Raw genomic sequence first — 287,710 nt, forward strand, 5'->3', positions numbered from 1 at the left:
GTGGATGATGACTCCTTTACTTTTGTACCTCCCATGCTCCCAATGACTAGGAAGAAAAGTCCTTTAAGATTCACTACCATTGCATAAAGACATCTCAAAACTGCATAAAAAACCAGTATATTCCTATTATGCCAGCTTTACTTTTTTACTGATGGTTCATTTTATACTTGTATATAAATCAGCCAGTCAAGTGTCAGCTGTATTTTTACATGTCCATTCAACAATCAGAACTTGAAGTTTTAGCTAATCAACTCGATCTTGAACAAGTCAGAACAGAGAATGAATTTACTTGCTTATTCATCTTATAAACATCCTATTTCAGTGATCAAGTCCCTATTGCATTTTTTTAAAGCCCACCCATACACCCATGTGCAATCTATGTGGGAAACTTGCCATCGAGTGACTTTGCATGTTGTACCACTATCAGTCCAGGTGCAGAAAACCTACTGGACACTTCAGTGATGTGTTTCTCACAAATGGACTTTCTTTTTCTAGCTGCATGTCTGAACTGACACACAGAAGAGGGAAACATTTTGAGATAGAATAAATAATTCCAACTTTCTGCAAAAACCACGAGTCTGCCATTGTAAGCAAATGAGATGCTTATGAGATGCATAAGCGTATTTTATCTTGCTGTGGCAGTGTTCACTGGTTTCTATAGAGAAGCAGACTTGTCACCTTGTTGAATGGCTTAAAGCTAGCCTGAAGCTTACCCTAAGACAAGTAATATGTTTTAAACAGATATATATATGTAATATATATATAATAGAACATATTCAAGAAAACAAGTTATACTTTTCATTTTTAGTGAGAATAGCACATCTAAAATTTTACTGAACAAGGCTATTTTCTAATCTCCTAAGATTCCGAAGGCTAATATAAACCAAGTTTGTTTGTAACCAGATTAATTTCTGTGAATTAACACTGAAAGTGATTTGTCTTTCTCTGTGACACTTCAGAAACCCAGAAGTCTTATTTTGCTTCCTGCTATTAACTGTCAGCTCTGGATGGCTTAAGTATAGAGGGAAGCCAGAAAAGCCATCTGTTAGGAAGAATGAGAAAGCCTAGTTGTTTTACTCATTTCCTGGGCAAAATGAAGACTGAAAGGTTTTCAGTGAGAAAACTGCTTAGACTGCACTAAGCCAGATGTATATAGGGAATTGAAAAGGAATAAACAAAATAGAATTTTTTTAGTTCAGTATAAAACAGTTGTATGGCAAATATGAAGAAAGCACTTGGTCCCTTTTAAGCACATAATATCTAAGTTTTTCAGTAAAATTTACAAATCCCAGGCTTGCTTTTCCAAATGAACTTATGAGTAATGGGGTACTAAAAAAAAAGTCAAATGTTAGCAGCATCATTACAAATAAATGCCTTCTGCTTTAGAAAAAGTAGGATATATAGTGCTGGAAAAACCCAGTCACTGTAAGTTCTGAATCTGAGAAGAAGAATTCGTAAATAATGCATTAGCATAGCATATCAAATTACATTAGATTTCATAAGAAAAATTCAGGACTATTGAACTGTGGGTATATTGAACTTTTGCTTCACAAATGAAAACCTCTTAATCCACATTATCATATAGCCAAACACATTTCTAACATTTTATGCTTTTTCATCTTCTCTTGAAACAAGCCATTACTGATGGGAAGGCTGACACCCACTACAGCAGTAAACTGAGTGTCAACCCAACAACCTTTACCAAATGTAGCTACTCGAGGCCACTATTCCAGCTAAACCCCAAAAGAATTATTGTAGTGACTCTAGCCATAGTTCAATTAAGATACTGGAAAAGTAGATGATGTGCATTTTTATATACATATTTATATACACACACGTGTCTTTCATATATGTATGTGTAATATAATTATATTAATAGACATAAGTATATGTGTATCCCTATACACAGGACCAACTTGGATGATACCTGCAGAAACACCTTTCTGGACTCCTCAGTTTAATCATTCAGCAGCCAGACTACTTAGCTCTCACCTTTGAAACATTACAAAACTGCCTTATTTTACTACTGAGTAATTGAGCTCTTCTGCTATTCTTTTTCCCTCCAATTACACTGTTCAGCTCCATTACACAGTATCTGAAGCAGTCTCCTCGATGTTAGGTTTTCAGATGAACAATTAGTTATATTGCTTGCAAAAAACCTTCAGAAATTTAGAGAAATCAAGCTTTGAGCTGCTCAGTCCCTGACACCCTCCACAGTTTTCCCCAGAAGAGAGAATTCAAGTTACCAGACTGAACTGCAGGCTTTTAACAGTTCATATCTAGATTTCCAGGCCTACAACAAGGAGTCCATTGGATTTTTTCCCTTCTTGAAGTGACAGTTTCTCCGGCACACAAACACATTGCTGTGTTTCCTCAACTTGAAACAAATGAACAAAGAATCCAAATAGTCTGGTGAAAGGCTTATGGAAAAAAATAATTTCCACAGGCCCTTCCTGAGATGCATTCTTTCTTTGCTACGAATCAAGACAGCTTTTCCCAGTAAAGGCCTCTCCTTTACCTATTCTCTAAATTATTGCCTTCCCTCCAGCGTACACAAGCCATCCATCTGGAGTTCTCCCACACTACCTTCCTTTAAAAGACTACTTCCATTTCTGTGACATAATACCCCTTGTAGAGCTCTCAAAGGGCTGAAAGCAAGACAGTCATCCCTTTGGAACTGTCTTAAAACACACCTATTTATCTCTGCAAACGCAGGGGTTTGGTTTTTTCTAAGTATGACAGAGTTCCAGTGTGAAGATGCCTTTTTCCACAGTGACAAAGGCATTTCACAAGCTCTGCTGCTGTAAAGTGTCTCCTTACTGATCTGTATGCATCACAGATTATATTGGACTATGGATCAGACACCCAGAAGCAAAGACTGACTAGAAGACTCCCAGATTCCTGAAATCAGCTTCCTAAACCCAGCACACGTCCCCACTGCTAAAGCCGAGGCAAATATCTTGGCTTATCTCAGAAAAGAAATTGTTCAGTATTATCCCAGCAATTATTTACACATTGGAAGTCTTGCATTTTCAGCATTCTTTCAAGGGAGAAAACGACTTCTTTTTCAACACTGAGTCTTGTTGCTTTTCCCTTAAATAATCTCAACTTGTATTTATCATCATATAGCATTCAAAATTGGGAACAGTACAGATGAGATCTCACAACAAGCACAGCACCAAGTAGAGCAGAATAATTACCTCCTGTGCCTCACATCTGATGCTTTTGTTACTATTACCCAGAACAGGTTTTGTTTTGGTATCACTGGGCTTTAAGTCATAGTCTGATCTGCAGTAATACTCAGAATACTCAGCACAGAACTGCTTCATTCCCTGACAAGCTGATGCCCCTAACACTCAATCCATTTTTCCCTTACAAATTTTACAAGGCCAGTATGTTCTACCATCCAGACTATTAATGAAAACACTGAATAAATTTATAAACTTGATCACTGTACTATGCTTTAACCAAGGAAATAGTTCGAGTTTCCAATTTAGAACGTTGTCTAAGAAAAATTCTTCTATTCATTGTTCTTTATCTTTAGTATGTTAAAGAACCTTAAATCAAAGAAAACTAGAAAACTTTAGCAAAAAAAAAAAAAAAAAAAAAAGAAAAATAAGACTTTAAATAGACTTGAAATCAGACAGTCAAACAGTAGCTCACAGGCCAGCATCAGTAAATTACTAATGACTGTCCATAAGCAAGTTAACTTCACCTAATCAGTAACACAAGTCAGCAGTAAGCACTTGATACATTACAGGGGTAATGTGGTATTAGCTTCAGGTTGCTTTATCTACTAACATCAAATCACATTTACAAATACTTACTGTTAGAGGATATTCTCTCTAGGCTGTTATAGATGGCTTTTGAACTAGAATAGCATGAAGTCCTACAAACCAATATATTTTTAAACTATATATAAAATTATTCAGAGGAATGTTATGTCAGGATTTTCTTACTTTGGAACTAGAACTGTCAACATCATTGTCTAAACTTAAAATGGTCAAAAAGTACAATTGTATGGGTGTGAGAGCAGTACCACAGCATTACTTCAAAGGTTTTTGTATTTATATAATAAATGAAAAACATCTAGGAAAGCTCCCCCCGCCTATTCCACAGTTAATTTTGGTTTTTTTATTGATCCAGTCTTGAATAATGCTGCTTATTTGGTAACAATATCAGGCAAAAACATGAGCAAGTGTCATTCTGCATTCCAATATGAATTATTCAATAAAGTTTTGCAATATATACATTTATCCAGCTTCTGACATTAAAGGTCATCATGCCAATGAAAATTCTTAACAATACAATAAAATCCTTCAAATATAAATGCTTACGAATGTAATTCAAGAGACCAGACAATTTAATTTTCTGAAATTTATATCACTCATATCCATAATAATTTTACATTTCACACTTCATGCTCTCAAATGTTACCCTAGAGAAGACTAAATCTTTTTGCCACATATACTATTAAAGACACTAGCCAGGTTTATAGAGTTACAGAAGACTATAATAAGATGTAAAATTTAGCAGTAATAAGTTATGACATTTGCTGACTAAACCATTATTCAGTCTACCCTAATGTTTGAGCCACTCAAATACAGTAAGTATTTGGATGTTATATACTACCCATTTCATATACTTACAGTGCAAAGTAAAAGACAATTTTTCCTGAGCATTTAGGAAATGAAAATCCTTTTTCTTTATGTTTGATTACAGTCCATTTAAAATATACTCCACACATACCTAGGCTTGTCAAGACTGTACAATTAAGCCAGGCAAAAGTTTGTAGATATCAGAAGCCCAATCAGGAATCAGAAGGGTTACTGAACATCTCTAAAATTTGTCCCTGTTTTTCAAGTCTAAGGATATAATAGAATCTTGAGTTTTAGCAAAAAATTCAGAAATTACATTTTTCCCATGGACCAAACATTCCAAAATGTACAAACCACATGCCTTCCAAAACAGAGAAACAGTCGCTATTTAAACAAATTGCAATACATATTTCAACTTACTATTCTGTCGTTAATGTAATGCCCAGTGAGCTGTGCCTCCAACAGACATAAGAGAATAAAACTTTTAGGAATGTGTTTTGGGCATTTTGTAAGGAAGCTGGATTCCTTACAAGTTCATCTTTTCCTCAATAGCTACAGACCATGAGTTTCTAATTCAATCTTCTCTTCTGTTTGCAATATATCAGGCTCTACTGGAGGAACAGGTGGTCTGAGTATAATCTCTGGACCTCCACCATATATTGACTGAAGAAAATTCCATGTTTCTTCTGATATTTGTCCAGAATCTGCACCTGAAAAAATTTTAAAATTTATTTACTATTTAAATCTTTAATGATTTAAGTCCGGAACAGATACAAAAAGAAAAAAGAATCCAGATTAAAATTTAAAACTGTAAGCATTCAGATCCAAATTTAACACCATATCCTTTATTTTTGCTTAATCTTGCACCAGCTGCCAAACCAAATTGCCTTTGTGTTAGTTTCATACTTCTTGATTCTTACAACTATCTGCTCTAAATTATGCAGTAATTGCAGAAAACACATGAAAATTCTATGATAAACATCTTATCTAATATCTACTGATCAAGCTCACAGCCAGTAAATCTTGGGACTCAGGAAACAATGACTCATATTATAATAATGACATGAATCACATAAAGTTCAAGGACTCAAGATTCTTGCTTCATCAGAGAAATTATATTGACAGTAAAGAATAAAAGTATGATAAGCACAGTGAAATTCCCAGAGACAGAGGACTATTGTTAGGATAATAAGAGCTCCAGCAATATTCCTGTAGCACTGATGGGTCAGCCTGATTTCATTCACTGACTAAAGTCTTTGCTTATGATTCCGTGCTGTCTCCTGTCTCAAGCCAGCATCCAACAAGCATTTCTGATTGTCCACAACTTTTTCCAGTGGCAAAGACAAGATGTATCAGCACATCTCCCCTCTAGGTTTTAATACAAGGGTCTGTCTGATATTGAGTGATTTTCTCACATTAACCCACAGAAAGGTCACATTTCTGTTCTACCAGAATAAGCCTTCTCTTCTTTTAGCAAATCAAAACCCTACTTGACAGCAAGTTTTCCCTGACAGCCTTATTAGACATTATTAATTTATCTTGTTAAGCCTTGTTTCAGCACCCTCATACTTTAAAAAAAGGAAGTCAGCACTACAACCTTCTTGTCCTACCTCCTGTACTTCTCTGTCCTCATCACCTGCTGCAGTGGTGCTTTATATGTTTAGAGTTTCTAAAGGGGAAGGGTACAAAGAGCTGCATGTTTGTTTAGCTACACAAACTCAACCGTGCAAAGCTTCCTCTAAAAGTCATCATGCAGATCCCATGCCAGTACTAATGATGTTATGCCTCACTTCTACTCTTTTACCTTGAGGCTCTCAACAGGAGTAGATCTTCACTCACTCATCCAGATTGCAGCCAGTCAGGTTAAACTGAACAGGCACAGTGAACTCAGGCACTGAATCACAGAAATGTGTAGTATTGGACCCAATTTAGGGGCATTCCCACCCCCTACAAGTTATGAGAAAGATTTTCTACATCCTATTCATCTTTATTTCTACCAAGCTCTAATTTGTACCAATGTAGCTGAAAGTAAACCAACAACTGGCTAATTTGCTTCAATTTTAATTAAATTTCAAATTCATTCAATTAATTAAATCATTAAAATGCACTAAAAAACTCATGAGTGCCAAAACTCATTGTTTTTAAAATAAACTCTAGACATTCTACAGTTGGCGAGGTTTATGGTAGGTTTAATGGTATATCTAGTGTATGCTGAGGCATTAAGCAGAATTGGGAAAAAATCAAGTTAAATAAACATTAATCTTATTGATGCAGATTCTTCTTTTAGGCTGAGCTGCAATGAATTTAAAGCTTCCTAGAAAGTCTAAAGACTTCCTAGAGCAGGTCATATAAGAATGTTTTCCTCTGTAGCTATTAATTCCAAATAAATGACATTGAGCATTTAACTCTGAAGAATAATGAAGAAATCTGTATATTTGCAAAAACTTCTCTAACATGCAATGTACAGTATCAAATGACTTGCAGAAAAATGAGCAACAGACTTTATGTACAGTGGTTTTTCTCTCTCTGTGAGATGTTTTTCTATTCAAGTTAGGTTTCAAGATTCAAATAACTACTTACAGAAATAGAACAGTCTCCCAGTTTTGTTAAGAAAACCCCCATCAAACCAAGTGGTACAAAGCTAAAGCACACTTTCTCCACTTTCAAGTTACTCTTGAAACACCTCCTACATTCTCAACTGCACTTGGATTACTCTATTGCATATAGTAATTCTTCATTTTAAGAATAAAAGGATTACCCAAAAATGGGCACAACACAGATTAATTAGAAACTGCCATTCATTTTATTGTAACAATAAATAAATTTTTAAAAATCATAAATTTCCCTAACTTCCAGCAAATGCATAAAGCTGCAGCAATATTGGACACCTACCTTGTTTTAGCACAGCATTGCCACATTTTGTTACTGCAATCTTAGCATTATCAATGGGGCCAGGAGGATCTAGTGCAATAGAAAAATTATTAAAATTGGGAGAGCTGAAAACAAAGAGCAGGTTGGAGGTTCTATTTGCAAAGGAAAGGAAAAACAGATCATTTGTTTACTGCTTGTTCTTCTACTGTTTAACAGTACATTCTAAGTTGTTAAGAGCTAATCACATTTTAATTAAGAGCAAGTTTTCCAAAGCATTCCTGATTACAGTTAAGTCTTCAAGCAACATAAAACACAAATTAATCCTAATTCTTTCCCTTACCAAAGCTGTCCCAGAGCAGACTCTGATAAGATTGTAGAACAATTTATCAGTTTCCATTTTAAAACTTTGGAGGCATCTGAAGTCAGCTAAACTGACATCAGTACAGTTGTTACTGAGCTATCTGAGTTTACACTTGACAAGGTCACCTTTCCTCCAAAAGCTGCAGCATCATCTATCAGTTTGCACAACAAAATCCATTCCCTCCTGTACTTAGATCCAATTTTCCTGCTGCCACTAACAGCAAACATCCTGCAAACAAGCAACATTCCTCCCAACACCACCCCATTATCCCATTGCTGTAAATTATTTAATATGTTCTGTAACCTGGATGTATTGTAACCTATAAAACCTGTGTCTTAGATATTTAAGAGCTTTCTTTGCCTTTGCTATCTGCCCTTCCTACAGTTTTGTACCAAAGCAGAAACAAACAACAATACGACAGAAGATTACCTATATTTTGAAATGAAGCACAACTTACCACTGTCTTTACCCTTTACAAAGCCTTCCCATTCTCTGAACCAGTGCATGCTGATGCAGTAAAACGTTGATGGAGATTCTTCTTCTTGGAATGCTCTATTAAGCTACAGGGAGAAAAAAAAACCTGGTTTTCTGCCCTTTCATTTCTTTAAACTACTGAATTCTTTGAGATGTACTAACACCATACCATTACACTGTAACAGAACATTTTAAAGAATCACTGACCATAAAAAAAGTAAATACCTAGTGAACAGATGAGATGAGATTCTGAAGCAGTGGTAGCCTTCATATTAAAAGCTGATTTACTGTTTAGTTGAGAAATTACTTTTATTTCCTAAAAACAGCAACAAGTTCTTCTTAAGCACAAGTGCTTACTCATCAAACACTAAGAACTTTCAAGTAGCAAAAAAAGCAGAGATCTTATTTTTGTAAAATGAAAGTGCTTTGAAAATTTTCTTCCATAATTTTATGGAAAGTTCTTTGTGTGATGAACTGTATCTTCATCTGTGTTTCTTTCTCCTCAAGTACTTCTGAGAAGATGGCACTACAATTCCAAGCAAGGCACAGTGAACTAACACACTGGGACTTTTCATGACTTACAAATCTTTTTACAATGTTATGAAGAAACAAGCAAAAAGTCACTTAAACCTTCAAACCATTATCTTTTTAGCTCTGTAATAACACAGCTACACTTCCCCTTTGAAGTCATAAACCTAAAGCATCAACACAACTTCTTAAGGTTTCATATAGAGTAAGTGTTGCAATCATTCCCTAAAGCCATCTTTATAGAGAACAATGGAATTTTCTGTGTACTAACCAGTAACAATACTTGCACAACAGTGCACATATAAGCACTGCTTTTACTGGGAAGACACTGCTAAACCAAATGGGGTTGACTCAATGTCACGAATAATAATTTCTATCCCATGATAATCCAGAGTAATGAAAATTCCTAAAAATTTTAGAAAAATGTGGAAAATATGACAATCTCTGAAGTGTGATGAAAGGACAAACAGAACTGAAAAAACAGAGTCAGTTCTATTTTTCTTCCTTTCATGAGTTGAGATAGCAGAAATGGAACTCCAGTATCTCTGCACTTATTTTCACTGAAAACTTCAAAACACATTTTGGTTTAAGAACATCAAAATCATTACCTCTAGTTATTTTACTATTCAGACTCAAGCACATAATCCTCTAACCAGGGAAAATATACTAGCTCCTTGATAATAATTTTACAGATCTATTACAATACTAACATATTTACCTCACACTGAATCACTTACGTTTGTTTATATTTTTAATGCCTTTTCTTTAAAATTAGAACTAATGATTTTCATTAAATTTTTCTTGGCACAGTATTATTGCACTTAAACCGTATCAGGCTGCACAGAACAGAGGACTGGCAGTGTAACTGCTTACATGGCTGTTTCCATACTATAAAAAAGCAATTTAAGAAATACATTAATAATTTTCTCTAAGTACATTTTCACGTAAGAGTTATCCTGGGATTTCACAAGAACACTACTGCAGCCATTAAGAGAGGTGGGGTGGTATATAGGTATAGAGATATTTAATAAAGTCCATTTGTTACAGGAATCCCTTGTGCAATTCTAGTAATCCCTTGGGTCTAGTCATGAATGTCAGGTGTTGGCCAGTAGCAGAATGGATAAGCGTGTACTGTTTTACCCGTATAAACATTTCCAATTCATTTTTCCTTCTTTTTTCAATTCTTTCAGACTCTATTTGGCAGGTGTGACAAACATACAGATGGTTAACAGCTGGTCCTCCTCCATATCTGCAGTAAAAGTAAAAAACCCCGAACAATCAGCCTCGTGGAAAACATCACGTAAAAAGATCATGCACCTGCAGACGTGGCAAATGTCAGTATGAACAGAAGGCTGACACATGCCAGTCACAGTGATGCCAAAAAGCCATAGTTTATTTTCTTAGTGATATTCTGTTCTCCATCCTAAGATCATCTTGCAAGTTCTGACTGCCTCATGCCAGTACAAACCATCTCAAACTCAGCTGCATCACAGACTTCAGAAGGAGCTGCTATGGTTAAACATGTCAGTGAGCAAGTATTGTTCTATATACACCAGGTGTGATTTTACCAAAGAAGATTCTAATTCTATTCTAAGAAACAACCTATGGAAATTCCAGCCAGTTCTGTCTTAAACATGTTCCTCCATCTCACTGCAGACTTCATTAGCTTTGCTACCTCCCTGACCCCAGCCTCTAAACTTATTTATAGTCTCGCTCTTAATAGGTTATTCTTGACCCTTCCCTCAGGTTTTTCTCGTGTGAAATTTTATCCATGGTAGTCTGCAGGGGCACTCCTCCTGAGAAGGCTATTTTTACATACAGAAAATGGATAATGGAAGAAAAATCCAGTACATCTAGGAAAAGGGAAATAAAATGCAAATACCATTGTTTTTATTTTTTACTTATGTGCACCAAAACTTTAAAACATCAATAAAAAACTCCCCAGATCCTTAGATGTATCGTTCAGGTGGCAGGAAATTAACAGCTAAAAATATTTAATGCAAGTGGAATACAGAGTGTTGAACGCCATCAGCAAAGCTCTTCTGCAGCTTTTTGTTACTTTAGAATAAGGCATAGCTTGTAAGAATTCCTGCTTTGTAAGCAAGCACTCAAACCTGACTGACATTAAAGTGTGGGGCAGTAACACAGAACACTCAGATATAAGTTATTTTGAAGCAGTACTGGCAGCTGAGGCTATGGATTCAAAGCCAACTTAAAAGAAAAGCTGTCTCCAGCCAACAAGAGAACAGGAAGCTGATACAGAGAGCTCTTTCAAAAAACCTCTGCCAAGCGTACTTTTGCTGACCTACTTTGTGTTATTTCATACATACCATACATGTTTATTGCTTTAATATTGAAGTACTAACCCAGTAACATACTACTCTATGCAGTCTTTTACTTTGCATAAGGAAATGATATAAATTGGCTGTTTGCAGCCCCTGCACTCAGCTGGGTGCCCAGAGGGCTGTCTTTTTCCTGAGCCAGTAATTCTACATCTGATGCTGCTGCTTGGCTCTCAAACTATCACTGGATTTTTCCCAATTACAGCTCCAAACTTACCTGCTATACAGATTGTCCCATATATTCTGAGGTAGCATTACAACGAGGTCCTCTATGAAGTTAGCTTTGTGTGGAGGAACACCTGCAGAAGGAACAAAAACAAACAAACCCCCCAAACAATAAAAAAACACTTGTGGATTTTAGTGAGGGGAGGAGACTATGTTACAAGTCCATAAATAAATAAATAAATAACAGAACCTTTCAATGAATTCATGGAAATTACATTAAATAAGTTTTACCTAGGCATAATCTATTACTGTTTTTAGAGACACCACTGATTTTAGTCCTTTATGAGGCTGAAAAGCTTATAAAAAGCAGAAGCAAACTAACTATATGAATGGCTAAAGTCAAAGGGCTAGAATCCATTTTACATAATGAGTTCAAAAAGCTTCTTAAGGTATACAGTTAAAATGTCAGGATGATTAAATATCTTGATTATGCATGTAAACACTAACAAACTGTCTACTCAAAATTCACTTATTTGCTGCAGACCTTTTGGAATTACTTCAAACAGCATGAATACTTGAGAGCAGATAAATTTTGAGGAAGGCAGAAATGGAGGGGCTTGCAGAATTAGCAGTGTTGAGTTGAAGCACATGGTAAACAACAGTGGACTATGCAGGAATTCTTGGGAACAGAGAAAATCAAGTACTTGGGCACTTGTACATCAAGAGTCATCTGCTGCAGCCCGGCAGAGGGAAAGCCAAAGGGCTCACAGGTACCCTGCAGGTGGCTACAGGGACACAATCATCCTCTGTTAAAATTTTGGCTCAGCAACAGGGGCAGCACCTCCATCTTCCAATCTATTGCAATTGTATTTTTATTAGAAAATAGGTACTACATAGTAATGATTTCTTGGATTGTTAGCACTCAAATATGGGTTATTTCCACAAATGTGTTTTGCTTACTGCAATGCTCTTATTTTTTTAACATATAGCACAAGGTAAAATTTTTATGCTCCTATACAAAATACACAGAATTACTACTTGATTTTCACACTACTAAGCACTGGATACTCTGCATCAGATCAATTTCTTCCAAAGCACCTTTCAAATCTTCTCACTGCTTATAGCCCCAAGCCGAGAAAATAATTTCAATTTGCAGATGAAAGTATTAAGGATGATGATATAGTGACAGGATTTTTTAAAATGTGAATATACATGTTTAAGAAGCAAGCAGACAAGAGGAACTGTTCCTCTTTAAGAATCACGAAAGTTTATAAACAAAACCAAATGTGCAGAGACAAGAAAAAAATAGGACAACTTCACACAGTATAATTTCTACTTAGTCAGCTACTACAATAAGAAAGAATTTACTCACAAGTTATAATTTACCAAAGAAGTTATAACATGAAGTTAGTATAGTCAAATTCCTTCAATTAAAACAAGTATACACCACTGTTATAGCTAGAAGTTGACAAATTATTCTTAAATGATTCACAGTTACAGTCTCACCTCCATGCATACAGAGAAAGTCATTATTTGAAATTGGTCCTGGCTCTGCAAAAGTCTTGAATTTATTTAACCACTGCCTGGAAACATAGAACTGCAGAAGACTTGGTTCCATCATATTCAGTAGCCCTGATATCCTCCGTCTCTCTCTCTGTGCTTCTTCACTGCTCTTTCTATTACAGAAACAGAAATCATTAAACAAATACAAATCCTGTGTCCAGTGCAGATACAGATCCTTGTGTCCAGTGCAGATAACTTACTTTGTGAAAAGAAAACTCTGCCTGTGAGTAAATTACCTGGGCCTTGCCTGTGCTTCCCAGTTAGCACAGCCTAAGAAAGCGAACAGCTGGGCTGCAGGAGAGCAGCCAGCCGTGCTGCACAGGGGGTGCAGCACCCAAGGGCTGAGCCCATCTGCTCAGCTCCTCTCTGCAGTGTTCGAGATAAAGCTTTGCAAGCTGCACTCCTGGCCAGGTGTTCCTTTCTTATCTTCACAAGTAGGGTTACAGTAAGCAGATCAGGTAATTCCCCTACTCTTCCTGTATCCTCCTACTTTTCTCAGTGTAAACTGGAAGTAACTCTGCTCTCACGTTTCAGATGGAATAGAATCTCTCTTCTCCAAGCCAGTAGTAGTCTTTTGCGGATATATTCTTTTTTAAAGCCATATTTTATTAATGCTATTCTTTTCTTATTTATTTGAATATGTTAACCCACAATCAAAGATTTAGTGTTTTTTCTTGGCAATATGGCATGACTTCCAAATTCCTTTTAAAAGGCCCACTAAGTGATACTCATGGGCTCCACTTGAACAGTGACAGGTGGGAGTGCTCCTAATGAAAGCTCAAGCACTCTCAGAACACATCTTGTTTTTTATGCAACTCTGGCACAATCTATTTTGCAGCCAACTTTTAGTGGAAATTTGATCTTAGTGCCAGAAATTTAAAATCTGAATATTGAGTTGTTTTTATTATCTAAAGCACAAAAGTTCCCTAGATTGAAGATGGTAATAACATGACTTCTCACCTTTTATTTAAATTCTCAGAAACAGAAGAGCCTATAAATAGCATTAAATTAAATGCATAATAAAATGTATAATACAATGGATTAAATTACAAAACATTAAAACCTCTACTGTCCTACATCCCATCCATCTGATAAATACTTTGGACAATTCCAGTTAGAGCTCTAACAGTTAAAAACTCGCTGTATGCAAAACTTCCCTGTGTGCAGAATTCACTTCCTCTAACTGAAAATAAGGTGGCTACTTCTTAATTGATGCTTAAAGTTCTCTTACTATGCAGATTTCATTTTAACATAAACACTTTAGCTCTTACAGAGCAAGTGTTAAGGACATAACGGAAGGATTAAGTTTTTTGTCAGCATAGGCTTTTCTCATTGGTCAAATTCTTCCATTATAATTCTCACGGGGCAGCTAATTCTGAAAGCTGCCCAATGGCTTGAAAGGTATTTACATACATGATTCACAGGGGTATGATTGTACTTTTGATGTCTTTCTTACCTGTAAAAGAGAACATAAGCTTCTGCATTTTGCACTGTGGACTCTGATACTTCTGTGACACTCTGGTCATCAAATTCATACCACAAGTTATTTAAATTGTTGCGACAATAAGCTATATAATGTCCACCTAGGGTGCAGGAAGCAAGAGTTACCAAAGAGGGTCTAGAGCTGCCCATTTTACTCTGTAACACATGAAAAGGAACTAAGTCATAAAACCCCCCCCAAGTCTTAAATGGGAGAAACAGAATCTCTTTTTGGGGTTAAATGGCAATGATCATACAAAAGAATATATTTTTAAAAAACGACTGGTATCCTTGTAGTGCTTGGTAAACAGTTTCCAAATATTAAAGCATTGACATGAACAGCAGTTATGTAGACCAGCTGATCAACTGGTCATCTGCTGGCAATATTATTCGTACATTTATGTTGTTCAATAGTTTTCTTACTTAATATTCCTGGATCTGTTAAATTTTTTCCACCTTCAATTTCATTTAGGCATGCTATTTAATTTCAAAGTTGTGCCAACTCTTTCAGAGCAAGCCTTAAATCTTCAGGATCAAGGTAAAAATCACAGCATTCATCTTCCACATTCTAATTACCACTGTTTATCTCTTTACCCTTCAGTATACAGTTATCATCCTTGAAGAAGAGTGCTGATGTACCAGCTGCAAAGATAAAACAATCAGCTCATACTCACTGCTGGCAGTTCCATGGTGGCAGATGACAGACAGGAGATCATAAGTCACGATTTGAGCTGGACTGTCCTTTGCAAGGAAAGGCTGAAGGTCAAGGCCTTCCAAGGGAAAGGACACATGGGTCCCAATTTTTGTGGAAAACATGAGTTCATGTCGAAATCTTTTGAGATGAATGCACAGAATCTGTAAGGATTGACAGATTCAGCCAAGAACTATACATGCTATTTGATATTAAATACCTAAAAACTGTGTGTACCATCTTTTCCTTTTATAATCCCAAAAAGGATAGTTTTCCCTATGACTTCAAGCATATTAATAAACTCTGTGTTTTAATCAGCTGTGGCTACTAACATTGATGCAGCACTGAAAAATGTACCTTTTCTCAATGCACATATTGCACAATCTTGTAATGAGGGACACTAATTCCTCCTGATTATTGCAGATATCAACTCACGCTTTCAAGTGTAAGACTGGACTACTTCCTAAATGCAAAGTTACAAATGTTACTATAGAAAAGCTTTCCAGTCTGGCTGTGGTGTTTAATTCTGTGAACACAGTATAAACAGTAGCATATATACTAACACAGAATAGAAATGCTGTTGCTGCCTGCAGACCAACAGCAATAACACAGGGAAATCCCATTCCTGTACTTGTCATGTACAAGATTCATTTCCTTACAGGGTGAACAACCACGTTGCTCACATTGTTAACAAATGCCAATATAAAGGTAGACTTCCATCACACAGCATTATAAACACAATTTACTCTGTGCAACTCATTTACTTTTACCACATTCATAATCATGCAGAAAAAGCACTTTAAAGTGCATATTGTAACAGTACCTCAGGAAATTTTTGTACTTTGCAGAATTTCACTCCATTTCTTAACCTAAGCAAAGGAAAAACCAAACCAAAACAATCAATAATTAATTCTGAAAAGGTTTTACTTTATTGCACTAGATCAGCAAAAGCCTAAGCTGAACATTGCATTAGTAAACCCAAAATATTTCTGGAATGTAGACTAGACATGGAGTAGCCAAAATGATACAAACAATGATGGTTCATAAGACAAGACAATCTGTACTGCTGAAAAATTCAAAACAGCAAGTACAATCAAGTCCCAACTAGCTAACAGTTTCTCTTAACATAGAGGAAAAAACTTGAGGCTTCATGAAAGCTGATTATCCAGCAAAAGACAAAAAAAAAAGATGAACTAAGTTTACTTCTAAGAAATTATCTACAGCACATGCAAGAAGGAATAACATTCCAGTACCAAAAAGGGCTTCAAGCAGTCTTCACACCACTTCCGCTTCTTGATTCTTCAGTATTTAAAGCCATAGTTTATTTATTTATTTAACACACCTTAGTGAGCTACTGCATATAAAGGGAAAGCTGCTGGTATTAGAGAGGGCTAAGAGCTTTTGTTTTGTCAAACAAAACCAATTTACATCTAAATTGGAAGAGCGTGAGAAAGAATTAAGCACATGTGGTAGGGTAAGTCAGTGCTTCCTTGGGAAGTATTCCTTGGGAATACAGAATTTCTGACAGTCAGAACACAGGATCATATCAAAAGATGAACAGTATTGGGACATAGCCAACAGAAATAAATGTCTCTTGACTAACAGAAACAGTAAAACCTCAAATTAAGACAAAGTAAAACAAAGGTAAAAGCCAGCTTACTTTTTACACCTTCCACAGCTGTACATGTTATCACCTGCAAACATCAGGGAGAAGAAAACCAGCCATCATTCTCTAAATCCAAACAGTTATCCTTTAAGCGTGTACATTTGATAGAAAAAGTGTCAAGGGAATTTAAGTTGTATTCAGTATTTAATAGTCATAAAAGTGTTGACATAGCAACTACAGGAGAGGTTCTTAGGTTTTATATCTTCAATTCTTAAGCAGTACAGTATAATCTGAAGAGACAATGCTATATAATTTGAAAGGGAAATAATTTACTATGTCCAAATTGAGGTTATGAGAATGAATATTAATATAGTGGGTTTGAAATTTTTATGAGCCTTCAGTCGATACAATTTCACTAAACCAAATTCAGACTGATGTGACATTTCTAAAGTAGCTTTCTTGGCATTTATCTCAAATACTCAGTTGAATGAGAAGCTTACCTTTCTGAAATGAATGATCCCAAATGAACAAGGACTGACTGTATTACACCTTAACAGGTGGCCTCTGCTTAACTGCATTAAGCTAAGAAGATATTAATCATCTCATTGTGACAGGAGGAAAAAATACACAGAAGAAACATGTTCAGGTAATTAACCTCTTACCCTTGAGCTCATCTCTGGCGAAAAAGGCAGCAAGACAATCTTGTAAGGTTACAACTGGACCCCAAAACCAGCTAGGAACACATGAGACAACAAACCTGAAACATCATTGACAGAAAAGAAAGAAAACCAACAAATGTTCTGCCAGAAGAGCAGAAACTAGAAATTCAAAATAGATAATTGAATCAAACAAGGTAAATATTATTTACCTTTTGAAGTATTCCATAAAAAAGGCTATCCATCCCTGGGGGGCATATGCTTCTCCACATGACCCTGCCTTGACTAGAGATGTCTGATGACTTGCAGAATGGAGTTTAGCAAGATCTTCCTTCCCTGGAATAGGCAAGGACAGATCCTGAAAGGTCTCCAGGGTTACAGACAGCTAAGGAAAAAAATAAATGAAACACAGTGGAGTTAGGCTTGAAGAGAAATGGTTAATTAAACTGAATTCTGTACAATTCACTAGTAACTACCAAGTCACTGCATCACTGAAAATTCCACTAGGTAGGAAATTATTATAAAAAAGCACATTAACAAGAATTCATTTTCTAAAAAAGAGGAACCAAAAAATAACATTTTAAAATTAACTTGTGCATTGTTATCATGGAAACAATTTTTTTAGGTCATTATTATTTTTCTTCATATCAGTCATACAAAGCACTATGATTTTTGCTTCAGGCCGTGTTACACATAATAGTTTCAGAAAGCTTCAGTCCATTGCTTCCACAGTATTTTACTCTGACATTATATTGACCTGATGCAACTGGACACGCTGCAAGGGAGACCCATCTGTACATTTTCTTGCTCCTGTGCTTCATTTAGTGATCACATAGTCACAGAGTCAAACATCAAACACATTTTAGAAATTTTTCCTTGTTTTTTGAACTTGTTCACCTGAGGACAACTTCAGAAAGCAGCTAATGATTCATATAATTGCAAAAGTTAGTGTCTTTACTTGCATTTTTTGAAAGGCCTTATTTTGTTAGTCTCAATCTATCTGATAAGACAGTTACAGCACTATATTAGATCACTGTCTTATCTTTTCTTTGAAACATTAGGTACCTGAGAATTTAGGACAGTAGCATGTATGCATTAGGATATTCAGAGCATTATTAAAAACGTATGAGACCTAAATGAAGTTGAAGAGTAAGCTTCTCTCTTCATCCTTGCTGTAAACCAATTCCCAAATTTTTTTTTTTTCAGCTCTGAGTAAATATTCAGCTCAATGAATAGAAGCTATTCTGAACACAAAGTGCTGGTAGTAGCCACCATTACAATTTGAGAGAACGAGCATGAAACACCCCAACCTTCTGAGGAAATCTGCCACAAAAGAATATAAAGTTACCAGAGAATGACTGTATTCATAAAGCAGTAAGAAAAGAACATATTAAAAGCCAGAACTTTCTCTTCTTACCCGATCACAGGTCAAGCACTGGACTGAACTTATTATAGTCCCATCAAATATATCAGAGATAACACTCCTGTACTTCTTGCGCTTCTTCCTTTTTGGTGACGATACCGTTGAAACTAGAAAAATGACAAAAGTAAAAGGCTGCAGTAAGGCAAAGTACAGTGGATTCTGATTACACTTCAGCTTTGTGTAATATAATTAGAAGTCTCATGTTCAGAGTTAAATTATGAGCCAAGCCCTGTTTTCTATTTACTAAATATTTCTTAGGAATTATGAGATCACATTACTGCCATTACAGGCAATTCATGTGGGTTCCTCAAACCACTGGGGACAATCACCAGAAACATTTGCCTCTGTAGGTAAAATTAAAACTGTCAGTCTACATGATGGATTTATCTTGGCAGGAATCCCCCCAGGTATAAAAAGGAACATTTTATTTGACACTTAATTTGATCAGATCTTCTTGGGAAGTTTCAACCATGCTGGGCGGAAGAGCAGCATCACAAGGTTACTGTATCACAACACTGATGACAGAGGATTGATGCAGACTAAAGGTACAACAGGAGCCCAGCCTAACAGCTGCTTATTAAAAAACCCCAGGTTTTTTAATACACCTTTTTAAACACCTCTCCTGGGCAAGCACCAGTGACCGAGCACCTCTTCTGACAGACTCACTTCAGGTTGTCTAAAACCCTCCTGTAATGGCAAAGCCAAAACTGGAGACAGTAGCACAGATGCAGCGTCAAAGCTGCTCAACAAACAAACCAAGGAGGTCAATGATTTAAGTCCATTAAATCACTGTCATGCAACACCAATGCTAAAGCATTAAAAAGATAATATGAATGTTCAGAACTTATCTGCAAAGGCTATCAAATGAAGCAGGATCATAATATTAAAGTTGTATTTGTTTTTTGATTTGGTTTGGTGCAATGCCTTAAAAGCATGCCCTGAAAGACAAGCTTTGCTTAAAGTAATCTACTGTTAGACAAATCAGGGAAAATAAAATTATATATTGTTCCTCATGCCCTAAAGCAGCACTGTCTTATATGTAAAGGCAGTAAAAGTCTAAATATTCCAGATGCTCATAAAGGCATCTTGCTGCAGCGCCAAAAGAAATACTCAGCACTGCGGGGACATTAACAACCACGAAGCAGCCAGCATTTACAGGTTTATCTACAGTACAATTACACTTTGCTCCTTAAACCTTAATTGACTAAAATGCTGATTTACTGAACTTCTGCTGAATAACCAATGAGCTTATTCTCTGGAGAGCATTACCTTTGGGGATATTAACTTCTCATACCTTTCTCTTCTCTCCAAACTGGTACAACTGAGAAAATTGTCTAAAACTAATATTCTGCCTTCCTAAAATAAAGGCAAATACTATTCATGCTTCAAAAGAATCAGAAGATGATAGAAATACAGGGAATAATCTTGCATGTCCAGCTTACATAACACTCTCTTTTCCCCACCAGCTAAAAGCCCCTTAGGAACAACCCTGCATTGTTACACAAGACATAAGAAACACAATGAGAACGATAATATGGAATAATTCAGTACCAGGAAGGAGAAAATAAAGAGCCTCTACCTTTTTTGTGGACTTGTGCCAGTGAAGAGCACGATGGGAATGACTTTGGAGGGCTGTTTGATAAGCGTGTGTTCATCCCTTCAACTGAGGATGGTGTTTGGGCAGCAGATACATCATTCATGTGAACGTCATTGATGTAATCTGCAATTCAGAGTTGCACAAATTCTGTGAAAAAAATTACTGCAGAATGAACAGACACAGTCGTCGTGTAACTTATTTAACCCCACTGTCAGGCCACTGGACATTTAGGCATGTAGCACCACTTCAGTTCCTTTGAAGTTAAGAACAAAACAAAAAAACCCTCTCTTATCTGGAACCTTACCCAGTACAAACAGTTAGCTCACCAAGGGAATTAAAATCAAATTCAGAAGACCTAAACAGACAAAATTAACTAAGTAGGGACATGGTTTACAAGTAAAACCACCTACCTAATTTGGCCTATACCTCACTACATTCTGTAACTCACTTCTACTCCCACAGATATTCTGGCTAAGATTTTGACTAGTTCAATCGCACTTTAGCAATGCATTACCTGAGAATCTGCTGTGTATCTGTACTTTGACAGTTCCTTGGTTATTTAAAAATTCAGTGGTCTCTGAAGCAGTGTTTGTGTCTTTTTCCAAGTCTTCCATAGAATTTGCTCGTTTAAGTTTGTTGCTTTTTTCCTTCTGCCAGTCTTTGGAAGTGACTGAATTGTTATCATCATCCTGAATTAACATGGTTGTTTCTGCAGGATCCTCTAAGACAGGTTTGAAAATTGTGTCATTTTCTGTTTTATCACAGTTTACACAGGATTCACAGGGCTGAAAGCTTAAGTCTGACTGGCTCTTATCTTCTTCCATACTCTCTTCAACACTCATAGGCTGGGCATCTTCCAGTTCTACAACTGGTTCTTTAAGTTCCTCATGCAGCAAATCCATGAGACAACGCAAAAATTCTTGTGCATCCTAGAATTTTAAACAAGTTTTACCATGTTACTCTGTTTTACCTGGAGGATATTCACAAAAGATACAGATAACTAAAATGAAAGCTGGCTGTTAATGAAGAATAAAGAAAGTTCTTCTGTCCCAGGTCTAATGTTCAAAACCACTTTTATTACCAGACCATGTATGTTTCCTGCATACATTTCTTGCATGTCACAAGTAATCTTGTCATACAAGTTTCCACCAAAACACTCCAATTCCCAAAATAAATTACTTTAACAACACCAGCAAAAATGCTGCCAATAGCTTACTGGAACAATAAACACAACTCAAACAAGTACCAGCAGCATGGTCAGACCCCAGCTCTGCTTGTAGCGGAGCATTTTAGAGATAAAATGCTCCATTAAAATCAACCAGAGCCTTGCTTTCACTGGGTATGAAGTAAAATTACTATGATCTCACTTAGCCTGTCTTTCCAATGAATCACACTGCCAATAATACTACAATTCTTCTTCTAAAGCCTCAACAAGATTTCCCAAATGCGTTCCCACAAAGAGCTGTAATACTACAAGTCTAATTTGTGTTTGAAAACATCCTAAAAGCCACCAAATTTCATCAATCAGTGCAGTATCTATTTCTATCTTGGCAATAGAAAGTATCCAATAAAGCAGGTATGTGAGAAAACAAAAGCCTCTTGTTGGCAACTACTACTGCTTTTATTTTCTTCTGTTTTCCTTTTTGTATTCTGGTTGTTCATAATAGTAATTTTTGCTGCTCAACATTCCCATCTATCATAGCAATTACTTATTAAGCTCAAAACTGCTGACTACAAAACATTTATTTTCTTAAAAATTGCAACTTACAAAACTGAGTTTGGATTTGGGTAATGAAAAAAACCCCAGTATGCCTACTTGCTGACAATTCTTTCACAAAAAAACAAAATTAACAAAACCATCAAGACACCAATTAAGAGATAAACATTTTTCACTGATCACTGATCAATGTAATTTTCTCCCTGAAGATTGGACGTGGCTGCCCAACTTGCCCTAGGAGAGTGCTGGCTATGAAAGCCCTGCTGTGTTTTAATTGTTGCCATGAAACCTGCTGAACATACAACTGAACTATGATCCAGGCCTAACTGAAAAAGGTTCTCATTAAGTGTTGCTCTGCATGGAAAAAGTTGTTTTCATCAGGATTCAAAGCTGCAAGAATTAAGTTTCCATACAGTTTCTTTTTGGTTATCAAGGCTGAATTTCTGCTTTTTCAGAAAGCTAGGTGGCACTTCAGAAATTCATGAGCAGATTACAGAACATTAAGCTTAGTATTTAAACATTGACTTTACAGCATCATGCAGCAATTGAACATGAAAACATGTGTCCTAATCCTTCACTCCACAAATATGAAACATAATGGAACCAGCAAAGTTCCTATTAATACATGCAGATTCCCAGAAGACACCAGTAAGCTTTGCTAATTACAAGGTTTAAATTTTTCCCCTACTCCTAAAGCTTTTAATGATAGTGCTCCACACTGTATGAATGCACCAAGATATTGTATGAAGCAGCAACTGAAGAATGCCTTTCCTATAAAATGAACCCTGCCCATTTAACAAGCTATCAGCCTGTGGCTCCCATAACACACAAATGGTGGGGCTTTTTTCCAAGATACTAAATGGAAACTGCATCCTGTGTATGTCTTTTAAAACATCATTGATAGACATATATTAAAAATAGGTTATATTATTTTTTATTTTTTAACATCTTTATTTTCTGAGACTGCTCAAACATTAGCAGCATTATTTCCCACAAAGGAGAAGTTCAGATATTATTTGAATTTTCCTGAAAGAAAAGGAGTTATTCCACATTGAAAGCCTTTTGAGAATTTGATATAAATAAATATAAAACATGACTTAACTACTGATTATTCCATTTCAGATGATCTACATTCAAGTCATATTAACTAAAGTTTATGTTGCTTCTGCTTTAAACAAATATAGGAAGTAAGGTATCTTAAGCATTAGATTTCTGATTAAGAGATAATTTTATGGTTTAGGCAGATTTAAAAGATATCAGAAAGTTTTACCTGTTGAGAGTAGCCTCGAAACATTGGATTAACAGTTTTAATTCCTTGAAATAAACCAGTAGGGACAACAGATCCAGGCCTAAAAAAAAGTTTTAAATATATAAACACTGAAAAATAAAGAATTTAAATGGATTTTTTTATCTTTACTGGGATCCTACCATTACCTGCAACTGAACCAATAATATTAATCTTAACAAAATGTAATACTGGCATTGAATTATTAACTACACGATTTTTAAACACCTGTCACCCAACTGAAACAGCAAGTATATCAGGCCTCTTATGGCACATTTCTTGTCAGACAACCAGACAACAAATCAGACATACTCTTGGCTCTGAATAATTACTGTTTCTTTACCTCTGTATTTATATTTTGAAGTATTTTCTTAGCTAGATATTACATAAATTCCATATAAGGAAATAAGAGAAACTGATAAAATATTGATACGGAACAAAGGACACAGAGAGGATAAAATAGCTAAACATTTTAGATGTATTTCTGGCAAATATAATCATTTTTAAGAGCTAAATGCTTGCAATCCAATCTATTTCTTGTCCTATCTTTGGTATGTATAAAAAGTAACAGGTTATAAGAGTGCTTAAGCCCTGCAGGTCAATCTTTCCTTCCTGATTTTTTTTTAAGAGGAATTCTGTGAACACATAAAATAAAAATTAGAAACCTAGGGCAGATTAATGCATCCCTCATGACTCTGGAATTTATTTATTATTATTTCCTCACTAAAATTATTTAATACCTGCTTTTGTGCCAGAGTTCTGTCATCAGCTTGAGGTAACTTTTACAAATTGCAGGTTTCTTATCCGTTCGGGCTAAGCCCCCGCAGTCAAGAAAAAAGTGCGTCAAAGGTGGGCTGAATAAAAAGAAGAAAACAGTAATTTGTTCAGGTTGTTAAAATACAAGAGGAAATCTGCATTTCATACAGGATTATATCATAAGAGTAATGCTATTTTATGACTGAACAATTCCACTTCCTATGTTCATAAATGCTGGTAGGACAGGAAATGTTTGGTTGCAGCATTTATGAATGTAGGAAGTATAGTTCATAAATGTATGAACTGTGTACATTTATACAGTTCCTACATTTGAACTGTATGAATGTATACAGAAGTACAGCCATGCTCTCATCCTAATATCTCTTGTCTTGAATTAAAAGTTTATTCTTATGCATTTCCTCTGCTTTTTCTGCAGCTTTTCTCAGATTTTCTTCTTATCTTTAAAACTGCATATATTCTTATTTAGGAGGCATTAGAATGAGAGAAAAAGAGAAAAAGCTGAGTGGCCCATATAACATAATAAATTGCTTGCAGTATACAAGACAGATTCAACAAATATATGTCTTCCTCCATGGTAGTGCACCTCTCCAAACCCCTTAAGCCCATCAGGAAAAAATGCATGCATAAGCAAATATAAAATTGCATTAACTATCATTTTCTTTACCAGTTGGAAAGAGCTTGTAAAGCTGCATTCATGTAACAAGTGTTTCCAATATTTTTTAATCCTGTTAGACCTGGAAAACAGAAAAATACAAATCTGTTAATCCAATAATTCCTAGAAAATATATACTGATCAAAATACTCATGGAACACTTGGGATGCCAATTATAATGCAGAATTGTAACTAAAAGAAACACAGGACTCCTAAACGAATACCAATCTAACTAGAAGTAGTAATTAATTGTTCTGATCTCAGTTGACTAAAGAACACTTCAGAAAAGTGGATTGTATTTCATCTTACTAACTTTTCATGGTTTATGACACCTGCAGATTTTAATTTAAAATATGTTTCTTAACGCCAAAGTTTTACTTCAGCCTAATGACTTACCTGTTCAGTTCAACTGCTGCTATGCTGCATTTGTAACTAATCACATTACCAAAAGCTTCTCTAAGATTTCACTCTTCTGTTCCAAATTCACACTAAATCAGATTACACTCAATATTCAAAACCTACTCAAGATGTGATTATCCCAGGCTAGTCCTGCAATTAGTCCTTTTCTATTCCAATGATACACCTTTATTTTTATTAACAGTGCTCAATTCAGACTTTCCCACATTGTTTATTTTCTAAGTCACACTATTTACATTCTTTACAGATAGTCACATATACTTTTTCCACACACATGAAAGTTACAAATTGACATATATTCTTTCCATAATTATGAATTACACTATTCATGGCTACTAAAGTATTACATTAATGAAGTAATACATCAAAATAAAACTGATTTTGTATGAGGGAACAGTAACATTTCTAAGCAAAGAATCATTAAGACCCAAAATTTAAAAATCATGACAAACATTCAGCAATCAATACTGATGACTACGCAATTCTTGAAGTACAGGAACCTTCCTGGTAGTTTTGGTCTATGGCAGAAAAAGAAAAGTTACTAATAAAATCTTTCTACATCTGAAAACCACTTGGGTTACTTCAGTTACAGTTTCTAATAGACAGGACTTCAAAATTAAGTTTTAATATGTCCTTCTATCTGTCTGAATGGAAATACAGTCCTGCTTCCTGTATCTGAACATGCATTAAAAATTCTGCTACAAAGAGAACAATCATTCTTATACTGAAATTGGAAAGCAAGAACAGTTAGAGGATTTTGATTTCATTTCAGTTTTTTCAGAAGCAGCACATACTTCAGGAAGATACTCTCACTGCATTTTTCCAGCCTGCAGTATTGCAAGGAAAATTTTCAAACAGACTTCTTTTCTTGTGAAGATATATTCTAATGTTTGCTTCATCAAAAGCATTTCAAAAGAAATTTTAGGAGCAAAGTGAAAACAAAGCTAAAGAAGATTCTTCCTTTCAGTTTGAATAAGTTTCTTAACAGTCCCATCATCATTACTGGGAACTTTAATGCAATTCTAATTGTATATTATTGCAAGGTAAGCTACATCCCCCAAAATATTAATATAAGAAGAGATAAAATTATACAAATAGACACGTTGGTTGGAGAAACTAACTAGAATAGAACACATGGTGTAATGATGTAAGGGCAGATGGCAAATTAGTGGGGTGGTGTCACATCCTGTAAGGCTGTGCCAGACAACAGAAGGGACAAGGCAGGTTTTCTGACCAATGCCAGCAGACTCAGGAGAGGGAAAGCTGGTAGCAGCTGAGTGAAGGAGAAATGAGACCCATTGCTGTGGTTTAACTCCAGCCAGCAACTCAACACCCCAGAGGCAACTCAACACCCATTAGGGAGCTCACTCACTCCCTAATGCTGGGATGGGCAGGGAGTTGTAAAAGGGAAAAAACTCATGGGTTGAGATAAAGACAATTTAACAGGTGAAGCAAAAGCTGTTTGCACAAGCAAAGCAAGGCATTCATCCACCACTTCCCTCAGACAGGGAGGTGTTCTGCCATCTCCAGGAAAGCAGGGCTCCATCATGAATAATTGTCAAGACAAACACCCTAACTCTGAAACTCCCTTCTTCCTCTCCCAGGATGCCACATGTTATGGATTATCCCACTGATCACTTGGGTCAGCTGTCCCAGTTGTGTCCCTTCCCAACTTCTTGTACACCCCCAGCCCACTCCCTGGTGGGTGGTGTGGGAAACAGCAAAGGTTGACTGCGTGTAAGCCCTGCTAGGCAATAACTGAAATATCTCTACATTATCAACCTGTTTTCAGCACAAATCCAAAAACACAGCCCCATAGCAGCTACTCTGAAGATAACTAACTCTTGCCCAGCCAAAAGTGGCACATGCATAAATCAGAATAACTTTTCTCTCATCACTGATGGAAAACAAACTGCCTTGACATATGCAATGGTATCTCAAAAATAACAGCTCAACAATCTGCTAGTCATATTGTTCTGAAAAAATGGTACTTAGCAATATTTTCTTTACCATCAAATACACAGACAGTGTTTAGAATGATCAATAATAATTAGAGGCTTTAAAGAAATAGTAATTATTATGTTCTCTTATGAAATGAAAGATTAAAGCTTCACTGCTTGGGATTAGCTTTGCTGCTTAGGATTTCATCACTCTAATTTTCATGTTTACACTAGATTTAGTATTAGGGTGGGGTAGTCTTTGATATGAGAAAGTTTGGCAGTACATGAAATCAATTACATCAAGGAGAAAACAAATAACCAAAACCCCACACTAGGATACTACAGGCTCAGAAAAGGATTATTCAAAATGGAGGAAAGTATTTAAATCAGGAATCTTTTAGGGCGAAGAGGCAAAACCAGTAGAACAGATTTTTCAACAGCCTACTTGAACCAGAGTGGCTACAATACCAACTGCACTGAACATTACTCCAACATGCTCTGGCAATAGCCAAACTCAGGCAACAGCCTCTGCTCTGGAGGTAAGAAAGATTGCTGCAAGAAAGACAAAACTAAAAATAAACACCTGAGTTGGAGCAGAAAAATAATGCACAGGGTTTTGCTTTTATTACCTCTGGTCTTCAATTCATCTTCTTCCACTTCTATATCTAAGTCATCAAATACAGCTGCCAATGGAATCTTCAGTGTGGGATTACTGGGTATTTTAAAATCCTTAAAAGGAGGAAAAGAATATTTACTTTAATTAATCACTTTTCCACTTAATTAAGCTTACGTGTAATTTTACCAACAAATCTAGAACTGGAAAATTCTGTGAATGTATTTTGAAATCTCACTGCACAAAGTGAGAACACCAGGATTTCACAGGTACCTTCAGAAGGTTTACTAAGAACTCCCTCATGTTTTTGTTATCAGATCCCTGAGTGATTTTTATAACAACAGCTGAAGAACCAGAACAAAGGCAGGGATGGCATTTCTTCCCCCTGGATAACAAAGCAGCCAGCATGGAAGAGCTAAGGCAGGAGTTATCACCTAAGCTCATGTAGGTGTTTTTGATGTGCCACCAGATGGCTCACTACAGTTAATGAAGACAAATTAAACTCCTGAAAGAAAAATGTACAAATAGAGAAACAAACTAGTAGTCAGGCAGCCATTTATTGAATTACAGGCTCTTTTTGTGAGCATATAAATAAAAATCCTGAACAAAATGCTTCATAAACTTTTTAAGTTCCACTGATTTTTCTGCCTATTATACCTGTTTCCTTGGAAAACTAAAGAAGGTTAAATATAATAGAACAGAAATTCAGAAGTCTGAACTCAACTTTATATCAAGTGACAAGAATTTTTAGACAACAGAATTTTTTAAATTCCAGTCATGACATTCCAATTGAGCTGCTGGCAGTTTGAGAAAATGATTAGATTACATTAATATTAAATACTAAACTTTGAAGTAAATATATATATTATACAGATTGAAAAACTGCCCATCTTTCTGTTCAACCAGTGCATGATGATCTATCTTCTACTGCTCTATGTCTCAAGCAGAACACATTTAGAAATACTGTACTTCTACTTGTGACTTTTAACCTAGTTACCTGTCACGTTTATGTAACTACATGACACACACAATAAAGAAATAGCACTTCTTTTTTCAGCTACAAGCATTATTCCAAACAATTGTAGTGTAACTTTTTCCAAGACAACACTTATCTAAGAAAAAAAAAAGATCAGAGTGAACACTACTGATGCCAATAAAGCCAAAAAAGTTTTATGAAAATATCGAGGAATTAACAGAAAGTTCAGCCACAAGAATGGAGGAAAAGTTACTCTCTCACTTAAGAGAAAACATAATTTTTACTGCCAAACTACAGCTGCTTTTCCTCCCTTGGGTTAAAAAATACCTGCACACTGTTTTCTTGTCCTTGGTGAGACAATCTTGTACTTGGTAGTGGAGAATGAGATCCTAATTTTCTGTCCAGGAATACTTCCTTACTACAGGCATAACACCAAACACGGAGAGTAGTAAGGTTGACAGTTAGACAGTGCTTTGTCTCCTGAAACAGAATAAAAACAACAACTGGGATTCAGAAACTGGGAAAGACTAAATACTGCTACATGCAAGCTAGAATAGATATTTCAAAATTCTAGGTTTTTCAACAATGAAACAAGTCTGCACATTAGAATATTGAAAAAGAACAATTCAGTTACTAAATTCTAACACAAACTTTCATTTTTAGTACAATCACTCAAACTAGCAATAAGATGCAATCAGAATCAAGACACTGCAATATCTAACATGCCTCTCTGTAATTAAAAAAATAAGAAGAAAGCCTTCTTATTCTTGTTAGAAGTGCTACAATTCACAATGAACCAGTTTTCAAGGAATATCTGTAACTAGCCACAATGGGAGCTACCATCTCTACAATGTTTATTTCAACTGGTTTGCTGCATGAAATTCAGGGACCATCTGGTCTCCAACTACTCTAGAAACACCTCATTTCTCAGTCTCTTGTAAAGGCTTTAGAACTGTGATTCAGCTTTAACAGCTGATAAAGAACCTGTGAAGGTATTTATATAGATTTACATTAATGCACTACCTATTTGTATAAATACTCCTTCTTCTCAAGTTCCTGTTTCAAAACAAAACAAAAAAAAATCAGGAGTGGTGGTAAAACCCAGTCATAACACCACATACCTCTTGTAAAACCCCTGTATAAACTATTCTTTCATTTTAATATTCACCAAGGTTTTTCAGTAATTGTAGGGATCAAAAATTGTTCTGTGTGGAACTTTAGATGCATTTACTGACCAACTGTAAACTGATGGCAAGACTTTCATTAGTCTCAAAATCAGCAACTCAGAAATGACATGTTTATAATACTGCCACCTCTTGGTGCCCAGAATACCTTGTTTTGGCAAGTGTTGCCCTTGCACACGTGTGTGCCCAGAACACACGGTGAGTTTAGAGCCAAACCTATGCAGAGAAGCTGCCCAGCCCTGGCAGAACCTGGCATGCTGGGCAACAGAGTGCACACACTCCACTGCTCCCACCAAGCTGGATCCAAGATCAGGACAGAGCAGGAAAGCAAATGCTCAGCTCAGCCTACAGTTTCTTCATCTGAAACAAGGAGCATATTGCAGAAACAAAGCACCTCTCTCTGGTAATTTATACTCCCTATCTTGCACCTCTTCAGCTGCCCATTAATGCAACTTTCCTTTTCCTACCAATCAGGCAGCCACAGTCCCAGAAATTTTGACTGAAGTAGTGAAGTACTAGACATAAGCTGAGGTACTCAGTAAGTCTTTCATCTGTGCATCTTGAAAATCATCAGTATTAATTGTCTTTTTTTTTTTTTATTTGTACCATCTTCTTTAGAAGAATTGCATAATTATGCAGCTGCACAGAACCTGCAAACTCACATATTCCTAAATTAGCAAGATCCACTTCTGTAACATGAAAAACAATTACAGCTAATCAAACCTCCACACAGTTAGCTAACATAGGTTATTGACTTCACTGAAATTAAAGTTCTTGAACTCCATTGCTTCAAGGAACTGTGTTACCAGCAAACACACATACCTGGGAATGGGTGGTACTGTGATCATCATGGGATTCACCACAGCCAACATACGTACACCTGTTCTGTTGGGCAAGATACACAGAAGTATAGAGAATTAAAACGTGGTCTCAAATAGGTTTACAGAATAGGAACATACTGCCAGTCCCTTTAAATCCACTCAAATTTCAAACTTGTAGGACTTGAGTCCTACACAAACCAAGAGACATGCACAGAAAACAGTGAAATAAATATCACTTAAAGCAAAAAAGAATGCTGCAAGATTTAACTCAACTTCTCACACTGATGGGCAATGTGTAGAATATAATATTTTTGGCAATTCCTAGATATATTTATTCATATTACTGACAACATGTATTTTTACAATTCCTTATTTGGTAAATATTGTTACAGAAAACACAAAGTTAATCCAGTGTCTGAGTAGTGAAATACTGAATGGCAACAGCCTCAGACATGTTTATACAAAAATCCCTGCATGTCCCTATCTGCAGTGCCTACTCATCAGAGCATTACTTTGCAACTAATAAGGCTCTTCACGTTTACATAAGTTTCCAGCACTATATGGCTAAGAACTTGCCATGTTCCAGTTATAACATGCAAAATAATTGCCTATTTTAATCCTGCTCATTGCAAAATATATTTGGCTGAGTCGAGTGTGGAATCTTGCAGCTGCTGATCTTCAAGCAATTTTTGCTAATTCCTCATTTGCATGAGTCAGGCCAATCACACAGGAGGGTACAGCAGGTTATCTGTGTAACTCTAAGCATGTTAATTTATGCAATCAAATAGTAGCTCAACACGGCCAATTTCTATATTAAATGATCACAGCTCTTTGATAAGTTGCAGATTGTTTACATGCTGGGATCTCACCAGGTTTTTCTACTGAAAAAGGTGAAGACAAGATGCCAATTCATCCAAGAGGAGAAACATCACAGCATGACATTAAGAGTCCTACTGCAACTACAAGACTCTCCTATGGAAATGTTAGTACAAAATTTAGTTTTTTCAGTAATAGTCTAAGAGCTCTATGTGAAAAATACAAAACATTGGTTTAAGTTTCACAGCATTTTCCCACCTGCCAGGTAGATGCATCCCTGAACACCTCTTCCCCACTCCCAAGAGGTTTGTTTATACATAGTTAAAAATTCAGGCCATCTAACAAAAGACATTAAACACTGCTTCTGTCCCCCTTCATGTCTGTTATTGAAAGAAGGAGCAAAATAAGATGATCTCTTAATTGTTACCACTGTCCACCTAAAAGGACACAAATGAAGAGCATTTTAAGATGCTCATACATACACTTAGAGGGGGCCATTAGCCTAGAGATCCTTATGACAGTACTTAAAGAAAAATTGCCATTAAATGAAGTCAAGCCTACAGGGCAAAATTTCAATCTCTGTAAACATCTGCAAAAAGTCCAAAGAACTCACAAGACATTTTAAAAACTAAGTTAACTATATGCTTTCCAGTTGGGATCATAGATCCCTCAGCAACATATTTGTACTTTCTTTAAACACAGTGAAAATTACAGTTTTTTGTAGACAGCAAGGAGAGTCAGGCAAAAGCATATTTATGACAGAGCTATACCCAGGGTAAAGACTGTATGAAATTTGTACAAAGTAAGGAGAATGTTCATATAAGATTATGCAAGTTTCAAAACAAGGAATTTTTTATTTGTTTTCCTTAAGAATAAAAGTCAGAGTATGCATTATTCTGTAAAATGTCTGCATTTACTACTAGATGTTATGACTACAACTGCTAAGAAAGGCTTATAAAAAGTAATTTAATTAACTCAGGAATAATATATTATTTTTTAGATCTACCAACCCAGGGAAAAGATTAAAAAAAAATCCTTCAAAACTTAAGAGCTAAAAAGTATCATAACTCAAGTAAAAACATTAATATGCTATCTTCCTTCTTATTAAAAACCATCATTTTAAGCATATTCTTCTTAAATTACAAGAAGTATGTACCGGATAGAAGGTAAATAATTTAAAAAATAAAGAACTATAGAAGAAATTTTGCTTTTCAATGATAAGCTAAACAAACTAACTTCAAGAACTTCATTACAGATCTTTCTTTAAAAAAATTCTACCAACTTTATCTTTACTAGAAAACTACTCTACTGCAGAACAACAGAACAACTTACCTCTAGGCATGCCCAAAGGTTGGGTCCTCTGACTTTACAGTCCTGACAAGTGCCCTGTTAAAGTTCAACACAAAAGCAAGTTTTATTTCACTTACTTTGACCAGTAAACCACAACTTCAAGACAAAATGAGAAAAAATACTGTAAAGCTTCGTAGCAGATTAATACCTTTAAGACTTTAAAGTTAGCTTTTAAAAAGGGATATTTTGATAACAAATCCAGTTTTTGCTTCCCATTATCTCAAGATCAGCATATTTTTTGACTAAAATCTCAGATTTATCTCTGAGTTTTCATCTTAAACCAAAACTTGCTTTTCTAAGTAAGGCATAAATATCACCCTATCACATGTAATAACCCTCATAATTGGTCTTTGCTATGAATTTAACATAAAAAGAAATTATAGTGATGGAACTTTTAGTAAATTCCTATTGCTTCATGCAGACACTACCTGCAAAGGTTTACAGAAACAAGATGCAACAGGAGGAGAACACTGTACTCCTCAGCAGCAAAAGAACTCTTACAGAAATTAAGCACCATGGACAGAAAACTTTTCACTTTTTATCACCTCCCAGCTACTTAAATGAGCTACAAGATCTTCCTTGCTCCGTTATTAATATTAGTTTGAAACCAAGAGTTCAGGGAGGGAAAGCTTCTCATACTGTGGCTTCTCCATTAAAAAAGAGAACTGTTACCCAAGTAAACTCAAGCATAAATTTCTTTGTTACAGTTTCTACTTGAAGTCAGTTGTGCTATATTACACTGACAGTCTGAATGGCAATGAAAATGAACTTCAGCTTGGTGTTCTGATAACTCTAACTAATGATTCCAATAAAACATCAATTGTGGCAAAGGTGCTCTTTAAGTGCTGAAAAATGGATTTGCAGCTTCATCAATCCCACAATTCTTCTCATACTTTATTTAAACCCTACTATTCCAGCAGAGGAGCTTTTATCCATGCTTGACACTTAAATGCACCTTATAACTAATAATACACTAAAATGTGGACCTAAAACCCTGACCAGTTAACAGTGATAGCAAGAAAGTGAATTGCTACAACTCACATGAGATTTCTGTATCAACTCCTCCTTTGTTATCTCACCAACTGATTCCAGGTGTGGGCAATTGCTGCTGGGTGATGACATGGCTGAAGCTGTATTTTCTGAGATGCTGTAGCTGTAATTTTCAACACCAGGGAATCACCTGTCAAGAGAAGTAAGAATGAGTAAAACCCAATTCCTTAGACTAGACAGCAATACTAGATATCTAATATGCAACATATACATAACTTTTAAAACAATGTGCCTCTTTAGACTAAGTTAGTATAAACAACTTTATAAAGAGACTCCAATAGCCCAAAACTATTGCTGACTTCTAAAATGAAATCCAAGGACTTCTAAAATGAAATCCAAGGACTTCTAAGTCAAACTAAAAGAATTCTGAATGGAGCAGAGGTGATTTGGGTCAATTATTTAACTTTCTGCACTCTGCCATGGCACCCAAATGCTATATACATTAGTTTTCAAGCCAACCTAGACTGGCAGTGGCTTTGCCTGTATGTTCTGGAAAAGGATCTTTGCAACACTGCTAAAGCTGTGAAGGCTGAACTGCAGAAACACAAGACTCGTTTATCACAGGATAGAGAAACTTTATCTTGGTTTTATTTATTTACAAAGACACATTCTAGATTCAGACATATTATATATCAAAAGGAGACAAACTTGTGACTCACATGTAGCACTAAACACTCAGCAACACTTCTACCTTGCTCTCTTTGCCCATCCAAGGTCTCTGGTGTAGACATAGAAATTTATCAGAAATAAAGAATGCTACATACAATCACTTTGTTATTATTATTTCAATAGTTGCATAGAAAACAACAGAAGGAAAATAAAAATTCTAACTCTGTAATGTTCTTTTTATATAAATACTCCAACTGACTCATTCAGACAGGGACTATCCAATAACTTTGTTTCAGTTTTGTCACTTAAGCAATTACTATTGATGACTCAATCTCTCTAAAGGCCAAAAAAAATTAACTTGTTCTGCTCAATTATTCTGCCCAATATCTGTCCAATGTAGCGCTCCTTTATCAAGCCTTGCAACTAAACTTCAACTCAGTAATGTACCCTCCTTGATCTGTTTGCAGCCTTTAGCACTGTTATCAACACCTCTTTCCACTTTGCCTGTGTGCTTTGGCAGCTTTAGGTTTGCTCCTTCCACTTAGAGGACCAATCACTCATTTCAATATTAAGCACCCTACAGCTTTGACAGAGTGGGGAAATCAAACCTTGCCTAATGGGCATCTCAGACACACTCCCAGGTAAACTTTCAGCTTATCATGTCTGACTTACTTTTTCCTTCTGTTGCCTTGCAGTAAGATACCTTTGAATCAAGAGCCATTTCAGCTCCCTTTGGTCATTTTTCTATATAAGTGTGTGTATGTGTATAAATAGTCTGTTTTATTGCTATAAACATTGTTACACAGGTAATATTATTGAAGTATTACATATTATTTGCTATGGAATAATATGTGATACTTCATGTCCTATTACATGCATGTATGTATACACATGCATATACACTTAAATACATTTTTATATATAAACAATTCCTTATATATAACAGTATAATTATTACATCTAGAATTGTATATATAGACTCATGAGTATAAATGTTTCAGTCTTTTTTAATATCATGTTAACAGTTGTTCAATAAGGTATTTCAGAACTTATCTCGCAAGACTGAAAATACTACAGGATTTTAAAATCATTTAGGATTTTTTTTCCAGATGAGATCTGAATTCTCTTCCAGTGGCATGACATTTAAAATGCATTATTCTAAAACATAAGCTCCAGCTGGAGAAGCACTTGCTCAGTTCAGTGACTGACTATAATCTATATGCACTGTTACTGAAAGACACTTCAAATAAGGCAACAGTTTTTCAAGCCAAACCTCCTCAACTTCCATCATATTAGCAATTCCTCTTTGAACTGCAAGGTTCCCTTCCAGAACAGAAATGGCAACATGAAGGCATGTTACATCTCCCACAGTTTGCAAGGTCTGTTAAAATGTTTAAAAAGGACAAGTGAGTTTCAAATAAAGCCCTGAGTACGTTAAATGCAGTGAGATGATTTAATACAAATGCTTTAAAAAGACTGATATAATGGATTAGTAAAGCTTTAGGCTTTTTTTATGGCAGAAGCTTTCTGAATGCATTATTACAAGTAATACAAGCAATGAATGGAGACTTCATCTCATGCTGCCAGATTTGTATTTAATTTGTATTTAACTTTTCACACACAAAACTCCACAAATCCAAACCTGCAGTCCTGAACAAACCCAAACCCAGGAGTTCTGCTCATGTCAGTTTCTGTTTCTTGGTGCAATCTGCATCTCTCTTCTAACAATGATCAGAAAGGCCAAAGCTGTTCAAACTCATGTCCCTGTGGATGTGGTTCCTATTCCTGTGCATAGCATCTCTTGTGGGAGTGTACTTCATGTTACAAATTCTTCACGTGTCATTATATGAACAAAGCTGAGTGGCCATTCTTTCACCTTTTGTTAACAATTTCTTTACACACCTCCTTCCATCTTGCAGCACTGTGATAACTCTGCCATAACCTTGGTAGCTTAATACACATAGCTGCAGAAACACATTTTGTAGAATTTTATGTTAAAAGTCTAAAACTGTAAAATTAATTCCAAACCCATGACTCATCCTTCACCTAAGTCCTAGCCAGCCCAGGGTAGCCCCTCCCTTGCTCAGTGACCTTCCTCCATTTCACCACTTCCTACTCTATGTGAAGAGATTGCTTTTCTTTCCCTGCAGCTCATTATCACATCTGCTTTTACACCAGCTTCTGCATTGCGTTGGCGTCATCCAAAAATTGTTTTCCTGCATTTTCAGTACTTGAAAAAAAAGCCCAAAATAATCCAACAGGATTCATAGTTTCTCTTACATTCCATGTTATACACCTGTTCTGAAGCTGGAGCATATCTCCATTTCATGATCCCAAGGAGATCACACAATCATAGGATGGTTTGGGCTGGAAGGAACCTTGGAGATCATCTGGTTCCAAACCCCCACCATGGGCACAGATGCCACTCACTAGATCAGGCTGCCCAGGGCCCCATCCAGGCTGGCCTCAGACACTTCCAGGGATGGGGCATCCACAGCTTCTCTGAACAACCTGTTCCAGTGCCTCACCACCCTCACAACAGAGAATTTCTTCCTAATATCTAACTAAACCTGTCCTCTGAGTTCAAAGCCATTCCCCTTGTCCTATCCCTGCCCATGTGAAAAGTCCTGCTCCAAGTCTCTTGTGTAAGGTCTCCCTCTCTTCTCCTGGCTGATCAGCCCCAGCTCTCTCAGCCTGTTTCCACACCAACTACTCGTGATCACACTCATGCAATAAGGTTTTCAACAAATGCTTCCCACAGGTCTGGGAGAGGATTTCTCTCCCAGTCCATTGCCAGCTCTCTCCATTGCTTCCCCTCAGAGGTTGCAGTTCACCTGTCTCAATGCTTCATACTACTCCATCCCATGAACTGAACCAATTAATGCTCCAAAGTAGGACTCATCAACAGAATTTTGCTTTGAGCATGCACAGACTCACACTTCAAAGAAAAAATTCTCTTCAAGTCCAGTCTTGGAGGGTTTTTTTGTGTTCCTGACAAGTCTTTGCATTCCCCAAGAAGAACAAAATTGAGCCTTCAGAGAAATGTGGACTGTAATTCAAAGCATCATGACCAGCAACCTGCTTATTATTCAGTAGAATTCCACAGCATCACAGACTTGTATGGTGCCTACCATGGAAAGCCTATCACACCCACAGAAAACCCCCATCAAACACTATGGAATTCACCTGATCTCAAAAATTATCTTTGGGTCATATAAGGAACCCAATATCTCCTAAAGAAACAAAACAAATTTTACATTATTTGAAAAATTTTTGGATTAATGATTTCATCTGCCTAGTTACAGTAGTTAACACTTCAACAGATATTGAAAAAAACAATTGTATGTTTTATGTATTCCACTGATATGCTAAATATGGAGCTGTTTTAAGAGATCATTTTACAGAGTTCAGTAAGGGAATGCTGATGGAAGATTTTAAGAATAAAAGGATTATTCTGAAGACATCAATTACATGAAGCAGCAATTGTGTCTTCATTACAGGCTTTTATTATTTTGTCAGTACAGCTCTGAATAACAGCATCTCAAACCAGTAATCTGTAAGCTCAGGCTTCTTCGCTGCACTCATGGTTATTTTACCAGTGATGCACTGGAACAATTTCATTTAACATTTATTTATATTTTATAGCAACAAAGCAAGAGTGACATAGAGTGCAACTTTGTACCTGAACACTTAATTACTTAGAATACTAAGGAGGTCTGGAAGTTCAGTAATTACTTACCATATTAATATTCTTCACATTCAGAAAAAACCCACCAGCATTCACTCAGAGCTATAAAAGCCCACTGAAGTGATAGCCTTAGGCATATACCAGTTGTTAAGATACATTTTTTATCACTTTTCTAAAAATCTGTTGTTTTAATTAGACTTTACCGAAATTCCTTCAATTACTTTTGTAGATGAATGACATTTTTACCAAACTTCAAATTAATGTTCATCTTTCCTATTTCTTGACCTAAGTTCCTTTATATTTCATCAATCAATAGGTAGTTTTAAATTTTATCTCCCATCCCTCCGTATTTTTATCTTTGTTCAATCTATCAACAATAAAGAAGTGCATCGCATTTCTTGAAAAAATGACACCACCAATTCCAGTACTGGTAGAGAACTTACTTTATATCTATTTAGCATAAAACCTGGTATTTTCCTACTAAATGACAAAAATGTGCTCAGAAACCTGGTCAAAGGTACCTGCTCTTTCTCCTCAGGCACCAAGAGCTACCCACTCAAGCAAGACACAAATTGATAAGTCACTTCCATTACATTCCTTTCTGCCCTTAAGTACTGTTCCCACAGAGAAAGACATTTAAAAATATTCTGGAGTTGAGGGTATATCCTCTTACAAGGTTAGACAGTTTTCATTTTATATTGGCTTTCAGGGCATACAGGCCACTCTTTCGTTTCTTTCTTCCACCACGCTAAATCCTAACTATGAAACCCATTAGCTAACCTCTCTATTTCTAAGAGGATTGTCCTACTCGGGCTTTGCCTGAGCGCAGGAGAAGGCTACAGTGATTTTCCACTAGGTGATAGCCCGGACTCTTCCCGCAGGCAGTTCCAGCCCTCATACCAACGATCCATCCGCACGGGTAACTCGGGGAGCGAACGGGGCCATTTATCGCTCAATTACCGGCTTTAGGGACCGCGCGGTGCCCGCGGTACCGCTGCCGCACAGCTGCACCTTCAGCAGGGACCTGCGGAGCTCTGCGGCCGCTTCCAGCCGGGGTGAGGGCGGTCCCGCCCCACACGGCCCCGCTGCCCCGGGCCGGGCACCGCCGACCTCCGTCCCCCGCCCAGCCCTGCGGTACCGCCGGGACGGCTCCCGGGCGGCCGCCATCGCCGCACCAACGCGCCTCGGGCTGTGGGACCAGCCGGACACACGGCCCGCCGCGCTGCCAGCCCCCGCCAGCCCGAACCCTGCGCCGCTGCCCAAGCGGGCCCTTCCTCTCTTACCGGAGCAGCCGGGAGGATGCGCCGCGCACGGATCCCGGAGCTCAGCCGGGCCGCGACCAGCCCCGCGTCTCGCCCTTGCCTGCGGGGACAACGGCGCTGCAGCGGGGCTACCGTGGCGGAGCTGGGCGCGCCCGGGCCGCGGCTCCGCCGGTGCCGCCCCGCACACGCGCGGCCGGGCGGGCGCGGCTGCCGCGACGCCACCGCGGACGCGCCCCGCACAAAGATGGCCACGCCGAGAGCCTCAGCTACTCATATGAGCGCTGCCCCGCACAAAGATGGCCGCGCCGAGAGCCTCAGCTACTCATATGAGCGCTGCCCCGCACAAAGATGGCCACGCCGAGAGCCTCAGCTACTCATATGAGCGCTGCCCCGCACAAAGATGGCGGCGCCAGGCGCGCACCCCGCCCCCGCCCGACTGCCCGCAGCGGGAGCTGCCCGCAGCAAAGATGGCGGGTGCGGAGTTCTGACGCCGCGGGTTTCCCTCACGTGGTAGCGGCTCCTCTCGGCCGACAGCCGCCGCTTCTCCCTCTGCCGGAAGCGGATCCCGTCTTGCTCTGGGCAGCGCCGGGGCCGGAGCCGGAGCGGAGGGAGCTGCCCGTGCCCCGGTGCTCGGCGGGCAGGTAGGTGACAACTGAGTGCGGCAGCTGTAGCGACCCGGCCAGGGTATGGGGAGAGGGGCGCCCGCTTTGGCCCGGGCGGGTGCAGGGAGGGGGCTGAGGAGCGCGCAGGGCACCCGGTTCTGCCCGCTGCCCGCCCGGTTCTGCTCGCTGCCCGCCCGTGAAGCCGGGGCTGCCCAGGCTGGAGAGGGCTCGGGCGGTGTGGGCGGAGGTGGCTTCTGCCCCGCGGCCTCCATCGCTTCCCGCCGTGCCACGGCTGCGGTGCCGGGGTCGCGGTTCGGAGGCTTCGCCTTGTGTTCAGCATCGGGGAGTGAGAGAGGTGTGCCTGCGTCGGGGAGATTACGTCAGGCTGTAGTGGTTGTGTCTCGTGGTGTATCTGCAAATAAACGAAGCGCTGAATGAGATAAACTTTTTCTAGCTGCTCACAAATCTTTTAATTCTTTCGGGCGGTAGATATGTTCTTCCAACAGTCGCGGTTTCAGAGGCAGGGTTGTTGTCGTGCGTGGCTTAGAGGCTGTATGTAGTATGGGAGCGGCCGCTAATGAAAGCACACCGAGCCCTGCCTAGTCCTGAGCGTTGTGCAGCTGCACATCTGCACACAGCAGCTGGACAAACGGGGCCTAAGCTGAACCAGCAAATCTGCTGTCTCCACATTAAGTCTTGCCTCTAGTCAAAAACATCAATCCAACAAGTAATGTACTTGTGATTGAAGAGATTTGAGCTTGTAGAAGAAAAATGTCCTGGGCTTCTGTTGTGTAGTTATGCATCCTTCTTTTAGGAAGGATGCATCCTTCCATAGTTATGCATCCTTTACATCTTCGTAGTATGTATCCTTCTTTTGCCAGAATATTCCAGAGACCATCTGTGATTGTTTTCAAGATAGTTTCGCTTAATGAGGTATGGGAGAGAAGGAGCCATGTCAGAAGAAGCTGTTACTGAGACACGATTTTCTCTGAAGACAGTAGCTTTACGGGTGTTTCATCTTCCCCTTTCCTGGTATTATTCTCTTAACCAGGTAATAAATACATTATCTAAATTTTATTGTAGTGTTGTATGTACTCTTATGACTGTGAATCAAATTTGTACAGAATACATTGGGGTTTAGTTTGTTTATAACACTGCAGTAAAATAAGTGTGTATTTTTGTCTTTTTCTGCTAATAAATACTTAATACATCATCATGCATCTGCTTTACCTGCAGTGTCTGTATATCTCCATTTTGTAACAGTGCAGTGATTCTCAAGATATCAAAATTTTCAAATTACCTTTTTTTTGTAGATTTTTTTTTGTATTTACAAGCTAAACAAAACTATCATTAAACTTTGAATAACAGTATTGAGTACTGCTTTTCAAACTAGGTCTTTAATATGACTGTATTGAATTACAGACTTAAAAGCAAAAGCCATGTCATATTTCACAGTTCCCTATAAGTACTTTGCTTTTACTGCATATAAAACCAGGGTAAGATATTCTCAGTCTTAGTTGCATATGCTCATTTCCACTTTTTTTCTTTATATTAAATGCTTCACAACTCTCACTGCAAGATCACTCTTTTCTTTTTCATGTGGCAGCATACTCATGTCCTTTTAAAATACCACATGCAACTCCCTTATGTGCAGCTATTAACATTCCTCTTTTTAGAGGTTTTCATTTCACTGTTAATCAATCTATGATCATGTTTGTAGGCACCCACAAATTTAGAAAAATCCTTTTGCAGTTCTTTGAAACTGCAATGTGTTAACATTTAATTTTGTGATCTTAGAGATTTTAATGTCAGGTGTTTGGTTGTTAACTCTTTTCTGTGAAATGCAGTAGTCTTGTAAATTTTGTAAGCTTTGTGTTGGTGCTGGAGTACAGTGGTAGTTGTAGACCTCAGTCAAGGCATGGTACCAGGAAGGGCAGGGTTCTCAACAAGTCAAAGGTGCTTGACTTGTTGACTGTAAACTCAGTGCAGAGAGAAGCCTTCAGTGTTTCTTCACATTGCACAGTGGTGATAGTCTTCAGCAACTGCACAGCAGCCAGGAGTGCCAGAGTGCTCTGTGTGCTCTCTCTGGTATGAGGAATCGTGTTACACAAACACCATACGAGGCCCGAGGACTGTGGATCTGGTTTTCTCCCAGCATTCTGTTCCTCAAGCAGCATAAGTTTCCAGAAGATTTTATGAATGTGAACTGTGGTTTCCAGTTAAATGGCACTTTCCTTGTTATTTTGCATGTTACAAATTTTGTTAATGGCTTTTGATACAAGTTGTTTGTGTATGTGGCTCTTATTTACTAATTTAAACACCTATACACCTATGACTGAAAGAGATCCAAAATAAAATGTAAAGTTTTTTTTTCAAAGCCTAATTTAGAGAAATGTGTTTAAATACATGTTCTACTCAAACTGAAACACAGACGAATGTTGGCATTAGGATCTTCCACTCTTTCACAGTGCAAGAAGTAGTGTAGTTGGGAAAGGCAAGTTCCTTCTCAGTATTTTTTTGCTAATAGAGATTTACTTGAAGCCCTGCGTTGTCCTGGCATTAAGAAGAAATTTAAAAACCCCAAATTTTTGTTTGAAAGTCATTTGCTTAGATCCCCATAGTCTATGGATTTACAGTAGACTTTATAGTTCTTGGTGCTGCAGTCTGTCTCTCAGTATGTATATTTGCAATTAAATCACACTTTTATTTTCAGATAAAGCTTTCCCCGGGGTTAAAGAAACTTTTCACAGTAACAGCAGTGAGTGCAATATCTGTGATTTTTCTGGCCCATCACTTTAAAAGAAGACGTGGAAAGAAAAACAAGAAAGTGCCACCATGGGAGCCAGCTCATCTTGTATTAGAGTGTACCAAAGCAGCTGCTTCAGAAAAAGGTAAGGCATGGAACCCTCAAGTTGGGGTTTTTTTGTTTTTTTCTTGGAGAGGAAAGGACGTTGTGTGAGGGAATGAGTATGCATAACTGTAGTAGTAAATCAAACTATTTTCCTTTGATCACGGAATAGTTTGGGTTGGAAGGGACCTTTGAAGTTCATCCAGTCCAGCCCCTGCATTGAGCAGGGATATCTTCAGTTAGACCAGGTTGATCATAGACCCATCCAACCTGGCACTGAGTGTTTCCAGGGATGGAGCATCCATGACTTCTCTGGGCAATCCATTCCAGTGTTTTAGCACTCTCATTGTAAAACCTTTCTTCCTTGTCATCCAATGTAAATCAGCCCTCTTCTAGTTTTAAAACCATAACCCCTTATCCTATTGCAGCAGATCCTGCTGAAAAGTCTGTTCCCATGTTTCTTATAGGCCCCTTCAAGTACTGAGAGGCTGCAGTAAGGTCTCCCTGGGACCTTCTCCAGGCTGAATAACCCCAGCTTTTAGCATTTGCTCAGAGGGGAGATGCTCCATCCCTCTAATCATCTCCATAGGATTGAACACCTGAGTTGGTTCAAATTTTTAGACTTTGAATTTTGAATTTGTCAAATTAGAAACAAAATTACAGTATCTTTCTTATAAAGAAGCTGGGCTTCTTGTCAAAGGTGAAGTTTTAATCATGAACCAGGATTAAAACCCTTTTTATCAATAGTATGTTAACAATGGGTTTTGCCATTCTTACATGTGTATCTCAATATGGAGAAATTCACATCTGCTTTTTTATAGAATAGGCAAATTATTAAGGTAAAATGCATAGTTATTGTTACAGACAGTGAATTCTAGTGTAGTTTCTCAAGTAGAACTATAAATAAAAGAATGATTGTTGTTTGCTTCTAAACTGGATTTTATTGAAAAGAGTAAATGCAATTCTTGATAGATTTGCACAAGAGGCAATATTGAGTTTGCAAGAGCTTTAAAACAAATGTGTCTCCTAGGTTCTAGTTGTTCCAGCAGTCGACAAAACTTGACTCTTTCTCTGAGCTCTGCCAAGGAAAAAGGATCTCAGTCCTGTATCTATGCAAATGGAGGACTTTTCAGTAAATACTCTGGTTCAGTTCAAAGCCTGGCCTCGGTAAGTAAAAATGTTTTAAGGCTCTTGAATGTCTGTTAACTTGTATTGGACATGCATCTAAAGGCTTCACTGAGCTGAAGGAAGCTTCCTGAATGACCTGCACAGGCAACTAGAGATGCTGAGAAGCCACTGTCCTTACCACAGTGTAAAAGCAGTTTCTAGGCAGATGGCTTGGATGTAATGTACTCAGGCAGGAACGTTTTAAGGGTTTTAAGGGTACTCTTTTGTTTTTCAAGGTTCAGAGTGCCACCTCTTGTCACAGTTGTGCTTGTGCCAATTCTAATTCCTGGGATAAAGCAGATGAAGATGACCTTAAGCTTGTCAATATTCCAGTGACTACACCTGAAAATTTGTATTTGATGGGTAAGTCGTAATAAGAATATTCAGCATTGGCTTATAATGTATGTAAATTATTTCTTGGCTTTATGGTAAAGTGACACAAAATACTACTGTGTTCTTTCTCAGTGTCCTGTTGGCAAGTGTCTGAGAACATTTCCATAAAATAAGGAAATCATACTTGATCTAAAGTTAGTTTTCCATAACACTTTTTCCTCCACTATTTGCAGTAATAATCCTTAAAATCAAGCCCTGACACATGGGGAAAATGTTCATGTTTCTTTACACAAAAAGAAGGTAAATATGTACTGGGTATATACTGATATAGGCTGGGAAGTGATGTTGTTTCAGCTTACATCTCTCTGATAATTATGCTTATTTTAGCTACATATTTTCCTGTGTCTGTAAAACATGAGTGCAGCTGAAGCTGTTCCTGTTCTACCCTAGGTATGGAGCTGTTTGAGGAGGCACTGAGGCGCTGGGAGCAGGCTCTAACTTTTCGTAACAGGCAAGTTGAAGATGAGGCCATCTGTGGTTCCATTAAGCTGGGAGCAGGAGATGCAATTGCAGAAGAAAGTGTAGAAGTGAGTACATCCCATCTGTCGTCTACTGATGCTGCCCTGACAGTTTGTTCTGTGTGATTACCTGAATCTTTGCAAATTCAATTACCAAACTTGACAAGTGATTTGATTTCCAGTTTAGTGGTATTGTATTTAAAGGAGATCCGAGTTCATTTCTTCTCACTTATTTGGAGGAGGGCATGGGAAGGGAACCAACAGTATTTATCTTTTGCCAATTGTTGATGCATCAATGTTTGCTTCTGGACAGTATTATTGAGCTGTCAAGCAGACAACTTCCCTGCCCATAATCCCTTGGGTCCTCTCTTTCTTTTATGATTATGTGAGAGAGTATCTGCTTGCCGAAGATAAATGTCTCAGGGAAAAATAATCAATTTGTGCATATTCACAAACAATGTGCTTAAACTTTGTTTTCCTCCTTTCTTATAAACAAAATGCTAAAAACTATTTTGAAATAAACAGATGTGTTACTTTCATTATTTCTAGTGCAGCAAATATCACAGATAATTTAAAATTATTTTTAAATTTAGATTTTTTTTTCATTACTCTAAATAAAATATGTGTATGTTCTGAAAAGTGTATCTATTGTGGATGTTGAAGTTTTCATCTGACAGTGTCCCTGTGTGGTTTGTAGGAAATTAATGTGTCATGGTTTGTTCTCTGAAAGCTTAATATCCTTGGATTTTACAAAGGAGTCTTACAGGCTGAAAGCAAATAGAAAAGCTGCTAATGTCTGTCTTCTTGCAGGATATCATTAGTGCTGAATTCATTCATAAGCTTGAATCTCTTCTTCAAAGAGCTTATCGTCTTCAGGAAGAGTTTGAAGCCACCCTTGGGGTCTCTGATCCTGCTGCTCTAGCTAATGATATTGGTGAGTACTGCTACTTTACATCCCTTTTGTTTGTAATCATGGCTCTTGGGCAGAGGACTGAAATATCCACTGAGCAAAATTATATTTATCAGTAAATCAACAACAACAAAAAAATCACATTCTTTATGTTATTATGTTGTTGTTTGATGAAGTGGTTCTACTTTAGATAACAATGGATTGAAAGGAGATTGTCTTCTTTGTAACTTGTCAGTATTTAAACATTTATACAGGAAGAATATATGACCCTTTTTATAGCATGGGTGTTCAGAGGTTTTATGCATCTTCTGAACTATGACATTTGATATGCTTTTGTAATAATTTTTTTTACCAAAATGGAAAATTATACTAGAAAGACTTAATCTGAAGCAGATGTCCATTAGCAAAGGTCTTATCTCTGGTGAGTGAAATATATCAGTTCTGAGTGCCTAAGCTGTTACAACAGCAAATATAATGAGTAGGTGCTGCCTGACATGCTGATTAACTACAGATAGTTTGATTATTTTTATTGAAAGAATTGGATATTAAAGATGGATGCTGTTGTACCTTTTCATAATTCAAGATGAAGCATCTGTTCTCCAAGGAGTGTAGAGTTTAAAGGCAGAGCACGTTCTGGCTCAGTCTGGCAGGAGCCGTGCTGCCTGGCACGAGGTGGCAGTGCTGGGCTGTCCTCTCTTGGCCCTCCTCTCCTGCATCGGCCGAACGCAGCCTTGACAAGGGGGGAATTACATTTGGCTCAGAGCTGCTTTCTGACTTGTCTGCATACACCTGTAAATGTAACCCTTAAAGCAAAAAAGCATTTGAACTTTTCATTTTGGTATCTGAAACCATCTAGTCAAGTTGCATTGTATATCCATTATAATTAGAATTTCATTTGTGATTTCTGTCTTCAGGCCAAATTAATAAAATGGTACTCAAAGGACTTCATGTGAATGCTCAATGTGATTAGTTATTTTGTTTGATTACCCTGGGAGTATTTACAATTAATATTTCATTTTTCAGATGTGATAACTAAATTCTTGTTTACCAAGAATGTTCTGAGAATCTGATTCCTTTCAAATGTTCTTTGTAGAAATAATTTGTGATCTCTTGAGTTACTTTATTATTTAAATTTTATTTGTACTGGCCCAGATGAGTGAGGAAAAAAGTAATGAACTGGTTTAGTGAATACTGTTTTCTGTGTTCAGGATTTGGAGCTTTTCATCATTATCTTTCTTGAATTTTTGACTTGAACAGCAAGTATATTAAAGGATGCTTCACTTTTTCAGAATGTTTTAATAAAAAATCAGAAGGACAATCTCCTGTGAAGCACTTGTGGTCCCTTGAAGGGTTCAAGAGTCACAAGAATAAGCAAGTCCAAAAAAATTATGAAATCCCAGTGATCAAAAGAAATAAAGATAGTACAGCCTTCTTTGCACTACTAAGAATAAGAATAATACTCTACTGCAAAATATAAACTACATTTCTGAACAGAAACAAAAGTGGAGGGTCCTATGCTTTGTGGGAATGACTATAATTTGTGGCAAAAGAGGTAGCTGAGATGTTTTTCTGGATGATTTATACCTAAAACTTCTTAAAGAAATTAGATAAAGAAAGCATCCTAATCTACCATTTACTATTCACTTATCTTGGAAAATGAGAATGGGAGTTGTTTGTTTGTTAAGATTTTGAGATAAATGGGCAATTTCCCAATCATTTGGAACAATCTCCAGCATGTCATGCCTGTGAAACAAGAGTTGCTAATTTGCAGTTCTGTTACCTCAGCCAAAATAATACAGTATTTAAATAGTGCCAGTTGATACAATTTCAAAGCAGGTAAGTTTTCTTGGACTGAAGGTTTTTGAGAGATCTGCAGTTTGGTGAATTGGTATAGCATAAATTAGGTGATAATATTTAGCTCACTGACATGAACATTTATTTATATTTCTGCCCACTGTTAAAAGAAATATTTACCTTTTAGGGAAGATATTTAGTTAAATGCTGTAATTTTATCAACCATATAATTGATTATAAAATCATTGTAGAGGTGGAAGTTGATAAAATTTTATAATTTAGGGCATTTAAAGTATTGAATGAACAAAAAGCAAAGATTAGTAGTAAAGATCTGAATCATCTCTTTAAATAGTAATAAACTACATTTGTACTACCAGTCCTGGCAGGTATGAATTGTACATATAAGTGAGAGATTTTAAAAGAAAAATCATGAAGAAACACTTAAGTAAAATTACACGTCATAATCAGTGTAAGCTCTTGGCACATTGCTGCAGAAAAAAAACTTTTCTAACCTTTGGCTGCGTGCAAAGAACAGCAGCAGCCTAGAGGCAGAGATGCAGTCTTGGGTTGGTGTGGTTTTAGAATGCTGTGTCCAGTTCTCTTGGTCATATTTCAGAAGATTGGAGATTCTAGACAGCTCAAAACAAGCCATAAAAATTTTCCATGTTTTGGAAAAACAAGGTAATCCATGGTTCATGTTGAGCATGTCAGCTCCTTATTGAAGAAAACACTGAGGGGTGCCTGACTTGTTCTGAATAGCTGCTTACACATGGAAAAGGTATGTGGTGCTGGGGGACTTGTAGACCTTGTTGTCAGAGTCATAACTAGATCAAATTTCTAGTTGTTCAAGTGAAACAAGTGAAGTTCTGAAGTAAGCTATCCTCAACTCACTTTAGAGGCAATTTTTTTTTTTTAGTGCTGTTTTGAGGGATGTTTCATTCTTTGAGAGGAAGATACAGACCTGGGGTTAAATGGTCAGTGTGGTCTTTCTGGCATTTAAGTATTTCCCCTTGCTACTATTATTCGTTCTTCTGTGAGTCTTGGAGTGAATAAGATAAATCCTTTGTCCTTAATATATTAATTCATAATTGCCCCATCCATGGAAGTGCTCAAGGTCAGGCTGGACAGGGCTTTGAGCCACTTGATCTAGTGTTGGCAGGGTTGGAACTAGAAGGTCTTTAGTGGCCCTTCCAACCCAAACCATTCTGTGATGACACAGCTCGTTAAAAACATTTATAACCAGCTCATGTGCTTCAGGGTTTCAACTGTTCACCAGCTACAATAATCACAGAATGTTTAGCTCTGTTTTTTTTCTCTTATACATAGGAAAGATGGTATGGTTAGGTATGGTTTGTGGATTTTTCTTCTGTTTCTTCTGCCTGAAGTGCTTGTGATCAGGCACAGCTGGAGTTGAGGCTCTGACAGTTGGACAGATGCTATCAAGTGCTACATAAATGCCTGACAGGCACTTATTGTTCTTCCTTATAAGAATGGAAGATGTTTATAATTTGATTTATAAGGAACTCCAAATTTGTTCAGAAGGAAACTTAGAGAGGTGAAAATTTTTAGCAATTTCTCAATTTTGGCTTTCTCTGGAAATTCTTCTATCAAACTTCTGGAGCTCCTGAAACCCCTCTCCTGCTATTTATCTACGGTTCAGAGATACTGCTCCTTCCCAAAACCTTTAAATGTTACTCTTCCCAACATTTCCCTCTACCAAATCAAATTTAGATCATAGTGCTGCCATTGATAAATCATACCACAGACTTGCTTTTCACTTTGTGATCCCTCTTACTATTTTAAGTTGGTTGTGCATGATAAACAATTTGCCAAGCAGGAGCCTTCTGGAGGAGGCTGTGGAGACGTGTCACAAGGGAGAGTGAGGAATTAGTTACCTGGGGGCCTGTTGGAATACAAGAGCTTAGCACTGCAGCCACTGTCTTTCTTCATGTGCTGTGCCTGAAGTGCCTCTCTTCTGCCTGCTATGACAGCTACTTCTGATATTTCTAAATATTCAGCTTTCAGCAGTGCAGAAGACAGAGGTATAAATAAAAAAAACAAACATATTTATGTTTTCTCCCTGTGAGTAGAATACTATTAAGAATAATAATAATAAAAATAATTGCAAATAATAATTTTCAACTTGGTAAGCTGTCCTTGAGTTATAAATTATTAATACCACCCTGGAAAAGACTTGCATTTTAAATAGATGAAATAATAGAATGCCACTGTGTTCACTGTTGTTGCATTCTCCACCGGACTTTGAGTATTATCATATAAATCAGTGAGCTAAAATAGGATTTCTGTAGAAAAAGTACTTCTGGTCATGAAAATAAAAGAAATATGTAGGGCTGAACTGTGATTGTTTTTATGCTGTGCCTCTTTTAGTACCATGAACCAGCATGGAAAGCCTACAAACAGGCTGTCCTGAGGCAGCCATGAGGCTGCAGTCTGTCAGAAAGGAGGAAGTTGGCACAAAACTGGGAAACAAAATATTCATCCTGTTATTTCTGAGTGATGAATGTAAAGGTGTGTAGAGGGTTAAAAGCTTCCTGGACTTTCAGTAGTCTGCCCTTGAAGAAAGCTCTCTCCATTTTTTTTTTTCCTGTTTAGAACTTTTCTAGCAGACTGAAATGTTAGTCGAGTTAACTTGGGAGGAATGCAAAGAGTTGGGAGAGAAACAATAGCTTTACTTATGAGCAGAATTTCAGGTCAGAGGGGAAAATTCTCAAATTGTAGGGTTCCTTGTCAGTGCTAAATTCCTAATACTTCATATTATTATTTTAATTTCTACTGTAAAAAGGAATGCAGGCATTCAAACTGATGATGACTTGTGTATACTGGCCCTTAAACTTTTTGACAATAATAAAATGTTTTAGAGTTAATACATTTTATTTTTATAATACTTACCTTTTATTGTGTATCAGTTACACAGCTTAAAACAAATTAAGTGTTTGAGCTACCACAGTAAAATCTGTCACAAAGGTCTGTGCTGTTGGATGATTTTGTTGAAAGGTTTGTCTGTTTCTTTTTTTAATTTTCTTCTCACACTCAAAGATATGCCTGGCATTTTGGAGAGAATAAGCACAGCCTTTAACCTAGTCTCAAAACTGTTTGGAGAACTGATTTACATATTAGGAACCTTTTCTTCAGCAGCTCTTAAAACCAACAGAAATCTTTGCATAATCACTGAAGCTGTTGAAAACTCATTTTTATATAATTTATTAACGCAGACTTCTCTAATGTCTTCCTATCCATGGATTAATATCTACAGCCTGTATTTTCTTCCTTCCTCTAAATGTTATTGGAAAAATTTTATTTTGAGTGTATTTTATTTGCCTATATACAATAAATATTTCTAGTTATAATTCCTAATCTCCAATAAGGAGCAGTTTGTAATACTTCACTTAGGTGAGCTCTTTTATATTTATTACATACTTTTATAGTACATAATGCTATAAAATAACTTAGAGTCATGTGACTTTTTATGTTAGCTTGGAAACTTTTGCTTGCTTTGTTCCTTCAAGATAAATTTCCATTAAATAATTTCTTAATTTCTTGGAGAAGGCCCTAACATTTTTCTAGTGGAACAGGATTGAAATCGAAAAGAAAACAGCAGCTTTTTCTCTGAGTGTGAAAATGCATTCATCCCAACAAATGAGGGAAAAGGAAAGAAAACCATATTTCTAAGTCTGAGGAAAAGCCCACAGAAGTTATTCCAATCCTATTTAAAAAAAATAATGCACATTTTAAACATAATTTTTAGCTATTTCACTTTGTTGGAGTTCGTAACTGCTAAAACATGAGGTCTCTCATATTGCAGCTTATTGCTGCAACTCCTTATTTCTGACACCCAAGAGATACTCAAAGTGCCAATGTTTGAATTGGATTGTATGTCTTCCCTAATCATTAATATTTAAATCTTCCTTTTAAAGGCATTTTGTCCAATATTAATAACACTTCCTTTCTAAATGGCTGTCCATAAATTTTCTTATCACAAAGCACCTAGGTACAATTCTTGAATAGAATAAGATTGGTTAGAAGTTCAATCTAATCCTGAAGCAAGAATATTTTTGCGAACATTTTGTCTATAAAAATATTATAATGTTTGGCTTTCTCAGTGATACTCTTAGTTTTGGCAATACTCTACTAAAAATGCAAAGTAGCTTTGCATAGACACGCAGTGAAGTTACTGCTGCTGGAAAATATTGCTATTCGTAGTATGCATCTTTTTGTAGCTATTTGCTAACATGGAGTGTATTTTTATGTTAATCCTAGAAACTGAAATCTTTTCAACAGTGGCTCAAGAATTTCTATTTTACTCTTCACTGACCCAGCAATGGAGAAGTCAAGGTCACTTACTATGGTCAATTAGCTTGGAAGTTTTTCCAAAAGCACTTCCAATAAGATGAGAAAGAATGTTTCTGGTTTTTGAGGACTCTCATTACTGTTTGCCCAACAGCTTTGCCATTAGATCCAGCAGTGCAGGCTATTTATACACCCCATTGCTTTCCCTTAAATGGCATCCCTGAGCCCTGTCTTCTTTCTGTCCACACCAAAAGTCCTGTCTCTGCCCTTGTCTCTCTCACTTCTTGACTCTTGCCATGCTTTGTCTTGCCTTCTCCATTTAAAACTTGCTTGTCTGACATGGACTTAACTGTTGTTTATAAAAATCACCTTTGCTCGTTTTTCTGACCAGATTATTCCTCTCTTAAGAGGTCTCTCTCCCTTGGGAACTTCTCTTCAAATGAAATACAAGCTGGTCCTCTAAAAGCTGTTTATAATGGAGCCACAATCCACCAACATGATTTTATTTCCCAGACTTTGTTCAGTTAGCTGTTCCTGTGCATCCCTGCTCAGGCCTCCTAACACAAAATGCATCTCAACTAATTCTGCTTGTTCTTTACAATATGTGGGCAACTGCAATTGTCTCTTTTTCAATTTTTAAAAAACTATTTTAAAAGTACATATTTTTGCCAAGCATTTCGTTTGGAGTGTGATTTTTTTTCTAATTGTTTACCCTATAACTGGAAGGCTCAAGTAGGTTGTGTAAGCATTTCATTCCTAATGGCCTTTTAATATCTTACAATTTTCTTAAACTTCTGTTTCAGCTTGAAATGCTTTGAAGTTGAAACTATGTGGGAGTAAATTAATTTTTGTGGAAAGTTATAGCAATAGTGAACAATAACAATGGAGGGAGTAAAATTTATTATTTATGTGTAATTTTTCTCTCATGCTTCCATTTGTGCAGCTAATTGCTAAAACTCTTAGAAAAAGTAACTGCCTTTGAGATGTGTCTGATTTCCCTTTTGATGGTTCAAACTACAGGGTGTTTTTAAAATAAATTACTGTCTCTAATTCTCTGTGAGCTCTCTGGACTGTGCCCATGTCCCACCTTACCTAATAATCCAGTTTTGTAGCAAAGAGCTGTGGTGTAACTGATTCAAGAGCACATGTCGCTCACACCAGGCTTTATTCTCTCTCCTGCTATTTAAAGCTGCCCTTGTTCTACATGGAGAAAGGCTGTGAGTATTTAAAGGTAAATGTATGCATATTTCCACATGGCTTGGCACTGATTAGCAGCTGCTCAAACAGATGCAGTTAAAGTTGCTGTCTAGTCAATGTATTAGTTATCTGTGGTAAACCAGAGTAAGGGAAAATAAAGCAAGGCTTGAATAGTAAAGAATGTACATAGCTTAGGTGATTGGCACTGGTCAGGTTGCTCTAATAATTACTTGCATTATGATTCAAGTATTAATGTATTGTTACTAATGCATTTGGCAACCTTATAGTGTTATTAATTTGTTTTTCTGGTTTAAGTTTGATAATTGGTCTTATTTAGTGAGCTAAAGATTCAGAAGAACTCTATATAGAGTACAACTTTATAAGAATTCTTATCTCATTCTTTCCCATTGTTGGGAACAAGTGGAATACAAGTAGGTCCCAGTCAGTGGGGCACTCCAGATATTCTTTAAGTCTTATTGCTTAAAGTTAAGCATATTTCTTAGAAATTTAAGTTGTTAAACCATGTCTGTGTGCAGCTGGGTTTGCAGAAGCCAGTCACGTTCCTGATCAGTGTCACTGGAGTCTGCAGTGTTCTGCTAAATAGTTCTGCTCTGAAATTGAAGGGAACACTGAGGTTATTAGGCTGTTCTTACAGAGTTTTTCTGTGTCAGACATTCTGAATACAGAGGCTAAGTATGAGCCCAAAACACACATGTATGCCTGCATCTTTTGGTATTTATTTCACTGAGGATCACCAGCTGTATAGCTGGTTCTGTCTTTGTCTGATAATTCAGGGATGAGAAGCTATCAGATTTTTCTGATACTGCCTTCATACATGTAAGTGAAATTATCAACTGCTGGGCAGCATCTGGTTCTTTTAATGGGAGAACAAATGAATGTGTGGGTTCCTTTTGTCAGGCTGTCTTTCTTGCTTTGAAGTGTCAGCATTCCTATGGCATTATGTACTGGCTAAAGAAAAACCTTTCCAGAAATCTTAGTTTGACAAGATCATCTTGGATAGTCCCATACTCTTATGCTGTGTCCAGCCAAGTAGTTTTTGCGCCAGAATACTACAATGTTTGCTCTTTTGGGTTTCATTTAACATGTTAAGAAACTGATTTGAAAAAGAAGTAAACTGAAGAAACAATTAGAAGCACAACAAGTTTCAGGAGCTGAGCAACAGTTGCTGGTTATTATTGTCCTTTTCATCACTATGTGTGGTAATATCTCTCTTTGAAGAAATGTGTGGTGGGAAAGGCAAGAAGGGGGCAATGAGAATTGCCTTGGAAAAAAGGAAGGGATACTCTTGGTAATGCACTGGTATAAACATCCTGCCTTTAAGTACCCGCTGACTCACAGGTGTGGAAGCTGGTCTTTGCTGTGGACAGCAGAGATACGGTGTTTTCTGAACTGCAGGAGAATGGAGTACCCCTGTGAAGAGGAGCGACAACTTTGTGCTGCACATCCATCCAAACTCTGTCTGGATTACACAACTGAGCAAATTCACTTGGTTGCCAAATCTTTTCTCTCAAATCAAATCTAAGTACAGAAGCTGTTACCTAAACTATTGGACTTGAAAACAGTAGAGTGCTCAGAAGCAAAACTTTTCTATAAAGAATAGGGATTGAAACCTTAAAATCAGGGAAGATATTTAGGTTCAGGGTAAAGAAATTGTGAAAAAAATGTAACCCTGTATAAGAGTAAAATCATATAATGTGCAGTTATGAATCATGTTTACATTTTCAGTGAAATGAAAGGCTGTGTATAGGGAGAGACCTCTCAGTGACATGTAGTTTACACAAGATATGTGTCTCAAATCTACTTCAGAATTGTATGTCTGTAAAGCAGAGAGTCAGTGAAGTAAAATAAGTGAACCCATGCATACATCTATTTTGTGTTTACTAAGCTGATTTCTCAGCTGTCAGTACACATGATATGTTAATTCAGGGTATTAAATACATATCAGATGCTGCTTTGTTTTCTTAAAATTCAGATTTCAGCAATGTAGCACCACGTGTGTTTACTCTGCCTCTTCCTTGAGATCATAGAGTTTCTCATGATGAGGTCTTTCCATTTTGAAATGTTGGTTTTACAATAAATCTGCTATGATGATTCAGACACAGCTTTTACAGGCCATATTCTCTATAATAAAACTATATTTTTAGCCTTTGGTATTTTCTTTGCTTTAAAAAATAACTATCAGAAAATATTCCAACTCTGTTATCAAATTTATGGAAGAATGCTTTACCAGATTTAAATCTCAAAAGAATAATTTCATTTATCACCATTCCAGAATATCAAATTTATATAGTATTTCCTAATACTTTTCTCTAATTTGATGTACCTGTGTGCATGGATTGTGGGAAATAAACTGAACTTACATTCCTTTCTCAGGTACACTTGATTTTTACATGAAGACACGAAAATGATTACGCATGTAATTTTGTGCTGTTTATTTACCATTGCAGAATGAGAGCAATAGGATATAAGACAGTAGCCATGTTGTGTTGCCATTATTATATTATATTATATTATTTATACACCATTAAATGTGGTATTCTGCAGGTAATATAACTTTATGGACCAAGTTGGCATCTTGAATATCTGAAAATAGTCAAACTATTATCAGCATCACATAAACTGTAATTATTTCTTTCCAAAGTATTTGGAAAATCTCTTGAAGATTATGAGATTATTTTAAGCAAATTGCATCTTTTTCCAGATGACAAATATTGCAAATCAGTACATCACAGTTTTCAGGTGGATCTTATTGCTTATGTGTGTTTAAACTGAATACTTTGTACTATTAAATTTTTATAAGGATTCTCTCCTTATGAAGAATATATTACTGTCATCTGTACACGTGCTTTTAATTCAGCTTTTAGTCAGCTGTACTACTTTTGTCTTAAGAATGATGTCCAAGTGATACAGAACACAGTGACTGAACAACATCTTGGCTTTTCCATAATGATAATTAGGTGAGAACCCAGTGTCTTGGAAAATTGACCCTTTCATACCTGTATGAGTGTGTTTTAAGTGGAAGGCTTTTATGTGAACCCTGAATATTATAGTTGTGCTTGGAAACAATTATGAAAGCTCTGTTGAGTCAACTTTTTTCCAAGGAAGTAAGATTTGGCTCTCTATTCACACATAAGCAGAAGATTATTCCCTGCATGAAAACTACTGAGGTTTCTGTTAGGGATGTCATTTGAAGGCTCAGCAGTAAACTCAGCCACAGCTTACTTTGACAAAGGTCTGTGAGCATGAAGGCTGTGATTGTAGTCTTTTTATAAATAGGAAATGATGTAAAATTCACTGCTTTCAGGGTGCATCCTGTAAGACTTCATGTAATGCTTTAGCAGCTACTTGGTAGAAGTGATGATCAGCACTCTCAGAATTATGACTATTTATAAATGTAAATAAAGCTGCTTTTGGATGTTGCAGCAAGGGGTGACAAACTACCGTGTCACTTGTGACTAGCTAGAAGACTGTGGCACACTCTCATGGAACTGAACTGATTCATGCTGCTGTCTGAACCAGATTATTGTAATTTCTTTCACTGGACAGGAAGCCACACATAGAAGGGGTCTGAGCACACAACGTGGGCTGGCAGAACACTGGGCCCCTGCTGCTCTGAGGGTACCATGACTTTTCATAAGTGGTTCCTTTGCAAGGTTTTTTCCTCTTCAGAGTCTATAAAGTTTCTCCTTTCTTATCCTGCTTTCCTGCTTGTGATGTTTTAACTGCATTGATTTTTCCACTGAAGTGGGAGGGCTGGGCAGAATGGGGAACCATGACTTTAGTGGTGGTACTTGGAACTAAAATCTGTAACTCCCAGTGAGTTCTTTACTAGTGGGTAAGTGCTTTCCTTTTTTAAATGTGTCAGCTAAGTGCCAAACTCACTTGTGATCTCCTGCCATGTTTCATTCAGGGTTGGCAGGAAGATAACATGGAAACGGTTTTCAGAGTTCTAAAACGTTATGTGAAGGTGAATGCTTCCCAGTTGAATACTAAAAAGCTGATTTCTGTGCAGTTATGAAGGTCAGATTTTGCTCTGAGAGTTTAGGGGGTTAGCTCTGTGCTCTGTCTTACTGTGAAAACCTACCAGAACAAAACCAATTATTCTGGATTAGATTTGTAAATAGATATGAAAATAGCTTGGTTCTGCTCTTTTTTCTTTAAATCTTGTTTAGTTTTAAATAGATAGTTGTTTGCAAAACCTTATAAAGCTAGGAGTAATTTTACAAGCTTTAGCAGTCCTCCATATTGTTCCATGTTTTTAATACCGTAATATAATTTAGGGACCACAGATACATTTTAAGGCACTACAATCAAGAGCCATGATTGTAACATCTGAAACTCTGCTTCATTCACTTTACAAATATAAGTGAACCCAAAATAACTCCTTGGCTCCTCAAATAGGTGAAGTATATTTGAAGCTCACATACTTGTTAGTATTCCCCTCCTGAAGTTATTAGAGTCCATAAGAAGTAGGGATGAGTGTGTGAGCAGTTGCAGGCGCTGCTGGGTGGGTTCCTCTTGCAGCTGTTCATTCCAGGGGTCTCTTTGTGCCACTGTCTCTTTTTTTTCGTGTTCTTGTGTCTAAGAATGTTCTGCTGGTGCTTGCTTGGTATGTACTCCAGCTGTTAGTTAATTTTCACCCTAGTGAAATTCCATGGTGAATTTTGATAAGAGTGTGCTCCCTTCACAGCCTGGGTATTGATAAGCACCTGCTTGGCTAAGGATGTTTTAGGGTATTAGGGTGGTGGTGGCCTGAAAGTCAGAAATAGCTGACAAGGCTGTTTGGTTTTCTTTAGGGAGGCTGTGCTTTATGTGCACTTATCACTTGCCAAAGGTATTATTTCACTCAGCATTTCCAACCTTATTTTAAATCTTTTTCTTCCTCATAAAATGCAAATTTTGTGTCTTTTTCTGTAGCAGTGAGGGTTTTTTTGAGTGAAAACTCAGAATACTCCATATTCAACTAATTAACATGCTGAAAACATACTGGCTTGGTGATAGTTTTAGTTAGCTTTAGGCCATATTAGAAAACTTGGAAGTATGACTTTTTCAACAAAGATAGGTTAAGTAAAAATTTTATTAACTCTAGAGCTTCATGTAGTCTTTAACAGGCTGAATACAAGATCACTGGAAGAACTCCTGATTCTGTGTTGTTCTGGGCTGTGATTCCTTCATTTACACCAATTATTTTTTTAACATATATGGAATACATTTTAGTTAAACAGCATTATTCCCATTTATATGTAATCAACCACATAACCCAGAGTTAAACGATTTAGAATCAGTCTGGGGATAGGTTCTTGTTATTGAGCTATAAACTCACATATAACAGTAAAAGCAACTTAGGCAAAAGGAGAGGTTGAAAAAAGGAGAGCCAAAAAATCTGCAGCCAGTCTATAATCTGCCTGTACTATCCTGGGTTTAACAGTATTATTGCAAGTTCAGCAAACTCTTTTGTGAAAAAGTGATATTAGAAAATCATCTAAGGTAATATTAGAAGAGAATTAATGCAAATAATGAGTTAGAAATAAGAAAAAAAATCATGTTACCCATCCATTCTAAGCAGACCTCAAGCTAGTGCTTTACAAACCACAGTTTGCTTTTCTGTTCCAGCACTTTGGATTTCAGTATGTGATTGTTTCTTGACCAACTTTTAAGCTGCAGTACTTTTCCTCTTTGTCTGAAGAGGTCAAAAGAAAGAAATAGTAAGAGTGAGCTGAAAAAAATCAGACTTCATATGAATAGAGGTGAAGTTGTGATTGCAATTTGCCTAACTTGCTCTAGTAAAATCTTTGTCCAAACTCTGAATAATTTTTTCCCTCAGTGAATATTCCCAAAGACAGATATTTGTTCTGTGCAGTTTTTGAGCTGTCATTCCAAGTCCATAACTAATAAAACCATAACAACCACCAAAGTAATAGTTAAGTAATGTGGCTTTGTAGCATTTCAAGTGATGAGTAAACCATCCCAGTAAATTGGCATTTGGCCACTCCACTGTGTAATGGAGTTTTTAGTGATGTATTGCCTTAGCAACAAGCCTGAATGACATTGGGTAGCTGGATGACACTGCTGCTGACTCTTGGCGATAAAACAGGCTTTTAGGAACACATGTGTAATGTCTGAAGGTAAAGGAACCCAAAATAAATGTATCTGCTCTACTGGGAATGTAGGATGGGTCACATCAAGCCAAAGTCTGACTTACCGACTTACGGATTTAATCCTTCTGTGAAAGTGTTTCTATACGGTGAAAATGAAACCATTCCTGAAGTGCAAGAGTTGAAATCTGAGAATAAAGTAAAGCAGAACTGAAAGAAACTGTATTTCAGAAGATTTTAAGAAAAAATAACAGTTATTTTAAAGGCTTTAAGAGTTCTTGTACTGTAGGAAAGAGTTCTTGTACTTCTGGATGTGTTATTTCAGTGATGAAGCTTTTTGAGGAAAGAGGATGCAGCGAAGATTAAAAGCTTCACTTGCTCTCCAGAAGAACCAGCAAGTGAAAAAGGCATGAAAAGTAGAAAGTGAAGCAAATTCAAGTAAAACTAAAATGTGGCGGTGTTTTTTTTATTAATAAACTTTTATTTAGAAAAATAAAAGTGGTGGCTAGGACATGGAGCAGTTTGTTACATAACACAGGCAAGTCAAGAACTTGACTGAGGATCTAGATCAATGTAGCAAAGTAATATCATAAGATAAAGAGATCATCAGTAGTCTATAAAAGAAAGGCCAAAACCTTGGCCAAGTCTTTTTGTCTTCTTCCACTTCATTGTGGATATTTAAAAATCCACTTTAAAGGCAGAAAAACAGTCACATTTATATATAAAAGAATTTACTCTTACAGTAGTATAACGTTGTGCCTTCCAAATGAAATACTGTGTTAAAATACACATGGAATACATTTTCAAGATGTAAATGGAATTTTCTAATTGTCTAATAAACTTTTTTTTTCATTTTAAAGATAAAAATACAGACATTACTGTAAAGGATAATGGGGATGATTTCTGCCTTCGAGATACATTAAGCATTGCATCCACGGATTCCTTTGTTTCCACAGCTGAGGTAAGACTCTTAAAGATTGCTTTTATAAAGATTTATTGATCTATTTCAACAGTGAACAGAAGAATCCTTATTTTTTGCTAATCATTGTAAGCAAAACTATATTTCTCTTGTGGGGGAAAACAGAGCTTTTCCAGGCTTCATTGGACCCAGTTGTTTTGGGTTTATTTTTGTGTACTGGCATAATGCATCCCCAACTCCTCCTAAAGAGAAGTTGCTTTTGAAAAACAGATCACATTTTCATGAGTGAAGAAGCAGTCAGTTGAGGCTATAGTAGTTCCTTTCACCATGATTTATATTTTTCTGTTCTTTTTTCCTATTGCTTTACCATACTATAAAGATGTATGAAGAAGGCTTTGTATTTGTTTAAACCTGGAGGGGTTTTTTGAGAGGAAATTATAAGAAATTGACAGCTACCTGTTTTAGCACATTCCATGCACGACATGAAGGCACCAGGTTGAGCTGTTACTCTGTTGTTGCATGGGGATGAAATGACTTAGCAGGAACCAGAGGTGTGAGGCTGCTCTGGAGCCCTGGGCTGAGCTGGGGCAGCTTGTGTGGCTGTGTGGGTGTGCAGGGACCCCACAGCTCCCTGCAGCCACACGGGAAGGGACCTTGGGCTGGCAGTGACAGTCCCTGGAGGTGCAGAGGGGCTGCCAGGGAGCCGCCTGACTGGCCACACTGGGAAACTTCCTTGGCAACGTAGAGTGCTTGATCTAACTCGCGCTAATCCTGTGGGATAAGAGCACAAAGGACACGCGGTAATCTCTGGGTAACAGCCTATCAGCTGGAGTCTGCTACAGCTCCCTTGAAGTATTTGGAAGAGACTCATGAGCAGTGACACACTTACTTGAATGAGGAATATCTCCTTCTGTAGTCTCTGGGGAGCTGAGGTGATCCTGAATAGCACTCTTCTCCAAAAAACAGGAGAGGCAGTTGGCCTCAAAAGATCCATTTTGTGATAGATATTGCTCTCATATACACACCACAACTAAGCTACTGAAGTCAGTAGAAGAGAGAATTGTACACACATTCTTTGCAATTGTTTTGACTGTCTCTTATGGGGTTTGTTTTTTCCATAACACAGTTACCTTGATTTAGTAATTCACATTAAATAGTGATTTCCTTGATTTAGTAACTCACATTAAGTTGTGGTGCCTTGCATCCATTCCTAACGAGGACTGTATCCATAGAGACTGGTTGCTCTTTGCTGTAATTTGGACAACACCACAATTCAAGCTTGCTTCAACTCTACCAGCTCATGAGAGGAGCTGTAAACCATTTTAGTTTGTACATTTTGTATCTGGTTTGTTTTTTGGGTTTTTTTCACATGAACTTTCATAATGTTTTTGCAAGTATGTGAGGATGGGAACAACCCCTTATGCTCATTTGTGATGCTTGGCTTTAAAGAAAGGGAAAACCAACCAATCAACCAAGCAAACAGAAACCCCAGGATGTATCAGTGGAATCATCATCCTCTCCTGAAGCTGTATTGTCCCAGTATCTGCAAAAACACATTGCAATCAAAATTGGACATGTAATTGTCTTTAAGTATCCTAAAAATATTCTTCACATTTTGATACATCAAAGCCACTTCTGTCAACTTGTTCTTCCAGGATAAAGTTATGAAGATTCTCTCATCCTTTCCAGTTGTTCTAGCCTTTGCCAATGGAACAACTTCTCTTTTCTCAGATTTTATTGAAGAATCTAGTGAAATTCTTAGGTGACAGAAGTCCTGAAGATTAATAGAACATGAACAACTTGCAGTTTGGTGTTTGAGCCAGAGCACCATCAATGTTCTGGGTTAAATGGGAGCCATTAGGCCTAAACTACAGGGTCAGCTAGCTCGGGAGTTGTAGCTACAGGGCATCATTGTGTGGTGCAGGGAAAAGAAAGCTGTCAGTTGGTATTCTGGTACAAACCCACTGCTACCTGGATTTAATATTTTGTCCATCCTCAGGAGGGGGTGTGGTGGGGAAATGCTTCACATTATGGCAATGAGAAGAAGCAGTAACAGCTTCCCAGTGTATTCAGCTGTTAGCAGAGAGCAGTAATTGCTTTGATTTAACAGGATTACAATTGACATACCAGATTCTTTTACTCTAGACATGATGATAAGTAGCTTCTTCTAGCTTATCTACTTCTTAATTTTTTTTCTTGCATTAGGGAAACAGTGGAATGTTTTAATTTAGGCTAAGTGGTCTGAGGCTTTTCCAGCTTTGGATTTGTCTCACCTAAGGGCCAAATAAGGAACTTCCTTCATCATAAGCTCCCTGATTGCAGTTACAATAGTAGTAACTGTCCTAAACTCCATGTCTTGATTGAAATGTTTAGCAACATTTTTAAATCTGAAATTCATATGTGTGTTTATACTGCTCTGTGATTATGCCCTACTGGAATTAATAATTTCACCTTCCAGGAAATTAGAACGTGGTACCATTTTTTGTGGCCTCATCATGCTGCAAGCTTTGTGTTGACAGTTCCTTGGCTTCCTTCTACACTGTATCCTGTCCCAAGGAGCAGGACTAAGTATTTTGTGTGACTCTGATTTTGGAGACTGGAGACTGTGTTCATGTTTCAGTGCTGACACAGTCAGGTCAAATTTAGCTCCCTGCCCACAGGAGAGAGAACATTCATAAAACAAGACACAGATAGATGCTTGAATGGAAATTGATAGGGATACTGCTTAGGAGGCAACAAGAATGTCATGCTCTGTTATATTAGAACAAAATATAGGAAAGAGCTGTACAAAACTGGGACAGTTTGGCAGGGTTTGCATCACGTGCCCTTTTGATGAGCTCTACAGGATAGCAGGAGGGTGAGCCAAAATTTCATCTGGCTATGGCTGGTGATCAAGAGGATGCTGAGGATCACTCATTTGATGACTTCTCATACAGAGTTGTGCCTGTCTGGCAGCTACAATATACACAGGTGCCTGAATCTTTTTTAAAGACAATTTAGACACAGTTGCCATCCCCATGACCAGGCAGGTTTCTTTTCTTAAACACACTTAGGCTCTAGAAGCATTGAAGAATGGATGGTAAGCACAACTATTGCCCTAATTAAGTTATTAATATTCCTGCTGTGGATAAATAGTGGTATTTCCTTCCCCATTTGAGCCTGGCTGCCTTCAGCTTGTGTTGATGAGGGTTTGTATGCTTTTCATAGTCTTGCTTTCCCATCGACTGTGACCAAAATAGCTGCCACCTTTGACAACAATACAGCAGTGAGTGTGCCAGATACTCTCAGTGTGCCTCTGCCCTCTCTTTCCTGGCTTCTTTTCCATCTTCCTAACAGAATCTCTTTCCTGCCCTCTCTGTCAGTGAGCATTGTTGCTGCTTCTTCCTGGTCAGTGCACATGGATTTATCATGTCTTATTTTTATGTTTTGACTAGTACTGAATCTGTAGGTCTATTATCAAATAAACTTTGCTTTCCTTAGTCCAAAGCTTGGGAGATTTTTTACACTTGTGAATAAAGCATTTGCTGGTTTTTATTGGTAACAGCCTTCCTGTTTTCTTCCAGGCCTTAGGTGGAACACAGCGCTTCATCATTTCAATTTATTAAAATGCCATCTCAAAGGTCTTAGTTACTAATCACCATCACATCTTCCAACTCCCCAAAGATGTTTCACTTTCATCCTGCAGCTACTTACTTTTTTTTAAGGAAATCTTTTCTCTGAATGTCTTTATATTTTAAGGAGATCATCATCAGCTTTTTTAATATAGGGTAAACTTAGTATCTCAGAATGTAAGGAATGCTGAATGTGCCAGTAAAGTGACCTCTCTATTAGGAGAAGCAAGCAAGAATTCCTGAAAGGTCTAGCATTGTTTATTTTTGCTACATTCATGTAGATGGTTATTTTGGTAGTCAACAAGGTCTTGATGCACAGCTGAGAATTTTTTTCTGTTTATTAGGAAACAACTTGTGAGTGGCAAATGAGAGTACTGAGCCTGTTCCTTAAACCAAAGCAGTCAGAGCATCTCAGACCTAAAAACAATTGCAGGTGGCAAAGGTTTGATGCTTTAGAGCAATGATTTCAGCATCTCTTTACTGCAGATACAGCCCTAAAGCTGAACTGTGCAGAGAAAACTGATTAGCATCTGAACAATATCTGTGTTGGAATTTTCAGAGGCTGCTCTGCAGCACAGCAGGCTTAGTTAGACACAAGTTAGAGCTACAAGCTCTGGAGTTTTGAAGATGTATGTGTTATTCTAACATCATGATCTTAGGTATCCCCTGCAGGCCATCAGAAATGTCCTTGTGGTGGTCACCTCTTTGTTCTCTCCTTCTTGAGCCTTGAATGGATACAAGTGAAGCCTTACAAGATGAGATTGCTGCTCTAGTGTCAATCATCTTCTATATCTTCTTTGGCTGCATTTTCATTTTCTTCTCCAAGTACCTCCCAGACACTGAGGAAATAGCAGACACTTAGGGGGTGGCACATCCACTCCACCATCACAAGCCTCTGTGTTCCTGGCTGCTGCCAGCACTGGGGGTAGCTGTGATGTAGCTCCTTGTCATCCCTAGAGGGGTGTGAGCAGCCTCAAAGTGGCAGTGGCTGTGCACAGAGGTGGCCACTACAGAATGGCAGGAAGGGACCTGGGGAGCTTTGAAGTGCCCAGCTTGCCCGTGATGCCAAGATGTTGAATGCTGGTAACTTCTGGTTAGTACCAAATCCCTGGTGAGGAGAGTTATGTGGTGCTTAGGGGTACACAGTGAGGTAAAAAGCAGGTACCTGAATAAATATCATGAGCATAAATAACATGCCAATTGATATAAGGTACTTGCAGTGAGCCATCTAACTGAAAACCAACCCTTCTGCCCACCTTTTTCCTCAAAGGCAGGAAGTCCTCAGAGACTTCTACAATGAAGAGTTTATTGTCCTTTTGATGTCATCTTGGGAGGTTCTTGTCTAGAAAATGTTGTATGCTCTGAATCTTGTTAAACATTGAATATAATTTGTGAATTTTCCTAATAGCTGAACTCTTCAACATTAGAATTATGGATGTATCTTTACAAATCGTCTCTAATGAGTTTTACTTTAAGCAGGATGTTTATATAGGCAAGCATTCACCTAATTTAATCCCAAAGAATGGCCCCTACTGGTTGCAAGATCATTTTAAGCATAATAATCTATGTTACATCTATATATTGTTACATCTACATACTTTATATGTTTAGATATAAAATAGTGATATAGCAATATATTTTTAAATACTAGAAAGCATCAAAAGAAAATCCATAATGATGCCAGGAGCATTAATGGTGCAACTTCAGAGCCTGTCTGGAATCCCCTTTTCTAGTTAAGCATTTCGTTTCTGGTTTACAGTTTGTTTGGTTTTTCTCCCCTTCACTTTTTGTATGCCAAGAGAAGTCAGCAGTAGAGGAATTTGCTTCCCCTTTCCAAATATTATTTGTTGGAATTAATCTGTAATTAAAATCATCTTCTCAGAGGAGGAAGTTGACCTTTCTCTCCTGATATTTTATTTTAACTGTTAGCCTGAGAGGAATTGTTGTTTTCTTTTAAAAAAAAACTAAATATAATCAAGGGCCTCACCCAATTCCCAGGTATCAGTCCCTGTTCTAATCTGTGACCCCAAAGGCCAGAAACACAGAAACCTAGAAACACAGGTTTGTTTGCCCCATACAGGATATTGAAAAAAAAAAAAAAGAAAGCTAGAATTAATTTTCTAGTCATTAACTAAACTGAGTGATGTGTAAACATCAGATGTTTTCTTTTATTATTAATAACATAATGTAATCTTTGTAGTGAAATTGTAGGTAGACATTGTTTTATGGATTAAATATGATACCTTGTAAACAGGTTTACAAGGTATTATTTATGTGCTCTGTTATGGATCTGTTTGTTTTCTTTCTTTGAAAATATCTGCAAGTTCATGTTTATGTTAACTATAGAATTAACACTGTCAATAATGAAAACCATTTAAGGAGCCTGTAGTGTAAAACACTGAATATTCATGTTTTATACAGTATGTTTGGTAACTGGGAGACATATTTACCAGTGAAACTAAAACAGGTGTGGAAGGATGTTACTATTTCCAGCTTCCTAAGGAATTGTATGGTGCAATCATTCTGTACTTTGTGTCCTGGCAATTACTTTCTTTTAACAGCTTTGAGACCCGTTAGATTTATTTTAACGAGACAATTCAAAAACTTAACTATGCAAATGAAATACAAAAGTAAGCTGCCTTTATTTTATTAATTAAAAAGTTTTGAAACTTGAAACTGTAGCTTTCAGATTTTAAGAGTTACAAAGTTAAGTCTTGTGACCTGGTGTATCTGTTCTGTTCCCTTGTGTTACCCCTTTGTTTTAAGCAGATGCAGAAAAGGATGCATCTTTCAGTAGAACATCAGGAAAACTTCTTTAATTGTTTTTTTATCTTCACAAAAATTATATCATCAAGTTCTTTAGTGAACTTCCAAAACATTTTTTTTCAGCTTTCAGAGCACAGAGAGATTCGTAGCACGTATGGTCTGGATTCCCTTTGCCACTGCCCCCTGTATGAAGAAGCCATGCACTTAGCAGAAGAAGGCAAAATTTATTCACGGGTGTTAAGGTATTGATTTATGTCTATTTAATTATTTCCAGGCAAGGCAAGAATTAAAGTTTAATATTCTATCTAGAAATCACTTTTTAGAAGTTACTTGTACTAGGTATTTTTTCTAGCAATTCAATTTAGATGGATATTCTTGTGCTGCTTTTTTTAAATAGTCTCTGAAAACTTTTCTATTTTGCATAGGACTGAAATGTTTGAATGTCTAGGAGACAGTGACTTCCTTGCTAAGCTTCATTGTATTCGACAAGCTTTTCAGGTAAACTGTAAGGGATGATTTGTCTGTCTTGTTAAGCCTAACCTAAAGTACCCAGCATTGAAACTGACTGTTAGTCTTTGTGCAAGCATTTTTATAATGTAATCTGTATTTAAGTATTTTCTTGTTGCTTTTACAATTTTATTATTCTAAAATGAGATGTATTTGCAGAGGAGTCCAGATTTTATGATTAGCTTTGGAACCTTTGCACCCAAGGCTTATTAGGAACCTGTTAACTATACTAGAGGTGATAATTAAAATTGATTGAAATGTTTAAGGTCATTTGGTATAATCTGTGAATGAACTTGTCTATATTTTCTGAACCCTTTTCTAGATAATTCTTTCAGAAACATCAAACAGAATATTTCTTGCTGAAAGTGGAAGAAAAATTTTGTCTGCTTTAATTGTGAAAGCACGAAAGGTAAAAGCCTTTTTTACCAATGTTTTGTTGTTTATGTAACTTCTACCTGAATTCACTGTCCAGGGAAAATCAACCATATCTCTTTTTACATTTGCTTGATACTCATTGCTTTTACTTTACAGAATCCAAAAAAATTTGAAGATGTCTTTGATGAAATGATATATTTTTTGGAACAAACAGATCACTGGGATAATACCGAAATGGAACTTGCTGCTAGAGGAGTGAGTTGCATTTCTGAAAAGTGTTTTTACCCTTAGTAATGCCATAGGATCTAAAAATAATTTTTTGCAGTTCAGAATTGTGGGAAAGGCAACTTTTTATTGTTTAAATTGCTGATTTAGAGAAATGGCATTCACCAGTTTAGTAGTACCAGAAACCACACTTTTTTTAAACTTCTCCTTTACTGACAAAGTATTTTTAATGTTCATTAAAAACAATTGCACATCTGCAAATTACAATATGGTGCATGCTGAATTCCACTGCTGAAAGAGAAACTAGGTTACTTAGATCATGTTCTCATTTAATATAGGTGAAAAATCTGAATTTTTATGATGTTGTCCTGGACTTCATATTAATGGATTCATTTGAAGATTTAGAAAATCCACCAATATCTATACAGAATGTCGTAAATAACCGCTGGTTAAATTCCTCTTTTAAAGAAACTGTAAGTATTCATGAGTTAATTGATCTGTAGTACATTGCAGTGTACTGAGTATGTACCTGAGATCTTCCTCAGAAGAATTTAAGAGATTCTATTATCAGGTTTTTCATAATAGGAATGTAAAAGTGACAAGGTGGCCCAAAACAGAGAATGATTGAATGTATTGGAGAAAATACTTAACCTTGTCCTTCCTTTCTCGGAGGAAGTAGAATTTTAGAAGGGGAGTTTCTGTTAGCCACATCTTAGACATCAGATCCAGATTTTGGTTCATAGACCAGAGATTTAGCAATAAGGGACAAAGGTACAAGCAAACAAAAGTAAATTAATACAATACAGGTAGTCAGCTGTTGATTACAACTAATGATTTTTCATGTGTGGCTGTTTATTTGCCACATAGATCTCATCCCTCTTGTAGAGACACAGGCTAGTGCCATGGTCAGCTGGTACAGAGACTACTGTCATTTCATCCATTTTCATCTGTACACTGCAAGTTTTCCTTTTATTTTTGTTTTTCAATTGAAATATTCCCTCTAGAGGAAAAAAATAAAGACAACATGTATATATTTTTGTAGTTTTATGGATACAGTGTGCTTTGTCTGTATTAAACTCTCTTTGCAGTACTGAGGGGAGTCAGATGAGGATAGTCAGAGGCTAGGAGGGAAAAAAGCCCAGTACTGATGTTGGTATATTGTATTTCACAGGTCCATATTTGGACAAAGCTCCATAGCTGAATCTGAAGCTATTGCAGGAATGTTTTTGCTAAAGTGAAAAAGTACATTTCAATGTGTTCACATGCCACTTAATATCTAAAATAGTTACTGATGTCTGAGCACACACTTTAATATACAAGACTGGTCCTCACTTAAACCCAGTGAGTGTTGCTAACTGTGGTAGCTGTAAAATCAGTCAAGGATGCCAAATTACATTTGAATTGAACTAACAAAATTGTTGCAAAGATGGATCTGGAATAGCAAGTGTGAGCTACATATAAACTTGTTCTTTATATCAGCTGCTGTTTTATGGTTTGAAACTTTGTGTTGTCACAAGATTGAAACTGAAGAAAATACATGTCCCTGAAATGTGGAATATAGAAATACAGTATTCTGCAGATAAGTTCTTTTGAGATGGAAAATTATTTCGGGCTTGCTTTATTTTTTTCTTTTTACATTTAGGCTGTGGCTTCAAGTTGTTGGTCAGTACTGAAGCAAAAAAGACAGCAAATGAAGGTAAGCTGCCCCTCAAATTATATGAAACAAAGGTATTGATCTCCTAAGAATATGAAGTTCTTTTTGTAGCTTTGGCAAAATAAATGAGTGATCAACCTTTAGTTCTGTAGACTTGTTAATTTAGACAAAAGGTTTGCCAGTTGCAGAAGTTTAGCTCCTGGGACCCTAATACCTATTTTAGCAAAAAAGCCTTAACTGAAACATTTTCCCAACATTTAGTTTACGTTCTGTTGGTGGTGGTGTCAGTCACTTCCTGCCCTAATGCAGATCTCAGAGTTCTGCACACCAAGGTCATGATTCTTGTATCTCACCTGCTTGTGCTGGGATTGTCAGCCCCATCTCCCTGCATAACCCCACAGCCAAATCCCATCCAGTCCTGCCCTGTTCCCTGCCTGAAGCACCACGTTCCTCACCAGCACCAGGAATTCTGCTGCAGCCTCCCCTCAACCCCTTCTGCATCCTCACCTCTCTGTACATGGACTCAGTAGAACTCTGTGCCACAGCTCCCTACCTTTGGGGGATTTTATTAGACCAAGGAGGGCAGTGTTAGACTTTTATGAAGACTTAATGCTGAATAATAGGGCTGTATACTAAATTTACTGTGTAACTTTTGTCTACGATTTTTACATCACTAGGTGCCTGATGGATTTTTTGCACATTTCTATGCTATATGTGAACATATCAGCCCTGTTTTGGCTTGGGGCTTTTTGGGCCCTAGAAATTCACTGTATGATCTATGCTGCTTCTTCAAGGTTTGAAACTTCTTTTTAATTACCACTTTTATAATTTTTTTAATCTTTCAGACTAAAATAAATTAAGATTTTATTTATTAGTATATATTTGCATTTTCCTAAGATTAAGGCTAACAGTAAGAAACCTTAAGAAGTAAGTAACATTCACTTTCATATGAATGTTTTAAGCCCGGAACTGTTTTGCAAAGGCTGTTTTAGCACACTTCTGTCTCAGCACCAAAATAATACATAATTGGATGCTTTTTGGGAACATGTTAAAGAAAGAGCTGTTAGCATTGCATACTTTTTTTTCCTTTTTGTAACTGAAAACAAGTTATTCCTTTTTTTTTCCCTACTAGGATCAAGTGCTTTTCTTCCTCAAAGACATTTTTGATTTTGAGAAGGTGAGATACTCAACCATGGAGAGCCTGGCCGAGGACCTGACGCAGCTGCTGATGCGGCACACGGAGCTGCTGCTGGCCTACCTGGGGGCAGACTCACTGAGGCACGTTGGGGCCTGTGTCAGTGGCCACAGGCCTGTCCTGACCACCGGGCTCCTGGAAGCAAAAGTACAGTAAGCTTCAAATCCCTGGCAAACGGCAGGGAGTGCACACAGATGTGCTCTTTTCCACCCTTTTCTACTGTGGCTGTTACTGAGCAAGCATCTGGGAATGCATCGTGTTGCTAAGTATGGAAAAGGACTCAGGGAGGTTAAATGTACATCTGTGAAAAGAACTGGGGAGTGTATCACTGTATATACCTAAATTAATTTTGCAGCTCAGCTGTCGCTGTATTTATATTTCATGTATCCCAAAGCTTTTTTCTGTAATATTCGGGTAAAGTTTATTTATGAAATACTTTTGCACAAATAATTTGTAAGTGAAGCTGATGGAGTTGTTTCCTTTAAAAGCTTATAGTACAAAATGTTCATTGCAGAGTCTCCAAAGCATTAGGTGTCTAGATCTAGAAGGTGTTTTGACTGGGGTGTCTGCAGTCTCTGATTCATGTGACACGTGCAATAAAGGAATCACACGCACAGAACTGAACATGTTGCCCCTGCCCCAGAATTCCATTTGTGTGGGTGTAAGCAGCCATTTTGTACTACAGTGTGATGGAGCAGTGCAGGAAATGCAAGCACCATTTGGGCAGGAATGACTGCCAGTATGCAATTTTTACTTTATTTTGATTTAAAATATCTAAACATCACTAAGGTGTTTTAAAATACTTCTTTATATTTGAAAAGCTAGCTTCATCAATTAATTTAAAACTTTCTTGTTCTAAAACCATTACTACTCAATATGGTAGTAAATGAACCAATATTATTCTCAGTTCATATGTAGCATTTCAAAATATATTTTTAATAAGTATGTATTATAAGATTTATTAATAATGAAACAGAATTGAAGGCAGTGTTTTATAATTTAATAATTTGTGTCTTCCTCCCTTCTTTGTGGGAAGTCAGGTGTCTGTTTAAGAGGAGATTTATGCAGTTGTGGCCACCTCTGTGCAGTGTAAAACTGTGGCTCAGGCCATGGAACCCTGAACTTCAGACAGGAGCACAGCACCTTCAGAAGGTATGAGGCACCATGCAGTAATGGCTTTTCCTGTTCCAGAGGTGATAAATAATGGTGAACTGTTCTCTTTGAATTCCTGTCAACTGAAGCAATGCTTCACAGTTAGTTTAGTCTCTAAAACTGCACTTACATGCCTTTGCTACACAAAGCCAGCCCACAAGAATCTATCCCATGTCAAGAAATACAGAGCAATTCCAAATATTCAGATACTTGAGAAGCATGTTGTTAAAATCTAGGATATCAAAACAAACTTAGACTAGCAACATTTCAAATTTCATGTCAAACACAACCCAAAAGGATGCTATTCAAAATGAGGGCCTGTCTAATTCACAGATTTTACTGAAGCCAGCATTTTGCTCCTTTGTTGTACTCACTTGATAAATACAAAAAGTGATGAAAATGTGTCATATTACTTGTGTGAAATGCCAACTGATTATAGTTTATTTAACAAAAAAGAGTATACTCTATATGTAATAAACCAGAAATTCCAAATGCTATTCTTGGCCTATTTCCACTGTTTAACTTGCTGAGCTTGGCACCATCTTCCTTGCTGTATTTTTTTTTTGTCTGCAATGTGTCTTCAATACAGGCATGTGAAGTTTTTTTCACCCACCTCACTTAAGTTTTGAGAAGACAAATATGTTTAAGCTATGTGCATTTTGGCAGCTTTTTGCAAGTTATGAAAGAAATTATATTTAACAATAACGGTGTCTTGTTGGATTCAGAATCGATAGGAATAGCTGGAAATAGAAGGAACAGAGTAAGTGTTCTGCATATTCTACAGCAAATGTATGACCTGTAGGTAACAGAGCAAAGTGTCTGCTGTGATTTGTCTGGTCTAATAAAATTGTATGAAGAAAATTATACCTTAACATATATCACAAAGAAACAGAAATGCACTTCTTCACAGAATTAGAGGTATATTGAGATTTTCATATTATTTACAAAAAGCTCTTGAAGAAACGGAGTTGCAGATGAGATTATAAATGTTTCCAGACGCTTGGAAAAAAATTAAACCTGGAAACTTGGTCTTCTGTCAAAAACAAAAGGATTGTTTTAAACAGAAGAATAAGAAAGGTTTAATCAAACACCAAACTATTTAGAAAATGGGGAGAACTTCATAATATCTGACTTCAGCATTTGTGTCCCTTTCAAACAGGAGCACTTCTGGACACTCACAGAGCTCAAAAGTCCACAGAGTTGGACTGGAATTGAACCAATGTATTTCCCATACAAAATAAGAAATACAGGATCTGGTTGTTATAAGATGCCACCAACAAACATTTGATTGAGAAATGGTAAAGAAACCAAAAAGAAGGAAATAGAGAGACAGGGAAATGTCCGGGTACAGGTGGGAAGGCTTTTGATCTCTGAGTCTTTTTCAATCTTCTTCTAAAAAGCATCCATCTATTCTGAGTGAGTAACTAGCTCCAGAGAGAGATGCCAGTTTCAGTGGGGGAAGGCTCTCTCCTTACAGCACAGAACTGCAGTCAGCTCTCTTACAGCCTGCCCCTTGTGCTGGACACACAGCCGTGTGGCTAAAGAATTCAGAAGTGCACCATCTCTGCAAACACAAGTGCCAGAGCTGCACCACAGCAGTGATAACACGATGCAGTTCTACTCTAGTTAATTCATAATCAGACTCAGAATTTAGTTTATAATGTCTAAATTTAGGTAGTTTTGAATGATACTTTCCATCCTAATAAGAACAAACTAAGTTTAAAAGCCATCCTCTTCTTCCATAACAGTACTCCTAAGATTAGAAATGTTGAATGCACAGGGATTATGAAGAATCAAATATTTATATAATTTGTAATTTAGTTGTAATAATAATTTTACTTTAAATGTGTTCTTAATGATTATTATTCTTCCTTTTTGTAGTTTGGTTTCTGTCAAAGTAAATGTGTCAAATCAAGTGTCAGTAAGAGTATTTGTGACCTTTCTATTGCCTAAATGAACTGCAGCTGTGTATATAAAATAAAATATTTCAGTGAAACAACTGTTGCTCATATAACTGTATCTGAAATTTGAACAGTTCTTGAAATCTAATGCAAAATCTTTTAATATGGGAGGAATTTTGATACCAGTTAGTCATCCTGAAATTGGAGTTTTCTGCCTGAAATCAACAAAGAACAACTATTACAAAATTTATTATATAAATTTAAAAAATATTGTATGGGAGCAGGCTTTGGGCTGTCCAGTTTCATTGTATACAGCTGTTACATTGTAACAGCCAAGCTGTTGTCTCATTTGGTTTTAGGAGATCAATTTTTTCAGGCTTATTTCCAAGCCAAACTACCGTACTGAGTTCCAGTTGTGGATTAAGACCTCCTTTATGGAGTAATATAAATAATGAAATAGAGGACATAAAGAGTTTAACCCCTACTGCTGTGGAAGGGCCATGTGCCGGTGCTTTGATCTGCCCAGATTTGTTTTGTGTTGCGTGTTTATGTGTTCATCTGCTGACAGCGGGTGGGTCCCTGGCAGTCAGGAGCCCCGACGCCGCTCCTGTGCTTCAGTACGAGGGTGGCACTGGGGAAAAGTGCCTGCTCCGTCCTTCAAAAGGCAAACGCCTTTCGTGTCTGAGCTGTGATGGCCGTGGTTCAGATCTGCACAGCCTAAGGTCATGTGCTTATTGTCCTAATGCTGATAACCCAGCTGAAAGTTGGGCTCAAGTCCGGCAGACACAATACAAGGGAGATAGGAAGAGGAAAGTTCTGCACTGGAAACCTTGCAGCTCAACATGTAGGAAAAAAATCATTTTCAAGCAGGAAAAGGAATGTGTTCAGATGTAATAAAATCACGTTTCTGCCGCTGCTTTGTAAAGTTCCCAGCGACAGGCGCTGCTTCGAGCCACCGCGCTCTGCCTCTCGCAGTCTGGCACTGGGGAGATTCCTCCCCGCTCCATCAGCGAACTGTCACATTACTATTATTAGTTGATCGCTCTCCATGTGCCATTAACCGACCCGGCTCCGGACCGCCGTAGGTATAAAACCCCGCGGGCCGGCAGAGCCGGGGCAGCGGAGCGCTCCCTGCGTGCGGGGCCGGGGCTGCGGTGAGTGGGGCTGACGCGGGGCTGCCGGGCAAGCGCAGCCCCGCCGGTACCGGGCCGGGGGGCTCCGGGCCGAGCCGGGAGAAGCCGTGATGCTCGGGACCAGGGCGGGCAGGGCGAAAGCGGGCGGCGGGAGGTGGGTGCCGGTGCGGACGGTGGGTCCCGGTGGGTCCCGGTGCGTCCCGCCGGCCCCCGCCCGCCGCTCGCCCGCTGCCCTGCGGCAGGGCCGGCACGGCCAGGGACGCGCAGCTGAGCCTCGCCGCCCCGGTTATTTATAGCTCGGTGCTGCTTCCAGCCCAAAATTAGCCTGTTGGCCGTGCTGCTGCCTGCGGGAGGGGGGCTGGCTGGCTGCGCCCCCCGCGCGGCCAGCGAGGGGCCGGGCGCGGCGCGCCGAGCCGCAGGGCCGGGGACGAGCCGGGCCGGGCCGGGCCAGCTGCCGCGGCGCGGGGCTCGCCTGGAATGCGGGCGCCGGGCGCGCGTCGCGACTTTTATGGAAAGTTGCAGCGGCGGAGCGGCGGCCGCAGCCAAGGGGCGCTCGGCAGCGCAGCCCGCCCGCCGCCGGAGCGCCCCGAGCCGCAGCGCGGGCAGCGCACAGGTAAGAGCGGCTCCGCCGCCGCGGGGCACAGCGCAGCCCGGCCCCCCCGCCCCGCTCCCTTCCCCGCCGCCCCTCAGCTGGCCCCGCTGCCCCGGCGTGCGGCGGGGCTGGGGCTGGGGCTGCCCGCGGCGCCCCTCGGCCGGAGCGGCGGCGGGAGCGGCGTTTCCTCTCGCCGCCGAGAGCCGCTCCGCTCCGCTCCGCTCCGCCGGTCCGAGCACAGCCCGCAGGGCTGCGGGGCAGCCGCCCGTTCGCAGCGCGGCCGCGGCGGGCAGGGCCCGGGCCGGGCAGCGCCGGGGGCGGTGCGGCCGCAGTCGTGAGGGAGCGGGGCCCTGAGGGCGCGGGGCCGGGCGGGCGCGGCCGCAGCGGTTTAACCGAAGGCGCCGCCGTGCGCGGGGCTCTGCCCGCCCGGCCCCGTGAGGCGGCCCGGGGGACGCGGAGCCCGGGAGGGCCCGCCCTGCCGTGAGGGACCCGCGGTGAGTGATGTGCGGTTCATAAAAGTTAGCTGAAAATCCCCGAAATCCCCGATTTTCGGAAGCCGCGTGTCTCTAGGCGCGGAGTTCAGTTTTGTTGGTGTGGTGGTCAGCAGCGAGGGCATACTGGATGAGTCCATTGGTTCTGCTTCACTCTGAAGTGATGGCTGTAAAACAGAGGGGCTTGGAAGAAATATCTGGCTTCTGTGACAGGTTGCAAATTAGTTATTATCACGTTTGTTTTAGGTAAATAAGGGCTTCTTTTAAGCTGACAAGTACTGAAAAAAACATGTTTAATGAAGCATCTTAGAATTTCAAGAGTTAATCAGCAAATAGTTGCATGGTAGAAAACACTGTACTCTTAACCTTAGATCTCAGGTCCTAAGAGACATTAGCTCTCCTAGAAAATTGTCCAAGTAAACGAAATTATGAATTATAATTAGTCCTATAGGAGGGCCAACTGTATCATTAAGGAGCATGCAGAAGTATGAGAATATGACTGGTCTATGCAGAAAGCACAGTCTGGTGAAATACAGGAGCTGGGTAGATCACTTAAGATATTAGTAAGGAATACTTTGACTGCATTTGGAATGTATTAGATGAGTAGTTTTCTCACTGAAAGAAGCCAGGCAAGCATTGATGTGGTTACCCAGCTTTGAAACTCCTTTAAGGAGAACCAGTGGTCAAGCTGGCTGTGGGGAGGCAGTGGGGAAGCTCATGGCACTGGGAGGGCGGTGCGGGAGGCAATGGAAGTGACCCTTGCTGCGCACTGAGGGCAGCTGTGCCTGCTCAGGTGAAGGTGGTACTCGTGATGCAGCTTTTTACAGGCATCAGCACCACCAGCAGGGTAGGGCTGCTCCAGGGGAAGCAGCAGCATGTCTCTAGGAAGCCCTGGAGACCTCTCCTTTAGGGCAGAGGCAGAGCTCAGGCCATGGCCACTGTGGGTGACCACCCCTGCTTCAGTCTGAGCTGGCCAAGAGCATTTCTGACAAGAGGCAGAAAGGCTGTGTCCTGTCAGCAGGGAAGATACCAATTGCAATAGCACCTCGCCAGCATTGGTGTTTCCTTGATCTCTGAAGTCCTGTCATTGAAGTCAACAGAGCACATGGTTCATCTTCAGCTGCTGGACACAGTGGGGAATGGAGGAACTCTGGCGTGGGGCAAAATATCCTGGTTTATCTCTTGGATAAACCTGGTTTATCTCTCAGTTCACAATTTACTGCCACTTCCATTAGGATCAGCAGATACCATGGAACATGAAATCATGGGCCAGAAGATCCCAGCAGGACTTCCCCACTACCAGAGCAGTCTCTGAACCCCCACTATGTTTGCTCTGAGCCTGTGTACCCCATAACAGCAGAATAGAGTAAGGAATCAACAGACCTTTTGTACAGAGAAGGGTGATTACATTTTTTAACAGCTGGGCTGATTGGCACTGCTGCTTTAGGAGTGTTTACAGCTGTATAAAACATAGGCATCCTTTATAATACATATGTTTTTATAAATAACACCCTATCTGCAAGGAGTATTCTACAACAAAATAAGACTCTCAGTAAATGTCAAAGTGTGATAAGTTCAAAGATTGAGGAAAAGATTGTAAAATTATCTGGGTCACTTGTTGGTAAGCATTCTGGTCTTTAATTATGAAGGCTTAATGAAGGAAATACAAGTGAATGGAAGTAGTTTTGCATTTTGTATTTATACAAAATGAGAAGTTTAGACAGCTGGTATTAATTGTCATAACTTACTGACTGCAGTGGAGCTGATGGTTGATGCCAGCTCAGGATGTTCCCCTGTGCATGATAATTTTAGTATCTACTTCAGTATCTGTAATTTGGTACAACAACTGGTAGTGTCATTCCAGAGCAGTTACAGGCAGGACATAAATGATGACCATTTCCCCCCCTCTGTCCAGTTCTGTTTAATATTTTATTAAATATTCCAGTGCTGTGGACTGTGTTTGTCTCTGCTTGGTGCTTTGGCTGCAAGCAGTGAGTTTCCAACTCTCACAGTTTGGTTTTCTTATATAATGGAGACTTCCCTGCAAGTAGATCACAAAGAGGAGACAGATGGTAAACGTAGCTTAGACCGTGCCATGAAGGGCTTATTTATAACTCACAGTACCCAGGAGCAGAGCAGGGGGCCCTTTGAAAGGAGAAATCACAGAGGAACTGGACCTTTTTTTAAAGTCCTGACTTCATACTCCTATTGTAAAGAGTGCTGTTTGGTTCAGGGAAATGATGGTATTTTTTGTGTCTCATGTGAAGATGTTTATCATGCCCCTGAAACCAAGAATTTTTTAAAAGAAAGTGAATTTTATTATTTATAGGAAGATTTTTTATTTTTTAGTCTGGTTAAAGCTGCACAACTTTTTTTTTTTTTTTTAATCAATTGAGGACTATGACCTGCTTTCAGAAATGGAAATTAATTAAATTTAAGGAGATAGATTTTGGGACTTGTGAGCCATCAAACTTTCCGTGTCCCCTTAATGGTTTTCTTTTTTGACTTTTTTTGCCCAAAGTAAGATTTTAGGGAGGCTGCATGAAAAGTTTAAAAAGTGCTATGATCATAACAGGTCAAGGCATATCTGAGCTGATTGCTTGTCCATTTACAGTAAATGAGTAAGATGTTTGAAAGCAGTAATTTATATTTACAGAACATTTCTGATCTGTTGCCTGGTTTCCTATGTAGTAATTGCTTTTGTATTAAATTTTCACTTGAACTTTTCACTCTCTCTGCATTACAGCCAGTCAAATTAAGTGGCATTTTCTCTTTTTTTCCAATTCCAGAGTTAGGATCATTGATCACTGGGTGCAAGTTAAATTTTTCTTGAGGAGAGGACCCTTCAAAGGGACCCTGCAGTCTGGTACTTTCAGTATAAAGCTCCTAACACCAGACTAACTTTATCAAAGATATGTCATTTAATTGTAGGAAAGATAAAATGTGGAGAGAAAAAAAAAATTGCACTATTTCAGGTGAATGCTGGAGTGATGAGACTGGGACGCAAAGGGTAACAAGCTGAACTTGTTTTTTGATCACAGTTATGTTCAAAATTATCATCTGGGATTTTTTTTGAGTGGGAAGCTTCAATGAGGAGCTCTTACAGCTTCTGCTGAGGTATGTTGATCTTGGGAAAGAAAAGGTGAGACTGAATATTAAGATTGGACAGCTTTGTAATAGAAGAAACATTTTGTGAAGTAAGCAACTAAACAGGCAGGCTTGTGTTGCCTCAAAAAATAAGAATTGCTTTTATTAGATGAACTCTGGGAAAATACAAAACAAGAATATATACATATAAATGGGTGATTTAATATAACTAGTTCATCTCAAAAGGGAATTAGTAGGTCAAGGTTTCTTGGGTTGGAAAATCTATTACTGCATACTTCTGCAAAGCTATTGGCAGGTGAGGAGGGCACTGTTCTTCCACGGTTTGTAGGTGTCAGGACTTCCTGATGCAGCCACTTGGGTTTTCTCAGCACCAATTCATTGACCATGAGCCTCTCCTGATGCTGAGGCAGATGGAAAGGAGCTTCTGTCTGCAGTGGTTGTTCCTGAAGCTGTGGCCACTGCCTCACAGACTCAACCCAAAACTCAAGAGTGCTTCTTTTTTTCTTCAATATTTTGGTTGTCTTTATTGGAAATGACTCATCTGCCCTCAGTGGTGCCCGAGGCAGAGTCCAGCTGCTCATCCTGCTCAAGCTTTAATGGCCATGGAGCGGGGTGGAAGTGCACACATGGGTGCTATCATGTTTAGCAGTGTGCTGGTGCTTTATATCAATATCTTTTAGCATCAGAGGTGGAGGTAGGATGACTTGCAGAGGCAAAATGCCTTAGAGCCAGCTGGCTAACCTTCAAACATATTAGAGTTAGTGATGCCAATGAACTGGAAAGTAGCCTAAAGTAATAGCAGATATGGCAGTATTCCAAATGGCAGAAACATATCTGCCATCTTGAAGGCCCACAACCTGTTGGACTGGCGCTATTTTGGAAGTTCAGACAGCAGGAATTTACAAAGAAGATTTCTTCCAACATTCGCACTTCTAAGGAAAATTTCAGATTTGTTATCCCACTGTCAAGAGGTTCAGGTAATTGGAGCTATCAGAAAGGTTCAAGACAAAGTCTTGACTCAGGAACATCATCTTCTTCTTACAATTGATTGCACATAATAAACTTTGGAATAGTCTCACAATGCACAAATGACTTTGGAATAGTCATTTTTCAGATGACTTTAGGATGAAGCACTATCCATGGGGTACATTGCTGTGGTCACGATTTGTGGTAACCTTACCTTGAGGTGTTGAGGTGAGATGGAATTTCTTGTGACAGATTATCTTTGAGTGTTCTCTGCTCCAGCCCCATGTCAAGGGTAAAAGGTCTCTGTGTCCCAGGTCACTTCAGTGCAAAGATTGCACCAATTCATGGCATTCCTTTGTTTTCTGATGGGTTCCTGCAGTAAAGCTTTGAGTCAGCTGCTGGATGTTACGTACAAGGCTAAAGGTTGCCAGCCCCAAGTGGGGAAGGAGCCATTAAATGAGCAGAGCAGCAAAAGAAGAGAACAGAGAACTTTCTCTAAGACCTGCTTAGAGAAACAAGGGAGTTAAAAGATTTGAAGGGAAGTTACACTGATCACAGTGGGGATTTACTTACATGCATAGAAGTCAGCTAAAGCTTACAGAGACGTGCAAATCCTGCACAGTGTACAAATGGATGCTAAAGCCTATGGAGACCCTGAGGCTACAGAATGCTGATGCAATTATCTGCCTTTCTAGACTCCACACAATTCTAACATGCTATTGCTGACCTGAAACCATCTCAGTAGGAACTGCTACCTAGTGATTATATGTTCATGTGTTCACAAGCGAGAAACCAAAATACCTTGGATTCCTATCAGTCTACAAATGAAGGAGTGGGCTGGGGGTGGTGTGACTTTCCCTACTAACTGGTTGAAAGGGAACACCAAAGTGTTCTCCAGAACATCTCTATTGAAGGCAAATTTGAAGAGTTTAGAATTTGTAAATAATCAGGGCACGTGTTGGTAGCTAAATGCTCTTATTTCATATGTTGTGACTGCTTTCATTGGGAAAAACATCCCAAGATCTCTAAGAATCCCATTCCTTTTGTGTAGCTACAGCAGTGCCAGTGAGCACTGGTGATGTTGGTATATTTTTGAAGAGTTTACATGGAAACAACTCTTAATATTAATTATTTTCAAAAGTACATAAATATTTCTGTGTTTATAATCTGTTTGCAATTATCACTTAGACAATTTGAAAAACAAGAGCTTAACTTTCCATATCATGAAAATCCCTGACTTCAGCTCCTCTAAACCACAAGTGAGAAGTCCCTTCCCCCCAGTAGTAAGCTGCTTTTCCAGCATTTTTGCTTAAAATCTTTGAGCCCTTATTTGCACCGTTTGGCACACTGAGTTTAGGCTTTCCTGGGACTCAGAGGATCAATACAATACAACAGCAGTAGCACTGGAGTCACATCATGATTTCCTTTCTCCCATGAGCTCTGATAGACCTGAAGCTGAAAAGAAGAGAAAAAGAAGTGAAAGTGCCTTCCTGTTAGCTCCCTAGTATACAGTGTACTTTAAAATTTCTAACAATTTTCTTCTGAAAAATGCTACGTAATTTCCGGAAGACAGCTGAATTATACAAATGCTTTATCTGTACGTGGCTTACCTTTCCCATTTCCTAGTTACTGCCACTACTTTTCCCTGGAGAACAGCCCTGGGAGGAGGGGCAGCATGACTGGTACCCGTGTGCTGGGCGAAGGGCCGGAGATGCAGCGGGGCTGCCCCAGCCCATCTCTCCTCCGCGGCCGCAGCCCCGGGGTCTCACGGCTCGGGCCGGGCGGGACCCGGAGCTGCGGGACGAGCACCGGGAGCGGCAGCTTGGCAGCGAGCAGCACGGGCAGCCAGGGCTTGGCTCCGAGTTCTGCTTTTTGTTAAATGGAAATTAGAACCCAATATCCAGGACTATATGGAGGAGTTATGAGCATGAATAGTGAATCATTAGCTTGTTCTTTTAATTACTGTGGCATACTTAGAACCTATTCATGTCTGCAAAAGCCCCAGCGGACCAAGTGAAATTGTGATCCATCAATTTCAGCCGATGCAAACTTATTTACAGGAAGATGGTTAAAGCATCATTTAAAAGGAAAAGAAAGGAATGTAACTACAACTGTTTCTTTTAGGTAGAAACTGAAAGCCATCTTAAACATACCAGGTGCAGAGCACAATACAGTAACCATGAATGACATTGCACAGAAAACTGAGGTATGTACCAATTTTAAAGTAATCAAGGCAATGTAATAATTTACAACTGATGCTTGCAAAAGTAATAATTACAAATAATTGTAAAAGATAATTATACTGGAAGTCTGCTGGTATTGCCATTATTTTTAGACAATGAAAGGGGATTTGTTAAATAGCTTAAGATTTGATGGAATCTGTGAATTATGTTCTTATTAGAAAAACATGAAGGAGGAGGGTGAAATATTGAAAAGGTTTAAATGTTGGTGGCAAAATTCTGGGTAACATTTACATCTGATGCTAAAATGTAAATATACTAGGCTACTTCAAGTATTTCCTCTTCTCCATTGACTTACTGAGTAGCAGGAACAAAAACTTCTGGTGTAGCTGGGAAAAAATGAAACAAAGCATGTTTTTAGACAGTTTTCTCAGTATTACTTTATTGAGAGCATTCCTGTAGTCATCACTGTAGAAAGACAAAACTTCACAGTAGTTCTGAAAGTGGGAACCTTTGGTGTTTGACACCCACAGAGTAACCATTGGCAAAGAAGTGTCCATTTGCTGCATCAGCATCAGAGCCCTGGTGGTCCAGTGATCTTTGCACTTCGTAACATAAAATCTCTGGGCTCCTGGTTTTTTTTCTAGATATTGAAAAAGTAAGCATATTGCAAATTTTAAATTAAGAAATACTACTGTTTATTTAAAAACTATAGATGGCCGTTGAAGTGTTGCAGAAAAACTCTCACATGTATTGCATTATGTATCTATGTCTTTTTATCTCTTTTAAATGTTGGGGGCAGAGAGTCTCTTTGGTGACTGCTTAAGATTGAAAGCTACAATAAAAATCTGTATCTAATTTAATAGTTTAATATAATGCTGAATCTTGTTTTGGATATTTTAGTATTTATGATTATTTATGAACAAATATAATGATGCTTAACTGATGGCTCATGGCACAAAGTTCATAATCTCAATTGCACTTCTGTTTTATGTTCTTACATTCTTTCTAATCCAATCTATCAGAATATTTCTGTCCATCTGTTTCACCTTTCTTTTTCTTATCTTCATTTCTTCTATATCTTCACCAAGATTCTGCTTTCTTCATCTAAACCCGTCCAAAAGTCCTATGTGCCCAAGCTTCACAAGGGTGATGTAAAGGATAAATTTGAAGCTATGCAGAAAGCAAGGGAAGAAAGAAATCAAAGGAGATCTAGAGATGAAAAGCAAAGAAGAAAAGAACAATATGTTAGAGAGAGAGAATGGAACAGGAGAAAGCAGGAGGTTATTGTCTTTGCTAATATTTTGTGTTATAATATTTAATATTATATCTAAAAATCTATTCACATTATTTGAAGACAATAATACTGGGATTTCATTTAAGTTATAAAGACATTTTACTTTCTGTGTTTCATCAACTAGATGAAAGAACTGCTTGGATCTGATGAAGAGGATGACACCAAACTAACTAAAACAGAAAAGGGTTATGTTCCAAAGCTCATAGGTAAGAGAGGCCTGACTTTAAAGGCCACAGAATTCCCTGGGTGTTAGATGGAACTGCTGAGCTGTGCATTTCATGTCCACAGGAACTGTTAAAGGCAAGTTTGCAGAAATGGAGAAGCAAAGGCAAGAAGAAGAAAGAAAAAGAACGGAAGAAGAAAGAAAGCGCAGAATTGAACAAGATATGATTGAGAAAAGAAAAATTCAAAGAGAATTGGCAAAAAAGGCACAGGAGGTATGTTTATCTGATCACAACAGTCAGGATGTAATTGTAAACAACAAACACTGAAAATGTTTTGTATTGATCAGAAAGATTTGATCTTAAGATTTCTCATAGTAGAGATTTACATGGGAGATGCTCAGTGGGGTGGAAGTGAGATATAATGTTCAAACAGTCTTCATTTCTTTACAGTAAAAATTTTCTTGTAAGCTCCAGAGTTGAGTTGCAGATGAAACTGGGCAGGCATAAACCTGTTAAAAACCATGCACAAATTTTGGTGTCATACGCATATAAGTTTACTAAACTAATTTGAAAATGTTTCTTGTATTTTATAAACTCTTACTTTAGACAACCTTTCCTTGTAAGTTAGTGGATAGAGCTCAGTGACACATGAACTAAGGTAAGCAAGAAGTAGTAAGAAAACACCAGTGGCAGGTAACAATGAGACAACACTAATGCAGTAAAAATAATAAATCATGAAGATCCAGGTCATGTTTTATTCACTTGCCATTTTCTGACTCATCATTGCATATATATATATATATATGTATATATATATATATATATATATAAAAAACACATATGAACAGACTCCAACTTTTATTGATGCCAATAAAGCAAATTCTGTCTTTTGTAGGATATCAAACTTAATTCCTTTTGCAAGTTTTCTTCAGTGCTGCAAATACTGCAGCGAGAGAAAACATTTAAATGATAGACTAAAAACATATGCAAATTTCTATTTAACCAAATAAAAAGCAGTGCTATAGGAGAAGTTAGTTTTCTACTAGAACTTCTAACATGGTTAAAATTGTACATTTAATTTGCATTGTATCTAGCACATATTTAATCTACCCTGCAAGGCAGAAGTACTTACATGTAGAATTTTAAAAAGTGTGTCAGTTTTAGGCCATAGCATAGGCAGAGCATAGGAAGCAAGCACAGCATTAGGCTTTTTTCAGGAGCTGAGGGGAAGACAATGTCTCTTGAATCAGAAATGATCAATGACTTTGCTTTGGGTTTTTTAAATTTTTTTTTTCTTCACAATTCTGGAATGTTTAAATGAAGACTGGACATCTCAAGTACTGTTCTTGGTTCAGCAGTGTTGAGAATGCTTTAGCAGACTTTGTGTGGGATGTTTTATGTCTTGCTGCCTCTTCCTTGAAAAGCTGACCTATCTGAAGTATTCCAGCAGAGCCTCGGTCCTTACCACCTCTGTGAATTTATGTGCTACATACATATCACTGATACAAAAAGAATTTCCAGTTCTATGTTTGCAACTCTAAGGCAAAGAGCCAAATTAATGTAATCATATGAAATTCTCATTTAATAGATTGATGACTTTAACAATACGGGAACTGAATCAGCAGCTGAGGTAATCAGATTTTTTTAAAGAAATGTTCACCTACATTTTTATTCACTTTGTTTTATTATTGTAATTTGGGTTGGGAAAACTTAGAAAACAGCACAGAAATACCTAATTAAAGTTCAACCAAGGAGTTCACAAATTTTTAACATATATGGAACTATGTCTATACTTGAAGTCAATATAATGAAGTCTGAAACAGAGCCTGCACTATGAATACTTTGTAGTTAGTTAAGAACATCTAAAATGTAAATATTCAAAGCAACCAGAATTATTTTATATATGTAAGGAATTCCTTTCCTAATATATTAGGTATTCTTTTAAGTCCTCTGGCTTTGCAAAGAATTAACTTAAAAGCTCTTTGCCTTAAACTTGAAATTAAAGGGGGATTCTGACAATATACAGATGTTTGAACACCTCACTCAGTTAACTTTGTTATTTGCTTACTAATATACCATACGGGTTTTGATTTATCTTGCAAATAAATGTTTCATTTCAAAAACTGGGCCCAAAGGTCCTATTGTCTTTCACTAACACAAGAAAATCACACTTCTACTACAGTTTTGGAAAGAAAAAACTAAACCTGCAAATTCATCAGTTTTAACTTATTTGGCAGGAGGGAAAAATATGAGTAAATTATATTTTGGCAAATAAGTTGTAAATAGAGAGTTGAAGCAGCAACATCCTTCAAGAAACAATTACTGTACGTGACAAATTACGTATTAGAAATTACAAATTACATATTTCTGTGTTAAGCTATTGGCTTATTCCAGCTGCAGTTTATTATAATTTACATAATAAATATAAAACTGGAAGTAGAGTGTGGTTACAATTGTTGTGTATTCAAAATTACACCTGTTCTTTCCCAAACCTTGAGTTTTTATGGCAAACAGTTAATGAAAATCCATAAAGAAATTAAGGAGTTTGCCAGTCGTTATGTTTAAAATATAATTCAGTTCTTTATATTCTTCAGATATTAGAAGAAAACTATTGACTTTATTCTTGTGGGTAATATTCACTACAAGTAAATCTTTTGGAAGCTTTGGTGCACACACATTAAACAGCAGGTTCATTAAGAAATGAGGCTACCTAGAAGTCAAGTTTCATGAAAATGTAATAAATATCTTTTTGGACAGGAAGGGGATGATTCACTGCTAGTTACAGTAGTGCCTGTAAAAAGCACCAGGAAGATGAAAATAATCTCTGAGAACACAGGAAAGGAGAGAGCAGAACAAAGAAAGACACAGGATGAAGAAATGGCGCTAAAAGATGAGGAACAAAACCAACTCCTTAAGGAACCCAAGTGCCTTTCATTAGTCCAGGTAAAGCAGTCATCCAAAAATACCTATATAATAGATATTTATTGGCTTCAGATACAACTGTTTCATTTTTCTTACACAGGGTGAAAATGAAAACAGTGAAACTCAAGATCCCCTGTCTCCTGGTAAGCTTAAAGTCACATTTGAAGAACTGGAAAGACAAAGACAGGAGAACCAAAGGCGGCAAGCTGAGGAAGAAGCAAGGCAGCGCTTGGAAGAGGAAAAACGTGCCTTTGAGGAAGCCAGGCAGAGAATGGTGAGCACATGTTTTGTTCATGCTGGTACACAATTTGCACATTCTTTCCTGTATGTGATTCTTCTCTTTTCTTATTCCTTATCTCTATTTCAAGCTGTTAAGAGTCTGGAAATGAGTTTTTAAAAGACATTTTTGACCTTTGCTCTAACTCAGTAACCACACTGGCATAATGCTTTAGACATTCTTTTAGTAAACCAAAAAATAACAGTGTTTTGATTTTGCCAGCAACTTAGTAGATCTTTTATCTATGCTTTGTAGTATCTTAAGCTGTAAGCCTTCAAGAAGATGAGTGGCTGTTTTCTCTGAAGTAGTGCTGCAGATGGTTCAGTAATTGGTTTTTGATGTAAACATTCCCTAGTAACAGAATGCTGTTTCTTATCCCCATATTTATTTGTAAATGTGATAGAAATATACATCAATTACAACTCTCCTCTTATGAAGAAAGGCAAAAAAAAAGGACAGATCAGCTCTTTTTTATGTACTAACATAAAAAAACCCCAAACTATAGATTACTAGAGGGAGTCCCCCAAATTCTCAGAAATGCAGCCCACAGATCCTGTTTTGTATTACATGGAAAACTGCCTCCATATGTGTTCTTTATCATAAGTCAGAGTTAGATCAGCTATAAACTGAGCTCACTATATAGTTTGTTCTTTGATCATACTGCAGGAATCATACACTTAGTATTAACCTAAGCTAACCAGATAGTTTAGCTTAGCTTGTTTTTCCATCCTCCATTTCCCCTGTATAGTCATGATCACTATGACTTTCTTAATTCGCATACAAAATTCACATACAAATAAGATTAACAAGAAATGAGATTTTAATCTTCCATAAAAACTTGGAAAATATTATTTATAGGAATTTGCTAGCTTTAACAGAGTATAATTATGCATGAACAATTTTGGAAAAACAGCTCTAGATCACTATTTTGATTATAATTCCAAAACATTCAGGACATTTATATTCTACAGAAACAAACTTAAACAAAACCAACAACACAGAACTTCTAGAAAGCTGAAACACACAAATTCCCAACTGGTCCATATTGAGAGAGTTCTAGGTTTAGGCAGATACCCAAATTGTAGTTTACTGTTTCATCTCCACCTCCAATAAACTGCTGTTGTTTCACACCAATAACCTTGCTGTTATGTCAATGACAATAAGGTTTGTTTTATGTTTGGGGCAAGGGATTCTAGTGAAGAAGAGTGAAGAAACTGAAGGAGAGCGAACTCCATGAAGTCCCTTAGGTGTTCTAACTGAAGATTAGTTCACATCTCCCTTCCTTATGCTTATGCATGTATTTATCAAGTAATATGAAATAATTTACAAATTCTCCACATCAAAAGAAATTTTTTAACATGAAGCCGCTGACCAGTGGTTGTCAAAATTTGAAGTAAATATTTTTCTTAAGAATTCAGCAGGTAATTTCCTTAAATTCTTCAATTTTTTTTCCCTTACAAATTTCAAACAAAGATTTCTCTAATTCCCTTAATGGGCTATCCCATATAGCAGTCCCAGGGCTGCTTACAGTATAGAGATCTGGATTATCAGTGCTCTGACAGCTCCCAGTCACTTCCTCCATGAACAGATAAAGTACTCTGGGATGTCCTCTGAAAGGGGCTCTTGATTGCAGCTTGCAAACCACAGGCTTCTCTTAGCACGTAAGAGTTCACTGGAGAGAACTATAGCGAGGAGATCAGAGTATCTCAATTCCTTTTCTTCAGTGATGATTAAATGTCTAAAAATAAAAGAAACAAAAATCTCAGTCTGGGATAATAGCAAAATGCTAACTGATTCAGTTTTGCTATAAGACTGTACAGCATTTCTTTAAGTGGTGCACCGATGAAAGCAATTTCTATACAAACAAAAAGACTTGATGATATAAACATCTACGAAAATGATGTAAATAAAGAGAATAGAGAGTGATTTACAGTAAATGATCCAACAATGAGACCATAAAGTATGTACTTAACTGGTCAGCCTCTTCCTGGTAACACACTGTTCTTTGAATTACACACTCAACACAGTTTTAAAAATTATAAAAGCTATGTGTTGGATACTGAAAATTTCTTTTCTCGCTCCCCTGGCTAGAACAAAGATTAAAATGATTCTCACAGGAACCTAAGTCTTGATGCATTTTTTTCCCCCAAAGAGAAAACAGTACTTATAAAAGATCAGAAAGGAATGGAGTATTTATTTGCAATAAAGAATATTTTTTCTTGTTTGGGTAAGTGCTTTCTACATTTTCCTCTCCCTATTCCCTTAAGATAAATGAAGGTGGTGATGAAGAATCTGAAAATGCTGTTAAAGAATTCCGCCCTGGTAAACTCAGACTCAGTTTTGAGGAGATAGAAAGACAGAGGAGAGAAGAGGAAAAGAGGAAAGCAGAAGAGGATGCACGACGACGCATAGAGGAGGAGAAAAGAGCATTTGCTGAAGCAAGGAAGAACATGGTATGGTATTTTGGTTTAGCACAGAATTTAATTTTTACCTAAATCCCAATCTGGAAAGAAACTCTGGGAAAACTTCTAAATAAAGTCAGGAATACATGCTTCAACTCCTTCATTAATTAGTTCACCTTACTATTTATTATAAGGTAATGGGGTAAACTAGTCAGGTTCATTTACCAAAAGTCATCAGAGAACAATCCCTCCTCACAGCCAGCCTAGAGAGGATTTCAGATAATTTAGTCCAAACCAGGTATCAAATCCAGTGGGTATTATTACACTAGATGCAACATACTTGGGAAGCAAAATGTTTCCACAAGGAGGGTTAATTGTTTTGGGGTTTTTTTTGGGAAGAGCAATTTCTTTTACGGCTCCAAGTTTATTCCCCTACCTCTACAGGGTGTCCACTCTTACTACTAAAAGCACTACTAATTAATGACATAATAGAAAAATGCTCACTGCAAGTATGTATCTTCCAGCCATCTGTGGCGCTTCAGGGAGAAAAAATGAAAAGGTTGAGCTCTGCTACTTGATGTTTTTAATGCTTGTTCAGGGAAAAACAACAATAACTTGTGGTGTTTACCATTAGAATACTTTGTAATACTATCTTCCCTTGACAAACACAGATTTCTGTCATATGCAAGGACTTCTAAAATTTGAGTTAGGATTAAACTGGAGAGAAATTTTCAGGGGCTTCGGACTGACTGACACTACCTGAAAGCACAGAAAGATGCCTGATTTCAGAGGTTGGCAACTACTATTTATATTAAAAAAAAAAAAAAAAAGTGGCCACAGAGCTTTTAACTGTGGTCTTCATAATTAGTCCAACCACTTCAAGATTCTGCAGGCTTTTGGGTATAAGCCAGTTACTTATTGGTGGATATCAGGAAATACAGCATTAAATTACAAAAGTATAAACTAGAGTGAAGTAGTGTTTGTTTCAAAAAGGGAGGGCAGGACCTGCCAGGCTAGAACTGTGGAATAACCCAGGCATCTGGAGCATCTTCCTACATCCTCTGTGGCTGAACTGGGAAAGGCCAACTGTGTGCCCAGTAACATTTTCTTAATCACTCAAAGCAATACTTGGGAGAGAAATGAAAACTTTGTATGAGTCCTGATACTGCCAGCAGGGCTCCCTCTGCCTGGAAATTGGGCCAAAGACTTGTGCTGAAAGACTACCTAGAGAAGCTACAATGTGAATTTATATTTGATACTATCCTGAAAAATAGTGTCTGTCTGTATCTCCAAAGACAGAAGACAAAACCTAAAGCCACTTAAAAATACCCTCAATCCAACAAAAGAATGCTACTGGAGACTTTTTATGAAAAGGCATTAGAGAACTAAAGGAAGCACAGAAAGTATGTGCTGCTTCTGTTTTTTCCTGCTTTCTTGAGAAACTCTTTTTTTGGCCTCAGTGTAGCAAGAACCTAAACCCAAGTGTCCAGGCAAGAAAAACCTCACTGATAAACAGGGTGGTGTAATCCATCAGATGCAGCAGAGTGGCTGAGACTGCTCTACTTGCAGACAGTGAAGGTGGTCTGTAACTAAAAAAACCTGAAATATATTTTTAGCATTTACGCACTTGAAAGTTCTCTGTTAAGTAGCATCCTGAATATGAATACTACATTTTCTACTATTAACAGAATATAATCCTCTGTTTTCCTTATTTCCCACTGCTACAAAATGTAGCAGCAGTGAAGATTGTCCTAAAATGTTTAAAAATATAATAGTCCTCCCTTTCAAAGGCAGTAAAAATGAACATTAAATTGTTATTCCAGGAACTTTTTAATGTTCATTCATTTTAATTTTCTTTTGGAAGTGGTAGAAATGGTAGTATTGTGGCTGGAAAACACAAATGCCACCTCCTTTTGGATCTCCCTCTTTCACATTTCCTTGTGCTATTTCCATGCTCCCCAGCATCAGTGTGATCACTTCTACACTGAAGCAGTTGTCTTTCCCCCCCATCAATCTTTTTCTCGTAGAGACTGCAAAAAAACCCGTCTTAGCACAAAAAAGCCCCCAAAACAAAACAAAAAAAACTTCTCCTGTTGACTGTGCTGCAAACCATGACTGTTACAGGAATGTTCATCACTACCAACCATTTCCACTGAGCAGAAAAAAAGAAGTACTACCTAATTTCACAAAATATGGCTAAAATATTTACTGAACTAACCACAGAGGTTTAGTGCATCACACAGCTCAGCTAAATCTTTGTGGTTTTTAACCAGGGATAAGGTGGCTGTCTTCATAACTTGGTTAGAAATACAGAGACAGCTGCTAGTGCATGCACAGCTTTTGAATTCTTTAGGGCAAATTCTGAATTGATGCTTCTTGTGGTCACTTAGGTTTGGTATCTTATTGAAGTCATGAGCTTATGAACTAATGCACCACCAGCAAGAGAATTTCATGTTGCTTTGCTAATTTAGTTATGGGTAGCCTCTAAAAACTGTGAGGCATAGTTTTCACTGTAGGGAGGAGTTCACAGCTTTGGTTTTTGACTTCACTTCTCTCTAACACAATTTCAACAATTATGCTCATATCACACAAAACAAATGAAGAATGGAAGGAATGGTGGTGCTGAAGTCCAATTGTAAGCTTAGAGAGAAAATCTGAGGAAAATCTGTAGTGAATAGCAGAATTTGAGTGGGATTGGGCTAAAAAACTACTGAAAGAGCTGTGGCAAATAAAGAGATGATAAGGGCAAAGTAGCCAAGAGTGTGGTATGAACCAGGATAACACCCACAGCAGAAAAAGGTGTGGGTTACAGTGGCAGTAAGCAGCAATAAATACAAGTAGTGCCAGAGGCTCTAACAGAAATGCCTATTCTCTGTCCCTTTATAGTCAGAGCTCTTTCTCAAAAGGAAATATTGCTCCTCTAATTATTGCTATCATTTGACTGATTACTGCTGTTGGAAATGCCTACAACTTTGGGCACATTGAGCTCTCCCATGTTTGCCACAAGGCTTTTCAAACCTGTGCTGATCAAACAGTGCCAAAAGCCACATCACCCCCCAGTTCAGGACCTGACCAGTGCCTGACCTCACCTCACCTTTACCTACAGAACATTCCTGTTGAGACAATCTCTGTTAGTAAGTTTATATAGTTACATACACATATATTCTTATTCATAAACTTCCATTAAAATTCCTGTATAAAACACTGTCACTACTGGCTGCTTTTGTAGTGTTCAGATTCATATTTTAGTATTTCAACAAATTCAGTCTGATAAATATTAGTTCTTGCACTTGCTGCTTTGGACATAATGAAAGCTGCCTTTCCTAGGCCCTACTATCTTACAGTTTAGTCTAAAAGATAGGCCAGCTGCTCCCAATGCCAACCAGGCCTAACCCTGCTCTGAAGCCATTCAGGGACAGGGAAAGGAAGAAGGCCCTGCTAGTGGGTGTATAAATCAATAAACTAGCCACATAGCTTAACTTAAACAATTTGTGCAAAAAGAAGAGCTTCTTCTGAATGTTCTGTTCCTTTATCCTTACTGGGAGTACTAATACTGCTTTAGAACACAAATATAATTCAGATTGCTTAAGAGAAAGCTCACAGATAAATGTACTTCAGTATTAAGAGCAATGACATTTAAATACAAACACTTTGTCTGAAGTAAACAAGAATTAATTGGTTTAGGTCCTAAAGGTGCATTTAGAGGACATCCTCCCCTACAGAGGGAAAATACTGCATTTTAAAAAACCACCTAATCTTCATTATAGAAGTTTAGTGTTGTAATTAAAGTTAAATACCAACCCCCAAAGCACTCCCTCCCACACCATCAGAGGAATGGCCACACTGGCACAGTGCACCTGTCTGTGCTGGGGCAGATGTGACAAATAGTCACTTGTCTTTATGTACCAGAAGTGTCTGAACAATGCTGTGATTTCATCACAGATATAATTAATGCTCTGAATTTCCAGCAGGTGCTGGATGATGAATCACCGGAAATGTTTAAAACCTTTTCTCAAGAATCTCTCGTACCTGGTAAACTGGAAATTAATTTTGAAGAGTTGCTGAAACAAAAAATGGAGGAGGAAAAGAGGCGCACAGAAGAAGAGCGTAGGCAAAAGTTGGAAATGGAAAGGCAAGAATTTCAACAGCTGAGACAAGAAATGGGAGAGGTTTGTACACCAAGCTATATATTAAGTATGCTCTGAGTAAAAATAAAATTTATCACTTTGTTACTAAAAGTTTAAGACTGGAAAAAAAACTCCTTTGAAAGAAGTTTTAAGTTAATGCATTCAATATTATGTGAAAGAAAAATAGAAAACCTTATTTGTAAAACATTTTATATAATGACATTTTTTGTCAGTAATTTATCAGGAAAATATGTTTATCCACTCCCACCTGAGAAGCAAGTACAGTTATGAATTTGTAGTTTGGTTTTGCAATAATTTCTGAAAATTCTGGATGATTACTAAAATGATTAGATAATATTTACGATCTTGGGAGAACATAAATATCTGGTTCCCAAAAGACAATACAAAAACAGAAGTAAGAGACAGGGCAATATTCTTGCTTTTCCTTAGAGAGATACTGTGCTACCTAATGAGAATACAGTGGGCTCAATTTTTTTCTAATTGGTGTTTCAAGGGTTTGAAGACTGGCACAGTTGATTTTAAAAATCACACACAAAATCTGCTTTACATCCTAAATGTTTAAAACATCACTTTGATGAACTTTACACTTCAGTGTGGCTGTGGGTGGCAATTCTTTTATTGTTCCCTTTTGAATGTTAGAGAACAACATTAATTTATTGTTTTATTATTTTTGTTGCAAAGCTCGAGCAAATAGTAAAGGCTCTAGCTTGTGATGTTCTCAACTAATCCTGGGGGAGCAGGAAGAGACAGAGACACCCAGCTAAAATACATGTACATCTTTACAATCAGAGGTCATAAAAGGAGGGAGAAAAAGATCAGTAATTACAGCTTCCCATGTGGTTTGGCTACAGGATCCACAACTGCCCTTTCTTTTCCAGCCACAACATCTTGAAATGTCATTTACTTTTTCACTGAATTAGGAAAAGATAAAAAAGGCAGTACTTTATTTTTAACAAAACAGCTGTGTTTTAGGGGATTACTTCATATCATATTGCAAGCAAGTAGAGGTGAATTTTGGACTCCAGGTAAGTTTTTTATATTGGTCTGTGTGTGGTTTTCTGAATCCAAGACGGGCAGTTTATTGACAGCAACCCTTGAACAAATGGCATATTCAAGCAAAGTATTTTAAAATCTGTATCTAGTTGAGATATGATACAAATGCATTCATCATGAGATAGCAAAGAAAAAAAATTATAGGGGAAATTTCAAGTAACTAACAGAACTGTAATGTATTGATTTATACCATCTGGAGGGAGAATAGGTTGTAAAAATAATGAGGGCACTTTCCATCTTACACATTCTGTCATTTCTGAACAGCTGGAAGAAGAGTCTGAAACTTTCGAGCTAAGCAAAGAATATGAAGAATTGATAAAGCTAAAAAGAAGCGGTTCTATCCAGGCAAAGAACTTAAAAAGCAAGTTTGAAAAAATAGGACAACTGTCTCAAGAAGAAATACAGAAGAAGATTGAAGAAGAGCGAGCAAAGAGAAGAGCCATGGATAAAGAAATCAGAGAAAGGGAAGCTGAAAAATTTCAAGAGGTAAGTTGCATTCTGTGTATGTTAATGAGCTACTTAACCAGCACACAAATGATCCAGCAGTGGAAAATGCTGCTGCTTTGCTAAAATTTTGCTGTTTCCAAAATTATGTTTTCCCTTCTTTCCTGTTCCCTTCTTTGGATGCTTAGGGATAACACACCTCAGCATCCCTAAAAGAGACAGCACCAGTTTATTATCAGTGATTTGGTCAAGCAGAGTTCTGCTTTTCTGCTCAAAGCCCTGCAAGTCAGCATTTTAACCTGAAACCTGCCAGTCTGAGGGCTTAAAACATCCATACCTGAGAATTACCTATTAATCATCACTTGAACTGCTTCTCCTTCTGAACTCTTAATTCATTCTCCACTACATGAATGGAATAAAAAACTCAATTACCCAATCCAGACAATACCATTTGAAGATCAAGTCTCTCTGACGTACACTCACTCCTCAGGGTACAGCAGAAGAGGGTTCCTATTTATCTGTATTTCAGACCAGAACCTTCAGTTTTTCAGAGGGGAAACCCCAAGAAATGGAGCTAGCAGTGACAAAGTGGTCTGTAATCCATACGCTCAGTGTGAGCTTTTGTGATGAAATGTAAAACCCTTAACAGTACTAAGCCTGATCTGAACTTCATTCTGGGTCTTCTCCACAGGAGTCACTTCAGCATCAGCTCAAAGTCTGTCCTATTTGTGAGCTTTTAATTTAATGATTGACACTCATTGTTTTCATAAGGTCAACTGTTTCAGTGTTAAACCCAATCCAACATCATGGCAAAATAATCCAAAAACCCAATTGCCAAGAAGTGCTCAACATCTATATGAATAAAACTTCAGCAATATTTTTTACATAGAATTTTTGAAATTACTTTTGCAAAAATCTTGTCCTATCCTTGGATGAACTATTACAAAACTCACCCTACACTCAAACAAACTTCTGAAAAAAAACAGGTCTGTGTGGCTCTGCTCAGTTAAAAAAAACCTCTGGGAACACAAAACTAGTTTTCCTAACATATATATGTCTGTGGCAATAAATAATAGTTAAGCCCTGTTTTTAATTATCATTTCCCAAGGATGACGACGTAGATGTGAGACCAGCCATGAAATCTGAGGCTCCATTTACTCACAAAGTCAACATGAAGGCTCGTTTTGAGCAAATGGCAAGAGCCAGAGAAGAAGAGGAGCAGAGGAGGATTGAGGAACAGAAATTACTACGCATGCAGTTCGAACAAAAAGAAATCGATGCAGCATTACAAAAGGTATAAATTGCAAAATAATATTCTCCAGTTGTGTCATTTAACTTAGCTTCTAATTACCACTGTAGGCAACACTACCAGATACAAAAGGAAAGTTCTGCTTCTTTTAGCAGGTGCTAGGAATTGCTGAAATAATATAAAATTGCTTTTGGTGTTTGCACATACTCTCCATGGAATCAAAGAATGGTTTGGGTTGAAGGGGCCTTAAAATCATCTAGTTCTGACTCCCCTGATGTAGGCAGGGACACCTCCCACGAGATCAGGCTGCTCAAAGCTCCATCCAACCTGAACACTTGCAGAAGAGCGTGAGACACTGCTGACACCCTGTGTCAGAGTATGTGACATCCTCTGAATAGTCTGAAAATGGAATTGACATTCCTGCCTGTATTTTACACCAACATTCCAGCCTCATTAAAATGCATTTTACTGCCTGTGGCATACCCAGATTGGGCGCATTGTTATGTATTGAGGACAGATGTGGAATTTCCTCTTCTCAGAAAGACAGTAACTTGTAATCAAACATGTGTCACTATCAGTCAGAGTGCTATTGCTACTTTAAATTCAACTTATTTTAAAACAGAAAAGGGAAGAGGAAGAAGAAGAAGAGGGAAGCATTATTAATGGTTCTACTTGTGAAGATGAGGATCAAGCTCGATCTGGAGCTCCCTGGTTCAAGAAGTCACTGAAAAACACATCAGTTGTTGATGGCGAGCCAGTGAGATTCACAGTTAAAATCACTGGAGAACCAAAACCTGAAGTTACGTGGTGGTTTGAAGGGGAAATGTTGCAGGACTCTGAGGACTATCAATATATTGAAAGAGGAGAAACCTACTGCCTTTACTTGCCAGAAACCTTCCCAGAAGATGAAGGGGAATATATGTGTAAAGCAGTCAACAATAGAGGCTCAGCTGCTAGCACGTGTATTCTCACCATTGAAAGTAAGAGCTAGCATTTTAATTTGCTTGTATCTCAGTCTTATTATCTTTCCTGTTATGAAAATCTAACTTCCTCTCTCTCTTAACCCTCTTTCTGTTTTCTAGCTGATGACTACTAATGCTCTACTTTAGCTGGAATCTTTCTTCCCCTCAACTTTCTTACTGCATCATCTCTTTCTCTGATGGGGCCAACTAAAGAAAGCAAGGATGTGCATTAATTTGTCATTCCTGCATCAGATAAGAATATACCCTTCAAATTGTGAGAATTCCCTACTCAATGCAAAAACTAGTACCAAAGGCTGAAACTAAAAGGAATCAATGTATGAAAGATCAACTGAAGGAAAAAGGTGAATTATCATAGTGCTCCAGCATTTGAAGACCAACTCTTGTGTAAGAGAATAAAGCTGAATACACGATCTGGAACTTGTGTAGTAGTGTAAATCTGTTGGTGTACCCTGCATGAGCACTGAATATTTAAGCTCTTTTACCTTATCCCAGAGGCACTGAACTGGCAAAGGAAATACTTACTGATGATTTTCAAAAACCCAAGTGTACTATTTTTAAAGAATAAAAGATGACGTAACCGCTCACCATTGCTTGAAGCAGCATAACTTCTTTTGTATTAAAATGGGCTTGCATTGAAAATGTTCTGCTCTGATTAACCTATGAAGCTGATAATCTCAAATAAAAACCATCTCCTTTAGGATTATAGTAGTCTTCAAAATACCAACACTTGCTTGTAAAACTCATGATTTTTTTCATTGGTCGAATGACACCAAAACCGGTGGTGACACCTATGAGAATATTTTCACAAAGTGCCTATTTTCTCAATCTTAATGCAGTAAGTTTGTTGCCACATCTATAAACACTTTTCTGAAGGCTACTGTACTACTTTTTTCTAAGACCTCCTGACATAAACACTGATGTCACTCTGCTAACACCCATCTGAACCACAGAGATGAAGCTTCAGAGAAGTAACTTTACAAAAAAAGGTCACATTTTCAAGTACTCGTGTATAGTACTGTGGCTGAATCTGCTTTCTTTCTACAGTTACCTGCTGCAAGTCACTCTTTGGCCTCATTAAAAAGGGTAACGAGCTGCATGGTGTTTTAAATTAGTATTTACTCTAATAACCACATGAACATTTAACTTCATTTTTTGTGGGTGATATTCATTCACAGATGTACACGTTGATACAATAATTTTGCTCTGACGCTGTTACTTCAAAATAACAAAGGCAGGGATAGGAGCATAAAAAAGACAAAACCATTGCTATTATTATTCATCAGTTTACATTTATTGAGAAAAACCATACAAAAACCATTATACAGTTAATGTGTACCCATATTACATACAATGTCAATGCAAGCTCAAAACCACATTTTTGTAAAGCATTCAATTTACCTCAAGTCCAAGCTGCATCTCCCTAAGACACTGTTCCCATCACAGTTGCCTTTTAAAGCCAATCTTCTGTTTACACACGGGTAGTTTCTGCAGAGAACACTTTTCTCAGGACGAAAAGGCATTTCACATGCACGCAAGAGAAATATTTGTGCATACACAAGAGTTTCATAAGCTATTACTAGGGAAGAGGGAATCCTGTCAACTGTTTGCTTTCTGAAAAGCCCAGTCCTCCCTTCCTCCCCCCACTTCTGGAGAAAAAGCAAAATGGAAAAGCTTTTAGCATGCAATGGAAAACTTAAGAATTACTCTGGAAAGAAATGGGGAGAAATAGTTTCTACCATCCAGTAAAATATCACTAGTATAAAGATGAAATACTTCAAGATAGGCTGTGCAAGTGAATCATGATCCTATCTGCCTGACAAGTGAAACAGATGACTTACAATTAAGCCACACTAAAGAGAATCCATCTGGTATTTTATTCAATGTCCTAATGAAGTACAGGCTGCAGAAAGTGATATGAAAATTATTTTCCTACTTGGAACATAATGCTTGCTTTTAAAACTTTTCTTACTCTTCACATTCACTGTGGGACACTAAGAGGTGATGGGTGGGGTAAGCAGGAAACATTTCAAGACACCTTTTGGACAAGTTCACTGCATTTTGAAGCAAGTTCAGTTATCTTTTTGGCTACTGGGGTAACTCCAATAATCTACTGCTGTCCCAGGAACTCTGAGTTTTGAGACAAGAGTTGAAACAGAAAAGGAACACTATGCTCTGCACAAACCAGCATGCCTGTAAGCCCTGCAGTGAGAAAGCTGGAAGCCAATACACCTCAAATGCTACACAGAAGAACATCTCACCTTCCACACTAGCAACATCCCAATACACTGGCTTTTTCCTCTCTATCTCCTCCCACAGGCTAAATTAGCAACTGAAAGACTGTTCAAGATATTTCAGGAGTAACAGTTGAGGGAAAAAGTACCATGTAAAAAGGAAGTGAACAAATGACTCACCCCCACACTAAATCCACAGTATCAAAATCCAAATGGTACACACCTACCCTCTTCTCACGTCAAAAATGAAGTTACATGTTAAGCTACAGATGAAATACTAAGTGGCTTGAGAAACTGAAGCACAACTATTAATTCAGTTCAAAAATTAGCTTGACTGTTTAGAAGAATATAAAGTAAAATAGATGATTTATATTATTAAATCACAGTTAAAAAAACTTCAACAGATTATGGAACATTAATGGTCAAACAAAGAATACTTTAAAGAATGAAAAGTGATCAAAACAAAAATTATACCCTATATCATTATGTATGGGATACATTTCAAATCTGTTATGCTTTTGCCAGTTTTACCTTCTACATGGAGCCCTTCTATGGTCCATGCTCATCGGCTCACCAATGGCATACACTCAAAGGATTCCTCTTTACTGGTAGTAACTATCTCAGGACCTGATTCTATGAGCTATGATTTGGTGCTTGCAGCATCTTCAGCACTGTGTGTGAAAATGAAGGCAGTATTTTTGAATATTTTTCTTTGATGTACAGATAAGCAGGACTTTTGAAAGAGGAGCAGCACATTTTAGAAGCAGAATAATGAACAAAAACCAAACAGATGCTGCTTTATGTTAAGCTAAAAAAACCAACAACAAAAGCTCAGAATAAAAACCTGTACCAGACCATCTGTAAGACATTTAGCATTTTATACTATCAAAATATTCAGCAATTCAGTTAAAAATATCAAGAAACAGCATACACTGACTGCTATAGCGATAAAATATTATTTGCTGTACTGTTAACTGGTGCTCATGCTTTTTCAGTTAAAACATCTCAAACTCCAAAATCTCTTTTCCTACCATGTCAAGTATGAATAAGCAAACTTCACTAACACACTATAACTGTAAGACAAGTTATCAAGTTCAGTGATAACAACAAGAAGTCATTCTTTACATTTCGGTCTTACGGATTAAGTGGGAATAGTGCCCTATCATAAAAAAAAAATATTTGTGAAGGCTGTTGACATTTCTAACCAAAGCAATTCCTGCACATTTTAAAGGTTTTGATTCTTTAATTGCAACAATTATCTATTTGGGTAAAATAACAAAAATTACTTATTCTGATTAAGTTCAATTACTGCAATCTAACAATCTTTTCTAAAAAAAAAAAGAAAAAAGAAAAAAATACATATTGACCTAGAAATATAAACAGTTGTTTAAAAACTTAAGATTTTCCACTCAAATGGAACCGTGAGTAACAATGCATTTGGGGAAGCAGCAGATTGCTTTTCAATACACAACCACAAAGATCTCACAGGGACAACATTAATGTACTGAAATATATTAATTTATATACTTCCTTAGGTTGTGCTTACCTGTTGCTTTTTTGCAGCAGAACCTAAGGTGGAAGGTCTGGGAAGGCACTGTGAAGTATAAATAATTGCACTGTTTGCAATTAATAAAGATTTTATACCTTAAATGAATAAAAATCAACAGCCTCCATTTTGCGAATGATAAAGAATCCAGTGAATTTAATTTTGCTCACTTTAGTACATAATAAATGCACCATTCTGTAAGGTTATCCACAAAATACCATGCAAAATACCTGAACTATTAAACTTAATACCCTACACTAAAGATAGCAAATACTGTCCTAGCCTTCTTCAAGCTACCAGCAAATTCCTAGCTTTAAAAGGATAAAAATAATTCCTTCTATTTCTACAGCACAATGCATACATTGCTGATTACCTGAAAAAACTACTTCAGTTTTCAAGCCTTAACTTTTACGTCTCTGTGCAGCCACCCTAAAAAAATTTATTCTCAAAGCAACAACATGGTGTTCCAAAAAATTAAAGCAATTAACAGTTATAGAATTATTTAAAACATAGCTACATCACTACATATCCGCAAACTATCTGGAGACAAAGACAACTCTGTCTAACAAGTGGTTCCAAAGACTTCAATGTTATGATATGCATACTTTAAAACACTGAATGACAGCTGTCTCATGAGTACTAATGAAAGAAACTCTTAGATAAACAGAAACATGATTTTCTTTAGCTATTGCTAGAAGTTTCAGAAATACTTACCCACAAAACTCAGATTATGTGTATGTATATATATATAAGCAAACCTATGTTTCTGAATTAAGAAGCAATTATGATTTCCTAAGATACCAGCACTGTATTCCAACATAATATCACACAAGCACAGCATTTGCATTATGTGGAACATTGACAAAAAGATACTGTTGCAGTTCATCAATTTGTCATTCTGATGTACTTACAGTGCAATGCTCCTTGAAGGAACAATCAAGGATGATACACAGCACAGTCCTCCTCACCCCTATAGAGCTAGTTCTATACTGGCTGGATCAAACCTGCACTTCAACAGACAATGGCAAGACAGACTGTAGTGCATGTAGTCTAATATATGCAAAGAGCCAATAAATATGCAAAGAGCAAACACAGGATTTCAAGAGAATCAGCTTTTTAGTATGAGCATTAGAGCAATAAGAAGCTTCAAGTATATATAAAAAAATAATCAGTTGATTCAAATACTTGACTATTTACAAAAAGACAAGTTATCTGCTCTGCAGGAAGTTCTCAACCACTCCCATCACTCAAACAAAACAGCGTTTTAAGGACAGACGCAATTTTTGTAACTGCTATGCATTACCACATCGACTTTTCTACACTGAGTTTTGAAGTGGACTACTTTAAACTGAAGGCTTAAGCACATTACACTTAAAGTAAGTTTTAAAACTAGTCTGAAAAAATCCGTAGAATAGTTATGCAGGAACAGTTTTGAAGTATTCAATTAAAAACAAAAGTTATCTGTTATAGCAGCTGCACAGGTCTGAAACAGTGGTCATGTATAAAAGGAAATTTCACTGTTAATGCAATGGAAGTATGCCAAAAGATCATCTTCTTAAACACATGCAGTTTTAATCAAGTAGAAAAAAAATTAAGGTATCGAGATTACTGGTGCTAGGCAGCAAAATACAATGAATGAAAGAGATCCTCCATCTACAGCTATTCTGCAAGAGGGGAAAAACATGCTAATGACAAGTTTTTAAACTCAACAAGGTTTATGGGGGGAAAAAAAAACCCAACTCATTTGTGTAGCAGTACCTTGATTCAGCGTTGCAAATCAATCCTATAATCAATACTGCATATACCCACATATCCAACTTACCGACACAGGAGGTTTCATATTATTTATTGTAAAGCACAAAACAGGCATTTTAAAAGTGATAAAGTATACATTGAAAAAGTACATTTATATCACAAAGCATTGACCACATAATTGCAAATACATTTGCTGGAATGTGTACATCTACACTAATACTAAAAACAAACCATTTTTTCATTTCTACACAGAAATATTACCTCCTATCAGTAGTGATAGATATTTTGTACATTTTCAAAAACACTATTTTTTTTAACCAAATTTAAGATCTTCATCAAGGCGTCTGCATCCATACATTTAACAAAGGTTTTTTCCCCCACACAATGAAGCAAATACTGTATTGTCCACTTCTTATTATTGGCCCTGTGCAGAAGAGATACATAAGAGATACACAAAAAGTTAAAGAAAATCCTTTAAATCGAGCTAACTCAGGAGTGAAGCCTTTAAGAAAGAAAAATTGGTTAATGTAAATGGTGGTGGCTTCTTGCATGGTTTTCAAAACCCTGGGAGGAGAAAGTTTTTCTTCTTTTTTTAATAAAAAAAAACAATCACCAAACATATGGATAGATACAGAACTCAAGTTATCAGGTAAACAAAGTCAGCTACTCATTATTCTGATAGCTATTTTGCTAGAAAAAAAGATGCATACCCCAAAGGAACAAAGCAGGAGACATGCAAAAAAATATCTACAACCACTGAGACAGAAGCCAGCCAAAAACCACTTCAGGACTGTACCTGTGGTGCTGGAGGATGCTGTGGCATTCCCTGGGGACTTGTCTGGGCGTAGTACGCTGCCTGCTGCCTGTAGTACTCCGCCCACGCTGCGCTGTAATCTGGCTGCCCGCCCGGAGGAGCCCCAGCGGGGGCAGGAACAGCTTGACCTGCAAGTAATTGGAATTACACAGCTTTGTTGTTGCAATAGAAATGAGAAAATCTCAACATCTCAGCACCTAACACATGTCACCTAGCAATTTTCTTCCAAGACTCTGAATAAACTTCTGGCTGCTTTTTTCAGCCTGAACACACATTCTATTACTTTAATGCAATGACTCCCACATAAATCAAAATTAAGGAACCGTAAGGACAGTTTTTTCAGCCTCTTGACTCATAGTCATAAATCATGTCTAAAGCCTGCTGACCTAAACAACAGTAGTATTTAAATACACACCAAGAGGCAAAACTTTTTGTAATCCACCTAGACTAGTTTTACCTTATTTTACAGACTGCATTCATTAGCTCAGCAGATGACAATTCATTTACTTCCCCAATACTGGCATACTTCATTTAATTTCAAAGTTATTGCAGGTTACATTTTTCAAAAAGTGGAATAATTTGTTGTAAACATTTACTCCAGTACAGAATACAGTCCTGAATTGTGCTTCCACACTTAGTGGAAGTTCTAATCTCTAGAAACAAGAGCATGTACAGATACACTCTCAAAGAGAGCTCAGAATTACTTCTCCCTTCAATATAATCAACTGACAGACTAAAATCCCAGTGCCAGACTGATACACGGGGACTCTTCAGCATACTAAAAAACCAAGCAAAACAAGAAAAGAAAATGACAGCCAACCTTTTAGTTGTGCTGTTCTTCCACAGGAGATCTGTCACAGACATCTTTACTTTCTTTTTCCTCCAACTTCAGAAACACCAAATACACCCCTCTTAGAACCACTCATCTTTACAGTTTCTGAGAGGTGCGAGACTCCAAGCAAAGCAACACTCTCTATACTCTAAATATCTGTCCACACACACCTGCAGGCACCCAGACAGAATGGTTTTATATGTAGGGCTTTATTTCAAGTTTCCTGAACTTCCAAATCAGAACTTTTATTACTGTCCTATGAAACTTACTGATTTATATTCTTAACGGATTATTTTTCAAATCAGAAGTTCTAGTCAGAATTAGGATACTACTAAAAACCACTATTTCTGCAAGCTTTTTTTAAGATACTAGGAAAAAAATCCCCCAAACCCAACAAAAACAAATCACCACATCACATCATCCCACAGGAAATAAATAAACCCAAGCAAAATGCAAACCTGCACCCTGTACAATTCCACGTGCACCCAAAGTGTCCATTCTGTTATGAACACAAAGGGGCAGCTTCCACATGATGAGGGTTCAAAGTTTTCTCTCCTACCTGAAACCACCTCACTTTTTATTTGAATACAAGATCACCACTGAGCAACTTTGTGAGGAACGTGAGTATCAGAAATGCTAATGAAGTTTTTCTAGAGTATTTTTTCCAGAAGATTGGCTTTGTTTGGTTGTTTTTCTTTAAATACTTAAACAAAGAAACTTCACATGAAGAATCCTAGCTATTCACACTACTCCTACACATGTGTAATCTTTAATCCTCTCAAAAACATCAAGTGTGAGCAGAGAATATGAGTATTTGGCAAAGCATGATCCTGAAAACCATCAAAATACAACCTTCTATTTTCCAACTCTCCTTACAACTTAGTTTTTTCCACTTACACTGTAGGTAAGCTCTGAAAGTCTATCCATCTTTTATTTTGGTTTATAAAGTAATGGAATTTCTAAAAAAACTTACATTTTTTAAAATCTTTAGAGCTGTTTTCACATTTTACAACTTTTAATGTACTACAGCTTACAATTTACACTTCTGATCAATTATTTTAACAAAAACTACCTTTAACAGGGTTACGAATTATCCCAGGGTACACTCTTTCCAATTTCACCATTACTGTGAGATAATAACTGTACTTATAAATTACTGTCACTGCAAGAGGAAACATGAGAAACACAGAACACATCCCCTTTAAGGAGGGCTGAGAAATGAAACACCAGTAGATTTTATACTTCAACATTATCAAGCGTGATTCTAGTAAAAGTAAACTGTTTTGTTTCTTCTTTCCACTACAATGCTAAGGAATCTTTTAAAAACACTCCTCTTTTATTACTGAATTCTTTAACTGGATGTCAAGCCCACAATATATGGGAATGACTTTAAATAATAAAGTTAAAACTTCTGATAGTGACATATGGATCATTTACTAATGATCATAACTTCATGTTTAAAGGGAACTATTATCCATGAGAAACTTTTTGGAGTATTTGCTACTCAAAGCAGTAGCCCCTGAAACAAGGGTTCAAAGGTTCAAAGGGGAGATGAACCCTGAAACAAGGGTTCATCCCCCCTGAAAAGGGAGATGGACTTTGCCACTGTACTTCTGACTCAGAAACAGGTTAATATTCAAGTCACTGTTCAATGAAAAATACAGTAAAGTGTTCCCCATGATTAGCAGAGTCATATCACACCAGTAGGAAGCCACTTTGAAAACCCTATTATTGTTTGGATGGGCATATTCTGGAGTTTTTTAGCATTTTCAGATCACTCATACTTAACCAAGTACAAGAAAATCCAAAACACCAACTGCAATATCACTGGCAACTTGTTCAGCTTCCCACAAGGATTATCAAAACAGTTTTTTTCAGCAGCAAAACCAGAACTGACTGGGCTCAGCAAGTCTGAATGTCAGTTCAGCTCTCCCTAACAGTGCTTGCTGAAATCACCTGTGTTATGAAAAACCTGAGTTGTCAAAGAGCAAGTGACTTGTAATTGCCATCCTTTGGCACAAGTTCATGGGGACAGAAGATAACAGTACTACAGGAAGCACAATAGTACTGGAAAGCCTGGAGACCACAAGAACCTGCTGGTGGACAGCCTTCCTGTCCATCAGGTCTTCTACTGATGTTCTACTGTTCATGAGGTGGGGAAAACCAGCACCATTCAGCATTATGTCAACTCCAGATGAATTCCTCTTTTTTAAGTGGCTTTGAAGATAAATGGTATCGACCACAACAACACTCTGAAGCAAAAAATTCTCATGATTTACAGATAAGTTATGTAGGTCCAGCCAAGAGCTCTCCTTCAGGCAAAGAACTCAATCTGAACTAGAAAAAGGAATTAAGATGAGAACTGTCCTTGTGCTTTTCCTCTTATTTGACTGTCTTGGCATTTTTCACATTTGACATTTTAAGACCAACTATTTTTTATCTCCCAATGTGTTTTTTCCAACTCCTCTTTGGAATTGCTCCCATAAACTCTATCCCAACAGCTTGTAAGTTGCTATTATTTAATCTGTGCAAGTGCAAGACTAGTGCAACTCAGACTTTGCTTTCCAAGACAGCAAATTAGAAAGATAGCAGAGAGCCTACCAACAAATTACATTATTTAAGAAAAGTGAAAGCCACTCACAAGTCTGCATTTCAGAATGCAAGCCAAACTAACAGAGACAGTAAATTGAAAAGAAATAGCTGAATGAACCAGGAAGAAGAAAAATGGGAAGGTCTATTATCTCAGAAATCACATGTTTGGGAGGTGTAATTTTCTTAGTCTGATACACAGTTGTTGAACTAAATACTCATTATGTATTTTCTGTAGAATTGATCACTTATACTGTGCCAAAATAAAAAATATAGTTATGTCTTGGCAAATAATTATCAATGCAGCAGAAGGCTGATAAGAGGAATTATGCATGTTATTGATCTTAAATCTGAATGCTTTTAATATTCAATGAGAACACAGTGCAGTAGGAAGACAGCAGAACAGCCACCAAACCCTCCCCTGCAGACAAAGACACATCCCAAACCAGATGGTGCTGTATGTCAGGCCAGAGATACTGGGAAAGCACTGGCATTCCTGTGTGCCCAGCCCTCCATGGCCTGCAGTACCCAGGGCAGGACACCACAGACATAACACAACCATGATTTAAAAGGTAATGGCACCTTCTGCCAGCGCATAAAAACCACATAATCTCTCCTTATACACAAAATAATGAAATAATCAACTTAACCAGCACATTTATTTCATTTTTATAAAGAAAGCTACCAACAACATATAATCTGCAGTTTAAATACAGCTCTAAATTGCTGCAAAGCAAATACTATTTTAAAAAAAGCACAGTATAAATGATAGCTAATGATGATGCTTTAGTATAGTAACTGGAAACAAAGCACAAGGAAAAAAATCATATGTAATCTTAAGAGAATTGGAAACAATTACCAAACATAAAAAACCAATAGCTTCATAAAGTAGATCAAAGTGAACTTCAAAACTTAGGAAATGTACTTTATAATATTCAGACTGAAACATTTAAAAGTTGCTGTTTCCCAATGATGAAAGACATCTCATTAAGTTTGAAGCATTTTTGTAAATCTGATTACTAGCCTGAGTACCATGAAGTGCCTAAAAACAACACAAAATTTCAAGTCTGTTTCTCAGCAGTATTTGGTTCAGAAGACATGACTCTGCATTTCATTTTTTTGGGGGTAAAAGCCCTCAGCTCATCCAGCAAAATAGACAAGTCTCCTAAAACATTCCACTGTGAACGTGGAACAGAAAAAACAAACAGAAAACCCCCTGCACACTTACCCATTTTTTTGTAGTACTCCTCCCAGGCCTTGGTATAGTCAACCTGCCCTGCTGGTGCTGGATTTGGCTGATCTCCTAAATTACATTAAAAATAGTTAAACTAAAATTACTGGGGTTTGTTTCACACATAATCCAAATAATAATAATCCACTGAAATTTTCAGTAGCAGTCCCACATGACATGACTCAAATCTGACACTATAAACCTTTGTGGTACAAGCTACTACAGTTGCAAACTACTAGTAAAAAAAGACATGTTTTCAAGATTCAGGAAGTGCATACCACTAGCAATTCAAAATACCAAATTTCAAGTGGTAAGCCTCAGCCAGGCACAAAAATTAAAATAATACAACTAAATACCACAACCGTAATTGTCCTAAACCCACTGGAAGTGATGCAACCATTTAAGGAAATGACAATCAACAGCTTAGCTCATTACATTTTTATTTATGACTGCTCTATGTAGTCATTAAGTCAGCCCACATTGCAGCAAAATTCTCTTTGGAGTATATTCCAAGATAAATACATTACCCTTGTTACTGCTGAAATTATGAAAAGCAATATTGAAGGCTACAAGCAATAGTTTTCCAAGAAAACCAGCTGCTTAAAATAAATTTACCTGACACAGGAGGACAACAATTAAAAATAATGGGGTATTTACACCTCCAGCAATGAGAAATGTGTCCATTTCACTCAATATCTACCTTGTCCATTGGTTTGGGTTGTAGCTGGTCCACCAGGAGGGGCTGCAGGTGGTGGCTGTGCTTGCTGCTGATAATAGTGAGCATAATAAGCTGCCCACGCTGCTGAATTGGGATCTGTTCCTGGCTTACCTATGAAAACAGAACATCAGCATTTATAATAGCACTACTATGAACAGAATGCTGTCCTCAGTTAATCCTGTCCTAGGCATTCTTAATATTCTCCAAGGAAAAATCCATCTAAACAAAATATCCATGTACATCCTGAAAGTATTTTTTCTTTCTAGCATAAACTTTTGATCAGGTTTCAGACCAATGTACTATACAAACTGTACTTTCATAGAGCTGGTGAGATAAAATAACTTTAGAACCTTTACTACTACAATGCCACTTAATCTTCTTACATGTGGTAAACAGAAACAGATTTTTTTAAAGTTTAAATAAACAGTCATGTCAATAAATGGCAGCAGCAATGAATTATTCTAGCACCAAAGGATTTCAGTGGTTTTACTTTTGTTAGAACCTCACGCTAATGACACTGGCACCGGTGGAGGAGGCATGCCAAATACATTTTTCTGAAACAGAAGAATACAAGACTTACTAGGTGTTTGCAATGCTTGGCAGGTAAACTTTAAGGTAACAGTAAAATAGAGAAACACACAGCATTTTAAGAACCTGAATCCACATACATGGCTATTAAGCATCACTGTTTACTTACAACTTTTTAGTATAAAAAATTAATAAAATAGTTGCATCTTCTGCATTTAACTCCATGATTCATTATTTGTATCTACATCTAGGTAGGCCAACGATGCTGCTTCCTAGGGTTTTATTGGGGTCTATTTCTCACACTCAGCCTTTAGAAATGGCTTATTCTTGCTGAATCATAGAATTATTATATTACAAGATTGGCAATTGACAATACATGAAAATCTACTATTAGAGAACATAATAGGTTTTACACAACCAGCAAATATTTGTGAACAGTATTTGCAGTCTTAAAGAATAAAAGTATCTGCAAAGAAACTCAGCCAATTGAGGAGAGAATTTCACAAAAGGACATGGACACAACTGACAGAGTAACTATACATGGGAATGGAAATACAATCCTCCCTAAAGGTGAAACAGGTAAGGCAGTGAGTAATGGAAGAGGAAGAATTCCCCTGAAAAAGGCATTCAAGAAGAACCCAGAGCAATAAATTAATGCTAAATGAAATCCTGTGACAAAAGTCAGATGCAACCACTTCAAATACACACAGAAAAAAAATGTTAACACACTACTTTCTGTTTAAATTGCACTGCTTCCATCAACAATAGTGGATTTAAATTAACACTTCCTATATTCTAAGGTTACCTGCAAATATCAAATAAGCCATTGCTCAATTCCTCCCCCTCCTCCTTAGCTACTTCTCTAGAGCAGAAGAACACAGAGCTGGATTCATTAATTTCCAAAGAAATTTGACTGTAGTAACTAGCTCCACTTTCACATGACAAGGGCAAGCACTGTTGTGGAGAAAGCACCTCTGAAAAAAGTACTAAAATAACCCATTTGTTACACTGGAATGAATAACTAGGTGAAAACTGTAGAAAAATCATTCAAATAAATGCTAGTCAAAAGAAACACCAACTTCAACTGCACATATGAGAAATTCATTTGATTTTTAAGAGAAGCGTTCATCAAAAAAACAGTTACAGAATCATCAAGATGACATCAAGGGAATATTTGCCATTGTTTCTTACCCAGCCTTTATGTAGATAAGTAACTTCAGAAGAGTAAAAAAGGTCATGTGAAACATGCTGTAACTTTTGAGCAGTGGTTTTGCATGAAATACTTTGCTATGCTGAGACTAAGCCACTTTGAGCCATTCTACTTCTAAATGGAGTCAGCAGGCATTTGAGACACTGAACTGAGTACATGCAGAGCTACCTTGTGCAGAAGTTGGGGAACTAAAACCAGCAAGGGCTCTTTGCAAAGTGATACACGTGATACATACATGGAGTCCCTTCTCCACTAACTGAATCTGTGGCAGGAACAGTGGCTATCATAAAATATCCGTCATTGATAACAAAAATAGAATTGAGATATTCTGGCTCAAATTGTGAGGAATTATAATTCCACCTCAAACCAATGAGGTACAACAAACTCAACCATCTAGCCTTACCATGCCTTCTGTGGCTGATGTTCCATTTCCCCATATCCTCTAGTCCAACCAAAGGATGTAAACTTTAAGAAAAGCAGGATACTACAACTTTTGAAGCTGTAATTAAGTAAGAACTCCCAATCTCGACAAACAGAAATAGAAGAAACAAAATCTACGAAGATAGGTTTCAGAAGAAAATACAAAACTACGAAAAGCAAAAGCTCAAAATACACAACCCTAACTAGTTTTACTGTATTAACAGCAATTCACCAAGGTTTTAGCCCTCAAAAGGGAGTCAACAAAATACACTGGAGCATCAGACTTTTGAAAGTAGTTGTAATAAAACAAAACCTAGAAATATCATAGCATTAACTGCAAAAAGACAAATCAGTAAAGACTGCTTAAAATAAAATACAAAATCATTTACTATTAGAGAAAAGACATCCTTATTACAGAACTTTATGCAAAAACATTGATTTTAAGAAAACTGAATTGCACAAAATCAGTGAGCCAAGACTTGCAAGATGTATCATAAATAGTGATGCAGTATCAGTAACATTTGTAAAAAAACCATACTCCAATTGTAACAATTAAATTTCAGCATTTCACAAGGCACATATGGAAAGTGCAAAACATAAGTAAAGTGACAATCAGTGAAAAAAAGCCAGAAAAACAGGAGCTTTTCAGTTTCAGGAGTGTAACACAAGTAACTGTACAATGCATATACTTTTAAGGACAGAATGGATGTACCTGAAATATTCCAGCACTACAGTACAGCTGTGCATTTCTTACCTGGGTCTGGTGGGTTTGGTGGCTGCCAGTGTGGATAAGCATTTCCCCATCCCTGTGGAGCATATGGAGCTGGAGGACCACTATAAAAGATCACACACACAACAGTGAGAGGCAGTCCCAGGGTCATCCCACACAGAAAAAAAGTCAGCTGAGGCAATACTCACTGAGGTGCAGGACCAGGAGGGCCTGGGTTGTAAGGAGCTGGGTTATATGGTCCCATGGGAGCACCAGGACCTGGTGGCCCAGGAGGTCCATGCGGGCCAGGAACAACACCATGGGGACCATGGGGAACAGGTGGACCCAATGGATTCACTGGACCCTGTACAAGGGTGGGACAGAGATGAAAATACACCTTGAGCTTCTCTATTCTTCAGCATTTTTAAAGCATTTATCTGAACACTCAAAGAAGGTCTAAAAGGTTTGACTGGTTTTAAAGACAGTTCCCTGCAGAAAACAGGCTATTTAAAGTTTGATTAGGCTTAAAGGTAGTTAGAGGCAGCTGTGGCAGTAATAGCAACTAAAAACCTGCATTTATTTCAGCTCCCTCTTGAGGAAGTGAAGGATTTTACAAAAAACCTGCAGATTTTTCCACAGGTTGCACTAAACTCCCCACACTCTAACAGGACTATCAGTTCTAAAATAAATCAATTCATCTAAATCTGACTAACTAAACCTGCTTGCAAGATCAGGCACAAAAAGCCTCTAGTACATTTGATTACATGCACACACATGAAAACAAAAACGCTGTGAAACTGAAAGAGTAACTTTGATTAGAACTTTACCCGAACATAACTGCCCTGAAAAACAAAACACACAATTTACTATCACTGACATCTTTGAACTTAAGAATTTTTTCATATACACAGAGAATTGGGATTTTCAAGAGCACACTGTGAAGAGATGCTGAAGAGATGAATTGTTTCTTTTCAATATTTTGTTATATTACTTTAAATCTAGATGACCATTATTATCAATTTATTATCTGATTAAATTAATCTGGGAAGTGAAAGGAAAGAGCAATCTCCACAAAGGAGACTTGCTTTCTGCTCTGTTTAGCTGCAATAGTAAACAAAGAAAGCAGTTTATTATCCACTCACTCCAATCTTTTCTTCTATAAGTTGTCGTGCATAATCTATTTGCTGGGGTGTTCCACGGATAGTAAACATCTTCATGTTTGGATCTGCATTAGGTGGAGGATTTCTCTGAAGTTCTATTCTAGCACCAGACTGTTGGCTTATACTTTTAATAGTTTCACCACCTGCAATGCAATACAGAGTTTTTATGATGTGCATAAAAGCAAAAAATACTGATTCACATCAGAGAAAGTCAACTGCACAGAAGCCAAAAAGACATGAAAAGGCACCTATTCTTATGAGCTGTTCAAGAACATTCCAACAACTCAAATAAAACCTCTTCAGTGCAGTGTAGAGCTTTAATAGCAATAAACAAGTAAAATAATTATTTTAAAGGTTATAAAAATATTACTCAGAAACAGCAGCAAAGAATTCCTACAATCTTGTAGGTATTTTTATTTATGTAAACATCTAATATTAGACATTAATAACAACTGACATACATGGTTACCAGTAAATATAAACTTATAACCCAACCTCCCTATAACAAGGGCAAGGAAGCCCAAATGACAAAAAAGCCCCACAGAGGCTGACAAGGTAACTGGATCCTTCTCTTACAGGGTCCAGAAAAGTTATGTGTACCATTAGTATATACAAAGTCTCCAAAACGGGAAATCAGGCAATTAAAAATTTTTACAAAATCATGGAAACACAAAATATTCTGAGTTGGAAGGGACCCACAAGGATCATGGAGTCCAACTCTTAAGGGAAAGGCCCATACAGGGATTAAATGTACAAACTCAGCATGATTAGCATCATACTCATCACACATCTCTGTAGCATGGCGTTTTTCCAAACAGAGAAGCTGAGTGGTATTTAAAGTAACATACAAGGTACATACGTAAGATATATTACCTTTTCCAATGATTAATCCAGTTTTGCCAGTAGGGACAATAAAATTGAACTCCTGTAATCCACCAGGAGGCCCCATGTTCCAGTTGCCTTGGCCTCTACCCCGTCCTCGACCACCAGGTCCTGGACCACCAGGGTTACCAGCCTAAAAAGAAGCAGCAACAAATGAGCATGTTCTATAAAATTACTGCAAACAAATAATGCAAACAAGTTAGATTACATCATTGTTAAGAAAAAACTGATTCACTACTCAGACAATTTTGGTAGTTGAAGCAGTACCTTTTATGGAAGGCCTAAATTAAATTCTAAAAAATGTTCTGTACGATTCTGCATATGAAAGATGAAGGAGGAAAGGATATAGAACCAAGCAGAAATTTCACACATACAAAGATGCAATTTTTGTCTGCCTTCTGTAAATGCAGCAGTGGGGCTCATCTAACAAGCTTTTAAACACTGATTACAACCAAAAGTAAGAGCATATTAGCTATTAACACAAAACAGAAGGACCAGTTCTAAAACCAGACATATCAAGAAATGCCATGACTTTGAATCAGTATGGTCACTTGCAAAACTGTAACTGTAAACATTTATATTCCAGACCAAACTTTGAAGTAGATTCAGATGGCACAACTAAATTATTTTTTCTAGTTACACACACTTTTTGAAAACTGTGGGTCTTTCCAAAAGGTGGGCAGGAGATTTTAAACACTGAACAACGTTACCCAACCTGAACACTGCGAAGGAGATCTGTAATAATTTCTGCAGCATGCTGACATCTGTCAGGAGGCCCTGTGATCTGGGCTATTCTATCTGGAGTTGTTCCATCATCTGGAATAAAAACGAACTATTCCAGTATATGCAATCCAGTAAATTCACATTAAAGTCACAAAAACTTACGAATGTGTTACAAACCTGGTTTGAACTGGATCCTAACACCAGCATCATTCTGGATCTTCTTAATCATCTCTCCATTTCTTCCAATTACAATACCTACAGCAAATCGTGGTATTGGAACCTAAAAAAAAACCCCAAACAAGATGTTGATGACATAGATATTACTGAAAAATCCACATAATGAAAGGGTTAGAGTTGTTAACTAGGGCAAGACCAATGCCACTTCAGGCTTTTTCAAGGATGGATTTTTTATTTTTAAGTCACAAGTCTAGCACATACTGGACTAAGATCATTAAAAAGTGATCCTATGCTTTAGAAATTCTCATAGTGGGGGCAATCCCAGAGGATTTTATGCTTCTCAGAATAAAAAAGAAAGGAAGAATTTATAGAGCATCTAAAAGGCAGATTCTAGCAGATGAAGCTTTAAGCCTCTCCCTGATGAAGCTACTAGCTTGTGACTTGCTTTAGCAGCTGGCCTTAAATAAGATCTGTAAAGGCCAAAGTCCATTTTCAATAATGTTGTAACATTATATACTTGACCATAAAATTTACTTGCTTATTTGATAAAATCTCCAGCTACTTGAAATTATTTGTAACTGCTGGCAACATAAAGTGAATGCTGCCCATCATTTAGTGTCATAAATTCAGCAATGATCAAGTAATACTTACATGCCACAATCAACTTTTAAAATCTGGTTAAAAGCTTTCAGTGGTATTACCCAATTTAACATTTCAAAGTTAACATCTCAAAATACAGTGAACAAGTTTTTCAACCATGCTTACGTCTATCCCTTCATTTCCTCCTATTCTTGACCCATATTCGTTGCGCACCTCTCTAAAGCCACCTTGATCGCGAATTAACTCCAGCACCATTTCCTTGGCTTGCTAAAAGAAGAACAAAAGTTTGTTCAGGTACTGCAAGATCCAAACGATTTTAAAATGCATTTAATTGTGAGGCACTTCTTACCTGAACTTTATAAGGGTCTCCAGTTATCCTAAGGGGCTTGTCTGCACCAGTGTTCTGTGGACCATCTTGAATCATGACCATTTTGACACCTGCCCGCTCCTATTTGACAACAGGGAGGTCAATACTCACTCAAATCCACATTCAGTACCATCATATTTAAAAGATGATACATATCTACCTGCAATTGTTTAATTGTCTCTCCACCTTTCCCAATAACTAATCCTGCTTTACTTGCTGGAATCATAATTTCTTGGACTGCATTTCCAGGTCCATCACCATGGTGAAATCCAGGCGCAGGTCTTCCCTTTTCAACTATCTGATCAAGCAATCTTTTTGCTGACCTGTGAAAGAAAAGACACATTCATAAATACGTATCCCTGCAAGTATCTCTTGCCCACACCTATTCTGCTTGGCAATTTTTAAAATTTGAAGTTTCTACAAAAGAATTCTGGTTATTATCACTAAAAAATATAAAGCAATCTCAATCAATCTGCAAAAGTAACTTAAACTAACTGCAAAATAATAAAACCACTCCCATATTGGAATTTACAAGATGGTTCTTTACCAATCATCTTTAATGAAGTTACCTCCTCAAGGTCCATGAATATAGTTACACTCATCAAAGCTTAATTCAGAACAAAAGCTGCTGTTTGATTCAGCATGCAAAGTAAGGACATTTGTACTTGTAACCAACCACAACAGTGGACAAAAGCAAGTATGTATTCACCACATGTGTCAGGTCAGCTGCCATGAGAGTAAAATCATGATTACAGTCCTGACATCAGTTAAAAATACTTACTGAACAGACTCTGGTGTCCCAGTTAGCATACATGATCTTTCAGGCAGGCCTCCACTATCTGCAATCATAAAATAAAACCAACTCATCAGCAGTGTTACGTCAGAAAGAGACTATGAAATTAACCATAATACACAAACTACTGCATTTTCATATTCAATGAAGCAGAATAATCATTGTAGCCCATTCTGCATTTCTTTAGCCCATCATAGTAGTGATTATCACCAAAAAAATTCACCTGTATCTTAAATGAAAGTTCAGCCAATGAGAAGCAATGAGCAATCTTCTGCACTTCCCACCAACCACCCCCCATTCCCCCAGACAGACAGACAGACAGACAGACAAGTTAAACCCCCTCACAAATAGTTACCAGGTGCAATCTGTATTTTGCAGCCAGACTCCTGCTGTATGCGTGAGATCTGCTCTCCACCTCTGCCAATTACTTGGGGAAAGAAAACCCAGAGAGGTTATTTGTACTACCAGCATCTGCTAACACCCCCAACCCACTATGCCACAAGAGCACAGCCGTGCTACTTACTGAATCCAACCATCCCATCTGGAACTTTGTACTCCTCTGTCATCACAGACCTACAGGCAATGTCAAACAAAGACATGACCATGCAGAGAACAAACCAGCACTACATTTACATTTATCCTCCCATTAAACTAAAGCAAGCTACTGCCCCACCAGCAGCCTGGCTTACTTGCCTCCCAGTAACTTTAAAAGTCATTATGCAAGCACAGTTCTACATAAGCTGACAACACACAGAAACACCACAAAAGGTTCAAGTGTCGTAGAAATCAGTCAGAAGTTTCCTTCATTCTCTTTATTAACAGACATGCAGTACAGAAAAGGTTACTTTTCTGTAGCATTTTAAGTTTCAGCTGTATACCATCAAAGAATGTTGCAAATTCTGGTATCTCAGAAGTGTCCAAACCACAAGAAGAATAGCTGGATCTAGTTGTTTAGGTAAGAAATGAGTGGAGAAAACAACCAAGTTGTAGTCTGAATGATTTTATTTGGTTTTAGGTCATTCAGCTTTGCTTTTTGTTTACAAGATGACATCTTCTAGCTACGCTACCTATGCTGAAGTAGAAAAACCAGCCAATATATTTTTCTTTTATTAGGCTCAATCCACAGCCTAGGCCGTGGAGAAAGAAAGGGAGAGCAATGTAGGTACATTTTAACTGTCTGACCTGGGACTTGCTAAAGCTAAACTTCAACAGATCACAGAAAGACAGAATAAATGCTTCATGTGTTGATACCATTTTTTCAGAAAAATTGCTTGAAACTGCTTTGTTTCAATAAAAATCCTATGTAAGATGTAGTGTAAAACTCTTACCTTTGCTGCTGATGCATCGGTGGTAGCTGATTTCCAAAAGCTATAAACAAACATTGTTAAAATTAAATTTAAACAAGTGGTACAGGTTACAACTAAGCTTCTCCTTTGATAACAAACTCAATTGTATCAAACTTTTGTCCAAGTTTACTTTTAAGAAGTGTTATCAAGAGGTTTAAAAACTATAAAGACTCTCCACTGTTGCTACCACCACTGTCAGTTTTACCAAGCAGACTCCTGCTGCTTCAACAATGCAAGACAAACCCCCAGCCACATTTTGGATCTCACTTATTCAAGTGTCACCTACCAGAACACTTTCAAACTGTTGTTCTGACAATGTTACGCTTGTTTAGGTTTTTTTGGCAACAAAATAAAAATTACTTACAGTCATTCTGGGGAGCAACTTTCTTAGCATCTGGTTGATCTGAAAAATTAAGATTTTTTAAATTTTTTTTGCCAAGAAATTCAGGAAGTCTTTAAGCCTTTTAGTGTGAATTGTAAATTTCCAGTGCATTTTAGCCCCCATTTTTTTTTCCTTTCTTTCTTTTTCCTCCTCCAATTTCAGGGAGTTGATCATCTGAATAAAAGAAAGAATCTCACAAACACTCAGCACTTGGTTAGTATAGCTGAAAAGATGTTAGGTTTTTCCATGTATCTATTAGTTTAACAAAAGGCAGCTTTCAGAACGCACTGTGTGTAGATAGCTCACAGATACCCAGTCACTGTAACTCAACTAAGACAAGGAACAAAGTCCAGCTTTGTTGGCTGCTCAAGCTAATGATGCTTCTATAGTAAAAAAAGAAAAAAAAATCAAATCCATACAAAAATCAACAATAACTTAAAAAATAATTCTGACAATGACCACAAATCTAGACCAAACATCTGAAAATACAACAGTATCACATGGCAATGCAATCTCAATCTGAACGTTGATATGAAATCTCTATCCAGATATCAAGCATTTCATAGCATAAAACTTCAAAAAAAAAAAAGCAGATTCACAGTAACTACATCACTACTGTCAAAATCCTCTCTGTACAGTAGAGAAATAAAAGGCATCATGAACCTGTATCTGAAAAGATAACACTTCAGATGCTTCCTTCCCACCCCAAAATAAAGGCTACATGAACCACCGTAATTTATGTGCAGCAAAAACTCAGCCACATATTCCAAGAAATATTTGTGTCAATCCAGAAAGATCCACTAGTTTATGTCATGTTTACATACTAAACACAGGTAATAAATAAAAATTCCTGCCTTTAAAAGGAGAGGGCATTCCCTCCCAGTGTGTTGTACTGCTCGGACTTGTCCAAGAGCCATCTACACATAAAATAAAAAGAATACATTACATATATCATCTGAAGCATCATTAGCTCATTTTTGTATATTAAAAACCTCACCTTTAATAGAAAAAAAACCTTTACTGTAGGACACAAGAAATCCTGATATAAAGCCTTAGTTACATTCTGTAGACTGAGTTTCAATCCTCTTAAAAAAAAAAGGCTTTTCTCTTTTGTGAGACCTATGAGAACACTTCAGTAAGTTCCAATATTTCTTCCTGTAATTTAGATAGGATTTGGTGCGTATATTAACCATATCAAACCCTGTTAAGTTCAAAGTGGATTCTCTGTAAGAGACAGAAGACGACACACACACATTTCAGGAGAAAACTTTACTGCAGTGCAAGGCAAATCGAAAAAGCTGCAACAAGTCAGCGGATTTAAGTATGATCTTATCAGGGTTCACACGTGCTGTAGGCTGAACTACTACACTATACAAAAGAGTCTGCAATGTAGAAAATTTACTTTCCTGTGTTTTTTAAAGTCCTATGCTTTTACAATGAAATGCATTAATACTTTTATTTGAAACAGTGCAGTAATAAAGTTAATGAAACAATCCAGCACTTCCTGCTCTAATTGCAATTTATGAGTTGTAACCAATCCCACACAACCACAAAAGACTTTAATGACACCTGCATAGGCATTCTGCAACCTGAATATTTCTGTCCCTTTCCCCAGCATGCATTTTTCTATTTGCAGCACTTAAACCGCATTTAAAATACTGTGAAATAGGCTTACATTCACATCAGGTTAGAGCACAACGATTTAAAACTTCCCCACTAAACTGAAAAAATACGTCATGATCTATGAGGGGAACAAAATGTTTTAATGCTCTATGGAAAAAAAAAACCCGAATCCACAAACAAAAACACCACCTTCAATCTTTGTAGCCCAGTGGCCATGCTCCACAAAAATAAATGCAGCAGGAATGAGTGCGTACCTCCATCCTCAAGAGGTCTTTTCTGCCCTCCATAACCGTAGTCGTTTGAATTCATTGCTGTTCCAGCATCTCCTCCAATTTTCGCTGCAATCTAAACAAAAGGCAGATGTGAGCCAAGAAAAAAATAATTAATTCGGCCCATGTTCATTCCACATCTTCTCAAAGATTTCAGGGTTTTAAACAATGCGCAATAAAAAGACCCCAAATCATTAAACAAAAGGCCAAAACCAGTTTTGTTCATAGAGGTTTTCTTTAGTGTTTTAAAAGACTTGTGCTCAGACTTCGGCAGCAAAGTCTCCTCAATTTTCCTCACCTACAAAAAAAAAATCCCAGCAAGAACTTGGCCTTTAAACACCAAAACCTTCTTCCTAAACGGGATTTTTCTTTCTCTACGCCTTCTTCGCCAAACACCGCGGTATCTCACGGCAGGGCCTTACCGGCCAAACAATTTCAAAATCCGACCACACCGTGTTCTCTAATACTGCCAAAACCGCGACCGCTTATAAACAAGCAAGGCGAACATTTCGCCCGACAAGCGACGAAAATATCGCCCGTGGTGCAGAAGCTGCAAATAAAGCTGCGGGATAAAGAGCTTCCGCAAGGGCCGCCCTGGCCCCGCAGGCCGCCGCGCTGCCCAACCGGTCCGAGCAGGCTGCGGGCGCCGCAGGCGCCACAACCCGGCCCGCGCCGCGGAGCCGCCGCCCTCCGTCCGTCCCTCCGCCGCGCCGGGCCCGGCCCGATAACGCGCCGCTACTCGCCCGCCGAGATTTCGCCCCCCCGCCGCCGGGGAGGGAGCCCGCGGGGCCGCTCCTCTCACCGCCGAATCCCCTCGGGTCGCTCCCGGTACTGTTCACGGGCAATGGCGGAACGGGGCCACAAATACCTCGCGGCCCAGGGCGGGCGGGTGGCGCAAAGGGGGCGTGGGGACGGGACAAAGCTCCCCCCAACTCACACACACACTCATTCACTCACACTGGCAGAGGGGCCCCCGCTCCCCGCAGCCCAGTGCGAAGCGCCCTCACTGTTCCCGCGGCTCCGAGACCGCGGCCTCCAGGCCCTGAGACCCCATTGATTCGATGGAGCCACACACACCTGCCTAGCCCTCTGCAGCGCGTCTTTAAAGGCATCGTTCACTCCTCCAGCCCCGCCGCCACCTCCCCCGGGCGCGCCCGCGGCAGGAGGGGGCACCGTGGAATAGTCCGCCATGGCCTCCCCGGCGCCGCTCCGGCCGCTGCCGCTGTCTGCCAAGAAAGAGAGAAAATGGCGGCGGGCGCGCGCCTTTCACATTCCTGCGCGGCATCGTGCTCGGGGGGAGCGCGCCGAAACCTCGCGAGATCTCGGGCGGGATTTCATTGTGGGCGCCAGAGAATGGCGGAGAAGCCTCGCGGCGTTTCTCCCGGCCCCGCCCAGCCGGCCCCGCGGGGCCTCCGGGGCCGCCCTGCAGGGGGTGGGGTGAGATCGCGATGTTTCCACGAGAGGCGCGAGCGCTTGGAGACGCTGCTGATAGGGCCGGGAGAGTCACGTGGGGCGAAGGAAGGGTAGCGCGGGGGGGGGGGGTGGGGGGAGGCAGAGCGCAGTTCTCGCGTCATTTGCTGTGGAGCCGCGGGTGCGCGCGGGGGAGCGGAGGCTGCGCTGCGGGGGCTGCCGGGAGCGCTGTCGGGTCCGGGGCTGAGGCGGCGGCGACGCTCGGTGAGTGCGGAGGGTACGCGGGACCGGCCCGGGCCCGGGGCTGGGGCGGCGCCTCCTGCCCGCGCCGCACTGCGCTTTAGGGGTGCTCTGCTTTCCCGGCTGCTGCCCGGGCTGTGGCGGCGGTGGCGGCGCTGCCCTGGGCTGAGGCGGGGGGGCCGGGGCGCCGGGCTGTCTTCCCGCCGGAGCGCGACGGTGTCCCGGGGAGAGGCTCCCGCGGTGCGCGGTCGCCGGGCGTTGTCACAGATAATACTGCGAGCGCTGTTTCCGGGGGAGCCGCCTTGGCGCCTGGCGGGGCAGCCCGGCCGGCAGGGGCGGGGGGCGGCTCGCCGGCCGGTGCCGAGGCGGCGGAGCGGCCGAGCCGTTGGGCCGAGGGGCAGGGCCCGCAGCCGGCCCGTCCCGCCGCTGCTCGCGGCCCGCTGCCATCCTGCGGGCGCGGCCGCTCGTTTCGAACGGATTTTTGGGTCGTTCCACACCCCGCGAAACGGGATCAGCTCTCTCCTTTCGCGGAGCTTCGCTTGCTTCGTCCTGCGGTTGTCCATGGTTGTTTATTTCCAAGCTGAAAATGTTCGTTGTTAATGTACGATCTTTTCAGCTGGGCTTTTTTTCTTGGCTGCGCAAGCACAAGCTTTAATGAAAAATTGGAGTCTGTAATGCTTTAATCTGGGTCCTGTTAAGGTCCTGTGACCTGGTGGGGATGAACTGTCATGCTGAATAGGGATGACGGTGTTGTAGAGGCTTCACATCAGGATAAGGTCGTAGAACATCTCCCTAGGAATCTTAGCAATAGAGACTGCATAATACCGGATCGGAACGGCTGTACGACGGTGTTCTGTACCGTTCTGAGGACATGCTTTACAATTTTTAAAGAATATTTCTATGCATTCAACTGTTCCTTTTTCATCGGCTCCTGGTTTACATAAACGCCATACCTTTTTTTAAGCATACCTGCTTTTAAACTGAAGCGTGGCAGGTCTCTTCCAGCCTTAAGTGAGTGTTGTCAGTGCTTTTACTTGAGAAACTGTTTTGGACTTGGTCTGGTTTGGGGCTGTGTGTAGGGACTCTTGGATTCGCATAAGAAAATAGCTCTCAGTGTTTTCCCTTCCCTGTCCTTCAGTGCGGCCTTGTAGTTCCTTGATGCCTTAAGGCCATTGTAATTGGGATAAATTTAATAGACTATAAGTGTTGCTGAGCTCAGATTATCCTGCATTCTCTAGTGCAGGTAACTTCACTAAAGGAAGCTCAAAAATTGCTTGATTTTTAACTCCCATAACACTATCGAGGTAGTAGAGTTACGAAGGGTTATAAGAGTAATATATTCCACAAAGTTAAAAATTCCTATATGCGTCTAGGCAGGTGACAGTGTATTGCTACAGCCAGGTGAAACTTGCTGCTCTGATACTTTTGCTGAAAAAGCCTGTACATAAGAATTAGCTTATACTTTCCATTGATGTAGCTGTGTTAGGTGATGGGATTGGGGAAAAAAAATCACTCTTGGAGAGTGGGAATCTAATTCTTATGCTTGGCTCTTTTAGCTGCTGTTGCTAAACACTCTTTGTTCATTCTTTTAACTACTAATAGTTTGACTGTGTGTAGCAAGTACTTACTTGTTTAATTTGAGTTGAGCAACAGTAGTTGACTGTGACACATTGAAACAACTCCTGGCCAGTGGCTATGTGTTATATGGCTCTCCCGTCCCTGGATGAAGGGGAGCGTCAGTGTGCTTTGCGTTTTACAGTTACAGAATGTGCTGGTGTTTCTTTGCTAAGTTCTGTGAGACTAGCCAGTAGCTATGCAATGCTGGTAATTTCTAAGCATTCATAATACCTTGGGCTAATACACGCTTGTCTGGTATGGTAAGTGTTCTAGTTGAATTCATAAACAACTGATGATAGGCGAATGTTAGTTTTCAGGGGGTTTTAATCAGCTTTTTGCTACTCTTTGAGGTGATGCTTTATTTGAAAGCTAAGAGTGATATTTAGTATGTCTGTTATTCCTCGATCTTCTCAGTTCTTGAAGTCACTGTAGGGTTTACAGTCACAACATGAGATTTAGCAAACTGAAGAGGAGAACGATCTCAGTATTGTACACTATATAAATATTTTGCCTTTACTTTCACTGTTCCTAAGTTGATCTAATGATCTTTATTAACACTTGGGTCTGTCTGCATTTCCCATGACGGCACTTAGAACCTATCTGCTAGGAAACCCCATCTCTTAAGCACTCTTATCTTCATTTCCCTTTATTATATGATATTTCTGTTAAGAAAATTATCCCTATGGGATTAATTCATTCTGTTTAATCTGTTAATGGAGTAGAGTGAGGATCTAACCCCTTAACAGTGCTAATTGCAGTATTTGTCCGAGTGCGTTGCTGGCGTGTCCCAGCAGCACACACAGGATGTCCTGCGTTCTTACTTGCGGGACTTACCTGCACTGCCTCTTTCCTTGATGCCTTCTAGGAAGTTCAATGTGCTTGATGTAAGGAGTTGTTTGCTTGGGCTGCTAGAGCATGAGAGCATTTGTTGTGCAAAATAAGGTTCACTTCATACAGTAACTATTCTTACTAAAGAAGGATGAATAGTAGAGAAGTGAACATCTTACCTCTCAGAGTCTTAATAGATAGCTGGCAGTATAAGAAATAGAAGAATACGAATTTTTAAAAGCTCCTTTCACTGTTTCTTTTAGAGATTGGAGGAAGATGTCTCCCTTAACTGAGTTTGCTAGATTATGAAATCTCCCATGGTTTTCAGGCCATAATGGTTGTTTTTTGCAGTAATCATCAGACTAAAATATTCTACTAGATGGACTTACTGAGAAACAGTGAGTGTAAATATCTGACAAGTCAGAAAACCTTTTATTTGTGTGGGTTATCACAGATTTAAGTAATGGATGGTTCTGAGGAAAAAAGTAATTGTATACTGTGTGTGAAAGAATCCTTTTATCAAAAGGTCCTCAGGGTATTTCTATATTGGTTTAGGTATTGCAAAAGCATCAGTGTAAAAGTGTGGAACTGACACAAATCCTCTGCATAACTCAGTGCATTGAGTTCTGCTGGGTTGATTTGGGTTTTTTTTCTCTTCTACAATTCACTTCAACTTAGCTCTTACCAGACCAGAAGGTAAGGCTGCCCTGAAAGACGTGGCTCTCTGGTACAAGTAAGGAGACCTCTCACAAGGTCCATAAGTAAAGAATTGCATTTCTTATGAAGTTGCCTGTGCAACCCTCTGGGTAGCATGTTTTGTTTAGCTTTGCCTCAGTACCCTGAACGCCTGTATAGAAGTGTGGTGTTCTCTGAGAGAAGGATAACCACTGTGATAGCTGTGCATGTGCCTGCCATGCTCTCTGCAAGTCATTGCTGCTGTGCTGAAATCTGCAATCGGTGTCTGACGATTTCCTCACTTTGGGACATGTCGATCAATTGATTCAGATCCTGTCAGTTGCTACTCCTGCACTGGCAAAGTGTGTCCAGGATCTGCAACTCTTTGAGGTTTTTTTAATGGACTTATCAGTAGGAAACTCTCTTAAAGAACTTCTGAGAAAAGATTGAGCATGTGCTCTCTGTCGAAACAACTATTGATCTGTCGTGAGTTTTTATATTTAACACATGTGCACCAAAGTAGTAGTTATAGTTTTCAGATCCACAATTTGGGTAGTATTTGGGTAGCTTTTACATAGCGAGTTTGGGGGGAAAAAAAGTCATAGCTGGTGGTTTTGGCTTACATTTAGTCATGCTGCCTTTCCTAGAAAAAGGTTTTAGTGTATTAGAACTTCATAGAGAAGCTGTGTAAATGTAGAATCTTTAGAGCTCTTCCCTTGCACGTTTTACTCTTGTGCTTCTCGTTTGATATGTATTTGATTTAAAAGTTTGATTACCTTACAGGAGGCTATCAAATGGCACTAAGCCACCGTTGCATTGGGTATGTCCGAATAGGAGGATAAGTCAGAGAACACTCACTTCTTCCTTAGATACAGCTGCTGTGTGCAGTGAGACTGGATCATTCTGTTGAAAGAATGTTGTGCCAAAGGCAGCTGGATAATATTAGTCAGCATGATCGTATCATCAGTGCTCAGCACTGACTTGTTCGAGGGGATTGGGAGTTTTTGTGGCGATGTCATGGGAAAGAAAGCTTTGAGAGCACAGAGAATTTGTTGTTAGCATCTGCAAAATTCTTCCCTGATGGGGGAGAATAGTGAAAGGCCTTGCTTGAAAAGTTGGGCAGTGGAGGTATCATGGAAGTTGCATATGAATAGGGGTTAAGAAAGGCTGAGGTGGGGACTGAGAGACTGTGAAAGGAGAACAAATGATTAATGCAGCAGTAGCTGTAGAGGATGGAAGTGTCTTGATATATCCCTCTGTCAGCAATGCACTGAAGAGAGTGCATTTAAGACCTGTTAATTAGTGAGTAAGTACTTTATTTAAGGCATAATTATTATTCAGAATTCTCTTCCTGAAGTGGGAAAAGCTTGATTGCTACAAAGCTTGATTGGTGTACTTCCTTATTACCCAGGCCTGATCTCTAGTAGTATTCTTTCTGATACTGTTTAATTAAGCTAACAATTGTACTTCTTAATTTGTGAGTCAGAGCATCTTATTTTAAAATAAATGGTTCGTGTATCATAGCATAAATTTAAAAAAACCACAAACATAGAAAGGTAAATCTTTTCTGAGTCTGAATTCTGATAGTTTCTTACTAGAATAGATATTGAAATTTGGTATCACTTCAGAACACAGATATTTTTCTGCTGAGTTGTACCTTCCATGTTGTACCTTCTTTACCTCTTAGCTAGCTAAGCACTATTTAATCTAGAGGAATAAAGTAATTTAAGATATTAACCGCAAAGTAGATCTATTGAACTGCTTTTTATCTTGAAACTTTTCTAGGCTGATGAAGAAGGGAGAAACCAGCTATGAAACACAACTTAGCTATGGGATGTGGTTGAAACATTGCAAAGAGTAGTGAGCAACTATTTTGACTTTTCTTACAGCAGATCGTAGTAAATATAGCTAGGGCTGCTTGTCTTTCTGTCTCCTGTAGGTGAAATACATTCTTACTGACATCTGTTCTCCTTTCATGTTGAGCAGCATTGTGCTGACATCTCCTTTTTAAACTCCTGTCTTTGTACCACAGTTCAGCGTGTGTGTTTTCAGCCTTGCATGTAAAACTGGCTGCATGAATCAGAGCTGCTGGGTGGGATTTTGACGAGCACACTCTGGAAAAAGCATCTCGTGTGAGCACCTCCTTTGGCTTATGTAAGACCAGTAGGATCACATGTCCACAGCAAAAATGTGGGCAGTTCCTTATTTGGTAGTGCATTAATAACCTTGATCTTGCATGAGTGTAAGAGCAATTAAAACAATACAGTGTAGCCGAGTCGCTTTTCAGCTGGATTTATTGTGTTTGCAGGTCATCTCTTCATCAAGGCTGAAAAAATAGTTCATTTTCTACTGGAAACTAATAACTTCTCACATTATTAATGGGGAAAAACCTCAAGAAAACACAAGCAGAATTTGCATGGGGATTATGCAAGCATCTTCCACCTACCTTTCACCCACCCTATCTTGTGTGTGGCCTGTATCGATCAGTTGTTTCTCATTGATAGCATTTTAATTATGTCAGAAAAAAATCTAATGCTTTTGCAAGAAGAAAAAATAACTTGCAGACATGACTTCTGTCTGTTCCTTAGTTATGGAACATGACTGAAGTAGTGATAAAATTCTAGATGAGTTTGTCAGCCTTCTGTGTAAACCTGTAGAGTATATTCACCGTTAGGAAAATATTTCTGTAGTGTGTTATGTTCCACTAATGAATGTTCCAAACCGGCAGTGTGTTGGGGCAGTGGGTGTTGTTTGTGTTTTTTTTTTTTTTTGTTTGTTTTTTTGTTTTTTTTTTTTTCATAGAACAAATCCAAATACCTAATGATAGGCTGAGAACCATTGGAAGGACAGACTTCAGGTTCAGATCAGGTCACATCTGAGTTGTGTCTGTGCCAGAGTCACAGAGACATTTTTGCAAGAGCTAATCAGTGAGGAATATCTTTATTCTACAGGTGCCCTGATTCATTATTTCTGTATCTTTGCTAAGATGGCAGGTTATTACTTGTATCAGTTGGTGGATAAAACCCCATTGGGTTACTTGATTATGCATGAAGGAATTGTTACTTTGCTTAAGATAAACAGTAAACAGTTACAGGTGGTAGATGCCCTCCTTTTTCTACAGATGAAAGGCTAAAAGAGTTGATGTACTATAGTACAGCCATCGAAGTAGATATTAAATCAAACATACTGCCCATCCTAATGTTTCCTGGGGGTCAGAATTGTAATTACTGACCTTATGTAGGGTGTTGAAATAAATGCCTTCAAAACACTTTCTTCAACTCGAGTTTCTTCAAGGAAAGTCAGCTGGGCTTATTGTGGAAACTTGTGCTGAGTTTTCCATTGTCCTTTTCCTGTTAATCGGTACATAGCACTAGTATTAGGTCACAGAAGTTCTCCTACCCCAGGATGCATGGGTGGAAGATCTGGTAGGGAGCCAATCGCAGTTCTCAGGGTCTGAGCCGCCTGCCCTTGTGTCCAGCCCGGAGCAAATGGTGCTTTGGTTTGTGCCAGCTGGCCCTGGGCTGTGCCCTGGGGAATGCTGGCCTGCAGAATGAGCTGCCCATTCTGTCCTTATGTTTTTAGAGATGTTTCTGCCCCTTTTGTGTTGCAGGAGGGGGGCTGAATCTCTTGACTGGGAATGTCAAATTAAGCCTCAGTTTACTGAAAACATCTTCACAAGTGCAACTAAATGCCTGTTTTAAAAAGTGTATTTATTGTAAACACCACCTCTCTATTTAGGTGGAAAACTATTAATACAGATATACTTATTATAGTATAGTATACTTACTCATTATTTTCCAATATTTCTAGAATTAACACATCTGCAGGACAAACAAGTAGAGGTCTACACATTTTTTTAGTATTTTTTAAATTGTCTGACATTCCTGTTCTGGTTTCTTTGTTAAGAAACTTGCAGTGCATCTCTTATGGAGCATTTATTCAGTGTCCCACTGACATCATTATTGAGTTTCCAGTGTCCTTTGGCAGAGAATACTTATCACTTACAGAATTTCTTCACTTTATTATTTAAACTAGCTTCTTCTGATTACACTTTGCCTCTGGCAATGGGCATAGACCTTAAACGATTCATTTCCTCCTTCCTCCATCATTTATTGACCTTCTGTGTTTTTTGGAGACTGAAGAATTCAATCCTCCTCAGTTGTTTCTCACGTGGAAATGCTTGCATTTTTTAAGTTATCTGTTAAAGTCTCTGAACATTTTTTTATTTTAAATAACACACATGATTGGGGGGGCTGAAGCAGGCAGAATAGCTGAGTGTTAACAGTGTAGATGGACTATCGGTAATGTGTTTACATGAGTACAGTAATGTTTTCTGGGATTTTTGTGTCCTACTATCTCCTAATACTTGTTGTTTTTTGGGGTTTTTTTTTCTGGCTACCAAGTAATCTTGTAGTCTTTTTGTCACTGATCAGAATTAAGCAGTACTTTTTAAACCTTTTATAAACAACATATATTTTATTAAGTGGTATAGTCTTCATGCTGAGAAAACAGTGTGGGGCATGGAAGCCCCTGGCTAAGTATAAAGTATATGTACACCCAGTAAATCCAGCAAATCAGTCCTTTGTGATGGTATTGATAACATTCAGTGTGTTGGCACTTGAGAATCTGAAATACTTGGATTGCAGCAGTATGTTTGCTTAAAACAGTTACCAGAAGGGCTATAAGACTTTTCACAATCAAATTAAAAGCAGCTAGTCTTGGAGGGAAGCAGAGCATACACAAAGCATTAAGCTGTTCATTATTTAAATATCTTTACTTGTTATATAATAACATGAGAAGGTTGGTGACACGTGAGTCAGAAACCTGACTAGTACAGTGTGATAAATATGTGATTAAGTCTAACTCTTCATTTGCATATGGCTATTTCAGGACAGAATTCCTTAAGGCTTGTGCAAATTCCTGAGTGATAACCATCAGAGCAGCAGGTAGTTAGGACAAAAATCCGGGCTTTTTATATGTAAAACTAAAAGAAAGAAGTTTGGCTAGGGTATTTTTCTGTTTTCTTTGCCCCAGACTTACAGCTTAAGTAGTGAATTGTGCAGAACTTGTGAAAAATCAAACATTTTCTTGGAGGAAAGAGAACTTCAGCTTTGTTGTGAATGGAGGGGATTTTTTGCTAATAACAGGGGGTATTTCTCTGTACCAAAACACTGCACTTTTCCATGCAGATGCTTACAAAAGAATGTGAGAACATTCTTAACTACTTGAAGCTCCTAGTAGTGGGTTAAACAGGCATAGTCAGTTACAGGAGAGAACCTGGTGAATGTTTTGCATGATTGGCATTTTTTCTGATCATCACTCAAATTGAGCAAGAATCCCTTCACAGAAATAGGTTGGTAGGGATTGAAATGGGTGCAGAATCTGAGTAAGGAATTGAAAAGCACCTTTGGAATGTGTATTCTTTTAGAAGGGGGAAGTCTTAACTTGTAGATGGAAATTCTTTGTGTTGCTTTGTTTGGCCCTACTTTGGATGGTTCCTTTTGCGTTTCTAAGTGCAGTCCTGTGTTTTCATCAATCTGTACATCCCTGCTGAATCCCAAGAGCTCTGCTTGCTTCCACATAGTTGTTCATTCCCTCTTAGTAGTGAAAAGTTAAAATGTGGATGTTTATTCTGAGAGCATCTTAGTAAACAGGAATAAGGTATGAGATGTAAGTTTGCTATGTTCTGATCAGTGTGTAATGGAAATAATAATTTCCTGAAGAAAAGAACCCAACCGATAACTTAGCTTATTATAAACTATAGTAAGTTTTAAAGTATGATGAATGTTTTCAATTGTACATTTTATTACTGACTTTTGGTCTATTGTTACAAAAAGCAATAAGAAAGTTAAAACTAATTTTAATAAAACTGCTAACATCTTGTCATGTAGTCTTTTCCAAATGAAATTGAAGACTATGTGAATCACATGCTTAAAAATACATTTTTGGGATTCAGAAGTGGTAACAGTGTATCTCTGGTTTGAGATTTTACACTCAATAATTAATGTAATTTCTGGAATGTGTACTTTAAGTAAGCTTTTCCACAAAAGACCTTTATTGTAAGTCATGTGGCATTTCACTTTGCTTTTATGATTATTCATTTAGATGTAAAGTCAGCCCCAGAATCCTTATGTACAGTTAACTTTTTACTTCTGTCACAGTAGCAGTTTCCACAGAGAACTCAAGTAAGAATTTGATTAATTTGGTTCTTACTGTGGTATGAAGGGTATGACTAAATGAAGCTTTTCTTTTAGGGCCATCAATTAGAAAGAACTGTGGTGCTCTGCAGGTTTCACTTTGCATTTTCTGTTAGGTATATTTTTCTATACTAATTGTTGCTTCTCTTGTAAACTCCAAAACTTATTTCTGTGTATGATAGCAGCTACTGAATAGTTCTGTGGTGAAACTCGATTTAATTATAGAGTTCATGAATGGGGCTTGCATGTACCAGCTCTTATTCACAGTATAAATTGTATATAAAGTACAAACAGAGCTCAGGCAGCAGCTACATCCAGTTTAAAGATGGTGGGAAGAAGAGTTGTAGGATTTCTTTTCCAGGTAAAACAATGTATGATGTTACAGGAAATTATTTTATTGTATATGGGTGTGCTTTCCTCAAACCCTTGTAGATGAGTATAAATTTATTCAATTCATTAATGTGGGTTTGCAAATATTGTGCACTTAATTGTGAAAGCTTTTCCTGGGGAGGGATTTGGCTCCTGTGCCTTGACATTTATGTGCACATGTGTATTTATAGTTGTGATCTGTCTGGAATTTGCCTTTGTGGTTTTGTTTGCTCTTCAGTTTGTTCCGTGATCTAGTCCTGTCTTTCTCAGTTTTGTTTCTGTGGTTTAATAAGTGAGCAGTACAGAAGAAATGGTTTAATTTAAAGCAAATAATGAGCATTTTTATTCAACTTCAGGGAATATTGGCACTGTTCTGCCAAGAAGCTTTTCCTTAACACGCTGGAGCTAATTTATGATTAATCTATAATTTGAGTTCAGTATGTTATTACGAATGCTTCCAGAATTTCTCCCACTTGTTGTGAAGGCTTTTTTAAAGAAAGGAGCTGATTCAAAGCTGATGATGTCAGCACTACTGTTCCTATGACCCTGCCCCCACTTTCTGCCAAACAAGATGTAGAGCTCTTGGCCATGAGTATGTGAGTTTTAAACTGTAGTTGTTCGAGAGAATAATGGAAAAGACATTTTAAAGCAACAATTCTCAAGTGGAATGCATTAGTCAGACTCTGTCTCTGAAGTGCAGCTGTTGAAGGAACAATTTTCAGTTTCATAGTATGTATTTCATACACATTTTTAGATGAAAAAAGGAAGTCTAGTATTGAAAGTGGACATCATAGGTTTTGATCAAAGAACGTAAAAAATCTTCTAGGTAAGAGATTGCTTATATTAGGCAAGTTTTGCATCTTTTCAAAATTTTATTCAGTTTTCCTGACAATAACATTTTTTAATAGTCTATTTGGCATTTTAGTAATTTGTTACATTTGAAAATGTACCATTTTTTTCCCCCAGTCAACATAAAAAAGCTTGAACTGAAATTTCCTTCCCCCCCTAGTTTATACTGTAACAAAAACCAGTGATGTACAAAAGCACTGGACAAACACAGGCTGTTAGCTTTCTCAGTACAGAATAGGAGTTCCATGACATTACCCTCAAGTAGCTTATAAGAACAGAAAGTCACGTCTGAGACTGCCTATTTTGGTGGAAAATTGTTTTACAGGGTTGACTATAACCAAGAGCTTCAGAGATACCACTTGATACTGGAAGGATGATAACTTTTTTCTGTGTATGCCTGAAATGGAATGTAGCTGTTGTATTTGAAGATTGTATAAACAAATAACTGATTATGTAAAAGGTTAATTGAGTCATAATGTGATATATCATTTGGAGAATTAATGTGGTAGAGTGAGGGAGAAAGTTAAGTGATGGTGAGGGGGTTTTTTCTGTTATGTTTTTGAGGTGGCTTCCTGGCCAAGTATGTTACTGGGTTTATATATCTGAGAATTTCCTTAGCTTTCTTACAGAAGCATGCTTAATCAAGGCTTGGGTTATGGCCTTACTAATTTCCTAGCTGTGTAGTTTAATGCTTCTGGAAGGCTTGAGTGATTTGCAGGACTCACTGCTGCTGGTTTGTCATGGCTCCCAGCTGTGGCTGTGCAGGATCGCTGGGGCTCTGTGCTCTGACTGCTGCGGGGCAAAGCCGTGAGCTCCCAGCCCAGGGGCCGCGGTTACAAACACTGCAGGGACCTGCGGGACTCGGACACAAAGCAGCAGCCTCTGAAATGCAAGGATTCTGGGAAATGGGCGTACTGATGGAAGACATCAAGGTGGAAACACTGGAAGGAATCTAGTACGTTCTATTGCTGACATTGGAAAAGGAAAGATAATGGTGTGAGGATTAGGAGCATGACGCAAGCTAAGAAAGTGAAAGTAAAGTCCCAAATATTTTTCTAGTACTTTCTGGTTAAGGAAGCATTTTCCCTCCTGTCTTATCAGTCTCTTGTAAGTTTGAGCAGGTTCTAGAAAACGGCTTCAAATATAATGCTCCCTGAGTCAGAGGATTAGTGGGTTTTATTGTTAGAAGGAAGGCAGCTGAGCTTAATTGCCTCCTTCATAATTCAGCCTAGAATTGTCTTCATACAGACAACCTCTAGATATGACCCAAAGTGTTGTATTCTAATACTTTGTTCCAGGGAGGAGTAATTTTTCAGTTGTGGTAATCTGTCCTGTGGTTCATTGCCCTACTGATAAACGTAGCTAATTTTTTGACCTATAGCTCTTAACAGAGGTATGGAAGAAATCTTGCAGGCTAAAACTTCATAGCGTTTTCTCTATGGAGCATGAGAAATACTTCAGTAGTAGAATTTGTTTTATATATTTTAAAACAAATGTGTAAGAAACAAGTATTTTTCTGTTATTAGCATCTCATCAGATGAAAGCTATTTGTTTGGTATATTGCCATACTTGTATAATAATCTTGGTATTTCCTATTCCATAGAAGAAGACTGAGACAGGATTTACATTTTGATCTGCTTTAATTTAGTGGCTCGAGTTGTGGTAAACAAAGTGGTATTTTTTTGCTCAGATTCATTCTTACTGCTTAATAGTATATGGCTATGTTCAGCTGTGGTTGAGGGTGGCTTAATTTTATTTTTAAAGCAAGGAAATTTTGCTTTCAGAAGCTTTGTCGTTGATATGGGTGTAAAATTCTTCATAGCCTTTGCTGGAAAGGGTACAGCTCCATGTTGATATATTTGGAAAAGAGTTATGTTCAGCTGTCTCTATAGAAACAGTGAAGTAAAATGCTATAATTACTCTAGGTGGGCCTCAGCATGTCGCTCGGGGCAGATGGGCCCTGGGAGCGGCTGGATTGTGCCGGGCTGGCGCACGGCGCTGTTCCCGCTCCGCTCTCACCCTCGGCTCCGCTCGGGCGCTGCCGGGCCGGGCTGGCGCCGGGCGCTGCGTGCGCAGGCGCGGGACAGCGAGAGCGCGGCCGGGCGGCGGGGAAGTGACGTGCGGGGCTCGGCGTTCTAGAAAGAGCGCGGACACGGCCTGCGGGGGAGGGCTCTGCGTGCCCGCTGTGCGCTGCGTTATAAATGAGCCACGGGGCAGGGAATGAAACACGGACACGCTCTCTGGGCTTTCCTGGGTGTAGCGTAGAGTTTGTTGTTTTGTAGCAGCTCTTGTTTGTTTCGATTCAAAGATTGATTTTTATTTTTCCTTCTCTAGCATCTCCACCTTGCTAAGACGCTGGACGCTGCTTCCTTTACAGCGAAGAAAATCTGAATTCCTCCAACACTCAGGATGGGGAAAGATTACTATTCTATCCTGGGAATTGAAAAAGGGGCTTCTGACGAGGATATCAAAAAGGCTTACAGAAAACAAGCTCTGAAATGGCATCCAGATAAGAACAAATCTCCCCATGCAGAAGAAAAATTCAAAGAGGTTGCAGAAGCTTACGAAGTGCTGAGTGATCCCAAAAAGAGAGATATTTATGATCAGTTTGGGGAGGAAGGTATGTATGTCTTTGTTATACTTTGTTGGTCACTTCACCATATTGAATGAAGCAAAGTAAACATATGAAGATATAGTATGTGTTCCTCTTTAGACAGCGTATTTACAATGTCTTTGTTCTGCTCATGAGATTTTAAGTATAAAATGCATTGCTGGGCTTTAATGCTGGTAAAGTTTTAATTTCTTAATTTAATGGGGTTTTGTACAAACCCCAAATACCTGGCAGGCAAAGTTACTGAACAGAAAAAGTTTCTATCACACATGAATAGCTTTCTGTGATCTCTTACTGCTGCCTTCCTTTGCCAGAGCAGTTTTTGAGATGCAATTCAAAAGGCATGTATTCTTTTTTTTAATTTTTGCTTAAGGCCAATCTGCTTGATCTAGGCAAAGCAGTCCTTCTGAGCAAAAGCCCAGGTGTCCAGCCTGTAGTTGTCCTTGGCTTTGTGCCTAGAGAGGAAAGAATTTGGCTGATGTCATGAAATACCAGAACAATTTTTTAGCTTTAATTGTAAACAGTGATAACATGCCAAGAGAATGAGGCCTCAGAAATGTCACATTTATCCTAAAATGGTTATCTGGAGAGGATGATTTTTTTATTTTTTTAGATTTTTGACCGACATGACTTTAAGTCTTATGATTGAGCAACAGAGGAAGTCATTAACATCCCTTCCCATAAATGTGTATGGTATCAGGAATTCCTTTTAAAATAACTACTTCCGTTGTGACAAGTAGGCCTGCTCATTGTTATTTGCTCGGGGCCATGTTTTTTATAATTATTTTACAATTAAATAGCACTATTTAGTATTTTGGGCAAAGATATAAAGTATGATCTTTTAAAATGTTGAATGTGGGAATATCTCCTGATGCCTCAGTTACTCTAAGCTCTTCTAAGAGGGTTTTAATGGAAATGCAAAGGGTTGGGGTTTGTAAGAAGGAGGAATCTTCAGTGTTTTTGCAGCCAGGAACTGGATGTACCTTCAGTAACTTCTGGCCAGCTATACCAGGAGGTGTCCTTCTGCTATCACAGATTGAATCCCCTGATCTGCATATTTGGCATTAACAGTAGTGTGTCAGAAGGATGTTTGACATCCAACAAACTACAGTTTGTTATGTAATTTTGCTCTGGTATTGAAATGTCTAATGTCTTAGCTGGTTAGTGTCGGTACCCAACATTAAGGTTATGCATGAGAACACTGAGCTAAAAAAAACCCCTACAAACCCCTCTTTCAAATTTATAGAATGCCTCCCTCATAATGTAAGCCTTCGTTTTTCTGTGGTTATAAAAGTATGATAGCAGCTGTAGTTTTGAGTTGGTCTAAGACTGAAGAAAAAAAGTTTGGAAAACATGCTTTTTAAGTTTAAGATTTTAAGACTGTTTAAGACAAAAGTACATTAAGAAGACTTTCAGCCTTCTAATAGTCTGAGAAAGCACCCTGAAATGGTTAGTGCAGAAGAGCACCGTTACAAGGAAGTAATCGTTCACTTATTGGGAAAGAGGCATTGAAAAAAAAATGATTTTAGCTTGATTTGAAATGGGAGCACAGGAAGTACAAGAGAATTTTCAGTGAGAGTTCTTGGCATGAAGAAATGAGATTTAGATCTCACCATGTGAAAGATAGAACAAAACTCTTGAGAACCTTTTGATTTTTTGCACAGACACAGTGATAGTGTATACAAGGGGTTTTGTACCCAAATGGATCTTGGTAAGTTCCATGATGCTTTTATTTGTGGCTGCATTGAAGAGACTTCCAGGATTTGTACCTGCTTTGTACCATTTACCATTTACTCGGAACAAATTGCAGGAAAATTGGTAAAACTAATTAACACCGAGTTACAGCTGAGCTATAGAGGCTATGGAATATGTCACATACGATAGTGAGTAATTTTCCCCAGAAGTGACCTTGTAGAAGGATGCAATTCCCAAAACACTTTGCAGAGCAAGAAGAGTTCAAATCAAGCAAACCTGTCTTCTGCTCTTAAGATGCTAATTGATTAAAATAACTGGTTTCAATCACATGAAATGAAATTGCCAGTGTCAGAGTACCTGTTCTTCTGAAGTCATTCTAGAGCTTCAGAAACCTTGCTGTTCAAGCTATTGAATTGCTAGTTAGTACCTCACATTCTCATGGTGAATCCTCCCTGAAAAGCAGACCTTTCACTCTACTGCAAATATCTTTCTGACTCATCAGTCCTGATATCATTACACTGTACAGCAGGAAAGCTTATACTAAGTCCCAATTTGTTTTTAACTTGCATTATTTTTCCTATTTAGGTCTTAAAGGAGGAGCTGGAGGATCTGATGGCCAGGGTGGTACCTTCCGGTACTCCTTCCATGGAGACCCACATGCTACATTTGCAGCTTTCTTTGGTGGCACAAATCCTTTTGAGATCTTCTTTGGGAGGAGGATGCCTGGTGGCAGAGACACTGAAGACATGGAGGTGGATGGTGACCCATTTGGATCCTTCACTAGTTTTAGTATGAATGGTTTTCCAAGGGAAAGGAATACAGTTGGCAGCCAGTTACGTCGCAAACAAGATCCCCCTGTAATCCATGAACTTAAAGTGTCACTGGAAGAGATCTATCATGGCTGCACAAAAAGAATGAGGATTTCCCGTAAAAGGCTTAACCCAGACGGCAGAAGCGTCCGAACAGAGGACAAAATCCTTACTATTGAGATCAAAAGAGGATGGAAAGAAGGCACCAAGATCACTTTTCCAAAAGAAGGCGATGAAACACCCAACACGATTCCAGCTGATATTGTTTTTATCATTAAAGATAAACCTCACTCTCATTTCAAGAGAGATGGATCAAATATTGTCTATCCTGTTAAGATCAGCTTAAGGGAGGTAAGTTTCTTTTGCTGTAGAACTCCAAGTGTTTGATGTTATTTCAATATGATACAATGGTTAAAGCTGTATGGTAGCTGTGTGTGTAAGGTATTTTTTTCTTCTTGATTAGCATCAGGTAGAGAAATAAACTCTTGATTTCATTATGAACTTCGTGTAAATTAAGCTACCTTAAGGGATTCTACAATAAGTGTGAAGTGAGGTGAAGCGCTTAAAGTAGTGAGGAAGGGAGAAAAGACAATATTTAATGTTAATGTGGGTAATACAGTTCCTTCACAGATAAAAGCCTATTTAGACTCATTGCATTGTTATGTAAATTGGACATTATCAGTGTATACTAAGTGTGCTGAATCAGGTGAAGTTGCAGGAATCAAAGTCTTACTCTCAGAGATCCTCGTAATGAAAATAAACTGTTGGATAAAGCAGAAGGTCTGTAATGTTCGAATTTTGGTGCAACAATATTGTTGCTTGAATTTCTTTAGGCACCACAAATATTCACATAAGACAGCTGTGATTCTGTATGCCTCTGCTTATAGACACTAAAATGTTCTGAAATTTGATATAATAGAGGTTGATAATTAGAGGTATTAGGAAAAAAGTCCTGTGCAATGTAAACAAACAAAAAGTGAAATGGGATTCTAAATTTCCAATGGAAATTTAGAAGACTTAAATCCGTAGAGAAGTATGAGTGAGGAGTTCATTTTGCTTAGCTCTCTTTATTATTTGATAAAGTCTTTGAAGGACATAAAAGCTCAATCACCCTCCAGTAGCCATTGTGTAACATTCATAAATTCAGTGATACTCAACAACAAATTAAAGTTTTCTCTTTTTAAGGGAGGAACACAGTATTAAAATTTTGAAATCTGAGAAGTGCATAGGAGAAATGGTATTTAGAATACCATTTCTCAAGTATTTAGTCACTTTTAAATAATCTAAATTCATTTATAGGTACAAAACAGTTCTGACCAATTTCTTTTTGTCATATTACAATCTTTCTTTAGGCTTTGTGTGGCAGCTCTTTCAACGTGCCAACGATAGAAGGAAGAACCATACCCATGACAGTCAATGAAGTGGTAAAGCCTGGGATGAGAAGAAGAATTATAGGATATGGTTTGCCATTTCCCAAAAATCCTGACCAACGGGGAGACTTAATTATAGAGTTTGAAGTAATTTTCCCAGATAACATTTCTCCAGCATCAAAAGAAGTACTTAGGCGAAACCTTCCAGTTTCATAAAATGGAAGACTGTGTATGTCAACAGATTAAAATAGGACACTGGAAATGCAGAAGACTGGCGAGTCTGCTTTAAAAGTGCAATCTGTAACACCTAGTGGAATCTTTGGTTTTTTTTGTTTTGTGGGATGGGTGGGGGGAAAATACTGTAATGCTGCATGAGAAGAAAAGGGTTTAAGTAGAAGTCATACAGATGAATTCTGCAGTAAAAATTACAGGGAAAACCACTCATTTTGTTTTACATCTTCCTAATCAGCAATGTTTAGTCATTATTTTGCTTAATATAATTACAGTAATTTTTTACAAAGCCAGTGCATATTTCTGATACAGTACTCGAGCCTCCAAGTACGTTATTTCTTATATCCTCACCGTGTCTGTAACATTACACATTTATACAGAAATTTTAAATCATAGTAGAGATACACAAAGGTATAAATAAAGAGCACATGAGAGAGATCATTTCAGTATGTTGCCTTCCACTGCACAAAGCATAGGCCAGAAAAATCAGCTTGGACTCCTGACCAGCTCCCCTGTGCAATGAAAGCATTCTCTTTATTGCCTCCAGAAGTGTCAGGACTGCATTGTGGGTGTGGCAAAGGACACATGGCCTGAGGAGCCAGAGTAGCCATTTGCTGTGGGATGGTTCCTCAGCCTTCAGGCAGAATAGCAAGAAGGGTTCTTGAAGGACAAGAACAGCAAAGATGAGCCTGCTGTGGAATGGGGCAGGGAAGCTGGTGACCGATGACATGGAGAAGGCTGAGATACTCTGTGCTGCCTTTGCATCAGTCACTACCAGTAAAACAACCATGCAGGAATTCCAGGCCCCTGAGACGAGTGGGGAAATCTGGAACCTTGGTGGTGGAGGATTGGGTTAGGGTGCACTTTACCTGGAATTCTGTGAGCCTGACAGATTGCACCCAAAGTGTTGAGGGAGCTGGCTAATGCCATTGCAGGGCCACTCTTGTTTATCTTTGAATGGCCAGGGAGATTAAGAGATGTTCCAGTAGACTAAAAAAGAGAAAATACCACTCTTCAAGAAAACCAAGAAGGTAGATTTGGGAATCCACAGGCTAATCAGCTTCACCTAAGCCCTTGATAATATGATGGAAAAGAATTTTCCTGGAGAGCATTTCTAAAAGGTGGTCGGGGTAGTCAGCATTGTACAGTTGTACAACAGGGAAATCTTGCTTGACCAGTCTTAGTGCCATCTCCAATAAGCTTTGGGGATTTGGGAGAACAGTCTGTGTTGTTTACCTTTTATATCAGTAGGCAGACTGGTGAAGTACAGGCTAGATAAGTGGGAAGTGAGATGGATTAAAAGCTGGCTGAATGAGGGGGCACAGGGGGTTTAATCAGTGGCACAAAGTCCACTTGGAGGCAACTCAGTAGTGGTGTACCCTGTGGCTGATTACTGGGGCCAGTACTAGTCATCATCATTAATAACCTGAATTATGGGATGGAGTTTACAAACCATATAAACTGGGAGGAGTAGCAGTGCCACCAGCTGATGGTACTGCCTTTCTGAGGGCCCTGACAGGCTGAAGAACTGGACACAGGATTCTCAAAAAGTTCTGTAAGGGGCAATGCTGCACTGGGGAGTAAGTGGCCAGCAGACTGTCAGTAAACTGACTGAGCTGGCAATGCAGCCTTGTGGCAACAGAGGCCAAAGCTTTGCTAGCAGGTGAGGGGAGATGATCCTTCCTTGTTACTCAGCACTGATAAGCATCCATCTGGAGTGCTGGACTCCCTGGTACTTGAAGGATATAAACTTAGTGGAGCAGCTCTAGCACAGAACCACGTGTGAGAAGCTGAGAGAGCTGGAACTTGCAGGCGTGGGGAAGAAAAGAGTTGGGGGAGATCTTGGCACCTGGCAAGAGGGAATGAAGAGGGAGGAGTCAGACTCTTCTCAGTAGCTTTCAGTCACAGGACTAAATGGACACAAGTTAGTTAGGGGTTCCATCTGAACACAAGGAAACAGATTTTTACTAAGAGGACGATCAAACACTGGAACAGGTTTCCTAAAGAGTTTGAGGAGTTGCTATCCCTGGATACTCAGCCTGACTGGACATTGTGCAGGGCAGCCTGCTCCAGCTGACCATGTGTGAGCAGGGGCGCTGGACTACATGATGCCAGGAGGTTTCTTGTAAGCAAAATCATTCTTTGAACTTGGGCTTGGCATTTTTTGCTATGGGTCATATTCTGTAAATGAGGCTTATTCTAAAGATGGTGCTCATGTGACAAATCCCTATGGAGCAGGTCTGTGCCTGACCATTGGAAAGATGCACAAAGAACCCTGTAAAAGCATTTGGCTAGGAAAAGGTATTTAAGGATCATGCTGATCACAAGTATTCATTATTTTCAAAGGCCAAACTTTACTCCCATGAAGAAAAAAAAAAAAAAACTAGGTCGTATCTAAAGCAAAGTTTGTTTAAGAGTCAGTGTGGGATAGGGGTTGCCCAGAGACTTTCTATGCTTGAATTGAGTTACTTTTTCAAAATTCAAATATGAGTCAGTTGTCTTTAGAGTTCAAAGGTGCATAGAGAGATGGAGAGCCCTCTGTAATAGTCTAGTTTTATAATACAGTAATAGGGCTGGTTCCCTTGGTTGCAGCATGGATTGGTGGAAGAAATGCCTTGTGGGCATGCTTTATTACTTGAGTTTAAAACCATAATACAGTGCTTTATCAACACTTTCAAAGGGTTTGGGGGTTGGGATTTTTTTGTTGTTGTTGTTTTTCATAAGAAAGTATTTCAAGATTTGCCGTCAGCCTTTTGCCTGTGGAAATGTAGAGGTCACCTGCTCTGTTAGGTAGCCTACAAAATAGCAGTGTTGTATATGTGACTGCAGAAAGTAAATCATATGGAAGTTGGGATTTAATTTACAGTAATTTTTACATGAGTGTAAGAATAATCCCATTTTTTAAAGGAGTAGAATTTCTGTGGGTTATTGTTCAAGTCAGTTTTTCAACTGCAGATCTTTTCATGCAGTACCAGTTAGTTGTAGTCCTAAATTTACAGGAAGTAAACAATTGCTGGAGCAGTATTACAAAGAAAAAAAATTGCTGCTTAGTGCTTCTGCATATTGTTAATACTATATATTGTTTGTTGAAAAATTTCCATTTCAGTATGTTCCGTATTGCATTTCTTATGTGATTTTTAAGTAAAAAGTGTAAAGTTGGTTTTTAACTTTCTCTTATATTTTGTTATGATGGCAAATGCTACAAGCTACACGACTTTAAAGCATATCAACCTAAAATACCTATTTGTCCGTTTAAAAGCTAATGGAATCAAGCATTTTGTAATCCACGATCTTGTAACCATATCCAACTTGTAAAAAAAAGTTACAGCAGCTAAGACTATTTTTTTTTTTGTAACCATCTTCAGGTAAGAGGAGTAGTGTTAAATTGAGGAATTGCAGTATCTTGTGTATTTAGAGGTGTATATATATATATATGTGTATAGCAAACTAAACTTTTCCAACTGTTTTCAAGCTCAAAATACAAAACTTATAGAACTGGTATGAAATAAATGCTTGTATTTCTTTTCTTATGGAGAGATAAAAAAGTATATGTTTCAGAAACCAGCATGTAAACGTACTTCAAAGTATGAGAGGAAGCATTAATATCTGTCTAACCCAGGATTCACAAAAAATATTTTTCTAATCAAAAATGTGCTTAAAAGCTATGTTTTAAAACCCACTTGATTATTTAATAAAGCTGCTTGGGAGAAGGAAGCAAATACTCAGTCAACTACTATATTTGTAACTACTGAAATACATGAAAATAAAATGGTCATTCATGAAACTGTGGGATGGATTTTTGATCTCTTGAAGGTTGCTTAGGTGCCATAGAAAGTAGAAGTCATTACTTTGGAATTCATCCAGCAAATCTGAAAACCTCTGCTTCTAAAGATCCTTTTATGATCTCACCAACATCAAGCCTTAGGATAACCTCAAGCTGATGGAAGAGTAGGTCAAGCTACATTACAACCCTTTGTCCTTCCTGCCATGCAGTGGTACTCTGTTTGCTCCTCAGCTTTCTGCTGTCCTGAGGGGGTTAGCATTCCATTCTTTCACTCAGCCATTTTTGCAGTAGCTGTGCTGGAAGCTTCCTGAAGCTTATTGGAAGAAATGCACTCTGTTCTTTTCTAGTATGTGCATCTTATATGCTAGTCTGACTCACCAGAAGCAGACCTTTTTGGGATCAAATAGGTTTTCCTTTAACAGTGAAATTTGCTATAACTTAGGGTGAAATTCTGTGCACTTGAACTCATGTGCTAGACCTAAAAAATATGTGTCATGAACATGATACAGTAAATATAATTAAGAGACAGTTTTCCAGTCAGTAAGTGCTAGTCCCCTCTTGCTGCTGACATGAGTAGTTCTTACTGTATTGCTTACTGAACACATCCTACAGAACCAGGGAGTTTGTCGTACAGCCACTTACTGTTCAGCAGCCAAACTGGGCAAATAGCAGCACTAATCTCCTCATGAGGTGCAGAATCTCAACCCTTCATTTGTCAGATTGCTCAGCAATTGACTCTTGGATGGCATGATTTGTTTCCTTCAGGCTTCTCCAGTTAATTGCTCTATTATTTGAACAGTGAAAATAGAGATCTGTTGTTGATCCCCTTGGGTGTGGAAGGGGAAATGCCTTGTGCTTGTTGCCCTGGAAATTCTGGCTTACCCAAGGGAGGAGCTGTACAAACAACAATCTTGTTTAGTCATGCCTGATTGCTTTATCAAGGACAAACTGCCACGTTCACACCCTGCTGCCCTGCATTCAAAAACCCTGAACACCACCCAACCAGCACCTGAAACACCATATAGCATTTCCCTGAGTAAGGGTAGGTACCCCATGTGTAGTGAAACACTCACTGATAGTGGCATTTCATAGCCAGCAAGGTGACTGTTCCACATATATTCTCCACAAACAATGGTTGTTGCATACCACGATTTTTGTATCCCAAGTATCATGTGTGAGAAACTGAAGAATGGGGTAGCCTGTAGTGTGCAATATACTTGGGATGAAAGGATTAAATCAATTTTTCTTTTTTTCAAGTACACGGTTTATTTTTCTTTCTAAAACCAAGGCTAATAGCAATTTTATTTCAGTTGTTAACTCTCTTAAAAAAGTTAATTTGAAGTAATTTTTGGGTCCTTAGTATCCTGAGTTGCTGAGGCTTATTTGGATTGGTTGATCTAGTGTGCATTAATTAGTGTTGGCAGATGCTTCCTTAGAAGGTGCACATTCAAGGGAGTCTGAAAATAGGATTTGTTGTAGTTGGAGAAAGTGTCTTCTGTCCATTACAGCCTTTTTTTCATTGAGGTTCTCCTTCAGCAGACTAATTTACAGGTCTAAAATCCACTCAGTCAGCATTGTGTTATGGTGATCAAATGTAAATCATTGAAACTGCTAATCCATGATCTGAGCAATATTAATAAATAGTACTTGGAGATGAGGAAAAAGAAGTCCATGGTAATAAACCTTTTCAGTAACAGAGATGAAACTGACTGTTGAACTCTTCTTTACCCTTCCTTCCAAAGCAGGGGACTGCTATGGCAATTTCATGTATATGCTTTTCTAGGTTTGGGTTTTGAAAATAGGCATGTGTGCAGTGTCATCTTCCTCTGATTTAAATGTCACAAAAAAGGTTTCATTTCACTTGTTACATAATGTAACAAATGATGGCATATACATGCTCCATACTGTTTGTGTCTTCAGTTTATTTGATCATCTCCATTGCCCTCATCATTTTTTCTTTCCATAGTTAAAAGCTGATGCCATAGCTCCAAGCTGTAGGTAGGATCAGCATAGTTTTTGTACCAACTTCAGCTGTTTTTCTCCATCCACCTCCATATGAAATACACTTCCACTGAGGAAATACACTTCCACTGAGGAAAGTTTTACGACAGATACCTAAATTAGGACTGTTAATGTCCATGAATTATTTTTTAAATAAATCTGCACAATCTCTGTATATATGGAAACTTGACTGTGTTCATTTAGTAAATATCATTAACAAAATTATTAATAAGGAGTATTAACTGGGTTGTAAGAGTCAATTAATTACCTTTTCACAAGAAAATGAATGAGTCAAGACAAGACATAAATACTTATCACCAATTCCTTTATAGTACATTTTAGTAAATGGGAAAAGATGACTTCTTTTAAAAGAAGTTGCTTTTTTTAAATTGAAAAGCAGCAAAACCCCCTGAATATCAAGATGAACATGAATAGTTTGGTACTGTTAGTTAATATCTCATTTCGTCTCGCTGCAATGTGATCCAGTGAATGCCTGAATTTCATTCCATAATGGGGAAAAAGTACACACAGTTCTGCAAGTTCAGAGAAACCTTCATTTTAAGTTCTGTGATTTCAAACTGAACTGGACAATCAACTATTTAAGTGTGGAGGCAAGTTTACTGTGCACTTTTGTTAGATTTTTTATTGATGGAAATTCCTTCAAAATTAGTAACAATATTGAATCCAATTGTCTCCAACTAGAACTGGATAAAAGCCATTTTTGAGTATTCTTTTAAATGTACTACATGCTATCTTGGAAAAGCTGAAGTCAAATTGGGTTCAAACCTTTTTTACCTCACAGCATAAGCAGTTTAAAACCTGTATGTAATTTCTTGTAATCAGAGGTGCTCTGATTAGATCTGCTAAGAAGTTTTGACTCAGGGCTGCCTCACAGTAATTCATTGTCTCTGCCTGCCTGGTCTGACTCCATGTGCCAGAATCCTGTTTGTCTTTTTTATTGTGCAAGTCAGAAGATGTGGTAAGGCAGTGCTGCTTCTCCCTGTGCCTTTCGAGCAGTTTCCTTTAGAAGTGCTGAATGTTGCTCATGAATTTTGCATTCATCACATCTTGGGTGGACTCAGTGCACTACTGAAAATGGAGCAGTTCCACTGAGGTGAGCGTGGTTACTTTGGAGCACAGATATATCCTGTAATGTGAACTTCTGACTACAATATGTAGCTCTATTTCACAGTAGAGGAAACATTTTGAATTCGTTAAGTGTTAGAAATACTTGAAAAGTGTTTTTTCTGTGTTAAATCTCAGTATTTCAGAGCTGTTGCCCAGTACAATAGGAAGTCTCTTAAGTTATGTTACTGTTGCTTTATGAACCCTTAGAGATTTATAGTCTGTGATAAATGAGAAAGAGTAGCCTGAAGTCCTTGTATACTTCTGGTTTTCTTTTATATGCTGGATATAAATCTATACTAGTCGGTACTCAGTACTTTGCTCTTAGCAGAAATTCCTGAACGAGCGAGTGGAAGGTGGGCAAAGGACCCCTCTGTGGCGGCGGCAGGAGCGGGGTGGATAAAGGACCCCTGTGAGCGCAGGCGGCCCCGGGCTGTCCGGAGGGGCAGGGGCGGCGGTGCCCGGGCTCTCCCGGCCCGCAGCGCTCCGTGCCCTGGGCGGCCGGGCCGGGGCGGGCCGGGGCGGGGCCGCACCTGGCGGCCGCGATGGCCGCGGGGCCGGGGCGGCGCCGCGCCGGGGGCAGAGTCCAGCGCGGGCGGCGGTGGCCGCAGGAGCCCGGGGCCGGCGCGGAAGATGCCGCTGGGGCTGAGACACAAGAAGAAGGACAAGTCCAAGGAGACCTTCAAGCTGGTGGAGAGCGAGGCGGCGGCCCCGGCCCCCGCGGCGGCCCCGGCGCCGTCGGCCAGCGCGGCGCGGCTGCAGTTCCACACGCAGCTGGCGCACGGCAGCCCCACGGGCCGCGTGGAGGGCTTCGGCAGCGCCCGCGAGCTGTACGCCCGCATCGCAGCGGCCTTCGGCATCCACCCCGCCCAGGTAGGGCCGGCACCGCCGCGGCCCCGTCCCGCCGGGCCTCCGGGGGCGCCAGCGGGCGCCGGGGCTGTTCCACCGCCCTGCCCCGGCCTCTGCACGGGCTCGTGTGGACGGGACTGCTTTACAGTGCTTGGGAGAAAAATCTCCCTTGGCTATTCCAAATGAGCGTTACCGTGCGAGAAATGGCATAAATGTGGCTGCGTTTAACTCTTCCACGGTAAAAACAGTGGTCCTCTTGACCAAAACTCCAGGGTCTCGGTTAACCTGTTGCCAGCTGCTGTTTGAGACAGCTCTTAGGCACTGTTTCATTCTAGCTAAAAAGGGGACAACGGATTTATGAGGCTAAATACCCAGAATGAAGGCATTGGAAGGGGAGGGCATGTGGTATAAATGCCCTGAATCGTACTGCATTTTAAAATTTCGGCCGAAAGTGGTGTTTGGAAAGTTTTCTGCTTTATCAGGTAATTATTTTTAAAGTGTTCACTGTTCCAATGGAGTTAAATTTAAGTCTGTAACAGGATTCCTTTTTAAGCTCTGCTGCCTTTTTGATCTTTTTTTTTCTGAGCCATGTTCTAAACATTTGTTTGGATAATGATTCATTTGTGTTTGTAAATGCATTGTTTTCTCTTAGTTAAAAGGTAGTGGCCATATCAAGTTCTTCCTATGTGGTTCTTTGAACCTTAACCTCCGAGTGGCAAGTTGAAACAGAGGGCTAACATTTCATTATGCCTACGTGTGGCTTTACAGCTTTACTTGTTTTTTTCTTTGTAGATGACTTTTGAAAAAGTTGTAAAGACTACTACTACAGGCTTTGTTCTGAGTTTGCTGTGGCCTGACGTAGCATTTCAAATAGTAAATTGTAAAGGGAAAGTGGCAGTAGCAGTGAATACAGTTGAATCAGTCACTGTTGCATTAAGTAATTAAGAAGCAATGCATTAGTGTCCCAGACCTTCCCAGCTGCTTTCTGACTTTCTGCTCCTTTGTTTTCTTTTCATCCTGAGCTGCTGTTTCCCTTTTGTTCTGTTCCATCTCAGTTATACCTTGTATTCTCAAGTTCTCATAATCACCAGATTGTCTTCTATTTTAGTTTTCTTCCTTTCACTGTTGAACTTTTGGCTCCACTGACTTGAGAAAGAACAGCTTTCACAGAGAAATTTAATTTGGTATGAATGGTGTGCTCCTGTTTCTCCTGCTAGATGTATAATCTTACACCCTCAGAGGTTTTAGAGGAAGCACCACATATCATAGGCATATATTGCCAGCCATGTGCCAGACTGGAGAAGTTTCTTATTTCCTTTTTCTCCCTAGTGTTCCATCCTTTAATTTTTTTTTAATGTGGCTTATTGCTAAAAATGGATGGAGAATGATTGCTGGAGGCACCGAACTTGAAATCTTCCACTCCAGAAATTCAGTTGGCTTTAAGAAGGTTGTATGATGTGAAAATAGTGAACAAAAATATTTCCTGGTGTAAAGGTGGCATAACAGAGTGAAGAATTCAGGCCAGAGAGTCATGCAACAGATTTTTGCATAGAGACAGGATAGATCAGTGAACAGCCAAGAAATGTGAATTTATTAGAATTTATTTTAAGTTGTATTATCTATTCATTAAAACTGCTTTTGGACAGATAGTCTAGTAACTAGATAGTAAAGAATAATGCCAGAAGCTACATCTCAGCAGACTGCAGGACGCTCAGGTACTCAAATGCCATTTGTAGGTGTTACCTATCTAGGAAAGTTTCAGTGACCCAGCTCTGCTGAAGCCTGCAGGCAGTGTGATACCCACACGTGACAGCCTTTGGAAACAGGTCCTATCACAGGGATCTCCACCCTGCAGTGGCTGGGCTGGAAAATACTGGGGGGGAGTGGAGGGGCAGAGCTCAGCTCTGTGCAGAGAGCATTCAGATGCCTTTTGCAGAAGTGAATACATTTAATATGGTATGTGAGGTTACTGCAGGGCAGGCAGCAGTATGGATTCTTGGATAAATTCCTGCCTAAGTGTTTTAATACCATTCTGAATGAGCTATACTTATAATCTGTCACTCATCCTTTTGACTCCACATGCTTAAAGCACTTCTTTTCCTCTTTGGATCACACCTCCTGGGACCATCTGAGTTCAGTTTCTGCTGGAGAATCCATTCCAGGTTCTGTGATTGACTGTCAACAGTGACAGAAGCTTATATAAAACACAGTATTTGTTGGACAGACACCGACAGAAACTTCAGTGCAGACCTGGATCATGAGCAGGGGAGGATGGGGACAGGATGGGTATAGCTTCAAAGGGGATGTATGTTTGCTGGCTATCTATGAAGGAGTGAGACATAACAGCTGCTTTCTGAGGCTTTTCCTGTACTCATCCTTTCTTACCCCTTTTGAGGTGAGGGGTAGGCAGAAGCCTCCCTTTCTGCCTACCTCTCTGACTTTTACCACATCCAGCATTTCTGCTTTTCTCTGTCCAAGGTGATCGTTCTTTCGCCAGGGAAGAGGAGTGAATATGGCTTCTAGCAATACATTGCCTGTGTCATTGACACCAAAACTGCAGGAAAAAAAAATACAGACAAAACCCAAAGAAATTCTTGTTCACTGGTCTTAAATTAGTTTGGTTATTGATCCCTTTGCCTTCAATGCTAAGTTGGTCCTCATACTTCAGTTCTCTCATCAGTCTTTTCCCAGACCAGGTATCTCAGGCCTCGCCAGGGGGTGATGTTGGGGGTAATGGTTGATAATCTCTTATCTCTTGTGTACCTTCTGGCTACTCCCAATCTGTGAATGTTAAAATTTTAAATTTTAAACCCTGGTGAAGAGTCTTGTAAAGAGAAACTTCAATTCTCCTCCCCCTGTGCAAAGGAGAACAACCCCTTACTAAAGTTACATTAAAAAAGTAAGTTTTATAATTTCCAGCATCATTATTATGAGTGTTGTTTGAGGTACATCACATTTAACTTGATTACTTCAACAAGCTTTCAACAAGAAAGCACAGAGCTAAAAAAAAGATAGATAGATGCAACTCAACTAAAAACACAACCCACACACAGTTACGTGTATGTTTCTGTTTGCATAAATAATAGAAATATCTTCACTTATTTTTTCTATGGAGGTTGAAGTAGGAAAAATAGTTGGAAAAAGTATTTATGTGTAGCTTTGGCCTTTTAGGATTACTACTCCACTCTGACTATTGGGAATGTAGCAGGGAATGTTCCCCATGAGGGTGAAAGTGCTGAGTGCAGCCTGTATGATAAATGAGCACTGACTGAAGGACAATGTGGGTCTGTTAAGGCATTTGGTGGTGGTGTGCTCCTGTGAGAGCACATGGTAGGGCTTTAAAGTATTCAGAGTGGCTAATCAGGCACTGAGAACATGGATATTAAAGTCCAGCTGCAGCAGGGCTATTTCTTGATCAGACGAGAAGGGAACCCATAGAAACTGTGAGGACTTCTAGTTTGCCTACTTGCAATCTGCCTTTTGATTATCTTGTTTGCTTTGAAAGATGAAATGTGGTGGGGCTGGTGAACTAAATTGATGCTCGATGGCTGTGTCTGTCCAGAGCCCTTGGAGGTTGGGGTTTCTTTCACAGTGGAAGGAATTTTGCATCGCAAGGGTAATTGAGGAGAGGAGAGACCTTTCTGGCAGCAGTAAGGGCAGAAATGCAGCTCCCTCTTCCTCTTCCAGTAGCAGGAGTTCAGCTGCTGAGCTTTGTGTGGGCTGTAGTTGCACAGGCCTTGCCTCCTCGTGCTCAACAGTCAAGTATTCGGTGAGGCTGTGCCACATTAAACTTTCATAGAACTATTTGATTTAAACCTGTTCAGTTTAAACTTTTATGAAAGACTGCTGACAAATAAGCCACTGCTGAAACTTGTCTTTCTGAACAAAACTGCCCTTTTAATAATAAAAAATCTGAAGTGTGTTTTAGAGAAAAGGGTTAGCTTGTGAAATCCTCATCACCAAAATGTTGAAAGTTTTATTGTTAAGCTTATCTGTTGAAAGGAATTGCTCACAATCACGCCTACAGATTGAATACTTTAAATGAGCAAACTTAACACTCCCTACAAAACACCTCCTCCCAACCCTATGGCAAGAATTGTTTGCTTGCTGTTTCCCTAAGAAGTGCTTAGATGTCACACCCATATTGCATGTGATGCTTGTGAAAGTATTTGAAATATTAGTATGGAAATAATTGGATGGAAAAATTTACACTGTAATTACTTGTGTACACTGTATTACACTGTAATACTTGTGGATAAAAAGACCAAAAACTGAAAGAAAAAAAAACCCCAACCAAATCCTAAAACAAACAGCAAAACACTGAATGCTTATTTTATAAGCCTTAAAATGTATTGACCTGGCTGAATATCTGACAATACCAAAAGCACACTAGAACTTGGAGGAGCTGGCTACTCTCTTCCTGTTGCTGAAACTGGTCAAGGCTCTCACATTTTCCTTGGGGAAGATAAAGTGAGTAATACAGAGAAAATGCGTTGGTGATTTCTTGATATGATGACATCTACATATATAGGGAAATATGTCAGTGGGTGTTACATCTTGATCAGAATTAAAATTCTCACTTCCCTACCTCTTAAACAGAAAGTTATTGTGATCTCTGTAAAGTTATCTGAGATTTTTAATACATTTTCAATAGCTTCTGAGTATGTAATCTATCAACCAACTCATTTTTGAGTTCTTCTCAAGGTGTCAGCTCAATATGGAAGATGCGAGTACAATTAATGTATAGAGCATGCAATATGGTACTGCATACATACTTTATATAACACATCATGTAACCCTCTTTTTCTTAGCTAATACCATTTCTTTACATAACACATGTTTATATTTCTTTATATAGCCCTGGTTTTGTTGGCTAATCTGTTCTCTTCCAATTGAAAATATGGGTGCAGGGAATGATCTGTTAGTAATCTTATTGGACAAATCTATTTTATAAAGTTGTTCATAAGCCCCTAATGTCCAGCAACATGGAATTTCCTTCTTTTGAGTGCTGCAGAAGATGATAACTCTTGGTGAAGGAGGTATCCTAGATACTTTGTGACTGATCTAACAGTTCTGATTTATAATATCTTGCTAAAGTTGGCAAGAAATATTCACAGAACTGGTATAGTGAGTTAGAGACCAAATGCCTATGAAGGTTTAGGGTAAGGACAGAAAAGACTTAACCATGAGAATTGCACATTGAATTTTTTTCTTGTTTCATTTTTGAATAAGAAAATTGCTATTAAAAATATGCAAAAGTTTGAGTGAGTGGAAACCTGTTGTTTAAGTATTCAAGTATATAATCTGGCATTAGGTACCAATATTAAACTTATGTAAAATCTATGAAAAAATGCCATTTTTGAATCAGTAGGTCTCAGTTGTGTACAAATAAAGCTATGCTATAACTGGTAGATGGTGTAGTGGTATATCTTTCTGGGTAGATACATCTTTAGTACATTACTCTTTGCATATATCTCTTCTGAGAAAAAGCAGTTGTTCACTAAAGAGGATGAAGAATGATTTAAGTTTTTATTTTTGACTAGCTGATGCTCTCTCAGCCTTGTGGCTAACACAGAACTGACTCACAAAAAATTCTGCAGACTTATAGGCTGTAGTAGGAATGCCATCCAGATGAAGATCTATAAAGAGAAACTCTGGATCAAGTTTCTAAATATCACATTTCTGCTCTGTTGCCAATTTTATCTATTCAAAGGTGTGACAGTATTTACTAGATTGTCTGTTTGACAAGGTCAGATGAAGGATGCTAATGTCTAAAATGTAAAGACAGTGCTTGTTATTCATCACAGGAACAATGAACAGAGAGCTGAGTTACCATTTTAAACTGGCAAAGTTATGTAGCTTGAGAGAGCTGAAAATGTGTGTGTGAACTTGATATCATCTGGTTTTAATTTTTTTATTTTAAAAAAGAGCTTGTCATTAGAGATTATTATTATCATTATTATTATATTCAATTTTTTACTTAAAACCAGATTAATTTCTCTAGGTGTTGTTTCTGGAGTATTGTTTAACTAAAAACCTTTGCATTACCTGAGCAAATAAAACTAATGTCTGTTAAGGGTGTGCTGCTACAACTTTCATTGTTAAATAAGGTGTTAGATTGCAGTGGGTGTTTGATGGATTAGATGAGATAAGCAAGTAGCCATTGAAGTAAGGCTGTTTGGTGGGGGGGTTTGTTTGTTTTGTTTTTAAAACAGCAACTAAACAAGACCTCTATCAAGAAATACAATCTCTCCATTAACTTTCAGTCTTTTAAGATTAAAACCCCCATAGTTACAGCATCTAAGTCCTAAAAAGCTCCAGAAACTTGAATGCTCTCTGTGAAATACATTAGTAAAAGTATCCACTCTTCATTTGACCTGGAATCAACGTAAACAGGTTGGTGACTGTCATTTCAATTTTTCTGCTCTCATCCAGTGATGCCAGAAGGAAAGAAAAGGGCATGTGTAGTGTTCTGGTGTGGAAACCCCATGTCTTTGCCTCAGTGAAGTAGATTTTAGGGATTCCCCAAGTTTCTCTTGGAGCACAGAGTCTCTGGTTTGGCTGCTGCCCTGTGCTCTCCGTGCTACCCAGGAGGAAGCTGGGCTTCCCTTGGCCCTCACTCCTCTCCTGCTGCAGCTTGGAAAGGCTTGGGCACCTGTCATTACTGTGGCTGTGATGGGTGTGCTGGGCTTGGCCAGGTTCCTTCATGCAGCTCCTGGTGGGCAGAAGCATCTCTGTTCCCAGGCACTACAGACGGATTGCTCTCACCCTGCCTCTGGCCAGGACAAGAAACCTCCCTGCTGAAGAGCTGGCATGAGTGTAGGGAGAAAAAGCACTGCCTGATATCCAGTGCTGAAGGGAAATCCCTCAGAAAAGCTGATTTATAAGGAAGCAATTTGACCTTTTTATTAAGCCCTTCTTTTACTGGAACAGGGATGACCCCAGCTCATGCTGGGGAAGAGTAGGAACTAAGGAAGCCCATGGGAGACAATGTGCTCTGAGCTAATGAGGGAACACATGGGGCAATACAAAGCATTTCATGCTCTCTCATGACTCTTGTTTTGATAAGCTCTCTTTTTTTTTTCTTCCCATTAAACTGCTTTCATCTAATCAAGTTTTAAAGTAGTCCCTAGTGATCTTTGGATCAGGTGGAATTTGAGGTTGGTGAATGATGAGGCAAAAGATGGCTCTTCCGTTTGCTTACTCTGGCCTGGTGCAAGCTGTACCAGCTCAAGATACCTCTCTCAGGGCTGGTGTGCAGAGATAGGCCTTGAGAGGCTGCTCACACAGGGAGGTCTCTTTCCTGTGTTTCCTGCCAGCTCTCACCTGCACTTTGAGCTACTGATGCTTTCTGTTGTGTGTGGATGGAGACTATTCCTTCTCCTGGTATAGCTGGAGAAGAAGGGGGATCACTTAAGCTCTGGACCTGTCACAGGGCCTGAACTGTGCTCTCGTTTTAGAAGTTCTCATGCTTTCTATCAAGCTCACCAAGGCTAATGCACTGTTAATGTGTTTGCTTTCCCTCTGCACAGATCATGTTTTGCACTTTGAACACTCATAAAGTTGATATGGACAAGCTCTTAGGTGCACAAATTGGCCTTGAAGATTTCATATTTGCCCATGTGAAAGGACAGCGAAAAGAAGTGGAAATTCTTAAAACTGATGATATGCTGGGACTTACCATTACAGACAATGGAACTGGCTGTGCCTTCATAAAGGTAAACTTAATTATCAGTGAAATACTTTGTTCTATAGAAGCTCCTGTTACTATAATTGGGTAATTATTGGTTTCATGATCCTTTAGATCCTTTATAAAATCTTTTATTATCATATATATGGTAAGTAAAGAATAAAGTTGCTTTTCTTTAGGTACATAATTCAAAATTAGTTCAGCTAATCTGTACTGCATGTCATTCAAAATCAGTTCATTTCTTCATTGCTTCTGTAACATGTATCAGTTTTACAATGAGACCATTGTATCTCCTGAGCCACCCTGAGGTGGTAGGTGTTAGATACTGCTTGCATCTGCCCCCTCCTGTTTTAAACTGATTTTCTGATGTCATTTATTAGATGCTTATAGAACTTCTGTCGCTCATGTGATAATGAGATCATGTTCTTTCAGTCTTTGGCTGTTCCTAGGGCAGAAGCCTTTGTGCTGTACAAGAGTAGGGGCAAGTACAGTGGTTTTTCAGCTTTCCTGTATTGTTGCCTTAGATAGGGTGAATTACAAGGATGTGGATTACCACAATTTACCACAATGAGCTTGAGTAGCAAGTATGGGCAGTAACATACTCAGTATATTAATCATAATTGCTTTCCTTCTCCTCTTCTATATGACCTAGAGGCAGTATGTTTTGAGACAAGTAGAGGCTTATGAAATGATGCTGCCCTTCTTGCTAGACTAGAAGGTATTAGGAACCTTAATCATATTTTCTGCCTTTTGAGATTCTTTGCTCTTATATACTCCAGTTACCCATTATTAGTGAGACATTAACAATTATCTTTGATTACTGCTGCCCCAATCATTGTTCTCACTGTAAACAGAGCTTTTGTATGGAGAGGTTGTATTTTCTGTTCATTCCTTAGCTACCATGGCTATAAAACAAGACATGGTTTAGAAATTGGTTTGCTTGTCTTTGTTGTGGAAAAATGGGACTGAGGTCACATTTGTGAAAGTCAAGATGCAATAAAGGTTTCACTAAGCATTTTGGCAAAATCATATCCTAACTTTTATGTTTATAAGGAACTGTGAATTTCTAGTGGTGGCATCTATACAGCCCATAACATTCAGTCATGCTGCTGCTTATGTGGCATTTTAAAAGAAGGCATTGAAGCAATGCTTCAGTGAGCAGCGTTCACGAGTGCAGCCCTGTGCAGTGACACTCCCTTTGTGCTTGCTTGGTAACAGGCAGAGAGAACAGCCCTCACATAGACTACTGCACAATTGGAGCACACTGGAAAACCCTCACAACGTTAGCCAGACAAGCTGTAACTTCCAGTAAATTGTGTAAAAGTCCTCTGAGCAAATATATATTATTTTTCCTTATGCTGGTCTAATAACAAGCATTGTAATGAAAATTACGCGGTCTTCATGGGAATGAAGGTGAAGTTTTAAGGAGTTTCTAGGAGCATAGTTTGTTTGTTGTTGTTGCAGATTTAGCTAATGGATCTTTTAAATCAGCATAGAAAATGCTGATTTATGTATATACACATATATACAAAAGTAAAGGCTGCATCTTTTTTATTACTTTGTTGTCTAGGTAAATGACTAAGCAGAGACTGTCTCTAAAGTTTTATTGATTTTTTTTTTGCTTATATACATAAAAAAATTGTGGCTGTGTCCCATTCTTAATTAAAAATTAATACTGAATTACTGATTGGCAGGTTGTTGAAGGTTGCTATGGGTTGTAGTTATTTTACTGCATTTTGAATAACACGGAAGTTTCTAGGTTTGATGTGGTAACCCAACCAATTTTAAACCTGGCACTGAACTGCAGGGCTTTTTCCTATGAAATTTAATCTTGTTTTGCCTTACTAAGAACAAAACCTGGTGTCGTTCTGCTTTCACAAATTTGGTTTTGGGGTACACAGGCAGGTGGGAAAAGGTATTATGGAGTCAAATTAGCATTCAAAGAACAGCAGTAGAACTTGAAGTATGACTGAGTGGTGTACAAGGAGACATTATCAAATGGAGTAGGCATTGCATAGGAAATATAGATCCTCATAGCTTCTCAATGGACTGTAGAGCACTTGAAATACAGGCAATTGCATCTTAATTATTGTAACAGTGTAGCTTGACTGTCTCAGTCAGTTAACTTGGAGTGATGATAAAAAGTGACACAAATAACAGCCAGTGAATATTATTTCAACAGTTTTAGTGTGTGGATCCAAGTGCTAAGAAGAAAAGCTAAATGAATATTTGACATGTAGACTAAACATTGATTGAAGCTGTGTGGGACAGTTTTTGAGTCCTGGTAACAGGAACTCTTTTGGCACATTTGGTTTTTGGTGTGTACGATATCCACATCCACCACCAGGCTTCTGTTTAGGGCCAGAAAGAGTTAAACTCAGCCTGAAGCTTAAAATGATGGCAGTGCAGTGTATGGCAGTGAGCACTCTCACACTTCCCACTGCCTCTCGGATGGAGGCTCATGTGTGGGACAGGAGCAGCTCCTGGAGCGCTCACAGCCAGGCTGGCTGCTCCAGTGGGAGGTGGCAGGTGTTCATCTGCCTTGTCTCACTGTTATCTCACACACAGTCAGCTGAACCACGGCAGTCCTTGTTGAAAAGACTGTTATTCAGGAACGCGTTAGAATGAAATTTGTATCTGCAAAATAAAAGGTATTTTACTATGTCATGGCTTGTCTATTCAATACTATATAATAATGGCTTAAGGGATGTATGCACACGATGAACCAATATGGCAGTATGTAACAACAAGAAACAGAATCACTGAAATTTAAAGTGTGGTAAATCATGGAGATATTTTAAAGGTTTTTCCCCATACTTTTTCCCATACTTTTTACACTCCATAAAAGCTGTAACTTCTGTTATGACCTTTGGACTATTTGTATTTTCCATGAGATGGCAGTTAAAGTAATTTTATTTATTATTTCAGAGGATATCCTTTAATATACAGCTCACAGTATAGCTTAATGAAGAGAACAGTAGTTTCAGCACTTAGGATGGGTCTTATTAAGATCAGCCCTTTACAGTATGTAATTTTTTACTAAGTCCCTGGACTAAACTTGAGAAGAGAAAAATTTGGTTCCTATACTTGTCAAGCTATTAAATAGAAAACCCCCAAAATCTTGAATAACCATTCACAGTACTGAGATGTCTGTAAACAGATTTAAAGCACAAAAATAGTAGGTTGTTCAGAATTCCTTATTTCTAAAGTGTGGTTGCATTCTTTTTTTCCCCTGATTGTATATTCAATGCTTATTAAAACACTTTGTTTGAAAAATAATGCTTTTCAAAAAAACATACTTTTCATAAAGTATGTTTTATGATAATCTTATAGACAAAACACACTGCTGGAATAATAAGCTCAGTAATATTGATATTGTTAACTGACATTCTTGAAACTTGGTGGTGTCACCTCTTAAAAACAATCACCTTTTAAAGAAATGTTTCTAATTCTGGTGGTGTTTTTTTTTTTTTTTCAAAATAGCGAATCAAAGAAGGCAGCATTATGGACCAAACCAAAACTGTCTGCGTGGGTGATCATATAGAGACCATAAATGGGAAAAATGTGTCAGAGTGTCGGCATTATGAAGTTGCCAAAATGCTAAAAGATCTGGAGAAAGGTCAGAAGTTTAAGCTGGAGCTGGTAGAGCCTTTGAAAGCATTTGGTGAGTGACCTGACTGTCCACCTTGTTCAGTAAAACACTTTGATAGTAAAATCCCACCCATCCTTGCATTACATTGTGGGTGTGTTTTCAGAAAGCAGCCAGGTGTCCACCTGTGGTAACATAACTACTACAAGAAAGTACATTTAGTTTTTTTCTTTGAAGTGGAAGATTTATGAATGGATTGTCTTCCATCTTGCTTTCTCCAGCAGTCATCCTAGTGTGGGTTACCTCACCTGAGCCTTAGTCAGTCTCTTTTGCCACTACATGATGTTGCAAAATTAGAACAGGAATTGTTTCATAGGTACAGTTTTAAAGCATGGTTTTAATATCTTTATATCTTAATATCTTTAATATCACTTCATTAATATCCTGATCCTCAAAACCCCTTTTTTCCTCTGTTGATACATAATCCCTGTTGTTCTGTGTGTCAGACTTTTCTATTTCTGTACCCTTTATTGGGGTCTGTGCTCTCTAATGCAGAAGGAGTCTGCAGCAAGCACTGTCTGGGGTTCCCCAGAGCACCTCCTTTGCTGCCTGCCTGTTCTCCCTCTCCCCCTCCCCAGCCTTTTGTGGATCTCCAGTCATGCAGCAGGTGTACTCAGAATTGCAAGAAAGCAGAATTGCAAAGCTCTGTCTTTGCTTGCCACCTGCATGCTATGAGAAGTGCTGCTTAAATAGGAGGAATACATGCCTACTGTTAATTCTTGTATATATAAACTCTTATCAATGTAGAAAACAAACAAACAAAAAAGGGAAGTTTTGCTCAGACAGTCAAAATAGAGACCGAGTTACAAATTTCATTATCTCAATTTTTGGATCCTCTCCCCAAACCATGTAACATTTTCCTGTAATAAAAACTTCAAAATAATGCTAAATCACAAATCTGTATGAGGCCTTCTGCCCACCTGCAGTAACAGTCAATTCAATATCACTGTCTTCACTACAGCAGCAAAATTTTTTAATGTTTGTTTTTCAAATTTTTTTTATGTGTTAGTAGTTTACAGCTACTGTCATACACCAGTCTTGACACTTGGTGTCAGAATAGTAGCAGAAATTGAAAATGAGAGAAAAGCAAAGATTTTTTTTTTTTGCTTTTGGTGCTTCTGTGAAGAAAGGGAGTTATGAATTGATCTCTGATGTGTTTGCATGTTAGTTGGTACTGCTATTAAGTAAATGTGTATGTTATACATTATGCTAAAGAATTGCATATGTTGTCCATCACAATTAGTAATACAGCAATACCTCTTTTTAATATGGGCCTGTAATCTGTGTTCAGTGCTAGAAGTGTTACACAGTCTGTTTGTAAAGAGCAGGGTAAATCAGCATTTGATGGATGACTTCAGCCATAATTTAGTAGTTTTTACTTTAGTCAGGTGACTAAGATACCTTTTAGTCTGCCTGTGATGTAGAGGAGAAAATGCACTAATTTCATGGCAATACCTTTTTTCTGCCATTGATTTAAGAGGCACCAGAGCTTTGTGGGCAGATTTTTGGAATATGCACATTATTTTTTACCCTACAGAAATTAACTTGCAAGTTGCAGTGCTCAGTAGGTTAAAACATCCTGCCTTTAGCCTTTGGTACAGTTAGGCTTCAGGCACAAAGATAATGCTTAAGCAGCAGCTTAAGCACTAAGAATAGCCCCAGAGGAGATGACAGACAAGATCCAGATCCTGCTCAACAAGTAGGTGCTGAATTCCTGTTAATTTCAACAGAATATGGTGAGGGTACAGAAATAAGAGACAAACCTCTGTGTGAAATTATTTTTATTTTTCTTCCTCTCAGTGAAATGTGAAATAAGCATAATTTACTGGTTGGACATCCTTCTACCATATACACACAGGCTGTCTCAGCTCCCCTAGGCAAGGCTTGTAGCACAGAATAAAAGATTTGTACCAGTCACAAGCGTCTGTGAATTGTGAAAAATGAATAGAAACAAAGTAAAGGCAGCATAACACAAACTCTGCATTTTAATTATGTGAACATGAAAAATAGTTTAGTGATTGCCAGAGTGTTTTGGTCTAAAGTACTGCAAATGAAGGTTATCTCAAATCATGAGTTCTAAGGTGATAATGGTGACAGAATTTGAAAAATATGGGGTTTTTTATCAGGAATGACTTTTTGAAACAAGTCTCGCAGAAATGATGACAATCTAAAGGATGTTTTAAACTGTCCTTGAAGCAATAAAAGGATAAAGAAAAAGTGTTGATCCTAAGGATATGTATGAGACTTTGACATACCTATTTGTATCATGAAAGCTAATAAAATTTACTTTTCAAGCATACTGTTCAGCATAATAATCTGGATTTGTGACCACTTATGCTAGAATGATGAGCTGAAATCTATCTGAGCAAAATTAATATAACATGTTAAAGTATTCTCTTCAATAAGAGCTTATTAGAAAGGCCTCCTATTAAGAGGAGGAATAATCTGTTAGACAAAACAGGACAAATAAAAGCAGTTCTGCAGAATTGTCTCCTCTCTTCTAGCACTTTCCAGATTCACTGTGTAATTCCCATGTCAGTAAGTAAATTAAATCCTTGCCACTCTTGAATATAAAATTGCATCCTGAAACAAGAAACCCAAATCTTAAATGATTCTGTGCTCCATCTACTCACTGGCCTGCCCTTACCCAGGATGAAACAAGAAAGGCTGAATTCAGGTAAAGGACACTTAGTGTAAACCAGATGCTCTTCGTAGAGATTTATCAGCTGTGAAATAATTTTGGTGAAACCAGTGGAAAACCTGCAGATCTGCTTATGGCCACTCCAGCTCTGTGAGTGCTGATAAGCAGATTGTTAACTCAGCTCAGTGTGGCTCATCATCACCTGCTTAGCAGCAGTGTTTGCACCATTGCATCAGTGAAACATAGAAAAGTTGCAATACTAAACCTGCTATGTGTTCTGTCTGTGAAGATCCAAATAAATCAGCAGCTGGCCAGTGACTTCAGCTGCTATCTAATTTAAAGGTATAAATGCTTCTCTGTAGAATAGGGAAATAAAATTACACAAGGTACATACATCAAATGAATGCCATAGGCCTGCTTAGATATATTGGTCACTTGTTCTAGCCTCAGTGCAGTTGAGCAGATCTTACAATTTGAAGACAAGAAATTGTCAGCAAAGCTATCCTTAGAATAGTTAATTTGTAATTAGATTTTTACATAGTCTAGATCTCAATTAGGCTAAATGTGAAGATACTGTAATAACCAAAACAGATACCTCATATTCTGCTGTACTGTATATGTAGTTTTGGCTGATATTTTATTTTTGTTGGATTTGTTTTGTCTTTAGAAAAGCTGGAGCCAAGGTCTAAAGGCAGAACTCTGTCAGAGGCTAAAATCTCCAAAGGGAGAGAAACACTTCGCCTGAGAGCCAAAGGCCCTGCTACTGTGGAGGAAATGGTATGGTGTGGAATGCCCCTCAGCTGCTGATTTATTCTTCCCCAAGGCTGATAAGTAGGAAGGAAAAATTGAATGTTGCAAAGCTTGTGGGACTGAAGAGAACAACTGAAGTTGATGACTAGCAGGGATAGGATGGGGCTGAAGAACCTGAAGCACAAACCCCAGATTTAGATGTCATGGACTACATGAATGAATTTAGATTGGACCAAGGGATGCTTAAAAGGGGGAAGGGAGGGCGGGGGGGAAGAGATGGGATGGTTGTGAAGAATTTGTTCTGACTCTGAAGTGTACAGGGTTGGTGAAAGGGTTGTTGTTAGGAGAGGCTGATTAGATACATTGACATGAATTTGTGCAAAACCAGGATTAGAGTTTGATGAATGAATATTATTAATTCTGGGCTCTTCTAAAGCTGATGAGGATTTGATGGAGATCTGTATTGTCAGGAGATATAAGGCCCCTGTTCAGTTTGAATGCATGAGCTGTGTGGCTTGATATTAGGAGGAAAGCTCATGTTTGTGAGAAGAGTGTGTTTTATCTGTAGATTTTTTAAGTCTAGGGGGCCAAGATGGGAGTAAGGATAATCACTGGCACATTGCTGGCTATTTTGAAATCTGCATGGATATAATAATACTTTTGCTCTTCTCTCCCTTTATTCCAACAAAGCCAACCGAAGTTGAAGAAAAAGCAATTAAAAAAGTGGATGAGCTTCTTGAAACATACATGGGCATAAGAGATACTGAATTAGGTGAGTTTTTAGCAGACACATTACTACAAGAGTAAATAATTTCTCATTTTCTGTAGTCTAACATTTATTGAGTACTTTAGTCTCTGGATGTAAGTGAACCAAAATTTGTCCAGCCTGCAGTCTCAAAAACTTGCCTGTATTTCTACAAATGTGTTTTTCTGATACCCCCTCCCACTTCAATCCTTATGATGTAATTACTCAATCCTCTATTCTTTCTGCACATTAGCTATACACTGTTGCATGCATTTTTTAGTTGTTTGCTATAACTGTCACCACTGCATTCTTTCTGGCATATATTTTCTAGTGGGTCTTGTGTGTGCCATGGTTAAGAATTCTTAAGGATAAGAATGTTTATTTGCTTTTTTGCCCCTTGGCATAGACCCATCAAAGTTGATTGCTAAGGTCTGAACCTGAGATCTTCATCAGTGAACAAGCAACTATTTAGCAAGGCAACTGACAGAATAATTACACAAATTTATCAAAATCTCTAAAACCTGTGTTCTGATGAACATGAGAAAACTTACAGAATATTTACTAGTTATAAGAATCATTGATTTATGATGAAAGAAGCTATGTAACCCCAGTGTCATAAGTTCCTTAAAGATGCACCAAACTTGTCCTTGCAGCTGTTGCTTTTCTTTGTTATTCTGACTACAACTAAATAGGAATTTCTATTTGTGTGTGAAGAAGCTGCAGTCTAGCTGTTGTAGCCTGCTCTGGCTGCTGTAATCCTCCTAGGATCTTGTGGAACTGCTGGTACTGAGACAAAGAGGAAGGTGTTTATTATTATGGTAATATCTTAAAAGAACCAGCCAAGAAAAAGGAAAGAATAGGCTAAATGGAAAGTGATCTTGAAAAGAAACCTTTCATGAGAGAGAAGTGGAAAAGGCAAAGCAGAAGAGAAAATAGGTCTGGCATGAAGCTCCAGAGGGGAAGCATCAGGGCTGGAGGGGCAGCAGAAGCAGATAGCACAGAGGAGTGGGAACAAAAGGTGGTTATCTCAATAGCCAAAAGGCCTCTGTTGGGTGCTCCTACCAGCAAGCATCTGTTTGGCAGATTCCACTAGTTTTCTCACAGGAAAAAATGTAGGTAAAACAGTATTTGTCCTTCAGTCTAAGGCAGAATTGGGCTTCCTGGCATAGAAGAGAGGGCAGAGCTGCCCAAAACTTGAGTTCTGTTTTGTAGGTTTTATCTAAACTTTCCAATTCCCGGGAATCTAGAAGTTCTCAACATTTCTGTTCCCAGCAGCTCTAATATGTGATGCTGCTGCCATGCAATGGAGAGGCCTGTGTGCTGCTGAGCCATGTTTAGGTTAGGGAGGATTCCATGTCCCATCTCATTCTGCAACCTCTGTGTGTGCCTCAGTCTGGCTCAGGCTTCAAAGCTCCGAGTGCCCTGCCAGCTGTCCCTCTGGGAGCTGTTTTTGTCCTGCAGCTGTTGCAGTCCTGGCTCAGGCTGGGCTTCTGGAAGCTCCTGTCCTTGCAGGTTACTTCCAAGGTCCCCAGGCTCCTTGCCCTACAGGAATAAGCAGCTGTGGGTGCTCTGCTTCTGGTGTCCATGGGAACAGTCCTGTGGGAACTGGTGTTCCCTGTATTTTTGGCTCTCAGTACTGTAAACAGGATGGCTCTTGCACAGTAGACTGAGAAGTTCAGCTTTCAACACATATGGTTGAGTTAATAGCCAAGCACCTGGTAGAGTTTTCCCATGAATTCCTGGAATTTTTTTCCCCCTCAAAAGATCTAATGCCCTTCATCTTTCAGTATGTAGTTTGGAAACTTAAAAAAAAAGGCCTTAAAAGAATACTCAAAGAAGGAAGAGGTCTTTGTTCATAGAGAGGCTCTTTTCTTCACAGCTGGGTGGTTGTTTTGTCCCTCACCTCTTCTTTTCCTCCCCAAAAGGTAGTGAAACCAAGAGAAGCTGTCAGAAATCAAAGACTATAGGGTTCATGTAGCTTTAGTTTGCACCTTTGAAGCCGTATCCTGAAGTTCAAATCTGAGAGTCAACAGCCAGTGTTGATGACTCAAATCCCCCAACTTTACCATTTCAAAACAATTAAACAGCTCAAGGATTCTTTAGGAAAGGAGAGCTAATCACCTGTCACAAATCTGTTCAATTAACACATGTCAGTTTTTCACATACTGGATGTGATCAGTCACCCATGAAAATGAAATATGAGGAAAAGATTCATTCAGAGAATGCCAATCACCGCTTAGCTCGAAATTTCTCTCATTACTCAAGCCAGATTAGTTGAAAATGCAAGTCATCACAAAGTGCAGTTGACAAGTGATTAAGATCTCAATCATTGCTCACTTCCATGCACTTCTCTTTGTCAGAATCTTTGGATGTCAGTTAATGTTACTCTTTCATCTCCATTAAAATGACACTTCCATGGTGTGATTGAATTCTGAAACAGTGCCCCAGTTTTAAGACATAAGTTAGAAAGAAAGGAAGGAAAAACTAATGTTAAGTTGCAGACACAATTAAAGGTGAGATAAAGCCCTTAATTTTTGCTTTGTTAAGTATCTTGACAGTTTCAAGAATAGCTGACTAAATCTACACACAAATCCCTAGGCTGGACCAAAATACTTGGAAATTGTTAAAGAAAATGCATGCACTTTTTCTGGCACAGTTTTTTATTTTTATTTTCAGAGATCTAAATGCTATTGAGATTTACATACCTGCTTTTGGATGCACTTTTACCTTTTTACTTCCTTACCCCTTTGTACTGAAAACTGTATGTAATCCAGAGAAGGGACAGTTGGCTCTGGAAATGTATTCTTCAGCCATTTTATGGGCATATTAGAAATTGAGGCAAGGTTTGACTTCAGTATTCTTTAAAACATAAATACACAGCTGAGAGATAATTCAGGTTATTTTAAATTCTATGAGTGCTTTCTGGTAAAGGAATTTGAGCAGTTGATTAATAGGACCTACTCAGAAAACGGTGCTAGTTAAAAATATTGGCATTTATTTTTTTAAATCAGTAAGACTTGAAGTGCTATGGACTGTATTTAATCCCAAAAATTCTGGGTGGGAGGAAGCCTGGATCCAACCCCAGAATGCTACCGATGGTAAATGATGGCAAAAGGGCTTCCTGTCCACATTTTTTTAGCACCTTTTGGCCTCATCCACCAATATTTTGTTCCCCTTTGTTCTTTTTTTTCTGCTTTTGGATGATTGTTTCCTTTCTGTTGCTCTCTATAATATTATCAAGCATGATGTATCAGTGTCATTAGGGTTGGAAAAGAGCTCCAATATCACCGAGACCAAACAACACCATGCCAACTAAACATGGACTAAGTGTCACACCCAGTCATTTCTTGGGTACTTCCAGCTGTGGTGACTCCACCACTTCCCTGTGCAGGCCATTCAATGTTAACCACCCTTTCAGTGAAGAAATTTTTCCTGATGTCCAACCTGAGAATCCCCTGGTGCAGTCATGGGCTGCCAGCTCCTCTGGGAGAAAGGTGTGGGGAACAGTGTCCAAGGCTTTACTGAATTCCAGGTAGGCACATCCACAGCCTTTCCCTCATCCTGTGGGTGGCTCACCTGGTCATAAAAGGAGATCTGGCTGGTCAGGCAGGACCTGCCTTTCCTAAACCCATGCTGGCTGGGCCTGACCCCGTTTGTCCTGTCCATGCTATGTGATCACACACGAGATAGTCTGTCTCATAATCTTCTATCACTGAGATCAGGCTGAAATATCCTTGCATAGTCTGTCTTTTCTGTTTAAAAAAATTGGACTCTACTTCTCCATTTTTGACTTCATTTTTGAATCTTACCATCAAGTCAAAATATCTTTACGGGTTTAAACCTTTTTTGTTACCCAAGCTTTTTCTCTTGGCTCGCAAATCCAACCCATCAATATTCAATAGATGTTTTTATCTCTAAATGCTTTAACTGAAGTGATATTCTCCCTGAATCTGTTGTTTTCTCCTTCTGTCACCAGACTTCCTTTCCCAGCGGATTTTATTGCATACATCCAGGAGTATATTGTTTACAGTGTTCATTTATTCTGAAAGAATAATGGGAGTTTTTTGATAAAAGGAAGGGCAGCAAGTCCAGTTAAACAAAATAAACTTCAAGAAGAATTAGTACTTAAAAAAAAGGAACAAGCAGAAATATTTCTAATAGTTATTGAGTACCAGATCTGACAATGTTCAACATGAAACTTAAACCAAGTAATGTTAAATACTGAAAACATGCTTTATTTTCTGCTTTAGAGTGATGGGACAGAACAATAATATTTGTTACCTTTTGATGAAGGCAAAACTTGTAATGGCATTAGAAGTTTACAGCTAAATAAATTTTGAGGCTTCTGTCAGGACTTCTGAAAAAAGCTTTTTCAGAAGTTACAGTATAGGATATAGGTAGCAAAACCACTATGTAAGGTAGATAATAAGAATGGCAGGCAGAAGTTAGCTTCCATGGCTTGTGCCCCATGTGTCCATTAAAAATGAAAATAAGGATTTTGTGAAAGATCATTGAGGTTATTTTAAAGCAACTATATTTGAAAAGTCAACATATTACTTTGTGCATGTTCTGGGAAGCTTGATATTAACTTCTCAGTTAAAGTTGATGAGACTTCTAATTCCTTTCAACACTTTTAAGATTGCTGAACTTTTCACATTTTATGTAAAAATTAATCAGACACTAACATTGCCTGAAGTGAACTGAAAAAAGGAAAATCTGAAAACAATTGAGGCTCTTTTGACTGTGGAGAAATATTCTATTGGAATAAAATTCCTGTAAGAGCTGCACAATAAATGATTACAAGAAGCAGTGGGGAAAAGGGAGGGGAGTGGAGACGATTTGGCACTAAGCTGTCACCCTCTGAGAACCAGCAAAGTTTTCTTCAAGCTGGCAAGTATCTGCTGAATGCCTTGGCAGTCAGCGGGCTTTGATTTGCCCTGGGAATTCCGCATCCATTCCGCGAGTGTCACTGTGCGACCGGGCGCGTTCTGCCGCCCTGGGAGCGCCGTCCCGCGGCTGTGGCAGCTGCCTGGGCCATCAGGCAGGGAATGGGGGCTGAGCTCACGGGCTGGCAGGACAGCTGGCCCGCAGCAAGGCAGTGCAGGGGGCTCGGGGCTGTGGCATGGCCCGGCGGTGCCGCTGTGCTCGGGGATGCCGGCGGCAGTGCGGGGATGCTCCGGCAGTGCGGGCGGGGATGCTCCGGCAGTGCAGGGGTGCCCCGGCAGTGCGGGGATGCCCCGGCAGTGCGGGCGGGGATGCCCCGGCAGTGCGGGGATGCTCCGGCAGTGCAGGCGGGCGGCGCTGGAGGTCAGCACCGCGCTGCCGCAGCGCCCCGGCTGCCAGGGAGCCTGGCTCCGGCAGCAGGTGGGGCTGGGAATGCTGCTGTGCCTCAGTAAAGATACTGCGTTAAATGTGCCCTGCAGTGCTGGTCACTCTTAGTACAGGTGAAAATGGGGTTTTTTTGAGGCTGCTTTAGCGCGGCGATGTTCTGATTCTTGCTTGATTGGGTTGAAAGTTGATCCGCAAAGTTTTTAGTGGATTTTGTTTTCAAGTTTTGTAAATCTATAATAAATCAGTTTTTTAGAGTCTATTTAGTTATCTGGGAAGATCAGTCTTTAACGAAAGTTGTGTTTGAAATTACACTTTCTCTTAATGACAGTTTGTTATGTGCAATTCTGAAGCTTCAGCCAGGGCAGAGGGACTGTGATATAATGCCTTGATGTCTTGTTTTATTGCTGCTGTCTGTGTCATATGGTTCTTCCATAACTCTTGGCCAATTTATCTTAAAAATGGCTACATTCCTGCTCCCACCCTGCTTGAACATTTGTCTAGATCCTTACTCTTTTGATTTCTAAATATCTGGTGTAACATCTCTTGAAGTGTTTGCTCTTACTCCACCTTGCACAGCTCTTTTCTCTCCACCCTTCTCCCAGGGTCTATAAAAAGTAAGTTTACATCCTGCTTCATATCCAGAAATCTGTGAAGTTTCAGTTATACCCTTCACTTCATTATCTCCAGGCTTGCTTCCCTGTAAGTACCTTCTTGTGCCCCATTGTCAGGGAATATAGAGTGGTGTTATAGAGCAAATCCTTGTGTTCCACTTACCAGGAACGAGTCCCCTTTTTAATGCTCATTTCCCCTCCAGACTTGTCTGAGTCAGAGTCTGAGGAACTTCACAGGGGACACAGAGAGAATCAGTGCAATGGGGATAGGGTTTCTTCTGGCAGGGTCTTGAGGGTCCTTGAGAACCACTAGTGGTGCCTGGGAAGCTGGGGACACTTGAACTGTCTCCATCACAGCAGTTTATTTGTCAAGATTTACATAAATTTTCCTTGGACAGCTTTGTGTTGTTTGACACACTGGGAGTGGAGCCTCACAGCTGAACACAGTTAAAACCAAAACATCAAGTTTCCTCAGAGTTACTGTTGTTGACATTTACAATGTGGAATATGGCTCACCCTTGCTTACAGCTTGTTACATGTTTGCACCACAGCAAGTGCTGTTTGCCAGAAGTTCGTAACTGTCAATAAAGTTGAGCTGAGTTTTAGGTCAACAAAATAATATTAATTAAATTTAGTAAAACTTCAGAGCAGGGAATGTTTATTTTTATTTTTATCTGAGAGATTTTGCTGCGTTGATTCAATACAATGCAGGTGGTAGATGGCAGACTGTCTGAGTAAAGACGTTTTTCTGTGGCTTCAAAACTTCCTTCCTTTCCTCAGGCACTATATTATGTGTTTTACATTTGGACATTTCTCTAAGAAAAGGCTAGAAGCTATCAAATCCTTCACTTTGACACTTGAATTTGATATGCTTGTGAAGAAAGTGGTGTGTATTTGATGTTTAACAAAAGATGGAGGACACCAAGCAGTTTAAGGCAGGGGTGTAAAGTAATCACAAAATGAAGCAGTCTTCGATGTTTTATCTATTGTACTATACCATCATTTTCCTGTGAAGAGAGGCTGTGCAGCAGAGATACAGCTCAGAAAATAAACTGTATTCAGCAGTGCTGAATGTGCTGAATGTATCTTACAGAGCATTCTGCCCTCAAACCATGGTAGCCTGCTGCCAGTGGTTCTCTGGACCCAGCTTAACCAGGAGAAAATTCTGTGCTGACTCTTTTCACCCTTCATGGAGGTGCAGGTGTCATGATCAAGAGATGTTTTCATTTCTCTAATACCCATGGGTTGTCAGCATCCAGTGTTTGGGGTAGACTTCTATGTTCTCCTAGAGTCTGAAAAACTGCAGTGGCAAAAGGTGAGGAATGATCACAGCAACTAAGGAGTCAATCGTAAGCTGCAGCTCCAGTGTAGCCATTTCTAAAGTGTGCTCTGGCACTTGATAAATTCTGATACTTCTGTGGTAAATAAGAGAAAATGCTGGACAGTGTTGGCATACAAGATATCACAGTTTAACTCCATTGTATCACTCCTCTGCTTTCATTCTCCTGGATGCCAAGAGGTTCCTTGGTGGCTCCAGTTTCTTGTGCACAGCAGCAAAGCCTTTCTCTTCCTTCTGCACAATTTGACCCACCTGGCTGAGATTTTCAGAAATAACTTTTTCATTTTCTAGAGTCATAAGCACGAACTTTAAGTGCATAATTTCCTCTTGAATCCTAAATTCACCTAGTAGACTTTGCATCTCCCTAAGCTGACCTCACCAGCTGTTGAAAATAGACATCCCAAATCCCATCCATCCCTATCTTTGCCCTGTGTGTTAGCTGTCACTTTCATGATAATTACATTCTTTTGTTTTGTTGCTTTTTAGCTGCAACAATTGTGGAAGCTGGAAGAGACAAGAAAAACCCAGATGAATTTGCAGTGGCCTTGGATGAAACTCTTGGAGACTTTGCATTTCCAGATGAGTTTGTATTTGATGTATGGGGAGCAATAGGTGATGCTAAGCAAGGACGACTGGAATGAGAACTGTGCAGTTTATCAACCCCTCTTTGAAAATACAAAGTGATTTACAAATACATCAGAATGTTAATAATTGTAATGATGTGAATTCAGAGTGCTTTGCACAAGTATTCTGACCTGAGATTTTCCTTTGCAAAGGAAGGTTTCTAATAGAAATGAAGGTAACCCCAAACTTCTGACAACTGCAATTTAAAACATTTAATTTATGTATAGAAGTCACTGTGAGGAGAGTGTCAAGGTGATATATTTATACAGAAATTTTATGAAAATTAGGTAATTTTTATTGTACATACACTTTGATACCAATGTTCTGAAAAGTGTTAGACAGATGCAACTAGGAGTTGGGATTATTTTGTCTCTTAGAGAGGTTTATAAAGCTGTTGAGAAACTACCTAGCTTCATGCTGCAGTTCCCTGGTTTTCTGCTGTTCCTATGTATTAACCTAAAGCCTTATGTTTTCTCACAGTTTGGCCTGGACATTGTTTTTACTGTAGGCAAAGCTGGGAAGAAGCTACCCTGTTTCTTTAGAACCCATATCCAGGGAAAAAAAAATTCCTCTGAAACATGAAAACTAAGATCTTTGGATGAGAAAGGCTTGCTTGCATTTGAGTCATAATATGCTCTGTCTGGGTTATTACTGAGATGAGTAGAAATGCTTAAACCAGGAAGCTGCTGCTTTATTCAGATGCCATAATATTGCAATAGGAACTGCATAGAAAGACATAAATGTTAATTTTAATTAATATTAATGCATTTGAATAATGCACTAATATTAATGCACTGGAGACTACAGTGTATCACTAAGTGCTTAATTGATCTTTGCATATGCTAAATGATTTCTTGAAATCCCATGGAATTCCCCTCTTGTCTGCGTGTTTTTTCAACATGGCAACACAAGAGAGATATTGAAGGTGTTCAAACCCAAAAGATATTATTGTAAAGTCACAAAGAATTGTAGTTTGGATGAGAGTGCATGCCTAGACCCTGAAAAATATGTTAAACTAATCTTAGATATTAGGTTTTCCAATTATATTGTACATAAATGTTTATTTTGACTACTAATTTTTTACTTATAAATCTGAGATTATTGCAAATGAAATTGAATGAGAATGTGGGTTCTGGCCTGGGAAGGTGTCATATCTTTTTATTATTTTTATATTTGCATAAGCATATAAAGTAATAATTACTACAAAGTTTTTTTCTAAATCACTACATAAAGAAAATGTCTTTCACTGAATTGCAGAGATCTCTTTAAAATAAAGATTATGCCAATAACTTTACATGTTCTATGTCAGTGGTTTTTTTGTCTGAATCTGTGACACTTTGAAGTATCATTGAGAGAACAGGTTCTTGTTCTCATTACTAGGTTCTTGAGGAAGGATTCTAAACTCCACTTCAGCAAATTTCTGTAAAACTTGGAAATAAAATTGAAGTAACTCTAAGCAGATGGTAAAATTTTGTACATCCCATTGCTCATTTGGGCCCTCAAGGATGTATTACTCTGCAAAAGGAGTTTGAGCATTTCTTCTTTTTCAATAATTGCAAGTCTGAGCCCACAATCTTCTGTTGCAGTTGAGCACACTCTCTGTCTTGTGCAGGGTTACTTTAGCTAATGTACTCATGGTAATGAGGGGTTAAAGTGTTGTGGGGCATATAATTTGTTCTTTAAACTTCTAGGTGAAAAGCAAAAAGGAAATGCCAAGAATTCCTTGTTGGTTTCGAATCATAAAACTCAAATGTCAAATTTTGTGGACGTGTTTATGTACATTAGTGTTACCAGCATGCCACTGGTTATAAAATGTATTAAAATGGAGAATTCTTTTTAAAAAAGACAAAAAGTACTATGGATAATGCACAAAATGTTGCCTGTAGTATATAACCCCTTGTGGTTTGGCCAGTCATTTTATTTTGAGAAATTAATGTTGTTCAATCAATTTATACTCAGGGAATAATTTGTCTCATTACACTGATAAAATAGTAAGATAAATATAATCTCTGAAGCTCAAATTCTACAGAGAGCTGCCTCTTGTCACAGTGGCCTATTTTTGTGGAGTTTATTTCAGGCCTAAGATTTAAATAGTGATTGCAATTTTACTAGCATTTACTGCAATAAAGCATGTCAATATATCTTACTTTTTCAGTGTTCTCAAAGCACTCAATACTTTCAGCATATAAGACAGGTACCACTATCTAATTTGGTAGATTATTTGCAGTTTCCATCCATGCATGAATATATTGTCAAATGAGAATCACACTGCCTTATAAAGCATGATAAATACTTCTCTCTCTTTGTAGTGATTTGTGTAGCAAATTAACATTGTTTTACTAATAAAATACAGCCTTTAAAACCTAGCCAATAATGACACTAATGCTTTGTACAGTGAAAATTTCATTAGATGTCACTACAAAAGTCTCCCAGGTTAGTTAGACAAACTAATTCTAAGACATCAGCTCTATCTAAGTGCTGATCAGAGTGGGGCTATAAACATCTTGTTAGTGTGTGCTGCACATGGAGGTGAATGTTGGTGGAACGGCCCAGAACAGTAACTCAGCCCAAACTCAGCTGTTCTGAAAGTGCCTGATTCCTTATTTTTATAATTTGGTGCAGAGCCAGCAGAGAGCTGGCAGACAGATGCAATTTGTGCCTTTGCTTCCAGACTTACTGCCATGTTCAAGACAATGGAAAACACAGCTCTATTTTTTTCTATTTTTGCAGAGTCGTTAGGTAGTCTTTAGATGCAACAAGGGGATTTAATGAAATCTGGTGTTCATAAAGTTCTGAGCTCATAATTTAAAACATGTGATGAGCGATGAATATTTTACACTTTTAAAGGAACAAATTTTGCAAATTACAGGTACATCTTTGTGACACCTTTAATATGCCAAATTATGCTTCAGTTAAACCTGATTTTATGCAACTCTATTCATACAGCTATTATTCAAAGAGCTATTAATATAATCAAGTCTATTTAGGAAAATCGTGTCTACTAGTCAGATTTGAATAATGCATACACTCTTATTTCTTTATATAATTTTCATCACAATTTTTCTAATGTCTCTTTTTTTGAGATAAATGTAATATAAATCTTTGAAAACCTTGGTTTTTGTGAATTTGAAAGTGCAATATTAATGTTAAAATTAAGCTAATTTGTAATATTTTGTTAGATTTTTTTTCTTCCTGCTTTTTAATGAGAACTTACCCTACTTTTCAAATTAAATATTGTTTTTGACGAAAAGAGTTCTGAGAATGTCTCTTCCAAAGTCTGAGTATTGTAGTAAGATGATATATTGTGCTTTTATTTTTCCTTTTTTTTTTTTTTTTTTTTTTGGCCAGGAGATATTTCAGAACAATTAGAAATGAGGGCCTTGACTCTTTCCCCTTTTGAAAGAAAGGCATCTTTGCCATGAATTCCAGAACTCAACTCTAGCAGTAAGAGCTTCATCTGAAATTTATATTCAGTATTGTTTTCCTGTCCAATTCTCTGACTCAATATGTTTGTAAGGCATTTTGCACTTAGATGTTGTTATGCATTAAAAGATCTCTGGTTTGGTTTATGAAAATATGAACAAATTTACAGACTTGGAAATCAAAGAGAAAATCCTCAACGTTTCACGACGATACTTGTACATAGTAACAACTTTGAATGAAATGTATGCAGCCTGCAGTGCAGACTTTGTCCTCAGAAAAGGTATATTTAATGTGTGAGATTCAGGCACTGACAACTCAAATAGATTGAGACTGCATAAATGTACAGAAAATATCTTTTTTTCACCTCTTGCAACATGCACTGTCATTAAATAGAACACAGTGTCTAAATACAACAACAGAGTTTCAGTAGATTGAATAGAAGCAATCTCCTGATATATTGATATTGTCTTTATCTCTCCTCTTCTGCTGTTTCTAAACAGAGAGGTTGTGAACAGCTTTTTTAGTTTTCTTTAATGGCACTCCTTACCTAAATCTCTATTGTGATGTCTGAGCTCTTTCAGAGAAATTTAGCTGTTGCTTTTATACCTGAATCATTATTTTGTGGCGTTCTCCCAGTCCCCTGAGAGCTAATGCAGATTTTCAAGTTGCCATAAACTGATTTTACTATAGTATTTGGAAGAGGGGGAAAATCAGGGAGGAAGAAACGTCTGCTTTTCTTTGAAATGAAGTCTGCAGGTCAGACTAGAGGCAGTTCAATGTAAATCCCTGACAGGATCAGTGTGGAGGTGTAGGGTACATGGCCTCAGTGGTTCTGGTCAGCAGAACTGCTCCTATGGTACTTGGCATGTTTGCCAAGGAGCTCTCTTGCCCTGCCAATGTTTGATAGGAATGTGGGCTCATGAATGTAGTATAGAAATTATTGCCTTCTTTTGGGATGAATAATAAAATATTTTATGGTATTTTTTTTAGCATGAACTGCATTAACTAACTATATGAAGGAAATAAGGTATTTGAATTTTAGATGAGATCTAGCTGAAGAAACATATTTCACCACAATATCTAATAATGCAAGCTTCTGCTTACTAAAATGATTGGTTTTTTAAGTTTTCCCAAATCTTTACTTTGTGCTTTTAACAGGAAAATAATGGTGAACAGTGAGGGAGGAGACCTCTTAGTTTAGTTGAAAAAGCTTTTAATGACAGACTCAGAGTTACAAGTTGTGCTTGTAACACAGATGACCTGACAATGATTTGTGTAATCCTTTCACTTGACAGCTCTTCCAGTAAAGGCACAGATTTGTACTTTATGTATAAAAACCCTCTCTGGCTTGAAATGGGAAAGCAAACATGGTAAGTCCATTGCAAGTCACAGTCTCCTGGCATTCATATCATAGTATTGAAATCTCTTTTAAAACCCTTCACACATACTTTCCAAACATTCTTATTTTTACAATGTGGATTTAGTTTCCAATGAGTGTTTTAAGAGAGAATTTTCCTTGCTGAGCTTAAGTTTTGAAACCAGTAAGCCTTTTTTGAAGCATCTCTAATGAAGTAAGCTAAATTTTTAATGATCAGATACAGAAACCAATCAACAAAATGACATAAATCTCAGCTCTGTTGGTCACAATACCTGAAATGCCCAATGGATGTTTGCCAATAGCAAGTACAATTTGATAGTGAAAAAATCCTAATTGCAGGACTGCAAAAGTGGAGGTTAACCTTGTCCTTTCTATGTCAACAAACTCAAAGTGCATGTTGTTTCACAGTTGATATGTTTTCATTATCTATAAAGCAAACCAGAAAAGAAAAGGAGTTACAAGCATGATCTCTTTCCAGGAATAGGAGCATTGTGAATTGAGGTGAAGCTCTAGATAAATATGCTGTAACTACTTTCTCCTTTGGTGAAGAACAAGCTAATTCCCTTCAGTGTCAAGGATAAGTGAAGATAGCTTTGACAATATTTGTCTTTTAGAATTCCGTGCTACCAACTGAATGTGCAATTTTCTTGGCAGGGTTCTTGGTTAGAGTGAATTGCTGCAAGGGAAACGTTCATGAAACTCAGCTCAGATTGGTGGTTTGGCTCAGGAAGCCCAAGACAGATAATGCATTGCCTGTGAGGGAACCAGTTCTTTTCTTGAGCTGTGCTAATTGTCACACTATTGAGATAGTGAATTTACCAGAAGACTTTCTCAAGAATTGAGCTGGGGGATGATTTCTTTTTTAAAGAGGCAGAAAAAAACCATGGCACAAAAAATAGGCTAATGTTAATGAGATTGCTGAGGACACAAACTGGGAAAGATGACATGACAAAAAAGAATAGTGGAATATTGTCCAACAAGACTGCCTTTAAAACTTGACTAATAGTATTTTAATATTTCAGTGTTTTAAAATGACAGGTCATAACTTCAAATTTTAGGGACTGAGGGAAGTTCTTAATTGGAGATGCTACATGAAAAATACCTTGATGCACTAGTCATTCATTGAATGACTAACCCACCTGAGGGCTGCTTCTGGGAAAAAGTGACTGATGTGCATCACAGGAAGGAAGACCAGGAGAAACTGAGAGGTAATGCTCCAACCCAGAGCAATGGTGACATTTTTATTTTCAACCCTCTCCTCAGTGCAGGCTTCCCCTGTTGTTTAAACATTGGACAGATTTGGAAAAAAGGCCTAATAAAGTGATTATGAGAATCTTTAAACATCAAACTGAAGATCCTGTGTTTTTTGGTACAGCTAAAAAGAGTTTGTTAGGGTGTCAAGAATCTTGGAGAGAGGGGTTTTTCAAGCCAACCAACTGCACTGCCAAGAATACAGGTGTGGCCACAAGCTGCCTTCAGTCTGGAAACACTAAGGAGGATTTCTAACACAAATGGAACAGTACAAGGGAAGAGTATGGGGACCAGGCTGGTTTTAGGGCAGAACTTTAACTTTTATGAAGAGAGGCTGTATGAAATGGTTGCTAGAGCACCAGCAAACAAGGTGTGATCCCCCAGTAGGTTCCTTTTGGTCCTAAGAATTGTTTTATCTGTATTTAATTGCCAGGTGTTTTGAACTCTCACAGTTTGAATTTAAATGTGGACAGATTTGGAAAAGGCAGGTAGGATTGTAGAGAATTTTTTAAAACTGGAATGCAGGAACTTGCCTTTTTGACTGAAAAGCAATGCCAAAGCCCTCCTGAGGTCTCTCTTCAGAGTAGGTGGTTTTGAATGTTGGCTTTTCTTGCTTTTCTTTTGTGTGCTAAATGTATGGAAGCTGTGTCAGGGGAGGAGATGTCTCTGGAATGCTGAGCTTGCTACTGCTGCTGGAAGTCAAGAAGAATCATTTCCATCCACAGCTACTGGACTTTTCTTTTGGTGTTAAAAGACAGATCCTGGTTTTTGTGTGGATTTGGTGTGCTACACTAAGTTTTCTGTCTTTGAACTGTGTTTAAAGCCATCACTGCAACTTTTGAGTGTGGGGAAGGAGGCTGCCAAGGTTTCTTCCTATCCCCAGGAACAGGTGAGAGAAGTTCTTCATCTAGACTTAGGGGTAGGCACTGAGTTGCCCAGGACATAGGAGGGGGCAGAGCTAAGCTCTCTTCATCTTCTAGCTGTGCTTGGCTGAAGAAAGGGTGCAGACAAAATGGTGTCTGTGGGTAATGCTGCAGACTGTTGCTTGGGACACTATTTTCTCCATTGTCTAGATTTCTAGTCCCTAGTAAATAAAAAAATGCCTGTGATTTGTACCCTGCTAAACTTGCTGCAGAATGCTCTCCTCCTGTATTTCTGGCCTTTCAAATTTGTGGTTAGTCTCTCGAATGATCAGGGGAAAAGGGATTAGTAAATAGCTTTGGCATTAATCTGTATTCAGCTCTGTGTTGAACATCCATTATTTTTATGATTATAATAAAATGAATAGCAGTGTAACAGCTGCCTTGGGTTTTCAATTAAATGCATTAGTACATATGCAAGAAAATAGCCTGTCTCAGTAGTATTTATAGGGAAAAAGAATATTTTTCAAGATTTGTGGGAAATCATTATTATGCCTTTTTTTAATATGGCATTTGGAAATATGAGAGTGGAATTGCCAGCATGCTGCTTTATTGCTTGCAAGTGGAATGTGTGATAATCAGCCCTTTGCAACACTTCTTAATGACGACAATTTTCAATGCATAAATACCAGCTTTATAACTTGATGAACAAGTCTGGAGTCAGTGCCTGGTTTAGTAAGAACATGGTTAATGCTTGCAAAAGGTCCAAAATGCATATTTACAGTTTTGCAGAGTTATTTGTAAAAGAAATTTTGGTGGCATGAGTGAAGTGTGTAAAATCCTGGTTTATTCCGATAGTTTGAGAGTTGAGGGCATTTGCTTCCCTCATTGTTTCCAAACTGCTTTATTTTCTTCATCTTTGCTCCAAGTCAGAATGATGCCTTTGACAGTTTCCTTTGCTTACAGCTTACATTCTTCTCTGTGCCTGTTAGCTTTGCCAAACAACACTGAACAATAAGGGAGTGACTTTTCCAGCCAGCTCAGCTTTTGTCAGACTTCGCACTCCAGCTCATTCTTCCATTCTTTCCAGCTGTATCTTGTATCTGGGGCCTCATGTTCCTGCCTATGAGTCTGAAAGAATGGCCTAATCACACTCTTTTTACAGATGTTGTTCCTTATGTGGGAGTAATAGACTGCCTGGTGTCTATTAATATTTCCACCGTAAGAAATGCAATGGCAAATGTCACCTTGACTTTGTAGCGTAGAAGTTGACTGATTAAAAAAAACCCACCAAAATTACCATCCTGCTGTATTATTTACTTCATTTCTAGAGAAAGTTTAGAAGAGTTTAAGAAGATCTCTAAATCTTCATTCCCTTATCCAGAGCCAGTAATAAAGCCTAACAGATAATAAGCTCACCAGGATTAGGATGAGACAAGTAGTGTTATGTCCATAATTCAGTAATTTTACTCATAGCACTAAACCCCTTTTATTGAATTGTTTCACTGCCGAAGGATTTTAATCTTCTATTAGTAAGGACACCTGAATAAAATCCTGAATAACCTTGAACCAGTTGGACTGTGAAGCTTGCAGGATTGCCATCTTTCTTCCCGATGCCACTCTATCTCCCATGATCTCTTACCTAAGACTCCTGGGCTTCCCCCTTTACCAAATTGCTGTTTGCTGATTTACACAGGAACAGAAACAGGTAACACAAACAAACAGGCAGGTAAGAGAAATATTTGTGTAGAATTGTTGCAAGGGATCCTCATCCATCATAAGCAGTTGTCAAAACATTACCCTCAAAATCATCACAGAAAGTTCTTCAGAATCCAGGGCAACTGGCTCAAAAGCCTTAAAAAACAAACTGGAATTATTTCTACCTGATACTGTCGCTGTGGTAGATAGAAAACAAGTCCTGTGTTACATTCAAGTGGACAGAGAGTGGAGATTTCATGAATTTAATAAGTTTATTTTCTCCAACCCATCACTGTGAATGAAGGGGGTCATGATTGCTGAGAGGGTTAAGTAAGGAGAAAAAAATATTTCTATTTACACACTGCAATTTATGAGCAGGAATGTATTTCCTTTGTCTGGAAGAAGAATTCTTTATTGACTGCAGTTAATAAACCTGGATTTTCATAGCAGGTTTTCACTGTCTGAGGAAGTACCTAAATCTACTCTCAAGCAACTGTCCTGAGAAGCATCTTACCTAGGCAAGGACTAGCTAAGTATAGACAAAGTCATATGTACGATCAACTCTTGGTAGGATTTACAAGAACAAAGGTTTTATATTTGCCTTCAAGCATGTGGGGACAAAGACGTGAGCTCTGCTTTGTCAGAGACCATGGAGAGGCAGGGAAGGATTTGTCCTGGAAAATGTGGAATGACACTTCTCTTTTCAAGATTAAAACAAGCTTTTCAGCAGTTTCTGCTTCCTGCTTCTTCCCTTGGATTAATTCCAAACAGTTTCTTGCAATTATCTCCCCATTACGTTCATGTGGGATGGGAGTTTAAAAGATGACATCACTCAGACACATATTGTGATATGTATGACTAATCAGTAGTTAACAATGCAACAATTAATTCCTCTGTGGCATTTTATTTGTCACTTAAAAATATTCCTTTGACTCACAGAGTAACTCATACCCTGCAGGAAAAAATCTCGGCTCATTAAAGCTGATCTGCAGTTATCACTTGGCTGGTCTCTCCACTGACTCCACTCTCCTCATTTATTTTAACCTTGATCTGAGATCTCACCTCTCTTTTTTTTTTCATTTTTATGTCCTTTTATTTGCAGTGGAATGTCTGTCTTGCTTCCAGGCAGAGCAAAGGAATAAAAAAGTATTATTAAAAGGAAATAAAAAAGTTTAAAATAGAGCCTTTCTTCTTTCTTCAACAAGCCTGTGTGAAAAAGTAAAAAATGGCTAAAATAAGGCATGTCCCTGTGTGAATGTTTCCCCTGAGCTCTAGGCTCAGTGCAAGAAGCATCAGTGTTTTCCAGTGTCCTCATTTGCACTTTCTTGCTTTTCCTTGAGGTCAGTCCTGCTTGTAGCTTCTCTGTGGATTTACTTATTCTTTGGGAGTCCATCCTCACAAGAATAAAATTTTTTACCTCTTTGCCTGAATCTGTTTTCAGCATGGCTCATGAAACTGAGAAGCCAATGAAATCTGTTTTTCCAAAGAAAATAAGAGTCTCAAATCTTCTCTGCTTGGTTAATCTGCACAAATCTTTTGAGTACTTTTTTCATTTTTATTCAAAATGAGAGTTCCAAATAATGTGGTTTTGGCTGTTGTGAGCCGGAAAGCATGAGGTTACATTATAAGGTCTTGTTCTATAGGAAATCTTGTTACACACTCATTATTCTGCACAGGCACCGAGGGAGTGAATGGTCTATTAACAATCTGACAGAGGCAAGCACGAGGAAGCAGAGGCAAAGCAACTTTTACTATACACAGATAAAACATGAATTTTTACTGCCAAATTATTAACATATTGCTAGAAATATGGAGGCAAAATAGGTTATAAATGGATTATAAATGTTAAGGCAGCAGAATGTTTAAAATGCATGCATGTAACTACTGTGCACAGTCAGTGTGCCCGGGTGTGCCTGAGCGTGCCCGGGTGTGCCCGAGTGTGCCTGAGCGTGCCCGAGTGTGCCTGGGTGTGCCTGGGCGTGCCCGAGTGTGCCCGAGTGTGCCCGGGTGTGCCTGAGCGTGCCCGGGAGTGCCCGAGTGTGCCTGAGTGTGCCCGGGTGTGCCCGAGTGTGCCTGAGTGTGCCCGAGTGTGCCTGAGCGTGCGCAGGAGTGCCCGGGTGTGCTGGGGTGTGCCCGAGTGTGTCCGGGTGTGCCTGAGCGTGACCGAGCGTGCCCGGGTGTGACCAAGTGTGCCTGAGCGTGCCCGGGTGTGCCTGAGCGTGCCTAAGTGTGCCCGAGTGTGCCCGGGTGTGCTTGAGCGTGCCCCGGTGCGTCCGAGTGTGCCCGGGTGTGCCCGAGTGTGCCTGAGCGTGCGCGGGTGTGCCCGAGTGTGCCCGGGTGTGCCTGGGTGTGCCTGAGCGTGCCCAAGTGTGCCCAGGTGTGCCCGGGTGTGCCTGAGTGTGCCCGGGTGTGCCCGAGTGTGCCAGAGTGTGCCCGGGTGTGCCTGAGTGTGCCCGGGTGTGCCTGAGCGTGCCTGAGTGTGCCCGGGTGTGCCCGAGTGTGCCTGAGCGTGCGCAGGAGTGCCCGGGTGTGCCGGGGTGTGCCCGAGTGTGTCCGGGTGTGCCTGAGCGTGACCGAGCGTGCCTGGGTGTGACCAAGTGTGCCTGAGCGTGCCCGGGTGTGCCCGGGTGTGCCCGGGCGTGCCTGAGCGTGCCTGGGTGTGCCGGGTGTGCCCGAGTGTGCCTGAGCGTGCCTGAGTGTGCCCGGGTGTTCCTGAGCGTGCCTGAGGGTGCCCGGGTGTGCCCGAGTGTGCCCGGGTGTGCCCGGATGTGCCTGAGCATGCGAGGGTGTGCCCGGGTGGGACTGGGTGTGCCCGAGTGTGCCTGAGCATGCCCAAGTGTGCCTAGGTGTGCCCGAGTGTGCCTGAGTGTGCCCGGGTGTGCCCGGGTGTGCCCGGGTGGGCCAGAGCGTGCGCGGGTGTGCCCGAGTGTGCCCGGGCGTGCGTGAGCGTGCCTGGGTGTGCCCGGGTGTGCCCGAGTGTGCCTGAGCGTGCCCGGGTGTGCCCGAGTGTGTCCGGGTGTGCCTGAGCGTGCCCGGGTGTGCCCGAGTGTCCCTGGGTGTGCCTGAGTGTGCCGGGTGTGCCCGAGTGTGCCTGAGTGTGCCTGTGTGTGCCTGAGCGTGCCTGGGTGTGCCTGAGCGTGCCTGGGTGTGCCTGAGCGTGCCCAAGTGTGCCCTGGTGTGCCTGAGCGTGCCTGAGCGTGCCTGAGTGTGCCCGGGTGTGCCTGAGTGTGCCCGAGTGTGCCCGGGCGTGCCTGAGCGTGCCCGACTGTGCCCGAGTGTGCCTGGGTGTGCCTGAGCGTGCCTGAGTGTGCCCGGGTGTGCCCGAGTGTGTCCGGGTGTGCCTGAGCGTGCCCGAGTGTGCCCGAGTGTGCCTGAGTGTGCCCGGGTGTGCCTGAGTGTGCGCGGGTGTGCCCGAGCGTGCCTGAGCGTGCCCGGGTGTGCCCGAGCGTGCCCGAGTGTGCCTGAGCGTGCGCGGGTGTGCCCGAGTGTGCCCGGGTGTGCCTGGGTGTGCCTGAGTGTGCCCGGGTGTGCCCGAGTGTGTCCGGGTGTGCCCGGGTGTGCCTGAGTGTGCCTGGGTGTGCCTGGGTGTGCCCGAGTGTGTCCGGGTGTGCCTGGGTGTGCCCGGGTGTGCCTGAGTGTGCCCGAGTGTGCCCGGGTGTGCCTGGGTGTGCCCGAGTGTGCCTGAGCGTGCCTGAGTGTGCCTGAGTGTGCCCGAGTGTGCCCGGGTGTGCCTGAATGTGCCCGGGTGTGCCTGAGCGTGCCTGGGTGTGCCTGAGCGTGCCCAAGTGTGCCCTGGTGTGCCTGGGCCTGCCTGAGCGTGCCCGAGTGTGCCCGAGTGTGCCTGAGTGTGCCCGGGTGTGCCCGAGTGTGCCTGAGTGTGCGCGGGTGTGCCTGGGTGTGCCTGGGCGTGACCGAGTGTGTCCGGGTGTGCCTGAGCGTGCCCGAGTGTGCCTGAGCGTGCCTGGGTGTGTCTGGGCGTGCCTGAGTGTGCCCAAGTGTGCCCAGTTGTGCCCGAGTGTGCTCGGGTGTTCCTGAGCGTGCCCGAGTGTGCCTGGCTGTGCCTGGGTGTGCCTGAGCGTGCCTGGGTGTGCCTGGGTGTGCCTGGGCGTGCCCGAGTGTGCCCGGGTGTGCCTGAGTGTACCCGAGTGTGGCCGAGTGTGCCCGGGTGTGTCTGAGCGTGCCTAAGTGTGCCCGAGTGTGCCTGGGTGTGCCCGGGTGTGCCTGAGCATGCCTGAGTGTTCCTGAGCGTGGCTGGGTGTGCCCGAGTGTGCCTGAGCGTGCCCGGGTGTGCCCAGGTGTGCCTGAGCGCGCCTGGGTGTGCCCAAGTCTGCCTGAGCGTGCCTGAGTGTGCCTGAGTGTGCCCGAGTGTGCCCGGGTGTGCCTGGGTGTGCCTGAGTGTGCCCGAGTGTGCCTGAGCGTGCCTGAGTGTGCCCAAGTGTGCCCGTTTGTGCCCGAGTGTGCCATGGTGTTCCTGAGCGTGCCCGAGTGTGCCCGGGTGTTCCTGGGTGTGCCCGAGTGTGTCCGGGTGTGCCTGAGCGTGCCCGGTTGTGCCCGGGTGTGCTTGAGTGTGCCCGAGTGTGCCCGGGTGCGCCTGAGCGTGCCTGGGTGTGCCCGAGTGTGCCTGAGCGTGCCTGAGTGTGCCTGAGTGTGCCCGAGTGTGCCCATGTGTGCCCGGGTGTGCCCGAGAGTGCCCGGGAGTGCCTGAGCGTGCCCGGGTGTGCCTGAGTGTGCCCGGAAGTGCCTGAGCGTGCCCGGGCGTGCCCGGATGTGCCCAGGTGTGCCTGAGCGTGCGCGGGTGTGCCCGAGTGTGCCTGGGTGTGCCCGAGTGTGCCTGAGCATGCCCGGGTGTGCCCGAGTGTGCCTGGGTGTGCCTGAGTGTGCCCGGGTGTGCCTCAGCGTGCCTGGGTGTGCCCGAGTGTGCCTGATCGTGCCTGGGTGTGCCCAAGTGTGCCCTGGTGTGCCTGGGCCTGCCTGGGTGTGCCTGGGTGTGCCTGAGCGTGCCCGGTTGTGCCCGAGTGTGCCTGAGTGTGCCTGAGTGTGCGCGGGTGTGCCCGGGCGTGCCTGGGCGTGCCCGAGTGTGTCCGGGTGTGCCCGGGGGTGCCTGAGCGTGCCTGGGTGTGCCTGAGCGTGCCCAAGTGTGCCCTGGTGTGCCTGGGCCTGCCTGAGCGTGCCCGAGTGTGCCCGAGTGTGCCTGAGTGTGCCCGGGTGTGCCCGAGTGTGCCTGAGTGTGCGCGGGTGTGCCTGGGTGTGCCTGGGCGTGACCGAGTGTGTCCGGGTGTGCCTGAGCGTGCCCGAGTGTGCCTGAGCGTGCCTGGGTGTTCCTGGGCGTGCCTGGGTGTGCCTGAGTGTGCCCGAGTGTGCCTGAGTGTACCCGGGTGTGTCTGGGCGTGCCCAAGTGTGCCTGGGTGTGCCCGGGTGTGCCCGAGTGTGCCCGAGTGTGCCCGGGTGTACCCATGTGTGCCTGGGTGTGCCCGAGTGTGTCCGGGTGTGCCCGGGTGTGCCTGAGTGTGCCTGGGTGTGCCTGGGTGTGCCCGAGTGTGTCCGAGTGTGCCTGAGCGTGCCTGGGTGCCCGAGTGTGCCCGAGTGTGCCCGGGTGTGCCTGAGCATGCCTGGGTGTGCCTGAGCGTGCCTGAGTGTGCCTGAGTGTGCCCGGGTGTGCCTGAGCGTGCCCGAGTGTGCCCGGGTGTGCCTGAATGTGCCCGGGTGTGCCTGAGCGTGCCTGGGTGTGCCTGAGCGTGCCCAAGTGTGCCCTGGTGTGCCGGGGCCTGCCTGGGTGTGCCCGAGTGTGCCTGAGTGTGCGCGGGTGTGCCTGGGTGTGCCTGGGCGTGACCGGGTGTGCCCGGGTGTGCCTGGGTGTGCCCGAGTGTGCCCGGGTGTGCCCGAGTTTGCCCGGGTGTGCCTGAGTGTGCCCGGGTGTGCCCGAGGGTGCCTGGGTGTGCCCGAGTGTGCCTGAGCGTGCCCGGGTGTGCCTGAGCGTGCCTGGGTGTGCCCGAGTGTGCCTGGGTGTGCCCGGGTGTGCCTGAGCATGCCTGAGTGTTCCTGAGCGTGGCTGGGTGTGCCCGAGTGTGCCTGAGCGTGCCCGGGTGTGCCCGAGTGTGCCTGAGTGTGCCCGGGTGTGCCTGGGTGTGCCTGAGCGTGCCCGGGTGTGCCCGAGTGTGCCTGGGTGTGCCTGAGTGTGCCCGGGTGCGCCTGAGCGTGCCTGGGTGTGCCCGAGTGTGCCTGAGCGTGCCTGAGTGTGCCTGAGTGTGCCAGAGTGTGCCCGAGTGTGCCCATGTGTGCCCGGGTGTGCCCGAGTGTGCCCGGGAGTGCCTGAGCGTGCCCGGGTGTGCCTGAGTGTGCCCGGAAGTGCCTGAGCGTGCCCGGGCGTGCCCGGATGTGCCCAGGTGTGCCTGAGCGTGCGCGGGTGTGCCCGAGTGTGCCTGGGTGTGCCCGAGTGTGCCTGAGCATGCCCGGGTGTGCCCGAGTGTGCCTGGGTGTGCCTGAGTGTGCCCGGGTGTGCCTGGGTGTGCCTGAGTGTGCCCGGTGTGCCTCAGCGTGCCTGGGCGTGCCCGAGTGTGTCCGGGTGTGCCCGGGGGTGCCTGAGCGTGCCTGGGTGTGCCTGAGCGTGCCTGGGCGTGCCCGAGTGTGCCTGATCGTGCCTGGGTGTGCCCAAGTGTGCCCTGGTGTGCCTGGGCCTGCCTGGGTGTGCCTGGGTGTTCCTGAGCGTGCCCGGTTGTGCCCGAGTGTGCCTTAGTGTGCCTGAGTGTGCGCGGGTGTGCCCGGGCGTGCCTGGGCGTGCCCGAGTGTGTCCGGGTGTGCCCGGGGGTGCCTGAGCGTGCCTGGGTGTGCCTGAGCGTGCCCGAGTGTGTCTGGGCGTGCCCGGGTGTGCCTGGGTGTGCCCGGGTGTGCCCGAGTGTGCCCGAGTGTGCCCGGGTGTACCCATGTGTGCCCGGGTGTGCCCGAGTGTGCCCGGGAGTGCCTGAGTGTGCCCGGAAGTGCCTGAGCGTGCCCGGGCGTGCCCGGATGTGTCCAGGTGTGCCTGAGCGTGCGCGGGTGTGCCCAAGTGTGCCCGGGTGTGCCTGAGTGTGCCTGGGTGTGCCTGGGTGTGCCCGAGTGTGTCCGGGTGTGCCTGAGCGTGCCTGGGTGTGCCTGAGCGTGCCTGAGTGTGCCTGAGTGTGCCCGGGTGTGCCTGAGCGTGCCCGAGTGTGCCCGGGTGTGCCTGAATGTGCCCGGGTGTGCCTGAGCGTGCCTGGGTGTGCCTGAGCGTGCCCAAGTGTGCCCTGGTGTGCCGGGGCCTGCCTGGGTGTGCCCGAGTGTGCCTGAGCGTGCCCGGGTGTGCCTGAGCGTGCCTGGGTGTGCCCGAGTGTGCCTGGGTGTGCCCGGGTGTGCCTGAGCATGCCTGAGTGTTCCTGAGCGTGGCTGGGTGTGCCCGAGTGTGCCTGAGCGTGCCCGGGTGTGCCCGAGTGTGCCTGAGTGTGCCCGGGTGTGCCTGGGTGTGCCTGAGCGTGCCCGGGTGTGCCCGAGTGTGCCTGGGTGTGCCTGAGTGTGCCCGGGTGCGCCTGAGCGTGCCTGGGTGTGCCCGAGTGTGCCTGAGCGTGCCTGAGTGTGCCTGAGTGTGCCAGAGTGTGCCCGAGTGTGCCCATGTGTGCCCGGGTGTGCCCGAGTGTGCCCGGGAGTGCCTGAGCGTGCCCGGGTGTGCCTGAGTGTGCCCGGAAGTGCCTGAGCGTGCCCGGGCGTGCCCGGATGTGCCCAGGTGTGCCTGAGCGTGCGCGGGTGTGCCCGAGTGTGCCTGGGTGTGCCCGAGTGTGCCTGAGCATGCCCGGGTGTGCCCGAGTGTGCCTGGGTGTGCCTGAGTGTGCCCGGGTGTGCCTGGGTGTGCCTGAGTGTGCCCGGTGTGCCTCAGCGTGCCTGGGCGTGCCCGAGTGTGTCCGGGTGTGCCCGGGGGTGCCTGAGCGTGCCTGGGTGTGCCTGAGCGTGCCTGGGCGTGCCCGAGTGTGCCTGATCGTGCCTGGGTGTGCCCAAGTGTGCCCTGGTGTGCCTGGGCCTGCCTGGGTGTGCCTGGGTGTTCCTGAGCGTGCCCGGTTGTGCCCGAGTGTGCCTTAGTGTGCCTGAGTGTGCGCGGGTGTGCCCGGGCGTGCCTGGGCGTGCCCGAGTGTGTCCGGGTGTGCCCGGGGGTGCCTGAGCGTGCCTGGGTGTGCCTGAGCGTGCCCGAGTGTGTCTGGGCGTGCCCGGGTGTGCCTGGGTGTGCCCGGGTGTGCCCGAGTGTGCCCGAGTGTGCCCGGGTGTACCCATGTGTGCCCGGGTGTGCCCGAGTGTGCCCGGGAGTGCCTGAGTGTGCCCGGAAGTGCCTGAGCGTGCCCGGGCGTGCCCGGATGTGTCCAGGTGTGCCTGAGCGTGCGCGGGTGTGCCCAAGTGTGCCCGGGTGTGCCTGAGTGTGCCTGGGTGTGCCTGGGTGTGCCCGAGTGTGTCCGGGTGTGCCTGAGCGTGCCTGGGTGTGCCTGAGCGTGCCTGAGTGTGCCTGAGTGTGCCCGGGTGTGCCTGAGCGTGCCCGAGTGTGCCCGGGTGTGCCTGAATGTGCCCGGGTGTGCCTGAGCGTGCCTGGGTGTGCCTGAGCGTGCCCAAGTGTGCCCTGGTGTGCCGGGGCCTGCCTGGGTGTGCCCGAGTGTGCCTGAGTGTGCGCGGGTGTGCCTGGGTGTGCCTGGGCGTGACCGGGTGTGCCCGGGTGTGCCTGGGTGTGCCCGAGTGTGCCCGGGTGTGCCCGAGTTTGCCCGGGTGTGCCTGAGTGTGCCCGGGTGTGCCCGAGGGTGCCTGGGTGTGCCCGAGTGTGCCTGAGCGTGCCCGGGTGTGCCTGAGCGTGCCTGGGTGTGCCCGAGTGTGCCTGGGTGTGCCCGGGTGTGCCTGAGCATGCCTGAGTGTTCCTGAGCGTGGCTGGGTGTGCCCGAGTGTGCCTGAGCGTGCCCGGGTGTGCCCGAGTGTGCCTGAGTGTGCCCGGGTGTGCCTGGGTGTGCCTGAGCGTGCCCGGGTGTGCCCGAGTGTGCCTGGGTGTGCCTGAGTGTGCCCGGGTGCGCCTGAGCGTGCCTGGGTGTGCCCGAGTGTGCCTGAGCGTGCCTGAGTGTGCCTGAGTGTGCCAGAGTGTGCCCGAGTGTGCCCGAGTGTGCCTGAGCGTGCCCGGGTGTGTCTGGGCGTGCCCAAGTGTGCCTGGGTGTGCCCGGGTGTGCCCGAGTGTGCCCGAGTGTGCCCGGGTGTACCCATGTGTGCCTGGGTGTGCCCGAGTGTGTCCGGGTGTGCCCGGGTGTGCCTGAGTGTGCCTGGGTGTGCCTGGGTGTGCCCGAGTGTGTCCGGGTGTGCCTGAGCGTGCCTGGGTGCCCGAGTGTGCCCGAGTGTGCCCGGGTGTGCCTGAGCATGCCTGGGTGTGCCTGAGCGTGCCTGAGTGTGCCTGAGTGTGCCCGGGCGTGCCCGAGTGTGTCCGGGTGTGCCCGGGTGTGCCTGAATGTGCCCGGGTGTGCCTGAGCGTGCCTGGGTGTGCCTGAGCGTGCCCAAGTGTGCCCTGGTGTGCCGGGGCCTGCCTGGGTGTGCCCGAGTGTGCCTGAGTGTGCGCGGGTGTGCCTGGGTGTGCCTGGGCGTGACCGGGTGTGCCCGGGTGTGCCTGGGTGTGCCCGAGTGTGCCCGGGTGTGCCCGAGTTTGCCCGGGTGTGCCTGAGTGTGCCCGGGTGTGCCCGAGGGTGCCTGGGTGTGCCCGAGTGTGCCTGAGCGTGCCCGGGTGTGCCCGAGTGTGCCTGAGTGTGCCCGGGTGTGCCTGGGTGTGCCTGAGCGTGCCCGGGTGTGCCCGAGTGTGCCTGGGTGTGCCTGAGTGTGCCCGGGTGCGCCTGAGCGTGCCTGGGTGTGCCCGAGTGTGCCTGAGCGTGCCTGAGTGTGCCTGAGTGTGCCAGAGTGTGCCCGAGTGTGCCCATGTGTGCCCAGGTGTGCCCGAGTGTGCCCGGGAGTGCCCGAGCGTGCCCGGGTGTGCCTGAGTGTGCCCGGAAGTGCCTGAGCGTGCCCGGGCGTGCCCGGATGTGCCCAGGTGTGCCTGAGCGTGCGCGGGTGTGCCCGAGTGTGCCTGGGTGTGCCCGAGTGTGCCTGAGCATGCCCGGGTGTGCCCGAGTGTGCCTGGGTGTGCCTGAGTGTGCCCGGGTGTGCCTGGGTGTGCCTGAGTGTGCCCGGTGTGCCTCAGCGTGCCTGGGCGTGCCCGAGTGTGTCCGGGTGTGCCCGGGGGTGCCTGAGCGTGCCTGGGTGTGCCTGAGCGTGCCTGGGCGTGCCCGAGTGTGCCTGATCGTGCCTGGGTGTGCCCAAGTGTGCCCTGGTGTGCCTGGGCCTGCCTGGGTGTGCCTGGGTGTTCCTGAGCGTGCCCGGTTGTGCCCGAGTGTGCCTTAGTGTGCCTGAGTGTGCGCGGGTGTGCCCGGGCGTGCCTGGGCGTGCCCGAGTGTGTCCGGGTGTGCCCGGGGGTGCCTGAGCGTGCCTGGGTGTGCCTGAGCGTGCCCGAGTGTGTCTGGGCGTGCCCGGGTGTGCCTGGGTGTGCCCGGGTGTGCCCGAGTGTGCCCGAGTGTGCCCGGGTGTACCCATGTGTGCCCGGGTGTGCCCGAGTGTGCCCGGGAGTGCCTGAGCGTGCCCGGAAGTGCCTGAGCGTGCCCGGGCGTGCCCGGATGTGTCCAGGTGTGCCTGAGCGTGCGCGGGTGTGCCCAAGTGTGCCCGGGTGTGCCCGAGTGTGCCTGAGCGTGCCCGGGTGTGCCCGAGTGTGCCTGGGTGTGCCTGAGCGTGCCCGGGCGTGCCCGATCGTGCCTGGGTGTGCCCGAGTGTGCCTGGGTGTGCCTGAGTGTGTCCGGGTGTGCCCGGGTGTGCCTGAGCGTGCCTGGGTGTGCCCGAGTGTGGCCGAGTGTGCCCGGGTGTGTCTGAGCGTGCCTGAGTGTGCCCAAGTGTGCCCGGGTGTGCCCAAGTGTGCCCGAGTGTGCCTGAGCGTGCCCGGGTGTGCCCGAGCGTGCCTGGGTGTGCCCGAGTGTGCCTGGGTGTGCCCAAGTGTGCCCGAGTGTGCCTGAGCGTGCCCGGGTGTGCCCGAGCGTGCCTGGGTGTGCCCGAGTGTGCCCGGGTGTGCCCAAGTGTGCCCGAGTGTGCCTGAGCGTGCCTGGGTGTGCCCGAGTGTGCCTGAGCGTGCCTGAGTGTGCCTGAGTGTGCCAGAGTGTGCCCGAGTGTGCCCATGTGTGCCCGGGTGTGCCCGAGTGTGCCCGGGAGTGCCTGAGCGTGCCCGGGTGTGCCTGAGTGTGCCCGGAAGTGCCTGAGCGTGCCCGGGCGTGCCCGGATGTGCCCAGGTGTGCCTGAGCGTGCGCGGGTGTGCCCGAGTGTGCCTGGGTGTGCCCGAGTGTGCCTGAGCATGCCCGGGTGTGCCCGAGTGTGCCTGGGTGTGCCTGAGTGTGCCCGGGTGTGCCTGGGTGTGCCTGAGTGTGCCCGGTGTGCCTCAGCGTGCCTGGGCGTGCCCGAGTGTGTCCGGGTGTGCCCGGGGGTGCCTGAGCGTGCCTGGGTGTGCCTGAGCGTGCCTGGGCGTGCCCGAGTGTGCCTGATCGTGCCTGGGTGTGCCCAAGTGTGCCCTGGTGTGCCTGGGCCTGCCTGGGTGTGCCTGGGTGTTCCTGAGCGTGCCCGGTTGTGCCCGAGTGTGCCTTAGTGTGCCTGAGTGTGCGCGGGTGTGCCCGGGCGTGCCTGGGCGTGCCCGAGTGTGTCCGGGTGTGCCCGGGGGTGCCTGAGCGTGCCTGGGTGTGCCTGAGCGTGCCCGAGTGTGTCTGGGCGTGCCCGGGTGTGCCTGGGTGTGCCCGGGTGTGCCCGAGTGTGCCCGAGTGTGCCCGGGTGTACCCATGTGTGCCCGGGTGTGCCCGAGTGTGCCCGGGAGTGCCTGAGCGTGCCCGGAAGTGCCTGAGCGTGCCCGGGCGTGCCCGGATGTGTCCAGGTGTGCCTGAGCGTGCGCGGGTGTGCCCAAGTGTGCCCGGGTGTGCCCGAGTGTGCCTGAGCGTGCCCGGGTGTGCCCGAGTGTGCCTGGGTGTGCCTGAGCGTGCCCGGGCGTGCCCGAGTGTGCCTGGGTGTGCCTGAGTGTGTCCGGGTGTGCCCGGGTGTGCCTGAGCGTGCCTGGGTGTGCCCGAGTGTGGCCGAGTGTGCCCGGGTGTGTCTGAGCGTGCCTGAGTGTGCCCAAGTGTGCCCGGGTGTGCCCAAGTGTGCCCGAGTGTGCCTGAGCGTGCCCGGGTGTGCCCGAGCGTGCCTGGGTGTGCCCGAGTGTGCCTGGGTGTGCCCAAGTGTGCCCGAGTGTGCCTGAGCGTGCCCGGGTGTGCCCGAGCGTGCCTGGGTGTGCCCGAGTGTGCCTGGGTGTGCCCAAGTGTGCCCGAGTGTGCCTGAGCGTGCCCGGGTGTGCCCGAGCGTGCCTGGGTGTGCCCGAGTGTGCCTGAGCGTGCCCGAGTGTGCCCGAGTGTGCCCGGGTGTGCCCGAGTGTGCCTGAGTGTGCCCAGGTGTGCCTGACTGTGCCCGGGTGTGCCTGAGCGTGCCTGAGTGTGCCCGGGTGTGCCCGAGTGTGCCCGGGCGTGCCTGAGCGTGCCTGGGTGTGCCCGAGTGTGCCAGAGTGTGCCCGAGCGTGCCTGGGTGTGCCCGGGTGTGCCTGAGCGTGCCCGAGTGTGCCTGGGTGTGCCCGGGTGTGCCTGAGTATGCCTGGGTGTGCCTGAGCGTGCCCGGGTGTGCCCGAGGGTGCCTGGGCGTGCCTGAGTGTGCCCGAGTGTGTCTGGATGTGCCCGGGTGTGCCTGGGTGTGCCTGAGCGTGCCTGAGTGTGCCTGAGTATGCCCGGGTGCGCCTGAGTGTGCCTGGGTGTGCCTGAGCGTGCCCAAGTGTGCCCAGGTGTGCCTGGGTGTGCCTGAGCGTGCCTGAGTGTGCCCGGGTGTGCCCGAGTGTGCCAGAGTGTGCCCGGGTGTGCCCGAGTGTGCCCGGGAGTGCCTGAGCGTGCCCGGGTGTGCCCGGATGTGCCCGGGTTTGCCTGAGCGTGCCCGGGTGTGCCTGAGCGTGCGCGGGTGTGCCCGAGTGTGCCTGAGTGTGGCCGAGTGTGCCCGAGCGTGCCCGGGTGTGCCTGAGCGCGCCCGGGCGTGCCTGAGTGTGCCCGGGTGTGCCCGGGCGTGCCTGGGCGTGCCCGAGTGTGTCCGGGTGTGCCCGGGGGTGCCTGAGCGTGCCTGGGTGTTCCTGGGCGTGCCTGGGTGTGCCTGAGTGTGCCCGAGTGTGCCTGAGTGTACCCGGGTGTGTCTGGGCGTGCCCAAGTGTGCCTGGGTGTGCCCGGGTGTGCCCGAGTGTGCCCGAGTGTGCCCGGGTGTACCCATGTGTGCCTGGGTGTGCCCGAGTGTGTCCGGGTGTGCCCGGGTGTGCCTGAGTGTGCCTGGGTGTGCCTGGGTGTGCCCGAGTGTGTCCGGGTGTGCCTGAGCGTGCCTGGGTGCCCGAGTGTGCCCGAGTGTGCCCGGGTGTGCCTGAGCATGCCTGGGTGTGCCTGAGCGTGCCTGAGTGTGCCTGAGTGTGCCCGGGTGTGCCTGAGCGTGCCCGAGTGTGCCCGGGTGTGCCTGAATGTGCCCGGGTGTGCCTGAGCGTGCCTGGGTGTGCCTGAGCGTGCCCAAGTGTGCCCTGGTGTGCCGGGGCCTGCCTGGGTGTGCCCGAGTGTGCCTGAGTGTGCGCGGGTGTGCCTGGGTGTGCCTGGGCGTGACCGGGTGTGCCCGGGTGTGCCTGAATGTGCCCGGGTGTGCCCGGGTGTGCCCGAGTTTGCCCGGGTGTGCCTGAGTGTGCCCGGGTGTGCCCGAGGGTGCCTGGGTGTGCCCGAGTGTGCCTGAGCGTGCCCGGGTGTGCCTGAGCGTGCCTGGGTGTGCCCGAGTGTGCCTGGGTGTGCCCGGGTGTGCCTGAGCATGCCTGAGTGTTCCTGAGCGTGGCTGGGTGTGCCCGAGTGTGCCTGAGCGTGCCCGGGTGTGCCCGAGTGTGCCTGAGTGTGCCCGGGTGTGCCTGGGTGTGCCTGAGCGTGCCCGGGTGCGCCCGAGTGTGCCTGGGTGTGCCTGAGTGTGCCCGGGTGCGCCTGAGCGTGCCTGGGTGTGCCCGAGTGTGCCTGAGCGTGCCTGAGTGTGCCTGAGTGTGCCAGAGTGTGCCCGAGTGTGCCCATGTGTGCCCGGGTGTGCCCGAGTGTGCCCGGGAGTGCCTGAGCGTGCCCGGGTGTGCCTGAGTGTGCCCGGAAGTGCCTGAGCGTGCCCGGGCGTGCCCGGATGTGCCCAGGTGTGCCTGAGCGTGCGCGGGTGTGCCCGAGTGTGCCTGGGTGTGCCCGAGTGTGCCTGAGCATGCCCGGGTGTGCCCGAGTGTGCCTGGGTGTGCCTGAGTGTGCCCGGGTGTGCCTGGGTGTGCCTGAGTGTGCCCGGTGTGCCTCAGCGTGCCTGGGCGTGCCCGAGTGTGTCCGGGTGTGCCCGGGGGTGCCTGAGCGTGCCTGGGTGTGCCTGAGCGTGCCTGGGCGTGCCCGAGTGTGCCTGATCGTGCCTGGGTGTGCCCAAGTGTGCCCTGGTGTGCCTGGGCCTGCCTGGGTGTGCCTGGGTGTTCCTGAGCGTGCCCGGTTGTGCCCGAGTGTGCCTTAGTGTGCCTGAGTGTGCGCGGGTGTGCCCGGGCGTGCCTGGGCGTGCCCGAGTGTGTCCGGGTGTGCCCGGGGGTGCCTGAGCGTGCCTGGGTGTGCCTGAGCGTGCCCGAGTGTGTCTGGGCGTGCCCGGGTGTGCCTGGGTGTGCCCGGGTGTGCCCGAGTGTGCCCGAGTGTGCCCGGGTGTACCCATGTGTGCCCGGGTGTGCCCGAGTGTGCCCGGGAGTGCCTGAGCGTGCCCGGAAGTGCCTGAGCGTGCCCGGGCGTGCCCGGATGTGTCCAGGTGTGCCTGAGCGTGCGCGGGTGTGCCCAAGTGTGCCCGGGTGTGCCCGAGTGTGCCTGAGCGTGCCCGGGTGTGCCCGAGTGTGCCTGGGTGTGCCTGAGCGTGCCCGGGCGTGCCCGAGTGTGCCTGGGTGTGCCTGAGTGTGTCCGGGTGTGCCCGGGTGTGCCTGAGCGTGCCTGGGTGTGCCCGAGTGTGGCCGAGTGTGCCCGGGTGTGTCTGAGCGTGCCTGAGTGTGCCCAAGTGTGCCCGGGTGTGCCCAAGTGTGCCCGAGTGTGCCTGAGCGTGCCCGGGTGTGCCCGAGCGTGCCTGGGTGTGCCCGAGTGTGCCTGGGTGTGCCCAAGTGTGCCCGAGTGTGCCTGAGCGTGCCCGGGTGTGCCCGAGCGTGCCTGGGTGTGCCCGAGTGTGCCTGGGTGTGCCCAAGTGTGCCCGAGTGTGCCTGAGCGTGCCCGGGTGTGCCCGAGCGTGCCTGGGTGTGCCCGAGTGTGCCTGAGCGTGCCCGAGTGTGCCCGAGTGTGCCCGGGTGTGCCCGAGTGTGCCTGAGTGTGCCCAGGTGTGCCTGACTGTGCCCGGGTGTGCCTGAGCGTGCCTGAGTGTGCCCGGGTGTGCCCGAGTGTGCCCGGGCGTGCCTGAGCGTGCCTGGGTGTGCCCGAGTGTGCCAGAGTGTGCCCGGGTGTGCCCATGTGTGCCCGGGTGTGCCTGAGCGTGCCCGAGTGTGCCTGGGTGTGCCCGGGTGTGCCTGAGTATGCCTGGGTGTGCCTGAGCGTGCCCGGGTGTGCCCGAGGGTGCCTGGGCGTGCCTGAGTGTGCCCGAGTGTGTCTGGATGTGCCCGGGTGTGCCTGGGTGTGCCTGAGCGTGCCTGAGTGTGCCTGAGTATGCCCGGGTGCGCCTGAGTGTGCCTGGGTGTGCCTGAGCGTGCCCAAGTGTGCCCAGGTGTGCCTGGGTGTGCCTGAGCGTGCCTGAGTGTGCCCGGGTGTGCCCGAGTGTGCCAGAGTGTGCCCGGGTGTGCCCGAGTGTGCCCGGGAGTGCCTGAGCGTGCCCGGGTGTGCCCGGATGTGCCCGGGTTTGCCTGAGCGTGCCCGGGTGTGCCTGAGCGTGCGCGGGTGTGCCCGAGTGTGCCTGAGTGTGGCCGAGTGTGCCCGAGCGTGCCCGGGTGTGCCTGAGCGCGCCCGGGCGTGCCTGAGTGTGCCCGGGTGTGCCCGAGTGTGCCTGGGCGTGCCCGGGTGTGCCTGAGCGTGCCCGAGTATGCCTGAGTGTGCCCGGGTGTGCCTGGGTGTGCCCGAGCGTGCCTGGGTGTGTCCGAGTGTGCCAGAGTGTGCCCGGGTGTGCCTGAGTGTGTCCGGGAGTGCCTGAGCGTGGCTGAGTGTGCCCGGGTGTGCCTGAGCGTGCGCGGGTGTGCCCGAGTGTGCCCGGGTGTGCCCGAGTTTGCCCGGGTGTGTCTGAGAGTGCCCGGGTGTGGGTGGCTGTGCCCGGGTGTGCCTGTGTGTCAGTTTTCCCGGCTGTTCCCGGCTGTTCCCCGGTGTGAGCCGCTCACCCTGTTGCGGAGGTGCCCGGCTCCCGCCCGGCTCCCGCTCGGCTCCCGCCCGGCTCCCGGCCAGCTCCCGGCTCTGTGTCCGCAGGGTGAATTTCCTGCTGCTCATTTTCATGTGGCCCTTTGCAGGCCGAGCTGTTCTCCTCACTGTAGATGTCACCCTCTGTCCTCAGAGGGAGCACTCACAGATGGGTACATCCCGTTATTTTTTAGCCGAAGACTATATATGTAAAAGCTCTACATTATTTGAAAGACTGAGGATTTCAAATATTTAAAAATATTTTAAATATTTTCTCTCAGGAGCAATACTTAGAGAATTTAAAGACCATTAAAATGATTATTGGAGGAGAATTTGTCTTCCACAGAATGATTTACATTAGTCATGAAGAGTGGCTTTGTTTGTCAGGTCTTAAAATCATGTTGTGGATATCTACAAAACAATGAATATATAAAAGCTAATTTAAATGGTAGTGGAGACTGAGAGTCTCTTCATGTTCCAGACATTTTTATTCTGCAGAATTTCCAATTGGCTTCCAATGGCTTCTTAAGCCCATTTTATATCTCTTTCCTAAATGTCTAAAGACAATAAATCTTGTTTTACTATTTTCAATCCTTTCTTTTCTCTTTTTAAAGAAATGTTAATACAACAAACAACATACAAATACATTACCATGCTGTGCAGCTTTATCTATAATGACAAATATACTGGCCATTAATTGAATGGAAGGACTAGGTATTTGGCTGTTTCATAAATATATCAGGACTATGTGCTGATTCATTAGTCAGAATATATTTGAAACTGAAATAAATTGAGATTTAGTAAGTAATTAACAAAAATGCCAACCAGTCTCTACTGCAGATGCTGCATTTTCTTTCCAAATTCTTTTTCTCACTCCCATAATTTTTCCCATACTTGCAGAAATGCATTTTCATTAACTAGTAGATTTTTAAGATTATAACTGAGGAAAAGCTTGCTGAGCTCGTGCTTGAGTTACCTATTTCTATCAGCTCTATCTTCAGTAAACACTTTGCAGCAGATTCCAAATCATCTCGTATCAGAACAGCAATGGTTCTAAGTGCTGTTCGAATTACACTTGTGTGCTCATGAGAGCCCTCTGAGCTTTCCCTTCTGCTGGGGTTACACCAGAGAGCGAGGGAAGAACTGGGACTCGTGGTTCCTGCAGCCATGTGAGTCTCTGCTGGCATGGTTGTGTCCCTGAGCAGCTTCTGCCCAGCCCAGCGTGAGCTGTGCCCCCAGCCTGGGCTGATGTGCGTGGGGCTGCTCCTTCACAGGCACCAAATTCTTGTGTTTTGCCCCTGGTGGCACCAAACAATCGGGGTTTGGTGTGGGAATCCTTAAGATCAGAGGGTTTTGGGAAAGCTGCAAAAGGAAGGCCTCAGAAAGAGCAGAACTGGGATTAGAGCTAAGCAGTAGCCATGAGATTGGTGAGCAGAAATGTTCTGTGAGATGTAGAAAGTAAGGACAAATAGAACAATGGTCTGTGTATTAACCCTTGGCTAGAATAACTCCCTAAGCTACAGCAAAGTATATCTAGCAAGATATTAGGGAGTTCTAAGCTTAATAATGGAGCTCTGTGCATTGTATCTTAAGGCTTACAAGCAGGCATTCAAAATAAGCAAACATTGTTTTAACCAAATGTACTTACAGTGTGCTTATAGTGGTTGGATAGAACTACTGTCAATGTGCTTTTGCTTTGTGTGATTGGTCAAAAAACTTTCAAAGTGAGTTGTAACATTGAGTTCTTCAGCTGCTGCTGGCATCTTCCCATTGTCATAACCATGTCATGAGACTGATGCTGGAAAATAAACAGCTCAAGACCTGTTCCCCAGCAGTCCCATCCCGTTGTGACTTTGTATACAAACCTGTGTTAGGCATTATTTGGTAGGGCTGGAGCTGAACCCATGCTGAACCCATGCTGCTGGAGACTGAACAGGGAAGGGTTTTTCTGTGAGGGAAAGCTGCTTTGGGGAGCCATGACAGAAAAGGGCTCTGGGGGTGAGGGAGCTCCCAGTGCAATGTTATGAAGGTGGTTCCTTCCCTGTCTGAACAAAGCTTGTTCAAACTGAACTTACCCATGGCACAAAGGTTACCTGAATACCACATTCAGATCTGGAAGTTTGTTAGTCAGGGAGGTGTAAGAGAGGAACTCTGAGATTTAGAAACCTTTCTCTGCAGCAGGATTCAGCAAAGTTTATTAAAGAGAAGATAAAGGAGCAGCTTGCCTTTATGTGCAGCATAGATTTGATAACAGCAGCTCTCCTGTCTGGCTGAAAGAGGTAAAATGGGAGTCATGCAATTAAATTTAAGACTAGGCAGTTTAGATTCCAAGCAGGCACATCTTAAACAGTGTGAGTGATTTGCCAGTGGAATGATTTAATAAAGATTGTAATAAATTTCCCCTTATTGGACATTCTAAAATCTGAACTGGATGCTTTTTGGAAGGAAATGCTCCAATTCAAACAAGATGAATACATAAGTCTTATAGCACAATTTATTCCAGGGGTGACACAGGAGGATTGTAATGATCCAGTCTTATCCTTCTATTGTGCAAAAGAAATTGTTCAGTGGTTGGTCTGTGCACTAACATTGTATGAAAGGATTAATTCTCTAGCAGACCCAAACTATATCAATTTAACAGAGAGCTCTCAAGCCCACTTTTGGGACTCTAGCTTTTGTCCTAGAAGGCATGGTGGCCATAACTCCTTTGGTTTTGTTGCCTTGAGATAGTTAATCAGACCAAGAGCTGCTAATGTGTTTAACGTTGCTCATGTATCTTGAGCCAGCATGAGGCAGTAATGAAAAAGGCAATTACTAGTTTTATTTTTGAATTTTAAAAATCTACAGCAGTGGGACTGTTGTGCTTTTGATTTGAGGCGATATAAATGAGGCTTCATAGAGCTAATTTGTGAATAAAGTTAATTGCTGGTCTGTGAGCTCTTCCTGACTGCAAAGTCATAGGGAAAGAACAGGTTGCTGCTGCTGTGGGTTATCTGGCAGAATGCAGATGTACACAGTATTCCACCCTTCCTTAATGCATAGAGGTGCTCCTCTCTTCTTGGTTTCTCTATTGGAATATAGAGAATAGGTGGATACTAAAATAAAGCTGTGCTGTTGCAGAGCTCAAATGGAAGTGATACTAGAGAAACTTCCTCAAAACAGAGGACACTGTGGCAAATTTGGAAGAGAGATGGTTATGCTAAATAAATGTTAAGGACCATTTAATTGGAGAAATTTATTTAGAATGGGCTAATTAATGTCTAAAATATATATAATTACTTGAAATACACTTGATTTGATACTCTAAGCACAGTTTAATGCAATTCTGAAAGATCAGCATTATTCTATGTTGCTTTAGGAACTAATATTTAATACTAATGATTCTCACTCATTTGCATTTTCCTAAACTTTCTGAACTAGACATGTGTCAGCATGCAGGAGATATTGCTGCCAGGCATTTCACAACCAGAGGGAGTTCTCTTTATTTCTCCTCCAATAAAGCTATTTCTTTCTTGCTATCTCATTTCTTATGAGCCCAGCTGTTGTTGTTGTAGTTTTTTGGGGTTTTTTCCTTCCATACATGGTACAAGGGGAGCAGATATTCTAATCTGCTCACAGTGACTACCTCATCTTCTGCCTACGTGCTTGTAATCCATGTAGAACTCCACAACATGCAAAATAAATTCATAGAATAGTTAATAGTGCATCAGGTTGTGATTTTGGAAGACTTTTGTTAGGAATGTTTGTCCTCCTAAGTGGTTACAGTTGGCAGACTGCACCCTCCACACCTGTTGGAAATTTGACTCAGGGTTAAATTCTGTGTTCCTGTGATTTGCCATGCCTTTGATTACCAATGCACTACATGTTATGGAGCAAACACCAGGAAACCACATGCCTTTGTTTACTTAGATTTTCCATTCTTTCCATTTCAAGGTAAGTAAGAAATATGTTTTGAAATGGGTGATTCACAGGCACAATCATTCCAATTTGGCAATGATACTGAACCATAGTGTCACATCCTTTAAATACAGCACAAAAAATTGCTAGTCTAAAGAAAATGGCTCTGTTTATATCACTGAAACTTCCTTGGTCTTATCATAGCTCTTCTTGTAATAACTGTCTTAGTTTCCTCCTCTAATGGTGCTATATATTCAGATAGCAATGAAGTCAATAAATCAGACCTTCCTATTTAGTCAGGTGTGCAAATATACTTTACTTATCTGAAGAGCAAAGAAAGGGACATGGTGGATGAGCTGACTCACTACAAGAAGATTTCTTCTCATTTTTTCCTGTGCATTCAGTACTGCAATGGTGAAACTACCTCTGATTTATTCCTACAAAAGAAGAGCATAACCACAAATTGCTGTTATTCTATGCATCCAGGTTATTTCCCATGTTACATTTTCTTGCTTTGTTCATTTCCATTGATTTATTGATAAGATTTAAAGGTTTTAGAACTGAAAGCAAAACTGCAGACCTTTGGAGCATCTGCTGTGAAAGGCAAATGATTTGTTTGCCTTCCAGAGAAGACAAACTTCTTTCATTGCTTCACCCTCCACGACCAGTAAAAACTCAGAGCTCAGCAGGTGACATAACTTTCTGAAGGGTTATTTTTTTGCCATAAATGCTCAATATCATAGTATTTAATTGCTTCTGCTAATCTTTTTTTAAGTGGAAAGCAAGATGGATCTCAAAACGATGGGCGGAGACAAGATCTAATGTGCATTTTCAGGAGACAAATGCCTTGCTGCTTCATCCTCACTCACTCTGGCTCAACTTCCTACGGTGTTTGACCAGCTGGGCTGTTCTCAGCTGGAAGCACTGGATCAACAAATGCTAATATTGACTCTCTTCCTGCCTAATTGGGCTGTCTCTTGAAAGGCTACTGTGATTTACACGTTGAAGGTACAAAACGTTGTTCAAGATACGGCTACGTTGAGCACTGGTAAAAAGAAAGACAATTCAAAATCCAATTCACAATTCAATTCAACTCAAAGGCAGCTCAAAGGTGGTTTCTATTCTATCACTGGGCCATTTGGGCTGCATGAAAACCACTTGGGAAACCTGCCTGGTGCTTCAGACTTGTCTCTTATCTCACAAAATGCAGAGGAAGCAGAGCTCAGCAGCAGGCCAAAGACAGAATTATTGATGTTACTTCTGAGCTCTGAATTGCACTGGGAAGGCAGCTCTTATATATCTCTTTTAAAGACAAGATACCATGGTTTATTTTCCAGAAATGTCCCCAAATACTCTGAAGTTTTCATTGTTGTTCTTTAATAAATATTTTCTTTTTGTAATTCTGAGTTGCCTACTTTATTTGCTTAAATTCCTATTCATTCAAATGAGTGAAATTGCTTTGCAGGTCTGTCTCTTGTTTAATATTTCCTCTTTCTTAATGTGTCTGTCTTTGTAAAATGACATTTCTTTTTAGAGTCCAGTAAAGGTTATTTCGTGAAATATTTGAAGTCATGAGGTCATATATTGGAAAAAATATGTATAAAAATATTATTGAAGAAATTCTGATGGAAGAACTATCTGTGCTGTGATGTTCATGAGGCTTGGGGAAAAAATGCAGTTGCATAGTTACAGCATGTATCACAATACAGAAGCTGCATTAGGCAACCTTGAATCTGGCATTTCTTAACTTTTGAGAGTTTGCAGCCTCTGTGTGTAGGTCAACTCCTGTTGTCACCTAACAAGGAGAGAATTATGCTACAACAGATGTTTAACCAGAATGAAGTCCAGGGCTCCTTCCAGTAAAGCTAACTGAAGTAAAGAAAAGCTAAATTACAGTAATATCCAGCATAAAATGCTTGTGTCTGTGTTGTCCTCTTGCTTATCTACACTGCTGCTTTCCTTCCAATGCTCTCAGCTAACTTCTGCTACTGGTGTTAAAAACACATGTTCTGAAGATTGAATGCAAAGTAATGAACTAACAGTGTGAATTCTCAGCTGGAGAAATTGCCATGTGTCCATTTTTAAGTAAAGCTTTCGATACTGTCTCTCACAGCATCTTTCTGGATGAAATGTCCAGCACACAGCTGGATAAGCACATCCTGTGATGGGTGAGCAGCTGGCTCAAAGGGTCAGGGCTGGGGGGGCACAAAACCTGCAGCTGCAGGGCCACTGGGGCTGCAAAGGCTCTCCAAGGTGAGCACTGCCCTGCAATAACACTGCTCTCCCCACACCTCTCACACCTGGGCCACCAGAGCTTCAGAACAGGTTATTGCAGGGTGGGAGAGCAGCTGAATCAAAATAAATAAAAGCAAAGCATGCAGGATGAAATGGCTGAAACCTACTTCTGGGCACAGGAATGGTGGAAATCAGATAATCAACAACAAGACTAAGATTGACTAAGATTTCCAGAGCAGGAATATGAGGAGTAAATTGGTTAAAATAGATGGGATGCTTTCACCCACAGTTTATATGCACTACAATCAGCTACCTCCATAATTAAAAGCCAGTTAGGAAAAGGGATACACAGTTAAAGGACATTTTACATATTAAAGAATAAAAAAAGGAAGAACAAAGGAAAGAAAAGGTTTCTTCTTTTTGGCTGTCTTGGTTTGACTGGGGAGCTTATCCAGAAGGAATCATGAAACATCTGGCCAGCTGAGCTGAGTGCCCATGGCTCTGAAATGTGAAACATCCAGCCTGGCCTGAGCTGTCCCAGCAGCACAGGAGTGCTGGCAGGGCTCTGTGGCTGTGCTCTGTGATCTCATCTGCAGTCATATTGCAGTAATTCCCCTCCGTGGTGCCTGAGAGGGGAACTGAGAGGGGAATGCTGTGGTGGCAGGGGTGGGAACAGCCCGGGGAGCTCCTGGTGTGGGGCTGGCAGAGGAGCCCTGCTGGGACAGCAGCGCCAGAGCGCGCGGGCCATGTCAGCAAAACACCAACAGAGCCCAGTGCTGTGTGTGTGTGTGTGTTGGACTGGCCAGTGCAAAGAACAATTGCCTCCCTGTTTTCTACAGGAAAATAAGTGACTTTCAAGAAGAAAATCAGCAGTGGTTAATGGATTGCTCAGTAAATAGCCTGGAGGGTCCTGGATGAGTCACGGCTGTCCAGCAGCACAAGTGACACGCAGAACTGCTCTACTGTTCTCATGTCTTCCACTATTTTTTTTACTTCAGTGTAATGTGAAGAATTCTTATAAACCAGTTATTTACTCTGTTTCCTGTGTACTCTTTCTGTGGAAGGCACCAAGTGAATACAGGGTGTCCTTGCTCCTACAGTAACATCAGTTTGTAGGTCAGGTAACTCTTTTCTTTCATGACATAAGATTTGATATGTACCATTCTTTTTATTTTTGATCATCCTTACATAGTCTTCAGAATTGAATCTGTTCTCTCAGCTGTTTCTAGGATGGTCAGTATTTAGTTGATTCTTAGGTAGGTCTGTGACTAGCTTTTCACAGTAAATTGATGAAGCAGTACAGAAATTTCCAAGATGTTGTTGATGATGAGAGTGCTGCTTTATTCTTGGTTTTGCAGCAGTTGATGCAATAGATGCCAAATGAGTGAGTAAGGCAATGGTAAATAAAGTTTCAAGTATTTTTATGAAAAGTAACTTCCCACACTGGATTCAACAATACTGTGCCATCAGTATTCCTGATTGGAACTGGAATATGCTACATTTTGGTAATTGGTAATTACCAAAATGTACCATTATTGGTAATTTTCTTTCAAAAAAACCCTGAACCAAATGCAAACCAAACCAAACCAAACCAAACCAAAAAACCCCTTTTGAATGGGAGTGTGGAGCCTCTGCTGGGATCTTTAAGATGGCATTTTTTAGTGATGTCCTGAAGCTCTAACAGACCACGAGTTTTACAGGAGTGGGCTGCTTGTTAAGATTGCTACATTTTATATTTTGAAATTATTGTTTGCTGAACTGACTTACATGCAGGGTTTTGGGGTTTTTTTTAATGGCCCTGTATGCATTTCTACTGCTTTTTCATAGTATTACCAACAAAATGGACACTGGTCAGCATTAATGCAAAGAGCTGATAAGAGCTTAGGTGTGAGGTTGGATCTGCTGATGCTGTTGCAGAGTGTGATGGTGTAAGAGAATAATTCTCAGCAGGAGGATTTGGCTGGATTTATAAAAGATGGCCAATGCCCTTTGCCAGATTTATAGTCGTAAATTATATGATAATGCAAAATATAATTTATGGCATAGAAAGGTTTATTTTGGCAAACGAACATTCATGAAAATGAGCAGGGTTTTCAATTTATTTTCTATTTTTTTAATTTATTTAACTGCTTCAGGAAGAGAGTCACAGTGAATCATTTCATTATTGCACAGAACCAGTCATCACATACCATATAGAGGAACTGGTCTTACTGCAGTCTGTTGGTCCAAATAAGCAGCATCTTGAAAACATTACCCCATTACTTCAAGCAATATTGTTTTATTATCCATGTGATAATAGTGGTTACAGTAGAAAGTGGAAATGTGGCACAGTAGAATGGTTGTATTGAAGGTTTGAGGGAGACAAAATTGCAACTGGAGTGACTGTGTTTTGTCCTCTATATCCTCTAAGGAAGTGTAATTGAAAAAATTACTTTTTTTTTTTTCTTAAAAAGCCCTGGCCAGTGAGAGGTGTTATTAATTACAAATACTTCAGATTAGCTGTTTTTAAAAGCTGTAAGCATGTAAGCAATTACAGCATTCTTTCTTTCTATTCCAGGGTTTTAGAATCATGTAAGTTTTGTTAGCCTGGAAGAAATGGTAACTTTTTTTTTTTTAATACAACATATGTGCATTAGTAAGTTCAATGAATGGTGGGAATTTCCCAGCTAGAACTGAACACTGGACACATAAAGTGGTGTATAACTTCTGAGTGGTGTGCTGCATTCCTGGCAGGGAATTTGAGCTCTGAGTAAAAGGAGAAATAAATGGCCTCAGCAAACGGATGGAAAGTGGTTACTCAATGAAAATAAAATGCAACCAAAGATGAAGTGATAGAAGAAAGCATCTGAGACTGTCAGAGGTATTTTCTTTCACTGAATTATGTGCCGTGCACTAAAGAGAAGTCGGCATTTTCTTCAAAATAAAGGCAGCCTGTCCTGTTTGTAAAGCTTTCAATTACAAACTGATTATGAGAAAGAAATTCTAGATATTGTCTGTTTATGGTTTACTTCAAACTGCTTCTTCCTTTCAAATTATCCTTCTCTTTTTTTAAAAAGAAAGGGTCATTTCATTTATGCAAAGAGTGACTCTGCAAATGATTATTTATTTCTTGCTCTTATTTGCATAGGAGCATAAACAGTGCCATTAACTTTAAAAGGACAGTCATGCCAAATCAGCTGTGGGTTTTTTAGGACAAGACCTGAGTACAGGTTTTTATCATTGTTCTAATCCATACAACCAAATACAAGTAGTCAATTATACCCAAAGTACAGGGCAATTCTAGAATGGTTTTAAGAACAAATTAGTGGGCACACAGTTTGTAGTGATTGGGAGTGGGGCTGAGGCCAAGCCTCATCCCCAGTGGGTAGAGCTGTGGAAAGCAGTTGAGCAGCATTGAAGGTAATAAGCCATGGAGTGCCCAGGTGCACCAAAGGGAACAGAGGGCACCCAGGTGTAAAGCATATAAGATGAAGAACATAAAAAGTTGGGCTCAAGAACAAGGGAGGGTAGAGGTTTGCAGCTTTCTGAAGTGGTGTGACTCTGTATGTCGTGCCTGTCTCAACTGCAACATGAATTATTTGCCTTTTTATTAAAACCAGAGGGTAAAGGTATGTGCCAACACATGTGTTTGATTTGGGTTCATTTTCTGCTCTGGACCACCTCATATTCTTTGTTAAGGGCCAGGAGTGAGTGATCTCATGTAAGACTTTCCAAGTGGTGCTAATGAAGGACTTCCTTGCCAGCTGCTCAGTGGGCTCCACTCCTCTTGCTTTCAGTTGTGGTGGAGGGCCTGCTGCATTCTCTGGGTTACAGCCCTGTTGTTTATGAGTTCAGGTCAGCATTGCCAAAAGGAATACGATGAGAGAAAAGAAATGGCACTGAGGTTTACTTTGAGGATCCCTTAAACTAGCTAGGTTTTGGTTTTTTTACTTGGAAATATCAAAATCTACATCTGGAAAATATCAGTGTAACATATGAATACTGTCTGCCAATTTCACAGAACAATCTTCATGTACAACTTGTGGGAAATCAATTTTATGTTATAGGAATAAAGATCTAAAGTCTCCTACTGACTTAAGTGCTCTCTGGAGCAGTAACTAACTCAGCTTTCCTTCTTGTAACATGACCCAACCCATGTTTCAAAGCTCCACATTGTGGCCAATTAATTATCATGTAGTTTCCTGATAAAGCCTCAGACAGGCTAGTACTTGGATATTATACTGTTGCATGTATCTGACAGTCTCACTGGCAGTTTCCTCCAATCCTGAAAGCTGCAGTATGCGCTTTTAAATTTTTTTAAAGGAAAAAACAGGTCAGAAATGTGAAATGTAGTAGGTTGTTTTTTTTCTCCCATTGAATTGTGTTTGTGGGGTGTCTGGGAATGAAGAAAGGGACATATTTTCAGCTTTAAAATTTTCAGCAAGATGACAACTTGCAGGGAGTGTATTTGCAAGGGAAAATCTTTCCTCTTATCCTCTGGGGATATGGTCTGTGTTGTGGGAAATGAGCTCCTTGTAGGACAGAGATGGGCAGGAGAGTGGAGATGGAAAGGTGTGCTGGTATTCATGGTCAGAGCCCGGTGCTGAGGAAGAGCCCTGCCTGGGGCTGTGGCTTACCCAGCAGAGGAGGAGCTGCAGGAAGGAGCAGAACGTGGGGCTGTGGTGAAGTCGGTGTTGCAGCTTCATGGCTGGATTATTCCTTTTCTTTTCCACCACCCCTGCAGTCAGCAGACTTTCTAGTCTTCCTCATCCCTTTGCCTTTGGAGCCATGACTGGTGCTGTAAAAGGAGCCAAGTGAATTTCCAGCCTTGTTTAACCCAAGAGAGAGTGACAGTGCTCTGCAGTTCAGCGTGGGCTGCTCTGAGCCTTGGCTACTGCAGTCCTTGTTAATAAGTCCTTGTTAGACTACCTCAAAGGGAGAAAAACCTTGGTTTATTTGTTATGATGACAGCTTAATACTATCTTATGGCTGATTACACTGTGCTTCTCTAAGGAGGGTTGTCCCATTCTTCCAAATCATTCCTATTGTTTCCAGTTAAAAGATGTGCTAGCCCAAGGATTGATCCAGTGTTTAGACCTCAAACTGTGTTTAGGTGAGTATGATAAAAGCTTTGTGAGCCCCAATAAAATATGAAAAGCAAGTTCATGTTAAAATGCTCAGAACAAAATGTAATTGTGTATTGAAAATGATAGAATGGCCATGCTGCAGAATTCTCAAAAAGCACAGGGACCATTGCCATGAGAGATGGATGAGTTGTAATAAATTTCTAACAAAGGGGTATAAAATCCATTCAGATGGGCTAATAATGACAGCAGCAAGTAGATAACACTGTAAAATTCAAAGTTTAAAAATCAGAACAATTAAAGAATATTTGCAGTGGCTTTCTGTCACTGCACTACCAGAACAGTTGTTAAATTCCATTTTCATGGCACTCTAAGCTTCACATAATACAGAAGTTACAGCAGAGGTGGCTGGTCTCTGTCAGTATCTCTGAGCAAGGTAAATTACTAAACTTACTGTGTTAAGATTTTTTTTCCTAATTTTTCCTTAGACCTTAGGAAAAAAGGTCTAAACTACTCACTCCAAACTGTATCTTACTTTACTCTTCCCTTAATCTTGAGGTTTGCTTTGAGAAGAAAATAGATTGCTGAATGAAGGTAAACTAGTTATCCTTAAGACACAGCTTTATCAGAATAACCTCTGCATTTTTAAAATTATTTAAGCTTAGAATTAAAATACATTTCTGGACTTCCACTCTGAGGCCAGCACAGAGACCTTCAATGAACAAGCAGGGGTTTCCATCAGCTGTGACCTCAGTGATGTTGCAACATTCTGCTGTAAAACTCAGATGCTATCTTAGGTGATAAATGCATCTGAGTGGTAGGAAAAGATTAAAGTTGTCTGGGGAAGAGCAGCCTAGCCAAAATGTTGATTAAATATTTGGGGCAAACCCCAACTTCTAGAACACAGGGTAAGGAGATTCAGATGGATCCTCTCCTTCCAGAGAGCTGATCTCTCCTCCAATTAGTGAAATTAATTGGAATCTACTCTAAAAATGTACTGTTTTAAATGATTACTAGCTATTAGCATTTTTGTTCTTGCCATTTTGAGTGGGTAGCACATCAGCTAGACCTTCATATTCACGACATGATTTCACTTCAGCAAAGGCTGTAAGGGAGATTTTTGACATTTTCTTAATCACAATTTTTGACATTTTCTTAATCACAATTGCAATCTGAAAAGCTCAGAGCTGCTGGAACCTGATCTAGTCCAAGAGCTACTGGGGGAAGCAGAGAGCTGCTGTGGGGCTGAGAGAGCCTGGGTTCAGCTTTAAATTAATGTAACTGACCTGTGTCACAGGGACTGGGCAAGTTTGCCCATGAAAACTTCAAGGTTCAGTAAAATTTCTGCCTAGAGACTTTCAGTTTAAAGTAATGTTTTGTGATCAAGATTTCACCTTCTTTGAGGTGAATTATTGTACTCCTGGTAATTTCATGGCCTGTTGGAAGCCAGTCCCAAATCAGTGTGCATACTGTCCTGGTGTAGTACAATTCATATCTAAGCTCTGCTGAAAAAACATGTATATCACTGGAGTTTTTATAAAGCACTGTTTAGGATGCAGAAGTATGATGTTGTTGTGTCAAATACTTCATATTTTCACACACCTGGACAAGGCTCATGTGCTATCTGTGCTGACTTGGAGGGAAGAATTTCCATGAATGTGGTCAGCATTTTCACCTGCCGAAGGAGGATGGATGGCTCTGGTCTGGGAGAAGCCTGACTGAACACCCCTGCTAAGCTTTTTGGGGAATTTCATGTCTATTTTATGATTTTTAGGGAGTACAGCTGAGTCATCACAGAGGCTTGTCTTTCTAAAATGGGACTGAGGGGGAATAGAAGTGCCTTCTTCAGAACCCTACAGCTGGTTATACCTGCATCTTTTAATTTCCTCCTTTGACAGGTTTGTTGATCAGATAGGAAGCATTGGCTGTTCCTCACTAGGTCTATTTCTGGTGACCACCACTTCTGGAACTAGTTTGTTTGATTAGCCAAGGATAAAGTAGTGCTGTTTCTCCTCCAGGTTATGAAACGAGATAGATAACATGTGGAGTAACTTCAGGGCAGGGCTCCAAGGGACCTTGGCTGCATCAAATGCAGGACATTACTGATGTGTCCTGGAATTTGAGTTGGGGCAGCTTCCGGGAGAATTTCCCAAAGCTGGTGTTTGACAGAAACTGAGCCTGTGTAAAAGGAGTATGAACCTCATGTGCTGTTCTCCTCAGACCAGCAGTCGCCTCTGCCTTCACCTGCTGCACCTCCTGCTCCTCAGTGTATGAAGGTTTCTGCTTTCTCAACACAACTCATTCTTCCATGGTCTCAGCCTGCACAGAGCCCTGACACAGCCCTCCTGGCTGTGCCTTGTCCTCAGCAAGAGTGTTGGAGGAGAGAAAGGGGTGTTCTAAAAGGAGATGGATCCATTTGCATCTCCTTATACTGTTTTCCAAATGTCTGAGTCTTAATGCCATCAGTTGCTGGGAATTCCTTTCCTTTGAATGGATTTTATTATGCAACCCATGTGTGGGGAGGTGTTCTTTCCCAGAACTCATCCTGGCTCCACAAGAAGCCAGGCTCATGGTTTGCTGGTTGGTTTGGATCCCCTCTGATGGGTCTAATTCTTTCCATGATTGTGGAAGGACCTTTGACAGAAAACTTGGGGAACAGCATAGCAAAATCTCATTTTATGTACTACAAACTAAATTCAGTGAAGTATAGGCTTTCTTCTGATTGTGTTTTAAAATTAATATATACTTGATGCTTTGATTAAGAAGTCACAGAATCACAGAACATGCTGAGTTGGAATGGACCCATGAGGATCATCAAGTCCAGCTCCTGGGCCTACAAGGGATACCCCAGGAATCACATCATGCACCTGAGAGCATTGTCCAAATTCTTCTTGAACTCTCACAGGCTCAGAAAACTCCATGAGAGCACGCATTAACCAAGGCCTGGCTTGGTCCTTTCCTCTGTTTCCTGGCTTTGTGGGTGCAGTTTTTTTGCCTCTGTCCCTGTTTTGGGGGACATTCTCTGTGCACAGAGAGCCATCCACCCCCTGCCTCCCTACACCTCTGTAGCCACAGAAACACAGCCTGGGTGTCCCAGGTCTGGCTGTGAAATGGTGGGAGCCTCACAGCAGGATGTCAGAGGTACAGCTCCTAATGAGAGTGTAAATAACTGAGTTTTGTTTATGAGATAATTGAGAGACTGGAAACAATCTCAGCTATATGGTTGAGTAAGGAAAAAGCAAGCCATTGGTTAATACGAGTGAAGCAGAAGTTTTAAAAATAGCATTGTTTAAAATATTATCAGACCCCAGTTTTTGGAACTTCATAAACTCCGTAAAGGAGATTATGGTAGTTATTACTGCAATGATTAATTTCATTTTTTTTGGCTGGATCACGTCTGCAACTGTGGTCTGTGTATTCTGAAAGTTTGAATTCAACTCCTTTGAGGAGAAATGCTCTTCTGAAGCATTTTGCTTCTTTTCAACAATGACACTACTATGTGGAGAACCACATGTTGCCTATTTTTATACTGTATTCTACTTTCACTGCTCTAATTATTTCTTACATGTTCACTGCTTGTTGTCTACTATGAGCTGTTCAGCCTGCAGCTATATTATTAAAAATATACTGAATTTCACCCATTTTCTCCTTAGTTTGTCCTTTACTCCTCCTATCCCTTCATCTGCAGTAAATCTGTATTTGGTATTGTAAATTCATAGGAGAAGGAGGATGATGCTCAAACAATTCTGTTTCCTACAAGTGTAATTATAGTTTTCAGTTCTGAGGAAGAGTTGATAGGTTGATATTTTCAAGCAGTGTCTGGTTTTGCTATTCTCAACATCATGACTGTCCGAAAAGTTTGTAATTATCCTTTTAAAAACTTTTACTAATGTATTCAATTATTATTCATTCATTTTCTTATTTTGGGCTAAGTTCGTGTATACTGTTTGATTCTATAATAATGTAGTTTTTGAATGCACTAAACTAAACTGGACAAGAACTGGAAAAAGTTAATCTGGATTAAATGTTTATCTGCAGCCTTGCATTGGGAAAATAGAACATATAACTTGTAGCTGCTGTAGTTACAGTATTTTGGTGTAAGTTTGTAAAGGGGAACTACAGAAAGCAATTGCTTAGAAGCATCTGCCATGGTATAAAATGGCCAGATGGAGATCACTGCACTTATTAACTGGATCTTGGCAAGGGGATTGTGTGAAAGCTTCTCATCTGGTACTGGTAAAAATTTTAGTTGGCTTTGCTTAAATTTGCCTCCACCAGCCTTTAAGATCATCTTCAGGTTGTTTAAGCAGTGGTATCTTTTCAGTGAAGAAGGTAAGAAATGCTCACCCAGCCTGCTATGGCAGATCAGGTTGTGCTGGAATGGAGACTAGCTTGGAGCAATATCCTCAACTGTTTTAACCAGCTCCCTAGACAGATAATTTACTGATTTTTTTTTTGGTTGTGGTGTTTGTTTTTGTTTATTTATTTATTTGATGTTCTTGTTTGTTAGTTTTATTTTTTTAGTCATTGACTACAGAAATACATTTTAATTGTATCTAAATTTGTGTAATGGGTGTATCAACACAAATCTATCAGACATTTAACTTTTTATATTGGTAAAAATACCTTTCATTAAGGTATTTTTACCAATATAAAATGGCCTTAGGTACTCTGTATATTGTTTTGTAACCATTTATGGCCTTAGGTACTCTGTATATTGTTTTGTAACCATTCATTATTAAAATGGCTCCACATGTGAACTGTGTCTGTTTAATAGAGCATGATTTTACAGATTAAAATATTGGATAATTATAATGGAGTTCAAATTTAATCTTGAATGTTCACCACTAGGCTGAGAAGATGTAATTTGTCTCAGCTGGAGCACTTGGTTTAGATAGATCACCGTTTAAAAACTGAATTCACAAGTTATTTATTAAGCCCTTGAAGAATCCAGTAATTCTTTCCACTGGTACTTCTGAGATGTCCTGAGAAAAATTCTGCACCCATCAAACTGCAGCTCTATGGAAAAAATAAAAGATAAAAAGTGGCTTGCTGTCAACACAGTCTAATAGCTGAACATTTAAAATTTTATACTGTAGTCCTTTTGCTAAAGTAAGAATCCTTTCTTCTTAAAAAACATGTGAATGGAAAAGAAATGAAAACAAATTCTCAGCCATAACAGTGAGACTTTATGATGCAGATTTAGAATGTCAAAAATCAGATATCTGCCTCATAACCTCCAAATGGGAAATATCTTCTCTTATTTCAAAAATGCAAGCCATGGTCTAGAATGTTCTTTTCCACCTCGTTTTTAAAGCTCATTTTTCACTAAGTTCTAAAACAATTTTATAGCTATTCTGCAGTTCTCTGAATCCCTAATCCCACAGATATTTAGTACATATTTAACCTCAGGCATATAAGGGACAACTTTTAGTAGCTTGAAGATAGGCCAGTTTGTAAACACTTCTACAGCTTTTTTTTTCCTCTTGGGTTTTTAAATGGAAAAGTAGGAAAGACTTAAAAACAAATAATTACCTTCTGAAGAAGATGAGGAATCATGGTTTCATCACACTGAGATCCAGCAAGAGTCAAGTGCTGCACATCAGACATTTAAGTCAACTATATCTTGAAGACTTAGGGATGACTTTGAAATATTTATATTCTCTTTGCAGTGTCCGTTCTTGAAACTTTCCTTCCTGTACCTTATTAATGTACTGGTGTGGCTTGTTCATCTCCTATTTATGATACCATCCAGAGGTTAATTACCAAAATAACTGTGGCATGTGTAAGATCAAAGTTGAAGCTCATGTTTGGGCTGGGCTAGGAGTAGCAGCAATTCCCTACACTGCAGACCCCAGTGATTTTCTGGAAGATAAAGCCATAAAGAAGAAAGTGCAGGGCAATTGTCTGTATTGAAGTGGGAATTCTACCACAACTGTAGTTGGAGTGAGTGGTTTAAAAGCAATGTTAATAACTCTTTTGGTCTTCAGAGAAATACTCAATTTACTTGACAACCCTTTTCAGGGCCAAATTTATAATAAACATCTCTCTCACAGGAATGCTCTTTACCTTAATAACACTCTAATTCAGCTGCGAGTCCTTGTTTTAAAATATGACTTAGACTGGGAATAAAAGGTTTTTGTAGCCTGTTTTTATTCTTCCATCTTCCCTTAATGAGTCATTATGCCCTTCATTTCCCAAAGTCCTTATGCAAACTCTGCAATGAGGGAAAAACCCCATAATTTGAAGTTTTAAAATTTTGTGTAAGGATTTTGTTAGTACCTTGAAAATGCCAACTAATTTCTTCCTGCTTTCTCAATGAGCTGTTAAAAAAAAAAAAACAACCAAAAAACCTACTAAATTTGTTCCAGTACTTAAAATTTTTCCCTAGACAAACTTTCCACTGATTTAAGTGGCAATTTTTCTTGAAAATATAGATGCAATTCTTTTTTTTTTTCTCTTTATTTGTTGCTTTTAGTGGTTATAGGGATTTGAAATCTTGTTCTTTTTTGTTGTTCCTGTGAAATTTATTGGTAGCTACATTTTGTAACTCATTCAAAGGCCTTTGTTCCTTGGTTGCACAGGTTTTATGAGCACATTGTTTTTCTTTGAGAGATGTACTATTTGAATCTATCTTTACTGCTGTCTAGACTTCCAGTCTGTAGTAATAAATGTATTCTCTCAATATTTCATATGCAGTCTGATATTTCTATCTTTAACGTGCTTCTGACTTAATTTATGGCCATTTATGCCAGATAAACTAGCTACATAAATGAAGTTCTCAATTGATGAAAGCTAGCATCATTTTTGAGGTTTTCTTAATAAGTCTTTGTTGGAAAATATCCTGCGTGTAAAGTTTGTGCAGGATTGTGATGAAGTGCTGCTGTGTGATGCCAGCTCCTCAGGAGCAGCACCCAAGGGCTGTTGGAGTTACTGACTCTGAGTCTGAATCCTGCTGCTGCTGAGCATTTGGTTTGCTGTGTAGAGATTAAACTGTGCAGATTGCTAATAGTAACTTGTGGTCTAATCTGGTGTATTCATCTTGTTATTTCAGATCCCCAACTGTATCGAAAATTGCAGTTTTGTAGGGTGTCTTTTCAGTGAAACTTCATCTTTTTTTGGGAAAGGTGAATTTACATGAATTTTCAGGCATCAAAGGAAGATGCTTCTCGAAAATGTTAAAGGCTAAAAGAAATATTTGTGCTTCAGATAGGGAATGGGAAACTGCTGTGATAGCGAGATGTAATCTGACTTGTACTAGAGAGGCAAATTGTCCAGAAATTAAAAGAATCAAACAAAAAGGTGAGGAGAGAACAATAAAATTATAGAATTATCATGTTGGAAGAGACCTTTAAGATAAAGTGCAGCCAACAACCCAGCACTATCACTGCAACCCCTAAACCACTAAACCTTATCACTGAGAATGATAAATGCTGAATGATATTGCTGGAAAGCTGAAGTGCATAATACTTCATGTTACTCTGAAGACAGTGATTTCAGTGGTTGAACTCTACAGTTTTTATGTAGCTCCATTTGTTATGAAACTACATGGGGGTGTTGGGGCCTGCTCCAGAAAAGAGAGCAACACCTCCTAAAGAGGCTGTGGAGCTGCTAATGGACTTCATGGGACATGTGTCAGCCTAGTGGTTACCATCCCATCATTGTCCTTCTGTTACAGGAGGTGGCATCTGTGCAGAGCAAATGTCTCTGCTATCATCCTTCTCCCAGAGACAATATAAAGTGGTAAAACTACACCTGTTCCATTTCCAGACTATCATTTCCAGGTGGAAGCTGAATCTGCTACTTAAAGGATTTGTTAATATGGCCAAAATGTGGCAAGTAAAATCCTTCTCCTTTGTGCTCTTCACAGCAAGTGTTGTGAAGGAAGCTGTCCAGAAGGACAACTAAGCTGCCCTGATCAGATGGAGTCTGGCTGGGTTTGCAAACCTCTGTGATTTTCTGACATACCCAGCTTGTGTGTAAAATAAAATAATGAGGAGCCATGTCTGGATCAGGCAATTCTTTTTTACAAGCAAAACAGAGCCAACAAGTCCTTGTTCAGTTTACAACAGTAAACAACTTGGTTATTTTCCACTGTCTTCTTTGTGGTTGTTAGCAGAGGCAATGTTAATAGTACCAGGAGGATACTTGGGATCTGTTACAGGGAAAAGGGAAGGAATATCAGATAATGTTCTTGTTTCAGGCAGTATAAACACAGATAATCTGAACTGTCTAGCCAGTAAAACAATGATGTGAGGTAAAAGGGCTTTGTGTACACAGAGTAGTTTCATCTAATTAGCCCAGCTTACAAAATAAGAGCAAAACCCAGGTTTTGACATGTTCAGTACCAAGGTTATGTATTCATTATTCTTGGAGAGCTTATATCATCTAAGAGTTGCCAGCACACACTGATGTCTATGGCTACATCTTCAAGGATGTGATAGCTGCATCCCAGGTGGCTTCTCCTGATGACAATCCTCCTTTTAACACAAAAAAGACTGATGCCTTTTTATTTAATGATACACCAGAAGCTAAGAAAAAGAAGCTTTAACCAGTCAGTCTGGGATACATGCATTTTTAGGCTAGCAAAGTATTTCTATCCTTCTTGTGGTTTTGTTTTTCTTTCTTTGTGCTCAATTTCATTAATGAAACACTGGTTTAAATTGTCTATTCCTGCAGAGAATTCCTGAATGCAGAATAGTGTGAATAGCCAAGAAATCTGTTATTGTTCATCCTGCATAGTCTTTGGATGTAATTCCTTCCTAAGGTCTGCCCAAATTAAAATGTTTGGCTGTAAGTTGATACGTTTGTGGATTTGAGGGAGTTTGTGTATTTTCAGTGGCCAGCAGTGCAGTATAATGCTGTAGGCATCCTGTCAGATGGACCATCCTGGTTCTAAGAGTACTGGGAGCTGCTGGGAGGCACAGAATGGTGCTGCCACAGCTCCTCCTCCGGGGCTGGGTGGTGCAGCATAGCTGACCCCATGGGTGGGAGCACACTGATCCCAGCCTGGACACTGGGACACAGCTGTGGAAGAGGATTAGCACAAAAAGCAAAGCTTGGTCCCTTTCTTCTAACAGAATTCTGTCTGGGGGGATGCCTGCTAAGTGCTGAAGCACTTTATTCATCAGAGTGAACAAAAGGCCCAATAACTACTGAGTGTGAATAAGAGCCAGATGTGCTGACTGGCTGGGGAGGGTGCTGCAGGGCAGCTGGCCTTCATAGTGTGGTTTGCTAGGGTTGAGGATGGAATTTCTCTGATAGAGGGGAGTATATTACAATTTAGAGACATCTTTTCATTATTAGTGCATTAGTAATGACTGTTTAAGCTGAAATCATGCAAAATGAAGCACAGGATGGGCAACAGTATCACAGTGCTCCTTGCAACCTCCAGCTGCCAGGGACTTCATAATGCAAATTTCCTTTTATTATAAATGCTTCTGACTAATTTAGGAAACCTACAGAGAAACATCAGTTTTTTAATTAATCATTTAAATTTTGATACATTTTCTAAATGAATTCATTGCCTTTTTTATTGCTTTCTTAGTTACCTCAATTACCAAGGAGTCAGCTCCAGGCAAATTTCAAAAATATCCTTGTGGCAACTTTTCACAACTGCTTAGCTTTTATTTGCAGATGTCTAAAGAGATGCTGCAGAACAGTTTTATATAGGTGTATAAACCTTTACTTATTGTTTCTTTCCAGTACTGGCACTTCTTCCTAGATTGCACAGTCCTGGTAATGCAAAGGCTGATGATGGACTGTTGGAATATTTGTCTGTGTTCTCTCTGGCAGCATTTGCCTTGATGCTAAACTACCCATTTTTCCACTCTTCTTCTTTAAGAGCACTTAATAAGGGTTAATGCTATTTCATGACTTGGTTTCATAATCAAGTACTGCCAATGCTAATCTGCTTAGTTCCTGTGCAATTAAGTGACCATACACTGCCTACACTTGTTAACTGAAAGTCAAGTGACTTTTAAAGATGGTCTGAATAAATCATGTGGAAATGTGACCTTGTGTTAGTTTTTTTCTATACACATAACTCTATGTTGTTTGCTAAAGTTTTTTTAGTTGATTTGGCAATTTCAAATCCACAATGTCAAACATAAAGAAGTACAAAATTCTGAGCATGCTTTCCTTTATATTACTAAGCCATTCATCAAGTTTTTAATGTGTTACTGTGTCAAAGTTGTCCTTTTCATAAAAAAAAGGAAAGAATAATAATTTTGAAAATATTCAGTGATTAAGGAAAAAAAAATTCTAAACAATTTAAAGTGACATCCTGTAATGATGATATTTTACATAAAATGCTAAAATTCTATGGATAAAACACTTCCAGCACCTTATACATAATTTTTTTTTGTCTGCTAATGGCTAAAATACAAATAGTTGCTTATATTTTTTACATTTGAATACTCTTTCTTTAAATTTCTTTTTAAAAGAAGTATTCCTCTCACATAATTTATCATAACTAATATTTGCAAATTATGTACTGAAATATCCACCCAGATACCTTGAAAGGTACATGATATATGTATATATAGATATGTAGTGCATGTATATAGCTAGATGTATATTTATAAGTGCTATAGCACAAGCCAGGAACCTCTTCAGTAGCAATTCTCTTCTGAGTGGAACCATAGATCAGCAGGTGAAGGCAGACAGTGAGTGCAGAAGGGACTGAACCTGCTTTTACGGTCTACATAACACAAATAATATTTAGTGCTGGCAGATGGAATAGAGCGCTCGGGACTCGGTAATAAGGAACAAGCGCACAGCAGATAAGAAAACCCTGAGTGTGGAGGGCATAACTCTGCAGCAGCCACAGTGTTGGGATGAGGAGCCATATAACAAACTAATTATGTGCCAGTACAAACAGTCCTGGGCAGGAATGCTTTGAGCCAAGCTCTTGGAACACGTGCTCGTTCAGGCCAATTTACATCAGCCCTTTTCAGTGAGTGATTGAGCACCTTACCCTGGAGCTGCGGAGCTCTGAGCATTTCTGTGTGCAGTCACTGCACACACACGCTCCCAGAAACTCACAGCTCAAAGTGTAGGTGCTTGTCACCTTTTTAGCACTTACAGAAGGGGACATTCTAAATTTGTTTTTGTCAGCTAATAGGAATATATTTATTACCAAGTAAAAATGGATGAAAACTAAACTGAAAATTTTAGATCAACCTCAAACATTAAATTTTTATTCTGCAAAATAATGCAATTGTTTCACCTCTCTGTCTCTATTAGAACACTTAAGCATGATTCATGTGATGGGAAATTACTTTTTTGGCCAATAAGCAAATCATTGGTTTATCTTCACAAATTGGCATAAATATTTGCCTTCTCTGGCTCTTGGAATTTTTTCACCAAGAAACTGCTCAATAAAGCTTCATTTGAAGCTTCACCTCGGATTGTAAGAGCTGTCAACTGTCTTTAAGCTCTTGAGAACCATCTGTATTTTTTAATAATGTCTCATTACATGAACTTCCCTGCCTGTGCCTTTGAGTTCACTTAGACACACAGCAATTCTGTCCCTTTACTTTGCATTAACTTCTGTCAGATAATGGTATGTTAGCTTTTTAAAAAACTTTTTTATTTTTTTTCCTCTCCACTGGTACATCATGTAAAAAATTACTGCAGAAACCAGGGAATTAAAACTGCCAAGATGAGGTTCCTCTGGTTGTAATTAAACAATTGAAAGAAAACACATTTCTAAATGACAGTAAGAAAAAATTCTCAAAACATCAGGAATAGGATATATGAGTTACTGGAGTTATGGCATATTTTATCATATACAGGAAGTTCTTTACTCATGAAAAAAAGAAATTTACTTTGTGATATCCCAAGTAGGAGGTTTCATTAACCTGAACTTGAAACTGCATGAAAAATAGATTTTGAACTGTTGATTCAAGAGATCTATAACCTTTTTCAGTGTCTGAAGACTACACAGGATTACTGGGTTCAATTTTTGTCTGCTGCTGTGTATATAATACCATATGATATAGCTCTGAACCTGTAGTAACTCAATAGGCAAATTTAAATTGATGTAGCTGTACTTTTTTTTCTCTGGTGTTCCTATTGCCAAAATATGATAGTAAAAATATTAAAAAAAGAAAATTGAAAAGAAGAAAAAAATTGCACTCTTTTAAATGCTATTTAATTTTCTGAATTCTGAATTTTGCCAGTGGCTTGAATGGGAGAGAACAGTCTGCCTCCTGCTGAAAAGGAATTGGTAAAACTTTTATTGCAAGATTACCTTTAAATTGTATTGTGACTGTGAATTGTGGTCAGAAACCTTCCTGGTCAGTTTTTGTTTGTTCTGAAGTATCAGGCAGGTTTTGGGGATATATCTCAGTCAGTACTGAGACAGCTAAAAGGCTGCAAAGAAATTGGCTCTATAAATTCTGGCATTAGGGTCCCAGTGGGGTCCCTTGCTCTGAAAAGAAGAGAGAACTCCCAGTGTGAGTGGTTGTAAGTCAGAAGGTTCTTGTGGCGTCGTGGGTGTTTGATGTGCTCCCTTTGTATTCTGTGAGACACATTGATAAGGGCTGGAAGAGACTGTACAAACTTAACTGTGCTCCTGAGAATCCTCTGCTCCCCATGTCCTTGCCTAACAGCTTGCTGCAGAAATGTTTGTTTCCAAACAGCTCTCCCTGCATTGCCTTTAGACCAGCAGGTAGGGTGACACTCTTTGGGTGACAGGACATTTTGTGTACTGAAGTAATTAAATGCAGACAGAAGCCACTCTTAAAACAAATAAATTCCACATCTGGAGCCATGTACTTGCCTCTGTGGGAGAAATTAAATAATGATGCATTGATGGGGGACCAGAGAGATTTAATGGAGCTATCTGCCAATACAGTTCCTTTCCAGATTGCTGCCATTTCACCACAGGAATTTCAGGGCTCCTCCAACTGTGATTTTTTGGGTGCCCTTTAAAATCTTTTAGCTGAGATAACTAGAATATCCCTTTGGCTCTTAGTTTTTTGTAATAAAATATGAGAATGGAGGTCATGCTGTTTGAAGCAAGTAAGTAAGAAGAAAAGAAAATTAAAAGAAAAAAATGCAAAAATGTCACATGGTGAATCTTACAGGATTCTTTCTTTTGTTGTTGAAATTTTGGTTTTGTTCAACAGTTTTAAATGGTTGCTTCATTTCCAGGCTTCAAAATCACAGAGAACAGTCAGTAAGATTTCTTGCATTTTCTATATGGGAAATAATTACTTGCATATACACCACTTCCAGTGAACTCATATTTGTGGGTTGTCAGTGTCTCTTCTAAGGACTGGATGACTTTACATCTAGAATTTTGAGTGTCCTCCAGTCTGGAGTGTATTGAGCTTTTTAATGTGCATGTGTGTGACTAACTACAGTATCTGTTAAGATTTTTGAATGTGATACTTAAAGATTTCCAATAATTTCAGCAGGATTTACCAGTTTGAGGAAACAAATCAGAACTATTTATGCAGAGCACTCCAAAATTCAGATACCCCAAGAATATGAGCCACTGAAAGCTGACAGCAGAGTTTCAGATTGGATATTAGGAAAAATGTCTTAACTAGAAGTGTTGTCAAGCATTGGAACAGACTGCCTAGAAAGTGGTTTAGTCACCACCCCTGCAGGTTTTTATAAGATGTGTAGATTTGGCACTTGGGGACATGTTTTAATGGTGGATGTGGCAGTTCTGGGTTCATGATTGGACTCAATGATCTTACAGGTCTTTCCCAACTGAAATGATTTTATTATTCCTATTGTCCTTTTCTGCCTGTTTTCTTGTTGTAGGTTTGATTTATTTGGTTTATTTTTTTTTCAGATACTTAGCATGTTTATTCAAGACATCTCTACCTTGAAGTATGTATCTCAACTGATTTGAAATTTGAAGGCCGAGAAGCTTAACTCAAAAAACCCAAAAGAAACAAAAGATGCTAAATTGTAGAAAAGGCCTGAAATCCAGTCTTGATATGCTGTGTTGCCCATTTTTAGTAAGTAAAATGTTCTTTTTGTGGGTATCTTTGTTTACATAGGAAAGCAGCATTGCCAGAGGAAATGCAAAAGGATTTGTACAGAGAAAAAGCAGCTCTCTAACTACTTATGAGTAGCAATTATGTGAATGATATAATGCAGAATGCAATTGTCTGGTGAAAGGTAAATGCATTGGAAAGGCTCAAAAGCTCAGTTCCCGTTAAAATACATGTGAATGATACACCTAGAAACAAAAGACACTGGTTTTGATGATACAAAAATGGTAGCTGATAACAATGAGAGTATTTGGAGCTGTTACCCACAAATCCCATCCCATTTTCCCTCCTGCCTGCTGCTTATCTTTAAGGCTGGGCTCCCACTCTGCATTGTTACTGGCTTCACCCAGAATCCTGAACAATGGGAGAGCAGTGACAAATTCAGCCCCTCACAGCAGCTGCCAGAGTGACAGCAGCAGAGGGAAAGGACAAAGCAGAGCAGGAGGAGCTGGTGCTAACAACAAGGACATCTGACATCTCTGTGACATGGGCAGAGCCTGTGCTGTCCAGGTCTGCCTGCCAGCACTGACTGTAAACTGGCACCCATGTGCTGCAGAGATGGGCAATAAATAAATAACATTGTTTTGTGCACAATGAAGATGAGTCAGGATGCTGATGAGGCAGGGCATGATTCATGTTCAGCCCTCAGAACCCCATCAGCTGTGAGCTACTTTGCTTGCCCTCAGGAATTCATTAACTGGGATGGGAAACAGATAGTTCTTGCTGTGTTACTGCTGTGCCTGGCTACTATATGTTAATTTACAATTGTGCCACGTTCAAAGAAATTGCTGCTTATTCCTCAGGTGGCTGTAGTAAGGATACAGTGAGGAGTTGCATATTTTAGGATGTGTGTCCACTAGATTGAATCCTTCTGCCATTACAAGCCATGGAAGAGAACAACTAAAAACAAATTAACTGTAGTCTGACTTCTGCTCTGCCACAAGTGCTAATATTCCACAATATTTCTGAGGAAATACTAACATGTTTTTTCTCAGTCCTGCACCTACTATTTTAATTCCTTTTACATAATTTTGTGCCTTTATCTTTCTTCCTAGAGTGTGACAGAATGCCAAGGTCCCAAGCTACATTTGATCTTCTCATTACAAGAGATAAGCAAAAGCAAAAGTGTAGCTCAGTTTGAATTATAATTTCCTTAACCTGTGCTTCTTCATGGCCATGAAAGAGCTCCATCCACTGCTGTATCCTGTTCTTGCACATGGATGGAGCTTGTGGGTCCTGTGCCTTTTCTTTGTTCGTCAAGTCTAACTCTAAATAACACAAAAACCATCAGATCTGTCACAAATGTCATGTGAGGGTGCTACAACTTGGGGAACAGAGGCACAAATTTAGAAACTAACTTGTGTGGTAGAAAAATTACACAACTGGTTATTCTTGGAGGCCACAAAAAACTCCAGGTTCATTTTCCTTACCTGGGAGGATCTGAAGGGGAGGTTCTATAGGTAAAAGAAAATTCTTACATGGCCATATGTATTGTTTAAAAGTTCTTATTTTTCTATCTTTATTACAGCTTGACAACTGTGATTAGAAGCAAATGTCTAATTTGAGAAGGCAAGTTGGGCAGTGTGGGATCCAGATGGATCTTTTTGCTGAGTCTGGGATTTTGTTTACAAATGTTCCACTCAAAAAAAAAAACCCAAAAAAACCCTTAAAAATTCCCTACATACAGTTAATATAATCATTAAAAAGATGCATTTGAATTTCATATATATTTAACACATCTCCTGAAGGTAGAGATGCTGAATTTTCCTGCTAGATTTTAACTTCATTTTAACATTTTCTGTTTCTTGGTCTTATTTTTCCTTTGTATATGGGTTTTAACATGCTGTCTGAGTATTTTTCTTCAGCTGAACTTTTTTCCCCATGTTTCCTAATGAAGAGAGCCTTCTTCTGCTTCACTAGTTGCATTTGTATGTTACAACATGTCACTGTAGGAGGATTATGTTTGTCAAACAAAATTAAAGCATATTTAAAGAACAGACTTCTCCAGTGCTCTGTAGGCTCCTGGAATAAATTTTGTGACACAGGAGACAAATTCAACATGCTTTTGACTGAACTTTAGACAGAAGATTTTTTAATGTCTACTCAGGATGTTGCTCAGGATGGTGTGTCAGTGAACAAGTCTAATTTCTGTAGCATACAGGTGAGTATTTTCAGGAGAAAATGGTTCTGCAATAATTACCAATATAAGCTATGCTTTGCCATCCAGTAGTCATAAATGGCTGCTATAACTTTCTTTTGACTTCTTTTTAGATGCTTTTAAATTTAACTTTTCTGTTACTTTCCTTCTTAATTTTTATCTCATTTTTCATCCTGCAGTTAGGAGCAACCCCCCCTTTCCTTCATTGTTTATGAAAAGATTTTGAAAGATGTATGAGTATTTACTTGCTTTGAAACAACCATGTTAATCAAATTCTGTATAAAACATATATTCTACTTTAATATAGTTCAGATTACGAAATGCAGAAATATAATATTTACAAATGGAATCTTTTCATCATCTCTGCTAGAAATGCAACATCTGAGCATGGGACATGCTGAAATCTCCAACAACAGCCCAGAATTAGATCTGTCTATCTGAAATACCTGAAATGATCTGGAAATACTTCCTAATTGCCAAATTGCACTAAGAACAGTTTGAAATACATGAATTTTTGCACATTATGAATTGCTGTAATTGCTCTAGGAATGTGAACAGCTGTGCAGAAGACAATCTCTGTGCCTGACATGGCATGAGTGGAAAGAGAGAATCACTCTGTCACTGTTGCTGTCTAGAAAAAAAATGTAGCAAAGTGCACCTGAATATGATGCAAGATTGCAGCTTGATATAAAATTGGCTTGAAGAGAGTCACCGCATTTAAGGTCTTTGACTGAGGACTAAAGATTTGGCTCACAATGCAAAATATTCTCAGGAATGTTTATTTCGTCCAAAAGTTTAATAGGTAGTGAAGTTTTTTTATTCCTTTTCAAGTTGCATTTGATGCTTGAGTTGTTTACTGCCTTACAGGTGGCATGATATAACTTTTTTGTAATGTATGGGAGAAAAAATGCTGGTTAGTGGTAAAGAGAAGTTAAAAAAACATATATGGAAATTTATTTGAAAATTAATTATATGGAAGAGATTGAAAGAAAAAAACCTGGAGATTTGGTGGTCAGGACAGGGGGAAGGATTTGAGACAGAAACATGCAGAGAGGAAATAGGTGTTAAAGTAACTTTACCTTTTACCTGTGTAATGGTAAATCTGAACAGGTGCACAATAATCTGGAATTTGGTATTTAAAGATTATGACATTTCTTCATCTCTTTCTTTTCTAGATTAATGTCCATTGAGTCTGACCACCTTTGTGTATTGACTGTTTTTTTGGGAGATTACATTACTATTCATTAACCATATTTAGGCAGGATGAATTCCCATGCTCTTGCTTGAGCAGTAAGTACAACCAAGGCTGTATTGGAGACACCCCAATATAGCTCTCAAATTGTTTTGATTTGAGTTTTTCAGTTTTTTGTATATTGTGAGATTTGGTCGTTGATTGAGCAAGCCTGACTCAATGCTTATGTTTCAATTCTTGTCAGGGGAAAAATTGAAACAAATGATTCCTGATACAAACCAGAGTCTGCCTGGGGTCTTATTTTATATCACAACTATAAATGTTACTCTTGCCAAGTCCCACGCACTCCCTAGAGCGGTCACTCGGTTTGCAATTTTGAGTTTATGCTTGTGCTGAAGGATTTCACTGTGTGCTTTATGGTCAGCCTCCAGCATTTCCATCTTTAAACTCCTTACAGCAAACTCTCCCTTTGGAAAGCAGTGCCCATGCAGTGAGAGGTTAACCACCTCTTGCCACAACAGTTACCAAATTACAAGGTGGGACCATGCTCAGCAACGCTTTGTGTGCTGTAGGACAAAGGCAAACTGTTTCTGTAACGTTTGTTTATTCCTCCTGAGTCTGTTTAACCAATATTTTTGAAATATTTGTAGTTGTAGTCACCAGTTCTTCACGGTTATTGAGTGTGCTAACTGTGATTGGAGTCAGTTGATATTAGATTTCTTTACACTGTGTTCCTTGTTCCCTTTTGGAATTCTGCAAGAATAATGCACACCTTCTGAACTGTCTGTAGATGCTACTTACTGAAATCTGCACAGGCAATTTTCATGGTCAAAAGATATTTTCTGTGCTGGTTTCCTGATCCAGCCTACTGACCTGCAGGTAGCCCCTCCAAAAAGCCAGCTATGCTTATTACTCTATCCAGATTTGGGGTAAATGGTCAGTATGGACATTAGCTATGCATGCCTGTTGATTTTTTAGCAATGTATGAGAAAGTTCTTGGTTTGATAATAGTTACTAATGAGTGATTTCATAATTTAAATTAACTTAGATTTTGTTTTTCCCATTGATGTCTAATTGTTCAGTTGCAAATTGGCTGGGATATCATGTATCTTCATCTTGCTCTGACTCTGGACTCACTTTGCACCTCGGCAGACAAGAGCACCACTAGTCCTTCTGGATCCCTGGTGGGCCATGGCACTGCTTTTAGGAGTTGGGGAAGGATTTTGTATATACAAAAGTAAATGACATATGATCTCTGTCTTTTTTTACTCACCCTTCAAGGAAAGTGATGAACAAATGGTTATATCTTGCAGGGAATGAGAGACCTTTTGCAGAAAATGGCTGGAGAAAGGTCAGATTTGTGACTATTGTATCTTGTGAAATATACATTGTGAAACTAATGAAAAACTTACGGAATTGGTTTTTACTGAGTAGAGGAAAAGCAGAATCAGGCCCACAGGGAGAAGCAATAAGTGGAATACGAAGAGTACAATAGTTTTATTTACACAAAGACTTAGTAAAACAAGCTGTGTTATTTTAGCTGAGTCTGCCTGATTTGCTATCCAAACACAATATTAATGATACATAATTGGCACCCAATCAGTACCACAGCAGAGGAATGCTGTTGTGCAATGTTCTGCTTTCAGAGCAGATCCTTTTCACGGTGCATTACCAGCAAGGGCTGCCATACAGTGCCAAGAGAGAGCAGCAGTCCCTCGTGTGCTTTTGAAGATGTGTGATAAGCCTCTGCAAAAATGACAAAGCCAAGGTGTTTCTGGCTGCCTGTGCTCTGCTCCAGAGGCTGCTGCAGCCTTTGGTGTGAGATGGATCAAGTGCTGGATGCTTGCTCAGGCCCTTGATCCCCTCTGCGTTCTGCTGTGCTGGGTTCCCACCCAAGAGCTCCAAGGAGCCTGATTCTGGCAAGTGCACCACAGTTCTGTAGGCACCACTGCAAAGGAGCACAGAAGACCTTGATTTTCTCAGAAGCAAGTGGGAATAAATATGATCCTTTAATACTTCATTCCCTGACAGTAATTTTCTTCCATATTTCTTGTTTGTTTTGCAGTTGTATTTCTTAATTTTCTTCCTTTTTTTTTTGTACTCTTGTAACGCCATATTAATGGCATCCTTTAGAAACTGTGTTCTCTGCAATATTTTGAGTTTTTCAGTACAGTCTGCTTCTATTAATATGTTCAAAACCCTGTGTTCACTCCAGCTGATGGAAGGAACAACTTTGACTCTGTGAAAGGGCTGCATGCTGTGCTCACTAGCACTGATGGGGCATCATTCCTATTTTTTGCAGATATAACTGGTTTTCAGTTATATCAGGAAAAAATAGGAATGATGCCCCATGAGTGCTAGTTATATAAAGAGGCTGGCAAGCCTTCATCTTTTAATAGACAGAGGTTTGAAAAAAAAGAGAGCTGCTTGCTAGAGGCAGGCTGTAATTCTGCTCTTTATAGCTCAATAGTTCAGTTTAAAACATTTTAGAGTTAGCAAGCTCAGAACTTGCTAATTCTAGGCCATGACTGGGACACCTTTAGGAAGCAGCTATTTGTGCTATGAGTCACTACAGAGCTGGCAAAGGTCCAGAGCAAAGGTCTGGACTGCTGCTTGTGGTCCTCCCAGGCTCCATTTTCTGTAATTTTCCTATTAGCTGAGACCTGACATGTATTTCTGGGGGAATGCAGCACTGGTTTTTTTTTTTTTTTTTGGCACTTCCAACAGTTACAGATTTTTGGATGGTCCTCTGCTCTCCTCCCTCCCACCCCCTATATTTGGAGTTGTTTCTTTCAATGTCAGCCACATTTGACAGTTGTTTCTTACATTCTTCTGCAAGTACAGATGCATAACACTGCTGTCACCAGGAAAATGTGGGGTTTCACTTGTGGTCAGAAAGAGTTCTGAAGTTTGCATAATGATTTTCTTTCTGGAAATTTTTTTGTTCATACATCATTGTATATCACTGTGATTTTGTAGCACGGCTTGTGGTTTACTCTCAGGACACATTTCATATAGGAAAAGGTTTCCACAAAACTTAAGTGCTCTGAGGGACATAGATGGAGTAATTTCCATTTTCCTTTTAATTTTGGGCCACAGTCAGGGTGAGTTTTGCTCTGCAGCTGTTGTTGGGTTAAATTCTGAAGCTGCTTCTTATATGTATCATGTCAGTAGAAAGACTACAACTGGAACTCCAGGATCCCAATCTACAAAGAGTCAAACTTGTGCTTACTTTGGACTTTCTCTAATAGAGAGCTTCTAGAGGAAACAAACTAAACAGGTTCAAATCCCTTTTTCAAGAGAAAATCTCATCTAGATTACATACAACAGATGGACACTTGTATTTGCTCTGTTATAAATGTAGACAGATGAGCCAAAATCTTCAAGGGAACCTGCGCACTCTAGATGTAGAGGGAGAAAAGTAGGTTGGGAAGGAGCTGAACTAGTGTTTATATGCCCCCTAAACAGATAATATTAGATCAGCCCCTGGCAGCAAAGCCATGAGTAGCAGCAGACCAAATAAAAGCACTGTCACATAGAATAGTGCCTGTGTGTCTAGAACTTTACTTGGTCTAGAGGATATGAATATGGGAAATATTGAGAAGGAAAATATTGTGTATTTGTGTACTGCTCTTTGCTTTTGTCTGTTTGTTTTGTATAGATCTAGGATATGCTTGGGAGCCCCAGTCAGTCCTTTTGCCCCACTGAGGTTGGGAAAACTGACAAGTCCTCCCAGCAGGGCTAACAGGTAGTTCACACAATAATACCAAAATTATTTTGCCCTAAACCATGTTTTTCCTGAACTCAGTCTGGGGTCTGTGGGGAAGGGAGAGGAATGCAGCCATCACTTCAAATCAGGCTACATTAAAGATTTGAGAGCTGCAAATGGCTCCCTGGTTTTCCCCATTTTATCCTAAGCAGTGTTCAGCATTTCCTGCACCTGTGGGTCTGGGTAGCTTTCCCTCACAGTAATGCCATCAATGTCAGCTGTCATTATCAAAGCAGTGGCTAAGCCTGCCCTGTTTGCAGACATGCCACAAAGCCACTCTGTTTTATTGACTCAGTGATTGATTATAGACCTAGGAAGTTGTAGGCAATACTTACATAGTTTAAAGTAGTGAAAATTCTATTATAAACCATCTAATTTCTAGTGTTCAGCACACATCAAACTTATTTCCACGCTGAGGGCATAGGCCATTGCACCAGCTGTGGCCAGGGAGTGTTGTGGGTGTACACTACAAGGAAACCCACAATGCAATCTGGTAAATTCTCACACACTTGTATTGAAGCAAACATGATCTCTGCCTGAGTAATGCTTTAAGATAGATAATACTTCAAATCAAGTGCCACTTCGATATCAAAAGGCTTCTTTTCTATCACATGAAAATTCATAGCAGTTGTCTTGAAATTAAAGAAGAAAAGCATCAAAGCCTTCATTCTATATTGAGATAAATTCAACTCCTCCTTCTTTAAGTTTGAAATTAGCAGCAAGTCTGCTTTCTGATTTTTCAATGCCATGCAATATCATTTTGCATTTGACAGTGAGCAAGAACTGTTTATTCCTCTGTAGCATCACAAGCTGCCATCTCAAAATGCTGTTCTTCCACTGGTAGAACTTTTTGAAACTGTATAAATCACAATTATACCCTGGGAAGTGACATTGAAAACTTCACTGCAAATATGTTTATTTCATGTCCTTGATCACTTTACAACATATTTTGTCCAGTTCAAAAGGGCAAAGATGTTATTTTCTAAACAGCTGGTGTTGCTGCTGGGCATGAACATCTGGATCTGGAGTTCTCTCCTGTTTGCAATTCATCAGCAGCCACCTTGGTCTGGCTGGGGCACATGGAGCCATTAAATGGGTCAGGTAGATGATGCATTTTAAATACATGAGTTCATATACACTGAAATAACTACAAGTAACACATTATAGAACTGTAATATGCATTGCAAATATTTTCAGTCTGTGTCTTCCTAAGGGCAAGTTGGCATTTTCTGTGCAGCACCTTTCTTTGAGTGAGTTCCATATCTCCACACAGGTTGGGATAGAGCAGTGCTTTGTATCTAGAGCCTGCTTCCTGCTAATTTTTTGGGATATTTAAAGGTCTTTTGCTGTGTTTAATTTTATTACTATTAAATTTATTACTAGAGAAAGTAATTACCTAGGAAGAAACATAATTTCTGAGCCTTGAAATTAAATGTCAGTTTTGGGAATGCTTCCAGATAGATGTAAGAGAATTAATTGGAGATGGAAAAGACTTTTTATGTCTGTGCAAAATATTCCCCTGCCTCTTGCCCTAATTCCTCCCGGTCATTTGCTGTACCTTTCCTCCTGTTGGTATTCAGAAGCTTTTCCACAGTTATTGCCATTTTATCTGTGCTTGTGTACCACTGACTGTAGCACTGTTTGTCATATCTGACCTGTGTGCAACAGGTTCCCCATTGGTGACAAAAAGGTTTAGTTAATATAAATTTTATAGCTTCATGAATGAAATAAAAATGTCCTGATCAAGCAGACTGTAAGCCTGGCAGGATATAGGATATAGGTAACGTGTTCACATGCACTACCCAACATAAGCATCTCTACAACTGATTGGATTAATACCTTTGGACACTAACTTAACATGAACATTTGAGAATAGTGATAAAATGAACTCCATCACATTCCAGGCACACTAAAAAGGTTGCTTGGAAATACTTTTGGCATTGATCAGCTCTTTTGAACTGCTCCATAATGATATAAAAGATTTTCTGCACTGAGTAGTGTTAACTTGTCCTGCTGGTTTTGGGTGCAAAAGGTGTATCAGGTGGGCACAGGTGCCCACAGTTATCTGGGGTCATGGCTGTCTCAGCTGGGCTATAGGCACCAGATACACATCTTCACATCTTTCTGGGTTAACCAGAGCTGCCTGCTGGGTGCATGCTGGACTATATATTGCTAAAGGCTAAGTGGGAAATATTCCACACCTTGAGCATAGCATGACAAATCTGTTCTATCCCTATATTGTGAAATTCCAGCTGCAGATAGTGTGGACTTGAGGAATTACACACAATCTCAAGAAACCACAGCGTCATTGCAATATATTTTTTTTATCTGTTCCCCTGTTTATCAAGTGACTGCCAAGAAGTAGGAGGCTCTCATCTTGATTTCTACTGAAATTAAGAGAAGTAGTTTGTGTATGTCTTCCTGAACACTTTCTGAAACATTCCAGCTGGCGTGATAATTTGTGAGCTATTCAGCTTGCCTGAAATTCAGCTGCTAAATTGTTTGTCAACTGTATTCCTTGCATTCATTGTGTTCTGGTCTCCTAAATGAAACAGCTGTGAATGTATTAACAGTCTGAGAAAGCTGGAGCAGTGATGGAAGTCTGCAGTTTTAGTCATTGCTCATCAGCTGACGTAAAGGCAAAACCAATGGGGGGAGCATGTGCTGACATGCTCTCCAGTCTTTAACTATGCCCATGTGTTGCCATTTAATTTGGATGGCTCAGAGAAGTCATTATTCAAAACTTCTGATAATTCAGGTCTGTGGGGGCATATTAAATCCCAAAAATTATATGGAAAAATTGGTAAAGACTCCAGAAAATACAGCTATGTATAATCATGGCTGTGGTGAAATTTAAATAACTTCTCAAACAAAGAATGAAATTCAAAAACCAAAGATCACAAGTTATTTAATGATGTCTGTAATTAGAAAATCTAAAGTGTACTATTTTCAAGCATCCTGAATTTTTTTTGCCTCAGGCAGGCCTTCCCACAGATCCTTGTACAAATACACTTAAGTTGCTTCTGAAACTTTAGTGACGAAAGAGAAAATGGTTCCCGGATTTGTATTTATCAAGAGAATTCACTTTATTACCACAAAGTCACAAATGTCTTTAGAATACTGTATTCTTGTGTTTGGTTTAGAAAAACAGCATCTAATTGACAGCAGTTATCTTAGAGCATAACCAAAAGATGGCAGCAATCCAATATTTTTTTCTACCAAGCAGACAAGAGACAGTTTATTTACAGTTTTATGAACTCTGCTGTGTTATGGGAAGGGAAAGATGCTATAGTCTCTATTTCCTACTGGAAAGGAAGTAATTAAAACAATTTGAGAGGTAAAGAAATACTCTGCAGTTTTTTATTACTGTAAGAAAGCAAAGCAGAGGATGAATGATATTGAGATGAACTCGCCAGACCAAGAACAAATATCTTTTGTTTAAATGCTTTCATGTTGGACAATTCCCAAATGGGACTTCACCCTACAGCAACAAAAACACAAAACCAGGCCCCCCCATAAAGAATGAGCTTCCCAAAACACAGGGAACGGGAGAGACAAACCAGAAAGAGGCAAAGAGTGCGCAAGAGCGTGCAGGAGTGTGCCTGGGTGTGCATGAGTGTGCAGGAGTGTGAGCAGATGTGCAAGAGTGTGCCCAGGTGTACGTGAGTGTGCTTGGGTGGTGCCCAGGTGTGCCTGAGTGTGCCCAGGGGTGCCTGGGCGTGCAAGAGTGTGAGCAGGTGTGCAAGAGTGTGCCCAGGTGTGCATGAGTGTGGGGGTGTGCAAGAGTGTGCCCGAGTGCGGGTGTGTGTGTGTGCATGGCTGTGTCCATGTGTGTCACTCTGTGTCCGTATGTCTGTCCGTGTGTGTCCGTATGTCTGTCTGTATGTTGCTCACACGTACCCAGGTCTGTCTGTCCGCAGAGTGTGGGGTGTGCACGTTCCTGTGGCTGTGCCAGGGTGGTGCACACCCCCAAACATCCCTGCACGTGGACCCCGGGAATGTCCCAGTCCCTGCGGCCTCACGGCTGGGTGTCCCTGGATGGAGGTGTGTGCTCAGCCCTGAGCTCAGGGCTGTCACGGGTGGGTGTCCCTGGATGGATGGAGGTGTGTGCTCAGCCCTGAGCTCAGGGCTGTCACGGGTGGGTGTCCCTGGATGGATGTGTGTGCTCAGCCCTGAGCTCAGGGCTGTCACGGGTGGGTGTCCCTGGATGGATGCAGTTGTGTGCTCAGCCCTGAGCTCAGGGCTGTCACGGGTGGGTGTCCCTGGATGGAGGTGTGTGCTCAGCCCTGAGCTCAGGGCTGTCACGGGTGGGTGTCCCTGGATGGAGGTGTGTGCTCAGCCCTGAGCTCAGGGCTGTCATGGGTGGGTGTCCCTGGATGGATGGAGGTGTGTGCTCAGCCCTGAGCTCAGGGCTGTCACGGGTGGGTGTCCCTGGATGCAGGTGTGTGCTCAGCCCTGAGCTCAGGGCTGTCACGGGTGGGTGTCCCTGGATGGAGGTGTGTGCTCAGCCCTGAGCTCAGGGCTGTCACGGGTGGGTGTCCCTGGATGGAGGTGTGTGCTCAGCCCTGAGCTCAGGGCTGTCACGGGTGGGTGTCCCTGGATGGATGGAGGTGTGTGCTCAGCCCTGAGCTCAGGGCTGTCACGGGTGGGTGTCCCTGGATGCAGGTGTGTGCTCAGCCCTGAGCTCAGGGCTGTCACGGCTGGGTGTCCCTGGATGGAGGTGTGTGCTCAGCCCTGAGCTCAGGGCTGTCACGGGTGGGTGTCCCTGGATCGAGGTGTGTGCTCAGCCCTGAGCTCAGGGCTGTCCCCAGGGGCTGTGCTCAGCTGGGGTGCAGGATGAGGAGCCATTGGGCAGGGCATTCTCGCTGCCACTCCCACAGAAGTGTTTCATCTTGGTTAAGGAAACAGCATCCAATGTTTATTGAGAGAAAATCAATGCTGGAAAATGTAAAAATATTTGGAGTGGGTGTGAGCGGGTGTGCAAGAGCGTGAGTGTGTGTGTGTCACCCTTTAACTGTGACCCTGCCGTGATCTCTAGAGTTAACCTTGCTCTCTGTGCGCTTTGCCTTTTGTGACATTCACACCGGAAATGACTGGATTAATGAGCTGTTCTTCTCAGGCCTTCCTGAGAAGAACAGCCCTGTGGGGTCAAGGAAAAGGTTCCCAGTGACTCCACTTTTGTGTGAATCAGCTGCTGTCTGGTGGCATGCCAAAAGGCCTGGAATTGTGCAATGCACTATCATGCACCTTATGGTGGGTTTGGATTATCAGTGCAGTCAGGGAGGTGATAACAAAACAGAAGCTACAAAGAGAGTTTGGGGAGAAAATGAGGAATTGACTGTTTATTTGGCTTACAGTGCAGAAAAATTCCCAACCGACAAATCCTCAAATAAGCAAGCTCTCAAACAAAGAGCCTTTACTCCCAACCCCAAGGATTTTCAAGTTCAAACACCTCACAAATCATAGTGCATAACATCTTTCAAAACAGAAAATCCCTTAGGAAAAGGTTTCTCATAATTACAAATTTCCTTGCAGGAGATTGCTCAACAACTCTTAAGCAACATTTCCATTATGTGCAAAGCCAACACAAAAGCTTGTAGTGTTCCAGAGTGCATTCCCTAGCTGGTGTAGCTGTGTGAGGTTACTGCTTTGTAGGGTGAATGTGGATTAGGGACACAATCCTGTGACTGCTTCTCACACTTGTGAAGTGGCATTAGCACCTTATTAGGGTTTTTCATACGTTTCAGCAGAACTAAGGCCCTGCTACTCAACCAGTGTGGTATCTCATTGCAGAAATACTTTGGGTAGTTGAAGGCTGTTCTGATCAGGGGCGATCATTGATTTTAAATGATGAAAATCCCACTAAAATTTTCTTTTGACTTAGTATTTATATTGGCAGCTCAATGTTCCAGGCTGAATATGTGATACTCATATGTGATACGGTTCCATGATATGTGATTCACACACTTTTGTCTTCTGAACAGTAGTTTGCTCAAAGGAAGCAGGGTGAGTAGGACTTGCTTTTTCCTACATAAGGTTTTAAGAGAAAAACTACAGGAGAAAAGGGTCAAAAAGGCTTCAAGAGCTGAAATGTAATGGAAAATTTGCCTGCTTTCAAAAACCTTAATCTTTTCTTTGTGACTTTTGACTTACCCTGATACTAGATAATTCTAATTATACAACTCTGAATTGCTCTCGAATTTTATTCCTGAGGGGGGAAAAGTGAATTAATTCTGTTTAACCTCTTGCAGAAATTCAGGTTCTTTCCTTCATATCCCTGCTGTGTTTTATTTAGGCAGCTGCTGCCTACAGCTGTGAAGGCACACCTTGTTTTGTTCACAGGCCTGCAATTTCCCAATCCACCTTGCAATTACTGCAGTGCAGTCAGTGTTGACCCAAATATTTACAAGCCAGGGGGGTTTGACACGAGCAGGTGCAGTCTCTGAAAGCAGTGTGCATTGTGGCTCTAGAAGAGGAACATGAATTCCTTAACCTCTTTGTTAAATAAACAAAATATTGATGCTTGTGGTGAGTTAAACATCCGCATTTCACTTCAAGCATTAAGTGAAACTTGAAAATGCAGTTTTAAAATAATAAAAACCCTCTGTTTTTATTAAATTCAGCAGTTTGACAAAACTTGGCTGTCAAAAGTAGTTTTGAAAGTGACCAGTAAAGAATGATGTCCTTTATCATGTTGAAAAACCAGATGTACTGCACATACCCTTCATGTGGGTGGTGGTTCCATTACTGCTCTTACTGAGTGTGTTACTTTTTGTCTATGTGGTAATTCAGTTATAGGTTAAAATTCAAGGCTTTTCTTCTCAAGAAAAAGCTGCATAGGAAGAGGATCATTCTCATAGTTCTCCTAAAGCCTAAAGATTGTTTATTTTTTTCTGGAGGAGATACAACCTACTGTTTTTAGGTGAACAATTTACTTCTCAAAGTACACTACTTCAGGCAATACAAGATTAAGAATATGTCGTGGGATATATGCTAACCAGGGTTTGCTCCCATGATGTCCCAACCTACTGCTCTGGTCTACTCATGGGATGGGTGAAATTTCCTCTAGGAGTGTGCAGGGCAGTGTTAATGCTCAAGTAACCCATATTTTGGATGATTTTCCAACAGAAAAAAGTGAAACTTGTCAGTGGTGTTCCTTATTTCACCTGATCAAGGAGCAAAATGCTGCAACTCAGAAGCTGAGAAGAGGAAACTCTGAGAAGGTCACAGGCAAGAGGTGACAACAGCTCCCTGAGGCTGAACATGTCACTTGTCACTGATCCAGGCAGAGTGCTGGCCACAGCTGGCTCCTTTCTTACAGAGAAGGGTTCAGAGGACACAGCAGCACGTTCCCACAAATCCCAGCCCTGCTGCTTTATGTAGCCAGGCCTGGCACAGGAATGATCCCTGCACTGCCTGTGGGTCCTCTGTGACCCAGGGGCCACGGGATCAGCACCTCTGGTACACTCTGGCTTTTTTTCTTAATGCTTTCTGACTCTGGCTGGCTGGTATTACTAAGTATGTCTGATTTATTTCTCTTTGAATGAAATGTTTTGTTTAATCTCAAATGATCTGTCTTAATTGGCTGAGTATGTGGAAACATTTCAGTTTGGGACAGACCCAAAACAATAACCACTAACTTGTTCTTTTTGGTTGTTGTTGGTTTTGGGTTTTTTTTCTGTTGGCTACTGAACAACAAAAAAATATCAATTATTTACATGTTTTCTGTTTAAACATCAGCTGCAGAAGAACTCGGTAGGATTATGCCTTTATTTGAACCTGAAAATCAATGTGAAATGTGATCAAAATCAAAGCAGACTTAGAGAAACAACCAGGATAGAGAAGACAGAGTACTTTGCTGTTTTAGATGTATTTCTTTCTTTATGAAAAACTTGAATTCAAACTGAATTAATAGTGGAATCTCTTTAAAGTTGATATTATTTGGGAATTCGGTTTCCTTTGATTGGGTATAGAAATAGAGCTATAGGTGATGCACACGCTCTGTTTCAGGATAGCGTTCACTTGTCACTATATAAGGTGAGCAGGTGGATTAGATCAGGACACAATGACAGGGCTTAAACTTGTTAAAATCAGTGGTTTTTCTGGACCAGGACTTCATATTTCATGTCATCATCAAAATTACAATTTCCAGACAGTATGAGCTTCAAAATCTTCCACTGGGCTCTCTAGATCAGCTATGTCTCTAGTGAAGGTAAAATACCATATGGAGAAGGAGACAGCATGAAAGGCAGGGAAATAATTTTTCATGTTTGTCTTACAATGGTGTGGTAAAGAATAAAAATGGAAATAATGTTGTTAGAAACAACCCAACACAAACAGGATTTAGAGAGATGAACAAGACCTTTGGTTGCTGCAGAAAGGAGTCCGAGGTGAGATTAGAGACCCATGATGCCTCTCCAGTGGAGCAAAGCAAAGGCTGTGGTTTCTGCTGCATCTGCGTCAGTAGTGTTTGGCTCTCAGATGGAAAATAAGAATTAAAAAAATTCCATTCTTGTTTGTCCATGCACAAATTAAATAACTATAATTTTCTTTGTCTGCTGTGGCGTTGGGGAAATGGAAAGAGCTCACTGAGGTGCTGGCTATGAGGGCACTCTCCCTCTCTTCTTTCCCTTCCTCTTCAAGCACTTTGTCATTTCAAGCTGTCATTTGATATGCTGACCACCAAATTAAACACATACATTTTTATTATTTTGCATTGTTATCACAGGAACAATGCTAAAGCAGTTACCCAGTAAACACAGCTTTGATTAGGTGAAACAGAGCTGCCAAGAGGAGCTCATATGAAGAATGTGGTAAAGAATGTGGAGTAAAGTTAGAAGGTGATGTTTTGGCTAGCCTAGATATGTAATTAGGGTCAATCCAGGGGTTGCTTTTGGTAAATTAGCAAACTTTTTTTTTTTTTTTTCACTCAATGCTGCATATCTTTGAAAAGGCTACACTGCAAAGTGTAACGGTCTCAATTACACTTTGGAACAGTTCCTGTCATGAGTAGTCACGTCCATCTCCAAGTTCAGCGTGTCGGATCACACTGAGGTTTTCTGAACAGCAAATGGGGCTTGGAATGTCACTGAAACAAAACAAAACTGAGCTCTGTGGAAAATAGTGAATAACTGAGTAGCTGCACTTTCTGGGAAAGCTTTTGTAAATAAAAAAAGGAGAAACTAGTCAGCTAAAAGAATCTTATACTGTAAGGAAGTGAAATTTCTCTAAGCAGGTGTGTTTGTGGTGCTGGTTTGATGATCAAACAGAAATGTTTGCAGGCACTGCTTGTGTTTGATGTGTCCCCAGAGCAGGGGCACAGCGCTGCCTGTCTGACAGGTTTGCTAATCTGGATGCAGAGCTGAACTCTGGCAAGCCTTGGATTCACAGCTCTAACTCTAGCTGTGTACACACTTGGTTTGTAAGGTAAGAGGTCCTGATGCTGCATTGTCCACTGCTCCTCTGCCTTCCTATTCCCACAGCTTTGCTGCAAAGTGGTGCTGTGACATTTACAGTGGAGGTGTGGTGAGAGGGAGCTACAACTGGCAAGGCAATGTAGTAATACCAATTTATCATCTCTTAGTTATGATTTCCTCAGTCCTACTTCTCAAGCTTTCTATCCCCAAAGTAAATCCCACGATTAGTTTATTTATTTTTTCCCTACATTTATGCTACTGTAACTCAATAAGTCTATCAGTCTCTGCTTTATTTCCTATTTTCACTGTTAGACAAAAGTGAAATCCTGACTAGGAGGCCAAACATGATACAGTGAGAATAAGCATATAGTATTTTTTCCAATATATTTCCAATGTCTTTTCTTTAATTGGTGCAACATTATTTTTCACAAAATGTCAAGAGAATAATATAACTATTCTATCATAACTAACTGAGATTTTTTTCTCAGAGCATGTAACAGGAAACAGTATTAATTTCTATCTTCCTACTTTGTCTAATTACCTGTTATCTAAACAAGGTAACAGCTTAAAGAGTAAGCAATATAAATAATTACCTAGCACTTTTAATTAAATTTGAATAGTTTATGATTTAACAAGACAGGGTGCTAGGCCATCTTGTCTACACTGTATTTTTGCCAAGAAAGGTTGGACCAGATGATCCTTAAAATCCCTTCTAGGCTGGTATTCTATGATTGGAGTATTGACCTTTGGTCTGAGTCATCACTTTCCACTATAATTGTGAACTCTGTTGGCAGTAACCATATGTACAGCCTTTGGTACATGGCTAACAGATCTAACAGACACAGAGGCTTTGAAGCTGGGATTAGAAATGTTAAAAACATCCCAAAAAACTCGTCATACATGGACATGGACCAAAGTCTAGAATGGAACAAAGGATGTGTCTCTCAAGATTGGATCTCTGTTATGGAGCAATCACAAACTGGGCTGAGAGACATCGAGCGCTTTTCAGCTGTGTTTAATTTTCCTTCATCTGTTAACCAGGAAACAGGTATTATTATTACTATTTCATTTTATACAGGGGGATCAGAACGAGAGAGAAATTTATTTAAGGTCATTCAGGAAATCTACAGCAGAACAGAGATCAGGATTCTCTGAGTTCCAGACCAGGACACTAACCATGGGACAGCTCATTTCCTCTCTGTAGGAGACTCTGCTGCCAAATTGCATAAGATGAGAACAAGTCCCTGTTTACATTTCTTTAAAACAAACCTTCATTAGGACTGGATTCAATACATCACAAATACATTATCAAGATTACCATGAAATGTTTATAAATAATCTCTAAATCCAAAGGATAGGATTGGCTCATGTAAATGAAAATGAAGTCACAAGACCAAGGACAAAAGCAAGTAAGTTTTCTGAGGAGAAGAGTAAGGTTATTTGCTGATGTAAGGCAAATGAATTGAAAAAACTCAGAGAAGCTTTTCTGAATTGGGGAAAAACTTGTTTGTGTGATTGAATATGTCAGAATAATTTAAAAGCTCATTTATTATGAAACCAAATCTGTTTGTTTGAATACTGCATCTCAGCTAATCCCTCGAGGCTGTTTACATAAAAGCAAACAATCTGCTAATGTTAAAAATTTTACTCACTTCCCTCATTTCCCAGTTCTTTCTTAAGGAAAAAAAAAGAAAGGAAAAGAAAGGAACCACTTCTGTGCAACATTCTTAAACTTACAGAGATTGTCCTTTTGCAAGAGCCAAGTGTCGCTGAGCTGCCATCATCTGCAAAAGATGTTGCTCAAGTAAGTAATGGAAAAAACCTCTGCTTTAAAATCAAATAAAATGAAACTGTTTATGTTTAGTGTTATGGATCCTTACTGGATTGTGAGTATTGTTTAGCACCTTGAATACACTGTAGTGATACTCTGAATTTTTACAGCAACCGTTCATTCCTCACCTTGGTTCCAGGACCAACAGCTTCTGGACATAAGTCAGGATATGTTTTCAGTACAGTGACTGTACAGACACAATTTATCTTTGCTCTTCTTTTTATTATTTTTATTCCTAGGTACTTCTATACTTCAGTTACCATCAGATTAATTCCACAATAATTTCTGGGTTTTTCCTCACTTTTCAATGAAGATTTCCTAAGCTGCACTAAATTTAGGCCTACATCTTGCCAGCATTATTCCTTCCATGCTCTGCTGCAGTGACAGCCGTACAGACTGCTCTGTGTTTTGCCTGTGAGTGAAAAGCCATTCATTTATTTCCCTGAGTGCAATCCTGCTGAAGTCAATGGGGGCTCTGTCTTTGATTATTTCCATGAGTCTTGACTTTCAGTCTGTACCTCAAGAAGGGTCAGAAAGTTCCCAGGGACAGCAGCTAAAGCCATGGATGTGACTAAATCTATCTGCAAATCTGGCATTGCTTGGGAACTCAGCCAGCTCTTCTTATGCGATGAGACAGGTGAATGTGTTTTCTGGTGTCCAGTGGCAGCCACATCCACATGTCCAAACACAGGACTGTCCATGAATTGACTACAATGGAAGAAAATAATCTTCATCTAAACAATTTATAAATTTTTTGTTCATTTTTTTTTGGTGTTATTCAGCTGCCAAAATCTAGGCATAAAGAAACAGTTAAAAAAGTACTTTGCCTGGGCCCTTACTGCTATTTCATAATCATGAAAACATGTGTTGTTTAAAAAATAAATGTCTGAATTCCTCTTGCTTCCCAAAAGAACATTAAATTCTTGTTTAATGTCTGTCAGGTAAATACAGATATTAAACTTATTTAAGACTTGCATACATTCATTTCTAATCAACATTGGAACATAAGGAAGAGTGAAGCTAGAGTAAGGCTCCCATAATAGCCTTCTTTATTGCCACCCATGTCCCCCCTTCCCAAAATTCTGTAACCTTCCTGTTCTCTGTTACTCTTCAGTTAAATACCACCTTGCATCTCTCCTATCCTATAAATGTGGCCTCTTGTCCTTAAGGTGCCTCTTCTCTTTTCTTTGGGAATGATTTTTTTTTCTTTTCAGACTTATCACTTCATATATTTTTTTTTTTTTAATGTATTTGAACAGAAATCAGAGGCGAACAGCTTTATCCTAAAGCAGTTCTCACAAATCCTTTGGGAAAGGCAGGATGATGTATTTGGCCAAGGAATATACTGTTTTGTCTTCTGGCAGGTGAATAGTGATTATTCTAGGCCAGCTCTTTTCCCTATTTCGTTTTCAACAGTTTTGCTACATACACAATTTCTCTCTCCCAGCTCTTCAACAAAGCATTACAATTCTTGACATGCATCATTTATCTCCAAGACTAATATAGGCTCCAATACCAGAATATTATTTCTCAATTTTACCCATCATCTTCTTTTATATCAATCTTGCCAACAATTTACGGTGCTGCTGCATCTGTCAAGATGAGTCTTCTGCTGTGTTTAAAGGTGATATTTCTAACAATGCTTGAAAATGGCATGCATTTTTTGTTGGAAAAAAATAACCCCCAAACCTATGTCCATACCTGTTCTTTAATCAAATTTTTCTCTATATTGTTGACAAGGTCAAAACAGGAGCTCATGATAAAGATTAATTATCAACCAAGATGCTGATGTTGTAATTACATAATCTGTTTTCAGTTGTGGCAGGAAATCTCAGCTCATACAAGGGCTCTGCTCTATGGAACCTGTAAAGCAACACTGGCCCCAAACAGGTTGGGCTGGAATCCGAAAGCTGCAGTTTTTGTTGGCCAACAAAATCTTCCCAGCAGTGACCTCCCTCGTGCTCTTCAGCTCAGTGAGTTCCCACACAATGTACTGCAATTGGACTTCCCAGACCTGGGAACAGTGATAATGGGGGTCACATGTTGCAAACTCTGTTTTGGTAAACATATTGGATTTTTCTCCCTAGAATGGCCTTGGCAAATTATTAGCTTGTTTTTCAAGTGTTTCAATGATTTCACTGCTTTATTGCTATCAACTGTGATGAAAGCCAGGTCCGTGGTTTACTTGACCCCTTTTGAAATTGAGACTACCTTCAATTTTTCTGATAAGACTTTGGAGATTTTGTGTCTATTGCTTGGTCCTGTGCTGCTGATGGAGAATTGGAGATTGTGCTCAGGCATAGTAAAAGTAAGGTTGAGCTCACGCTTAATCTTTCAGAATTTTGTGGTGCACAGTTTTCAGGTAGATAGTGAATAGCCAGTTTGGAGTATTTCCCCCTCAAAGAACGACATCAATAAATTAGGAATCTATGAGTGATTGCCACAGAAACTCACAAGAAATCCCCACCACAATACAGGCAGTTTGATGTCTCGGTAGCTGTGTATTCTTGTGGGCTCTAAAGAACCTTCATGGGAAAAGAGGCTTCACTGAGGCTGTTATTAAGGATTTTATTCTCTCCTCTTTCAAAAAAAAAATTTTGGTCAGAAATAATTTCACAGAAGAAAAACTTCTCATCAGGTCTTAGCAGAATTAAGTACCACTTATGGAGACAGAGGAGTTAATGGAAGAATGAACAGCATTGTAAGAAAGGCTGCTGGCTGCTGTAGTTCTTACATGTACCATTTCTTGATCATCCAAGAAATGATGTAGATTTCATTAGAAAGAAGAACATTTTTAGCTTTGGATAGGCAAACAATAAGAGAACACACTTATTTTAAATCAATAATTGAGTTTCCACGAGATTCAATCAGCTATTCTAGAGCCAGTTGTGACACTGATTATTTCAGTAGGCAGGTGATGATCAGAACCACTTAATATCCATTGAAATAAATACTGAGGTAGAATCAGGAATGCTTTCATGCCTCAACATTGATTGTTACTGTTATCAAGGGGGGGTAATTTTAAGAAAAAAATCAGGTAAAGATGTGTGTTTAGTACTGAACTGCAACAAAGAAATAGTCAAGTAAATGAATTTGTTAAATAAGAAGTACAGTATTTATTCTGAGGCTGTCTCAATGACTATGTCTGAAGTGATCACAAGGAGGCAATCTGGATATTTAAACAAAATAAAAATGGCTGAGTCAGATGATCCATGGGAACTGTTTGCTCTCTTATTAGTCTGTAGCCAAGGCAAAGCATTGGATGTAACATTTTTCCCTGCAGAAAGGACAAAACCAGACAAGTGTCTGACCCAGATGACCTGCAGTTCCTTTGGCAGAAGGTTCAGAAGCAGGAGGTGAGCACTGTTTGCATTTATTGATGAAGGGTCCTGATCCTGTTTTCATGTCTCATGGTAAAATGTTGGAGACAGCAAAACCTCAGCCTGCTGAGCTGTGAGCCCTGGTGCAGGTTAATTCTGTGCTCAGTGCAGAACGCCAGGGACAATGCACTCTGTGACATTTCATCAAAATTTCAGGGAAAAGGATGAGATGTAGACCACAGCTGTTCAAACCTGTTGGAATTACTCTTTTCCAAATGCAATCAGGCTCTCTGCTGAGAGTCTGATTCACAACATCCTCAATGTGATTCAAGTGTTTAGGGTCCTTGCATTCTAAGGATAAGGTTTTGTGTGAAGTACAAGAAGACAAGGAGCATGAAAGATGAATGTCAGCTGTAACAGTGTCTGGCTGTAGAAAAAATTGATGCTGTGTTAGAATTTTAATTCCTTCCTGAGTGAATTACTCAATCAAATTCAAGCCCACTGGAAAAAAAGAAGGCAGGAATCAAATTTCTGATGCAGATATGCTCCTCATACACATGATAAACATGTGAAAAATATGTAGTAGCATGAATTTGAGCTTTAATTAACTATATTTCAGCATAATTGCAAATGTGAGCTGATTTAGGTATAATATTTAATGAAGAAATACCCCTTAAAGTTTACTAAAGCAGGTAATATATTGTTGAGCTCTATTTTTAGATCCGTTTTCTCAACAGGGGAGGGGTTTTGGTGTATTGCTTGGTAGAAGTGATTTTTGGTGGGTGGTTTTTTTTTTTTTTATATTCAAGCCTGAATTCTCCTACAAAACAAAACTCAAATTGTTTCTTAGTATTACAGTTTTCCTCAGATTTGGTAACTTTTCTTTCTGCTATGTCTAACTGGTCACCAGGAGAACTTGAGCATGGTCCTAAGTGGTCAAAAGTGCTCGACTTTAACATCCAGAGGAAGGGATCCAGAGGCAGTTCTGGTTCATGGCTGGATGTAACCTAGCTGATCTAGATGCTGAGTCTGCACAGAACCCTGTAGCACTGCTGACATTCAAATCTAGCGCAAGGTGCAGCTCCCACTTGTCTCACTGCTGATTTTCTATTCCTGCACTCTCCCGCCCTTTTGCTAAGAATTCTTATGCTGCAAAGCAGGTAAAAGAATTTTCTTTTTTTTCTGGTCCTAGAAGATTTAATTGAAGAAAATACTTTCATTAATGAATGACAGTCAGAAGTGGTGTTGGAAATGGTGGTACTGAATGAGCACCATTGGAAGGGGTGAGGGAAACCTACCCAGAGCTGGGAGATGGATGCCAGCCCAGGGAAGGGGGTTGTTCTGTGTTCTGCACAGCTGGAACATTTTCCTTGGGAAAACCCTGGCCCTAAATCTAGACAAAAATGATATATACTTCAACCCTGTAGTTTATCAAGTCACTAGTATATAGCCACCTCATTGTGATTATGTATGAAAGCATGAAAAATGTAACAAAATACTCTGCTACTGAACTGTTCTCATTAGCCCACATCCATTAGCTTGGAATAGGATTTTTCTAGAGAATAGCTGATTAAGTTCTTGACCCCTGTACAGAAATATGTCAAGTAAGTTTTTTGCTTTCAACAATAGAGTGAAATAGAGATTCTACATGCCCATAATTTCTCCTTTAAATGAATATGACCCACAAGCTTTAATAATTTTATTGCTGATTCACTGCCTAAATTTCTGCTGTTAGAAAGTTGTTGTTGATGTCCTGTATTGTTAAACTAAATTGTTTCTCTAGGCCCCATTTTATTGTCTGTATCCACACCTGAAATTCAGCAGCATGGCTGACTTTGCTAGTATTTCAATGAAGCAAGTTTTAATCACAGCTTCTCTCTTTTGCCTTTTGCACCAGTAAGGCTCTTGGGTACAGCTTGTCCCCAGAAACATTCTAGGGAAATGTAACATGATTTTCCTCTGTTTTACTGAGGGCTTAATTGTGCAATGGTAAATAACTTAATTGCTCCTTTAGCAAATGGTGATGCTGCTGCTGCACTGTTATATTCTGTGCTCCAATCTGTAACTCATTTTCCCTCTGACTCAGAAAACCACTAATTCTAAGGAAAATAGTTCTTTAACAGAATTTAGTATTTTTAATAGATTTTTTTTTCTATTAGCATGTCTGAAACGGCAGTGGTTAACCTGAAAGCCTGACTCAGCTGTGTGACAGTGTGGCAGTCTGTGACAACAGGGCTGTGCCACGCACAACAGAAGATTGTCACCATGTGGTCCCAGCACAAATTCTGTGTGCAGTTAGGGGTTCTCTTTATAGAGAGTGCAGACTCATCTGCTGTTTGCTCAAGATGATGAGGCATTAGCAGGACCATTTGTTTGGATCATTATGTTTTGGGTCATTGCTGAATTTTCGAATAGAAGATTGTCCCACAACCTATTACTATTAGAGTGCTTGTTTATTTGATTTTTTTTTAATGTTGGCTCAGTTAAGAAAACTTTTCTCTCTTCATAAATTCAGCTACAATTTATCTGCTCCTAAAAAAGATAACATACATTTTATGAAGGTGTTAACAACTCATGGATATTGATGCACTCCATTCACATGTGACTCTGAATACAGCTAAACTGCTACACAACTAATTAGGGCTTCAGCAATTTACCTCCACATTTTATTCTGTTGTCAATATGCCTCACCAAAAGTAAGGACAGAGAACTTAAGCAAAATATTAAATATTACTTGCTGTAAACAGCTGACAAAAAGATCACACTGAATTTCATCAAAGAGTAGGTTCTGACAAACAAAAGACACTGCTCAGTGATCTTAAAAACCTCTGAGTCACTTTGGCCTATTCTCTTTTAATACTGTACATGGCTTATGATATCTGCTCCTCTTCCTGTGACTTTTACTGTACTGGCCTCGTTGGGATATTCTGCTTTCACATTCAAATTGTAAAAAATTTTTTTTCAAAGCAAAACATGGAAATGTGATTTGAAAACAGTAACTTTTCCTGGCCTTTGATCATTGAAGGTATCATAAAAGAGTCAGTGGTTTCATGCAGCCACAAGTTTTCAATTTATTTTATTTTATTCAAGTATGGAATTTTAAAAAGATATATTACTCATTGATCTCTATGAAGTATGATGTTTTCAAGGGATGTTCAGTCCCAGAGACTTAACAGTTCAGTTACAATAAAGCCCCATGATTCCATTCATTGTGATCAATCAGTCAACATATCTGAAAAACAGAGCTGGCAAGGAAAAATGTTTCACATTAATATACTCAATTAACAATAAACAGCCAATTTAAAATTGATAAGCTCTTAGAAAAAAATAGAAATTCTGTAATCAATCTAAAAGTATAATATTGTTATGGGTGATTTTATATTCCTAATTTAGGATGTAGCTGTTTTTATTTAAGAAGTAGATTTAAAAAAAAACTGATAATGTTTGTTTCCAGAAAGTGGGAAACATTAGGTAAAAAATATTTTCTCTTTTCAAGCATTGAAATTTATTTTCTTGTCTTTCATAGCTTGCTAGTATCTTCCAAAAACTCCACTGTCCTATGTTACCAATATGAACCACGATGTCTTTCTATAAATATTGCCTTTCCATTCTCAAATGAAAAACAAATCTTCTCATGTAAACCTTGTCTGCCATGATTCACTATCTCTCTTTACCCCCCACCCTGGCCTTTAAGATGAAAATAATCATATTAATGCAAAAAAAAAAAAAGGCAAAATGAAAATAAAAAAAACAACCAAACAACAAACCACCTCTTCCAATGTAAAAAATAATTAATTAAATAAACTGAAAAAAAACCACTGAAATGAAATTTGTGTGGTTGAACTGGGCTGTCAGGTTTGGCTCTCCTGTTCAGTGTTGCATCAGCACCAGAATGCATCACAGCTGCCCACCTCTCATTTTACTGCATTCTTCTGATATTTCCTATTGCTCAATCTAGTCAGTCAGCACCAGTTTTGTCTCCTTGGGCTTCACCCTTAATTTTTCTTTCTTGTTTTTGGTATCTATGCTCATGTAGAATATAATTTCATCTCCCACTTAATTTCTGCTTAGCCAGGTCTGATTCATTTACAGCATTCCCTCCAAATTCAGATTTTTCAGTCCAACTCCTTAATTCTTATCCTTATTTAATTCTTTCCAAGCTCTTTATCTTCTGTGGTAGCAAGGCAGAGCTATCTAAATTTTTCTAGATGTGATGAAACAGTGACATATTTTCTTAAATAATTCCTTACCAGCTTTTATCAGAGATAATGGAAGATCTTCAGAAGACCTCAGAAGGGAGTGGATAATTAGCTGTGGAAGCTAAGAAAAAATATAGGAAAGACTGATCTTGAAAAATCAATCAAAGTCTGGGAGGTATTCAAAATGAAACATGGAGGTTCACTGTCAGTTTTTACTCCTTGGGTACAGCTCAGGTGCACCAGGACCCACAGCATAAGGGCTGAATGTTTACCCTTCATCCTGCGGGCTGAGTAACTCAGAAGCAAACAACTCTGATCTCATACTGGCAAATGTAAGTTAAAAAGGAAAGTAAAATCAAAGCTATTACTCAGGATGGGAGGAAATGTCCTCTTGTAAAGGTCTTGATAATTGATTACTTCGGCAAATTTCAGCAGAAATGGGACTTGTCCAGCTGCCTTACAGACTCATCCATTTAGGATCCATTTGGGTTTAATTTGGCCTGAGTAGCCAAATCAGGCTACTCAATGGCTGTCTTGTTTCCACTGCAGTGCTACACAGTGCTAGTATCATGGATTAATTTTGTACTGTTTTTCATTTTACTTCTGGAAGGAAAATGTTTTTTGCTGTTTTACATGTACTAAGTAAACAGCCCTGCCCAGCCCAGTTTCCCAAGCTAGAAAGTAGAAGTCTGATGCTTAACTTCTTGGTTTACTATTAACTAGCTGTGACCCCAGGCAAGCAGAATGTTAAAGTGCTATTAATTGCTTTGCTACTAATTAGAGATTAAAACAAAATAAGCCCTTCTCATGTTTTTGCAGCCTGTAGTGTTGCTCATGGACTCACAAGCTGCTGAAGAAGGCCAGTTACTAATTTAAAAGTCAGAAGTCAGACTAATTTCTGTGCTTGCTCTCACTTATATCTATGTACAAGTTTGTGTTGCTGGCTTCTAAGAACCTTTAGGCCACTTTTTGTTCTGAGTCCATAAAGCCAAAGTTTCTCATCAAGCACCTGTACCTGGAGAGTGTGGTCACAAATCTGGGGCTCACAGATGTTCTGTCTCTGCCCCTGGACCTTCAGAGGCACATGGGCTCCACAATGGTTACTAAATCCTTGCACCTGAAATTTGCTTGGTCAGTCCTGTAGAGGTTCCTTACCGAACCTGAACACTTCCTTTGACCTAGAAATTCAGCCCTCTGCCCTTCAGGAAACAAAGCCAAAGAAAATCAGTGTGTTGACATGTACTGCATGTGAATTCCCCTTTGCTCTCAGGCTTTGGCACTCTGGTTCCTCTCCAAGCACCTTCTTGTTCTTCTCTCTTCTCTCCAGTGAAACTCCACTAATGCAATTACTGAAAATGTCATTATCTTTCATTAGCTCTCTGCTTATCAAATCCTACTGTTTATCAAAAGTAACTGGCTTACTGAGATTTCACAGGTAATTTTTCTGCTTGACTTTAGCCTGTATCTATACAGATTGTATTAATTTAGTAAGAGCTGAATGGTTACATGTCTGCCTATCACAATAATACATTCTAATTAAGGATATAAACTTGTTTACCAGTTTTTAGCACAGATATTACTTGTGGTAAGCCAACACTGTGAGAGCTACTTATAAAAAATTAGATCATTCTTAATTAAATCTTTCCACAGAGATACCTCTCCACATCATAAATGAGTGCTCTTCCTTTTCATTAATGTGAATTTATTTCTTCATCAAAAATTATCTTCTGCCAGGAAATTCAAACACTTTCACTTAGTTGAAAGCCTTGAGGCTGAATTCCTGCTTCTGGCTGTGGTTTGTTGTTGAGTCTAAAGCTCCTACTATGCTTTAAGATAAGCATGATTCTAGGGAAAAAATAATGTTGTGGAAACATGAAGCTTTTCTAAAATTAGATTTGCTTGCTTAAGCTGTTGTCTTACTCTAATTTCATTTAGTTTACTTTGGTATATCATAAAAAATTATTTTTTCCTCACTTTTAGATGATAAGACACTCAGATAACTTTTTATTATTTATCATGACAATCATGTATTTTTGTATCTGTATCAATCTCTAGCTGTGGTGGCATGGCTCAGGGAGAGAACTGTTTATTTGAAATATAATCATTGGCTATTCTGGGGCTGCTTTTTCTGCTAACCAGATGGCATTTACTTTGTTTGTAGCCTAAAACCTCATGATGTTACTTAAAATCTTCCTACTGCTTTTAAATGGACTTTAAATTTGTATGTTATGATACACTTAAAGAATAACAATGAAGTAGTTTTACTTTGAAGCATGAAGAATTATAAGAGGAGAATCAGAGGAAAAAAATCATCAGAAAACCAAATAAACTTTCCTACTTATCAGGACATATCAGAACTGCACAGAATAGAATATTTCAGCAGAATAGAACAGAATGGAACAGAAGCTGGAGGGGGCATAAAGTGATCATCTAGTCCAACTTCAGGACTGACCAAGTTCAAGCATCTTTTTCAGGATGTTTCCACATGATTTAGTTATTGACAGTTTGGGGTATCAAGCATTGCTTGAGGAATAAATAAATAAAATAGGTTAGAATAATTTGAAGGAAATTATTTCTTTATTTAATTTGACTTGAGCAAACTGATCAAAACAATACTTGATGAAAGACTTCTTCTGGCTTGCTTTTCCATGGTCTCCATCCTGTAGAATGGAAGAGAAAAGGAGCTACTATGAAGTTAAAAGCAGTTAATTTAGTATAATTTGTAGGATGCTTGTTCTTATGTCACCAAATACTAAAGAGGTAAGTAATAAAAGAGAACATTCTGTCCCATATATTTAAATAAGAGAAAATTACATTGTTATTTTTATGTGTAGAACTGTACTTCCACTCCTGATTAAGCCACTTACTACAAATTACCCCAGCCTGAACAGGCAAGATTCAGTCAGTAATGGCACTATGTGTCTCCTCTGGCCTTTTAAAAATGTGGGTCTATATAATCATAAAGGAGGCAACCCTTAGTTCTGAAACATCAAATTTAACTTTAAAATATATGTTTAAAAATGTTTAATTTGCTATTCATTATCCAGATAAATGGGTACAGAACTGCTACATGAAGCTTCCTATAAATTCTTGAAGGGAATGCTTTCAAATTCATGGATTTACCGGAAGAACATGCTCAGTGATACACCTGCTCTATAATCACATTGCTATTATTCTGTTCATCTTCCCTCACTCCTAAGGGCTGTACTTGTACAAAGTTACACATAAAACTGCACATAAAAAAGAATCAATCCATACTCTGAAGGATCCTAACCATCTCCCATGTATGCCTTGTAGTGTCATACCAAAAAAAAAAGGGTTCAAGAAAGTACCAGAATCAAGGTTTGCAAAGGAGAAAAGGGAATTACTGCCCTGCAGTTCTTTCTGATACAGCCAATTTAGTCACTATTTGTAGCAATCAGATAATTTTAGAGCAACAGTATGTGATTAAGATGAAAGTGTATCTCTAAGCAGGAATAAATGCAAATCAATAAACTGATGTAATGAAAGGTTTCAGTAGTCACTGCTAATATTTAGCATTTGTCATGATCCATTAGGGAATCATTTGACCAACATGAGGCATCTTAATTTTTATCCTTATGTAAATATTGCTCAGAACAAATGTGAATAAGGCAGTATAGAATCAATTTTTTTGTGGTTGTTGTATTGAATATCCTGGCAGATTGCAAGTGTTCTTACACTGGAAACTTCTGGGTTTAGTAATTTTTTCAATTTGGAAGTTTTGTCTGTCTTTGATAGCTGGATGATGGATACTTGAGCTCTCTCCTCCTCTGCTAACACAGTTTGGCAATGATGACAGTGAAATGCAGTTGTTTCAGTAGTTTAGCACTTTAGTTTTGGGTTTGCTTATCAAGGAATTGCTTTGCAGGTCTGCTGGTATCTCAGGAACAATCTGCTTGGTATCAATAGTACCATCAACCATTTGATGGTCAATTCCTTGGTTAAAGGATTGCCTCTCAATGGACTTCTTGGACCCTTCTTGTGACATCACATTAAAAAAGAAAATCTATCTTTGCTCTTTCTAGTGAAAAGAACTATAATGCAAATATGTATGTCACAAATTGTAGCAAATCTTTGTGTCCCCTCTCCCACCTCCAAACCTCACCAGGGAAATTGAGAATATTTCCTCTTTGTTCTGTCTACAGCAACTCTTACCTCATTTGCTAGGAGCTGTGTCTCATTATCAAGAAGCAAAGAATTTAACTTCCTCGCTGAAAGGGATGTTTAGAAATAAAACACCATTATTTACAGCTGTACTTCCAGTAAGAGCAAACAGTCCCTGTTCAGATATCAGCAGGTGGAAATCTCAGTAGAAAGATGCATGTTTGTTGTTATGATTCCTGATGACCTTCCTTGGTTTTATTTTGCTTTGATAGTGAATGCTTACTGGCATGTTGGTGGTTTTAACCTCCTGAACTGATCTGGGTCTTGTTGCAAAACACCATTTAATTTATATTAACTACCTAGGAATTTCCTCCTTTGGCTGCCTTGGCTGTGTTCCAATTCAGGCAGTACTTAAGCCACAGTTTGTGACTATTTTACTGCTTCATGGTGAGCTATGAAGGTCAGAGTGGTGGTTACCAGAATGACAAAGCCATGGGTGAGTTGTCAGCTGCATTCTGCTGAACCACACTTCTTTTAACTTGGTGAATTGCCTTAACGCATTTTAAAATGCGTATTTTGAATATGACAGGATGCAGCAAGTATTTTATCCACCCTCCTCAAGAATCAAGCAAACCCAGGATCCTGAGACACATCTTTAAGGAGACATATTCTGTCCTTCATTTCTTGTTTCAGATACCTACATGGTCTAACTGCACACCAACATGACTGTGCATGTGTTCTTACAAAATCCATTTCCTAGCTTGGGCAGAAAATTACTGTTTTGTCTTAACATTATCAAGCCAGGATGTTGAGGATACTCTACAGTCACCTAACACTTTTAAGGAAGCCTTATTTGCTAAATTTATATGAGACTTTAAAAGTCTAGGAATTTGTGACATCCTTTATTGTGCACTTACTGCCATTTTACTATGTACATGATTACCTTCCACATTACTGACCTAATTTTCTGATTGCATTTTCTAGACAGGAGGCATAATTAATTTCTCAAGCAAAATTAGTCCTTATCAGTCTTAACTGCTTAATGAAATGAGATTGCAAATTGTCCTTCACTACTATACAATTTAAAATCAGTCTCTTTGAAAATCTGTAAAATCAGGTTAACAACCTTAAAAAAGACATGGAAATAATTTCTCATTTCATAATGAGAATACTAAAAAACACCACTAAAAATCCAAGAAGAATTAGTAATGCTGGTGTTCTTAACAAGTGACTCAGATTTTCCAAGACTATAATTTTTTATCTCGATGTTTCTGCTTCTGACTATTGCTAACTTCAGAACAGAGCAAGCCTCTGCCCAACCTCTCAGCATTGCTTATTAACCTTTCAAAACTCATCATTTCCATGATTTTTTTCTCAGCCATATAATACTTAGAATGTACATATTTTTATGCATATGTACCAATCTTTCTGATGTAAATCCCACCTAGTCTAAATCTCCTTTGGTACCTTCAGCTGGATATCAGCTCTTTTTTCATTTGAATAGCTCATTCATCATGTACAGTTGGACCTTTGATAGAAGCTGTTCTTTGGGGGTGGCAGGGCACTAATTCCAGAGGAGAAGGAAGTCCTGAAGGATTGCTGATTTTGGAGAAATGGAAGGCAGTAACTCTAACCCTCTGTGGGGATGGGTACTCTAGGACTCATTGCCAGTGTTTGTGGCCTCAGAAGTCTTTTTTGTCTCAAACAATTCTGGGCTGAACAAGGTGGCATTTAACTGAAGGATTCTCACTGACAGCTGTATTTGACTGAGGTGCCCCAAATCTGATCCTAAATTCAGTTTCCCTCTATAGTTATTTTGATTTACTACTTTTGTCTGTGAAATTTAAAGGCTTTTATATCACTGCTATTTCACTAAATGGAAAGATGACACTTACTGTTGTTATGCACAAAAAGGAAAAGGTTTCCAATGTTTTGCAGCCAGAACTGTGAATATAATAAAAGTATATAGTAACTATCATTGAAGGCTGCGTGAGAAATTTATGAGTTGATGAAAAAGGAAAAAGAGATATTGTTTTTATTTGCATTCTACCAACTTTGTTGTTGCTACTGAAATGCCTACCTGTTCATTTACAGCAAGGTTCTTTGAAGCTGGTATTCAGAGAAAAATCAGTGCAACACTTTGAGTAGGTTTCTGGATTTGTAGCAGGGGACTTTGAGGACTTGATTACTGTACACTTGATTTGCAAACCAGCAACATCTGGAAGTTCTCCATCCAGAAGATTTTGTTGCATTTTCTTTCCACTCTTTGGTAACCATTGGGTGGACTGCAATTGTCACAAAACAAGAAAGGTCTTTTTATCTCTGTATCTCTTTCTCTTTATATATGTTAAACTACTCCTCTTGATTTAAACTCATTGAATGTGAGCAGGGAATTCTGGTTCCTTCATTCAAGTTGGAACTTGTGGCAAAAACAGTATTTATCTTCTTGATTCTTGTAGTACCCAGGAGTCGAGGGCTTTGGAACAAACACAAGCAGCCCAACACAATAAGAAATGCTGAAGTCAGTGAGCTACGCCAAGGCACCACCTCAGTTCTGCAGTCTTTGAATAGGTAGAGTGAGAAAGGGTCAGGAAGCACTCCACTGTGGCTCCTGCATCTACAGCTTTTGTTCTCAGACATAAAAAGGAGTTTAATCAAACCCAGCTCCATAATGGTTGACTGCCAAATGGTTGACAGGAAAAGCCACTGCCCTGCTGAAAATGACATTAATCCTTTCTCTCCTTTCCCACAGGCTGTGAAAGGACTGCTGGCCCCTAAGAAAGCAGTGGCTGCCCATTCACAACCCACAGCAGAGGCTGTGGTGGGACAATTTGGGTCACTCCTTTTTTCATTAGTAATAGGAGATGAAAGGAGCTGACCATGGGTCAGTATGAAAAACCTAGCTCTGCTGGTGTCACTGCCAGTTTTCACCCCTCCAACACCTTCTGAAATCTCCATCTTACTTAGCCATAATTCTACAAACCCATCCCATTCCAGAGAAGTCACTATTTACGTTATTCCTGTATCAGGAGCACACAAATGTGTACAGAGCTGAGTACCAGATATACCTGTCCTGATTATGCCAGTGCTTAACAAGTTGCTTGCTCACAGCACAAAACTGGGATGTGGCACTTTGTGCTCTTACAGCTGCACAGGTGCAGGAGAACTCTTCAATGCCTCTTGTCTGAAAAGCAAGATGGAAGCTTGTATTTACTTTCCTAACACTATTTCTTGCCTTTTTTTCTCCATCTCTGCAGCAACTGAAATGCTCCCCTTCCTTTTGGCAGGCTACTGCATTACTCAGGATGCACTCTACGTGTTTGCTTTCCCTTACTACATTTTACAAGCACACTGAAACAACTGTCTTGAGGTTTTTCTGTTCTTCCCTTTGTCTTGATCTACCTGATAATGCTGTTTCAGCTTCTACCACCCAGGCTGCAGTCTTGAAATACCAACTTCATTGCTTTTTTTCTAGCAAAATTGCCCCCCCCCCCCCTCCCCCCATTTCAGGATCTTTGGGTGAAGAAATCTGGCTAGGAAAGGCATGGAGCAAGCTGTTTGTAGTTGGTGATCTCTATCTCCACTTTTTCCTGGGTGGGGGAACATAAAATAAACTCTCCTTCTCTGATCTTTAATAGGTAATAATGTATTTTGAGATATTTTTATGTTTTACTGCTGTCTTAAAAAAGAATTTATGGGAATTTCTAGGTCCCAATCAGACCAAACTGAGCATTTTTGCCCACTGTATGCTAAAATGCCAAAATCTGACAGTCATTTTGAAGAAGAAGGTCATCCTGTGGTGCTCTTAACTCTTCATGCAAGTGACTTTAAATACTGTTTGAATAGATTTAGCTAGCCTGTATTTCCTCACTGATGGATTACAGAAAGGCAACTTGCATCTGTACTATTCAAGATATGAGGTAAGCAAAAACTAGTATATTTGAGAATTTTAAGTAATTAAGTCTTGTGGTGCCAGGAACAGTACCACTCAACACTGTGTGTCAATGAAAACAAATTTAAGTTCTTCATCATTGTAGCCCATGATAAATTCTGTAGTATTTTACAGTTTTGTTTCATAATTTGACATTGATTTTATATTTTGGTTTATTTCTACATTAAGAGTTGTTACTAAAAGTTCCCATTCAGGCCTGTTAGGTAGTACTGGACATTGATGGATGAAAGAACTTGAAAGTCATCTATACCTTCAAGTTGTAACAGCTTGAGTGCATGATGGGAAACCACCTTTGAATTTCCAGCCTATGGGTCCTATCATTAATGCCTTTCCTGGATGTGTTCTCATGGAATTTCTCCCGTAGAGAAATGGTCCAAGGAGCACGGTTGGCTCTACTCGACCCGGGAGATCGAGGGGCCGTGTGTCTGGGGCTGTGCCCAGCCACATCCCTGACAGTATTCCTGGGGCTACCCCTTCCCGAGCTCCCTGCGTGCTGCTGAAGGGCGCAGTTGGAAAGCAGCGTATGGAAAGTGAAGAAGAGGTGAAGCGGTGCCTGAGGACAGATGCGGCCTCTTGGCTGCCCCATGAGTCGCTCCGGCTGTGGCTGCAGCCTGGCGGGCAGGAACTCGCCCTGCCTGGCTGTGAGGTGACACGGCAGCGCGGCTCTCCTCGCCGGGGACACCGCGGGCCGCAGGGAGGTGCGTGTGCCCGGGGCATCGGAACCGCGGCCCCGGCGGCCACACAGGGGCAGCGCCGCGGCCCCGGCACGGAGCCGGAGCGCGTCCCGGGGGCGGCGGCCGGGGAAGGCGGCCGGGAGGCCGGGTGGGGAGGCCGGGTGGGGAGGCGGAGGGAGGGCGGGCGCGGGCGGCGCCGGCGGGAGGGGGGCTCGGCAGCGGTGGCGGCCGGCGGAGCTCCGCGCTGCGCTTCTCTCCGGCCCCGCGGGGCGAAGCGAACGTGAGCCGCGGCGGGGCCGGGACGGACACCGAGAGCGGGGTAGGGAAGGAGCGGTGGCGCGGCGGGGCTGGCCCGGGCCGGCGGGCACCGTGGCACTTGTGCCCGGCCAGCCGGGCTCGCCCCGCCCCCCGTGGCGGCAGCGTTTAAGGGAGAACGGGGCGGGGGGCGGGAGCGCCGCTGCTCCGGCACCGGGGCTGCCGCCGGTGCGTGCCCGTCGGTGCGTGCCCGTCGGTGTGTGCCCGTCGGTGTGTGCCCTTCGGTGTGTGCTGTCGCTGCGTGCCCGTCGGTGTGGGCCCGCGCTGTGTGCCCATCGGTGTGTGCCCATCGGTGTGTGCCGCCGGTGTGTGCTGTCGCTGCGTGCCCGTCGCTGCGTGCCCGCCGGTGTGTGCCCATTGGTGTGTGCCCGCGCTGTGTGCCCGTCGCTGCGTGCCCCCGGTGTTTGCCCGCGGTGCGGGTGCGGTGCGGGTGCGGTGCCCCGCTCCGTCGGAGGAGTTCGCCGGCCGCGCTCCGCTGAGCGCTCCCGAGCGGCAGAGCTGCCACGGTCCGGCGTGCCCCGTTCCCGATGTAGCTCAGGAACGGAGGGGCTTCAGCGGCAGTTTGTTCGACGGGCCCGCTTTTTTTTTTTTCTCCTTTTTTTTTTTTTTTTTTTTTCTTCTTTCCCCCTGCCTGGGGAGGTTTTGGTATTAGGAATGTCCTTGGAGTAGAGATGGGAGATAAAGCATAAAGTAACTTGCAGAATTGGTTTCTGAATTATGGTGCGTCTAGAAATGAAGTTTGTGCTTCAGCGAGGGCACTGGGAACTTGAAGGCTTCAGTGCTGCTTAGGTTAAAGCTTTGAAACATGAATTTGTGGGAGTAGAATTGTTTAGAGGTACTAAGACATTGTTTTGAAAATAAATGTTTAAAAATGGAGCGTGATTATGATCTCAAAATGCTCCAGTTTCAGTATTTCACTTTTGACTGTGGTTGGGCTGGTTAAATACTGTCATTCTTGGAGTTTGTTGCAAAAACATTTGTTTAGCTTAGTTTAACCAACAGAATTGTTTGTATTGTTTATCTTACTATATGTATACAAGCATGATATATTGTATGCATTATTTTGTACGTATTATGCACGCAGAAGCTCTAAAATTCCTGTAGGCTGTATTTGCATTGTGTAATGCATTCGGATAATTGTTTTACCATGTGAGTGATGAACTTAAAATGTGATGCCATATCATATCACTCAGAAAAGTGGAAAATTAGATTTGTACCGCAGACTAATATGGAATTTCTGCTTCAAATGCCATTTGAACAGTGGTATGCCTTTTACAGCATTGTGTATATTTGTTTTTATAATTGCAGATGCCTTTTGATTGCAAGACTGCTGAAATGCTTTGAGGGCTACATCTCCTTTCCTAACCATGAACAGTTCAAAATCACCAGGGCTGGCTGGATTTGGAGTCTTGAAAAACACAACGTGCCACACGGAGAAAAAGATTTCAGTTTTCTTCTCAATAATCTTCATGACGGTGGGAATTTTGTCCAACAGTCTTGCAATAGTAATTCTCATGAAGGCATACCAGAGATTCAGACAGAAATCAAAAGCCTCCTTTTTGCTTCTTGCCAGTGGTTTGGTTGTCACAGATCTCTTCGGTCACCTCATCAATGGAGCCATTGCAGTGTTTGTGTATGCCTCAGATAAAGACTGGATTCGGTTTAACCAGTCCAACATTCTGTGCAGTGTTTTTGGCATCTGCATGGTTTTCTTTGGTTTGTGCCCACTCTTCCTGGGCAGTGTGATGGCTGTTGAACGGTGCATTGGAGTCACTAAGCCAATATTTCACTCTACAAAAATGACTTCTAGACATGTGAAAATGATGTTGACTATGGTATGTCTGTTTGCTGTTCTTATAGCTTTGCTGCCTATTCTTAGGTTTAGAGCCTACCAAATTCAAGCATCGAGGACCTGGTGCTTCTATAAAACAGAACATGTTGAGGACTGGGAAGACAGATTTTATCTCTTACTTTTTTCTTGCCTTGGGTTCCTGGCCCTTGCTATTTCATTCCTGTGCAATGCTGTCACAGGAATTACCCTCTTAAGAGTCAAATTTAAAAGTCAACAAAGACAAGGCAGATCTCATCATTTTGAAATGATCATTCAGCTCTTGGCTATAATGTGTGTTTCTTGCATTTGCTGGAGCCCATTCCTGGTAAGAGCATAATGTATTTGCCAATGTTTAATTCACATCACTGTATAAAAGTTATACTTTTTTTGTCTCCAGGTTTTAAAGCACTTAAGTTGTGATAACAGCTCCACCCACTCAGTGATATTAATTTTATAGCATGTTGGCCCATAATGTATGTACCTATGCATCTATAAAAAACAGGTAGTTATTCTCCACTTCTGATCAATAATACACTAAACTAAATATATAGTGATTGTGAGGATTGCATTTCCAGTGCTGTGGAGCAGACAGTGGTAGAAGAATCACGGCTCAAATAATTCAGAACAAATTTTGAGCTCTTCCAAAAATTCAGTGAAATCTAGGATTGGAAAGTCTTTTTACTCTGTACAATGTAAATAATTCTTTTATTTATGGCAGTCTGTTTGCTGTTATTTCAACAGTTTACTGCTACTTGTGAGCTTTGTTGGGGCAGGTAACAGTTAAGCACCTAAAAATCCTCCCTTCCATTATCAGGGTGTTAAGGTCTTAGTGTTTGGGTCATATTGAAAAACAGTGGTTGGCAGTGGGTTGAAATCAACATTTGGTTTAGACCTAAGCCAGCTGGGTTTGTAATGTGGACAGATGAACAGCAGAGCTGGTATGGGACGGTCTCTGGTGTGACTCCCAGAGGATCAGTGCTGGTGGTGCCTGCTCTGTCAGTGAGCAGGGTCAGAGGAGGTGGGATTGTGATATGGGGAAGAATTTGACAGCTCCAGCTGTATCATGGCATTAGAAAGCTGATGTTAGCTTTGTCTCCTTTTAGTGTAGCAAACTTGTCTGAAGAAATTTAGGTTTTTTGCTGGAGTTAGAGGGTTTAAATCACAAGTAACATGGAATCTTAATTTCTTCCCTAGAAGCAGGGTCCTTTAGTTTTCCAATGATATAAATGAGGAATTCTGGATTGAACTAACAAATACTGACATTTAAGTCTAAGATCTGTATCATATCCAGCTATATTTCATCTGCTCACTGCCTATGGTAGAGTCTGAAGTTACCTGAGTTAGTTAAAAATTAGTTACTGACACTAGCCTGGCTGCAGCAGTTTGGTGTCTGGCAGGTAGCATTTAATTAATCCAGTATCACTGGCCTCAAGGTGAGTGTAGGTGTGAATGTCTGCAATCACTGGAATGCACAAAAACTCCTTCAATTTTGTTCAAATCATGGAGAATTTTTCTAGCCTTGCTCTGCAGCATAGTTTAAATTCATGTTGGCTTCTGTCAGTGTTGTGGCTGTAGTGTGTGGAGCATAAACAAAGTTGTCAGAGCAGCAAGAGCAAGTTTTGTAGGGAACTTCTTTACAGTTATTTCAGAGACCGTCTGAAGTTTGGGGCCTGCCACAGAATGGTTTTCAAAATTAGGATCTCATAGGATGACTTCACTTTCCATGAAAAAGCAGCATTATTATCCTCTGGTGACATTTGTTTTTATTTAATTGTTCTTAAAAGCAGGGATTAATTTGGTTTTGCAAAACCCTTGGGTGTCAGAAGAGCTATAAACTTTTTTAGTTCAAAAGAGGTATTTCATTTATTCAAAGCATCAAGGAAGACTAAATTGCAACTACTATGGCTGATTTTGTTCTGCCATTCAGTTTTAATTATGATATATATTAAAGGTATATAACATTACAGTTTTAGAAATTGTGACAATCTAATGAAATCATAGCACTACTTTTGTTAGAATATTTGACTTCATCTAAGTGGTTGTTGAAGATGAATTATTGGTCTAGAAGGAATTTTTTTTTCAGACCCTTTTTGGAGTTGGTGTTTGCATCAGTTCATGCAGGCCAGTGAACGAGATCTTGCTTAATTTTGGACTTGGTATTTTGTGGGACTGTGTTGCAGAGGGAAGTTTGTTCACAAGGAATTCTGATTCACTGGGTGGCAAATCTGCTGGTGCTTTTTGTGCCTGCCTGGCTTGTGATGCTTTGCCTCTGGGTTTCTTTTGAAATGAGATGAGCCAAACTCAGCCTGGCATTATGAAAAATAGTTCTGCCATGTGGACGAATTTAGGTTAGAAAGGAAGGGTTTAAAAACCAAAAAAAGTAGATGTAGTGTGGGATTAGATTCTTGGAACAAAGTTTCAAGGAAGTGAGCAGTCAGTGTTTTAGCCAGAGAGTTTCAGTGGGAAATGAAATGGGACAGGGTCCTTTGTGGGTATTTCCTTTTGTAGCTGTTAGGATCATAGAGTTTATACCAGTTAATTTGCTGATTTATTTACCCATTACTTGTTTTGATAGCAACAGACTACAAACAGAATTACAAGTATGGTGTTAATTTAGCAAGTTTTTTGGCCTGCAGTAGAATAAAGTTTTGTCTGGAGCATACTGCTTGTGTGCTACATTGAAGTGAGCCAGGGTTTATCAAGTTACATGCTTTATGATTAACTGCTGGTTCAAACCTTCTTGTCTGATACATCTGAAAGATCTCAGGGCTTTTAATTTGTGAAAAGAGTGGTTTACATTCTGTAATATAATCAGCATATACCAAAATAAGTATTTCTTGACATAAATATGAGTAGGTGTTCATAGGTGAAATTCTCTGGAAGAGGACGTAAATACATTCTTGTTCTGTGATTTGCTTCTTTAATTATTTTTTTCTCCAAGGTAAATCTAAAAGTCAGAATTTGAGGTCTAGCATTTGAATTGTGAATTCTACCTATGTTCTCTGTCCCAAAGAGTATACAGAACAAAATGTTTCATGAGAGTCAATTGCCTCAAAGTAAACCAGAGTTACTAGAAACCAAACAAACTTCTGGAAGAGAAAGTGGAGGAAGGCAGTGCATTTTGTACCACATGTGGTTTGCAGATACAAGAGTTTGGATTCATTTGGTGTTGGGGGGGTTTAATTTATTTATTTCCCTTCTGTTTTCAATCTAGTCTGGTATGTCCATTGACATATGTGTAGGGCTACCATAATCGAGTCTGTCCAATGCTATAATCCAACTGCAGATTTACTTCACTGTTAGATTTTAAATTAATTTAATTTTTTTCCAAGTGGAGTTAATATTCAGACATTGTCACTGTCCTGTGATAAAATCATTTTCAGATGTCATTAGAGCCACAAGATCCTGGATTGTCTTTTATGGTGTCTGGTGTTGAGCTGAACTTGACTTCTGCATCTGCTCAGTGATGGTGAAGTTGTTTTGATGCCTATTTATATATGTGTGGAAAATGTATAAATAGCTAACACTTAATATTATAAATAATAATATATAGTATTGTAATCAATCACTACCTGTGTCTTAAGATTCCTGAAGATATGGATGGAGCATTTTTGCCATGGCATGGCAATGTGGAGCTCTCCCCATGGCTCTTGGACAGGGACCTCTTTCTGATTTCTTTTTTTCCCTTTGGATTTCTTTCCCAAAGCTCCATCTCATCTGTTTTTCAAAAATAAGCAGCTTTTTCACATTTTCTGCCACTGTGAGAGAATCTTCCCTTAATGAAGTATAAGAATGAGAGGTGCTCCCTGCTTCTTCCCTTATGGGGGAACACTGATGCCTTTTGAGGAGTTGAGAGCAGGAGAAAATTCACCAAAAAACCCCAAAAAGTGAAATTCATGAGTTTTATAATAATATATGTAATCAATGGTTTGCAGAGGCACATTTTTTTCTGACAGTCCAAATAATTTTGTTTTGTGATGGCTAATTCCAGGTAAATATGTTCTGAAGGTACTAACTTCAACTTCTCAGCTTTCTACATCCATTTGCTAAGGGTATGCCAATTTTGCTGGATGAATTTGGTCCCTAGGGGTAGAATTCCCCAAGCAAATAGCTGGCAGGAGCATTTTGTGACAAGCACCTCTGATGAAATACATTGTTATATAAAGCTGTTTTTTGGCTGTCACTTGACGTCTGGCGTGTCATGAAACAGCTTGGTTTGGAGCCGTGCTTGTATGAGCAAATTCTGACATCCCTGTGTCGTATTCTGTAGGGCTCAAGGGATAAACATGTTATAAAATTTGTTTCTTTGGAGTAGCAAAGAGAACTGTCTGTAACTATGGGCAGGAGAGATTTATTTCAGAGGGAATTTATTTATAGGAACAAATTATGATACAGAGAAATTTCTAATCTTTTTCATATGTGAAACACAGCCTGAGAAAAATACTTTTACATTCAAATTATTCTTGTTAAGATCTTTTTCCATGCAGTTAACTGATTAATTTCATTCCAGTTTTACCTCCCCTCTGCTGCTGGAAATAGCCATTCCTGTTTTTATTGGAAAGAACTCTGTTTATTTCATACGAATAAATCAACTGATATTCAGTTGCTTTTTTTACTGCTGAGATTAATTTTTATCAGCCCCTTCCCATGTAATCTCTTTCCAATTTGTTATGCTAATTTTGTCTCCCTGAACTCACTCTTTTTCTTATCCTCAGACTGTCTCATGCAGTGGGGCTTGATGACTGCTTGATGACTGCTTTTCGTGTTCAGCTTGTGATTTATTGAATTACTTCAACTCAGAGGCTGCAGGTGCTGCTCTGAGTGGTCCTTTCAGGCAGTGTGCTCTGGAGCTGGTGAGAAGCTGAGGTACTAACAGGGAGCTTTTCACTGGAATGCCCTTACCCCATCCCAGCCTGGCTGCTCCACAGCGTTTGGGTGCAGAGCCAGGCTCAGGGCTGGAATCTGCTGAAGGAGGTCAGTTTGTTGCAGGTTTTACACTAAGCAACTTCTGGGCCACGTCCTTGTGGTTGAATGTAAAAGGTAATCGTCTGCGTCTCCTATGTTTTTGCATGTACAGCCTTGTCTACACTTTGTCAGGTGTTCATACCTGCGTAACTCTTGAAGTCTCTCTCTCCATTCTTGTTTTCTGTCTTCTTTATTAAGGTGGCAGTTTAATTTCTGTTGCACTGCCTTATATGTGCAATGGACATCATATATATGAGCTTGCTGCTTTATTAATGCTGTTTGTATGCCTTCATTGCTGTTGTATTGTCCCTGCAGCTTAAGAGTTACTGAAAAATTTATCCCTTGTGCTCTTGTGACTGGTGATTTCTCAGAATCAGAAAGTGCAGCTGAGGAGAAGCAGGGAGATGTCCCAAGATGCAGGTCCATGTGAGGATTCACTTCTCATGTGGGGCTGAAGTGTATTACCTTACTATTTATTAGTCAAAGCTGTAGCTGTAGCTGTGAGCTTGTGCCTGCACAGGCACTGTCAACAGGGAGAGTGATCTTTTCTTTTGAAAAAGAATAAATTAGGCTTTCAATTTCCACAGGTGTGTTTCTGAAGAGTGAAGGAGGAGATACTCTTAAATATGTTCAGCTGACCTTGCAGCTTTCAATGCTGTTTCAAGGCTTTCAGAGGGGAAAACAACACTCACCTGTCCTTTTCAGGGCTTAGATTTTAAAGAAGATAATCAGTGATAATGACTATGCTTGTGCTGGCTTTTGTCATTGAGTTCTCGCTAGAAGGTTTGTGTGCTGGCACCACACAAAGTCAGGATGCCTTGTCAGCAGCCGAGGTTTGTGTGGGGTGTGGGAGCACCTCCCAGCTGCCTGGGGTAGGGCAGGTCTCCCGTGGGAGAGGGAACTCCTGGGCACTGTCAGTGCATCCCTGAGGCTGCGTGCTGGCCCATGTCAGGAGCCCACTGCTGTCACCATGGTTTTAATAAATGAACCAGTGTCGTGGGGAAAGGAAAAAAAGCTTTTAGCCAGCAGCAGGCCTGCTAGACACACCTCCTTAGCTCTAGCCTGCAGCACGGATACAGGGATAGTTGTTGGTGACTGTAGGTAGTTATTTTTCTTCCAGACCTTGCTGTGTCAGAGGAGATCAGGAGTGTCAGTTTGAATGAATAAAATGCTCCCTAAGTTCCTCCAAAAAACAATTCCCGAGTTTGATTGTCTTTTTGAGCCAAATTACGAGGAAGGGCTCCCACTCCTATCTTGGTCCTTTGATTGCTTGCTGAGTTTCTCAACAGATCCATTACCTCTGCAAATTCAATTGCTGTTCTTGCTTGAGTTTCTCCTAGTGTCTGAAAACTCAAGGTTAAATTGCTGAAAGATTACTGTCTTTGTTAATATTATGGACCAAAAGGTATTTGGAAATACATAACTCATTTTACAGGTTAAGAGGAAAGAGAACTCTCATTTTGATAGGAGTTTTTGTTAGTCTCAAGACAGAAGTTTCTTTCCAGCTTAGTTTCCCATAGAATAAGGTTTATTCAGCAGCTCAGACAATTTGAGTGTGCTGTTTGTCCCCAAGAAAATACTCCTGGAAAGAATTTGCGTGTGTTGGCAGAGAGAGTAACAAAGTTTAGTACAAGGTGTTTAAAAGTCCAACCCACCTGTTCAGATGTGTTTCTATGAAACCTTTGGGTAAGATGTTCTTAGTATTGGTTGTAGAGAACTTTAATTTTGTATTCTTAAGTGGCACAGCTGCCTAATTCCACCAGGTTACATGAGAACTGGAATGACATTAATTTTAGACTATACCTACCTAAAATGATACTGAATTTAGATTTTAAAAGTACTATTTGTGTGTTCAGAATTGGTCTCTTCCTATTGTCATCTTTTTACAGTACACAGAGATCTTACAGGCCTTCTCCTTTCTGAGAAACATGAATCATTTTAACAAAAATGTTTATAAGCATGGGCCAGGGTGTAGTTCATCACAGAGTGCTTAGAAAGTCTATAGTAATTGTGGCTATATTTGTAATTCGGGTGTTTACCTCCCCCTCAGAAGTCAGGGAGCTGAGATACTCTCAACAGGAAAGTGCTGGAGAAGAAATGGGCAGTAATGGGAGGAACCAGGGAAGGAAGGAGGGCTGAGATTGACATATTACCCTTTACCACAGGCTTCTGAGGAAGCATAAATAGAGTTTTTGTTATCTATGTTTACTTGTGCTGTTTGGAAAAATTTGCGTAAAGGCTTTTCTATTAATGCAGTGCCATCAGAATACAATAAGATTGTTTGTTTTGGAGAGAAAAAGTAAGGAAGGCAGGTTTCCAGTCATGGGAGAAAATGGCATTTTCAGAATAATGAGTTTCTGATTTTCTCTCATAATTATTTGCTTCTTGATTTTTAAATTTAGATGTTACATACAGAATTAAATTATGAAACACAATATTTTGTTTCAAATAGGTATCAGTGACTTTCACAGAAAATGTGGATTGGTTTTATTTTTTTTCGGTTTTGAAGTTGCCATCTCAAGAAATCAAATTCTGAAAACTTCACCAAAATAAATTTGCCATTCATAACCTTTCCTTGTTTATTTCACTTGGTTAAATTTTTAGATTCTGTGTTTGATACTAAAAAGTAAGTCAGTTTGACATTCATTCCATTGTTTGAGATAAGAGAATTCTTCCTGTTTCCTAGATATTACACTTATTCAGGCATTTCTTACTTGAAAATATCATACACTGCATAACCATCTTTGGAAAATTTCATACATGGCATAACCATTTTTGGATGGTTATTTTAGGAAAGCTGTCTTTCCTGACTATCTAAACACTTTAAATGGTAAAGTTGTTGCTGAAAAATCTCAGGGAGTAATACACTCACATGGAAAAACTCCAGAAGGTCCTTCATCCTCCCCAGTTTTAATGACAGACATCAGGGTGTAATACACATTCATGTACTCTGTGAGAGAATTTTTATTATTATAATTATTATGGTGTTAATTCACAATCTGAAGCGTAGCATGGTGCTTTCTAGCACAAGTTACTTGTGTCCTTGGTGCTGTAGAGTTGGTTGATGTCTGAGAGGAATTGCTGAGTTGCAGTTTTGGGTTGAGGCTCCCTGGGGGTGGAGGTTCCCTGTGTGTGCACAGTGCAGAACCCAGCACAGCCTCTGTGGGTGTGCTTTTGGAAACAGCAGTGCTCAGGGAGCAGAGCTCCCTCTTTCTTTGGGATTCATTTTCGAATTGGGTGAGGTGGAATAGATGAACAGTGGAATGAACTGGAGATGCTCTGGAGGTACTGCACCATCTCCTGCTGTCCTGGACCTGTGTGCTGCCCCTCAGGAGGTTTGGGCTCCCAAAGTTACAGGAGTGGGGTAGGATGGAAAGGATGCAGTGAATCTGCTCAAGTAACCTTGTGATGACTGAAATCAGGACATGAGTGGGGAGAAAGACTCTTGTGCTGAAGGGATGTGACCAACTATATTCCCATCTGCTTCACTGCATGGAAGGAGAGAAAGAGAAGCAGGAAGGAGTAAGTGGTAGCAGTTTGTTTTAGGATTTACAGTTCATTAGTGAATTGGAAATAAAGTTGAATCCACCTTTTACCAGAGGTGTGTGTTTGCAGAAGTAAAGAGAAATAAATCACTTTTAAATGGAGACTTGATTTTTCTCTTCCATTCTCCTCCTGAAAGGTGGTTGAGCGCAATAGGCCCTTGCAATTTATTTGCCAACATAAAAGAAAAAGGTAGTTGCAAATTATATACTTCAACTTGGTAGATATATTGCAATTCATTAGTTTTGATATTTCTGATCATAGCTGCTTGGTTTACTCCTTCAGAGTGATACACAGAATAAGTCACTTTAACAAAGGTGACATAAAAAGAATGACAGGAAAGCAATGCATCGTGCCTTCTTTTGCCTCCAATCAGGTTCCTTCAAACACTGCAGATCAGACAGTACCAAGTCATTAGGTGACTGTGACCCCAGTCCATCTCCAACAAGGACAGGATCACCAATGGAGATTCAAATAGAAATTAGGAAAACATCTCTTCCTTGAAAGGGTGATGAGGCGTTGGAATAGGCTGCCCAGGGAAGTGCTGGAATCACCATCCCTGGAAGTGTTCAAAAGGCATGTGGATGTGGTACTTGGGCATATGGAAAAGGTTTTGTGTGGGCATGGTGGTGCTGGGGTAGTGGTTGGACTGATGACTGTAGAGGTCTCTTCCAACTTTTCCAGCCTATTCTATGGTAATGGACCTCTGCAGCTCCTCTTCCCCCAGGCTGTCTGTATATTGTCACTTTTTTCTTCATTCAGACAGTTCTCTTCCTCCCCAGTATCGTGTGTTACTTGTCAATCTTTCTTGGGATATTTGTAGGGTATTAGTGGGAGAAGTTCTGTCACTCCTAAACAAATTAAAATATTTATCTAAGCAATAAAATATGGGGTTTTTTTTCCAAATGAGTGTGAAAACCTGGAAAAGCAAAGCAACAACAGAGGAGTAATAGATAATTTCTAGGGTTTGAAGCTTTATCCAACTGACACTAATGGAAGAATAAATAAATCCCAAATACTTACAGACCTTGCCTTGCTGAATACTTAAGGATGGTCCTTATTGTAGATATTAGACACACTCTATTGTTTCTGGCCCTTAAAAATGTCGTGTAAAGCTTCTCTAGCATTGCTGGGTAAAGAATATTTTAATTTTGGGCAAGAGGTTTTTTGATATAGGCTTTGTTCTTAGGCAGGAATACATTCCTCATGCTGTGGAAACAGGCTTTCTTGCAGCTTTAAAGCATGTAGCTCAGGAAACAGGTTGTTTCTTTGACTTTGGTATGGATGCTATGTCTTTTCATTATGAAGCGAGTCATCTTCTGTTTCCAATGCTAGAATCTTTTCTACCCATACCCACAATGCTTTCCTTTCAAATGAGTTATCAATTAAGAGTGAGAGTAATTACATTGCTAGCTAGTTGAACTGAAGTGTTTCTTACTTTGATGGCAGGGAAAGGAAATAAAGATCGAGGGTTGTCAATCCAAGATAGAAATATTTAGATTATTTAGGAGAAACAAAGAGGTGACCCTGAATGCTTTATTCAAGCCCAACATGAATTTATCCTACTGAAAAACTGATGCAAGATAGGTAGTGTCTAAGGGGAAAGTTGACAGAAAATAAAAACTTCACTTTCATTTAATGTTTGCAAGTTCATGCACACAGACCTGCCCCTGCCCTCTGGTTATGAGGCTTACTTCATAATTTCTTTCCTGTCAACTTCACTGAGAAATTGCCTGGTCACAGACTAGGCTATGTCTGAGAAAGGAATATGAGAAAATATTTTTTATCTGCTTTCTCTCTACTTTTTGGACTTTTCCCACTTCTTTCACACCTCTGTAGCTTAACAATACCTTCAAAATGTTTATGCAGTTCCTTTTTGAGGGGGGCAAATAGTGAGCCAGTGGATCCACTCTTAATTTTTAGTGTCATTATTATTTTATCACAGAAATACACATGAGAGAAAAGGAGACTCCCTTTTTCTGCTGCTACTTCTCAAGAGCTGATCCTGCCAAATTGTACATAAGGAATTACCACATATGCTCTTAAAAGTACCCTCTGGGCTCTAATGTGGTGGAAAGCTGGCTCATGTATTTTGTTGTCTACAATACCTTTTTAAATTGGCATTTTTTAATAAAATCACTATGCTCAGTCAGAATTTAATTGCTAAGCTAAGTGATCATCTGGTATATAAAAGTTGAAGATACAGTTAATGTTTTTCTTTTAAAAAGGGAAAGAAAAACATTAGGGGAAAAACATGCAGATCTAGAACATAAAAAGCATTATGTGGCATAAGTAGAAGAGTGTGTGTACTAATATTTTGATGGCAGAAGTGGTGCACTGCATATTGTTCTTGGAAGCTCTTGTTTTTAAACTGACTTGCAGAATCACATAAAAAATAAAACGAAGCATACTCAGCTTTGTTGCAACAAATGCTTGGCTTGTATGCTGCAAGATCAATACAGCAATGGCACAGGCAATTTGCTGGCAGTGTTTCTTTTTTAACAGCTCTGCTTGTGAGATATAAAATGGTACATAAAATGTGAAGATATATGCATTTTTATTTCTTTCTCACACTATTTTGCAAATTTATTTTCTTAAGGTCTGTGTTTATAGAGTACTACAAAATGGATCCTGTAAGATCCCTTGCCTGTTAGGCTGGAGCTGCTTTTGTAAAATGAAAAGTAAAAGTTCCAAAGACTCTAGAAATTCAAAAGAAGTGTATATTTTTTGTTTCAGTGGATTGGGACATAATCAGTGAAGTTCTGCCTTGAAACTTCTGTGGTTTAGAAGAAGGGGATTTGCACCTCATGGTTCGACATAGGCAACAATGACAAAATAGAAGTGTTCTGCAAATACTGAAAAATCCATGGACTTCCTTCCATTAATGGAAATCCTCAGAATGGCTTGTAAGGAAATCCAAAGGAAGAGGCTTGGGAGGGTCTGCAGGGTTCCCACAGGGGAGTCTGAGGGCTGAGCTGCAGAAGACAAGAATTTCCGATATTTGTCTATTCTGCTTTCCATGTCGATCTCTTGGTGGCTGGGTTTTACCCATTTTCCTGAAGTCAAGGATAGAACTTGGATTTAGAGCCTGTGAGGTGAAATGCATCAAAGTCCCATTTCTGTCTTATTTCTTAACTAGCTCTAAAGTCAGCTGCTTGTTTTGACTGGCTGTCCTTGAGTACTAACAGGAATGTGACTAAGCAGCACAGCCTTTGAGCCTATTGGTTGTTCTTGTGTAGATCCAATTGAAAGGAAAATTAAATTAGTGCTGTTTATGTTTGGAGAGTGGTGTGAAGCCTTGAAGCAATTTTGTTTGTTTATTGCCCTGAGCTTTGTCCCTAAGGGAAATGGTAATTCTCTGATGCTGTCTGCTAGGTGCAGAATTGAAGAAGTCAACAATTTCATAATGTTTAAAAAAATTTTCCATCAGACTTTCTGGATCTTGCAAAGTGAGCTTTGGTTTTAATGAAGTTTAAGATTGGACAAAAAGTATGTAGAAGTTTAATGTACTGTGCCAAGTCCTTCCTTGACACAATCTGATTTCTCTTTCTGTATTTTTAGGAACACTGAATTCTCAGGTCCTTTCTTAAGCCATTAAGGACTGGTATGAGTCAGAGTAACTTTATATCTTTCAAGCAGGTACCCTTGGTTTAAAAAATTGCTTTTAAAGTTATGCTTTTATAGTACCTTTTATAAAGAAAGTTTGAATTGTCATAGTTACATCATGTGATTTTTTTTTTTTTTGCAAACCAGGGAGACATACTACAGCTGTCTTCATATAAACAGTGGATAAATCAGCAGAGTGCTACTTGGACTCTTACATTTCTAAATATGTTAGAAAATGCCATGAGTTACGTGTATTATTTACCAGCTGGGGATTAATTTTTTGAGTCATGCTGCTGAATCTGCATGAATATTAACTTCAGTTGTAGAGATCAAAGGTGATTAGATATGATGCAAGAGTGTTGCCTCTTCCCCACTTGGGTACTGCTGCCTACAGAGGACAGAATTCCTTTGTCATACCAGCCTGGTGGATCGGCAGGGAAATGAAAAAAGGGTTTGAATTGGTTCCCTGCCTTTGAACCAATTATTGACCTCTAATACTCAAAAAAGAAGAATTGAAATGTTCTTTTTGTGCCCGTGGAGGTGGTCCCACTTTCGAAAGTCCACTTGGCAGTGCACCAAGTTCTGGTGGCGATTTCTGAGCTGATGACTTGAACCATTTCAGTGACACGAATTTCTCACACCCAGGGAGAAAATCCAGACTGTCTGCATGTTTTGCTTCAATGAAATCCTTTATTAAACAGCTGGTAGTGTATTATCCTTTTTATAAGCTATGGTTTCAAACTGACTTTGGAACAGTATTTTAAGAATTTAAATTTAAATAAGTAGACTATGAAAATGTGAGAGAAATAATAATTTATATTAGCTTCATTCCATTCCACCCCTCTTCCGCTGAAGTTCAAGTCTTGTTCTAGAAATCAGCAGATGATTTTAGAAAGGCTCCAGAACAAAGTCTCCTTTTTGCACAGTTGCTTGCAGTTTTGTTACATGATTTTTCTGAAGGTGTGATAAGCCCCCAGAACAGGGCAGTCTCTTTGGAGGAGTGAGAATCTCTCTCACTTCATACTCAGCGATGGCCACATGTCCTGCTGCTCTGCCACAAGTGCTTAAGCATAAAAATGCTTGTGCTCAGGGCTGCAGTGAGATTCTCTGTCTTGTTCTGTTTCTGTATGGAAATCTGGGCCTCTCAGAACTTCAGAAAGCTTTTATATTAGTTTTAGAGATAGAAGAAAGAAACTATTTTTTAATTTCTGCATAATACTCCCAAATAATGTTAGTAATATGGTTAAGAAAATCCTATAAAACAAAATTTGGAGGTAATTACATTTTATCTTATTATTTCTAATCCCAGGACCTACAGCTGAGTTGCTTAAACGTGTGTCTGTGTACATAAGCTCTACTTGCTCTGTGTGAATTTAGATGGATTATTTTTTGTATGTCTGATGTTCAGAAGAGACAACTGAAATGTTCTGGATGGAGCTTCTCCAAGTCAGAATCCATAGATTATGTATCAGTTTTCCTTGTTGTCCTGATTTACTTCATGCAAATCCATAATCAAAGCAGAAGTTGTTTATGTTGAACAGCAAATTAATAGATTCACTTAGAGGTAATTACTTCTAAATGCAAATTACTTCTAAATGCAAACACTTCTCACAAGTGTTCTAGGTAACATGAGAAAATAAGTTTTACAAAGTCTGGATGGAGCTATTCTTCCTTATTAGCAACATCTAGTGCTTTTTTGTCTGGACATGAAATTGCATTGGATTTGGCATTTATTAACTTCAGAGAATGTGAGAGAGGAACAACAAATGAATTTTTAAGTACATCAGATTAGTGGCTTGTATGTCTGTATTAAGTCAAACATGCTGGATGGGATAAGGACATTGGTCTGTGAGCTCTGTTGAGCTGTCATTTCTGCCCAGTCCTTTTTGCAGAGTAAGGAGTATTCTGTCTGAGTTTGCCTTGTGGTATTGGACCTCAAATAAATAAAATGTAGACTGTCCTGAAAAAACATCCCATGTGAAGCCAAAGGAGCTGTTCAAGTTTGGGTGGGCTGCTGATGTCAGAGAGGAATGTGCCCAGTGGTTGTGGGTGAAGAGCAGATTCAGGGAACCGGCTTGTGTTTGTGTTGGCTTGGTGCTCAGACATTCCTCCTCCTCCCCACACCAGTTCCCAGCTGCGTTCCTGCCAGTCCTACCAGCGTCCTCAGCAATGTTCCTGGGGGCTTCCTTTGCTGCTTCCATGGAAGCCATACAGAAACACTCCATCAATGCTTCATCAAACAAGTTGAGTGTCCTTTTATGTGTTCACTTTGTGCCATTCAAGCTTATACTCAGATGTGGTGACCTGCAAGCTATAGGAAATATAGCTATAGGTCTGGAAATAGAGAGAAGCATTTAAAAAGAAGTAAAATAGGTTTGCTGGCATGTTGAGCTTTAGTTTCTCCATTCATTATTATTTTTTAGTTTTGCTGTTGAGTTTCTTTTCAGTACATCTTTTTGAAACTACAACCTTGCGCATGGACAGCCTGACCCTACTTCTCATTGCCCAATAAATTAGTGTACTCAGAGCATCAGTTGTAAAATATCCTGTTTCTTAGTTAAATAACTGCAGTGCTTTAAAGGCTTTGGAACAAAAAGCCTTACAGTGTTTCATCGTTCTACCAAAAAAGTCTTTGTGTGGTTTTAACATTACTAATAGGGAGAGATAATTTACCATCTTCTGGCAGATTCCTGGCTTGGCAGATCAGGCTTTCCTCACACAGGAACTCAGGTTACAAACGCCCAGTGGCAGCCAGCCTGTAAAGGAGGTATCTGCAGGGCAGGAGTCCCAGTGGCCTGAGTTTCCCTGGGGCTGTGTCCCTGCAGAACAGGGGGGTCAGAGCCACACCTTGCTGGGCTGGTGTGGCCCTTGGGTATCCTCTGCCAGATGCTGCCCTGCTGAGCTGGTCTGGAATTCCTCCATGTGGAATTATTGGCTCTGGTAGTGTTGTTGCTGATGGAGGTCTGTCCATGTGTGGCATTTCCAGAGGTGAATGAAACCCTCTGTGTCTCCACTGAGAGTAGCTTTTGTCACCATAGCTTGAATTTTCCCACAGACCTCTAAATCAATAAATTGTGTTCTGCTGCAGCATAAAACCCGCGAATCTTCTTGTTGAAGTCAAGGTACTGTGTTCCTTATGCAGCCTTTAATTAGGAAAACGTGAAAAAATAAATAGCTGTTACAAAAACATGCTGACCTACAAGTGGATTCTGTCCTTGAGAAAATCCATTTCTGGAACAGTCTTGGCACGCTTTGTTAGATCAAATTCTGGATTAAGTTTTTACTTGTTGCTCAGATCAATCCCTTGTTTTGGAGGGTGTTCCCTGGAAGGTTACCATCCTCTGCTTAAAGTTCAGCAGAAGTAATTCAGGGGATGCACATGTATGTCCTTTGTAAAACATTAGGGGATTTCTAGGATGATAAATTTTGTAAGTATTTACATTGCAGTTTGGGATGCACTGATGCTGTGAAGGTGTGAAGATTAGAGGCAACATTGAAACGGTTTTACTCATTTACATGCTCTCTTTGTATGTTTTTTAATGTAAATTTAAAATACTTGATTTTCAGGTAATTTAAATGTGTGTTTAAATGTGGTTTTTGATGCATAATTCTAAACTATTGCCCTTTGTCAGGTGGCCATGGCCAGAATTGGGCTTAGGGAAGGCCGCTCAGAGGACGCGTGTGAGACGCTGCTGTTCGCCCTGCGCATGGCCACGTGGAACCAGATCCTGGACCCCTGGGTGTACATCCTGCTGCGCAAGGCTGTCCTCAGGAACCTCTGCAAGATCACCAGCGGCTGCTGCGGCGTGCACGTCATCAACTTACACATGTGGGAGCTCAGCTCCATCAAGAATTCTCTGAAGGTTGCAGCGATATCAGAGTCACCAGGAAGTTCCAAACAGATAAACCTCCAGCCTCTCAGCTCCATGGGACGATAAAGTTGAACTGAAAGTTAAACTAAAGTTTAACTATGGAGAGATGATGGAGGCAATGCTCCTACATGGGCAGTACTTTAAAATGAATTCCAAGGCTCAGTGGTTTGGCATTTGTTTTAAATTGTGAGTGGTTTGCTATTGCTGCTCACCAGTTGGATATTGTTACTCCAAAAGATGCCCTTGAATGTTTTAATTCACTTCAGTACATGGAAGGGAAAAATACAGATGATTTAACATTCCAGTACCAGATTTGGAAGGGATGTATTCTAAAGTGAAAAGGGCTCCTTATAACACTCCCCACCAAGCCTTTCACGTTGACAAGCTTTTTAAAAGGGCAGAAGTGATCTCCAGGGTGATTTTTAAAAGGGGTAGATTTTTTCTACCAGAGATACCCTCAAATCCTTTGCAGAGTCACTGTTTTCTAGAATAAAAGTCAAGCATCCTTTCCATAAGGGTATTCTGTGCTTCTAGGCATTGAATTTACCAATTGTATATATAAAAGACATTTTGCTTATGCCCAGTTTATTAAATGATCCACTGTGCTTGGTTCATTGACTTGATCTCTTAATTATTTACTGTTCCATGAGTTTTTGGGAGAGCTGTGAACTCTGCATCAGTGTTAGGGTTCCTTTGAAATCACTGACAAAACCTGAGGTTCCCTTTGGGAACAGAGAAGCAGATGAGCTCAGCTTCCTTAGTTATGTTTTGAGTTGTTTTGGTGAGCTTTTAGTCCTTTCAGCAATTCTGTTGAAACTAACAGGCATAAAGCAGTGGTTAGTCTGTGAAAACAGTAGTTTCCCCCTCCCTCCTGAATTGAAGGATGATCCTGGCAGCGCTCCCCTGGTGCTTGTACTGAAATACCCATGTGGTACATCTGCTTCATTTGTCAAAGGTCACACGTGTGTCGTGAACGTGTGTGACCAAATCAGCACCTCTGCAGGGAACTGCTTTGGGAGCAGGGTTTAGTTTGTGAGAGCAAACTGAATGCTCAGTTTTTGCAGGGTCTGTGTCTGAAGAGCTGAGAGCGTTCAATAACTTGAAGGTACCAGAAAATTTTCAGGACAGCTTCACACAGAAGGCCCTTCACCTTTAATGCTGCTAAAAGAAGCTTTGGTTTTTGTGACTGTATGCTGTTCAGAAGCCAAAAATGAGAGATATTGTTTTAAGATAGGTCTGTGTTATTTTTACCTACTTAACTTCAAATAACTACATTAGTGAAGTGTTGGTATATTTGAACAAAGTAGTTAAAAACAGATTCACTAAGAAGACAGTCTGAGGGACCAAAACTATTCACAAAGTACAAATTCATATTGTATGTGAGAATAGTTTGTGAGTCAGAAAATAAAAACCCAAAAGGTTTAAATGTTTCTTTTTTTTAAATTTTTTAAAGCTATTTCCTTTTTGTTTTAAAAAGGTTGAAAAATAAGTGGGTTAAATAACCCTGTACTAAAATGGCTTTATTTACCCTAAAGAATTTCTGTATGTGATTTTTTTTCTCAGTCATAGGGCTGATAAATGGTGGACAGATTTGATGCTGGTATAAGTTCTGCACTATTGCTTCATGTGAGTTCTGCTGAAATCTGGAAGCATTCAGTCAGTGCTCAACGTGGCTTTTTCATTTTGTAGAATGTGATGTCAGTGTATCTGTTGACATAAATTATTTGTTCCCTATGGAAGATTGTTGTTTTAGCAGCTGCAAAATAATGTTGGTCCGTAAATTGTTGAGATATTTGATTCGTGAATGAAGCTTGAAAATGTTCCATTTTGTTGTGTGAATAAATAAATGTAGCTTATGTTGTTCACTCTGTTTGGCTTGTAAAACAACAGAGCAAAGTTTATATGTATATGTGATTTCTTATATTTTGTGTACTGATACACATTGACTGTAAATTGCAAAGCCTTATTAAAGTTACCGAACTGTATCCTGAGAGTTAAGGTGCTTTTGTGTAACCAAAAAGATGATCCTGAGTGATTAAAAATAATCCTTATGACAAAAAGCATCACACTGGATTCAAGCCAACCACTACCATTCCTGTGTGTGAAGGCAGAGAAGAGGCCAGTGGGAATTCAAGTTAGAGGTGCCAGTGCTTGCACATGGCCAGGGCAGGGTGGTCTGAGGCAGTTCTGATAACCCATGCTTAGAAAATGCAAATAAAAGTGGAACTGAGGTAGTTTGGTGCTTGGGATGAAAGTGTTTTTATCCAAGTATCTGCCTGTGTTTCACATACACTATGAAAAAATGGTGAGTTTTGCTGTTGCTATTTTGCCTTGCTCAGTGATGTGGTAGCCTGCAGAGGCAGCTCAGGATACAGTCACCCAAGGACCTGTTACACTGAAAGTGATTGGATTGTCATTGCATTTCATTTCATCTCACAGAAGAGCCAGCAACGTGCTGGGTTGTATGATTAGCAAGTTATATGTTTTATGGAATATGAGATTATTAAAAAACCAGTGGGATGGCTTCACATTAGGATGTGAGCATTGCCCAGGCAGGGAGCAAAGGACAGTGTGCTTCGGGATGTGCTGATGGTCTCTTTAGAAGTTGGCTAACGATGCGAGCAGTCGTGAGCTGCCTGTTTACTGCTGGCAGTAATTAGTGCCTCCAGAGCAGGCAGGGGCAATAAGTGCTCTGGTGGGAAGAAAGTGAATCTCATTTCTGACTAATGACTGAGGAAATCTTCAGGGTGGGAGAATATTTTAATCTAATTGGGATTTTAAGCAACAGCAGATTATATAAGGAAGCACTTTATCCTGAAATGAAGTCCTAGCCTGGGCTGAGCCAATGTGCTGAGGAAAGAAACCATCAGTAACCAGTTGCTCATCACAGGGATTATGCAATACCTGTAGTTTGTTACCTGGATACAAAGATGGAGAGCAAGGTTCAAGGTCTTTTAGATGTGATTCTTGAGACAAAGGGTTCACCTTGTGGGTTTATTATCAGATTTCTGTGTATTAAGTGTTCCTATTCAGTTTGATATGTGAGCAACAATTTCAGGAATAGCAATATGTACCAGTTCTGTAGCCATGGTGATCCTTTAGGACAAGATGTTGGGACCTTTCAGATGTGCCTTACCTGCAATGCACTGCTCCAGGATGTTACAGGTAACTCAGAACTTCACTGAATAACAGCATAGATTGGAATGAGATTTAATTTTCTTGGGAAAATGCTCAAATGCCAAGGGAATTTACAATGCCTCTGGTGACTTTTATTGCTTCCTTAAAAAAATCAGATGCTTTTCAGTTTTAACTTCTGCAATCTGCCACCATAAAAAATGGTGGTCTTTCAGCAAATAACTTTCTATTAAGGGTTGCTGCATGATATTGAAGGAAGTTTTTTCTCTTTTAACAGACAATGTTTTCCTGCTGAATGTCAATTAATTTTGATACTTACTAGGAAGTTTTTAAATATTAATAGTGTAATGCTGTTTCAAAAGGGAGGTAAAAGAGGGGCTGTTTAAAATGCATTTTGTGTTCTTGAGATAACCTCAAGTTTACTGCTATGGTGAGGAATAGCTGCAAGGAACAAACCCAGTCATGAGTTCCAATACCCCTTGGCCATCAGCTTCTATTGAGGGTGTATCTCAGGTGGAAAATATTGCCCATTAAAGCTGTGCTGATTGGTTCAATAACAACATGCTTTGTATCCTCATAAAATGGCTGTTTATAGCTCCTTACCAGTGGCTGCAGCAGTGTGGTGAGTGGTGGTGGCAGGTATTGTGTGTCTCACAGGTTGCTGTCTTGGACACTGGAGCTGGGCAAACAATGGTTAGAATATTATATTTGCTTCTCTGCATGGAACAGCCCCTATCACAACTTGCTTTCTGGTGACTATTAATACATCCAGTGGGATAATTTGGAGGGAGACCTTCTTATGTTCTAAACAGATCAATTCAGATCATCAAGTAAACTGGTCTCCCTACACCAAAATGGTTGCTGTTGATTTTACTCAGTTGTTTTGGGACCCCATGCCCTTGGTGGGAGGAGGTCAGGCTAATGAGCAAGACCCTACACTTGCTTATCATTAGAGATTCTTGAATGTAACTCACAGGTTCTTTAACTCATAGTTTCTTCAGGCTTTCCTAAGCTTTCCTGGTTATTTCATTAGGTTTCTTTTTTTTTTGCTGAAGGCTGAAAAGCAATGACACTTGCATGTCTTTATCATCTGTGATTGGTAAGTACTAATCCATACTTTTTCTGTTTTCCAGTTCACTTCAACAGTGTCTGGGAAATCAAAGCCTGTTTGCAGTCTGACCCTTTTGTAGCTGATGCTCAGCTTTTGTGCAGGTGGGTGCAATGCACACATGTGGTCCACAATTTCTGGCTCAAGTATCTTCAATGCTCTCTGTGAGTACAAAGTTGGTTTGTGATTTTTTTGTTCCCTTAAGGGTTGCCATAGGAAAAAGTTCCATGTGGGGAAATGCAGAAGTGATTTTTGTTTAGAAGAGGTAGGCAGTGCAGTCGAGGAACAGATCTGCTGGTAGAAACAGGGATTTGGGCAGAGCCTGAAAATTGTGCAAGCCCTAAACCATTAGGTCTTAGTCAGTACAATTTATTCATAAGAAACAGAAAACAAACAAACATAATATTTGCAGCAAGTTACAGGAAGAATTAATAACACAAAAATGCCAAAGGTTGGGTGAATGACAATTGCTTGCTGTAATAGATGTGACCCTCCTCGTGTGGGGAAAAGCTTCCTGTAAACACTTGAGGAACTCCAAGTGATGATGCTTTAAGAACAAACCCACTTGTCCCTTTCTACTGCCTCCTGTAAACAAAATGACGTCTAAAGTGATTGGACAATGGTTAAATATTAAAATTATAATTTCAAATGCAATTTTAATTGTTTATAATTAGGATAAGTTAAAGATGACACGTCTATGAAAGACTTGGTTTCTTAGCAACACATTCATGGAGTCTTTAAAAAAAGTTCTGTGGCTGCAGGAATATAAACATGTATCTATCTAGCTGTTTAATTTCAGCACCATGGTTGCAAAATAAATACTTTCTACAGAAGTTTATAAAAATAAATCCATTTCATTTTTTTTTAAACAACCTTACTTTCAGTAGGAGGTTAGCAAGTTAAAATACTTGAGGCAACAAATTGTTACAGTATAACATCTCTGCGAAGCAGCTGCCCTTCCCAGGGAAATTTATGTGTGCGTATCTAATTTCTTCTGAAGGCAGAAAAATACTTTGAATTCTGTTGTAATTCATAAAAAAGATATTTGTAATCTGAATCAATTTCTTTTTTGGATTGCATCTTTCAGTCCTATTTTCACTTCAGGCATGCTGAAGGCAGAGCTGTGGGAAGTGAGGGCTCCAGCAGGGGAATGTAGAACAGTCCATACCCAAGCAGCCTGGTAGCCTAGAGTGGGACTTTTCCAATGACACTTGGACAAGTGAGAAAGTCTGAATTTAATTTCAGGATTCAAATTTATTTTTATAATTCCTGAAAAACAGAGACTTCCAATAATTTCTAGGATATCTTTTATGCATGAAGTTCCCTAGATGCCTGAAACATTACATGTCGTCTGCTGCTCCTGGTCTGTGTGACACAGGCTCAAGAGTAAGATGAAGAAGACAAAACTTTAATCCATGATTGCTCAGAACAATTCAAGCCCTGCTTTCTAAAATGGTAATTTGACATTTTTCATCTCTGTTGAAGATACTCTGTTTTGTCTTTAAACTGAAAGAGGGAAGATTTAGATTAGATATTGGGAAGAAATTCTTTCCTGTGAGGGTGGTGAGGCACTAGCACAGTTCCCAAGGAAAATGTGGGTGCCCCATCCCTGGAAGTGTTCAAGATCAGATTGTGTAGGGCTCTGAGCCACCTGGTGTGGTGGAAGGTTGTTTTCTGCTTCTTACATGAATTCTCAGCCATGCATCCCAAATCAGACTTGTCACCACTGCAGCTAATTCCAGTCTGTGTTTGTGGCTGGTATAACAGAATTTATTGTTGCTGAACTTACTTTTCTTACTTGTGCCTTCTGACAAAATCTTTGGTGCACTCTGTATTTCTGGTAAGTTTTTTGTGGTTGCTCTTCTTGCAGCTGTGTTGCCTGCAACTGTGGGACTTCAGCAGCAATCCCCTTTAGTTTCAACTTTGAGCAGTCCAAACCAAATAACCTCTTTGACTGCACATCCTGAAACATTTAACAGAGCACATTAATGTTGCTCCTTTATTGTTTTACGTCATCTCCTAGAAGAGAATGGTCACTTTTATGAGGATGTGAGGGCAGTATCCAATTTTAAACAATGTAAAATAAAATATCTCCTCCAGATTTGTCTCCTCCAAATGCACCAAAGTGTTACATGATTTTTTGTGAATATTTTTAACCTGGAGACACTTTTTATGCCTCACTACAGTCCATAGAATCAGAAACTTGCAGACTAATAGCATATGGAAGAACAATGGTAAAAGTTTTTTGGGGAAAAGCTGAAATGAAAAACCCCTCATTTTCTTTCTGAGTAATTTTGAAAATAGTCTAAGGTGTCTGAATCTTACATATAACACCTTACTGTTCCTCTGCTTCCCTCATTTACAGCCATCATGCAGGGACTTGTGTTGTGCTAATGGTGAGGATTCTTGAGATATGTCGCAAAATCTTCAAGAAAGAAAAAAAAATAAAGTAAAATTACTTTGTTAAAAAGTAATTGCAAACTGCGTAAGGTCACGGCAGCTCATTGTCCTATACTGCTGTCTGTTTGAGAGCCAAGTCAAAGCAGCTCCAGGGTGTGCTTGGTGTGGCAGAGCCACAAGACCCTGGCACCTCTTGGGGAACCCATCCCATGGGTGTGGGGAGGAACTAATGGCTGGAAGGAAGGAAGGTGGTCTGGAGATTTAACCTGCGAAGCTGGACAGAAATATCAGTCTTGGTACATTAATCTTCTCTTCCAAGGAATCGTTAATCCACTTGAGGGAGAGACTAATGCTTGCTGTGGTGTTTTACTGGTTCAGTTCCATGGAAGCAGCAAAACAATTTTTCAGTATTTGCAATGTAGTATTAGTATTACATTTTGTGTGGTTTGCCTACTGCAAGCCTATTCCTCTTGTAACCACTGTCAGAGTTCACATTGACCTTGATGGAATGGTTTTAATTTGTAGAAGATTTGACAGAGCTGTAGCAAAGCATTCACTGCTTGAAGAAATACTGATACATTTTGAAATTACTTCCTTCTACCAGATAATTTACACCTCGACACAAGATAACTCTACAAAATATCATTCACTGGTTCAGTTTACTCCCAAATATATGTTCACATTTCACCATCTTTGGTTGGTGGGTTTCTGCTTCCATAAGTGTCATCTTGGAAAATAGCTTATTTCCCAGGAAATAGTTTACGTGCTTTCAGTGATCTGAAGGGAATGCACTATATGATTTGCAAATACATAGAGAACAACCAGGTTTCTCCCCAGAGCCTTTGCAAGCTATTTCAAAAAGTTCTGATTTCAAAGAAAGTAAAAAAAAAAAAACAACAAAACCTGCCAAATGAAAGTTTGAGTAATTTGAATCATTCATACTTAAAAAGTTACTAAGTTACTTATGTTCTTGAAACACTTCAGGTCATCAAGCATGAACTCTGCCTTTTGCTATAATTGAGCAGGGGTGGTTCTTCCAACTTGTGTGCCTCTTCTTTATTAAGATTATCCAACTCACTGTAACTAATTTTAGAAGATGATATTTTCATCAAGGGAAAACGCATTATTGTTGCAGGGATATCCCAATAATTAACTATCCTCTACTGTGTCAAAAAGCTGTACTCATTTTGGTCAGCAGTTTGTGCTGTGTATTGTCCTGCTAGTGCTGAAATGTCAGCAGTTCATGATAAATGGTCTGAGTTTAGGGTGGTAATCTGCAGAAAAATAACATCCTGAGTCAAAGCCTTGGTAAGGTCATATGTGAACACTGGTGGCTCCTGCCAGTGAGTAATTAGTGTTGTAAGGTCATGCATACCATGTTTTGCTTAGTTCATTTTTCTTTCTCAGATATCAAAATTAGAAATGCCATTTTAATTTTAGAGCTGTGAATAACAGGAGAGACAGCCCAGGATGTATGTGTCTGTGCACCACGTGTTTTCCAAAGAATACAGAATTACAGTAAATTTGTTTTGTAAAGGTTTAGCAATGAAATAGATTAGGAGTTGCCAGTGATATTCAAAGTTATTATTTGCATGCCTTTTTTATTTTTACATGGGAAAGGCTTAGGAAATGTAAATCAAATGAAGAATCATGTCATACTATTGAAAATACATGTCTAAGCCAGACCTCAGTGCTAGTGTGAGACTTGGATCCTGGATATGTTAATTCTAAGTGAGATCACAGAACATCTGGAAAAATCCCAGATGACAAAACCAAGCCAATAAGACTTCATAGATTTTTGTAAAAATAGTAAAACATTTCATTTGAAATACAGTTCTGTAAGAACCTGCTACCCAGAGAGCAGCACTTGTAATGTATTCATTCCTCAGGGAGACTGAGGCCACTTCAGAGTAATAACTAATGATAAATGTTCCTACTTACCTCAAGTTTTACTGAGTATGTGCAGTCAGAACAAAGAAATTTCTCAGACAAGCCAGTGTGGAAGGTAGGGACAGCTCTTGGGAGCAGATCAGGAATTCCTTATTTACTTGAGGCATTTGGTTTTCCTGCCTCAGATGACTTAATAAAATCATCTTGCAACGTGGTCAGTGATTTCTTCTCAAGGAGTTCACCTAGACTGTAACAATGTCAGAGAGAGGGGAGTACATGAGTAAAAAGTCTACAACAGTACAAGGGACATTAACATTTTCTGTGGGAAGTACTACTGCTACTTTTGTGAATTTTAAGGGAAATTAAAGAAAGTCTGGGTGATTTTGTGATGGTATTTCTTCTGTTAGGTTCTACCTGATAGGAAAGAAATATTCTTTTTCATTTCATTTGTTATGAAAGTGGGACTCCTCTCTTAGGAGACCTCAGGTTCTATAAAACCACATATATCAACAATGCCACTTCAAATTAAGATTTATTAAATGCAAATGTTGACCAATTGGGACTGAATCAATTATTTTTACCTACGTGAAAAAAAAAGTGTATTGTTAATCACAGCCTTCTGCAGAAGAAACCACCACAAAAGCAATACATTATAAAGAGGAAAAACTACCCCTAGCACTTTGTTCAGCACTCCTATTGCCAAACTGTCTTATATTTTCTAGTTTTTCATCTTTCCTCTATTTTTATGCCTCTTCCCATTTTAATTGCTTTGTATTCTCATTGTCACTGGTGGGGATTTATGGCAGGAGTAATGAGAACTCACCCTATTACCCTTCTGGTACACTTTTGTGTCCTAGTTCCTTTCCCCAGCTATCCATCTCTACTGCTTATCTTTGGGATGATGAAATGCTCATCTTCACTGTTTTGTTTATAAGAGCAGCAAGATCAATGCACACAGTCTCTCAGAATGAGAAGTGATGTGAAACCACCGAGTCACAGCAGAATAAACAGAGAACCACAATCAGAGAGATAGATGCAGGTGGCAGAGCAGTGAGTGTTACACGATGCACGGTGCTCTTTGAACGTGCCCAGCTGCTGTGCTCTCAGGCTGGAGGGAAATGCTGGACACAAGTGAGTCTCACCTGGGGGACCATGAAAAGGGCCTGTAGTCACAGACCCTCTGGGTGAGTGGAACAGCTTTGCTGCATTTCCTCTGCACTTACCACAGGGGAGAACATGAGGGGAAATGAGGACTTTGCAACTGATTAAAGGACCTTTCTGAGCTGTGCTTGCTAACTCTTTTTTTTTTTCTTTCCCCCCTCCAGTATTAACAAACATTTATTACTGCTTGCAGACAAAGTGAGAAGTCATAGTGGTCATGCTCTAAAAATGGATTTTCCAATGTCTTTTCAAATTGTCATAAACTGTGCTACCAGTTTTGAGTGGCTTTCTCTGATTTGGGGATGAGCTCTATTTACTGTGCTGGATTCCACTGCTACCAGCCCATGATGATTCACATCCCAGTCTCTCATGAGTGCCTTGTGTCTGCTGGCCTCACTTTAATGCCTCGAGTAAACACAGCCCACAACTGCAAGGCCTGCCTAGGATAAAATAAATGTGTCAGTGGGGTTCAGACAGTGATGCTCAGTAGTGTCTCTTGTGTGGAAGACAGTATGTTCCAGTTTTGTCATCCAGAGGAAAGGAGGGTCTGGGTGAGTTCTTCACTTATGGTTATGAGGGAAGCTTCTCCTTATCTGGGGAAGATGAGTGAGTGACCCCATTCCCCCCAGTGTATTAACTTTTGCTAAGCTTGTTCAGTACTTGCTAATAGCTCCATATGTATGACATACATGCCAGTCTTTCACTCTTCACCAAAAGAATTAGGGGGTTGCAGGAAAAAATGCAGTCACAGAACATAGACTCCACAGGTTTCTGGCTGTTTGTACACCATTAAAAATGTACATTTTTGCCTTGTTTGACTCTGCTCAGTTTTTTTTTTTAGCTGGATAAAGTACAATTTATTTATATTTAAAACAATTTTTAATTAAAAATTCCCTACAGTTACAGAGATCTGACAAATACTTATCAAAATCTTTGAAATTATTCTAAAATTATTAATTTTATAACAAAATCCCATATGCATTAAAAGACTAATCTGACAAGTGTCCTCGACATAATGTGACAAAACATAAAAATAGATCCTTGGTTCTTTAAAAATATCCCAAGGCTGTAAATTAGCCCATTAGAAGACTGTATTGTCTTTCATCCAACAACAAAAGACAGAGATGCCTTCTTCAGTGCCCAAACTGGATGTTGTTAAGCCAACATTCAAATCTTCATTCCTCCAGACTGCATATTTTCCTAATTTATTCAAAACTCTTTGCATGAGAATTGTAACTAACTTGAATCTTTCTAGCTAATAGTGTTGAGGGACTCTAAGCAGAAGGAGAAAACCAGAATTATGGAGTGGGTAGAAGAAGCAAGACAGAATGAAGGTTTTCTTTAGGCAGCTTTAGGAGATATTGAAAAATAATAAAAATTAACATTATTATAAAAATACCCTCTTTGTTTATTTTCAAATATTAGTAATGGGCACAAATTGCTATTCAGTCCCAACTAAGTATTATATAATAAAAAAGTTCACTAGAAGTTGAAAATTGTAATGTATTACTGTTTTTAATGGTCATATATCCTGTTGTATCACTGTAGCACTCAGAGTAAAGTGCCAAAGTGTAAGATGTTCCCTAACTGTCCACATTGTTTTTCACTTGTGAGATCTGGGGATTCTCAGTAAATGTAGAATGAGACACAGTGTTCTGAAGGCACTAGTGAGAATTCCTTTATTAGCTCTCTCTTTTTTTTTTTAAATTCTATTTTAATAGAAAAATGTGTCTTGAAATAACATGAAAGGTGCGATACAGATTTATGTGAAGTGCAATTTCCCATTACACTTCAGAATTCAAAAATGGCTGAAACACAATTTATTTCACTTTTTCACTTATTAGTTGGTGTGGAAATTCAAGTGCTGTCCTCTGTGTTGATGCCATATTTGTTTATCTTTCTTTTCTTATTTGGTTTTCTTTTAATGTGCCAGGAAATGTGTCTTTTGATTCTTTTGGACGTTTAGGAGTATATTTGGGCACTGAAGCCATAGAGATCTTTTATAATGATGACCACTCATTATTCTCAGTGAGAATATAAAGGGATTTCCTTGCAGTTATATGTCAGTAAATCTACAGATGCTTAATGATGCAGCAGTCAAAATAGGCAAAGAGGCCCACGTGATTTTCATTTTTAAAATATTATTCAAACTCAGCCACAAAAAGCCCTATGAGCTTTTACATTTGAAAGGCAGAAGTCCTGAGGAAATGGAGGGCTGTATTTTTAAGTCTCCAGATGAGAGAGAACTCCTTTCACATCCCTCTTGAGTCAAAGTAAGCTGATCTCCCTGTTACCATACAGGCTGTGGACACTGTGTGCTATACAGTTAGGATGTGTGGTGAATGGAGCAGTATTTATATCTCATGCCTTCATAGAAAAACACCTTGAAATGAAAAAAATACAACTCTGAAAGTAAACTAAGGGAGACCTTTTCTCCCTTCCTTAAGTTGTGTTTAGTTGGGAGGGACAGCCCCATTTGTATAAGAGCAGATTATAAAAGTTCAGAGTCCAAATTGTGAGAACAATAAGGAGCTAGAAGTGAATCCCTTATCTGGATGCCATTAGTAAATACTGACTGCTGCCAGCAGTGTGTGAACACCTCAGCCACAGCTCCACTTTCTAAAGCATTGACTTGTACTTTATCTGCCTTGGAATAATTTGTTGAAGGCAAGAAATTACTTATTTGAGCTGGTACAATAAAGATAGGTATGTAAATAGGTATTAATATGCTTTTAAATGGCTATTAAAATGAGGGAGGCATGATTAAATCTGCAGAAAGATTCAGTCTTGGATTTGATTCTGTTCTCCCAGTGATGGAAATAAAAAGCATTAATGGAAAAAGAAAACCACACCATGCAATTTAAGGCTCTGCCAACACTTCAAGCTCCAGTATGGAGTGGAGTGATTCCTTATCTAAGTTCAAATAATGTAGCAGGAATATCAGCAACAGTGCTCATGCAATATGAAGCCTTGCAAGACAGGCAGGCATTTTGTAATGGAATCCAAGAGGTGGCCTTGAATTCATTCAGGAAATTGACTCATAATAAATGTACATGGTTCAAATGAACATGAAAAGAATCAGTATACTGTAAAATTGACAAATTTGGTTCTATGTTCTAGCTGAATTAAAATGATAGAGCTTATAGGTAATCTGTCATATCCTACAAATAGTACACAATTATTTTACTTAGTAGCAGATTTAATAATTACAAGAGAGATAAGATTTTCTTGCGAGTTCTTTTTATGTAATTTAATACAGACCTCTTGTTAGGTTGGGTTATATGGGGCAGGAATTCTGATCCTGTTTCTAGCTCCAGTGACAGAAGAAACCTGCCTGTCTTTGGTTATTTCTTTGCTACAAACATGAAATAGCAGTACAATGTTGACTTGAACAGAAAGAGCAGAAATATGGTTTATAACCAGTGGTAGCCAGGCTTGCTCAGCTCGTACATGTCATCTGTCTTGAGAGCCAGCAGGAAACAGGGCACTGGCACCACTGAGTGAGGATCCACAGCAGCTGGGCAGATCTCACAGGGGGCAGGTGGCTCCCAGTCACTCGAGCTGTGGTCATGAGCAGCTGCGTGGATCAGGCTCAGGCAGTGCGATCTCAGTCCTGAGGAAACTCAGTGTAATGTCCCTGATCACCTGCCCCAGCCCATTCCTGCTGGTGTGCCAGGGGAGGGTGGCTGAGCTGGGCAATGGCTGGGCCCTTTTGTCTGCTGAGGAGTTCTCTGTCCCTGAATCCTCCCAAGGGATGTTCACTGTCTCCAGTGTTCAAGGAGGTGGCAATGAGCCCATCTGTGATGCTCCCTGAGAGCTCCAGTACAACCACTTGCACTTGCTGAAGTTTAGAACATGAACCTTTTGCTTGAAATAGTCGTGTTGGATGGCTTCCTGAAGGGAGTCTTTTTGGGAAAAAAATCAACTAAAACGGTTCAGCTGTCCATGAAGACAGGACTGGGGAATGATATTTTATTTGGCTCACAGCCGGTGGGAAAAAAAGCTGAGGATTGTTTTGTGGTGCATATGTACATGAACCATAACATTTGGCTGCAAAGGCTGCCTAAAATATTAGGAATTTTCTAATTTCTGAGTGCATAGTTTTAAAACCTTCATGTCTTTAGCAAAGTTTTTTATCAGTTGCAAATGTGATAAAAAAATTGCCTCCATAAAAAAGCTTGATTAATATAACACCCCATTGGCAATGCACGGAGGTGTTCACTAGGCAGAAAATAGATAATCTTTCTTTGGGCTGTATCCACTCTGAACTTCTCTGGAATTTCCACGTTTCTGTCTTTCATGAAGGGAGCAATATATGAAGATGCTGTGCTAGGGACAGGTTGTGAGAGAAAGCACAAAGTGTTGGGTGGGAAATGAGGAGGTTTGGAGCCCAGGGTAAAGAGCAGCACACAGCTCCTGCTCCTCGGAGTGCTGCTCGCTGGAAACCTGAACTTCAGGTATGGTATAAAAATGGAGGCTGTGGTGTAAAAAGACCTTTCAACACTGAAAAATTGTAAAAGCTTTAACAGGAGAGCCTCCACCACTGAGTTACTTCACTGATGTAGTTACAATGAAGAGGTAAATTGGTTTCTATATTTTAGGAGACAAAATTTTAAAGTCAAAAGTACAGCTTACTTTTTGGAAATAAATCTTGCTTTTGAGCACAAAATCTTCCAGCATTTTTTGTTGGAGAGCAAATATTTTTTAGTTCTTAAAAAATACACTTTCCTGCTCTTTCTTTTTCTTAGTACTACAGAATAAAGTTTAATCAGATTATACATAGAGAAAAATTTAGGAATATATGGAAAACTTTGATTAAAAAAATATTATTTTAAACTAACCTCTCCTCCCCTAAATTTTATCTGCTTTCACATAAGGTACTGCTAGTCCCATAACTGCCAGCAGAAAACTAATCACATGTAATTATTTGTAAATATTAATATTTTTATCACAGGAATATATACTTTCTTGGGATCATACCTCAAGTGATAATGAATATGAAATATTAAAC

At 40.4% G+C, this 287,710-nt stretch overlaps 7 protein-coding genes across 29 annotated transcripts; 5 read left to right on the forward strand and 2 right to left on the reverse strand.

Moving 5' to 3' along the window:
• Positions 1-4,111: 4,111 nt before the first annotated feature.
• USP33 (ubiquitin specific peptidase 33) lies at positions 4,112-39,688 on the reverse strand. 6 transcript variants are annotated; one of them, XM_066555372.1, is made up of 25 exons: positions 39,533-39,688; positions 34,612-34,670; positions 33,944-34,082; positions 32,885-32,938; positions 30,738-30,800; positions 29,059-29,211; positions 27,772-27,871; positions 24,798-24,867; positions 24,097-24,210; positions 23,342-23,420; positions 20,869-21,283; positions 20,337-20,477; positions 18,752-18,864; positions 17,547-17,719; positions 17,341-17,444; positions 16,733-16,766; positions 15,896-15,941; positions 15,056-15,236; positions 14,359-14,485; positions 12,846-13,015; positions 11,392-11,473; positions 9,973-10,081; positions 8,288-8,390; positions 7,491-7,559; positions 4,112-5,308 (listed from the first exon to the last, which is right to left on the reverse strand). In XM_066555372.1, exons 3-25 carry the CDS (start codon positions 34,022-34,024, stop codon positions 5,151-5,153), a joined length of 2,739 nt encoding a protein of 912 aa, XP_066411469.1. In that variant the 5' UTR covers positions 34,025-34,082; positions 34,612-34,670; positions 39,533-39,688; the 3' UTR covers positions 4,112-5,150. The 6 variants fall into 6 exon arrangements, with proteins under 6 accessions (XP_066411469.1, XP_066411468.1, XP_066411472.1 ...); XM_066555371.1 differs by lacking the exon at positions 39,533-39,688 and adding an exon at positions 37,748-37,763; XM_066555375.1 differs by lacking the exon at positions 34,612-34,670 and having other exon boundaries at positions 17,341-17,411.
• A 356-nt stretch (positions 39,689-40,044) lies between these two features.
• On the forward strand, positions 40,045-73,707 carry MIGA1 (mitoguardin 1). The gene is made up of 16 exons (XM_066555829.1): positions 40,045-40,152; positions 40,995-41,164; positions 42,827-43,004; positions 43,992-44,128; positions 44,365-44,491; positions 44,912-45,048; positions 45,790-45,913; positions 60,165-60,265; positions 66,724-66,842; positions 67,026-67,098; positions 67,430-67,516; positions 67,639-67,737; positions 68,046-68,180; positions 69,350-69,403; positions 70,039-70,155; positions 70,494-73,707. The coding sequence occupies exons 2-16, from the start codon at positions 41,042-41,044 to the stop codon at positions 70,710-70,712; spliced, it is 1,830 nt and encodes a 609-aa protein (XP_066411926.1). The 5' UTR covers positions 40,045-40,152; positions 40,995-41,041; the 3' UTR covers positions 70,713-73,707.
• Positions 73,708-74,405: 698 nt separating this feature from the next.
• NEXN (nexilin F-actin binding protein) lies at positions 74,406-97,715 on the forward strand. Of its 5 annotated transcripts, XM_066555250.1 has the most exons (14): positions 75,260-75,355; positions 82,024-82,105; positions 83,171-83,362; positions 83,501-83,582; positions 83,665-83,813; positions 85,129-85,170; positions 86,298-86,483; positions 86,563-86,736; positions 89,007-89,192; positions 93,113-93,310; positions 94,607-94,828; positions 95,895-96,080; positions 96,658-97,015; positions 97,118-97,715. In XM_066555250.1, the coding sequence occupies exons 2-14, from the start codon at positions 82,079-82,081 to the stop codon at positions 97,129-97,131; spliced, it is 2,016 nt and encodes a 671-aa protein (XP_066411347.1). In that variant the 5' UTR covers positions 75,260-75,355; positions 82,024-82,078; the 3' UTR covers positions 97,132-97,715. The 5 variants fall into 5 exon arrangements, with proteins under 5 accessions (XP_066411349.1, XP_066411347.1, XP_066411348.1 ...); XM_066555252.1 differs by lacking the exons at positions 75,260-75,355; positions 83,171-83,362 and adding an exon at positions 74,406-74,453 and having other exon boundaries at positions 93,110-93,310; XM_066555251.1 differs by lacking the exon at positions 83,171-83,362 and having other exon boundaries at positions 93,110-93,310.
• On the reverse strand, positions 88,351-121,179 carry FUBP1 (far upstream element binding protein 1). Of its 8 annotated transcripts, none has more exons than XR_010784054.1 (22): positions 121,001-121,178; positions 119,909-119,999; positions 118,014-118,052; positions 117,632-117,671; positions 116,827-116,876; positions 116,659-116,730; positions 116,292-116,349; positions 115,671-115,833; positions 115,493-115,591; positions 115,309-115,410; positions 114,544-114,646; positions 114,359-114,459; positions 113,635-113,776; positions 112,744-112,904; positions 111,811-111,965; positions 111,647-111,726; positions 108,717-108,845; positions 108,014-108,088; positions 103,347-103,492; positions 101,707-101,804; positions 100,796-100,843; positions 88,422-88,477 (listed from the first exon to the last, which is right to left on the reverse strand). XR_010784054.1 is itself a non-coding variant. In XM_066555257.1 (20 exons), exons 1-20 carry the CDS (start codon positions 121,112-121,114, stop codon positions 88,460-88,462), a joined length of 1,938 nt encoding a protein of 645 aa, XP_066411354.1. In that variant the 5' UTR covers positions 121,115-121,178; the 3' UTR covers positions 88,351-88,459. The 8 variants fall into 8 exon arrangements, 5 of the variants coding, with proteins under 5 accessions (XP_066411354.1, XP_066411357.1, XP_066411356.1 ...); XR_010784055.1 differs by lacking the exon at positions 88,422-88,477 and adding an exon at positions 98,288-99,920 and having other exon boundaries at positions 101,707-101,799; XR_010784053.1 differs by lacking the exon at positions 88,422-88,477 and adding an exon at positions 98,288-99,920.
• Positions 121,180-121,506: 327 nt separating this feature from the next.
• On the forward strand, positions 121,507-142,608 carry DNAJB4 (DnaJ heat shock protein family (Hsp40) member B4). 3 transcript variants are annotated; one of them, XM_066555220.1, is made up of 4 exons: positions 121,507-121,597; positions 134,443-134,728; positions 137,000-137,574; positions 138,576-142,608. In XM_066555220.1, the coding sequence occupies exons 2-4, from the start codon at positions 134,518-134,520 to the stop codon at positions 138,807-138,809; spliced, it is 1,020 nt and encodes a 339-aa protein (XP_066411317.1). In that variant the 5' UTR covers positions 121,507-121,597; positions 134,443-134,517; the 3' UTR covers positions 138,810-142,608. The 3 variants fall into 3 exon arrangements, with proteins under 3 accessions (XP_066411317.1, XP_066411319.1, XP_066411318.1); XM_066555222.1 differs by lacking the exon at positions 121,507-121,597 and adding an exon at positions 134,303-134,364; XM_066555221.1 differs by lacking the exon at positions 121,507-121,597 and having other exon boundaries at positions 134,306-134,728.
• A 3,759-nt stretch (positions 142,609-146,367) lies between these two features.
• Positions 146,368-171,257, forward strand: GIPC2 (GIPC PDZ domain containing family member 2). 2 transcript variants are annotated; one of them, XM_066555757.1, is made up of 6 exons: positions 146,368-146,607; positions 154,116-154,301; positions 157,757-157,937; positions 161,231-161,340; positions 162,004-162,085; positions 169,826-171,257. In XM_066555757.1, the coding sequence occupies exons 1-6, from the start codon at positions 146,368-146,370 to the stop codon at positions 169,978-169,980; spliced, it is 954 nt and encodes a 317-aa protein (XP_066411854.1). In that variant the 3' UTR covers positions 169,981-171,257. The 2 variants fall into 2 exon arrangements, with proteins under 2 accessions (XP_066411854.1, XP_066411855.1); XM_066555758.1 differs by lacking the exon at positions 146,368-146,607 and adding an exon at positions 146,994-147,065.
• Positions 171,258-254,845: 83,588 nt separating this feature from the next.
• On the forward strand, positions 254,846-274,990 carry PTGFR (prostaglandin F receptor). 4 transcript variants are annotated; one of them, XM_066555673.1, is made up of 3 exons: positions 254,846-254,897; positions 256,497-257,344; positions 272,766-274,990. In XM_066555673.1, the coding sequence occupies exons 2-3, from the start codon at positions 256,556-256,558 to the stop codon at positions 273,069-273,071; spliced, it is 1,095 nt and encodes a 364-aa protein (XP_066411770.1). In that variant the 5' UTR covers positions 254,846-254,897; positions 256,497-256,555; the 3' UTR covers positions 273,072-274,990. The 4 variants fall into 4 exon arrangements, with proteins under 4 accessions (XP_066411770.1, XP_066411769.1, XP_066411772.1 ...); XM_066555672.1 differs by lacking the exon at positions 254,846-254,897 and adding an exon at positions 255,083-255,192; XM_066555675.1 differs by lacking the exon at positions 254,846-254,897 and adding an exon at positions 255,083-255,192 and having other exon boundaries at positions 256,497-257,023.
• Positions 274,991-287,710: the final 12,720 nt, after the last annotated feature.

The sequence above is a fragment of the Molothrus aeneus genome, chromosome 9 (genome assembly GCF_037042795.1).
Source record: "Molothrus aeneus isolate 106 chromosome 9, BPBGC_Maene_1.0, whole genome shotgun sequence".
Lineage (NCBI taxonomy): Eukaryota > Metazoa > Chordata > Aves > Passeriformes > Icteridae > Molothrus > Molothrus aeneus.

Excerpts from the sequence above, each read along its gene's own strand:
- NEXN (XM_066555250.1), top strand. The coding sequence starts at position 82,079 with ATGAATGACATTGCACAGAAAACTGAG. Across the intron at positions 93,311-94,606 it reads TGAGACAAGAAATGGGAGAG|CTGGAAGAAGAGTCTGAAAC; the intron begins GTTTGTACACCA and ends ATTTCTGAACAG. Across the intron at positions 96,081-96,657 it reads TCGATGCAGCATTACAAAAG|AAAAGGGAAGAGGAAGAAGA; the intron begins GTATAAATTGCA and ends ATTTTAAAACAG.
- MIGA1 (XM_066555829.1), top strand. The coding sequence starts at position 41,042 with ATGAGGTATGGGAGAGAAGGAGCCATGTCAGAAGAAGCTGTTACTGAG. Across the intron at positions 67,738-68,045 it reads TGGAACTTGCTGCTAGAGGA|GTGAAAAATCTGAATTTTTA; the intron begins GTGAGTTGCATT and ends CATTTAATATAG. Across the intron at positions 68,181-69,349 it reads ATTCCTCTTTTAAAGAAACT|GCTGTGGCTTCAAGTTGTTG; the intron begins GTAAGTATTCAT and ends TTTTACATTTAG.
- USP33 (XM_066555370.1), bottom strand. The coding sequence starts at position 34,024 with ATGTCATCACCCAGCAGCAATTGCCCACACCTGGAATCAGTTGGTGAG. Across the intron at positions 21,284-23,341 it reads TTCGAGGCTACTCTCAACAG|GATGCACAAGAATTTTTGCG; the intron begins GTAAAACTTTCT and ends TTAAAATTCTAG. Across the intron at positions 17,720-18,751 it reads AGTGCTTGACCTGTGATCGG|CTGTCTGTAACCCTGGAGAC; the intron begins GTAAGAAGAGAA and ends TTTTTTCCTTAG.
- DNAJB4 (XM_066555220.1), top strand. The coding sequence starts at position 134,518 with ATGGGGAAAGATTACTATTCTATCCTGGGAATTGAAAAAGGGGCTTCT. Across the intron at positions 134,729-136,999 it reads TGATCAGTTTGGGGAGGAAG|GTCTTAAAGGAGGAGCTGGA; the intron begins GTATGTATGTCT and ends TTTCCTATTTAG. Across the intron at positions 137,575-138,575 it reads TTAAGATCAGCTTAAGGGAG|GCTTTGTGTGGCAGCTCTTT; the intron begins GTAAGTTTCTTT and ends ATCTTTCTTTAG.
- GIPC2 (XM_066555757.1), top strand. The coding sequence starts at position 146,368 with ATGCCGCTGGGGCTGAGACACAAGAAGAAGGACAAGTCCAAGGAGACC. Across the intron at positions 154,302-157,756 it reads CTGGCTGTGCCTTCATAAAG|CGAATCAAAGAAGGCAGCAT; the intron begins GTAAACTTAATT and ends TTTTCAAAATAG. Across the intron at positions 157,938-161,230 it reads AGAGCCTTTGAAAGCATTTG|AAAAGCTGGAGCCAAGGTCT; the intron begins GTGAGTGACCTG and ends TTTTGTCTTTAG.
- PTGFR (XM_066555673.1), top strand. The coding sequence starts at position 256,556 with ATGAACAGTTCAAAATCACCAGGGCTGGCTGGATTTGGAGTCTTGAAA. Across the intron at positions 257,345-272,765 it reads TTTGCTGGAGCCCATTCCTG|GTGGCCATGGCCAGAATTGG; the intron begins GTAAGAGCATAA and ends GCCCTTTGTCAG.
- FUBP1 (XM_066555256.1), bottom strand. The coding sequence starts at position 121,114 with ATGGCGGACTATTCCACGGTGCCCCCTCCTGCCGCGGGCGCGCCCGGG. Across the intron at positions 116,350-116,658 it reads CAAAATACAGATTGCACCTG|ATAGTGGAGGCCTGCCTGAA; the intron begins GTAACTATTTGT and ends TTATGATTGCAG. Across the intron at positions 115,592-115,670 it reads AGACAATTAAACAATTGCAG|GAGCGGGCAGGTGTCAAAAT; the intron begins GTAGATATGTAT and ends GTTGTCAAATAG.